We start from the raw sequence: 288,358 nt of genomic DNA, 5'->3' as shown, positions 1-288,358 counted from the left end.
TAGCCCACCAGGCTTCTCTGTCTATGGGATTCTCCAGGCAAGAATACTGGAGTGGGTTGCCATGCCCTCTTCAGAGGAGCTTCCTGATCCATGGATCCATCCCAAGTCTCCTGTGTCTCCTGCATTGCAGGCAGATTCTTTACCTGCTGAGCAATCAAGGAAGCCCATATAGATATGGATATAGATATGGATATATAAATATATGGATATATATATTTGTTATATATATATGTTAAAATATATATATTTTGTTTAAAACCAGTTGAATTGTACATTGAAGTATGTACATTGTGTTGTGTATAAATTATACCTCAATACAGCTGATTAAAAAAAGAAGTCCACCCATAGCTCCTAATTGCTCACAGATGTCATCATGGTAAAATTTCCCAGCTCGGGTTCTAAGAGCTTGCCTGTGGCTCCACTGAGTTGTGTGCCTTTGTATGTCCTTCCTTTGGCCCCTCGTCACATGCTATTATACCACTGTCATTGTTTCCAGATCACCAGCTGCTTGAGGTGTGGGGCTAGCCCGACCAAGCCTCCAGGTGTTCAGTACTAAAACTGAAAGAATCCCAGGCAAACCAGGTCTCTTGATCACTTTACCTGGGACCTTGGGTTTAGCTTTATGCCAGGCATAAGGGTGTACACTCAGAAAACTTCTGCTGAACACCTAGAATGTTTGGGTTGAGGGGATCTCAAAGTTCTTCTTCTTCTTTTTAATATTTGTTTTTATTTATTTATCTGGCTGTGCTGGGTCTTTGTTGCAGCAAGCAGGATCTTCAGTGGTGACATGTGGGATCTAGTTCCCTGACCAGGGATCAAACCCAGACCCCTGCATTTGGAGCATAGAGTCTTAGCCACTGGACCACCAGGGAAGTCCCTCAAGGTTTTTCAACTTGGTGCCCTCATGCAAACTGAGGCCCCGAGAGGTGAAGCCAGAGGCAGTGGATACAGGCCCAGATGCCAGGTTCACTTGCATCCTGCCCATAGCTCTGGCCTCTCTGCCATGCTGCGGGGTGTTCTGGAAGACAGATAAACAAGCCTTATTTAAGTTTTAAGGAGCCTCGGGAGTCTCCCAGGGCCCCGTCTCCAGGAAGCTCCCCTCCCCACTCTGGTGAAGTCATCTGACCCCAAGTGGCCTGCGGTTTCCTCTCTCCCCACACCTCCCAAACCCACCCTAAGTCCCAGGCTGCCTGGGATGAAGGCTGACCTTTCAGGGAGCAGTTTGCTCAGAAAGCGCCTTTATGTCAACAAAAACAGCCTTCAGGTCTTCCAGAGGCAGCCTTGTTTTCCTCCTTAAGTCCCCGGGGCAGAAAAATAACCAGCGGTAGGGAGGAGGGAGACTGAGGGAGTGACCCGCCTCCCCAGACCTTGGGCTCTGCACTCCCAGGCCCGTTCCTCAGGGCCTCCTTTGTCAGAACTCAGTTCTCAGTGGAGGGGAGAAGGGGTGTGAGTAGGGGATTGAAACAATGCCACCCTGTCTGGCAGTGGGAGCTGGACGCTTGACCTGATTAGGCTCAGCGAGAAGGAGACTGCAAGGCAGGCTTGAAAATCCCCACCCGGGAGATGTTCCTTCCCCACGTCTCTGCCAAGACCGCTTTTTCAGTGGAAGAGGCTCTAACTTCCCACTGGTCTCTGTCCTCTCGGCCTGGACAAACGCTTTGCCTCTCCATCCTTCCTTCCCACCAATCGACTCCCAAACACAAAGTGTTTTTCTCGCTGCAGCTCTCCCTCCTCCGGGCCCAGCCAGGGCTCAAGAGTCCAGCTGGCATCCACATGAAAGCTCTTCCTGTCCAGAACCCACGTGGAACCCAAGGCTGCCCACACCCACAGACCTGGCCCCTGGTCCCTGCACGCAGGGCCATGGAAACTTGGCTGTAACACGCCAGGGAACAGACAGCCCCGAGCCACCCAAAGAGGAGCCTCCCGGGGGCACTTGGTCCATGGTGCACCTGGGCCTGGCAGAGGATGCTGAGCACGTGGACACAGTGCTGGGCCAGCACTTTCCGCCTATTGGTGCAGGTGGAGGGAACACAGGAGCCCTGCTGTTGCCAAGGGCTTGGCAGAAAGAGTGAAAGCCAAGAAGTCAGGGTGGCTCAAGGGGATCAGAGGAGGTGTGTGGCCACGCCAGGAATTTGGGTCTGATCCTCGGAATGGTGGCTAAAGGAACAGGCTGGAGCTTTCTTGAGAGAATATCTGGTCTCTCGACCTGGATGTGGTACCAATGGGCAGGGCTAGGCCTCTTCCTAAGATGCAGGTACAGCCTGGGGACACTGAGCCCCCAGTAGAAGGCCAAGGGGCTGTGATTCACTCAAAGCCAAGCTTCAGCTGCAGACTCCTCACTTCTAAAGAATCTCCTAGTAGATCTGGAAGGGTTCATTCTTACAGTGGGCTTCTCAGGTGTCGCAAATAGTAAAGAATCCTCCTGCCAATGCAGAAGATGCAAGACATGCAGGTTCGATCCCTGGGTTGAGAAGATCCCCTTGAGGAGGAAATGGCAAACCAGTCCAGTATTCTTCCCTGGAGAATCACAAGGACAGAGGAGCTTGGCGGCCTACAGTCCATGGGGTTGTGAAGAGTCAGACATGACTGTGTGTGCACACACACACACACACACACACACACGTTCTTACAGCAAAATCTGGGAGAACATACACCACCATGTCAAAGATGTGATTATGGAGGGGAACTTTAAGTTTTTAATGTTGTTGTTGTTTTTTATTTTAGTCCACCTGCACTTTCTTTCTTTCTTTTTTCTTTTTCTTTCTTTTTTTTTTTTTACAACAAGCAAGGATTACTCTTGTAAAACATTTAAAGAAAAAAAATTTTGTTAAATGACACACTATCCATAAGGTGTTTAGCAAAATGAGGGGCTGGCCCCTCCTTGCGGATAAATAAATGTTAGATGTTACTAGTTTAACATGAGAAGGAGATGAGAAGAAGAAGCTGAGGAAAAGAAAAAGGTAAAGAGGAATATGCAGAATGAGGAAAGAATCGAAGGAAAAAGAGAAGGAGTGGATGAAGGAAGGGAGAAAGGGAAAATGTGTGGCCATGCTCCTCTGCGCTAGGGGTTTCCCCGGCAAGAATACTGGAGCAGGTTGCTATTTCCTCCTCCAGGGGATCTTGTCGACCCAGGGATCGAACCTGCATCTCTTGCATCTTCTGCATTGGCAGGCGGATTCTTTACCACTCACACCATCTGCGAAGCCCCAGAATGTGTGGACATGAAGAGTTCACATTCCCCTCACAAATTCCTGGGGCTCCGTGCTGGGTTCTCAAAGAATAAGGCATTAGAGGAGCAGAAGAAATATTAGCCGGGGGCCCCTTCACTTTCTGGGTCAACAGTAAAGAGCCTGGGCTGAGCTGGACTAGGGGGAAAGCTTCCTGAAATGGCTGAGGTTATAGCTGCAGAGATTGTTCATCAATGCCTTTCAGAGCCCCTGTGTGGGGTTTGTTTCCCATCTCTGGTTTCTGGGTCTCTCTCACTCTCTCTTTCTCTCTCCCTCTCTTTCTCTCTCTCTCTCTCTCTCTCTCTCACACACACACACACACACACACACACATGACACCGGGCCAACTCCCATCGGAAGGCCATTCCTGCTTTGAAATGAATGTTTTTGTCTTCCTACTGAGGGAAGACATGCTGGATATGGGAGTGGGGTGTCTTTGCTGCCAGGACCCTACAGGCTAATCAAGCCATCTTTGGTGACATCATGTGTTCTGAGTGGATGTTTGCTGCAAAAGCTGCAAAATAATCTGAACTTTCAGCCCCAGACTGCTCCCCAGAGGGCGGTATCCTCTGAATTGGGCCAAAATGGAACCCCCACCTCTGCTCCTTAAGGGAGCGATTAGTGACGGTGCCAGGGGGCTGCCTCCCTCCTGCTTCCTAATTGCACATTCCACCCCCTCTCCTCCCTCCCGCCACTGCCATGAAAATCCTCATGGTCTGAGTCCCTCAGGGTACCAGAGGTAGAGAAAATGAGTGCTGAGGTGGGTTGAGGAGGGAAGGAAGGTTCAGCCTGGGACTGAACGAGGATGACCCCAACTGCCTCCTTCTGGGGCTGCTGTCCTTTATCACAGGCACTTGGCTGCTGGGAGGCTATGGCAGGACCTTGGCAGACCCAGGAAGGAGCAGCTGAGATTAGTGCTGGTGGTAATACAGAGAAGGGGAAAGAAAGCAGGGAAGTGTGAGAGGTCTTGAGAGGAAGAAGCAGCGGAACTGGGGGACTGAATGGATCTTGCAGGAGAAGAGGAGGCTTGGATGCTGAGAGGTGTGGTAACTATTTTAGCATCAAGGAGGAGGAGAAATGTTCTAGTTGAGAATCTATGAGAAAAGAACCAGTTCATTTAATAGGCCCTGGAGAAGCTCAGAACTTGAAGAAGGAGGGTAAGGTGAGGTATGGGGGGAAAAGGGGGACATAAGTAGAAAACCTACCTACATTCAGAACACGAGCAGCCAGATTCTTACTCCTTAGGCATGAGACAGGATTTATTCTTAGGAGAAAGAGAACAGAAGAAGTTATGAACTTGGGAACTCCAGGCACCAAATTGTAGGGGTGAGATTCAGGGCTGAAAAGGAAGTATCAATTGACAGTCTGATGGGAATCTTTTCTCCGGGTGGAACAGTGGTAAAGGATCCGCCTGCCAATGCAGGAGATGTAAGTGATGCGGGTTTGATCCCTGGGTTGGGAAAGTCTCCTGCAGTAGGAAATGGCAACCCACTCTAGTGTTTTTGCCTGGAAAATTCCAAGCACAGAGGAATCTGGTGGGCTAGAGTCCATGAGGTCACAGAGAGTTGAACATGACTGAGCATACATACACACACACACACACACACACATGAAAACAGGATTCTTTAGAGAAACTGAACAGTCCTTAAGAAAAGAGCCTCCAGATACTAACATTCAGAGGGAGCAGTCTTCCAAAGAAATGGCAAAGTCTCAACCCAGTGACTTTAAAGTGATAAGCAATACAGAGTTTCCAATCAACTTTTGCAGTTTTTCATCGTTAAATATGAACAACCAATCTCATATGTTCATAGAAACATGAGAGGCCATAAAACAAGAACAGGTGCTATGAGAAAGGAATGATCATTTAACAGGAATGAGCTCTTGGAAATTAACAGATAAAATAAAACGTTCAGTTAAGGGGTTAGATAATATTGAGGACATTCCCCAGAAAACAGAACATAGGAATAAGAAATAAGAGAGAAAACATAAGAAAATCAGGGGATCAACCTAAGAGGTTCAGAGACTAACAGAAATTCCAGAAAGTGAAAGAAAAAATGAAAAAGAAGAAATTATCAAATAAATAATATAGAAAATTTCCCAGGAATTAAGGGCTATATTCATAGGATTAAAAGAAGCTGCCAAGGGACAAGAACAAAAAATTTTAAAGACCTAAACCTAAACTAAAGGTCTTTGATCCAAAAATTCCAGAACGCCAAGCATAAAGCCAAGAATTTTAAAGCTTCTAGAGACAGAATAAAGTAAAAAATTGCACACAAAGGAATAAGAATGACATTTGACTTCTCCTGATCAAATGTATTGATATCTTAAAATTATGACATAAAATTACTTTCAGTCTATGTTTCTGTACCCAGTTAATCAATCAGCCAAGTGTGAGAGCAGAAATGTTTTCTAAACATGCAAAGACTCAGAAGATTCAGTTCCATTCACATTGTCTTGGGAAACTATGGGAGAATAGGTATCAGCAAAACAAAAAGGTAAACTCAGACAGAATCAGTCACAAGTTCCCAGAAATGAAGTTGCAACTCAGAGGAGTAGTGAAGAGACATCTAAAAGCATACTTTAACAGCACACCTAGGGAGTGACCTGTCCAGACTGGAGAAGGATGAAGGGCTCTGACAAGGAGCTTTCTAGAAAATACTTAGACTCAATAACATAAACAATATTGTTGATTATATGATGGAGCTCTTAGAAGTATGGAAGGACTTCCTGGGTGGCCCAGTGGTTAAGACTCTATGCTCCCAGTGCAGGGGGCCCAGGTTCAATCCCTAGTCAGGGAACTAGATCCCACGTGCTGCAACTGACACCCAGCATAGTCAAATAAAAAAAGAAGGAAGTATGGAAAATTATACTAGTAAAAGAAGAGCAATTATTAACTCCAGGAAAAAAAAACAAAACCTATATTGGAAAAAGAATGCAATCGCAGTGTGCCACTTGACTTTGTCATAAACAAGCTTTATAAAGTCTTAATGATGTAAACCCTGATTACTGCCAATAGTGATTCATCTATATTGAGAGAATGGGAAGACAACAGGTAGGTGGTGGGAAGAAAGCTCATATTCATATATTATCATAACAGAAAAATCAATATATACACTATGTCTAAAACTGAGAGAAAGCAGTATAAACATGTAACCTTCATATTATAGAAATAAATGCCAAAAGAAAAGATTAAAGGTGGTTATGTGGGTGATGGGTAGGGGGACAATTTTTGGAATGTGGTGAGAGGTAAACTCTCAGTATTTTTCATTTACAGACTTTAAAAACACACACAGATATTCCTTTTATACATTGTTTTAGCTTTAAAAAGTTAAATGTAAACAAAAAGGCCAAAAACTAAATGTAAGTTCCCATCTCATTTCCCTCTCTTAGAGTGTGAGGAGCTCCCTAGCAGAGTGGCCCTTGCATTTCAGAGTCAGGAAGAGGGAGAAAGGCAAGTTATTTGAAAGTCTTCCGGGCAGGCCACACAGAGGCCACCTTGGTCAAGCACCCAGTACAGACTACCTCCTCCAGAAATGTCAGTTTTCCTTTCTTCCCCTACTTGAATATGCACTTCCCATATATATGGGTGTTTTGGTTTTTTTTTTTAATTAAATGAACACAGTTCAGAGAAAAGCAGAAGATCAGGCAGGAACAGACTCCAAAAACCAAAGTGAGATGATTTAGTGACCATTTGGAGGAGTAGTATGTGGTTTCTTTCTCTTTTTAAAAAACATTTATGTATTTATTTGGCTGTGCCAGGTCTTCGTAATCGTTGCGAAACTCGGGATCGTTGATCTTCATTGTGGCATGTGAGATTTTTAGTTTCACCGTGTGAAGTCTTAGCTGTGGCGCATGGCTTGTTTTTGTTGTTGTTTAGTTGCTAAATCATGTCCAACTATTTTGTGACCTCACAGACTGCAGCATGCCAGGCCCCTCTGTCCAATTTCCAAGGCAAGAATACTGGAGTGGGTTGCCATTTCCCTTCCAAGGGATCTTCCTGATCCAAGCACATGAGATCTTTTCTTTTTTTAGGTCTTGGCATGTGGGATCTTTAATTGTGGCGTGTGAAATGCTAGCTGCTGCATATGGAATCTAGGTCCCTGACTAGGGACTGGACCTGGGCCCCCTGCATTGCGAGTATGGAGTCAGTCACTAGACAACCAGTGTAGCCTCAAGTGCATGGTTTCTAACCTGTATGATCCTCAGAGTCACTGAGAAGATTTCACAAAAGGTTTCTGGGCCCGACTCAAGACCTAGAGTCCCTGGGGCCCAGGGAGGAGTAAGTGACCAGGCCAGGAAGAAGCGTGACTGGTCGAGGGCCCAGCTTCCTGCCCACAGTACTGTGGCCTCCACACACCTCCTTGGGCCACCCAGGTTTTCTCTTCAGTGTACCCCATTCGGTCCAGGAAGCTCCAACCATGTACCTCCTTGGACAGGTTGAGATTCAGGGCTGGGGCAGCGGGTGCTTCAAGACCCATGGAATCCAGCTCAGACTCACCTGCCCACCCTAGGATTCCCCCAGACCCAGAGGAGCAGTGGAGCTCTCTGTGTCAGATGGGCAGCTGCCTGGCTTCCCAAAATCCCCTCCAAAATGTGCCCAGAGGCATGGGATGTTGGCATAGGACTGGAGCCAGACAACCCAGCTGGCATTTGGGTGGCCAACCTAGTGTTGATGCCTGATTCCAGCCAACTCTGACTCATAACACTTCATCACTTGGACAAGATCCCATCCCCAACCTCTCCCTCCTTCCCTCCCTCCAGACCTCTCTCCCTGCCGGCGGTTGATGGACTGGTCCAGGCAGTCCACACTAGGACACAGATATCAAGATCCCTGGGTCAGCAAGTTCAGTGGTATGTGGCTGCAGAAATCAAAGAGAGACTTCTCTTAGGCTCGAGTAATCCCATCATACTCGTTTTTCCTATATTCTTATAGCTTTGGGCCAAGAAAAATTCCGTTTAGGAGAAGGGTTTGAAAATAAAAGCAATCTTGCCTTACATTTGCATATCATTTTCTACATACAGGCTCTTTTGTATGTATTTTCTCAGACATTTGAGCCTCACAAGCACTCTTTATTTATTTATTGGGTTGTGCTGCGCTGTGCTGTGCTGTGCTGTGCTAAGTCACTTCAGTCCTGTCCGACTCTGAGACCCCATGGACTGTAGCCCACCAGTCTCCTCTCTCCAGGGGGATTCTCCAGGCAAGAATATTGGAGTTGGGTAGCCATTCCATATAGCTTTAACTGCACAGACTTTTGTTGGCCAAGTGATGTCTCTGCTTTTTAATATACTGTCTAAGTTTATCATAGCTTTCCTTCCAAGGAGCAAGCGTCTTTTAATTTCATGGCTGCAGTCATTATCCACAGTCATTTGGAGCCCAAGAAAATAAACTCACTGCTTCCACTTTTTCCCCTTCTGTTTGCCATGAAGTGAGTTCTTTTTATCGTAAGGTATTTCCCACTAAGGGTGTCAGTTCAGTTCAGTTCAGTTCAGTCGCTCAGTTGTGTCCAACTCTTTGTGACCCCATGAATTGCAGCACACCAGGCCTCCCTGTGGGAGAAGGCAATGGCACCCCACTCCAGTACTCTTGCCTGGAAAATCCTATGGACAGAGGAGCCTGGTAGGCTGCAGTCAATGGGGTCGCTAATAGTCGGACACGACTGAGCGACTTCCCTTTCACTTTTCACTTTCATGCATTGGAGAAGGAAATGGCAACCCACTCCAGTGTTCTTGCCTGGAGAATGCCAGGGACAAGGGAGCCTGCTGGGCTGCTGTCTATGGGGTCGCACAGAGTCGGGCGCGACTGAAGCGACTTAGCAGCAGCAGCAGGCCTCCCTGTCCATCACCACTCCCGGAGTTCACTCAAACTCATGTCCATCGAGTCGGTGATGCCATCCAGCCATCTCATCCTCTGTCATCCCCTTTTCCTCCTGCCCCCAATCCTTCCCAGCATCAGAATCTTTTCCAATGAGTCAACTCTTCACATGAGGTGACCAAAGTACTGGAGTTTCAGCTTTAGCATCATTCCTTCCAAGAATACCCAGGGCTGATCTCCTTTAGAAAGGACTGGTTGGATCTCCTTGCAGTCCAAGGGACTCGCAAGAGTCTTCTCCAACACCACAGTTCAAAAGCATCAATTCTTTGGCGCTCAGCTTTCTTCACAGTCCAACTCTCACATCCATACCTGACCACTGGAAAAACCATAGCCTTGACTAGATGGACCTTTGTTGGCAAAGTAATGTCTCTGCTTTTCAATATGCTACCCAGGTTGTACAATCAAATTACTGTGTTTTAGGTAGTTTAAAGTAATTACTTTCAGTGTGGTTAAACCTCCAACTCAAAATGCAGTTGTATATTATGCTTGTTAGTTTCCTTTTTTTTTTTTTTTTTTGCATCTTAGGGATAATTAGAGGGAGAAATGGAAATGACAACCCACTCCTGTATGCTTGCCTGGAGAATTTTGTGGACAAAGGAGCCTGGTGGGCTAAAGTTCACGGAGTCGCAAAGAGTTGGACACAACTGAGCGATTAATACCCTTCTAGAAGGAAAATAGAGATTTCAGTTGGTAATAATTTTTGGCAGAAAGAACAGGATGGGTGGAAGATAGAAGAGAGAGGTCCCAAAAGTTAGTCCTTTTCATAGGAAAGGATTGAAAAGCCACAAAAACCATACAATGTCTTTGGAGAGGAACTACCCAGTATCTACCAATATATATTTATAAATCTAAGAAATAATTTTATTTATTTATTTATTTTTGGCTGTTCTGGGTCCTTGTTGCTGTACAGGGTCTTCTCTAGTTGGGGCGAGCAGGGGCTACTCTCCAGTTGCATTATGAGGGTTCCTCAGTGTGGAGGCTTCTCTTGTTGCAGAGCACAGGCTCTAGGTGCTCAGGCTTCAGTAGCTGTGGCACATGGGCTCAGTAGTTGCAGTTCTTGGGCTCCAGGCACAGGCTCAATAGTTGTGGCGCATAGGCTTAGTTGCTCCGAGCCCTGTGGGATCTTAATTCCCTGACCAGGGATCGAATCTGTGTCTCCTACATTGGCAGGCAGAATCCTAATGACTTAAGCCACAAGGGAAGCCCTCCCAATATATATTGGATATTTCACCATTATGTAACATTTATCACTTACTGTAGACCTAGTAAGTCTGTATGTAAAAAGATTTATTAAGCAAAATATACATGCTCCATCTGAGCATGGGCCATCTCAAAAGGTGAGAATGGCCTCAAATCACAGGGTGGTTAGTTTTTATGGGCTGGGTAATTTCATAGGCTAACAAGTGGGAGGATTACTCCAACCACCTTGGAGAAGGGACGAGGATCTCCAGGAACTGGGCCACCACCCACTTTTTGGCCTTCTATTGTCAGTCTTGGAACTGTCATAGTGCCCTTGGGTGTGCCACTTCGCATATGCTAATATACTGCAATGAGTATATAATGAGGCTCAAGGTCTCCTGGAAATTGAATCTTCCAGCACCTTGGGCCTCAGTGGTTCTCACCAGTTTATGTCATATCCTCCGGACTACATCATTCTTTTATAAGTTGTACCCTGTCCAGTTCCCTCCTGTTTTAATCCCAGCACTAGTCAGGGCCTGTCCCTTCCTGGGTCTCTCCAGCAATGCCAAAGGTGTCACCCCTTCCTCTGGGAAGAAGAGAGAGTTCTGCCCGCGCACCCCCCCCCCCGCCCCCCACCCCCCCCTTGCCAAGAGGCCTATTTTCAACCTCTCCAGTCAAGTCCCTGCAGGTCCTTTCTAAGCTGTGGTTGGGAATCTTGTATTGTTCTCCAAGTGCAGGGCCTGGGAGGCAGTTCAATCATGTATGGATGTGTGTACCAGAGAGGAGTGGGGGATGAGCCTAGGCCTTTCTGTCTGTGCCTACAACTGGTAGATCTCAGTTTGAGGCAGTCTGAAGCTGATACCATTCGCCACGAGGGCCTCTTTAGGAAGAACATAACCTTACAAATGCAAAAATTGACACAGACCTTGGAAGGGGCTCTGTGCAAGTGAGCTGACCCTACACAACATTGGTTTCATGGTGAGCCTTTCTCTGCTAAGACACACGCCACATCCTCCCCTCACTGTGGGGTGGGGTGGGGGTGGGTTGCAGAAAGAGTAAGTATAAGCCTAGGACCCTGATTCTAGTCCAGTCTCTACCCTGAATAATCCGTTCAGGGCATAACTCTGTTCTGGCTGATGTCTAAGGTACTTTCCAGCTTTATTCCTTCATCATTTCAGGAACAAGGCCATTGAAAAATCAATCAAGCCCTTGTTCTCTTTTTTGGAAACTCTAGTCCATCTCACATTAAACAAATGTATTTAATTAAACATGCTGGTGGCAGTGGCTTAATTGCTAAGTCATGTCTGACTCTTGTGACTCCATGGACTGTAGCCCACCAGGCTCCTCTGTCCATGGGATTTCCAAGGCAAGATTATTGGAGTGAGTTGCTGTTTCATACTCCCAGGAATCTTTCTGACCCAGGAATCCAACATTGGTCTCCTGCATTGCAGGCTAATTCTTTAGCAAGTGAGCCACCAGAGAAGCCCATTTAATTGAACATAAACCCATTAAATATATATTTGGCTGTGTAAAATTTGGAAGTTGTTTTTACAAAGTGAAGTGTTTTCTTCACTTTGGGAAATGTCATTCATTAAGCACATCTGTACTGCAAGGCCATGAGGAGTCAGGCACTGTTCTAGATATTAGGGTACAGAGTTAACAAAAACCCCTGACTGTATGGCAACTATGTGGAATGGAGCCCAAGAAGCAGATACAAAAATTAGATATTGTGGCACATGGTGGTAAGTGCTATGGAGAAAAATAAAGCAAGAGATTTAAAAGGAAAAAAAGGAAAAAATTTAAAAAGAAAGCAAAGATGGGGATGGGTGCATGCCAAGTCACTTCAGTCATGTCACCCTTTGTGACCTTCTGGACTGTAGCCCAACAGGCTCTTCTGTCCATGGGATTTTCCAGGCAAGAATACTGGAGTGGGTAGTCATTTCCTACTCTAGAAGACCTTCCCAACCCAGGGATCAAATCCATGTCTCTTGTGTCTCCTGCGATGGTAAGTAGATTATTTACCACTAGCAGCATCTGGGAAGCCCCCAAAGATGGGGCTGGGGCTGGTTCATTGCGTATAAAGGCCCTGGGGTTTGGCAGCCAGTTTTGACCTTTGGTAATGAGGGATGAAAGACAACTGGATCAGTGGTGGCCTCTGATGATAAAAGTCAGCAAGACTGGGGGTCTTGCCAGCACACTCAGGACTCTGGAGCTCAAATCTCAATTCAGGCATGATTCAGATGCTGTTTGGCTTTGTTAACTCAAATAGTTTGCAGCTGGGTATGATTTCTCAGTCATCAATGCGCATTGCTAACTTAGGAGTTTGAAACGAAATGTTTATATGCTATATCTAAGCACAAGGACGGAGAAGGCAATGGCACCCCACTCCAGTACTCATGCCTGGAAAATCCCATGGACGGAGGAGCCTGGTAGGCTGCAGTCCATGGAGTCGCTAAGAGTCTGACACGACTGAGCGACTTCACTTTCACTTTTCACTTTCATGCATTGGAGAAGGAAATGGCAACCCACTCCAGTGTTCTTGCCTGGAGAATCCCAGGGACGGGGGAGCCTTGTGGGCTGCCGTCTGTGGGGTCGCACAGAGTCGGACACGACTGAAGTGACTTAGCAGCAGCAGCAGCAAGCACAAGGATGGCAACCAGCATTACATTTGTAGACATCAGTTAAACATGTATTCGTGTGCTGGTTTCTATTTGAATTTGGAAGCCCATCCATGCTTTTTATTTTTTTTGAGACTTTTTTTGATGTGAACCATTTTTTTTCCCCTAAAGTCTTTATTGAATTTGTTATAACATTGCTTCTGTTTTCTGTTTTGGTATTTTGGCCTCTAGGCATGTGGGATCTTAGCTCTCAAATCAGACATTGAACCCGGCCCCTGCACTGGAAGGCGAAGTCTTAACCACTGGACCGCCAGGGAAGTCCCACCCATCCCTGCTTTTAAAGGTCTCATACATTTTTGTCTGCTCTGGAAAACTTGGAGGAATTGTGCTGAGTGAGTGACCTTCCCTGATAATGACCTCCACCCACTGAGGCAGGTGCTCTGTGGACATGAAATTGAATGAAGACCCAGACAGGCCCTGGGTGCAGAGCCCTTATTGTTTTTGCTCACATCTACCCTGGGCTTCCACCTCTCTAGAAGGAAGATCCTATTCGTGGACTATCCCATAGGGGAGTTTAAGGCTTTAGCAACATCACTGCTGGTCCTCACACAGACCTCCCAACTTTTGACGCCTTCATCGATATTATCTAGAGCGCTCCTTGAAAAGCAACCCACCAGCTCCACTGTCACAGCCTGCAACTCCCCTGTGGGTCCCACCCCACTCCTAAAACCTGGCTCCCAGAGCTGCTGTCAACAGGCGTGACCTTCCGGCTGTGCCTCCGAGAATGAATTTTCGTTCACTCTCAAACCCTTCCTCTCTTTCGCCCTCCTCCCTAGCCAAAGTGGCTCTCCCCGTCCCCTGGGGGCATCTTCCACTCCCTTCCCGCTCTATGGCCTTGTAGGGAACTCGGCCTCCACCCGTACGGCAGCCTCCAGGCCAATCACCCTCCTCTGCTCCTTCTCCGAAGTTCACGCCATCTATTTCTGTCCTTTACTCGTTACCTCCAGCAGCTCTGGCACCTAACATGGGCCATGTGCCCTGATCTAGTCCACGATGCTCACCTGCCTGGGGAGGCCTCACCTGAGCCTGCTCCTACCCTCCTGATGTCACTCCCTGGGGTGAACCTCAGCAGCAAGAAGCACCCCTTCCGCGGCCCATATCATCACCTACTCAGTGTGTCCATCCGCCTGGCCCCTCGGTGGCTTCCCTTTCCTACCATAACCACAACCCACTCACCTCTCCTCAAACCCCCAGTCATACCACCTGTCCCATCTCCCCCCCACCCCCCACCCAGCCACACCATCTTCATGGCATATGATTTCCTTCCCCTGGGGCTGGAGCCTTTTGGATGGTGTCAGCCTTTTGGAAGGAGTCCTTGCCAAGGGCCTTAACTTTTACATCTCAATTTGCCCCTCATCCCCAAACTGTCCTGTCTTCTTTCTCTCCTCTCCTGGCCCTTGACTGGTGAAGAAAGCTATCATTCCATGCTAAATGGACCAGCTACAAAATCATTTTAACTCTGCCACTTTCTTTCCACAATCTGATCCCTTTCCCACAAAAACATGCTTTTCATTACCCTGGGACTCTCTCAACCTTGGCCTTTCACCCTCAAATTCTTAATACCTCTCCTACTGCCAATTTCTTAAAATTACTTCACCTACCACCTTCTGGAGGCCAGTCTTTAAGAGCTTTGTCTTCTTTCCTTCTTTGCAGTAAACATGCCTTTCTTGTCTCTGGGGATTAGCTGCCTCTGAGTCTTTCCAAGTCTAACTTCCTGGTCCAGGTCAAAGGCGCTCCAGGTACTGAAAACGTGTGAAGGGAGGTCTCCTGGTGCTCTTTGTGGACCTCGAGAAATCATGGAAAGCAACAGATCAGAAAGCATAATTCTGGTTTTTCAAAGTCAAAGGTAATCTCCTACAAGTATAGGCTTGGTGACCTTGCCATCAATCTCAACAGTTCATTTCAGTTCAGTCGCTCAATTATGTCTGACTCTTTGCAACCCCACGGACTACAGCACGCCAGGCCTCCTTGTACATCACCAACTCCAAGAGTTTACTCAAACTCATGTTCATTGAGTTGGTGATGCCATCCAACCATCTCATCCTCTGTTGTCCCCTTCTCCCCCCGCCTTCAATTTTTCCCAGCATCAGGGTCTTTTCAAATGAGTCAGTTCTTCACATGAGGTGGCCAAAGTATTGGAGTTTCAGCTTCAGCATCAGTCCTTCCGATGATTATTCAGGACTGATTTCCTTTAGGATAGACTAATTGGATCTCCTTGCAGTCCAAGGGACTCTCAAGAGTCTTCTCCAACACCACAGTTCAAAAGCATCAGTTCTTCAGTGTTCAGCTTTCTTTATAGTCCAACTCTCACATCCATACATGACTACTGGAAAAACCATAGCATTGACTAGACAGACCTTTGCTGGCAAAGTAATGTCTCTGCTTTTAAATATGCTGCCTAGGTTGGTCATAACTTTTCTTCCAAGTCTTTTAATTTATGGCTGTAATGACTTTGGAGCCCCTTACCCCAAAAAAAGTCTGTCACTGTTTCCACTGTTTCCCCATCTATTTGCCATGAAGTGATGGGACCGGATGCCATGATCTTAATTTTGTGAATATTGAGTTTTAAGCCAACTTTTTCACTCTCCTCTTTCACTTTCATCAAGAGGCTGTTTAGTTCCTCTTCACTTTCTGCCATAAGGGTGGTGTCATCTGCATATCTGAGGTTCTTGATATTTCTCCCAGCAATCTTGATTCCAGCTTGTGCTTCCTCCAGCCCAGTGTTTCTCATGATGTACTCTGCATAGAAGTTAAATAAGCATGGTGACAATATACAGCTTTGACGTACTCCTTTCCTTATTTGGAACCAGTCTGTTGTTTCATGTCCAGTTCTAACTGTTGCTTCGTGACCTGCATATGAGATTTATCAATCTCATACAAAAACATAAAAATCAAGACTGTTTTATGCCATTTAGAAAGCAGTAGAGGAATTACTTGGAACCAATACACATTTTGATGAGGTTGCTGAACTGGTAGATCAGGAAAATGCCATAAATATAGTTTATCTGGATTTCAAGCAAGGTTTTGTTTTTTTTTAAACTAAGATCTAAGATATAGTTGATTTACAATGTTGTATTAGTCTCAGGTGTACAGCAAAGTCATTCAGCCATATATATATATTCTTTCCCAGAATATAGCTTCCTGTGCTTTATAGTAGGTCCTTACTGTTTATTTTATATATAGTAGCAAGGCGTTTTTTGATAATCATCTGAGCAAGTAGAAAAATAAAGTCTGAATTAAAGTAAACTAGGAGAATTCACTACTGGGTGAATATACTCAAAGAGTATTAAATAATGGATTCATCTCAGTCAGAAAGTATGTTTCTAGAAGTTTGCTGAAGGTACTACCCTGAGACGTACCCATTCAATACTGCCCCAGATTTTTTGGATGATAATATAGAAGGAATACTTACAAATACATAGATAATATCTATAAAGGGAATTATGTTAGAGGAAATAATTAAAGACAGAATTAACTGGATTGTAACAAGATATATTTAATAGGGAAAAGTAAACACGTAATATTGAGTGAAAGAAGCAAGTCATAGAAAAAAATCACTATAAGATTCCTCTATATATAGTTCAAAATAGGTGGAACTTACCAGTGTATTGTTTTGGGGAATACATGTAGGAGATAAAAACCATGAAGAAAAGCAATGGAATGATCATCAGAGAAGCCAGGAAAGTTGGAAGGGAAGAGGGGATGTGATCGGGGAAAGGAACAAAGGGTCTTTAGGGGATACTTTGTAATTTCTTGCCTTGGGAGATGGAGTGTTGATTCAGTCCTGTCTGACTCTTTGCGACCCAATGGACTGTAGCTCACCAGCCTCCTCTGTTCATGGGATTCTCCAGGCTAGAATACTGGAATGGGTTGCCATGCCCTCCTCCAAGGGATCTTCCCAACCCAGGGATCAAACCCGTGTCTGTTATGTCTCTTGCATTCGCAAGTGGGTTCTTTACCACTAGTGCCAGCTGGGAAGACCTTGGTGATGAAACACAGTATTTATATTATCTTTGCAAATGAACGCATTATTTTGAGTGTTTGTTACATTTTACAGTAAAAAATTTTTTGAAAGGAATAAATCTAGAGTCCTCTGGTCTAAAAAACTACCCCAAGTTTCTAATAGTCAGAAATGGTATGGACCTAACAGAAGCAGAAGATATTAAGAAGAGATGGCAAGAATACACAGAAGAACTCTACAAAAAAGATCTTCATGACCCAGATAATCACGATGGTGTGATCACTCACCTAGAGCCAGACATCCTGGAATGTGAAGTCAAGTGGGCCTTAGAAAGCATCACTATGAACAAAGCTAGTGGAGGTGATGGAATTCCAGTTGAGCTATTCCAAATCCTGAAAGATGATGCTGTGAAAGTGCTGCACTCAATATGCCAGCAAATTTGGAAAACTCAGCAGTGGCCACAGGACTGGAAAAGGTCAGTTTTCATTCCAATCCCAAAGAAAGGCAATGCCAAAGAATACTCAAACTACTGTACAATTGCACTCATCTCACATGCTAGTAAAGTAATGCTCAAAATTCTCCAAGCCAGGCTTCAGCAATATGTGAACCGTGAACTTCCTGATGTTCAAGCTGGTTTTAGAAAAGGCAGAGGAACCAGAGATCAAATTGCCAACATCTGCTGGATCATGGAAAAAGCAAGAGAGTTCCAGAAAAACATCTATTTCTGCTTTATTGACTATGCCAAAGCCTTTGACTGTGTGGATCACAATAAACTGTGGACAATTCTGAAAGAGATGGGCATGCCAGACCACCTGACCTGCCTCTTGAGAAATCTGTATGCAGGTCAGGAAGCAACAGTTAGAACTGGACATGGAACAGACTGGTTCCAAATAGGAAATGGAATATGTCAAGGCTGTATATTGTCACCCTGCTTATTTAACTTATATGCAGAGTACATCATGAGAAATGCTGGACTGGAAGAAACACAAGCTGGAATCAAGATTGCCGGGAGAAATATCACTAACCTCAGATATGCAGATGACACCACCCTTATGGCAGAAAGTGAAGAGGAACTCAAAAGCCCCTTGATGAAAGTGAAAGTGGAGAGTGAAAAAGTTGGCTTAAAGCTCAACATTCAGAAATGAAGATCATGGCATCCGGTCCCACCACTTCATGGGAAATAGATGGGGAAACAGTGTTAGACTTTAGTTTTCTGGGCTCCAAAATCACTACAGATGGTGACTGCAGCCATGAAATTAAAAGACGCTTACTCCTTGGAAGGAAAGTTATGACCAACCTAGATAGCATATTCAAAAGCAGACACATTACTTTGCCAACAAAGGTCTGTCTAGTCAAGGCTATGGTTTTTCCTGTGGTCAGGTATGGATGTGAGAGTTGGACTGTGAAGAAGGCTGAGCGCCAAAGAATTGATGCCTTTGAACTGTGGTGTTGGAGAAGACTCTTGAGAGTCCCTTGGACTGCAAGGAGATCCAACCAGTCCATTCTGAAGGAGATCAGCCCTGGGATTTCTTTGGAGGGAATGATGCTAAAGCTGAAACTCCAATACTTTGGCCACCTCATGCACAGAGTTGACTTATTGGAAAAGACTCTGATGCTGGGAGGGATTGGGGGCAGGAGGAGAAGGGGACGACAGAGGATGAGATGGCTGGATGGCATCACTGACTCGATGGACATGAGTCTCTGTGAACTCCGGGAGTTGGTGATGGATAGGGAGGCCTGGCGTGCTGTGATTCATGGGGTCGCAAAGAGTCGGACACGACTGAGCGACTGATCTGATCTGATCTGATCCGATAGAAGAGTTAGGGGGCTTAGTTGATAATGGAAGTCAAAGACTCAGGTAATCAAGAGCCACTGACTGGGATCCTGGCCAAGGACCGTGCACAGTCGAGGAGCTGCTCTTTCCCTGGGAGGAAGGGAATTTGACCCAGGAGATGTGAAGAGTCATTGTCTGTCCTCAGATGCCTGCTTTTCCTGCTAATACGAGTTTAGGAGGAGTCATGGGTGTAATTGACTGCTGTCTTCAAATCTTTCAAGCTGTTACATGGAAGAGGAATTCAACTTGCCCATGTAGGCTTCAGAAGACAAAATGCTGTAGAAGCCACCCTGAGGCTCCATCAAGTAACTTTCTAATAGCCAGATGGCTTTGAAAGGTCATGAGCTTCCCATCTCTGGATGCATTCATGCAGAGCCTGGGAGAGTTCTGTTAACAGGTAGTTGGAAAGGACATAGAAGAGTGTGATTGGTTTAAATGACCTTTCAGGTCCCTTGCAACTGCCGCAGGCTCTGACTCTATGCAGTTTCACGATCCTGTGAGACTTGTGCATTATGCCTGGGAAGGTAAGCAAGAGGCTGATTCTAAAACAAGAGAGATTTGTTTTCAAATATAAGCCTTATGTTTTGACAACCACTTTCTTTTTATTTTTTTTATTCCATGACTTTTAAAACTTTTTATTTTGTTTTGAGGTATAGCCGATTAACAATGTTGTGATAGTTTCAGGTAGACAGCACAGGGATTCAGCCATACATATGTATGTATCCATTCTCCCCCAAAATCCCCTCCCATCCAGGCTGCCACATAACACAGAGTTCCCTGTGCTATACAGTAGATCCTGGTTGACAGACACTTTCTTTTAAAACCATTAAATGGCATTGTAACATGTATAATATCATATAAGAAACATATCACCAATCCAGGTTCGATGCAGGATACAGGATGCTTGGGGCTGGTGCACTGGGATGACCCAGAGGGATGGTATGGGGAGGGAGGTGGGAGGGGGGTGGTTCAGGATTGGGAACACATGTACACTCGTGGCGGATTCATGCTGATGTATGGCAAAACCAATACAATATTGTAAAGTAATTAGCCTCCAATTAAAATAAATAAATTTAAATTTAAAAATATATAAAAAATAAAATCAATAAATGGTATTGGTACCTTGCATTTCTCAGATTTCAACGGCCAAAGGCTTTGAGACCCTATCACCACCAACAGAAACATCACTTTTCCAGATGTGCTTCCAGATTCTTGGTGCTGGAGAGATTCCTGAGGTCCTGTTTCAACCTCCCATCCAGCTGCAAGAACACAAGAGGGGCTCAGAGCGATCCCCAGAATCACAACTGATGGACAGAAGCTGGGACTTGTGCTATTCTCTCCTGCCACCTGCTGGCCCTTCCCTTCACCTCCTGCTTCTCCAGGTTGTTGGAGGTGTCCACGTGACACCCAGAATTCCTTCCGGGGAGGAACCCTTCCTATAAGGGGAAAAGCCTGGATGACTTCCAGTGCCTGTTACTAAATCTAGGAAAAGCATAAATTCACAGATGATGAGGGCTGGAAGAGACCTTTAGTTCAGTTCAGTCACTCAGTTGTGTCCGACTCTTCACAACCCCATGAATCGCAGCATGCCAGCCTCCCTATCCATCACCAACTCCCGGAGTTCAGAGACTCATGTCCATCGAGTCAGTGATGCCATCCAGCCATCTCATCCTCTGTTGTCCCCTTCTCCTCCTGCCCCCAATCCCTCCCAGCATCAGTCTTTTCCAATGAGTCAACTCTTCACATGAGGTGGCCAAAGTATTGGGAGTTTCAGCTTCAGCATCATTCCCTCCAAAGAAATCCCAGGGCTGATCTCCTTGAAAATGGACTGGTTGGATCTCCTTGCAGTCCAAGGGACTCTCAAGAGTCTTCTCCAACACCACAGTTCAAAAGCATCAATTCTTCGGCGCTCAGCCTTCTTCACAGTCCAACTCTCACATCCATACATGACCACTGGAAAAACCATAGCCTTGACTAGACAGACCTTTGTTGGCAAAGTAATGTCTCTGCTTTTGAATATGCTATCTAGGTTGGACATAACTTTCCTTTCAAGGAGTGTCTTTTAATTTCATGGCTGCAGTCACCATCTGCAGTGATTTTGGAGCCCAAAAAACTAAAGTCTGACACTGTTTCCACTGTTTCCCCATCTATTTCCCATGAAGTGGTGGGACCGGATGCCATGATCTTCGTTTTCTGAATGTTGAACTTTAAGCCAACTTTTTCACTCTCCTCTTTCACTTTCATCAAGAGGCTTTTTAGTTCCTCTTCACTTTCTGCCATAAGGGTGGTGTCATCTGCATATCTGAGGTTATTGATATTTCTCCCGGCAATCTTGATTCCAGCTTGTGTTTCTTCCAGTCCAGCGTTTCTCATGATGTACTCTGCATAGAAGTTAAATAAGCAGGGTGATAATATACAGCCTTGACATACTCCTTTTCCTATTTGGAACCAGTCTGTTGTTCCATGTCCAGTTCTAACTGTTGCTTCCTTAACTGTTGCTCTCTAAGGAAGAGACCTTTGAACTCTTCTAACCCAAAGCCTTCAAACTGATAGCCCATAGGTGATGGGCGGGTCTTATTGGATCCAGCAGTGGTGAATAATTTTGAGCTCTCATATACATATCTGGAAATTTGACTGAAAATGAGATTTGTGATGTCATTTGCTATTGGATATTCATGAAGTCTCAAAACTGAGAGCAGTAAGTAGTTGAGCACATCCACCTTCTAGCTGCAAGACACTCCAATAGCCAGATTACAACAGTGGGTATCCCCTTCCTCTTGGCTACTATAGAGGAAGACCAAGCGGTAAGAAAGCCTCCTAAAATCTGTCTTTTTAGCCTTGGCCCCACCCCTAGAGGAGCTGGCTGCTGGTGGCAAGGGGAGCATGGAGAAGTTGGAAGAGGCAGAGGGGAGAATCAGACATGAATCAGAAGGTGGGCTGAAGTTTGGAATCCTATTTGTAATTAAAGTTTGGATTTAAATGAGACTGGAATTTAAAAAAAATTTTTTATTGAAGTAGAGTTGAATTACAATGTTGTGTTAATTACTGCTGTGCAGCAAAGAGAGTCAGTTATATATATCTATACATTCTTTTTCATATTTTTTTCATATTATGGTTTAATCACAGGATATCGAATATAGTTCCCTGTGCTATGTGGTAGAACCTTGTTTATCCATTCTATGTAAGACTGGAGTTTTTAATACATAAAAGGAAATTGCCATTTTAAGATGGAACTGTTCCTATCCTGGGAAGTGGGTCAGAAATCACAGAATCTGGCCTATTCATCCCAAGTATCAACCAATGGTAGGGAAGTGAAACCATTGTTGAAAATGATGAAGATAAAAAGCCCTGGGACTTCCCTGGTGGGTGGGGTAAGTGGTTAAGACTCCGCCTTCCAATGTAGGGGGGTGTGGGTTCATTTCCTGGTTGGAGAGCTAAGATCCCACATGGTTCATGGCCAAAAAACCAAATCACAAAACAGAAGCACTATTGTAACAAATTCAATAAAGACTTTAAACATGGGCCATATCAAAAAAACACCAAAATCTTGCGGGGGCGGGGAGGGGGGGAAAGCCCTTTCTTTTTCCCTACACTGCCAAGTTCAACCTTCAGTGAATCGGTTACTCATTGGCTTATCCTATGGAACTCAATTTCCCCGTGACAACTCTCAGGTGGGGCTGAGCAACAGCACCGCCCCCCGCCCATTTAGAAGGGCTACCCACATGTGCTGTGCACACACTTGCCCACCCCACCCCATCGGCCCTCAGTCCCATCACTTGCCTGCCCCCCACAGAGCTAGGATTTAGAGTCCTTCCTTTGCTCCTATTCCTTTTCCCGAGTACCATAAGGCCCAGAGGGGACATGTGACTTGCCGTAAGTCACACAGAAAAGGAACTGAGTTATATCCTAAAACCCACACTCCTAAAAGTAAGATCTAGGATGAAAAGGGTGAATGGCTCCCCCTCCTTCACCCACACTGATCTTCCCCGCCATCCTTTCTGCAGCAGTAAGCGGAGGCACTGGGGCGCCGGGTGGCTAAGGTATTAAGGGCAGAGAACCAAAGCGGGGGCTGGGGCGCTGACATCACAAGACGCCTGAGGTCAGTCCTGTTCCCACCTCCTCCCCACCCCCAAGCATAAACCGAGATGAAGAAGCTGTCTTCATTTCCTTTGTTTGTGCTCCACTAAGGTCAGATTTTAATTAGAACACAGGAGTTCACTGAGAGAGAACCCATCCTGTACCTCCTCTTCCCGGCAGAGGTTGTTTCATGGGGGAGGACACGGGGCCACTGCCCACCCTCTTGTTCCTCTCCATTTCTGAGCTCCTGACCATTCCCTCGGCCCCAGCCAGGGTGACTCTGGGAAGGGGTTGGGCATTTTCTTTTGGATTAAATGCCCCAGGAGGCAAAAGCATAGAGAAGCACCCCTGCCCACACACACCCCTACACACATACACACCAAACACACACACCACCTTTCGCTGAGCGCCTGCTGCATCCAATCCAAGAAGCAGGCAGATTGAGCTAAGTCCAGGTTTAGATATTTGCCTTTAATTAAAAAAAAAAAAAAAAAACCCAACTGGTACTACTGGTTGCCTCCAAGAAGGGGAACTGGGAACATATATCATTCTATACCCTTTTTCTCTTTTAAATAGACTTTAGTTTTTAGAGCAGTTTCAGGTTCACTGCAAAATTGAGAAGATACAGAGATTTCCCATGTATTTCTTGCCCCCACACCCATACCCAAAGCCTCCCCTACTATCAACACCCTCCCACACCAGAGGCTACATTTGCTACAGTTGATGGGCCTACAGGACTTGTCATTATCACCCACAGTCTACAGTTTACAGTTGGGTTCACTCTGGGGTCCACTAGGGGCTGGACATTCTGAGTCTGGACAAATGTATAAAGAGGTGTATCCACCATTAGAGTACTATCCAGAGAGTTTCACTGCTCTAAAACACCTGTGCCCTTCTTTTCCTTTCAAATTCTGAATTCCTACTCATATCAAAGAAAACATTTTAAATATTCTTCCCAACTCAGAATCCTGGGAGATCCATGGAATTCACAGCTGCTTGGAGGAAGGAGAGGGCATGCTGAAGCGAGGGAGGGTCTGTATGTTTCCTTTACCCTTTGTTGTTGTTCAGTCGCTCAGTCATGTCTAACTCTTTGCAACCCCGTGGACTGCAGCACACCAGACTTTCCTGTCCTTCACCATCTCCTGGAGTTTGCTCAAACTCATGTCCATTGAGTTTGTGTTGCCTTCCAACCATCTCACCTTCTGTCACCCCTTTCTCCTCCTGCCCTCAATTTTGCCCACCATCAGGGTCTCTTCCAACGAGTTGGCTCTGCAACAGGTGGCCAAACTACTGGAGCTTCAGCATCAGTCCTTCCAATGAATATTCAGGGTTGATTTCCTTTAGGAATGACTGGTTTGATCTCCATGCAGTGCAAGGGTCTCTCAAGAGTCTTCTCCAGCACCACAATTTGAAAGCATCAGTCCTTCAGTTCTCAGCCTTATTTATGGCCTGCATTTGTATACATTTGTACATGACTACTGGAAAAACCATAGTTTTGACTATACAGACTTTCATTGTCTGTATAGAGTGATGTCATAACTTTTCTTCCAAGGAGTAAGCGTCTTTTAATTTCATGGCTGCAATCACCATCTGCAGTGATTTTGGAGCCCCCCAAAATAAAGTCTGTCACTGTTTCCACTGTTACCCATCTATTTGCTATGAAGTGATGGGACCAGATGCCATGATCTTAATTTTCTGAATGTTGAGTTTTAAGCCAACTTTTTCACTCTCCTCTTTCACCTTCATCAAGAGGCTCTTTAGTTCTTCTTCGCTTTCTGCCATAAAGGGTGGTGTCATTTCCATATCTGAGGTTAGTGATATTTCTCCAGGCAATCTTGATCCCCGCTTGTGCTTCCTCCAGCCCAGCATTTCTCATGATGTACTCTGCATGTAAGTTAAATAAGCAGGATGACAATATACAGCCTTGACGTACTCCTTTCCCTATTTGGAACCAGTCTGTTCTTCCATGTTCAGTTCTAACTGTTGCTTCCTGACCTGCATACAGATTTCTCAAGAAGCAGGTCAGGTGGTCTGGTATTCCCATCTCTTTCAGAATTTTCCACAGTTTGTTGTGATCCACACAGTCAAAGGCTTTGGCATAGTCAATAAAGCAGAAATAGATGTTTTTCTGGAACTCTCTTGCTTTTTCCATGATCCAGCAGATGTTGGCAATTTGATCTCTCATTCCTCTGCCTTTTCTAAATCCAGCTTGAACATCTGGAAGTTCATGGTTCAAGTACTGTTGGAGCCTGGCTTGGAGAATTTTGAGCATTACTTTACTAGTGTGTGAGATGAGTGCAATTGTGCAGTAGTTTGAGCATTCTTTGGCATTGCCTTTCTTTGGGATTGGAATGAAAACTGACCTTTTCCAGTCCTGTGGCCACTGCTGAGTTTTCCAAATTTGCTGGCATATTGAGTGCAGCACTTTCACAGAATCATCTTTTAGGATTTGAAATAGCTCAACTGGAATTCCATCACCTCCACTAGCTTTGTTCATAGTGAAGCTTCCTAAGGCCCACTTGACTTCGCATTCCAGAATGTCTGGCTCCAGGTGAATGATCATACCATGGTGATTATCTGGGTCATGAAGCTCTTTTTTGTATAGTTCTTCTGTGTATTCTTGTCACTCTTCTTAATATCATCTGCTTCTGTTAGATCCTACCATTTCTGTCCTTTATTGTGCCCATTTGTGCATGAAATGTTCCCTTGGTATCTCTAGTCTTTCCCATTCTATTGTTGGAGTAAGTTATGTAAACCTTATTGGGTGCTGACTATGTTAAGCAAAGAACAAAAATTTCAGAGTTCTGAAGGGATGTATTGAATAATATAATGAAGCAACAGGCTTCATAACTGAAGACAATTCTGGTAAGGCCGAGCTGGATAGAAGACCATTGCCTCGAATAATATTTTCCCTTTATATTTCTCAGTCTGTAATTTTAACCTGTTGACCCTGCATTTTGACTAAGAGCTAAAATGGTTCAAGATCAACAGACTAGCCCTCAACACCTGGAAGATCCTGTTCTCATAAGCATATCCCAGAAATCATAAGCAAATGTTGACCTTCTTTTTACAAGGCAAACCGCTGAGGCAGAAACCAAAATACCAGCAAGTACGCAGACATCTAAGGCTTCATCTAGGCAGGATGTAAAATGTCAGGCCATTAATCTTATATTTTTAATGCAGTGGTTACAAAGGATGGGGCTGATGTGGGATTGAAAAACAATACTGAGTTTAGAGAATTCCTCCCTGCCTCCCTTTTTTTTAACCCTTAAATACTGACACCCACTCATCAGGGTTGGGAACTAGCAAAAGCTACATGGGATTCCAGGGTAAGCATTCATTTCCCAGCCTCCACTCCTTGGCTGTCAACAAAGGCAGAAAATGCCCAGTCAGGGCCCACTGGCACTTGCCAACACAGAGACCTGTTTCTTATTTCATCCGGCAGAGTGCAGAGCTGTAGTTACCATCACTAAGGTGGAGAGCTTGGCATCCCTCCAACAACTGATACCGTGAATTCAGCAAGACAAACAAAGCAATTAGTTGTGAGACAGAAAAACAGGGCTGTGTATATTCTAATGGTAAGCCATGGTTGACACACAGTGTTAGGTATTAGTATTTTGTGTACTTTTGAGTCCAGCCACCTCATGCGAAGAGTTGACTCATTGGAAAAGACTCTGATGCTGGGAGGGATAGGGGGCAGGAGGAGAAGGGGACGACAGAGGAGGAGATGGCTGGATGGTATCACTGACTCGATGGACGTGAGTCTGAGTGAACTCCGGGAGTTGGTGACGGACAGGGAGGCCTGGCGTGCTGCGATTCATGGGGTCGCAAAGAGTCGGACACGACTGAGCGACTGAACTGAAGAATGTAAATGAATCTACATTTCTCTACGTGAAAATTCTGTTTGCACCTACATTCCTCAGATAGGTTGATTGACTCAAAAACTTAAACCCCAGAATTCTAGGAGCTAAGGCAGTTAAAACCAAAAGAATGCAGGTTTGCCTTGACTAGTGAGAAACAGAACCCAGTATCCTCTAATGTAGTGGTCCTCGACCTTTTTTGGCACTAGGGACTGGTTGCATGGAAGACGACTTTTCCTTGGACTGGGATGGGGTGGGGTGGGGGATAGTTTTGGGATGATTCAAGCATGTTACATTTATTGTGCAGTTTATTTACAGTCCATGGAATTCTCCAGGCCAGAACACTGGAGTAGGTAGCCTTTCCCTTCTCCAGGAAATCTTCCCAACGCAGGGATCGAACCCAGGTCTCCCACATTGCAGGCAGATTCTTTACCAGCTGAGCCACAAGGGAAGCCCCTCACTTATTTCTATTAGATCAGTTCTACCTCAGATCACCAGGCATTAGATCCCAGGGGTTGGGGGCTGTTGAGTCCTGCCCCAAGGACACAGGTGCAAGGCTTTGCACCAAGGCCAGAGAAGTGGAGTCCAGAACCAAAGTCGCCTCCAAAGCTGACTTAAGCCCCTTTGTAATCATTGCCAAAAGCCCCTGTGATCATCACTAACAGGATTCCTGACTCCAAATTAAGCAAAAATGCCCACCCCGGTAGTCACCCTTATAGCACCTTAACCAATCACCCCGGTAGTCACCCTATAGCACCTTAACCAATCACCTAATGCCAACCTTCCAGCAGGAATTTTGCATTGAGGCTATAAAAATTGGTTACTAACCCATGAAAAGCGATGGCTCTCCCTGGTCTGTCATGAGGTCGGCCTATTGCACTCATGGAGCCCACATTCTGTTCTAATAAACTCACCCCCTTCTGAAATGCTGTGTGTCTGGAAATTATTTTCCAGTCTGTGCTCAGACTTCCTCAACAGGGGCCCCTGCTCTAATAAACATTTAAGAAGTCCAATATGCTTTTACAGCTGGGAGAGAAGTCTGTTTCTGTGGTTCCTCCTACCCTGATACCTCCTGCCAACACACTGGGTACCGTGTGTTGTCAGTAGTGACGACACAGGACCCCAGTAGGGCTGGCTCTGTGAACAGAGCACTGGCCCTGAGCTACCACATTCATCAAGGGTGCCATTCCAGCAAGTCTGCAGTTCACACCTCATCCAGGGCTCAGGGTCTCAGGCAGACCCCTAGGAACTCTAGAGGGGTGGGGAACTGAGTTGTAGACTTCACATTCTGGTGCACGGAGATCACGGCCCCGAGACTATGAGGTCTTCAGTTCTCTTCCTGAAATCCCTGGGCATCTCCCCTTTGCTCTAAGTTGTTCTCTTCTTCCTGCTAAAGAGCAAAACTGACTGTTCGAAGGGCATCATCCCATGTAGCCAAGAACCTCCTTCTTCCTACTTGTCTAAAGTACACACAGCCCATCAATAAGACTGCATCGTGAAGGAGGAAGTGAAAGCCCACACACACACTTGGTTCTTCTCAAACTATAAGCTTTTATTCTATTTTACATGTCATTCATCCAGAACACGACGAGTGTATGGGTGGCATCATTCATACTCAACATGAAATGACATGATGCACACAAGTCACTTGCCCTGTGCTGGGCCCATGTGCACCAGGCAGGAAAGGGCTCTCACGAAGCCCACCCTGAACGGTGGCCTGCTGGGGCACTGGATGTGCTGTCCTCATTTCCCAGCTCTTACACACTCCCTGGAGTTAGATGGGTCGAGATGGACATTTAGCTTGGAACTGAAGTTTCTAAGTTTACACTGCTGAGTACAGCTGGGCTGTTTCCCAGCCTACTTCAGAATCAAGATGCTGCCCACTCACTCTACTGTGATCATTCTGAGTGTGGGATTTATTATTCACAACGCTGTCCTTCAAATCAAACAGAGAAAAGCAGGCTTTCAAGACTACAGGTCAGCAAAAATTGGAACGTGTTTTCCATTTCTCCATCCTGCTCAGTTTTTCCCATAACCTGTTCCAGCCTGGAAGACGAGAGCTTTCTGTCTCTGATGGATACAAATGTGGGAGGAACAGCTTTGGTCTTAAACAAAAGGCCAGAACCTACTTCCCTCTCTAATCTTGCTACATGTGTGGCTCACACCTTCCTTCCCAAGTGGGGGAAACCACTGGCACTGAACAGTTCAAAGGTTCACCAAAATCTGGGCTTTAGACAATGTTCAACACAGCACAGCAACAAAAACAGATACTGAAGGGGATCCACCACAGCTGAGCGCCTACTCTGCAAAGGTCAAAACCTTCCCTTTGGTCAACTCCCTAAAGTCTGTTCTATCCCACACACTGTGACAAACTTCCCTTGCCCTCAAGATTGTGACTCTGGGTCAAAAAAGGTGGATAAGAAATAAATTCTCAAGCTACAGGAACACGACAGCTTGTTAAGTAAATAATCATGTGACCCTCACCCGCACACAGATCAGAGTAGGGAGACTGGAGGCGGAGTGGAAAAGAGAAATGCTCACGGTGTGTGATTTGATCAAGGGCACAGCTTACAGAAATGCCAACAGTCTGGAATTTTCCTATAAAAAGCTGAGGGAACATGCCAATAGCCAGAAATGAGATGACTTCAATGCCAACAGTTTGACCTGTTGGCACTGAGCCAATGTTCTCAGAAGAAAAAGAGGATGCTTCCTCTGGGGCCATGGGAGCTGGTCAAAAACCCTGCCCATCGCACAGAAAGAGGGGGAAGAGGGGCAATCAGCAAAGAGCAGCTGGAAAGGGTCGAGGGCCAGGGATTTGAAACCAGTGTCAGCCAAGAGTGTACCATGTGGACCCCAGGATCTCTCACACTACAGTAAAAATAGATGTATTCTTCCAAAGTTCTTCCTGTATGTGCTGTAACATGGGGCAGAGAGAGGAGGTTACACAGGCAATGCCAGAGGCAGTCTCCCCACTCGAGACAGCTGCAGCACTTCATTTACAGTAACCAGGTGGGAGGGCTCTCTGACTGAAGAAGCACAGCTGCTGATCTACCCTGAATCAAGAAGGTGCCTGAGAAAGGTCGTCCACTCTGGCCCCCACGGGCATCTGGGACAGACACATCTGTCAGTGAAGGAGGAAGTCCACCCCTGTAGAACCTGTTAGATTAAGCCCACGTGACAGAGAAGGGTTTCACAGCCTGATTACCCTAAGAACCAGCTTGGGGAGGGAACTAACGAGCAAATTCTAAGAAGTTATAGAGTACTGTCCTCCCAAATAAAACATGAGTCTTTATTGTTACATTTCCAACTCACAGAATTCCGGGCTGTCATGAGACATATATACAGAGATAATCACTAATCTATGCGTTCATCTTCTGCACCCTCTCTCAAAATTTGGCCCAAGACGTTTTCCAGTTCAACCCCACACACCAACTTGGGATAAACAGAAATAAGTCTTGTTTCTATTCCACTATTACAGGTGGAGTATCTATTGGAGGAGGCGCTTTTGCTGGGTTGGAACAGAGCTGAAGACTTCTGGGTGTGGTTAAAGTATGAACCTCTCTGCCTTCTGACCCACAGACTTTGTGTCTTTCCTTTTCATTGTTTTGTCTCTTTCCATAGCGGTTGCTTTACAGGTTGTCACAGAGATCTCTCTTCTATTCAGAGTCACCCTGGAAGACAGGTGGTTCAGATGAGCAGGACTGTTACCTATTAAGTTACTGAGTCTACAACTGAGGAATCTGAGCTCCGGGATTACCACTCAAAATAAATATTATTTCAAAGTAAATAACAAACTACTCGGCTGGCAAGTGACATGCTTTAGTCTTTCTAAACCATAATTGCCAAGTAGACTTGGGCTTTATGCTACATCCCAAGACAGAAACCAGGTAACCTACATCTTCAAAGGAGTTCACAGAGCACTCCTTCCTGTTTTTTCCCTCAATGCTGAGAAATGACTCTGGAGCCGGAAGCTGTAATATACAACTTGGGGCTCAGGTAAAAACTGCCATAAGGCCCAAATCTGATTAACATCGACTGTTCTTTTTCTTAAGTCTGATGGTGCCTGGGTAGAGGCTTTCAATGGGAAAAGGAAGGATATAGCAGGTGGAAGCTTGGAGAAGCTGAGAGATGAGGGCAGATCCATTAACAAACTCGGATGGCACTATGGGACATGACCAGTGAAGCCAGTTATCTTCTGAAATATCACTATCACTTTCAAAACCCATATCTTTTTTTTTTCCTTAACCAGGAAGTCAGGGGTGAGAGGAACATTCACTTATATTGCTCATCAATACGTTCTTCTTAACAGAACTGAGACTATTTTAAGAATATGAGGAGCTTTTCAAGACATCTGTTTTCAGGACAGACCGCAGTAATAGAAATACTTTCCAGAGTTGGTTCGTTCTAGAGTCTATTCCAAGAACAGGGGCGGCCAACTTTCGCAAGGTTCCAAGGCATGTTCTGGCAAAAATATTTTCACTTTCCTAAAGTTATATGCTGTATTAAAGTCCAACTATACTGTATACACATTTATATACACATATATATTCATCTGATCCTTTGCTGACAGCAAAAAAGGGAACACTTTTTTTAAACTCCAAAGTTGGTAATATTTGTGGAGTATTATGAAGGCAGAATTTTGGTTGGTTGTTTTTTTATGACTCAGAACATAGATGAAATGAAAACTTCTGCACACTGCCCCAAATTCACATCTTTAAAAGGTCCTTTTCTCCATTCACATGAATTCATCTGAATCATTGCCATCCTGTAAGAGACAAAACAGTGAAACCATAAAAGCCTTCAAAATAAGTAATTCAATTTAAAAACTTTAGAGTATTAAGTAACAAGCTTCCTTATGATGAACTATAGAATTCAATTAAAAAATAAAATAATTAAATTCAGTCATTTCTTCTCTATCTTAAATTGTTAGTTGTTTAGAACAGCGACAAGAGCAGCTGTGTTCTCTAAGGTGTCATCACTACATGGCCTGGGTTGCCCGGCAATGAGAGACCAATGGGTCCCAGACTGTGAAGTGAGGCCCAACGACTTACTATAGGGTGCAGAAAACATGACTCCTCCTTCAACAAACAGGCCACAATATGAAACAAAACAAATACTGCCTCGATGTTTTAATGCCAACAAAGCTATAAGTATGCAAAAATGTTTCATCTAAATTCCATTATTTTGGGCCTCAGGGTATCATGTATTTGTTATTTCACAAGGTGGCATCTCTCTTTTTTTTTTAATAGAAACAGTCATCCAGAAGCTACAGGCTAGTTACCAAGTTAGCTGGCTTGCCAAGTTTTTGTTAAAAAAAAATCCTCACATGGCAGTGGTACCTGTGTAAGGACTGATTTTATTGTGTATAGACAAGCCCTGGAGACCAAGCACAAAAGCGAACCCCGGAGCTCCTTTCTGGGCTTCCCTGGCGGCTCAGACAGGAAAGAATCTGCCTGCAATTAACACAGGAGGCCCGGGTTCGATCCCTGAGTCAGGAAGATACCTTGGAGAAGGGAATGGCAACCCACTCCAGTATTCTCGCCTGGGGAATTCCATGGACAGAGGAGCCTAACAGCTCCTTCAAGTCCAGAGCATTGCAAAGAGTTGGACACAGCTGAGCGACTTTCACTGTGAAGTTGCTTTCTGAGCTACTGCAAACCCTAAGACAACTGCTCTGGACGCCAACATTCATCAATACTGTTGAGTTGTGGTACATTTGCGTGAAAATGTCGTAACCTGAACACAACATTGTTTTGGCTTCTCTCTCTTTCCCATGCTTTATACCTGCCTTGATAGAGATGGAGAGGATTTAGGCTTACAGGTACGCAACATGCTTTTCTCCTTAATAGCTTGTGTTAAAGATGGGCAGGGAAACAGGGGAAAAGGTAGAAAACAGTGGTTTCTGGGAAGTCTGGCTTGATTTCCATTCAGCAGGCTTCTCTGTGCCCGCTTCAATTAGCACAAGGAATTCAGGCCACAGTGAAAATGCTTTGGATAATTATACAAAATGCAAACTACTGTTTATAGTCTATCCACGCACACAAACTCTGACTGCCCAAGAGTTCTACACTGAAATAATAGTATCAGAGATGTTGAAAGAGTCATCCTATATTTTCAGAGGTCAGCTTGAAATCCAAGGATGATCTGAGGATGTTTGTGTCTCCAAAACTTACTAAGATAATGTGGCTTGGTGCCAATCAAAGTGAATTACTCCCGATAAAACCTATGAGTTAGATCTGCGGAGTTCCCGTGTGTCAGGGGATCTGTGTTTTTGGGGGATTACAGTAACTTTTAAATATATAGCTGCAATCCAAGACTTGACTTGGACAATTTCTGTATTTTAGATTCCCTTTAAGAGTCAAAATATTTTTGGGGAAGATTCCCTGGAGAAGGGAATGGCTACCTACTCCAGCATTCTTACCTAGGAAATCCCCTAGGCAGAGGAGCCTGGTGGGCTACAGTCCATGGGGTCACAAAGGAGTCAGACACAATTTAGTGACTAAACAAGAGTCAACATGCTTTTCAGTGGAGCAAAACAGGTTTCTCGTCATCCACTTAAAAAGTGATAAGCAAAAAAAAAAAAAAAAAAGTGATAAGCAAATAAAATGTCACAAGAAACGGTCCATGGTTCCTGATATCAAATTTAGAAATTAGAAAGAAATGATAGATGGAAGAAAATTATTCTAAACAGGAGAGCAAAAACTCAAACTAACCTCAGGGTGGAAGACTTAATATTTTTCCTAATGAACTTGTGTAAGCTAAGTTAAAAATTAAGTTGTTGTCTTAGGTAAACACCAGTCTTTGGCTGAAAATCAACTGACCAAGCTGTGGATTCAAAAATGTCTGCGTCCCTTTAACAGAAGATGGTTACAAGGAGAATGAAAGTCCATTTTTTTGAAGAAGGAGGAAGAGCTACGTGAGTCCTTGCACTGTGAGAGAACAGAAACACCCAGCACAAAACTTCCTCGGAAATCTGAACCTGGTTCCGGCATGGGAACAGCAGCAGCAGTGATGGAGGGAGAGGAAAGGCAGGAAGGTTAATAATCCTTTGGTCTACAAACCTGACTTTCTAATCCTGGAACTTTTAACATGTCACTCACCAGGTAGTGTCTGTACAAAGATGTATATTTGTGTGTATATATGTGTTTCTTAATTCCAAAACAACATCCAAACTTTGAAAATCCATAATGAAAATGGCTAAGGTCATAACACAATATACATGCCAGATTTCTGCTGGGAAGTTGTCTCTAAATAACAGAAAACTTCAATAGCAACAACAACCACAGCAAAGACATCAGACCTGGGTTATGTTAACGACTTCTGCTCAACTGTTAAACTGTTTCTCAGAGTAGTTTCCAGAAGGGATTAAATACACTTCATCTCTTGATACTGATGCTCCGTGGATAAATAACAACCAAGGACTATATGGATAAGAAATAATGACTGTTTATATTCATAGAGTGTCTAAGTCAAGGAGGAACTTTCACACACATGACCTTCTTTAAATTCTAGAACAGCCTCATGAGATAATACGTCTCTCTTTACTGCTGATGAATACTCCCTCGGAGAGGTTAAGTAACTTTATTAGTCTTATCCAATTAGTAAATGGCAGTTTAAGCCTCAGAACTTCAACGTCAAGGCTCTATTTAATTACCTAATACTACTCTGGAATTTTTCACAAATAAATTATAAAGGTACATCTCTGACTCATAAAGGAGCCCCATAACTTTAGTTCTCCAATGGGACAAGAATGAAGACTACTGTTCTCATCAATTTTTAGAAGGACATTTACAGACGAACAAGGTGGAAAATCCTACAATTACAATTCACGCACTGAATATGGGGTTTGGTGAGGTGACCTTTAAGGAAACTTAAGTTCTGTTATTTCTAAGCATCTAAAGCAGTGTTGCTTAATAGTATTTTTTGCTGTCATGGAAATGACCTACTTCTATACCATCCAATAGCATAGCCACTAGACACACGTGGCTAGTGTGACTGAGACACTGAGTTTTTAAATTAAATCAAATTAAATGTAATTTAAATAGCCACATGCAAAGAGTGCCCAGTGCAAGGGACAACACATCTAAAGCATCATATGCTATACTATAAACACTCAACATAGAAGCAAATACACCTGTCTAACTTCATTTGTTTTTGCACAGACTGTTTAATAATGGCCTAACTATGCTATTTCCAGCCACTTCAAAATAAATTTTGGGCAAGACAGCACTTGTGGATAGTAAGTCCCTGCCACAGTTCCAATAAAATAATGACGTGCTTGCTGATGCTAAGAAGACCCCTTCTACACTATAATGTGGATCACCATCTTTCTCTATCTTAGGTCCTGAGGAACATGAAGACAACCAATGTTGGTGCTTAGACTACAGTTAAGATCTTTCATTTAATTTAACTGAAGGTGATAATTTTGTCCTCGCTCAATTAAAACATAGAATCTGTAGTCACATTACTATAGAACATTAATAAATAAAGGCATTTTTGGCATGCCTGCCGGAAAAGAGGGAAACAGGGAATGAAAAAGTTCTTGAAAACAAACACGTGATGAAGTCCACAGGGAAGGTGGGCAGTGTCTAATAGAATCCACCTGAGTGTTCAATCATTGCCAAACCATTGTCAAGCCAGCCGCAACATGTCAACCAACACTGGCCAGAAACTCAATCATTACAAACTCAGTGAGTTATTTCAAGGCACAAAATTAGAGTGAATAACTTGAATGTACCTGATTTGAAGACATATTCTCAACTTTCATTAGTGATGAATAGCTCCTAGAAGAAAAAAACAAAACAAAACACATTTTAAGTAAGATTTTCTGGCTGGCAAGTATTTCATGAACATTTACCAAGTATCTAGCAATGCTGAGGGCCTTCTGAAGAAAACAGCATCTCTGCTGTGACTTGCGGAGAAGGCAATGGCACTCCACTCCAGTACTCTTGCCTGGAAAATCCCATGGACGGAGGAGCCTGGTAGGCTGCAGTCCATGGGGTCACGAAGAGTCAGACACGACTGAGCGACTTCACTTTCACTTTTCACTTTCATGCATCAGAGAAGGAAATGGCAACCCACTCCAGTGTTCTCACCTGGAGATCCCAGGGACAGGGGAGCCTGGTGGGCTGCCGTCTATGGGGTCACACAGAGTCGGACATGACTGAAGTGACTTAGCAGCAGCAGCAGCTGTGACTTGTCATCTCACCGGGGTTTGTTCTTTTCTAACTTCAATCACTTGAACCTTGGGCTTCAACTCTGATCTCTGAAGCTGCCAACTCTGAAACATCCCCACCTTAGACAGACTGAGGTCCTACCCTTGGGTCTTTTCTGATCTGTCACACACTTCTCTACTGACTCCTTTTCTGATTGCTGCTTATTCCTTCCAGTTTCAATGTTTACACGGTGAGCTAGATTTCAATGTTAATAAAAGTTTGTTACAGTATCACAAAAGCCAAGTTAAGTTATGCAAGGTTCTAACAGAGCAGGTGAGCAGGCTATGACCAGGAATCCAACTACGGAGATGAAACTGACTCGGACACACTGCAGGGGAACTACAGACACTCCTCTCCAGTGTGTGTCAATAAACGATGGTGTCCCCTGGGAGACTCACAGGTACCTGTTTGAGGGTGCTCCAAAATCCACATGAAATTGAGTAGGAGCTGTTTTGCTTCTCTCACTTTCCAAGCAAGGTCACTTCTAAGGCTCTGACTACTTTTAGAACCTAGGCTACGTTTCTTCTGCTACATCCTTACTCTAAGTGTGGCTTACAGCATAGCAGGTAAGGAAGGAACATGTCACTCAAGGCTTCCTCTCTACAGGTAACCCTACACAAAGATTCTCTACACAAAAATCCCATTAGATGCTAACCTATAGGGCAAGTGTGAGCCAAAAAGCTGTCTAAAGAGCTAATGAACAAGATGGTAAGTGAGAATTAGTATGTGGAGTCTAAATAAGAGGAATTTTCATTATCGTGTAAATGAATAAAATGGTTAATAGAAGGACTGATGCTAAAGCTCCGACACTTTAGCCACCTGATGCCAAGAAACCGACCGACTCACTGGAAAAGACCCTGATGCTGGGAAAAACTGAAGGCAGGAGGAGAAGGTGACAACAGAGGATGAGATGGTTGGATGGCATCACCGACTCAATGGACATGTGTTTGAGTAAACTCCAGGAGTTGGTGATGGACAGAGAGGCCTGGTGTGCTGCGGTCCATGGGGTCACAGACAGATGACTTACCGACTGATCAACAACAAAATATACTGGTATAATCTTCACAGTTCAGCATTCTCCCAACAATCTAAATATTTCTTTAAGAAAACTACCTCAAAGAATGACCTTTACATAGACCTACTCAGAGTATCAGATTACTGGAATTTCTGCACACTGAGGACAGGGTAGGTAAAGCACTTATTTGTAAGAACAAATAATTTTCTGTCTTTAGGGACTGCTGCTCTTTTCACCTGAGAAGGAAGCTGGTGCCTTCTGTGTCGTGGGTTTTGCTCTGTTCTGAGCTAAAGGCTGATGGGTAGACTCCTGACTAGAGCTTAAAGAACCTAGACCTTACAATGGCAATTCCATCCTTTTTTATTCTGATAGAAATTAGAAATGAAAATCTGATTGCCATTCTCATTCAGAAAGTTGAAAAAGGGAGTTTAGAGTCTAAACAATAGCATTAGAATTGGGAAGAAGTTGGGCATCACCAAGATATGAGGTTGTGAAGGACTTCCTCCCTGAAACCGTTTGGAAGCACTGCAGATACTGTCCAGGGTGAGAATGTCTTCTCACTTTATCTGTAGAATTCCCCAAAGATTCAAACATCAGTTTCTTCAGCTATCACAGCAATTAAACTAGACGTTTCTTAGCAGATGGTCCAAATAAATGAATCCACTGTTGGTGAAATTTAATGGTATTTGCCATGTCAGAAAGGCAAGTGAAAGGCTTTAGAATGAGAAGATTTTGTAGGCATAGCATTCAATCTCTTGGGTCAAAGAGTCAAAGACAGAAATTAAAGTGATTCTAGCACTGACAGTTTATAAAACAAATCTGAGCTTAGAGCTTGTTGTTGGAGTTTCACTAAAACTCTGAAACAGACTGAAGAGGGGGCAGAAGAGAGTGGAAACAGTGTGTGTGAGACTGAGAAGCAGACTGAGATGAGCTGCATGTCTCTGGGTGAGTTCCTCAGTCTCTCATTTTCCTCTTCTACAAAATGCAGATGATAAAAAATATCTGCCTCACATGACTATTGTTAGGATTAAATGAGATAATGCAGTAAAGCATAATATAGTATTGGGAAGATGACAAGTATCCAAAGATGTTAGCTAACCTTTCTTATTAAATATTCTAAGTAAATTAAGTGACATTATCAAGGGAGCTTCCCTGGTCATTCAGATGGTAAAAAATCCACCTGCAATGCAGGAGACTCAGGTTTGATCCCTGGGTTGGGAAGATCCCCTGGAGAAAGGAATGGCAAGGCACTCCAGCATTCCTGCTTGGATTCTCCATGGGGTCCCTGCAGTCCATGGGGTGGCAAAGAGTCGGAAACAACTGAGCTACTAACACTTTCACTTTTTTTCATATTTCTAACATACAGTATTATGTTTCTAAACAAAATTACGGTAGATTTGTAAAATGCACAAAAAGGTATGTTTTCAATTTTCCACCGCACATTGAAAACAAAAAGAATAGTCTAAATCATGCATCATTCAAAATTCCACACATTTTTTAAACCGATGGTGTTGCTAATTCTTTCGTTCACAACACAAGAGAGACTCACAATTCTACATCAAACTGAATGTTTAAGTCTCTGCAATAGTCTGTCTCATGCTGGCAGGCTGTAACTTGGGGTAACACTTCCAGATTTCTCCACTTGAATACGGTATTATAAATAAAACCATGCGACTTATTCTTAGCAGAACTCCCAACAGGGACATGTGCATGTCGATAATACCAGTGCTTGATCATAATACCTCCATTCTGGCCGAACAATCTTGCTAATAATCCAGAGTATTCCAAGGAAACTGGGTCAGGACAGGGCAAGACAGCTCATGTTGATCCTATACCCTTCCCAAAGGAATCAGTAACTTTTTTGGTACATGTATCACAAATTAAATCGACCATTCATTCCTAAGGGTTAATTCCCAATTAAGTCAGCAGTGAGAACTTGTCCAAGGTCAATGTGAGTGTCTTAGCTCCAGCATACCTAAGTTCGTCCATCTCCCTCTTCTTTTTCATCTCTTCCTTTTCTCTCCTTTTCATTTCCTGAATCTGGGCTTTCTTCTCATTTCTCTCCTCATGGTCTCTGCATTCCTTCTCTGCCTCTAGGTCTGGGAACCGCTCCATTTTGGTCTTTTCTAATCGGTTCAGGATCTCATTCACTTTCTTCTCTACTGTCACAATTTTCACCTTTGAGGGAGATGTAGGAAAAAAGATACTTAATCTTTACGGCTCTCTCCTCCCCCTCAGAATAGGGCAGAAGCTTTCCTCTGCCACCCAAGTGCACTCCCTTTAGGAAACAGACATGCGGAGCCCTGGACAGCAGAGACAGACGCCCTTCAGCACGAGGGCGCCACCGCTTCCGGTGTCGGCACACTCACATCCTTCTGCCTGTGAAAGCCAATCTGGCCCACGTCCATGTCGGCCGTCTTCTTCAGGTTTGACCACGGGGTGTACACCACGTTCACATTGTTCATCTTGCAGCCTGCGAGAGAGACTGTCCTCAGCATGTGGGCAGGGGGACGCTGAGCAACGCGCGCCCACACCCATGACTAAGTCACCATAATCCGACAGGGGAAAAGGCTGAGAATGAATAGGCCACGGAGTGTTTCAAACCACAAAATATTTTGTCTTTTTAAAAAAGAAGCCCCCTACAAAGACAAATGGTAAAGGCCACAAATAATTCAAGCTAAAGTATTCCAATGGAAAGCAGGGGTCTAGAGATCAGCTTCAGGGACTCTGAGGCTTTCTAAAGTTGAACAACATTTACTGTATGTGTTTTTAAAGAGAAAAGGACCAAACAGGTTTTCTCAGATTCTCAAAGGAGCCCTTGACCTAATGAAGATTAAGCAGCAAGATAAAGGAACTCCGGAGACAGAATCCTACCCGGCATTACCACAAACCAGCTGGTTCACTTTGGGCAAGTCCCCATGGCTCCTGGAATCTTGTCTGAAATATGAGGAGGCTGGACTCATTTAGTAGCGTTCCTGTTGTTTGTTTCTTTTAGCAGTGGAACGTCTTTCACCAAAGAAAACATGTCAAAGTAGTCAAAGCAAAGATGCTCTGGATAAAAGGGGTGGCAGGAGCCCTGTTCACGCCTCCTATGCCCTCACCGCCCCCATTTCATGTGCCCCTCCACGCCAACCGCCTCCCAGGCAGCTCCAAGAATCCCAGTTTAATCACTGGTCCAGTGCTCCCTAAGGCCCTTCTGAATCTGATGGTGATACATGTCAGTGTTTATATTCAATGACCACATACACTGGGCAAATCTGGGGAACACAGCCCTATTTAAACGATCAATGTTAACATCACCAAAAACAAGGCAAACTGGCAGCAGGTGCCTCCTGACTGTAATGCACGAGGCTTCACTTGCATAGTATTCCTGCCAGAAAATTTGATCCTACTGAACAGGAAGCATCAGGAGGCCAAAGTGGCCTCCACTCTAAAAGTGTCAAAGTCCTGAAAACAAAGAAGTGTCCAGATTAAAGGCGACCAGAGAAACATGCCAAGTGAATAGAATACAGGATCCTGGATGAGGAAAAAGAGATGTTATAAAGTGACAGAAGTGGGTAACGGCATTCTCCCCACATTACATTTCCTGACTTTAATCACTGTAACACAATTACTTTAGGCAATGTCCTTAGGACACACTGAATGGTCGTGAGGGCTGTGAATTCTTTTCAATGGTTCAGCTAAAAAAAAAGAACAAAAAACCATTGAGTATATCATAGGGAAAGAGCAAACCAATACGGAAAAATTCTTGACTCTGAAAGGCAGATGAGAGCTGTATTTTTCTTACAACTTTTCTGCAGGTTTGAAATTTTTTTCAAAATTAAGTTAAAAAAAATCTCCACATGCAAGGCACTGTGGGAGACAGAAACATGGCTCAGACAATGGATCCTGTCCTCTAAGATTAAAAGAGGACAGATAAATACATTTTTTTTTTGTTAAGTCACTAAGTTGTGTCCGACTCTTTGCAACTCCATGAATGGTAGCACTCCAGGTTTCCCTGTCCTTCACTATCTCCTGGAGTTTGCTCGAACTCATTTCTGTTGAGTCAGATAAATAAGTTCAAGTAAAATGAGACGTTGTCAAGTGATATGGAAAGATATAGGTAAAGCGCTCAGGCAGTTCAGGGAGGGCAGAGGTCACTCAAAGATGGAAAAAGGGAAAGATTCCACAGGAGAGGTTAAGTTCCTTATTTCTTAATTGGTTTAATCTTGGCTTCCTCATCTATAAAATGAAAATAACGTTCTTAATTCAGTAGAGTTGATAAATGAATAATGTGTGATGTTTCTGGCACAGTGCCAGGCATGTAATTAAGAGTCAATGTTAGCAGCTCTTACTGGAGAAGGCAATGGCACCCCACTCCAGTACTCTTGCCTGGAAAATCCCACAGATGGAGAAGCCTGGTAGGCTGCAATCCATGGGGTCGCTATAGTGGGACACAACTGAGAGACTTCACTTTCACTTTTCACTTTCATGTATTGAAGAAGGAAATGGCAACCCACTCCAGTGTTCTTGCCTGGAGAATCCCAGGGACAGGGGAGCCCAGTGGGCTGCTGTCTATGTGGTCGCACAGAGTCAGACACGACTGAAGAGATTTAAGCAGCAGCAGTAGCAGCAGCTCTTACTATTATAACTACTGTGTCAACCCTCAGCCTTAGCTTGGATCCAGACATGTGATGACTGAGCAGGAGTATAACATTGAGGGCAGAGGGAACAATACAAGCAAAGGCACAAGGTAGGAAAACAGCAGATATTTGCTTTGGCTGGAGTGTGAAATATACGAAGGGAAACAGAGTCTGTGGTCAGATCTGAGATGCTTAAATGCCAGCTTAGGAAGTCTGGATTTAACTGTATGGACAAGGTGTAGGGTGTCATGGAAAGTGTCCAGGCTTTCAGACAGTATAATCTGGCAAGAGATTATAAAGTGAATAAAGAAGAGGCTGACCAGATTCCATGAGGACAAAGGGCATGGGAGGTGGTCAGCCAGGGAGGAAAATATTTTAAGGACAAAGTGACACAGATGGAGTGCGCTCAGCAAATCCCACAGCAAAGACAATCTTCTTCACTCCCCAGCATCCTCTATTAACTCCTGACAGTGAGATGCCTGGGCTCAGCTCCTTCCTCTGCTAAGTGAGCAATCCCTGTGGAAGGCTGAAGAGGAGAGGCTAACGATTCAGTGATTCAATAACTTCTCTTTTCTGTTTTCTCTAGAACTAGTAAACTACAAAGGGATTAAGGAGAAAGAGGCTGGGCCAAGAATAACAAGGCCAAGGCTCTTTTAACAAAGTTGCCTCTGCCAGCCAGAGGCGTGGGAAGGGGACAAGAATACGTGAAAGAGGTTGGAACACACAAGGCAAGAGGATGATGACAGTCTCAATTTTTATTATTTTTATTTCAGTAACCAGAGATCTTACCTGGAAATCTTAGCAACTTGGTTCTACTCATAAAAATGGAATGTCCTAAAATGAATTACAATTTAATGATTTATGGAGCTGAAAATGAGTGGGTCTACAGGACAAGATTTCTGGTTTCTTTGGCTAGGCCCCTGACCCAGGAAAGCTGCCTGCGTGAGATCTGCAGGCTAAAAGGTAGGGGAGGGGCTCATTTCCAGCTCTGCTCCAGTAATCACCGACCTCTGCGACCTGCTGTCAGCTCTGTGTCTGCCCCATGCTTATCTTTTATGTAAACCATATTTTTTCTCCTCCCTCTGGATCGGCCCTCAACTTCAAAGGAACCCAAACTTACCTCAACCCTATCTAGATCCATGTCCTACAACTAAAATCCAGTCCATCAGCTCAGTCATTCTCAGGAGAACACCATCTCCCTACACTCCTTTATAACTGCCACCTCCACTCCATTAATTGTCCTTCTTGACCTACAGTGACCATTGAAAAATTAAATCCTGTACAGTAGAACCCAACAGGCACCAAGCCCAGTATTACAGGTCCTACTTAAAACACAGAGGCGGATTGTCCCAACACTCTTTGCACATTGGAAACATCTGGAGAGCACTATAAAAATACTGATTCTATCACCCCAGACCAATTATTTAAAATTCTCTGGGAGACAACAAGATCAGTGGATTTTATATCTGTAAAATTCATAGGGAGAAAAAAGTCTGTAAGGAGATAAGAAAGAAAAAGTAGGAAAGAGCAAATGGCAGACTTGAATTCTAGACTGTATTGGGTTGGCCAAAAGTTCATTTGGATTTTTCTATAACACCTTATGGAAAACCTCCAAAGAACTTTTTGGCCAAGAAAACAGTAACAAATAATGAAAATAAAGATATCCAACAACATTACAAATAAAGACCTGAGACACATCTGTCGCCTGGCTTTTAATATAACCTAATTTCCAAAAGTCTTTTCACAAATAACCTTAAGGGTAGGCAAGTCTAGACAAGTTTCTATTCAAGGGAAAGAAAACAGGGTTAAAAAAAAAAAAAAAAAAAAGACTTGAAATGGGCCATGAACATTAGAGAGGTGGGGAAATTAGTCTTCAGTTTTCTGACAGGTAGCGAGATTGCCATCTTAAACAACAAAACAGGGGAAAGGCATATTATATACATGTTATTCTCCAGACTCAAGCCAAAGTCAGTAACATGTTCTCTATGATGTAATCCATTTCAGACACAAAGTGATGTGAGTTCTGAAAACACCTCTAGGAAAACTGACCTTGAATGCTATTGGCCTTCACAAGATGGGCACAGTCCATCAGCACCTCCTTTGGAATATCTTCTATTTTCTCTCCCTGAAACACAAAAATAAACCAAATGGCCCACCACCTTGTTTCTGAGCAATAATGGAACACTTTTATAGGGCTTTGCTACCTGACTAGGCACAATTTTACTAAAAGCAAGGGGATCTTCAACTGTATTTCAAGACACTGAAAAATAAAGTCAATTATGGAAATGTTTAAGAAAAGGCAGTAATATGGAAAATACTAATACTTAATAGGTAAATTAAAAAACAGGGTATGAAAAGAAAACCACCAAAATATTAAGCGTTTTTATGTCTGAGTAATTTTTCCCTTCTTTCTTCTCATTCATAATTTTAGAAACCTTGTGGAAAAGTGGTGTCTGTTTTTGGAATGGGAAGATTTCTTAGCTGAGGTCCCTATAACCTCCCTTTCAAGAGACATCCCTCTCAAGGGCTTCCCCAATGTCTCAGACAGTAAAGAACCTGCCTGCAATCCAGAAGACCTGGGTTCAATCCCTGGGTCGGGAAGATCCCTGGAGAAGAGAATAGCAACCCACTCCAGTGTTCTTGCCTGAAGAATCCCATGGGCAGAGGAGCCTGGTGCGCTACAGTCCATGGAGTCACAAAGAGTCAGACACGACCGAGAGACTAAAACACACACACACATGAGGCATCTTACAGTTTTGGGTCTCAAATCATCTGGTAGGTCATCTACCCTCAGCTTTAGTCAGGAACCAAGCTCCTGGTGTGTTACATATAACCTTCCACCGTAAGGGAGAAAAAAATATCGATTCATTCACTTTACAGATACAGTATCAAAGTCAAAGCTGAATAAGCAAAACCATTCCAAAGGAACAAAAATATGTCAGAGGCAAGAGCTAGTGGAAATCAGCTCAGCACTGGCTGTTAGGCATGGGATTACAGAAGCACTTCTGTCCAGGTGTGAAATGTTTTATCTACCTAACTATTTGAAAAATTAAGTTTGTTCTATTTTTTTTTCCCCTTAATGTTTCAAAATGGGAATCTCTCAAATACCTAAATTTTGACTAAAAAATAAGTGATTTAAGTGTAACTACTTAACCCTCATCCTGTGAATAGACTTATTCACTTAAATACAGGATTCTGAATTTACCAACTTGATTAACACAATGTCATCATCATGAATATCAACCACTACACTAGGCTACAATATAGTGATGGTGATGCCGTCAGGGGCTTCTAACATTCATAGAAGCTGACTGACCCTACACTAAACACATCAAATGAATAATAAAGAACAAATTAGGAACCGCTTTAGGAATATTCACTTTTTGAACGGTAGGAACATTAAGTAAATAGACATATGAAATGGATAGTATTATTATGCTCACCTTACCAATGAAGAAAATGAAGCTTAGTGAGGTTCAGTAACTGGGCCAAGATCCTCCATGTCTTGTGAATGTCAGAGCTGAGGGATGAACCCAGGACTAAAGTCATGCTCTAACAACTGGCCCCAGAGTACGGTGCTTATGGAGATTTTGTGAAAATGTTATCTTGGCCCTTAATATCAGGTTATGTACCAATGGTCCTTCTTACTACCTAAAGCTATTGCTATTCCTGAAGCAATCCCCTCTTCTTGTTTTGCTATTTCTAATAATATGAGCAGACCAAATAAAATAAAATCATTTGGCCTAGTATTATGCATTAAGTCAGAGTAAACAAAACGCATGGGGAGTCTAAGGTAAAGGCCAGAATTTTGACTGTAGGCTTTGTGCCATCTGTGTTAATGAGATAAGAAACCTCTTGATAAGTGAGACTTTTCTATAGGTTTTCAAAAAAACAAAGAAGTGTAGAAAAAAAGCCAAACACTTGATGAATATCCATAAGCTTTAAAGCTGGGGTTGAATTCACCTGAAATTGACAAAAAAAAAAAAAAGAAGAAGAAGAAGAAACACACATAGCACTAAGCAAGTGCCAGGCACTATTAGAAATGTTTTAGTTGGGACCTCCCTGGTGGTCCAGTGGTGAAGACTCTGAGCTCTGAATGCAGGGAGCAAGGGTTCGATCCCTGATCAGGGAACTAAGATCTTGCATGGTGCAGCAAAAAAAAAAAAAAAAAAAAAAACACAAAACTTCAGTCATGCTAGCTCATTTAATCCTTACAATGACCCAGTGAGTCAGGGGCTGTGAGCTCCCTTTTACAGAGGAAACTGGCACAGCTGAATAACTTGCTCAGAGGTGCACAGCTGGTATGAGCAGAGCCAGGATTTGAAGCCAGCAGTCCAGCTCCAGAGTCTAGGTTCTGAATTATTTAGTCTCAATGCATCTCCAACGCTTACTTGGTAACTACTAATTAATACAAAGGGCTACGACCTTTACTTTTTCCAGTAGTCATGTATGGATGTGAGAGTTGGACTATAAAGAAAGCTGAGCACTTACTTGGTACCTACTAATTAATACAAAGGGCTATGGCCTTTACTTTTTAGTAGTCATGTATGGATGTGAGAGCTGGACTATAAAGAAAGCTGAGCGCTGAAGAATTGATGCTTTTGAACTGTGGTGTTGGAGAAAACTCTTGAGAGTCCCTTGGACTGCAAGGAGATCCAACCAGTCCATCCTAAAGGAAATCAGTTCTGAATGTTCATTGGAAGGACTGATGCTGAAGCAGAAACTCAGACCCTGATGCTGGGAAAGACTGAAGGCAGGAGGAGAAGGGGATGACAGAGGATGAGATGGTTGGATGGCATCACTAACTCAATGGACATGAGTTTGAGTAAACTCCGGGAGTTGGTAATGGACAGGGAGGCCTGGCATGCTGCAGTCCATGGGGTCACAAAGAGTCGGACATGACTGAGCAACTGAACTGAACTGATGGCCTTTACTGCAGGACATCAACCAGGCAGAAGTTCCTTTAGGAGCACAGATTTTTATTGAGCACAATTATGGGCTTCCAAAAGAAAATGAAATGGAACTCCTATTCTGACAAGTACTAACTGGTGGTAAGGTGAACTTGGGACTATCACCGTTATTTCCATTTTCTGACACAGCAGAATCCAAAGGAAAAAACTTAATCTGAACCAAAAGGAAAGTTGGGAACACCATTCTTTATTTTCTCTAAAATTAAAATAGTTTCAGAATGGCAAGAAGTTGCCTAGGAAAATTCAGAATTTTGTTCCAGCACAGAGTTCACAAACTTTTTTTTCTTTTTCTTTTTTACAATACAGTTCTCAAAAACACAAGCAGAATAAGTAAAGGTGGGGTAGCATGTTTTATCTTGTTAGTACACTGAGAAGTAAATATTATCAGCATAATGAAATCTTTTTTTTTTTAATTAAAAATAGTCAAAAGGTTGCTTTTCAGTTATAAAACCCCAAAACGTTTTTGGAAAACCTATACATATCAGGTAGCATTTTAAATAAGCACAATATTTTCAAAGGGCAATCTGGCATAAAAGGAGTTACTAAAATGTTTATATCTTTTGACCCAATAATACGCTTAAAAAAAAATAAAAAGAAGAAAAGGAAATAGTTCATAAAAAACATTTCTTGTTGGGGTTTCATAATACTGAATGCTGTAAACAACTTATATTCTGACAGGGAGCTTTCAAACTAACTGTGGCATACTGTCAACTCGAAGCAGCCAGTCAAAACAATAAATATAAAAATAACATGGTCATGTAATACAATCAACGAGGGGATGCCAAGGAGGAATGCAGACTGAGACGAAAGAATCTAAGTGCATGACAAATGTCACTGCAAGGCATCGCAGAGAAAGCAGCTTACAAGTAACTTTGAAAAACAGCATTTTGAATGGAAACTATAAGGCAGAACCAAAAATAACTGCACATAAACACTGTACTCTAGTTGACAAAGTTGTTTCTTATGGGTATACAGGTCACCAAATCTGAAACCACTTCCACATAGACTGGATTCAAATAAGCAAATGATGGTGGGAGCCAGGTCTCCTTTCCCATTGTCTAAGAAGGAAGTAATAATAGATGAGCAAGGAAGGAAGGTGAGAAAGGCCCCCACAGTAATGGATTCACCAGAGACATCAGTAGGAGCTCATGTTTCGCTTACTGTAGGTACAGAAACAATTATTTACACAAATTACTAACATGGGTTAATATATATGCTGCTGCTGCTAAGTCGCTTCAGTTGTGTCCGACTCTGTGCGACCCCATAGACGGCAACCCACCAGGCTCCCCCGTCCCTGGGATTCTCCAGGCAAGAACACTGGAGTGGGTTGCCATTAATATATATATATACACACATATTTCCTAGCTCTGTCACATGAGAGGGCCTAGAAGCAATGACACTCCAGTAGCAATGAGCACTCCCAGAGTCCAGGTCTTGGTTTCTAAATACCATTTCTCAATAAAAGGAACCAAGGTTCTTTGGAGAAATGGCTGATTCTAGGGCTGGAGCAGGGAAAATACATGAGCCTGGAGCATCTAGGAATGTCAGAAAGTAAGGAAGGACTCTAAAACCAAAACGACAGGAGCATGTCAGAGGAACACAGGAGCTGAGGAGGAAGAGTCAAAGCAGGGACGATTTTAGCCATATAATGCCACAGTCCATACTGATATAAGTAAAAGAATAAATTAAATACATGGGGGAGAAGAGACGAATCTTTACAGAAGAATTCCAAACAATACATGCAAATACTCCCTACTCTAGGACGTGGGACTTAGTTCTATCCTCTCCCTGCTTGAGTACAGGATGGACTTATGGCTTGCTTCCAAATAATGAAGTATGAAAATGGGGAGGAATACAACTCTCTGGTGGAAAAACCCGGCAACCATTACCCTGGCCAGGAGACCAAGGTTAACAACATTAGTGCTAAGTCCTGTGAATAGACGTACCCCTGACATGATGGGATAAGAGCACTCCACCTCTGTGCTACTTTTTCCCTAAACCCGTAACTCCAGTCTAGTCATGAGAAAAACCCACACTGAGTGCCATTCCATAAACTACCTGAGCGGTATTTCTCAAACTGTCAAGGTCATGACAAAAAGATAAAGAGTAAGAAGCTGTCACAGACCAGAGACTAGGCAGGTGCGACAACTAAAATGCAGTGTGGGATCCTGGACCAGATACTGGAACAGAAAAAGCACGTTAATGGAAAAACTGTAGAAATCAAAACAGCCCAGAGGTTAGTGACCAGCGCTGCACCCGTGGCTCCTTAGTTCTGACAAACCTACCATGGTAATGTAAGATGTTAGCAGTGGGGAAAACTGGGCATGGCGTGTACAGAACTCATACTACCTCTGCGACTTTTCTATAAATCTAAAATCATCCCAAAATAAATATCAGTTCAGTTTAGTTCAGTCGCTCAGTCGTGTCCGACTCTTTGTGACCCCATGAATCACAGCACGCCAGGCCTCCCTGTCCATCACCAACTCCACATAACAATTATCTATACCCTATGATTCAACTATACAAAATATATGGATATAAAGACAGATTAGAAAAACAGTTTTATGTGACTAGGGAACATGGAATCTTTTCCCTTTACTATGATAACGCTGTTTTAAACCTCCTGAAGAAGCCCCGGGTAGCAGGTACATGCACCCTTGGTGAGACAGGAGAATCACCAGTCTGAGAAAAAGGAACCACAATGCGATCTCCCCAGAAGAAGACAGGAAGTCCAGTAGTGTCAACTGAAATGACAGAGAGACAGCAGAGGTGACACACAGCACACCTCAGCCGGTGGGACAAGACAGTGCCTCTAGCTGGAAAACATGTGCTGTGCTCCCCTTTCAAACCTCAAGTTACCAGATTTGCCCTTAGTGATTTCCTAGGTGAGGGGAAGACATCTCTTCATCAGCTAATTTGTAGACTTTTGTACATATTTATTACTCTAAGCAATTTATTTTCAAAAAAAAAAAAGGACAGAGGACTAGACAGGATGCTCATCACTAAAGAAAAAACTTTTGGTGCTCGCTTCGGCAGCACATATACTAAAATTGGAACGATACAGAGAAGATTAGCATGGCCCCTGCGCAAGGATGACATGCAAATTCGTGAAGCGTTCCATATTTTTAAACAAATGGGACCTAATTAACCTTAAAAGCTTCTGCACATCAAAAGAAACTATTAGCAAGGTGAAAAGACAGCCTTCAGAATGGGAGAAGATAATAGCAAATGAAGCAACTGACAAACAACTAATCTCGAGAATATACAAGCAACTCCTACAGCTCAACTCCAGAAAAATAAATGACCCAATCAAAAAATGGGCCAAAGAACTAAATAGACATTTCTCCAAAGAAGACATACAGATGGCTAACAAACACATGAAAAGATGTTCAACATCACTCATTATCAGAGAAATGCAAATCAAAACCACTATGAGGTACCATTTCACACCAGTCAGAATGGCTGCAATCCAAAAGTCTACAAGTAATAAATGCTGGAGAGGGTGTGGAGAAAAGGGAACCCTCTTACACTGTTGGTGGGAATGCAAACTAGTACAGCCACTATGGAGAACAGTGTGGACATTCCTTAAAAACCTGGAAATAGAACTGCCTTATGATCCAGCAATCCCACTGCTGGGCATACACACTGAGGAAACCAGAAGGGAAAGAGACACGTGTACCCCAATGTTCATCGCAGCACTGTTTATAATAGCCAGGACATGGAAGCAACCTAGATGTCCATCAGCAGATGAATGGATAAGAAAGCTGTGGTACATATACACAATGGAGTACTACTCAGCCATTAAAAAGAATATATTTGAAGCAGTTCTAATGAGGTGGATGAAACTGGAGCCTATTATACAGAGTGAAGTAAGCCAGAAAGAAAAACACCAATACAGTATACTAACGCATATATATGGAATTTAGAAAGATGGTAACAATAACCCTGTGTACGAGACAGCAAAAGAGACACTGATGTATAGAACAGTCTTATGGACTCTGTGAGAGAGGGAGAGGGTGGGAAGATTTGGGAGAATGGCATTGAAACATGTAAAATATCATGTATGAAACAAGTTGCCAGTCCAGGTTCGATGCACGATACTGGATGCTTGGGGCTGGTGCACTGGGACGACCCAGAGGGATGGAATGGGGAGGGAGGAGGGAGGAGGGTTCAGGATGGGGAACATATGTATACCTGTGGCGGATTCATTTTGATATTTGGCAAAACTAATACAATTATGTAAAGTTTAAAAATAAAATAAAATTAAAAAAAAAAAAAAAGAAAAAAATTTTGAATCCATGTTTAAACCCAGTTACCTTATGCAATCGAAGGTACACATGAGCCGAAGAGAGTTTGTCCACATGAAACCTACAAAGAATGAAAACCACTTTTAGCAAGAGGTACAAGATACCCATCTCCTCATGCCACCTGTGTTGAAAGCACTCCAGGCCAAAAATGTGAATTCAGTTGCCTACTGCATGCTGAGCACCATGGTGAGCAGAAAACACAGCCAACCACCTCCGAAGGGCTCACTTTCAACTGGGAGAGGCAAGAAAAACATGGAGAGTTCTGCAGGTGTGCAAGACTAAGTGCCAAAATGAGTACAGGAGGTGACGAACATTAAATGCCCAGGAAGTGTGATTTTTCAAGTGAGAAAGAGCTATCAGTGACCCAAGGATTCACTGGTGAACTGAGATTTGGAGGGTCCCAGGCTGAAGCATGGGATGTATACAAACATGGGAAAGGAATTTTAGGAGGGAAGAGAAGGGAATGAAAGAAGTCATCAAGACTCCAGGGCTGCAAGCCTGGAAAAGTTGCAGGACCACTGACAGCTGCAGAGGGAGCCAGCTGGGAAAGATGACAGGTCTGGTTTGGGACATCCTGAGTTTCAAGCAATGGCAAAACAATCCAAAGAGGATGTCAATCAGAGACAGAAAAGTCAAGTAAGGACTGAAGCAGTAAGTGGACCCTTTAGGGGTCAGACTAGCAATTCATCCAGCAACTATACTCCAGTAAAAATTAATTTTAAAAGAAAAAACAAAACTAAAAAAACTCCAAAACCCAATTCATTTAGCCTTACATCTAATAATGACACTAGTACTCGATTCCTGGGAAAGCATGGTGATTGTGCCCTTTATGATGTTGTCCTAAAAGTATTAGAAAGCCCTCTTACTCCCAAAGTCCTGCATTTACCTTTCATTAAGGTTCTATCATTCATTAATTTAATTAAATCTTTTTAAAATGTCCTTTTTTCACCTAACCCAACATTTGGGGATTTTAAGTTATTCACCTTTAGAAATCACTAAATGAGGTGGATCTCTCTTCCCAACACCCAAAGATGCCTTCAGAATGCTAGCAAACAATGGTAACACACAGCTGTCACTCCTGATTCTGTTAGCTTCAGCCTTCTCTTCCTTAGTCCTTTCAAGACTGAAGAATGTTCAATAAAATTTTAAGGGAACAACATCACAGCCCATTATATATTTCTCTAGATATTTTATTAGCATTAAAGAATTTTTTAGAACTGAAAATGGTTACACATTTATACCCACTCCAAGATGTAGACAGTGTGATTCTATTTAAAGGTCAAGATTATGCTGTTTGTAATGCCCTCTTTAAAAAGGTTAAGCATCTTGCTAGTGACTTTGAATACAAAAAAGTTCTACACATTTTTTGGCAGTCTATGATGACTCTAGGTTTTACTCCTCACAAATACTGACAGCCAGAAATGAACATAACATCTTGGTTTATTTTTCTTCTTCAGGTTCATTTACTTATTTGCATTCTCATGTAAGAGATTCCTACTGATTTTCTTCTGCTCGGCACTGTCCAGCCAGAAAATAAGCTTCTTGAAAATCTAGTAATTATATCTCACTACCCTGTTTTAGGGTGTTAGAAAAATACCCCATTCATAAGCAAGCTCAATTGAGAAAACGTCTCCCATTCCAATTTAAAGTTCTCGATTTACAACAACTCTTTTCTACATACCCATAGTAGCTTGACTGTATTCTCACTTCCCTTACAGGTCCCTGATGTGGAATTTTGTCAGTAGAAATACATTATAGTTCAACATACATATATACTGGGTTCATACACAGGCAGTCAAAGTACTAAAACACACACAGGAATACCACTGATGATCTACTTGAACTTCAGGCTTATAGGTACACCTCTACAAAGGACAGGGGAAATGTATGGATATTCAGGGCTTTGGTTGAAGTGTAAAACAGACAAAAAAGTCAGCTCTGTAAACTATTTGGAGCAAGCTTCCTTAACAAACGTCCCAAATGCTCACTCCAAGTTTAAATTATGCCCACTAGTTCCCTAGTTCTCTCTCTTCCGCTTACTTTCCTTTCCCTGCTTAATCACTATTACCCTTCACTGAATACAGAGACTAGAAACTTGAATATATGAGCATCCCTGACCTGAGACTATAGAGATGCAGAGCACCCAAAGTTGGATAATTTTACTTCTTCAAGAGGGGTCTCTGGATATATTACTCATTAGGGAGTCTGGAGGCAGTAAACACACACTTTTTCTGTTTTCCTTTGTTTAAAAAGAATGTAGGGACTTCCATGGTGGACTTCTGTGGTAAGACTCTGCACTTCCAAAACAAGGGGTGCAGGTTTGATTCCTGGTTGGGGAGCTGAGATCCCACATGCCTCACAGCCAAAAAAACCAAAAACATAAAACAGAAGCCATATTTCAACAAATCCAATAAAGACTTTAAAAAATGAGTTTAGTTCCATTCTCATTTAATCCTAGAAAAATTCTTTGCTTCCAAGCACTGTAGGAAGTTTCCCAGTATAAACTCAGATGTTGACATTCCCAGAGGTTCAGTTCCAGAGTCTACGTCAAGGTAACCCAGGTTGAAAATCTGCCCTGGAATGCAGATTAACTCATTCGTTTTTTGCATGCCTCGGAATGTTTCCAGGATTAATGGTTTATGAACTGGAACAGGTCTTGAAATTTAGGGCTATGCCAGCTCACATCAGACCTCAAATAGCTTCTGGAAGTACTAGTCGATCACTTCCAACAAGACATTAAATCTCAAGATTATTAATATTAAGGGTGTTGAAATGGGTATCAGGCATCTGTAGACACCAGTTCAGTAAGTGCACCCCGGGAGACGTAGGCTGAATGTTGGAAATTTCTCTTCCACTTACTTTTTTTCTTTTAATGTCAGGTAAAAGGCTGTTGTGAATCGCCTCTCATAGTGCATCTGAATATGTAATCATTTCTCTGCAGGTATGTCTGCCCCAAACCTTACAGCAGGTAACTACGTAACAGATATAATCATTCTTATCTCTTGCGTGCAGATCTGGAGATCTCTGGGGCCTCAGTGTGGCGGTCTCAGCCACCTACTCTGAGGAGACACACAGGCGGTAAAGGCAAGCCTAGGTTCTGAAGACCTTTGCAGTCAGGCCTGAGGTCCATCTCTGAGGCCTCCTTCCCAGTTAACGTGGTACTTATAAGCGAAGGGTGCTGGTGGTCAGCTTTTTACCACTGAACAGTCATAAACAAATGGCAAACCATGAGTTGTAGTTTTAATCACAGGAGTCAGGTGGTTGGCCAAGTCTCAGAAAGTAAATAATGATCTGTAAACAGCAGAACCAAAATTTGTTACCTACCAAATATCTTCAGGCCAGCCATACTTGATCAGATCTTCATCTGCAGAGACAGAAGAGAACAAAGAAAAGGAAACAAATAAGCAACAAGATATACTGTTCAGCACAGAGAAATACAGCTGTAGTAACTTTAAATTTTATTACTTTGTAAGAACTTTAAATGGAGTACAATCTATAAAAAAACCTAATCACTATGTTGTACATATGAAACTAATATAATATTTATTTTTAAAATTTTAATTCTGTTTTAAAATTATTCTTTGGTTCTTCTTCTTTTTTTTTTTTGCTATGACATACAGCTTTCAGGATCTTAGTTCCCCAACCAACGACTGAACCCAGTGCTGAGTTCTAACCCTGGACTGCCAGGGAATTCCCTAAAGTAATATTTTAAATCAACTATATGTCAATAAAAAATAAACATTTTTTAAATAAAACAAAAACTGTTCAAAAAAAAATTTTTTTTAATTTTCCATCATCAACGCCTTTTTGAATTGCTCTTTTCTTCATTAAGAGAGAGAAAAAGTTTTGTGGAAAAGACTGGTATTTTTTCCCTTCCCAACTTACAGTAAACTTTAGCATATTTCACTTAACCTTCTTTTTTTAAAAACACTTTTAACAGTTTTTACAATTGAACAATTATAATCATGAAGCATTTGTTCAAAAGGTGAAGTGAACAAAGGTGAAGTATTTGTTTATATTGCATGCTTTTTTTTTTTTTTTTAATTTTAGCCACACCACATGGCTTGTGGGATCTCAGTTCCCCAACCAGGGATTGAACCCCGGGCCACAGAAGAAAGTGCAGAGACCTAACCAATGGACTGTCAGGGAATTCCCGTGTGTGTATATTTTATTTCAATATATACCTCCAATGAATCATATCAATAATTAGTAATTAACTGTGTTTAATACAGAAGCATTACTTGGTATTGATATTATATAAAAAGATAAAAAAAGGTGAACAAAGTGATTCACATATATGATTTAAAATGTACTCAAGTATAATCTGTCTAACTTGAATGAGGTATTTATTGTCCAGAAAAGCAAAAAGATGCTAGAGTACCCTCTCGGATGAGGGCACTTTAAGCAAATGCATACACCTAAGTTTTCTGAAGGGTTTTCTGTAAGTGCAAGTAAAAAGTTGAGCAAACCTCCAACAAATAATCAGAAAGATGAGAAAAAGGAAATTATAAAAACTTCTTTTCATTTGGGCAATGTCTGGCTCCCTGGTGACACCTGCTGGCTAATAAAGAACACATCAGAAAGCTTTTTTTTACTGAAAGTAAACTGTCCAACTTAAAATTCCTTTTTGTTCCATCCAGTCCTTTGTCAGAAGTCATCAAGACTATTAGAAGTAAAGGTGATGTGCTAAGCACAGTAGAGAACATAGCACCTGAAAAACGTAATATCATTTTAACAGCAGACTAGGAGAGTGGATGACTCTAAAAGTACCTGGGGAAAAAATGTTCTACACAACAGATTTTTTTACCTACATATACTTTAACAACAGTGAAATACCACTCCAATGGGGTCTGGGTAGAATCTAAATTTACATCCGGAGGTGTAAACTCTGTATCTAGATTTACATCTATAGAAAGAAATTCCTACAACTGAGGTTTAAAGGATTCCACAATCTAGCCATTCCACTTTAACCCACTCCTCCAAGAAGCCTTCTCGGCTCTCCCTGATCACATTTACTCTCTGTATGTCTGCTGTTAATATTATCTCATTTTGCATTGCTTTTGTTTAACAGACTTTATTTTTCAGAGCAGTTTTAGGTTCACAGAAAAACTGACCCCTATTCTGATCCCACCCCTTCATGGCAAACAGATGGGAAAAATGTGGAAACAGTAACAGATGTTATTTTCTTGGACTCCAAAATCACTGTGGACAGTGACTACTGTCATGAAATTAAAAGATGCTTGCTCCTTGGAAGAAAAGCTATGACAAACTTAGCATATTAAAAAGCAGACACATCACTTTGCCAACAAAGGTCTGTATAATCAAAGCTAGGGTTTTTCCAGTAGTCACATACGGATGTGAGAGTTGGACCATAAAGGCTGAGTGCTGAAGAATTGATGCTTTCAAACTGTGGTGCTGGACAAGACTCTTGCAGAGTCCCTTGGACTGCAAGGAGATCAAACCAGTCAATTCTAAAGGAAATCAACCCTGAATAATCGTTGGAAGGACAGATGCTGAAGCTGAAGCTCCAATATACTGGCCACCTGATGTGAAGAGTTAACTTATCAGAAAAGACCCTGATGCTGGGAAAGCTTGAGGGCAGGAGGAGAAGAGGGCAACAGAGGATGAGATGGTTGGATGGCATCACCAACTCAATGAACATGAGTTTCAGCTAACTCCAGGAGATATAACTGTGCCTTATTGCTCAGTGTAATACAGGGAGGTATCAGCATCCTCAGTTACATTCATCAAGAGGATGTGATGAGAAAATTTACCCAGGACATTCATGGATTACAAGGAGAAATATAAAACTCAAGTTTTAATACACTGCACACTGCTTCTCCATTAAGTCACACCCAGAGTCAATGGCATAAATTCATTATAAGGAAAAAACTGTTTAAAAATGAGTTATGCTATACGGTTTTTTTCTCTTGGCTAGGATGTGATAGTCTTGCTTACACTGAGTCTGCTTATGATTATAGCAGGGTTCAAAACAGTTGTATAGATCTGATTTATAATTATATTGTTATATAACTATCACATCATCATAATTATAATGTTATATACATTTTATGTGATAGCTGTGTCTGTGTGTGTGTATATATATATATAAAGATATAGATATATGTGTGAGAGTGGTCAAGAAAGCTTCAAAACACTGTTCACATTTCAACTCAAAAAGAAGCCTCAAAAAAACCAAGATATGTTTCTCAAATGAGGTAAAAATGTACAGAAAAGGATCTTTGCAAAAGTCTAAGCCACAGATTATTTTTATTTGATGAAAACTAGCAAAGGTTAACTTCTGATTCCTATCACCCATAAATCAAATGATACCACAAAACTATGTAAGTTCCTAATCAGCAACAAATGGTCTAATTCTCTCAATTACCACTTGATACAACTACATTATAAGAAAATTAATCATTTGGAATTCCTTCTAACGGGTTATAGTAGTTAACTGAAAACTCATCCAACAAACCATGGAGAGAATAGGCAATTAACACTTACCTGCTGGAAATTTCAAAATCAAATGCTTTTGAAAACTTACTTTCATATTTATCCTTTCCCATGTAAATAGTGTAAGCAGACGAGTTAACTAAGACAAAACAAAAACAAGACATAGTTAGATAACATCATTACAGACACACCTATTTGGTGGGAAAAACAAGGGACAAATGCTTATGACCGGTTGGCAAAACATGGATGGTAGGCCAAATCCAGCCTTGTTTTTGGACAGCCCTTGAGCTCATAATGATTCTTACATTTTTAAAGGGTTGAAAGAAGCAAAATGAAGAAGAATAAGCTAGAGAGACCGTATGTGGCTCACAAAGTCTAAAATACTGACCATCTGTAAAACGTTGACCAACCCTCTTAAAAATGGCTGCCTTCCTACTTTCTCAGGGAGGTAGCACAATGCAATTCTAGTTCCATCATCTACTTTTGCCTTCTTCTATATATATATATATGTATATATATATATATATATATATATATGTTTTTGTTTTTTTTTCCCCAAAAAACCACCCAAACTCATCACCTCAACCATTTAAAAATAGGTTCCTATACCTAGGTAAGGTTTATCTTCCATGATTTGATTTAGTTACATTCCAGGGCTGCTGCAAATCATACCTGGCTCCCTACCACATTCAGGGGAAACATGGCTCTCAAGCTTCTTCTCATCAGTGACACTGAACCCTGTTTATAGAATCACCTAATTTTGCCCCAGCTCCACTTAAGACCAACCAAATCCAAATCTCTGGGGATTGGGTTTTTTTGGTTTTTTTTTTAAGATCTCTTTTTATAGCGATTTCTAATGTGAAGTCAGTGTTAACTCCTACCCTAAATCAAACTGGATATTCCGGGTATGGCTTACCTTAGAAATGACATTGGCTTTTCTCAGCTAGTGTGTTTTGCTGTGGGCTCCTCCATCTGCAATCAGTTAGGTTTTGAAATCCTAACTGGGTCCTGAGTTTCTGAGCTAGTCTACCAAAATCTGTTAGACCCCATTTGGATCTAGACTCCTGAATTAACAGCCACTGGGTCTCTGTCTACAAAGCCTGGCTGACAGGTGTTAAGGTTGGGCTAGGTGGTCTGCTGGTTGTCGCTCCAGAGCTGGAACTACTCTATTAAGTGGACCTCTGAACTCTTTCATTTGTAGATTCGTAAATTCAGCGTTGCCTGTACTTTCCGAATGAAAAGCTCCTTAAATGATCAAGCATAGTTGCCCTTCTTGGGAACAGAAGACTTCCAATTCCTTTAGTGAGCAGTTATGATGACTACCATCCATAATTACTTGGAAGTAGTTGAGAGAAGTTTGAAAGGAGAGAATGTATGTATTGACTAGTTGACAGAGAGATCTGTCTATAATTATTATATTATCCTGATAAGCCCTTTGCATAGCTTTGGACAAATACCAACTGCAGGAATACAACTAAAAAGTGTTTCAGATGTTCACTTGGGGCGCTATTATATTTGTACACCCTTTTGATCCTATAATGTCACCACCAAGAGTACATACCCTACTGATTAACACTTCACCAAGCAATGAAGCTCTTCATACAAACTGAACAGGCGTTAATTAAGACTATAGAACACATAAACAAAATGCCATGGATCCATTAAAAAGAGTAGGTGAATAACTAGCAGAACAGTATTTCTGTGTTATCTATAAACAGTAAGATTCAATATGTAAAAAAAAATAATAATTGTACATATAAACATGCTTACATATGTTTCTAATACACACACCCATTTTCTTTATACTATGGAAGGATATATATATATATATTTAACTGTTAACAGTGACCTTACCTACTTGCTTAAAAAATATATAGATGGTTTTTGTGATCAGAAAAAAAGGTATTTTTTTTTTTAAATGATTGAAGTAAACAAAGCTGTCTCTGCAGGGCAAGCTAGCTAAGCTCCTGTCAAGAGAATGACAGATGATGGATGGCGGACCTATAAAATGAGGTGGTTAATAACATAACTGCTACAACCCCAAACTGAGGGGCATTCTACAGAATAATTTTTCAACAGTGTCATGAGAGACAAAGACTGAACAATTGCTCCAGATCAGAACTCCAGAGAGCAATGAATGACAACAGAATGCAACAACTGATTTGCAGGTTTCTTTTGTGATAAATTCATTACTAGGACTCTGATGAAAACTGGATATAAGTTGCTGACTAGGTAATAGTACCACTGCAATGCTAATTTCCTAATTTGGATAGCGAACAATGTCTTCTGATAACAGAATATTTTTTATTTTAAGAAAAATACCCTGAGGTATTTAGGGGTAAGACACAACTTATAGATGGTTCAGGAAAGGAAAAAAAAAACCTGGGAGTGTGTTTGTGTGTGTGCAGAGAGACAGAGTGGGGCAAAGGGAGATGGAAAACGTGGAAAAAGAAGAAAGGGGAAAAGGAGATAAGGCATATGTGGTAAAAATGTTAGAATTTGGGGAATCTGAGAGAAGGCTATAAAGGAAATCTTTTAATGTTCCTGTAACTTTTCCGAAAGACTGAAATGTCAAAATAGAAAATAAAATTTTTTAAAAAGAAGCATGACTTCCGAGTAAGAAGTCTGAATTAAGCTCTCCTCCGTGGCTTCCCTGATAGCTCAGTTGGTAAAGAATCCACCTGTAATGCAGGAGACTCCTGTTTGACTCCTGGGTTGGGAAGACCCCCTGGAGAAGGGATAGGCTACCAGTATTCTTGGGCTTCCCTTGTGGCTTAGCTGGTAAAGAATCTGCTTGTAATGTGGGAGACCTGGGTTCAATCCCTGGGTTGGGAAGATCCCCTGAAGAAGGGAAAGGCTACCCACTCCAGTATTCTGGCCTGGAGAATTTCATGGGCTGTATAGTCCACGGGGTCACAAAGAGTCAGACATGACTGAGCAACTTTCCCTTTCCATGTTAGAGGGATAAAGGAAGAGTAAACTGAATTATTCTAATACTCTTGTAACTCTCACCCAAATAATGTGATTAGTATGAGAAATAATTGTCTTGAAGACTCCTGACTCAGGTGTAGCAATTAACCCAACTTTTGAGGCATTGTGATAATTTCATAATTTACAGAACCATCTATATTGAGGAGGACACTGGTAAAAGGTACTAAAAACATAAGTGAACTTAACGCACTAATGTGCAGGAATCCATAAATCAGAGGGTCTTGAATTTGACACTGAAAATACAGCAAGGTTATTGTTTTCTTAATCTATTATGGGAGCATGAAAGAACAAGCAGATTTTAATCAGAGATACTAATTTTAAAAGAGAAGGCAAAAATTTTCTACTGCGATTTCCAGCCCACTTTTTAAAAAAAAAAGGGGGGGGGGGTTTATTGCAGTAAACCATCAGTTGATTGAAAAGCTTATCTATCTATCTATCTTAAGTCATTTCCTGAAGATTCTGTATGTTCAAATTGTTTTCCATACTGGAATATGTAAAAAATTTTACTACTATATTACTCTGCAATTTTAAAAGCTGCACAATTGTAGATTTATTAGACCTAAGAGGCCAAATATTTTTCCGACAGGAAGCAGTTCTGATGCTGCAATGGAAGCCAATGAGAAAAAAATGACCCACAAATCAACTGAAGCCCTCTGCTCTATTAGGGGCATCTCCATATATATGACTGGCACTCAAAGAATTTAGAATTGCTTTAAGAAGAATAACGTAGCCTGTGTAAAATACATTTAGTACCTATATGCCCTGCCTCGGGCTTCCCAGGTGGCTCAGTAAAGAACCTGCCTGCAATGCAGGAGACATTGACCCCTGGGTCAGTGAAGATCCCCTGGAGAAGGAAATGGCAACTGACCCCAGTATTCTTGCCTGGGAAGAAGAGCCTGGCAGGCTACAGTCCACATAATCTCAAAGAGTCAGACAGGAGTTAGCAACTAAAGAAGGACAACAACATGCCCTGCCTATATTTGTCATTCCATTGTTGGACTTGTATGGATAACTATGTTGTCAAGGACTCTCGTGAGTGGAGAAGCTACAAAAAGATGCTTCTGTTATATTATGACAGAAGGGCAGAACAGGACAGACAGCAGATAAAAATGCAATTAGGAGCTTAGAATGATTTTTCAGGCTAGTTTGAATTTTGTTTCTAGTAATTTTAATAATATGGATAAGAAAAAACTAAGTCCACGAAAACAGAGAAATGGCTTATAGCACACTGTGGAAGCCTAACCTATTGAGAAAAATGAGATGTGACAGTGTGGCGGAGTAGCAGAGGAGGGGCTCTGTGAGTTACAACTTTCCTGGGCTTCAACTTTCTCATCTCTAAAGAGCAAGTGCCACCCTGTTCAAACCCACATAGCCACTATTGCTAGTTTCACTTAAATTTCACCTTTAACAAGTAGGCAGAGAGTAGCAATAGAATAGAGTGTGCTAGAAGTCAAAAAATAGCATTCATTTATTCAGTAAGTATTTATTGGGTTCCTATTAAGAGCCAGGCACTATGCTAGCGGAACAAGGAGAGCCTGTACCTGCCTTCAACGGGCTTACACTATCTCAAGCAGACAAAAGTTTAACATCATATGTTAAATGCAATGCTGAACGTATACATTGTGTTAAGGGGATTCCCCCAAGAAATATACCTAAGCAATCCTGGGGTGGGAACAAGGAAAGAAAGGCATTTGGAAAAGATAGGCGAGGGCTGTCTCTGGGGAGGAGCAGCTAACTAGGGGGTTGATTTAAGGCAGAGAGAAAAATATAAGTAGAGAAACGAAGACACCGCAGTTCCTGGGGACTAAACACACCCTTTTCTTGCCTGCCAAAGACAAATCAGAAACTATCATGTCACTTTTCAAAATCTGGGACATTAACTCTGCCCAATGAGTGTATGTCTCGCCACTCCAGAGTCTTTCGGTAGCATCCAAACCCAATAACCCTTTCCTGGAAGGGTAAGGCGCACTTTCTGTAAGGCAGAGTTGTTGGCAGGTGTCTCCTTTCTTACCAGAGAGCAGCAAGATTAAATGTTACTGGGGTGGGTGGGGAAGAGAAGACTTCACGATGGTACTGTGAATAAGTCCACAAACTGCCTATTTCAGGTAGCGACAGGTCTTTCTGATTGAGGGAAAAGAAGACCGACCGGAGGCAAAGAGAGCACTGGGGATGGCCCCTCTACGCTCCCTCCCCCCAAACCAGGCACTGACGAGGGGGCACACTGGGAGGACTGGGACGGACACGGTGGAGAGACCATCAGGACGAGGGAAGAGGCACTCACTGCCGAGAAGGCACTTAAGGACCAGGCTAGCGGTGGCCTCGAGGTCTCGGCTTCGGAGCCCCACAGTCAAGATACGGACCCGGAAGGTCTCGGCGACCACTCACCGCTACTACTGGTGAAGTAGAACACCATGATCCCAGCGGCGGTGGGACAACTACAGCGCCCAGCAGCAGTACTCAAACTTGGAAGCTCAGGATACCGGAAGCGCGGAGGCCGCGTTCCCCGGAACTGCTCCACGCACTTCCGGCTGACGTCGGGTCGCGTCATAATTAGCCTGTCGCCGGCGCCATCCCCAATTCTGCTGAGGAGGCGGTGTCGGCGCGCTCGGAACTCAATTTATTTAGGGGTCAAAGGGAAGAGGATGGAGGCAGGAGGATTGGTGGGTGGAAAACGATGCGGGGAACTATCTTAAGAGAAAAATGCCACTGCCTGGCTTTATTTTTAGAACCTCCACCCTGTGGGCTATCAGGTTGGTTTCATTTGCCGCTTTTCACCCGCATCTGGGCTGCCCGAAAGTAGAAACCTTGTGCCTTCTTCACGGCTACGCTTTCACTGAACTAATCACGGTACTTGGAACTTAGTATAGAAGCTCATTAAATTTTAAATGAACCCAAATTCCTCCACTATTTTCATTCTAGCTCCATCACTTGTTGGGCACTTTCGGTTGCTGCACTTAGCTGCAAAATGAGTATGAATGGAGCGGTTAATAAACAGGTTATTTTGCCAAAGTTAAGTAAGTTAATAGGTGTAAAAGGTTTAGGACGTGGTGAACACTCTAGAATTAAAGTTAGTTTCACCGGAGGCAGTATGCCTCTCTGCGTCTGGACTCGTACTGTTCCACCTTTAAATCCAAGATCTGCCATCTGTTACCTACGAGACTGAGGGGACCTCAAATCTTCCGGCTGTAAAGTGGGAATGATCTGACTCAGTTCCCAACAGCACTTCGCTTTTACCTAATTATTTCTATTATCTTCTTATGTGAAGTTAAGCGCATCACTTAACTGAATTTTTTTAGAACTAAGAAATGTGCCAGAGAGTGTACTAGGACGTGGTACACAAAATAACGTAGCTAATAACAAACGAGTGCTTTAGGAACTTTTGGGCTTTCCAAAGAAAGAATCTACACTGTCCTATGAATAATAATTGTTTTCAGGCCCTCAGTTTTATTCTCTATAAAATGGGAATGATGGTACATATCCCATAGGCTGTGGTGAATGAAATAAAACATTCATGAATACCTGGCATGTAGATGTTACTGCCGTGATTTAATTTTTTATTTAACTTGAATTTTTTTTTTTAAATTGCTTCACCTAACATCACTGCTGCTGCTGCTGCTGCTAAGTCACCTCAGTCGTGTGCGACTCTGCAACCCCATAGACGGCAGCCCACCAGGCTCCCCGGTCCCTGGGATTCTCCAGGCAAGAACACTGGAGTGGGTTGCCATTTCCTTCTCTGATGCGTGAAAGTGAAGTTGCCCAGTCGTGTCCGACCCTCAGCGACCCCATGGACTGCAGCCTTCCAGGCTCCTCTGTCCATGGGATTTTCCAGGCAAGAGTACTGGAGTGGGGTGCCATTGCCTTCTCCCCTAACATCACTAGGGAAAAAAAAAAAAAAGTAACCATAGCTCAGTCGGTAAAGAATCTGCCTGCAATGAAGGAGACGTGGGTTGGATTCCTGGGTTGGGAAGATCCCCTGGAGAAGGAAATGACAAACCACTCCAGTATTCTTGCCTGGAGAATCCCATGGACAGAGGAGCCTGGCAGGCTACAGTCCATCAGGTTCCAAGAGTCGGATACGACTTAGCGACTGATTGCCAGCATTATAGCTTCAAATGTGAAAAGTAACTTGAGAATCTTCAGTTCAGTTTAGTCGCTCAGTCGTGTCTGACTCTTTTCGGCCCCATGAATCGCAGCACGCCAGGCCTCCCTGTCCATCACCAACTCCCGGAGTTCACTCAGACTCACGTCCATCGAGTCTGTGATACCATCCAGCCATCTCCTCCTCTGTCGTCCCCTTCTCCTCCTGCCCCCAATCCCTCCCAGCATCAGTCTTTTCCAATGAGTTAACTCTAGACATGAGGTGGCCAAAGTACTGGAGTTTCAGCTTTAGCATCATTCCTTCCAAAGAAATCCCAGGGCTGATCTCCTTCAGAATGGACTGGTTGGATCTCCTTGCAGTCCAAGGGACTCTCAAGAGTCTTCTTCAACACCACAGTTCCAAAGCATCAATTTTTGGCACTCAGCCTTCTTCACAGTCCAACTCTCACATCCATACATGACCACAGGAAAAACCATAGCCTTGACTAGACAGACCTTTGTTGGCAAAGTAATGTCTCTGCTTTTGAATATGCTATCTAGGTTGGTCATAACTTTCCTTCCAAGGAGTAAGCTTAGGCTGCTATTAAAAAAAAAAATCTTACAGCAAGTGACCTCAATATATCGAGTACCAGAGAACGTCTTCATTCTGCGGAAAACTACAACTCCCAGAATGCACCTAGGTAAGGCCTCCAGAAAGGAGCCCGGCGCTGCCCAAGGGGTTCTGGAAGACGTGGTTTCCACCAGGGGAGAGGTTTCAGTCATGCAAGGGCGGGAGACTCTTGGAGACCACCTCCTGCGAGGCGGGGCAAGCGCTGGTGCACAACCAATCGTCGAGCCTGTCCTTGGAGAAGCTGCGAAGCGGCGAATCGGAACGCAGCGGTTTCCGCCTGGACTGGCGCGCGAGAATTTGAATACAGTGGGGGACCACGGACTCGGCTGAGGAGAGGAAGCCTGTCTGAGGTGCTACCAGGTAAGTGCTGCGTGGGGCCGAGGCGTGATGTGGAAGAACCAGGGGACCAGGAGGTTCTGTGGAACGTGGAGGTGAATGTCAAAGGAAGAGAGCTTTTGCTCGGTGCTTGGCGCGTTCTAGGCTGGAGACCAGAGCTAGCGAGCTGGTGTACGCGCTTCCAGGTCTCCGGGTTTCCATCTTTCTGACGCTGAGTTTTCTTGCCCTTTTGCCCTGACAGCGTGTGGGGACAGGGTCGCTTTTCTCTCCTGTCTTTCCTTATTCAGCCTCAGAAAGATCTTTAAAGCTGCAGCTCGACACGAATTTCCAGAGACTCGGGTCTTTCTGTATAACTTGAAAGTTATGCTTGTGTATTAAAAATACACTTGATCCGAAAGGAAGGGGAAGGGAAAATTTATTGAGCAACATACCATCTGCTCGAGAGTTAACATGCGTCATTGTGTTTATTCCTCGCAGCCTTAGGAGGTCAGAGTATTTTGTAAATAAGAAAACAAGCGGCTCCTCAGCTAGTAAAATGTGAGAGAATTATGCTTCCCTGTTTTCTTGCTGGCTTCTGATGAAAAAGTTAGAGATGGTCTCTGCCTTCATTGTACCTGCAGCCCGTAGGGAAAGACCGTCAAGCCAAAGACGAGAAAATACGCAAAATGGATACCAAGGAAGTGCAGGGTGGATTGGAAGCCTAGGGCGAGAGCATCTAACAGCCGGAGGGCTGTTGGGATTTGGGGGGAGGCGGGTGGTGAGGGCTATGGGAAGGACAGCTGCCCAGGATATAGAGTGACTAAACTTGAGATGAATTCATCAGGCTGTTGAAGTCGGGAAAGTGTGTCCTGAAATGGGGTAAAATCCTTCCTCTTTGGTAGGACCATTTTCCAGCTTGAAATTTGTACTGTTCTTCTTAAATTAAATTGTACTGTCTCTGCTTAATTAGTGGGGGGGCTTTCCTGGTGGCTCAGACGGTAAAGTGTCTGTCTGCCTACAGTGCCGGAGACCCGGTTTCAATCCCTGGGTCGGGAAGATCTGGAGAAGGAAATGGCAACCCACTCCAGTATTCTTGCCTGGAAAATCCCATGGATGGAGGAACCTGGTAGGCTACAGTCCATGGGGTCGCAAAGAGTTGGACACGACTGAGTGACTTCACTTTCTTTGTGAGGTAGTGTTTTGTTGGGGTTTTTTTCCCTTCATGCTTTAAACCTTTATCAAAGTAATTTGCTTTTAAAAAAAAAAAACTTTTTTTTTTATCTTAATGGACCATCACCCATCTGAGAACTGTTTCAGTATTATAAATCGTAGTTTTGATATAGCAATTTTTATACACATTGGATTTATTTGGTTATTGTTCTGTTGTTTTTAGGAGTTAGGATGTCAACTTTAACGCCAACAAAAAGGAAGCAGTGCTCTTTGAGCCAGGACATGTAAGTCTCATCCTGAGTGGAAATTCTTAAAAAAATCTACCGTCTTAAATTTTTTTTATCTTCTCTTCTATGTCTAAATATTTCCATTCTTTCATTTCTTATTCCTTGTAGTTACAGTAATACTTTATATTCTAATTCTAGTCTGGAAATAATATAAGCTTTTATAATTAATTCTTTAGTGCCTTTGGAGGGAATCAGGAAAAGGGCTGTTACCTATGTTACCTGTTACCTTGGAAATATGTGTCAGAGCTTTTATTACCTTACTTCCTTCTGCTCTCTTATGTAACATTTAACATGCTGTTTTGCATATAATAGGTGATCATCCTATTATACACAGCAATCCTAGAAAGTTGTGTACTCTGTGTATGTTATACCAGAGATATAAATTACAGGCCCTAAGTGGTCAGTTTATTGTGTATAGTTAATCATTTTAGGGAACTTGTTTCAGAGTATATGGCCAAAACTTAGAAATAGGTTTTAAAACACTCATACACGCACACACATTTCTCAAAGCTTCTTTGTAAAGTGTTTTCACAAACATTATTGGGGTCTTAGTTTTGAAAAATACTCAAATACTTTGTAAAGACAGAATTTGAGAATTCCTACTGCTAATCTAGTAGTGTATGTAGATAGATGCTTTTGGAGATATATTTTTAATATGCCTTCCAGGTGAAGTTGTTTATTGCTTAGTAGTAAATTGACATAAAAACCGAACCAAAATAACTATCAATGGACTGTTTCCTTTCATAGCCCATTATCAGATATTCCATCAAAGAAATTAATTTTGGACTTCACTGAAAATGTATTTCCATTACCTAATAAAAAGCACATTTGCCAAACCAGTGATAAAAATGAAGGAAAGATTCATTGCTCTCAACAAGGCCATTTGATTTCAAGTCCACTCAAAACAACTAAAAATGGATTGCCATCTGCAAATAAAGGTTCACCATTTAAATCTTCTGTGTCTGCTGTATCCTTTTACAACAAAGATAAGTGGTACCTCAATCCACTGGAGAGAAAGCTGATAAAAGAGAGTAGATCCATTGGTCTAAAAACTAATAATGAGGATAAATCGTATTCCTATATGACAGAAAAAATGCAAGGAAAACCAGTCTGCTCCAAGAAGATGAACAAAAAACCACAGAAGAGTTTAACTGCTAAGTGTCAAGTGGGATATAAATGCATCAAGCCTGTATCAAAGAATTCTAAAAATTCCAAGCAGTACCGAGTGACCTATAAGCCAACTGTGGAGAATAATTGTTCCTCAACTGAAAATAATCTGAATGCTCCTCGAGTTCTAAGCCAGAAGGTCAAACCACAAGCTACCCTCCAGGGTGGAGCAGCTTTTTTTGTTAGTAGGAAAAAGCCCACATTGAGAAAATCATCCCTGGAAGATAAGCTGTTACTGGGACTCACCCAGAAAAATAAATCAGAAGTTATTGAAGAGTCTGATGGAGAGACTGTCAATGAAAGAAGGTTTGAGACAAGGCAAGCGCCAAAGTGTGTGTTAGTAGAAAAAGAACTGAATGTTGAGCTGTTGAGTGAAAGAAGTAAAAGTGAAGAGAAATTAATAAAGGTAAATGGAAATTCATAGCTTCTAAAACTAAGTTGGCTCTCTCTGTATATAATGGTGGTGGTGGTTTAGTTGCTAAGTCGTGTCTGACTCTTGTGACCCCATGGGACTGTAGCCTGCCAGGCTCTTCCATCCATGGTGTTTCCCAGGCAAGAAGACTAGAGTGGGTTGCCATTTCCTTCTCCAAGGAATCTCCCCAACCCAGGGATCGAACTCCTGTCTCCTCCATTGCAGGCAGATTCTTTACTGACTGAGCTACCAGGGAAAACCATATCTGTATGTATGTAAGTAGGTAAGTATGTATGTGTGTGTGTAGCTAGTCCCTTAAAATGAAGCTCAGAAAAGAAAGAAATGTTGCCGAGAAATCATCATGTCATTTTAACAAGACTGTCTCTTCATTATCAAATAGACATGGAGAAGGTTAATAAGATGAGAAATACAGAAGACCCCCCCTCAATATACACACATGGATTGAGAATTAATTTTAGCTTGAGTGGTGCCCCTTATTTTTTTAATTGGCATGTATCTATATACAGTGAATTGTGCAGATATATAGTCTGAATTTTGATAAATTCACATACCATGTAACTAAAACCCCTATCAAGATACAGTTGTGTGTTTTTTTTTTGTCAGAAACAGTATAAAGAATTAGTAGAATTGCTCTTAGGCTTAGGCAAGCAAGAACATGTTCCATTTAGCAATATACTTGGCAATACTTGATAGACAGGAAAAAACATTGACAGTGGGAACTGCAAACTTAAATGTTTACAAAGTAAAATTAGCTGCAAAACTGGTCTGATCTAGATATGTTTCCATACATTGATTTAGTGGAAGGAAATGAAGACCTGTCAAGTGGTAGCCTGATACTTTGTTCCCTGAGATTACTGCCATACGGGAACAAAATTTTGTTTACAGTCTGGAGGACTGCTTTTATGAAGCCATATACTATCATAATTATAAAGAATTTTGAGGCAGAGTAGAAAAATAGGATTTTCCTCCCTTTTTTGGCTTAATGAAGCCTACCATCATTTTTTTGGTAATATGGGTTTATGGTATTACGGTTTTGGTATTATGGAGGTAGCTCTTTAAGTTCCTTCGTGACTGTGGTTCAGAGAAACTTTTATTTGATAGTTAGTGTCTTTAGGGGCTTCCCAGGTGGCACTAGCAGTAAAGAACCTGGCTGCTAGTGCAGGAGACATAAGAGACATGGATTTAATCCCTGGGTTGAGAAGATCCCCTGGAGGATGGCATGGCAACCCACTCCAGTATTCCTGCCTGGAGAATCCCAAGGACAGAGGAGCCTGGCAGGCTACAGTCCATGGGGTTGCAAAGAGTCCAACAGGACTGAGTAACCAAGCACAGCACAGCTAAGGGTAAATCCTGTTTTCATTACAGCGTGATAACCTTTTCCCAATTCTGTGGAGCCTTGAGAAATGGCAAACTGATGGCCTGTCTCCCGTTCTTCTGAGATAGTTATGATTTTGAATAGGAGTTCTTTAATCAAAAGTTTTTTCCTTTTCCCCCAAGCTGTATGTTCTCTTAAGTCTCATCAAATAAGTAGTGTTTACTGAAATTTGTAACAAGTTTTTCTCCTTTGTTTTTCCCACCTCCCTGCTACTATCCAAAAAGTGGGAGTTAGAAGCCTCTCCAACTACTCCAGGATGTTTTTCTCTCCTTTGCTCCCTGTTTTTAAAGCTTGTGACAAAGGGTTGGTTCTTTTCAGTTTGGCGGCTCCTAGGGAAATTTTTGCCATTTTTACTGATTTTTCTGTTGTTCAATTTATTTTTGTAGACAGGTTGTTCTATGATTTTCATTCTGTCATCTTTATCAGGAAATAATACATTTTTGACAGGATGACAAATTATAAACTGAAATATGCACACTCTATATAAATGTAATACTTTACTTTAAAAGTATTACATTTAGTAAATATAGAGGAAATTTTCCTTAAAACAGACTGAAAATTGAGGATTTAAAGTCATTATGAAATGTAATTCATGATGAAAATACATATTTTGTTTTAGAAATGGATCTCTTGGGATTCATTGGCTAAATGTGTGATGATTAAGAATTATAGGTTTCTTTAATTTTACTCATTATTTTCAGGATGCATCAGATGGAGTCATTTCTTCAAGGGAATGTAAAACTGATGAAAATAAAAGTTGTCCTTCAGAGGAGTCTTTCAGTGAGAACAAAGCAGGTAAGTAAGAGAACTTTTCTTCTCAAAATGAGTTTTTTTCATGTAATAATGCTTCATTACATGTGTCAATATGAAATTATATAAATACTATTTTGGCTTTTTAAAATATTCAGTATCCGTGACTTTGTGTTGCTCTTGGTAACACTGTTTTCAATGATAAGCAGTGCAGTGCATTTTGAGGAGGAGACAAGGAGAATCTATGGGAGAACTTAAGACAAAATACTCTGATTAATTGGTCTGTGAGATATGGCCCAGTTACTTAAGCTATCTAGAGCTGGGTGTTCTCATCATACCTATGCTTTTACCCCAAATGATAGGAGTGAGTGAAAAATATATATATCTGTGATCAAAGCCCAATTGTAAGCAGAATTCACTAAGCCATAAGAGGGCACTGGATTTGGCATCAGGAGTTTTGGGTTTTGTCTGGATCTGCCAGTGATTAAGTGTGATCTAGGGAAGAAATCTCTCAAGTAAGAGGTTGGACCCAGGGAATGAACTCAGGCCATGGGAATGAAAGCACTGAATCGTAACCACTGGACCACCAGGGAACTCCCACTTCTTTTCTTTTTTTAGATAAGCTTTTTATTTTGTAGTAATTTTAGATTTACAGAGAAGTTGTACCTGTCTTACCCCATTTACCCTATTGTTGTTGTTCAGTCACTAAGTCAGGTCCAACTCTTTTGGGACCCCATGGAGTGCAACACTCCAGGCTTCCCTTTCCTTCACTGTCTCCTGGAGTTTGCTCAAACTCATGTCCATTGAGTCAGTGATGCCATTCAACCATCTCATCCTCTGTCTCCCCTTCTCCTGTCCTCAGTCTTTCCCAGCATCAGGGTCTTATTTTCCAGTGAGTCTGTTCTTTGCATCAGGTGGCCAAAGTATTGGAGCTTCAGCATCAGTCCTTCCAATGAATATTCAGGGTTGATTTACTTTAGGATTGACTGGCTTGATCCCTTTGCAATCATAGGGACTCTCAAGAGTCTTCGAAAGCATCAATTCTTTAGTGCTCAGCCTTCTTTATGGTCCAGCTCTCACATTCATACATGACTACTGGAAAAACAATATTTTTAACCAAACAGACCTTTGTTGGCAAAGTGATGTCTCTGCTTTTTAATTCACTGTCTAGTTTAGTCATAGCTTTCCTTCCAAGGAGCAAGTGTCTTTTAATTTCATGGCTGCAGTCATCATCTGTCGTGATTTTGGAGCCCAATAAAATAACATCTGTCACTGCTTCCACTATTTCCTCTTTTTATTTATCTGATGGGACCAGATGCTGTGATCTTAGTTTTTTAATGTTGAGTGTTAAGCCAGCTTTTTCACTCTCCCTTTGACCCTCATCAAGAGGCTCGTTTGTTCTTCTATACTTTCTGCCATTGGAGTGGTATTATCTGCATATCTGAGGTTGTTGATATTTCTCCTGGCAGTCTTGATTCCAGCTTGTGATTCATCCAGCCCAGCATTTTACATGATGTACTCTGCACAGAAGTTAAATAAGTAGTGTGACAGTACACAGCCTTGTCATACTCCTTTCCCAATTTTGAACAAGTCCTTTGTTCCATGTCCTGTTCTAACTGTTGGTTGCTTCTTGACCTGTAGGTTTCTCAGAGACAGGTAAGGTGGTGTTACCATCTTGTACGACTATTATACTTTTGTCAAAACTAAGAAACTAATCACTGGTATATTATTAAATAAGCTCTAGGCTATATCTGGAATTGACTGATTTTTTTCATTAACATCTCCTTTTTGTTGTAGGACCCAACCTAGGGATCACATTGTATTTAGTTGCCAGGTCTCCATAGTCTCCTCTTGTCTGTGACATTTTCTCAGTCTTTTCTTTGTTTTCATGACCTTGACATTCTTGAGGAGTACTGGCCAGTTATATTATAGGATGTTCCTGTACCTGGGTTTGTCTGATGTTTTTCTCATCGTTAGACCAGGGTTGTAGGTTTGGAGGAAGAATGCCACTGAGGTGAATGCCATTCTCACCACTTTGGGTGCGATGTCCACATGACATTATAGATGATGTTAACTTAACCTCTGTCACTTAGTTGGTCAGGTTTGCCCAATTTCTCCACTGTAAAAGTTACCCTTTTTCCTTTGCCAAACTCTGTTCTTTGGAAGGAAGTCATTAAGTCTAGCCTACCCTTTCAGGGAGGGATGGGGATTAAGCTTCATCTCCTGGAGGGGGAAATTTTCACATATATTATTTGGAATACTTCTGTTAGAAGAGTTATCTCTTCTCTCCCATTTATTTACTCAATTTGTAAGTAAATAAATAGACTCCTGAATATTCACCAGTATGCACTCATGAATATTTTATATTTGGGGTTAAAATCTAATACTACATGATTTATTCTGTCATTCATATTGTTCCAGCTTTGACCATTGGGTCAGTTCTCTTTGACATGTCCCCTTCTTTTGCTTTTTGAGCACTTCCTTATTACTTTCTGGCACTACAAAAGGCTATAGGCTCCTCTTGCATTTTCCCTAACCTAGTCCTAGACTCAGCCATTTCTCCAAGGAACCATGGTCCCTTCTGTTGGGGAATATTATTTGGAAACCAGGTTCTGGACTTGATGTGCTTATTGCTCCTGGAGTACTTTTGGTGATGTACATAAAAACTTATTATCAAACCCAGGTTCATGTGGAATTTTCTTCTAGAAGTTTTATAGTTTTACATTTAGATCTGTGATCCATTTTGAGTTAATTTTTAGGTGAGTTTTGTCATTTTTTTGTATATGGATGTCAAATTGTTCCAGCATAATTTGATGGCTATCTTTTTGCCATTGAATTAACTTATGCTTCTTGGTTAAACATCAGTTGACTATACGTGCATAGGTGGTGGGTGTTTGGGGCTCTATTTTGTTACATTGATCTGTTTGTCAATACCATACTGTCTTAATTACTGTTAGTCTTAAAATCAAGTATTGTGAGTATTTTTGTTTTATTAATCTTGAAAATCTTATGCTTTAAAGCTTTAAGTTTATTCTGGGATACAAATTATTGTTCACTTTTTTCCCTTACCAGTTTCTCCTGAGTCCATTGTCTATCCCATCTTCACTATGTCTTCAGTCAACACAAAAAGGTAAGGGTTGCTCTTATTTTAATGTTCAAGGTTTAATTATGAGTCCATTGGGTCTCTCTTTTTTTCATATACTATTTAATTTGGAGAGCATTTTTCTCTTCCCCATTGAAATATTTAGAATAGGAGATGAAATCAGACCCTCTCATAGAAACTTCATAAGAACTTGAAGAATTAAGAGAAGGAAAAGACCTTTATGGGCTGGAATAACAGTAATTTCTTCAATTTTTGTATAATACCTGACCCATAATAATTTATATTCACTATTTCACTTATCCCCACAACAACCCAGAAGCTTGATATCATTATTACCATTTGCAGCGGAGAAAACCTTGTAATTCAGCCACAGTTGCACAGCTCTTAGATGACAAAGCCAGGACTAGAATCCATGATTAATCAAAGCCCATTAGGCTGTATTGCCTCCTTTGTGTGATAACATACTGATAATAGTTCATGTTTAATGGGCACTTGGCATCTCATGGTGTGGACACCATTATTACCCGATTTTACAGATGAGGAGACTGGCCAGAGGAATAAGTAACTTGCAGCAACTCAATGCTGTTATAATTTCCAGCTGAAGCTACACACTATCCTGCTCAAAACTAAAACTGGAACTGGGGGAGGCATGGGTGCTTATGAGTATATGCAAAAAAGCTCTGAGAATGAAGTTTCTTACAGTTTGAACACCTCGCTAGGCAGTATTAAGTCACTTCAGTCATGTCCGACTCTTTGAGACCATATGGGCTATAGCCCACCAGGCTCCTCTGTCCATGGGATTCTCCAGGCAAGAGTCCTGGAGTGGGTTGCCATTTCCTTCTCTAGGGAGCTGCTCAGTAAGCAGCTTTGTTTCTTTTTTCCCTATTTGATGATAAACATCTGAAGATAATGAGCAGGGAACTTCCTAGTAAAGTTTTCCTGCTCTTAGGGCATCTCACCATAAATTGTCTTGGAGATTGGTCGGCTGGGTAGCTTTTCCCCTTCAGAGACCATATTCCTAATTTCTTTCACCTTTCCCTTTTCTCATCTGTCTTCTATTTATTGAGGATCAAAACCTATCACAATCAGCTAACAGTGTGTAAACTAACCTAGCACAGGGAGATATTAGGAGACTTGGTTGAATCATTTGAAATTTGCTCATTAGGTAGGACCCAAAAAGTCAGATATCATCAGTTTCCTGTGGCTTACTCTGACTTTTACTTTAGGTAGATTACAGATTGTCTGGGTTTGTACTCTTACAGTTGGCGAACATTTATACAATACCGTGTGATGTTGAACTACACTGAATTTTAGAGATGTGAAGATAAGTACAACATGGCTCTGCTGTCAAGGAAGTCATGGTTAGAAGAGGACAGACATTTAAACAAATGTGTATAATAAAGTGTTAACATTGCTAGGCTAGAAGTAAAAATGCCTGCAAGGATGGGAAGTGCTGAGTTACTTAGCAAAGGTTGTATAAAGGCATAGAGGAGTCAGTGACCTAGACAAGTGTTTTTTATATTGTTGGCATTATTAGTATTGATAGTTTGTCACATCAATAAAAATTTAAGGGCATCACATCTAGCATTTTTTCTTAATGGAATAATACATCTCTCACATAGTAAGTGTATTTAATGAATCTTTTTTCCCAGTTATGTATGTGTATCTGCATTGGTCATGATGTGAAATATATTTCTCACCATAGGTTTGTCAAGTCATTATAAAAGCTATTTTCTAGTCAGATGATAAGAGGACAGATTGGGTTAGCATAAAGCATTACATAGGGTATTTTTCCAGTTTTTTTTTTATTAATGTGAGTTTCTGTTTGAACTTCTTGCTTTGGGTACTTGTTCCCCCACCCCCACCCCCTTGCCTCTACTCTAGAGATTTCTATTTCTTTGATCCTTGGGAGAAAGTCATTTCATTGTAAGGCAAGGGTTATAAACTTAGTGCCTACGGAGACTGCAGCCAACTGGAGAAGCACACCCCATCTAAAAGAGCCTGTGCCAGTGGCTCCAGCTCTTAGATTCCTTGATGAACAGGCCTAATGATCGTCCAGTGTCTCTTGCAATATTGGAAATACACATTTTTAAGTGAAATCTCTAGATTTTAAAATATTCGTAGCTAATCCAAACTCTACGTGAGCCAATCAAAATATCTGGTAGCTGGATTTGGCCTATAGGCTCCAGTTTGCAACCTCTATGAGCCAGCCCCAGCATTGTCTCCTAAAGGGAAAAGATTGCCTCAACATCTATCCAGCTAAATTGTTTTCTGTCTAAGAATTTGAGACTAGTAGGGTGCAGAGAAGGCAATGGCACCCCATTCCAGTACTCTTGCCTGGAGAATCCCATGGACAGAGGAGCCTGGTAGGCTACAGTCCATGGGGTTGCGAAGAGTCGGACACGACTGAGCGACTTCCCTTTCACTTTTCAGTTTTCACTTTCATGCATTGGAGAAGGAAATGGCAACCCACTCCAGTGTTCTTGCCTGGAGAATCCCAGGGATGGGGAAGCCTGGTGGGCTGCCGTCTATGGGGGTCGCATAGAGTCGGACATGACTGAAGCGACCTAGTAGCAGCAGCAGCAGGGTGCTGCTTTAGGTGTGTAGTAGCTCACTCACTCCGGAGAAGGCAATGGCACCCCACTCCAGTACTCTTGCCTGGAAAATCCCATGGACGGAGGAGCCTGGTAGGCTGCAGTCCATGGAGTCGCTAAGAGTCGGACACGACTGAGCAACTTTACTTTCACTTTTCACTGTCATGCATTGGAGAAGGAAATGGCAACCCACTCCAGTGTTCTTGCTTGGAGAATCCCAGGGACGGGGGAGCCTGGTGGGCTGCCGTCTATGGGGTCGCACAGAGTCGGACACGACTGAAGCGACTTAGCAGCAGCAGCGGCAGCTCACTCACTTCCCCATGCCCCAGTAAAAAGTTGTTGGATTGTAATATGCTGGTTGCTGGTGACTGACTTCCTGTGGGTCTGTGAGATCCAGTATAGTGTCTACTTATTTGCTGTGGCATTCCATGAATTTCTTTATGCCTGCATGGGTAAATATTGTCTAAAGATTTAAAAAGCAAGAAAAGATTAATTTTTAAAGGTGACATCAACTTATGAAGAAATCCTATGTATATGCATCTGATTTGTTGTTGTTGTTTAGTCACTAAGTCATGTCTGATGCTTTGTGACCCCATGAACTGTAGCCCCCAGGCTCCTCTGTCCATGGGATTTCCCAGGTAATACTGGAGTGGGTTGCCATTTCCTTCTTCAGAGGATCTTCCTGACCCAGGGATCAAACCTGCATCTCCTGCTTAGCAGGTGGATTCTTTACCTGTGAGCCACCTAGGAAACCCATATGCATCTGATGCTATAGATGAAATCCTTTGAACTTGGAGTTAGAAGACAGGAATTTGAGTCTTTCCATCATTCTTCCCTAGTTACTTTACCTTGAGTTGACTACCGATCCTGTCTGAGTGGGCCTCAGGCTTCTCATTGTTTCTAGCCCTATTACTTCAAGTTATTACTGATAGAAAGCACTAAAAATTGCAAAGTCCTCTGCAAATGTTATATACATATGTTTTCTTTTCATTATAATTTATCAAACGTGTTAAAATTATTAAATAACACTTACCACCTTTCTATTTCAAGATCTCTAGTTGAAGAACAGTCTTCTGTGGGATCCACCACATCTACTAACTTCTTAAAACAAGTCAACATACAGAAGAGTACTAATACCAGAGATTCAAACAAAGAAACAAAAGACCAGCTCATCATTGTGAGTAAATTTAAAACAAAGCTCCTCCTGTACGTGAGTCTCACGTATAGAACCTGAAGTCTGACGTGTGGTCTTAGCCTAGTTACCAGGAGTTACAGATGTTCTGAGTTTGTAAATGCTACCTTTGCTGTTGTGGCAGCATTTAAAGCTAGTCAAGGATATTTTTGAACAGATAGTGTTGGGGAGTGCTGGCAGTTTAGTAGAATGTTGATGAATGAGTTGTCTCGGAATCAAAAAGACTTAACGAGAAGAGCTACACTGCATTAGATAAGGGTTTGGCATATGATACCTGTGGGCCAAATTTGGACCATGGCCTTTGAGCTAATAGCATTTATATTCTTAAAAGGTTGGGAAGAAAAGGAGAAGAATATATGTGGCCTGCAAAGCCTAAAATGTTTACTATCTGGACCTTGGCAGAAAATTTGCAAACACCTATATAGATAGTTCAAAATTTGGTGTTTTCAGTAGCCTTAAGCAATGCCTTGAGACAGAATAGGAATTAATAAGCCTTGACACTGAATATCCCTGAATTCTCTATATTCATTAATGTATCAATGCTTTTCTTGAACTTTTACTACGTATTGTACTTAATTTTTATCAACTCTTGGGGAAAATAATTTTAATATTTATTTTTTAATTTTATTAATATGTTAATTTAATTTATGTAATATTTAATTAAAATTAATTTTTCCTAACCATTTAAGGAAAAAATGCTATCTAATGAATATATAAGTCCTGAAATTTTGCCCTGCTTCTTTGAAATAAGGCTTTTTTAGGCCTCTCATATAAGAGCTTAGTAAGGATGTTCCATTTTTCATCTTAGCTATAATATTTATGATTTCATCTTATTCCTTCTTAGAACTATGGGTCCAGCTAAAGAATCTTGGTGTGTTTTTTTTCTGCCGTCCATTCAAAGAGGCAGTTTCACTTTTATCACGATGGCATGTTAGGCTCTTCTCATTCTATTTTGCTGATGGGTAGAGAGAAAGAGTAACCAGACTTTCATTTATGTTTCACCTATACCAGCAAAAAAGAAAAATAAGGACAAATTTGAATGAATGGACAAATTTACATGAACTAAATGTAGAGCTATCTGTGATGTGTTTAGATGGGCTATTTTCCCTCTTCCAATTGTAGGATGCAGGTCAGAAACATTTCGGAGCCACCATGTGTAAGTCCTGTGGCATGATCTACGCTGCTTCCAACCCCGAGGATGAACTGCAGCATGTTCAGCATCACCACCGATTTGTGGAGGGAATCAAATATACAGTAAGTATAAAAAAAAAAGGTTGTTTCCATTTGTTCTAAAAGTGAAAATGCTTTAAAAGAGACATTCCTTTTGCCTAAATATAGAAAGATTTACATATCCAGAAATATTTTATCATCTGTAATTTTGTTGTGTGTTTAATATTTGAGACTGATGGTATTTTAGTTTTAATAGATGTGCCATTTCAAACTTCATGTGCTAATATAAGAGAAGTTACTGCTCTTGGTCGAATGAACACCCTGCATCCTTACCTCTAGCTTTTGGAGCAGAGCTGAGCAGTCACGGTAGAAAACTCAAAGACTTGAGGAGTTTCCCCTTTTCTCACTCCAGTTTCTTCTTTCTAGATAACCTTAGAAAAACGGCTTTCTTTGACTCCTCCAGGGTATTTCTTTGCTCTTCATGAAGCACCTTCATGAAATACCTTCCTACTCCATATACAGCATGTTGTTGGCCTTATCTTTATGATTGTACCTGCTACTCAAATGCATCCCCGTTTTTCATGTTTTTATTGCTGTAATTCATGCCTTCATAATATTTTTAGCCTGATTTATTAAAATTCTTCTTATCCTGCCCCTCCCCCACTTTCACACTGCTAATTCATGGGTTTTTTTCTCTGTATTCCTACAAGGGGCTCTTATTTGACTTCGTCTTGTTTTATAATGGGCTTCCCTTGTGGCTTAGCTGGTAAAGAATCTGCCTGCAATGCGGGAGACCTGGGTTTGATCCCTGGATTGGGAAGATCCCCTGGAGAAAGGAAAGGCTACCCACTCCAGTAGTCTGGCCCAGAGAATTCCATGGACTATGGGTTCTCAGAGTCGGACATGACTGAGCAACTTTCACTTTCTTTTATAATAGATTATTTATGTGTCTCCCAACAATATGTCAGCCCCTTGAAGACAGGAGCTTTGTTTCAGTCATCTTTTATTTCCCTTACCACATTCACGTAGTTGAATTTTATCTTTTTTATATCATTCATTTGTTCATCTTTTTTGTCTTCTCCAGACCACATTATTTAATTTTTTTTCCACTTTAGATCAAAATGTGATTTTATTCCCCCCTTTGGCAGGGCTGGAAAAAAGAACGTGTTGTAGCAGAGTTTTGGGATGGGAAAATTGTGTTGGTCCTGCCACGTGACCCGAGTTATGCTATCAGAAAGGTATGAAACGTTAGTTTTTCTTTTTAAATTGAAGTATAGTTGCTTTACAATATTAGTTTTTCAGTCTTTGTTTTCCTTCTATTCTCCCCATTCTCCACCAAAAAATCGACCTATATTGAAGTATTATATAAAACACCTTTGCTTATAGATAATCCCTGTACATTGGTACAGGTATTAGGATGACTTTCAAAGTAGTTCATACAAAATTAAACTTACAATTACAAAACAAGTAAAGGTGTGTCAAAAAGAGATTAAAGAAAACAGATTAAGAGTCCATATTGTATTGCTTGCCTACATCTTCCATTTGTGAAAAATAAACTTTATAAGGTTGAGAAATTAACAGCTCCAGGGTCTAATTCTTAGGTTGGTATTGCCTTTGTTTCTCGGGCTGGATGTTTCGCCCCAGTAGACAAGGGATAAAGCTGAAACAGAATCTTCCTACTCCCTGTTCCACTCAAGGGTGCTGAAAGTGATGTTTAAAATAGTTTCTTAAAACCCTGTTTCCCAAGTGGCAGAAACATGCCTCAGTAGTGGAATAATTTGGGGGTTGTGAAAATTTAAGAAATAGAGACTAAAGAGGTTAAACTGATAAGCATACTTTTGTGTGTAAATATATATATATATATATTCTGTTATATTTTTAAAAACAAATTTATCTCTTTCGGTTTTTGACATCATTAGGTTGAAGATGTCCAGGAACTTGTTGATAATGAATTGGGCTTCCAGCAAGTTGTTCCCAAATATCCAAACAAAACCAAAACCTTGCTCTTTATCTCTGATGAAAAGAAAGTAGTTGGGTGTTTAATTGCAGAGCCCATCAAACAGGTATGGTATGCTGTCTTATAAATTACTGGAGTAACTTTTGAGCAAAATGAAGTAGTCGGGAGAAGTCTCAAGCATTTAAGAAGGCTACCATTAATGATCTTTTTCCTTCTAAAATATCCTTGACCATCTAGATAATTGAAGTCATTTATTTCTATTATGTCTGATATTTTGGCTTATAAAATAAGCAGGATTAGTCAGTCTTAAGTTCATATAAGTCTTTTATATACTTGGACTATAAAGTATAGTATTTTAAGCAAGCTCAGTTGTTGAACATGTGGCTTACTACAGGTTAATATATTTGGCAAAATGGTTGTTCAGTTCAATCGCTCAGTCATGTCCAACTTTTTGTGACCCCTTGGACTGGCTTCCCTGTCTATCACCAACTCCCAGAGCTTGCTCAAACTCATGTCCCTTGAGTCAATGATGCCATATAACCATCTCATCTTCTGTCATCCCTTTCTCCTGCCTTCAGTCTTTATCAGCATGAGGGTCTTTTCCAGTGAGTCAGTTCTTGCCATCAGGTGGCCAAAGTATTGGAGTTTCAGCTTCAACATCAGTCCTTCCAATGAATATTCAGGACTGATTTCCTTTAGGATTAAATGGTTTGATCTCCTTGTAGTCTAAGGGACTTTCAAGAGTCTTCTCCAACACCGCAGTTCAAAAGCATCAATTCTTCGGCACTCAGCTTTCTTCTATACAGTCCAACTCTCACATCCATACATGACTACTGGAAAAACCATAGCTTTGGACTATGATGGACCTTTGTTGGCAAAGTAATGTCTCTGCTTTTTAATATGGTGTCTAGGTTGGCCATAACTTTTCTTCCAAAGAGCATGCATCTTTTAATTTCATGGCTGCAGTCATCATCTGCAGTGATTTTTGGAGCCCCCCAAAATAAAAGTCTGACACTGTTTCCATTGTTTCCCCATCTATTTGCCATGAAGTGATGGGACCGGTTGCCATGATCTTAGTTTTCTTAATGTTGAGTTTTAACCCAGGTTTTTCACTCTCCTCTTTTACTTTCATCAAGAGGCTCTTTAGTTCTTCCCTGCCTTCTGCCATAGGGTGGTTTCATCTCCATATCTGAGATTATTGATATTTCTCCCGGCAATCTTGATTCCCGCTTGTGCTTCATCTAGCCCGGCATTTCGCATGATGTACTCTGCATAGAAGTTAAATAAGCAAGGTGACAATATACAGCCTTGACATAACTCCTTTCCCAATTTGGAACCAGTCTCTTGTTCCAAGTCTGGTTCTAACAGTTGCATCTCGACCTGCATACAGATTTCTCAGGAACAGGTTAGGTGGTCTGGTATTCCCATCTCTTGAAGAATTTTTCACAATTTGTTGTGATCCATACAGTCAAAGGCTTTGGCATAGTCAATAAAGCAGAAGTAGATGTTTTTGTCAAACTCCATTGCTTTTTCTGTGATCCAATGGATGTTGGCAATTTGATCTCTGCTTCCTTTGCCTTTTCTAAATCCAGCTTAAACATCTGGAAAATAGTACATGGTTCATGTACTATTGAAGCCTGGCTTAAAGAATTTTGAGCATTACTTTGCTAGTGTGTGAGATGAGTGCAATTATATGGTAGTTTGAACATTCTTTGGCATTGCCTTTCTTTGGGATTGGAATGAAAACGGACCTTTTCCAGTCCTGTGGCCACTGCGGAGTTTTCCAAATTTGCTGGCATATTGAGTACAGCACTTTAACAGCATCATCTTTTAGGATTTGAAATAGCTCACCTGGGATTCTATCTCCACTAGCTTTGTTCGTAGTGAAGCTTCCTAAGGCCCACTTGAGACTTCGCATTCCAGGATGTCTGGCTCTAGGTGAGTGATCACACCATCGTGGTTATCTGGGGTCATGAGATCTTTTTTTAAAAGTTCTGTGTATTCTTGCCATCTCTTCTTAATATCTTCTGTTTCTGTTAGGTCCATACCATTTCTGTTCTCAATTGTGCCCATCTTTGCATGCAGTGTTCCCTTGATATCTCTAATTTTCTTGAAGAGCTCTCTAGTCTTTCCCATTCTATTGTTTTCCTCTCTTTCTTTACATTGATCACTGAGGAAGGCTTTATCTCTCCTTGCTGTTCTCTGCATTCAAATGGGTATATCTTTCCTTTTCTCCTTTGCCTTTAGCTTCTCTTCTTTTTTCAGCTATTTGTAAAGCCTCCTCAGACAACTGTTTTCTCTTTTAGCATTTCTTTTTCTTGGGGATGGTCTTGATCCCTGCCTCCTATACAGTGTCACAAACCTCCGTCCGTAGTTCTTCAGGCACTCTGTCTTTCAGACTTAATCCCTTGAATCTTATTTCTCACTTCCACTGTATAATCATAAGGGATTTGATTTAGGTCATACCTGAATGGTCTAGCGGTTTTCCCTACTTTTTTCAATTTAAGTCTGAATTTGGCAATAAGGAGCGCATGACCTGAGCCACAGTCAGCTCCTGGTCTTCTTTTTGCTGACTGTATAGAGCTCCATCTTTGGCTGCAAAGAATACAGTCAATCTGATTTCAATGTTGGCCATCTGGTGACGTCCATGTGTAGAATCTTCTCTTGTGTTGTTGGAAGAGGGTGTTTGCTTTGACCAGTGCGTTGTCTTGGCAAGACTGTTGGCCTTTGCCCTGCTTCATTTTGTACTCCAAGGCCAAATTTTTGCCTGTTACTCTGGGTATCTCTTGACTTTCTACTTTTGCATTCCAGTCACCTGTGATGAAAAGGACACCTGTTTTGGGTGTTAGTTCTAGAAGGCCTTGTAGGTCTTCATAGAACTGTTCAGCTTCAGCTTCTTCAGCATTACTGGTTGGGGCATAGACTTTGATTATTGTGATATTGAATGGTTTGCTTCAGAAACGAATAGAGTTCATTCTGTTGTTTTTGAGATTGTACCCAAATACTGCATTTCAGACTCTCTTGTTGACTATGAGGGCTACTCCATTTTTTCTAAGAGTTTCTTGCCCATAGTAGTAGATATAATGGTCATCTGAATTAAATTCTCCCATTCCAGTCCATTTTAGTTCACTGATTCCTAAAATGTTGATGTTCACTCTTGCCATCTCCTGTTTGACCACTTCCAATTTACCTTGATTCATGGACCTAACATTCCAGGTTCCTATGCAGTATTGCTCTTTACAGCATCGAACCCTGCTTCCATCACCGGTCCCATTCACAACTGGGTGTTGGTTTTGCTTTGGCTCCATCCCTTCATTCTTTCTGGAATTATTTCTCCACTGATCTGCAGTAGCATATTGGGCACCTGCCGACCTAGGGAGATCAGTATCATATCTTTCAGTATCATATCTTTTTGCCTTTTAATACTGTTCATGGGGTTCTCAAGGCAAGAATACTGAAGTGGTTTGCCATTCCCTTTTCCAGTGGACCACGTTTTGTCAGGACCCTCCCATTATGAACTGTCCATCTTGGGTGGCCCTATACAGCATAGCTCATAGTTTCATTGAGTTAGACAAGGCTGTGGTCCATGTGATCAGTTTGATTAGTTTTCTGTGATTATGGTTTTCATTGTGGGTGCCTGCTCTCTGATGGATAAGGATAAGAGACTTTTGGAAGCTTCCTGATGGGAGAAACTGACTGTGGGGCAAACTGGGTCTTGTTCTGATGGGTGGGGCCATGCTCAGTAAAGATGGCAAAGTAGAAGGACACACACTCATCTTTTCCACAAGAACTCCAAAATTACAACTCGCTGCTGAACAACCATCAACAGGAGAATGTTGGATCCCACCAAAAAAGGATACCCATGTCCAAGGGCAAAGGAAACGCCCCAGCGAGATGGTAGAAAGGGTGAAATCATGTTTAGAAGCAAACTCCATACTCACTGGAGATGCTCGGAAGGCTCAAACAAAACCTTGTGTGCACCAGGATCCAGAGACCCCACAGAGACTGAGCCAGACCTGCCCTTGGGTGTTTGAGTGTCTCCTGTGGAGGTACGGGTCAGCGGTGGCCTGCCGCAGGGGCAGGGGCTCTGCATGCAGCAGACCTAGGTCACACAGCCTGTGGCATAAGCCCTCTTGGAGGAGGTCGCCATTAACCCCACCATAGAGCCACTGAGCAGACGCCCCACAAACTGCAGAACAATTACACCAAAGAAATTCTCTCACTGTTAAGAAAGTTCTAGGATCCACAACAGATTGCCCAACCTGGGGATCTGGCAAAGGGAATGAGAAGCCCCAGGGATTTTGACTTTGGAGACCAGTGGGATTTGATTACAGAACTTAAAACAGGACTGGGCAAATAAACTTGTTTGCACAAAACCTTGTGCACACCAGGATCCAGGGGAAAGGAGCAGTGACCCCATAAGAGACTGACCCAGACTTGCATGTAAGTGTCCAGGAGTCTCTGCAGAGGCTGGATTGGTGGTGGTCTCCTGCAGAGTTGGAGGCACTGAGTACAGCAGTGCAGACAGGGGACCTTTTGAAGGCCTTAGCGGTTATCTTCCTTACCTCCACCATAGTTTGGCCTCAGGTCAAACAACAGGGAGGGAACACAGCCCCACCCATCAACAGGAAATTGGAAAGGTTGTTACTTGTCTGGTAATTAGAATCTACTTTGGATACTAATTAGCAGTGTTCTGGCAGACGAGTTAGCAAATAATAACCCATGGACTTAAGTGTGGCCTTCCTCTTTTTTGTAAATTTTTATTGCCCCAGAGCCATGCTCATTCCTCTTCCTATTATCTGTGGTTGCTTTTGTGCAACAGTGGCAGGGTTGAGTAGGTGCAACGGAGACCACATGGCCCAAAGAGCCTAAAGTATTTACAGTTTGGTCCCAAACAGAAAATGTTTGCCAACCCTTGTTCTCAAATAGAGATAATAGTTTTTGCCCTTCAAGGAGCTTACTGAGTAGTCTTAAGCTAGAGAGAATTATAGCTCAAATGTGTTCTTTTAACCTGACTTTATAATATCCCACACTTATGTCCCTTTACTTTTAAAAATACTTACCTGTTTTAAGACATCTTGAAATGATGCTAGCATAAATTGGTCTTACTCATTTTGTGTGTGTGTAATAAAGTTTTATTAAAGTATAAAGAAGACAGAGAAAGCTTCTGACATAGGCATCAGAAGGGGGCAGAAAGAGTACCCCTCTGCTAGTCTTCAGCTGGATGTTGTATAGCCACTGCTATATAACAGTGCCGCTAAGTCGCTTCAGTCGTGTCTGACTCTGTGCAACCCGATAGACGGCAGCCCACCAGACATAATAGACACTCAGCAGAAACTACTTCAAGTTTTCTTATTTTCCTGGGCTAGCCGTATGCACTTTTGTGATGCTGGGCAGCAGCAGAGAATGGCAGCTGTAGTCTACTAGGCGATCACAAGGGTAAACAAACAGTATACTTAACTGTTCTCTACATACAGCCATTTTGTTTTTCATTTTTAGTACAGTATCCAGTAAATTACATGAGATATTCAGCGGGTTTTTTTTTCCTTTTTTTTAATTATCAATTTTATATTTATTTATTTGGCTGTGCCAGCTCTTAGTGGTAGCATGATGGATCTTTAGTGCAGGATGTGAACTCTCAGTTGTAGCATCTGGAATCTAGTTCCCTGACCGGGGATCCAACCCGGGCCCCCTACATTGGGAGCTCAGAGTCTCAGACACTGGACCACCAGGGAAGTTCCAGCACTTTATTATAAATTAGGCTTTGTGTTTGATGATTTTGCAAACTGTAGTCTAATGTAAGCATTCATAGCATATTTAAGGTAAGCTAGGCTAAACTATGAGGTTTCGCAGGTTCAGTTCAGTTCAATTCAGTCACTCAGTCGTATCTGACTCTTTGCGACCCCATGCATCGCAGCACGCCAGGCCTCCCTGTCCATCACCAACTCCCGGAGTTCACTCAGACTCCCGTCCATTGAGTCAGTGATGCCATCCAGCCATCTCATCCTTTGTCGTCCCCTTCTCCTCCTGCCCCCAATCCCTCCCAGCATCAGAGTCTTTTCCAATGAGTCAACTCTTCTCATGAGGTGGCCAAAGTACTGGAGTTTCAGCTTTAGCACGATTCCTTCCAAAGAAATCCCAGGGCTGATCTCCTTCAGAATCGACTGGTTGGATCTCGCAGTCCAAGGCACTCTCAAGAGTCTTCTCCAACACCACAGTTCAAAAGCATCAATTCTTCGGCGCTCAGCTTTCTTCACAGTCCAACTCTCACATCCATACATGACCACAGGAAAAACCATAGCCTTGACTAGACGGACCTTTGTTGGCAAAGTAATGTCTCTGCTTTTGAACATGCTATCTAGGTTGGACATAACTTTCCTTCCAAGGAGTAAGCGTCTTTTAATTTCATGACTGCAGTCACCATCTGCAGTGATGTTGGAGCCCAAAAAAATAAAGTTCGCTGGTTAGGTGTATTAAATGCACTCCTTTTCAAGGTATAGTGTTTTCAGCTTATAACCTATGTTTATCAGGATGTAACTTTGTAAGTTGAGGAAGATCTGTATAGCCAACTGACTCCTACATGTACTCTTCGGTTCATTCTCATTTCAAAAGCAAAGTGTTCTTGATGGAAGTCCAAGTTTCACATACACCTAAGAACAGCTATAGTGGAAAACAGTGACAATAGCAAATGCTGGTGTGGGTGCAGGGAAAGGAGGTTTTTTCATTCATTGTTGGAGGGACTGTAAAATATTACAGCCACTCTGGGAACAGGTTGGCAGTTTCTTAAAAAATTAATTATACATTTACCATATGACTCAGCAATCATAGTCCTGAGCATTTATTCCAGAAATGAAAATTTATGTCTACACAAAAGCCCATAGCTGAGTGTTTATAGCAGCTTTATTTGTAATAGCCAGTAGCTGGAAACAACCAAAGTGTCCTTCAGTAAGTGATTAATTAAACACGGTAGTATATCCATACAGTGGAATGTTACTTGGCAATAAAAAGGAACAAACTGTTGATATATGCAACAACTTGGACAGGTTATCAAGAGCATATTGCTGAGTGAAAAAGAGCCATTCTCAAAAGATCACATGCTGTATGAGTCCATTTATATGATATCCTCAAAATATCAGAATTTTAGACAGAACAGATTGTGGTTGCACAGCTTAGCAATGGTGGAGGGGAGAAAATGGGTGTGATTATAGAGAAGTAGCAAGAGGAAGAGCTTCATGATAATGCAGTAGCTTTATATTTTGATTGTAGTGATGGTTAAATCAATATTCAGATATGATGAATTATCACAGAACTGTCCTACCCACATTGTTCCCATGTTAACTTCTCAGTTTTGGTATTGTACTACAGTTATGGAAGATGTAACCATTGGGGGAGATAGGGTGAAGGATACACATCCTCTCTGTGCCATTTGTCAACTTCCTCTGAATCTACAATGATTTCAAAATAAGAATTAAAATACCAATTTCATAGTTTATATGCAAAAACCTTTAGTGTTATTAATTTTTTTAGGGTATCTTATATACACTTTAGGATGGAAAGAATGGGAGAAGCTTATGTGCTTTATTAAGAGTCTGAATTTTATCATTTTTTTAAATCAATAAAAGAAGGAAATTTCACATTGGTATAATACACTGCTGCTGCTGCTAAGTTGCTTCAGTCGTGTCTGACTCTGTGCGACCCCATAGACGGCAGCCCACCAGGCTCCCCCGTCCCTGGAATTCTCCAGACAAGAACACTGGAGTGGGTTGCCATGTCCTTCTCCAGTGCATTAAAGTGAAAAGTGAAAGTGAAGTCGCTCAGTCGTGTCCGACTCTTAGTGACCCCATGGACTGCGGCCTAACAGGCTCCTCTGTCCATGGGATTTTCCAGATAGGAGTACTGGAGTGGGGTGTCATTGCCTTCTCTGGTATAATACACTAGTATGTGGGAATATCTCAACACCACTATCATTTTTCTGCATTAAGTGAATATAATTGGGCAAGAATTCAAGAAATAGCAAAGAACTTAAACATTTTTGTGAAGGTGGAATAAGATTTATTTTAGATACTTAAGTTTTGTTTAAAAAGAAATGTGAACTCAGCTGTACCATTAGCTCTAATGCCTCTGTGCATCACTGCAGGCCTTCCGTGTCCTGTCTGAACCAACTGGCCCAGAAACCCCAAGCTCTAAAGAATGTCAGAGGGCTTGGCAATGTTCAGATGTACCAGAACCTGCAGTGTGTGGGATAAGTAGAATCTGGGTCTTCAGACTGAAAAGAAGAAAGCGCATTGCACGACGACTGGTAGACACGCTCAGGTAAGAAGTACAATTGGTCAGACCCAGGTTAGCTCTCCCAGAAGCTTTCCTCGCTTATGAGCCAAAGGAAATGATGTTGGTCTGTGTAAATACTACCAAAGTCAGGCTGAGGCAGTGCTGACACTGAAACGAAAAAAAAAATACTAGGTGTACTCAATTTTGCATACAGTATTCCAAGTGTGAAATATTCTAGACCAGTGCTTTTCAAACTACCTGTAGTCAAAGACTGGATTTTGTTATAGACCAACACATTAATAAGATAAAGTAAAGATAAATTGCTAGGAAATAGAAGGCAAACAAATGGAAAATACAAGTCCAACTTTTTGATTCAACAGATGTAAAATTAATTTAAATAATCTATAAAAACAAAAGAATTGTAGAAATTGTATGTTTATTGATGTGTGACTAGATGATTAATAGAGACTTACTGTAACACAAATGTAACTAAATGTAAAAGTGAATTAGCAAGACAACCCAGAGAATAGTTATTTACAAATCATTTATCTAATTAGTAAAAGTCCAGTATATCTAACATATATGAGAACTCTTACACACATACCTTAAAAGGGGAGCAGTGAGAAAAGTTGGTGTCTATGAAGATTTTTGTTTGTAGTTAATTGTGAAATAACCTCCACTTTCTTTATTTTTTATTGAGATACATAAATTTGGTATGGAGAGAGAGAGAGTGTGTGTGTGTTAGCTACTCAGTTTTGTCCGACTCTTAGCAACCCCATGGAGCCCGCCAGACTCCTCTGTCTGTGGGATTCTCCAGGCAAGAATACTGGAAGTGGGTTAGCCATTCCCTTCTCCAGGGGATCTTCCTGACCCAGGGATTGAACCCAGGTATCCTGCATTGTAGGAACACTCTTTACCATCTGAGCCACCATGGAAGGCCATGGAGAATACCAGTATTTAACCTGGTTCTACCAGGCAGTAGTCCAGTGCTTCTCAAATGTGAAAGTGCCTGTGACCAACTTGGGGATCTTGCTCAAATGCAGGTGTGATTCAGTAGATTGGGGTGGGCCTGAGATGCTGCATTTCTAACAAGCTCTTGGCTGATGCTGAACGTTGCTGGTATGTAGGTAATACTTTGAATACTAAGGCAATGGATTGTAAGCAGTGATGAAAATAAAGTTGCAAAGGAGAAATATAAAACAATCATTTGAGAACATATCTTCTCACACACTTGGGTTGGAGATACAGGTAACATAATTGGCAGCTCTCCTGTATGTGAGGAGCCTAATCTTCTCTCTCTACAGACAATGTATGTTTTAAATCCTCACAAGTGAACAGTATTATTCCTAATTGTTTTGCATCAGAAGCAGCTGAGGCTCAGATAGGATTATTAGTACAGATTACACTGATGGAGATAGTAAAAGGAGAGTTAGGACTCAAAGCCACAGATCTAATAATTTTTCTGTAGCTCATACCATCATTCATGAAGCAAAGAGAACTGCTTAATCAATATTTTGCTTTGGAGTCTAGTATATATAGCAATACACTTTTTATTCAATTATATAGTAAGTATACTTGAAGCGGATATCTTCTCATTGAATCCAATTCTTTTTTATTTTGAAGTAATTTCACATATGAAAGAATAGGAAGAATAGTAAAAAGAACACCCTCAGGATCTTTGTCCAGATTCTTTTTTATTTTCTTCCTGAATTATTTTAAAGTAAGTTACATATAATACACCTCTTTACCCCCTTAGTTTTTCAGTATGTTCAAGTATATTCTCTTATATAAGAACAGCTCAGTTACCAAATTTGGGATATTTAATATCTAATGTATAGTTCATCGGAGAAGCTAATGGCACCCCACTCCAGTACTCTTGCCTGGAAAATCCCATGGATGGAGGATCCTGGTGGGCTGTAGTCCATGGGGTCGCTAAGTCGGACACGACTGAGTGACTTCACTTTCACTTTTCACTTTCATGCATTGGAGAAGGAAATGGCAACCCACTCCAGTGTTCTTGCCTGGAGAATCCCAGAGACGGGGGAGCCTAGTGGGCTGCCGTCTATGGGGTTGCACCGAGTCGGACACGACTGAAGCGACTTGCAGCAGCAATATAGTTCATATTTCAGTTTTATTTGTCTCAAATGCCCTTCATAGCATTTTTTTTTCCTCTTCAGGATTACATATTGCTTTTAGTCATAATATCTCTTTAGTCTTCATCTTCCTTAACCTGTAAGTTACTTAGCCTTTCTTTGTCTTTTAGGACTTTGACGAATTTAAAGACTAAGGCCAGTTATTTCATAGAATATCCCTCAGTTTTGTTGAATTCTTTCAGCTATTTCACTTTATTGCTTTTAATCCCAGTTGAGCTGGATCAAGGAGAATTGTAGTCAAAATGCAGTCAAAATATAGTCAAAAGGCAAAATTAGGTTTTGCCTTCTTAAAGCTCTGAATGTGTGATGTAGTTAAAAAGAAGATAGTTATTGGTTAAAATTGTTGGTGTTATATTTTTTTTGTAATTATCTGTGGCTTTTAATTAGCAATACTATTTCATATCAGTAGCTTATTATTACCACGGATCACCTAGAGTGAACTGGATGGTTTGTATGGTTCTCTTTGCCTCTCAGCAGAACTTTTTATGGGCCTTAGTTTTCTCACCTGTGAAATGATACCATTAAACTTCCACCCCCTAAAATATAAGACATTGAGTCATTTTACCACTTAATAAAATAATTTTAACTAAGAATATTTAAAAAGATTGAGGGGCTTCCCAGGTGACTCAGTGGTTTAAAAAAAAAAAAAAAAAAAACTCATTCCTGCCAATGCAGGAGACAAGAGTTCGATACCTGGGTCAGGAAGATCCCCGGATTAGGAAATGTGAACCCACTCCAGGATTGCCTGGGAAATTCCATGGACAGAGGAACATGGAGGGCTGCAGTCCATGGGGTCGAAAAGAAGTTAGACACGACTTAGTGACTGAAAAACAAAGAGATTGAAGTTTTTTTAACTACATTGCTTTAAAATATTGTGCTCATGTTTAATCAAAATTTAAAGTTGGTTCCATTGTTAAATTGTCTTTTCCTCTTTTTTTAGGAATTGCTTCATGTTTGGCTGTTTTCTCAGCACTAATGAAATAGCATTTTCTGACCCAACACCAGATGGCAAGTTATTTGCAACCAAGTACTGCAACACACCTAATTTCCTTGTATACAATTTTAATAATTGAAACCAATTTCAACTATAGAACAGTTACTGTGTGAATGAGTTCTGACAGCCTATTATCATAAAATACAAACTATTTAACAAATAGCAAGTACCTAGGGATACAAAGAAAGGAAAAATCTTTAATGTATACTGTTTAGCACTCTGAATCCTTAATTATGAAACTTTGTAGCTATAGCTGGAAAATTATTTCTCTTCTGTGTAAGAACATTGGTTTTTCACAGAAATTTGACCTGTTATTTATAAAGTAAACTTTGAGGCCAGAATTTCTTCATGCCTGATCAGAAAGTTTAAAGATAGGCAAATTTCCATCCCCATTTTTTAAAAGTAACTCCTGATTTCATACACAAAATTCTCTTTTTATAGGTACTTGGCTGTAGCAACTCAGTTTGAGTCTAGTTAAAGTATTCTTAATTCCCAATTTGTACCAGGGACAGATGTCCTTTTGTATAGAACAGAATTTATAGCTAAATATTTTTCATTTTAAAAATCATTATTCAGAAAGCACACTTCAGAAATAATTAAACTTTGTAATTGCACTATTGTCATTAATTTTTGGTGTTTGTGCTACTTTTCTTTAGTGAACTTATTACTGGTGATTGGTGTCTAACAAAATGGATACCCATTTGGATTAGATGATTCATATGGTTAGATTTTAAACCTAACAGATTTAAAATTTAACAGAACCAAGGTTAATAAATATGTCTAGGCTGATGGGCCACAGAACATGATGACTTTATGTAAATATACCTAAATATGGATACATTTTTCTAATATAATTCATGGATACTTTGAAAAACAGAATTATTCAGCTTTTTTTATTATAAAGTCATGTAGCTTCACTCTGGCAGTAAGACTCTAGGGAAGTAGTGTCCATGTCATAACTCTGTAGAATCTGTTCCTCTACATTCTTTTATTTGCCTTTAAGTTAATAGTTCTAAAATTTAAAAGTTTGGTTTCTAAAAAGACTGTGAAAGTGTTAAAATGTGTGTAAATTTTCCAAACATTTTAATGCTAGTTTCTGTACTGCTGTGTTTAAAAATTGTCTGAAATATTTTAAAACTTTATTAACATTATTTTGCTCGATGCCTTTATGATGAATCAATTAAAATTCTTTTCTGTATTATTTTTCTATTCTTATTCAGTTGAATGCACTGATTTTCAGTTTAGTTTGTGGTTTAAAAATAGTACATGCTCTTTATAAAAAAACTGTATCTACACAACAACCTGCACAGATACTTATAGCAGCTGCTGACCTAAAACAAATAGACTGCCACATAGCTTTCTAGCAAAAATGAGTTTATTCAAGATCAGCAAAGAATTACAATTCAGGGTCTGCAGCCAAATTGACCATGTTCAAGTCCTCAGCAAAAACATGGAGAGAACTCTTCAAAGAGAGAAAGGGGAAGTTGGGAGGGCAGTAGTAAACAGTCCTGCACTTAGCATTGGGTGAGCTGTGACCCTGTCTCATTGGCTGAGCTGTTGCTAGGAGAGAAAGTCCTCTTCCTGTTGGGCTCTGCTGTCTTAATAGGGCATGCATGAGAGCTCCCCCTTCTGATCTTGCAACTTTATTTCTTTAATAGTATTTTATTCTGATTAGAAATTTGTTTCCAAAATAAATTTTTATTTTTGTCACACAGAAGTATATGAAAAAATTCTAAAATAACCTACACATTGATAATGTCATTCAGTCAGTTCAAGTACAGTTCAGTCGCTCAGTCGTGTCCAACTCTTTGCGACCCTGTGAATCGCAGCACGCCAGGCCTCCCTGTCCATCACCAACTCCTGGAGTTCACTCAGACTCATGTCCATCAAGTCAGTAATGCCATCCAACCATCTCATCCTCCGTCATCCCCTTCTCCTCCTGCCCCCAATCTCTCCCAGCATCAGAGAGTCTTTTCCAGTGAGTCAACTCTTCGCATGAGGTGGCCAAAGTACTGGAGTTTCAACTTTAGCATCATTCCTTCCAAAGAAATCCCAGGGCTGATCTCCTTGCAGTCCAAGGGACTCTCAAGAGTCTTCTCCAACACCACAGTTCAAAAGCATCAATTCTTCGGTGCTCAGCTTTCTTCACAGTCCAACTCTCACATCCATACATGACCACCAGAAAAATCACAGCCTTGACTAGACGGACCTTTGTTGACTAATGTCTGATTTTCAATATGCTATCTAGGTTGGTTGTAACTTTTCTTCCAAAGAGTAAGCATCTTTTAATTTCATAGCTAGCCTTCCTGAAATAGATCCAACTTGGTCTTGATGAAGTTTTTCCTTTTCATATTATCAGTTTGGGTTTGTTTGGGATTTTTCCCATTTATGAATGAGATTGGGTATGTATAGGATCTGCAGTGATGTTTGTCTTGACATGTCTTTTTTGCTCTCTAGATGAGACCTGATAAAGACCCAACTTTTGGCATTGTTGACCCTATTATGTTTGTTTTCTATTTTCTATGATAGGTTTTGTTTTAAAATTTCTGCTCATTTATTTGCTATTGGAAAGGAATCTTAGTTTTTCCTAGATTCTTAGCTCACCAATTTTTCAGCCTTTTCTCATGTAGCATTTGAGACTATAACATAAGCACAACTTCAGCAGCATGCTTTTTATATATAATTTTCCATTCACTTTCTTGACACTTTAATGATCTTTTAACAGAAGATAAGCCATTAATGATCTGTATAGTATTGCTTGGTACAATCTCATACTAAAAGGAACCTTCTGTTGAATTCCAGAATTGTTTAAAGCCCAGAGTGCAGTGGTTCTTAATCTAAGATCCCCCACATCATGGTAATTTTTATCCTAGATGTATCAGTAGATTCACAAGCACAATTCAGTACTTGAAAAATCCCAGGGAGATGTGGCTCACCGATAGAAAATAAGGATTCAAATCACTCTCATTTTACAGATTAACAAAATAAGGCCAAGAAAGAGGGAAAAACTTGCTAACTTTCATTCAGTAAGTTTAATGACAACACTCACACTCAAAAAGTTTAATGACAAGACTCAATACAATGGAGTACAAAATAGGATAACACACCTTCGGGTAACTGACATGTCCTTTATTCTATGTTGTCCTATTAGAGTTTTATTTACACCAATACTGTGATATGCTTTAGATCAGTAAATAAAAATATTAAAGATACCAGTACAGAATATTCATTCAACAAATTAAAGCAAAAACCAAAGCTCTGGAACAAGACAAGCCTTAATCAAAAATGTTTGGATATACCCAGGGAACTCCTCTTGTGAGCCATATCCCAGGTCTCTGGTCTCAGTGACCCTATTTAATAAGCACATCAACCAAGAATGGCCAGCAAAAGGTTTTAAGAGGTAAGGAAATGTAGACTTATTTTGTAATACACAAAGTGCTCATTTCAGTAGATCCATTAAGAGAGAACATCTGAGAAAGATCATCAATAAAACTCACTCTGCCCAAATTGTTAGACATAAGTTTTTACAGCACTATTTTAAATCTATATAAACAAGTTCAAATTTTTTAGTAGTTTCTTAAACTTTATAGAAAACCCTCTACAATTTCTAATGCTAATTAACATAAGCATACATGAACTACCTTTATAATAGAAACAGTTGTTCAAATGTTAATAAGGTGCTATCTGTGGTCCTAAAATAGGCCACTTCCATCTAATAATTATGGATCATCATAATAAGTACATAAATGTATCATGGTAAACAGAACAGCTATATACATGAGCCATACTTGAGGCTCCAGCAGTCATGGGTATGAGTTGATCACAGGACATCCACTTCTAAAGCCTCAACAATGCGCGCAGCAGAAGGACGGTCTTTAGGATCTTCATTAGTGCATACGGAGAAGAGCTCAATTACTTTCTGGTATGTTTCATCCAGTTCCTCCATATTAACAGGTGGCCTAGTTCCCAAAGCTGCATAGTATGCGTCATCATCAAAATCACTTTCATCAAAAGTTTTATCTGCTTATGAAGGAGTTAGAAACAATTAAAATCAATTAATTTAAAATTAAAAATTTAAATCATGGAAAAGTTTAGCAACTGCTCAAACTCACTGTCCTGAAGTAAGAATTCATCATCCAATATGCTTTTCATTTTACACAGGCAGTCTCTTCAACTGTCCTGCCATGGTGTATATCAATTATTGTCAGGGATTTAAAGCCCTAAGCCCCTTACTAGGGTAGCTTTCCAATCATTTTCTCAGGCAAGAGGAGTTTTTAAGGTAATTTCTTGCTCCTCTGGATTTTCTCAATTTATCTCCCTGTTCTCAATCTACATCTCATTTGTATGAGATTAAACCAGTGTCTGACCTGCAACCCCAAGAACTATAGCCCACCAGGCTCCTCTGTTCATGGAATTCTCCAGGTAAGAACACTGGAGTGGGTAGCCATTCCCTTCTTAAAGTTTAAGAAGATCCCAGAGGATCTTCCCTGGAGGGGAAGAACCTAGGTATCCCACATTGCAGGCAGATTCTTTACCATCTGAGCTACCAGGGAAGCCCCAATTTATAAATTATTCTTTAGTTCAAACTGAAGAGATTTGGATTTATGTTAAAAGTAAGTAGTTATACCTTCATCATCATCATCATCATCTGGAAGATTAATGTGTGGAATAGATAAAGTCATCATTTCCCAGAGAGTAAGACCAAAAGCAAATATGTCTGCTTTGTCAGTAATAATACCATCCTCCTCCAGAGCTTCCTTAGGTTTCCAAGGCTCAGTGCCAATGTAACAGGCCTCAGGGTCAGTCACTGAAACACGTAAGATACAGGCAAACTGATCAAAAGGGCAAGCACCAGAAACCACTAAGAAAGCCAAACAACCCCAAGAAAAATGGGCAAGTTATTTAACAGGTAGTTTAAAGGTTAATAAATACAGCCAGTAAACATGAAAATACATTCAATCTCATAAAAACAGGTTTTCTCTATCAGATTGTTAAATATTCAAAAAGTTAGTCCGTAGGCAAGGGTGTAGAGAAACAATTCTCTTCAGATCAGATCAGTCGCTCAGTCGTGTCCCGACTCTTTTCGGCCCCATGAATCGCAGCACGCCAGGCCTCCCTATCCATCACTAACTCCCAGAGTTCACTGAGACTCACGTCCATTGAGTCCGTGATGCCATCCAGCCATCTCATCCTCTGTCGTCCCCTTCTCCTCCTGCCCCCAATCCCTCCCAGCATCAGAGTCTTTTCCAATGAGTCAACTCTACACATGAGGTGGCCAAAGTATTGGAGTTTCAGCTTTAGCATCATTCCTTCCAAAGAAATCCCAGGGCTGATCTCCTTCAGAATGGACTGGTTGGACCTCCTTGCAGTCCAAGGGACTCTCAAGCGTCTTCTCCAACACCACAGTTCAAAAGCATCAATTCTTCAGCGCTCAGCCTTCTTCACAGTCCAACTCTCACATCCATACATGACCACAGGAAAAACCATAGCCTTGACTAGACGAACCTTTGTTGGCAAAGCAATTCTCTTAGAAAACGGTATAAACGTAGACAGACTTGAGCCAGACTGCCTCACCTGGGTTCAAAGACCTGTGCAAGCTCTGTGACCCTGAGCAGATCACCTAGCAGATCACCAAATCTGTGCCTCCATTTCTTCCTTTTTCAAACTACACTGTCTTTCAGCTTGAGAGCTGACCACTTCCCTGCATCTAGGATTGCTAGATCAGGGAAGAGGGGACAGGTGGAATTACACAGAGGCTCTTAAAGCTTCTCTGCCCAGGAATGACACAGGTCCACTCGTGTTTCCGTTTAAATGTTAGAGGCAACACCTCAATTTTCATGAGAAGGTCAGCTTTCTAGCTGAAACTGGGATTAGATTGAATCACTAGATCAATCTGGGAAGAATTAACATCTTAACAGTATTGTCAATCCATAATCATGATCTCTCACTTAACATCTTAATGCTCTCAATGAAGTTTTATGGTGTTCAATAAAAAAGGTCAGACTTTTGGTTCGACTTATTCTTCAATTATTTTATCCTTTTTGGTGTAGCAGCCCCCTTCCTCTCATTTATCCCTGGGGGATACATTCCTGGATCCCCAGTGGATGCCTGAAACTAAGGACAGTATCAAACCATATATATATATATTTTTTCCCCCTATACATGCACATCTTTAATAAAGTTTAATTTATAAATTAGGCACTATAAGAGTAACAACAAAGATAACATAATAAAATAGAAGAATTACAATATACTATCATAAAAGTTATGAGAAGGTAGTCACTCTCAAAATTATCTTACTGTGTAAATGTGTGCCTTCTTCTTAACCATGCACTTACCACACACTATGGCCATAACTTTTAAGGTTTGAGGTGTAACAGCAAAACTAGTATGAATATTTTTTCTACTTCAAAATTTCACAGATAGAAGTTGCAGTAGATCTCAGCAAACTCAGCATCCAATTTTTTTTTCTTTCCTTATTAAGTCTAGAGCTTTCACCTTTTCACTTAAAGGAAGCACTTCATGGCTTTTCTTTGGTGCATCTGAATTGCCAGCATCACTATCCACTTTGGCAACATTATTAAGTAAAATAAGGGTTACCTGAACTTAAGCACTGCCATACCGGCAACAGTCATCTGATAACCAAGGTGGCTGCTGAGGGACCTTCCATCTAGATTAGGAATCTTTAAAGGGTAAGGACTGTGTCCTTTTTTCCTGTATATCGTTCCTAGCACAGTGCCTGACTATACATAGTATTAAAAATATTTGGTAAATAATCAACCCAGAAATTACCATCATTAACATACGGACTTTTCATCAGGAAAAGACTGAAGGCAAAAGGACAAGGGGGCAGCAGGGGATGAGATGGATAGATAGCACCACCGACTCAGTGGACATGAATTTGAGCAAACTCCAGGAGATAGTGAAGGACAGAGGAGCCTGGTGTGCTGCAGTCCATGGGGGAGCAGAGTCAGACACGACTTATCGACTGAACAATAGCAGTATATCCTTTCGACTTAGCAGCAGCAGCGGCAGCAGCAGCAGTGTATCTCTTAATTCCCTATCCTTTTCTTGTTACTTCCCTCTCCCCACTAGTAATCACCAGTTTGTTCTCCATATCTATTTCTTTTTTGTGATAGTCACTTGTTCATTTTTTAGATTTCACAAGTGTGTGCTCAGTTGCTCAGTCCTGTGGACTCTCTGACCCCATGGACTGTAGCCCGCCAATCTACAGGCAAGAATACTGGAATGGGTTGCCATTTCCTTCTTCAGGGGATCTTCCTAACCCAGGGATTGAACTTGTGTCTTTTGTGTCTCCTGCATTGGCAGGTGGATTCTTTACAACTGAGTCACTGGGGAAGATTCCACATATAAGTGATATAATACTTTATTAAGAAAGCCAAATCAAATTTTTAATTTAACTTTTTATTTATTGACAGTAAATGCCATCACATTTACCTTCAAGGAAGCACAAACACAGGGTCCATGGCTGTACAGGCCTGATGCTGCCTGGCAGTGAAAATCTAAGGTGTTAGCATTTTTACTGGGACTGTTGCTGTTTTTAGTATGCTTTGTTTTCAAGCTTGCATGGCTTTTGATTCTTCTGTTACAACTCTTCTGTAAGCCTCTCTCTTTCTCTCTCTCTCTCTCTCTCTCTCTCTCTAAGTCACTTCAGTCGTGTCCGACTCTGCGACCCCATAGACAGCAGCCCACCAGGCTCCGCCAAGAACACTGGAGTGGGGTGCCATTGCCTTCTCCGTCTGTAAGCCTAGTCCTAGCTTTTGACTTTTGCAGAAATTAATGTAACAGATTAATATAAAAAATACCCATACTGCCCAATTATTTTTTTGTAATGTATTCTTGGGAATGGAATGACAGGACTGAAGGGCATAAGCATTTTTAAGGGTTGTTTTTTCAGAGAAAATACATGTATCTAAACTGCCCTCTGAAAAGGCTACACACTGGTAATTACTGTTGGCTATTCCTCACCATCTACGTACACAGAAGGACTGCCTTCTAGACACACAGAAGGACCACACTTACTGGCCTGTCGTGTTTTTGGGTGAAGACATTTGACTAGTTCAGGGCAGTGACTTGTGAAGAAGTGACTTCTGTCACTTCTGAACTGGAGCATTTAATTGTCAGGGCAAGACTTTCTAGGGTGGCACTGTATAACAGAACTTTGGTGATGATAAAAATGTTCTTTATCTCAGTATGGTAGTCACTAACCACACATAGCTACTGAGCACTTGAAATGTGGCTAAGGTGGCTGAGAAAATGAATTTAAAGAATTTTTAATATATTATTTAATTTAAATAGCCATACATAGCTAGTGGCTAATATAGTAGGCAGGCTTCCTGGTACCTCAGTAGTAAAGAATCTGCCTGCAGTGCAGGAGACGTGGGTTCAATTCCTGGTTCAGTAAGATCCCCTGGAGAAGGAAATGGTAACCCACTCCAGTATTCTCACCAGGGAAATCCCATGGAGAGAGGAGCCTGGCAGGCTACAGTCCATAGGGTCACAAAGAGTTGGACACGACTGAGTGACTAAACAACCAAAAAAACTGCAGTGGACAGTTCGGCTCTAGAGCTTTCTCACCGTCCACACAATGGTGGGCACAACGATGGCAGTATTCCATACAACAGACACCCTAGCATGTTAGGTCCTAATGTGAGAAAGACATGGAGTGGAACACAGGCCTAGTGGCCATGCAGCTTGAAAAATAAGCCTTGCCTGTTTTAAGGTACTGAGGTTTTTGAGGGTTTATGTTACCATAGCAAAACTGATCTTAACCTGAATGATAAATTATGACTTCTATGCAGTGCATGCGAGTATGTTAGCCTATACTCTTGTTCATACTAGAATGGGGAAATTTTTCAATGACTTTTTTAGTAGTCATGACTTCTTTTAAAAAGTGGTTTCTACCTCTCGTGTCCTCCTTAAGCCCAACATTATCTTTACCAACAATTTTTTCTGTTACTTTTTAAAAAATCTTCAATCTACAGAGATTAGAGTGTGAGAACAGAAAACAACTTTCTCTAAAATAGATACCATCATTTACTAATTCAACTACCTCTTTTCCACTAATATAAAAATGTCACCTTTATCATATAACAAATTTCATACATTTGGGAACTATCTTTTGACTCTTATGTTGAAATTTTCTGTCTAGTTTGGCATTAGTATCACTGCTTTAATTACTACAGTTTCATAATCTTACCATCTCGTCAAGAAAATTCCTACTCAGCACTTTTTCACAGGATTTTCCTGGCTGTGTTTGAACATGTATCCTCAAGGATAATCTCTACATTCTCTTTGACATGTTCTAAAATAACATAGATCATACTGGGATATTGCAAAATTTTTAGGTCTTTAATTCATTTCTGCTTTTTTCTTTTATGGTTTCATTTTTTTTTCTAATTTCAGCTGAAAACTCAATTTCATAAAGGTTAAATGACAGTGTTTTCCTTTGAATGCTTTTGGACCATATCAAATAGGTTTTGATTTGCTCTTACATTCTCATTATTCTCTAAATAGTATGTAACTGGAATCTCACTACTTCTAGCTAAGAACTATTTACAAATATTTTAAATTCCTGAAAAAAACTGAGTTTTTATTTCCAACTGTACATGAATTTATATATTTATAGCTCTGAAGATAATGAATGTTAGTTCAGTTCAGTCCCTCAGTAGTGTCCGACTCTTTGTGACCCCATGAATCGCAGCACACCAGGCCTCCCTGTCCATCACCAACTCCTGGAGTTCACTCAGACTCACGTCCATCGAGTCAGTGATGCCATCCAGCCATCTCATCCTCTGTCGTCCCCTTCTCCTCCTGCCCCCAATCCCTCCCAGCATCAGAGTCTTTTCCAATGAGTCAACTCTTCACATGAGGTGGCCAAAGTACTGGAGTTTCAGCTTCAGTATCATTCCTTCCAAAGAAATCCCAGGGCTGATCTCCTTCAGAATGGACTGGTTGGATCTCCTTGCAGTCCAAGGGACTCTCAAGAGTCTTCTCCAACACCACAGTTCAAAAGCATCAATTCTTCGGCGCTCAGCCTTCTTCACAGTCCAGCTCTCACATCCATACATGACCACAGGAAAAACCATAGCCTTGACTAGATGGACCTTTGTTAGCCTTTAGCCTATTTCTACTTTTGTAACTTGAGGTTTTCTTTTGTAACCTAACTAGTCAATTTTAATAAATATTCTAATGCATAGAAAATGAACTTACTATTTACTCAGATCTGCTACATCTTAGTTTGTCTATTAGATCTATTAATGATTGAGACAATTATGCTAAAATCTTATTTTTATTCTTTTTGACAATTTCTCCTTTTATTTGCTAAAGTTATAACCTCGTACCAGTTATTTGGCCTAAGGGTTCATCCAGTTCTACCTTTATTGATTACAGACATTATTATGAAGTCAGTCTGTTTATCTTGGTGTTTTCCTTCAATTCAACTTGTAGACTTTAACTGGAAATTAAGATGTACGTAAGTTCTAAACAGTATTAGCCTCCCCTATACCTTATATTTTGGAGATGGGAACAGCAATCCACTACAGTATTCTTGCCTGGAGAATCCCATGGACAGAGGAGACCGTCAGGCTATGGTCCATGGGGTCACAAAGAGTCGGACATGACTGAGCGACTAACACACACACACACACACCCCCCTTATATTTATATAAAGAGGCAAACTTAAATGTTATTTATTAAATAATATGTTGAAAGCAGTGGTTTTCTTTGAGGCTTCTGGATTTTGGCTCTGTTCCTCATCAAGAACATATCTTAAATTCCCTACAGTTTCTCCAGCAAGCGGTGCTAAGAAAGTTGTACAGCTCTATGTAAATCAATGAAGTTAGAACACACCCCCTCACCAACCACAAAACTCAAAATGCCTTAAAGACTTAACATAAGCCACCATAAAACTCTTAGAAAAGATCATAGGCAAAACGTTCTCTGACATAAATCATATCTATGTTTTCTTAGGTCAGTCTCCCAAGGTGATAAAAATAAAAATAAACAAATGGGACCTAATCAAAATTACAAGCTTTTCCACAGCAAAAATCATAAGCAAAATGAAAGACAACCCACAGGATGGAAGAAAATATTTGCAAACAATGCAACTCAAGGGATTGATTTCCAAAACACACACACAGCTCACACAACTCAACAATAACAAAAACAAACCCAATAGAAAAATGATCAGAAGACCGAAAACAGACCGATATTTCTCCAAATCAATACAAGTGGCCAACAGGCACGTGGAAAGATGATCGACAGCACTATTAGAGAAATGAAAATCAAAGCTACAATGAGGTACCACCTTCACACGGGTCAGGGTGGCCATTATTAAAATGCCTACAAATAACAGATGCCAGAGAGGACGTGGAAAAAAGGGAACCCTCCTACACTTTTGGTGGGAATGTAAGATGGTATAGTCACTGTGGAAAACAGTATGGGGGTTTCTCAGGAAAACTAAAAATACGATCCCGTAATCCCAGTCCTGGGCATATATCCAGACCAAAATAGAATTCAAAGAGACACATACACCACCATGCTCACAGCAGCACTGTTCACAACAGCCATGATACGGAAATAACCTAAATGACCACTGAGAGACGAATGGATAAGACGACGTGGTACATACATGCAATGGAATGCTACTCAGTCATAGAACAGAAAGAAATAATGCCATCTGTAGCAACATGGATGCAACTAGAGATCATCATGCTGAGTGAAGTAAGAGAAAAAGACAAATACCATATGATACCACTTATATGTGGAATCTAAAATATGAGACAAATGTACCTACCTATGAAACAGAATCACTGGTATAGAAGACACTAGTGGTTGCCAAGGGGGAGGGGGTCGGGGAAGGGATGGAGTGGGCCATTGGGGTTAGCAAATGTAAAATTTTATATATAGAATGGCTAAACAACAAGGTCCTATTGTACAGCAGAGAACTGTATTCAATATCCTTAGATAAACCATAATACAAAAGAATATTTTAAAAAAGAATGTAGTAAAAAAAAAAAGAAGAAAGACAGAACATATCTTAAATTCCCTGAGAAGAGAATGGTTAGTATTCACAATAAAAGAGAAGAATGAGGTAGGGTGGGCCAAGGGGCAAAACGCAGAAGACTGGCCTTAGTTAGTAATCCTCTTTCCTACTCCCATTCCACTTTCTTCTAGCAGTTTCCCAAATCTTGTCATTATGCTGATGCTAAATCAATTTCTTTATAAAACCTTATAAAATTTTTATTTTCTACTCCCAGATCCTTTACCACTTAAAAATCCCAATTCAGGTTAGAAACACTTCTCCACGTTTCCTCAATTAAAATATATACTAATGAGAAACCAATAATTTATATTGTGTATGTGGCAAGGGAAGGGGCTGGAGGCTGAGTAGAACAGAGATAGAAAAGAAGGGATATTTTGTACTATACACTTTTTATTAATAGTTTTTGATTTTTGAAGAATGTGAACTTGTTATTTTTAAATATGTAATTAATAGAAACTTACAAACTGTACAGAAACCATTTAAAAATTAGAATTCTGCTTACCAGTCATATTTTCATCCAATGGAAGAGACACTCCTACATCACAGATTTTAATTGTTTCAAAATCGCCTTTAATAACAACATTTGAAGACTTTATATCTCCATGGAGCAGTTTCTTATCTTGGTGCAGATACTAAAATAGTGAAAAATTTAAAATATCTGAGCAAAAATACAAACTAATAAAAAAGTGTATAACTTTCAAACAAAACAACAACCTGAACTCCCTGCCTAACATACAGACTATCATTGTGTCTATCATTTCAAACTATCTGATGCTAGAGAAGGAACCATCCCACGCTATCTCGTAGTCTACCATACTGACCAGAAATCTGAAAGATTCTTTGGAAATTGATGTCTATGTATAGATAAGCCAACTTTTAATTTTCTAACCAACCTCACATACTTATACATCAAAGATGATACTGAAGATTTCAAAATATACTACAATTTTATAAAACGGACAATTATTTTAGAAATAATTTTGTAACCTTCACAATGACACAGTTATCTCAAACAAATTGCTGAGATAATGCTACACATACTTCACAAGGAAAAGAGGAAGCAGTAATGTAATCTAAGGCTATATTTTAACCCTTTCTTAGAAATGACAAGTAATAATATTCATCCATAATCAAAAACATCCTACAAAAGTTATTTTTTCATTCATCAGCATTTAGGCATCTACACTCTATGACCTGGGCCTGCAAAAGATGCAGAAACAATTCTTGGTATTGAACTTGGAACACTTACTGTGCTTATTTAAATATTGTTAACCATAAATTGAATATGCTCAAATATATTTATAATGTAATTTATTAATTCCATTATACATACACAATTAAAATAATTATTAAATGATTCAAATTATTAGCTTATCCAACCTATTTAAAATAGGTTTTTCTATAAAATATTAAAATATATATTTAAAAAATATATATATTTAGAAATAGTGCCTTTTTCCAGTTTTACATTTCATGAATCAACTTTATTTGAACTCAACATGCAATTATTGACATCACTACATTACATAATCTGTTTTTCTGAGTCATCCAACAATTTTATGGAGCCATGATTACTTAAGCTATTCAGGATACAGAATTTTTATCTCTAACAGTATGTGTAATTCAAAGATACAATAATTTATTTGTATAACCCTGAGAGGATTTTTTTCATTTGACTATAGATGTATATTCACAATGTCTAATAACATCCCACAAAGAAATCTTTGAAAGGCTTCTTTATAGCAACAGAGGGTTAGAATACACCCCCAGGAATAATGACTAAACAACAGTCCAATTAACGAAATCTAACGTGCAATCTCTATAAGCAAAACTTCCTGACTTGGATTATTTCAGGCCATGTGAAGGTGTGAAGGCCTCTAACAATACTTTGTTGATCAAAACAGTACACTCTTCAATATGAAAGATTCTATAAAGGTTTAAGGCAACTCCCTCTCTTGGAAAAAAAAATTTCACCTTGTAACTAGGTATATTAGTATCTGTTCATCAATAAATGGATAGATAAAGAAAATGTGGGCTACACACACACACACACACACACACACACACACACAATGGAGTATTACTCAGCCATTAAAAAGAATGAAACAATGTCATTTCCAACAACACGGATGGACTTAGTCATACTAAGTCAGAAAGACAAATACCATATGATATCACTTATATATGGAATATAAAATACACAAATGAACTTATTTACAAAGCAGAAACAGACTCACAGTTATAGAGAACAGACTTGTGGTTGTCAAGAGGGAGGCTGGGTGAGAGAGGGAAAGATTGGGAGTTTGGGGTTACAAATGCAAACTACCATATATAGGATGGATATACAACAACGTCCTACTGTAAAGAACAGGGGGTTATATTTAACATCCTGTGATAAATCCCAATGGAAAAGAATATGAAAAAGGAAACATATGTATAACTGAGTCACTTTGCTGTACAGCAGAAATTAAACACAACATTGTAAATAAAGTATTTCATTTTTTTAGGTTCCACAAAACTCATTCAAAACATAATAGCATAGTTACCTTTAACCCTCTTGCCATGTTCAAAGCAACTTTTAAAATTATGGCTGCTGGAAAAGGATCTCGGCTATCTTTATTTCGTTCTTCTATTAAGTCATTCAGAGACTTTTCACCTCCATACTCCATAGCAAGACACAGACTGCCATCGCTAGCTTTAGTGAAAGCACGGTAACCTTAAAGAAAACACGTCATTTTCTTACTGGCATAGGGAAGAAGTATTTAATTCTTTTACAATAATGTGACTGAAAACAGATCTGGATCAACACTGTCAAATATAAAATGAAACAGCTAGTGCTTACAAAACTTATTTAGTAGATCTAATTTTAAATGCCTTCAGTGTTGGCCAACAGTATCACAAACTGAAACGTTTCTATACTCTGCTGCTGCTGCCGCCAAGTCGCTTCAGTCATGTTCGACTCTGTGCGACCCCATAGATGGCAGCCCACCAGGCTCCCCCGTCCCTGGGATTCTCCAGGCAAGAACACTGGAGTGGGTTGCCATTTCCTTCTCCAATGCATGAATGAAAAGTGAAAGTGAAGTTGCTCAGTCGTGTCTGACTCTTAGCGACCCCATGGACTGAAGCCCACCAGGCTCCTTCGTCCATGGGATTTTCCAGGCAAGAGTACTGGAGTGGGGTGCCATTGCCTTCTCCGTTTTATACTCTATGCCTTCCTAAATATAAATGGTTTCACCAGACTTACTTACATTAAAAATGAAAAAAGGAAATTACATAAATGAAGACTTTACATTAATAAATTCTCCATGGTACCAATACCATAATGACTGTATCTATTCCTATGAAGTTTTAAATATATACTTCGGTTCAGTTGCTCAATAGTGTCAGATTCTTTGAGACCCCGTGGACTGTAGCAAGCCAGGCCTCCCTGTCCATCACCAACTCCCAGAGTTTACTCAAACTCATGTCCATTGAGTCAGTGATGCTATCCAGCCATCTCATCCTCTGTTATCCCTTTCTCCTCCCACCTTCAATCTTTCCCAGCATCAGGGTCTTTTCAAATGAGTCAGTTCTTCACATCAGGTAGCCAAAGTATTAGAGTTTCAGCTTCAACATCAGTCCTTCCAATGAATATTCAGGACTGATTTCCCTTAGGATGGACTGGTTGGATCTCCTTGCAGTCCAAGGGACTCTCAAGAGTCTTCTCCAACACCACAGTTCAAAAGCATCAATTCTTCGGCACTCAGCTTTCTTTATGGTCCAACTCTCACATACATGATTACTGGAAAAACCATAACTTTGACTAGATGGACCTTGTTGGCAAAGTAATGTCTCTACTTTTTAATATGCTGGCTAGGTTGGTCATAACTTTTCTTCCAAGGAGCAGGCGTCTTTTAATTTCATGGCTGCAGTCACTATCTGCAGTGATTTTGGAGCCCCAAAAAATAAAGTCTGTCACTATTTCCCCATCTATTTGCCATGAACTGATGGGACTGGAGTACATCATGAGAAATGCTGGGCTGGAAGAAGCACAAGCTGGAATCAAGATTGCCAGGAGAAATATCAATAACCTCAGATATGCAGATGACACCACCCTTATGGCAGAAAGTGAAGAGGAACTAAAAAGCCTCTTGATGAAAGTGAAAGAGGAGAGTGAAAAAGTTGGCTTAAAGTGCAACATTCAGAAAACGAAGATCATGGCATCTGGTCCCATCACTTCATGGGAAATAGATGGGGAAACAGTGGAAACAGTGTCAGACTTTATTTTTTGGGGGGCTCCAAAATCACTGCAGATGGTGATTGCAGCCATGAAATTAAAAGATGTTTACTCCTTGGAAGAAAAGTTATGACCTACCTAGATAGCATATTCAAAGGCAGAGGACATTACTTTGCCAACAAAGGTCCATCTAGTCAAGGCTATGGTTTTTCCAGCGGTCACATATGGATGTGAGAGTTGAACTGTGAAGAAAGCTGAGCGCCGAAGAATTGATGCTTTTGAACTATGGTGTTGGAGAAGACTCTTGAGAGTCCCTTGGACTGCAAGGAGATCCAACCAGTCCATTCTAGAGGAGATCAGTCCTGGGATTTCTTTGGAAGGAATGATGCTGAAGCTGAAGCTCCAGTACTTTGGCCACCTCATGCGAAGAGTTGACTCACTGGAAAAGACTCGGATGTTGGGAGGGATTGGGGGCAGGAGGAGAAGGGGACGACAGAGGATGAGATGGCTGGATGGCATAACCGACTCGATGGACATGAGTTTGGGTGAACTCCAGGAGTTGGTGATGGACAGGGAGGCCTGGCGTGCTGCGATTCACGGAGTCGCAAAGAGTCGGACTTGACTAAGCGACTGAACTGAACTGAACTGAACTGATGGGACTGGATGCCATGATCTTAGTTTTCTGAATATTGAGTTTTAAGCCAACTTTTTCACTCTCCTCTTTCATCAAGAGGCTCTTTAATTCTTTGCTTTCTGCCATAAGGGTGGTGTCCTCTGCGTATTTGAGGTTATTGATATTTCTCCCGGCAATCTTGATTCTAGCTTGTGCTTCATCCAGCCCAGCATTTCTCATGATGTACCCTGCATATAAGTTAAACAAGCAGGGTGACAATATACAGCTTTGACATACTCCTTTCCCAATTTGGAACCAGTCTGTTGTTCCATGTCCAGTTCTAACTGTTGCTTCTTGACCTGCTTACAGATTTCTCAGGAGGTAGGTCAGGTGGTCTAGTATTCCCATCTCTTCAAGAATTTTCCACAATTTGTTGTGATCTACACAGTCAAAGGCTTTGGTATAGTCAATAAAGCAGAAATAGATGTTTTTCTGGAACTCTTTTGCTTTTTCAATGTTCCAACAGATGTTGGCAATTTGACCTCTGGTTCCTCAGCCTTTTCTAAATCCTGTTTGAACATCTGGAAGTTCATGGTTCACGTATTGCTGAAGCCTGGCTTGGAGAATTTTGAGCATTACTTCACTAGCGTGTGAGATGAGTGCCATTGTGCGGTAGTTTGAGCATTCTTTGGCATTTCCTTTCTTTGGGATTGGAATGAAAACTGACCTTTCCAGTCCTGTGGCCACTGCTGAGTTTTCCAAATTTGCTGCATCTAAAAATATACACTATGTTTTTTTTTCTGGCCAAGCCACGTGGCTTATAGGATCTTAGGTCCCTTACCAGGAATCAAACCCACGCCCCCCAGCAGTTGAAGCACAGAGTCCTAATCACTGGATCGCCAGGGAAGTCCCACTAATTTTTACTTCAGAATGTTCACATTAATTGGATTCTTGCCAAACTCCATCACACCTTTCTTCAATTATTATTAGTGAAAGCAGTTAAGATTTTATGTAAACCATTTCAGATAAACAAGATACTATACCAGATACTGTTATTAAGTAATATGTGAACTTACCTATAATGTTTGGATGATTGAGGCTTTTCAAAATCTTAGCTTCATCAGTTAGTCTCTTTTGATACATACTCTGATAATCATCATTACATCTAGGATTAATCTTTTTCACAGCCCAAGGAGAATGAGACAAACCTCTTGGAGATCTTAAAAAATAAGTAACCAAAAACATACAGAAAGATTAATAACCATAATACAGTTCAAATGACTAATAAGAACTTCCACATTTTGAAAAAGACTTGAGAGTATTTTAGTTTTCTTTTTCTAATTTTTAAATATTTTAGACTATCAACATTTCTGTTATACATCCTTTGTAACTGTGTACATACAGCTGGTAAATCTACTGATTACAAGAGAAGTCTGATATCTTTGGAAAGGAAGGGTTAAAAAGAGAAAACCAGAAGGAAAAAGACGAAATGTTATAGATTTTAAACTTCAAAATTTCTATAGTATTTTCTTATTTTTTCACTCAATCATGTCACTACCAACTACTTAAAAAGCATTTAACTATATGTACCAGATATAAATTATAGAATGTTAAAGTAATAAACATTAATTTCTAAGAAACAATTTAAAGAAGAAATGTACAAAATACATTTGGCTCATGTGTAATCATGCAAATAACAGACTGTTTTTTACCAACAAATATTATGCCTCTAATGGACAAACCAATTCATCTTATATACTTCTCACTATATACATGTGTTTAGGGAGAAAATAATAAACATACTAATAGGAAAAAAAATGTAAATTGTCTATTTTCTAGGAAGATGCAGCTGTTGAAGAACATTTAAGGTATACCTGTTTTGAGGCCTAAATAAACAAACAGGTGACATGAAGTCAGGGAAAGGTTTGTTCACCCCATAAGGTAGGCATTTATAAGTATGACCAATTACAAAGAACAAAGTGTAGGCAGCATTTGGGCACAAGCCAAAGAGCCTCAAAAGTTAAAGATTGCAAAGTTCAGCCATAAGAACATAAAACGAGATGGAACCAATAATCATGTTCAGCTCTGTACTAGCTTATGAGCACAGCTCTGTGACTGCAGGACCTTTTTTTAACATCAGAATACATGTATTCAAAGGATCACTAGATTTCTCAGTTCATATACATCTATCATGCATAAGTTTACTTAAACTATTCTTAAACCTCCAGTTTTAGATAACAATAGCATTTGGGAATAACCTCTTCCATGTTCTTTTAATATAAAAATTAATTTTTCAAGTTTCAAGGGGTACCCCATAGCTCTTGATTATTTATAATTCAGTGAGCAAGTCCATCTTCACCTTTTCCATATATCCTAACCTACCTATATCCTATCCTAACCTATAGGTTACAGAATGAGAAGGATATTATTATGAAATCTGAATAAAATGTTGCCAAGGCAAAAGATGGTTCACAGAAAATGCTAATACAACAGGCAAATTTCTGTTGAGACTGCACAAGGAAAAAAACAAAAGGAGACACAAACAATACTGCCAACAAAAATGGGGACATATACATCAGAGATTTTAAAAATATCCAAGTGAATACTAGAACTTTTAAGCCAATAAAAAGGTAAAATGGACGAATTCTTTAAAAAAGTTAAGAAAACTGATGAAAGAAGAAACATAATCAAGAGTTTAAAAATCTTCCCACAAGAAATACAAAACACAGATAGTTTTAGAGTTGAGTTTACTAAACTGTAAAGAAACATATAATTGCATTTCATACAAACCATTCCAGGGAATAGAATGAAAAGGGACAAAAATCATACAGGACAACACAAAAAGAAAAATCACAAACCAATTTCACTTACAGATGCAAAAATTCTAAACAATAGCAAAATGATTCTATCAGTTTATTAAAAAATAATAATACATTACAACTATGTTGGGTTTAATCCAGCAATGCAAATTTAACAGTAAATAATATATACTCTGAATTAAAATGAACATACACATATAAATTTGATCCCTCTCAGGTACCACTGAAATAAAACTTCAGTTTGAATACTGAAGACTGATTTTGAAAGGGAAAAAGCAGAAGGTATTTAGCCTGAGGTAGACGGACACAGTTGAGAACCTGCGGTCTATGTAGCAACAGAGCAATTCATGACCAAATGTGCCTGAAGTGCTCAGTGAGTTTTCACACGTGAACATACCTGTGTTATCAACATCCAGGTTCAAGATATACATGTCTAGCATCCCCACAAGACATGGGATGCCATCTTCAAAAGGAAAACTTGAGAGGTGGTCCTAAGATGGTGGAGGAATACGACGAGGAGACCACTTTATCCCCCACAAATTCATCGGAAGAACATCTGAATGCTGAGAAAATTCCACAAAACAATTTCTGAATGTTGGCAGAGGACATCAGGCACCCAGAAAGGCAGCCAGCCCACTGTCTTCGAAAGGAGGTAGGACAAAATATAAAAGATAAATAAATAAATAAATAATTAAAACCCACAGATTACGTGCCTAACGGCAACTCCCAGCGGAGAAGCAGCCCAGACGCTCACATCCACCACTAGCAAGCAGGGACTGGACAGGGAGCCGCAGACTGCATTGCTTAGGGTAAGGACCAGGCCTGAATGCCCTGAGGGCAATCTAAGGGAACTAATGTGAGACAGCAACCCAGACTGTGGCCAGAGACAGAGAGAGAGAAAAAAAAGAGAGAGAACTATCCCGCGAAAAGCCCTAACCTAAGACACCACCAGGCCTGCTTACAGAACAAAAGACTGAGCAGACCTAGCTGGCTATGGACCAGCCCATCCCCCACGGGAGACAGGCAGGCGAGGGCAGCCAGAGCTGGAAGGGGGCAATCACGGCCCCAGAGAGGCATCCTCTACCAAACTGCAAGCAGGCTTCGTTGCTAACCAAAACTTCTTGGGATTCTGGACAGTTGACATCTGCTGAGAGAGTCACAGCCAGAGATCAGCTCCCCTGAAGAGATACATGGCACACCTAAGAAGGCACGCCAGTTGTACACGCAGAAAACCGAGCAGCTTGGATGGGGGAAGCAATAAGACACACCCCCTCCCCACTTGGGGGTGACTGCGCTCACCAAGCACCTGGTCACCTGAGCTGCTTGGACCTGGGACGGGCACAAAACGCAGGCTCAAACGATCTGCGCCTTTGTGGAGTACCCGAAAACCTGAACCTGAGCGGCTAAGACCTGGGAGATGCATACAACCCAGGGCCGGCCTCAGACAGTTCCCGGCAGAGCAACCTACAGCCTGAGAAGTGTAGACCATGAAAGCATACACGCCGTGAGCGGGGGCAAACCCAGTGCGGCTGAAACACTGCCAGCGCTCCCCACACACGCCAGTGATACTGCTTTGCAGTGTTCCTCCCTCCCCACAGCACGACTGAACAAGTGAGCCTAAAAACGTGACCACCACCGCCCTCTTGTATCAGGGTGGAAATTAGACACTGAAGATACCAGCAAACAGAAGCTAAAATAAAAAGAGGGAACCACTTTGGAAGTGACGGAGAAGTCTTGAAGCTACTGTAAGAATAAAACTGAAACCAGAGGCAGGAGGCTTAAGTACAAAACCTGAGAACACCAGAGAACTCCTGACTCCAGGGAACATTAATCGATAAGAGTTCATCAAAATCCTCCATTCCTATACTGAAACCAAGCACCACCCAAGAGCCAACAAGCTCCAGAGCAAGACATACCATGCAAATTCTCCAGCAACACCGGAACATAGCCCTGAGCTTCAATATACAGGCTGCCCAAAGTCACACCAAACCCACAGACATCTCAAAACTCACTACTGAACACTTCATTGCACTCCAGAGAAAAGAAATCCAGCTCCACCCACCAGAACACCGACACAAGCTTCCCTAACCAAGAAACCCTGACAAGCCACCCATCCAACCAGATCCACAGCAAGGAACCTCCACAATAAAGAGGAACCACAAACTGCCAGAATATGGAAAGGCCACCCCAAACACAGCAATATAAGCAAGATGAAAAGGCAGAGAAATACTCAGCAGGTAAAGGAACATGACAAATGCCCACCAAACCAAAGAAGAGATAGGGAATCTAACTGATAAAGAATTCCGAATAATGATAGTGAAAATGATCCAAAATCTTGAAAACAAAATGGAGTTACAGAAAAATAGCCTGGAGACAAGGATTGAGAAGATGCAAGAAATGTTTAACAAGGACCTAGAAGAAATAAAAAAGAGTCAGTATATAATGAATAATGCAATAAATGAGTTCAAAAACACTGTGGAGGGAACCAACAGTAGAATAACGGAGGCAGAAGATAGGATAAGTGAGGTAGCAGATAGAATGGTAGAAATAAATGGAGCACAGAGGAAAAAAGAAAAAAGAATTAAAAGAAATGAGGACAACCTCAGAGACCTCTGGGACAACGTTAAACGCCCCAACACTCAAATCATAGGAGTCCCAGAAGAAGAAGACAAAAAGAAAGACCATGAGAAAATGCTTGCGGAAATAATAGTTGAAAACAGAGCATCCCAAAGAGGATAAACCCAAGGCAAAACACCCCAAGACACATATTAATCAAATTAACAAAGATCAAACACAAAGAACAAATATTAAAAGTAGCAAGGGAAAAACAACAAATAACACACAAGGGGATTCCCATAAGGATAACAGCTGATCTTTCAACAAAAACTCTTCATCACAGAAGGGAATGGCAGGACATACTTAAAGTGATTAAAAAGAAAAACCTACAAGCCAGATTACTGTACCCAGCAAGGATCTCATTCAAATATGAAGCAGAAATCAAAAGCTTTACAGACAAGCAAAAGCTGAGAGAATTCAGCACCACCAAACCAGCTCTCCAACAAATACTAAAGGATCTTCTCTAGACAGGAAACACAGAAAGGGTGGATAAACTCGAACTCAAAACAACAAAGTAAATGGCAACGGGACCATACTTATCAATAATTACCTTAAATGTAAATGGGTTGAATGCCCCAACCAAAAGACAATGACTGGCTGAATGGATACAAAAACAAGACCCCTATATATGTTGTCAACAAGAGACCCACCTCAAAATAAGGGACACATACAGACTGAAAGTGAAGAGCTGGAAAAACATATTCCATGCAAATAGAGACCAAAAGAAAGCAGGAGTAGCAATACTCATATCAGATAAAATAGACTTTAAAATAAAGGCTGAGAAAAGAGACAAAGAAGGACACTACATAATGATCAAAGGATCAATCCAAGAAGAAGATATAACAATTATAAATATATATGCACCCAACATAGGAGCACCACAATATGTAAGGCAAATGCTTACAAGTATGAAAGGGGAAATTAACAATAACACAATAATATGGAGAAGGAAATGGCAACCCACTCCAGTATTCTTGCCTGGAAAAGTCCATGGACAGAGGAGCCTGGCTGGCTGCAGTCCATGGGGTTACATGACTGAGCATGTGTGCATGAGGGTGGAGGGTCACGGGTTGGTAGCAATAAACTGGTAGAACTAAAAAAAAAAAGCAATAACACAATAATAGTGGGAGACTTTAATACCCCACTCACACATATGGATAGATCAACTAAACAGAAAATTAACAAGGGCACACAAACTTTAAATGATACAACAGACCAGTTAGACCTAACTGATATCTATAGGACATTTCACCCCAAAACAATGAATTTCACCTTTTTCTCAAGTGCACATGGAACCTTCTCCAGGATAGATCACATCCTGGGCCATAAAGCTAGCCTTCGTAAATTCAAAAAAATTGAAATCATTCCAAGCATCTTTTCTGACCACAATGCAGTAAGATTAGATCTCAATTACAGGAGAAAAACTATTAAAAATTCCAACATATGGAGGCTGAACAACACACTGCTGAAAAACCAACAAATCACAGAAGAAATCAAAATATGCATAGAAACAAATGAAAATGAAAACACAACAACCCAAAACCTACAGGACACTGTAAAAGCAGTGCTAAGGGGAAGGTTCATAGCAATACAGGCTTACCTCAAGAAACAAGAAAAAAGTCAAATAAATAACCTAACTCTACACCTAAAGCAACTAGAAAAGAAAGAAATGAAGAACCCCAGGGTTAGTAGAAGGAAAGAAATCTTAAAAATTAGGGTAGAAATAAATGCAAAAGAAACAAAAGAGACCACAGCAAAAATCAACAAAGCCAAAAGCTGGTTCTTTGAGAGGATAGATAAAATTAACAAACCATTAGCCAGACTCATCAAGAAACAAAGGGAGAAGAATCAAATCAACAAAATTAGAAATGAAAATGGAGAAATCACAACAGACAACACAGAAATACAAAGGATCATAAGAGACTATCAGCATTATATGCCAATAAAATGAACAATTTGAAAGAAATGGACAAATTCTTAGAAAAGTACAACTTTCCAAGATTTTCTGTTAGAAAATCTTAACAGACCCATCAAAAGCACGGAAATTGAAACTGTAATCAGAAATCTTCCAGCAAACAAAAGCCCAGGACCAGACGCCTTCACCGCTGAATTCTACCAAAAATTTAGAGAAGAGCTAACACCTAACCTACTCAAACTCTTCCAGAAAATTGCAGAGTAAGGTAAACTTCCAAACTCATTCTATGAGGCCACCATCTCCCTAATACCAAAACCTGACAAAGATGCCACAAAAGAAAACTAAAGGCCAATATCACTGATGAACATAGATGCAAAAATCCTTAACAAAATTCTAGCAAACAGAATCCAACAACATATTAAAAAGATCATACATCATGACCAAGTGGGCTTTATTCCAGGGATGCAAGGATTCTTCAATATCTGCAAATCAATCAATGTAATACACCACATTAACAAATTGAAAGATAAAAACCATATGATTATCTCATATGCAGAGAAAGCCTTTGACAAAATTCAACATCCATTTATGATTAAAAAAAAAAAAAACCCTCCAGAAAGCAGGAATAGAAGGAACATACCTTAACATAATAGAAGCTATATTTGACAAACCCACAGCAAACATTATCCTCAATGGTGAAAAACTGAAAGCATTTCCCCTAAAGTCAGGAACAAGAAAGGGTGCCCACTCTCACCACTACTATTCAACATGGTTTTGGAAGTTTTGGCCACAGCAATCAGAGCAGAAAAAGAAATAAAACGTATCCAGATTGGAAAAGAAGAAGTAAAACTCTCACTGTTTGCAGATGACATGATCCTCTACATAGAAAACCCTAAAGACTCCACCAGAAAATTACTAGAGCTAATCAGTGAATATAGTAAAGTTGCAGGATATAAAATTAACACATAGAAATCTTTTGCATTGCTATACACTAACAATGAGAAAACAGAAAGAGAAATTAAGGAAACAATTCCATTAAAATACTTAGGAATATATCTACCTCAAGAAACAAAAGACCTATATATAGAAAACTATAAAATACTGATGAAAGAAATCAAAGAGTACACAAATAGATGGAGAAATATACCATGTTCATGGATTGAAATAATCAATATAGTGAAAATTACCCAAAGCAATCTATAGATTCATTGCAATCTTTATCAAGCTACCAATGGTATTTTCACAGAACTAGAACAAGTAATTTCACAATTTGTATGGAAATACAAAAAACCCCAAATAGCCAAAGCAATCTTGACAAAGAATAGAACTGGAGGAATCAACCTACCTGACTTCAGACTCTAGTACAAAGCTACAGTTATCAAGACAGTAATGATACTGGCACAAAGACAGAAATACAGATCAATGGAACAAAACAGAAAGCCCAGAGATAAATCCATGCACCTATGGACACCTTATCTTTGACAAAGGAGGCAAGAATATACAATGGAGAAAAGACCATCTCTTTAACAAGTGGTGCTGGGAAAACTGGTCAACCACTTGTAAAAGAATGAAACTAGAACACTTTCTAACACCATACACAAAAATAAACTCAAAATGGATTAAAGATCTAAACATAGGGCCAGAAACTATAAAACTTCTACAGGAGAACACAGGCAAAACACTCTCCGACATACATCACAGCAGGATCCTCTATGACCACCTCCCAGAATATTGGAAATAAAAGCAAAAATAAACAAATGGGACCTAATTAAACCTAAAAGCTTTTGCACAACAAAGGAAAATATAAGCAAGGTGAAAAGACAGCCTTTAGAATGGGAGAAAATAATAGCAAATGAAGCAACTGACAAAGAATTAATCTCAAAAATATACAAGCAACTCCTGCAGCTCAATTCCAGAAAAATAAACGACCCAATCAAAAAATGGGCCAAAGACCTAAACAGACATTTCTCCAAAGAAGACATACAGATGGCTAACAAACACATGAAAAGATGCTCAACATCACTCATTATCAGTTCAGTTCAGTTCAGTTCAGTTGCTCAGTCATGTCCGACTCTTTGCGACTCCATGAACTGCAGCATGCCAGCCCTCCCTGTCCATCACCAACTCCCGGAGTTCACTCAAACTCACGTCCATCGAGTCGGTGATGCCATCCAGCCATCTCATCCTCTGTCATCCCCTTTTCCTCCTGTCCCCAATCTCTCCCAGCATCAGAGTCTTTTCCAATGAGTCAACTCTTCGCATCAGGTGGCCAAAGTACTGGAGTTTCAGCTTCAGCATCAGTCCTTCCAAAGAACACCCAGGACTGATCTCCTTTAGAATGGACTGGTTGGATCGCCTTGCAGTCCAAGGGACTCTCAAGAGTCTTCTCCAGCACCACAGTCCAAAAGCATCAATTCTTTGGCGCTTGGCTTTCTTCACAGTCCAACTCTCACATCCATACATGACTAATGGAAAAACCATAGCCTTGACTAGACGGACCTTTGTTGACAAAGTAATGTCTCTGCTTTTGAATATGCTATCTAGGTTGGTCATAACTTTCCTTCCAAGGAGTAAATTATCAGAGAAATGCAAATCAAAACCACAATGAGGTACCATTTCACGCCAGTCAGAATGGCTGTTATCCAAAAGTCTACAATCAATAAATGCTGGAGAGGGTGTGGAGAAAAGGGAACCCTCTTACACTGTTGGTGGGAATGCAAACTAGTACAGCCACTATGGAGAACAGTGTGGAGATTCCTTAAAAATCTGTTAATAGAACTGCCATATGACCCAGCAATCCCACTGCTGGGCATACACACCAAGGAAACTAGAATTGAAAGAGATGCGTATACCCCAATGTTCATCGCAGCACTGTTTATAATAGCCAGGACATAGAAGCAACCTAGATGTCCATTAGCAAACAAATGGATAACAAAGCTGTGGTACATATACACAATGGAATATTACTCAGCCATTAAAAAGAATACATTTGAATCAGTTCTAATGAGGTGGATGAAGCTGGAGCCTATTATACAGAGTGAAGTAAGCCAGAAAGAAAAACACCAATACAGTGTACTACTGCTACTGCTGCTAAGTCACTTCAGTCGTGTCCGACTCTGTGTGACCCCATAGGCGCCAGGCAGCCCACCAGGTTCCCCCGTCCCTGGGATTCTCCAGGCAAGAACACTGGAGTGGGTTGCCATTTCCTTCTCCAATGCATGAAAGTGAAAAGTGAAAGTGAAGTCGCTCAGTCGTGTCTGACCCTCAGCGACCCCATGGACTGGTACCTACCAGGCTCCTCCACCCATGGGATTTTCCAGGCAAGAGTACTAACGCATATATATATACGGAATTTAGAAAGATTGTAACAATAACCCTATATGCGAGACAGCAAAATAGACACAGATGTATAGAACAGTCTTTTGGACTCGGTGGGAGAGGGCGAGAGTGGGATGATTTGGGAGAATGGCACTGAAACATGTATATTATTATATGTGAAACGGATCACCAGTCCAGGTTCAATGCATGAGACAGGGTGCTCGGGGCTGGTGCACTGGGATGACCCTGAGGGATGGGATGGGGAGGAAGGTGGGAGGGGGGTTCAGGATGGGGAACACATGTACACCTGTGGCAGATTCATGTCCATGTATGGCAAAACCACTACAATATTGTAAAGTAATTAGCCTCCAATTAAAATAAATAAATTTATATTTTTTTAAAGAGGAAAACTTTCAGATAATTTTTAAAAACAAGATAGACAAAAATGAAAAACTAAATAGAAGTATCAGAAAATGAAGTTGAGAAAATTTCCCAGAAAATATTAATAGAACAAAAGAGAAAATAGAAAAACAGACCAAAAATAAAATAAAATAAAGGTAGATCAAAGATTAGGCCAGTAAATCCCACATCCAAGACAGAGGACAGATAAAAAGGGGTGAACATGATCAACAAAGTAATTTTTAAAAATAACCTCTCAAAAATTTAATAGGAATTTTCAGGCTCCAAGAGGCCACACTCATGCATGTCAGTGTGAAATGCAGAACGGCGGTGACAAACAAAAGACCATGCAAGGTGATAAGACAGCAGGCGGGGGAGATAACAGAACAGAGACACGGAGGCGCAGCAGTCAGAGGGGCTTCACGATTCTCAACAGCAGCAGTTGAACAATGTTCTCAAAATTCTGGGGAGAACATACTTCTGAATGAGAATTCTAACCCAGAAAAACAAAAAAGGCCACTCAAGTACAAGCATAAAATGAAAACATTTTTAGAAAAGTAAATCCTCAAAAATGTATCTTCTGTTTTTCATGGGGCACTAACAAATGTCTTCACCAGAATGAGATGTAAACCAAGAAATACTAAGATATGAAACAAGAAAAATAGAGGATCCAATTCACCAGAGAGGCAAAGGAAATCTCTAGTGAAGAAGGCTGAGCGCCGAAGAATAGATGCTTTTGAACTGTGGTGTTGGAGAAGACTCTTGAGAGTCCCTTGGACTGCAAGGAGATCCAACCAGTCCACTCTGAAGGAGATCAGCCCTGGGATTTCTTTGTAAGGAATGATGCTAAAGCTGAAACTCCAGTACTTTGGCCACCTCATGCGAAGAGTTGACTCATTGGAAAAAGACTCTGATGCTGGGAGGGATTGGGGGCAGGAGCAGAAGGGGACGACAAAGGATGAGATGGCTGGATGGCATCACTGACTCGATGGACGTGAGTGTGAGTGAACTCCAGGAGTTGGTGATGGATAGGGAGGCCTGGCGTGCTGTGATTCATGGGGTCGCAAAGAGTTGGACACGACTGAGCGCCCGAACTGAACTGAACTGAGGCTACTATAAAGGAAAATCCCAAGCTAACAGAGCCACATTGAGGACTGGGAGGGTCAGGCGGGAACTGCTATTTCCAATGAAGTTTTCTAATTAAGTCACATACAGTATAACTTTGCTAACAACACACTTCACATTCTAAAAAAACTTTTTTAAGGAAGAAAAAATGAGACTAGCCACGAAATTGTGATAAGTTTTTTCTTTCAAAATAACTTAAAGCCAGAGTTTTAGACATTAAAAAATGGAAGTTCAAAAAACTAACAGCAGACAAGCACACAAAAGGGAGTGTTTAAGCTGCAAAGACACTTCAAGAAGACCCACTTATATATAACTGCTATACTAGTCTCGATTCACCAGCTTTTTATTTGAGGAAGTATTTCTTTGAAACAACGTAAACCTAGAAAGGCTAATGATATGCTGCCTTGGACTAATCAGGCTAATTCTTAGGGAGCACTAAACAGTACATAACTGTCTGCCACTTAATAAACATGAAACTAGGTACAGAATAATGAATAAAAGGAACAACTTTGTAATAATGTGTTTGTTGCCATATGTAATATTATTAGCTATAAGCATCTATTCTAGTATTCCATTTTTCTTTTAATACAATTTTCCTACTTTAGAATCAGGTATCTGCCCTTCTCACTTAATGATGACATAAATAAAGATATTTACTTCTTTAGAAGAGAATATCCTGAGAAGGCAACTCTCCAGATAGAAGGGATTAATAGTCACTGATATCTCCCAACACCAGTATCCTCTTTGAAGTTTTCTTACTGAGAATCCTGTGTTATTATCACACAGGAATCCCTTTTCTGTGTCCTTTTCCCCTCCTACACAAGCCAAGTAAAAATTACAAATTACCTCTCCTTTAATAACCCATTAAGAGGAAGCTAGGAGAAAGATGTACCAGGTAGAGCTCTGGCAAAAATATGAACATACCCCAGGTCTAAATATTTGCATGTTCATATTCCTTTTTGTCTCCACGTACAGTGGAACTATGGTTCCATGTAAAAAATGTTAACGTGAAATCTTATACTCACCTTTGCATAAGGTAGACATTTACCCCAGTACCAAAGCCAAGCTTCTGCATAAATGGAGAGGCAGGAATATTTATACATGGAGTTAAACATAATGCTAAATGTCAGAAAGAGAAATAAAAAATAAAATTAGTATTTGAAAAGACCTCCACAGATGCATCCTAACGTTCTCAATAAATCATTGTTAAGAGAATTAACTGGCAAAGTCTTGCAGAGCAATTTGACACTATGTGTCCCAGCTTTCAATGGCTACCTTTGACCAAGTCTACTTTTGGAGCTCTATTCTACAGTAACACTTAAACACGGGTCAGCAAAACAGCCTGTTTTTATATGACCCATAAGCTAAGAATTGATTTTTACATTTTAAAAGGGTTGTTAAAAAAATAGATAAAGAAGGTCTCTTGGTTGAATCCTTAGACTTCATGACTCTCTTCCAACATGGCCCAAGACAACTCCAGATAACACCATGGCAACAAAGTATAGACAGAAGCTATATCAAATTCACAGATCAATTGAAAACCCTCATCAACACTTTTAACCAAAAACCTTATCCAGATTACGCTACCAAATGAAGACTTGCCTTTAATAACACTGAAGAGCCTAGAATCCAGATTTGGTTTCAGAATCAAAGAGCTAGAACTGACTCCAGAAAAGATCAGAACCTGAGGATGACTTCGAATCAACCCAATACCAAGATCACCCTTAAGAGCAGATTCAAAGTAGAAAAGACAGTGTCATACCAGCTACACTCCTCTCAATTACACACCCTCATCAAGGCATTTATGCACAACTCTTATCATGGAATTGATTCCAGAAAGCAACTTGCTAAAGAAGCCAGGGTTACAGAGTCAAGAATTCAAATCTGGTTTCAAAACAGAAGAACTAGATTCCATGTCCAGAAAAGAAAAAAACCGAGGCGGCCTTAGAACAAAGACAATTAGGGACAAGATCCTGGAGATGAGAGAATTCAAAGTACAGAAACTACACAGAATGGCAGCAGTCTCACCAGTGACTGTCTTATTTCTCTGGAGCCAGAACAGGGGAAACAGAGGCAGATTCAGTGTACTTGATAACATCAGTCTGGACTCCAAACCTCTAACTCTTCCTGGAACATACCATTCTAAACACACCTTCAGCTTCTCCAGGAGCTGAGCCTTCTGGAGATAGTAAACAGGACTTCAGGAGACAGAGACACATACAAAGCACCACAAAGAAAAAAAGTTATTAATATCATTTTTCGGCAATCACAGTAACGACTAATTTAGGCAAAAATCAAGGAAAGAAGGAAGGAAGGGAGGGAGGCAGGCAAGGAAGAAAGAAGAAAGGAAGAAGACGATGGCAAAAGGGTTCCTATGTGACCCACAAAGCCTAAACCATTTACTATCTGCCATTTACAAAAAGTTTGCTAATGCCTGCGCTACGGCATGCAGCTGAAGATACCATATACACACGTGAATGCGTGCATGCATGCCAATAGTGGGATCTGCTTTTGTAGCTACAAAAAAAAAAAAAAGAAAAGCCTAAGTGATCATTAGAGTCATAATTATAGCATATCTATATTACAGAGTAGTATAAGGTTATTAAAAGAGATGAGATAGAGCAGTCCTACTTTTGCTCATGAACAATTAACTGCTCTTGGATTGCCCTTTTGCCATGAACAACTAGAAAATCTGACAAAATATAATGGTTTTCACATACTTGACAATAGGCAGGGCAGGACTATGAACTCTGAGAGGAGAGAAACTAATGAGATGAGTCCTATCACTGCCCTAACTTACTGCTTAGAAACACTTTCCAGGCTGCAGCACAACAAAATGAAGCCCAAAGGGCTTGTCAAATTGAAGTGACAGATTACCCTGTCTACTGAATTGCCTTTGAAAATACCCTTCCCATACATAGAGGGGGAAAGATAAAGTAGTTCCTTTGAGGTTCAAGTTAAGTTGCTTCTTCACCTAGGAGAACCTACAAATCTGCTAGAATGTCAATAAAATTAGATCACAGATGACCAAACTCTGACCTATAAAAGAAGTCTTATTTCTTGATATCAACATTATAAAGATGACTTATACTAAAATTGTTCTTGTGTGACAGATAACAATGAAAGGATTTAACTATAATACTATGAAGATATTTCTGATATCAGTAACAATGAAGAAAGGTTTTATAGATTACCAGATTTCCTTTTTTCAGATAATCTGCTTGGTGTCTTGAAATTATTGGTTTCTTCCATTGTAATAATTGCTTAAGGTCCTATGATAAAAATGAATAGAAAGGTACACTGCAGTTATAAAGAATACATCTTTCATTCATGAAGAAAAAATTCCTATAATACTATCACTTATTTACAAAAAATTTGAGAACTGAAAAAGACCATGACAAATATTTAGTCCAGTTATATTTACAATGAGAAAACTGAAACCCAGAGACGGAGAAAGATAAACTAAAATTAAAGATAAGTAAAATTACATACCCAAGGTCATGCTATTAATGATTGTGGATTTTTATTTTTCAAATAATATATGCACTTGGTTAAAAAAAAAAATCACCTAGTACGCTCCCACACTTCCCAGGAGTAGTTATTAACAGATCTTTTATATGCTTTTAAGAGCTTGGCTTTGTAAGCAGTATTATTCCTAATAGCCAAAAAAAGGAAACAGAAAAAGCTATCAGATGATGAATGGATAAAGAAAATATGGCATATATTACGCACTGCTGCTGCTGCTGCTGCTGCTAAATCGCTTCAGTCGTGCCCGACTCTGTGCGACCCCATAGACGGCACCCCACCAGGCTCCCCCGTCCGGGGATTCTCCAGGCAAGAACACTGGAGTGGGTTGCCATTTCCTTCTCCAATGCATGAAAGTTAAAAGTGAAAGTGAAGTCGCTCAGTCCTGTCAGACTCTTAGCAACCCCATGAACTGCAGCCTACCAGGCTCCTCCATCCATGGGATTTTCCAGGCAAGAGTACTGGAGTGGGGTGCCATTGCCTTCTCCAATACTGCGCACAATAAAATATTATTCAACAGAGTATATATTTTACATAGGGAATATTATTTAGACATTAAAAGGAATGAAGTACTCATGTATACTACAACATCAAAGAATCTTGAAAACCTTATGCCAGGTGAAAGAAAGCAGACACAAGGGGCCACATATATGATTGTTTTTCCACACAATATCCAGAAGAGGCAAATCCATGGACAAAATAAATGGGTAGTTGCTGTGGGCTGAAGGGAAAAGAGAATGTGGAGTGACTGCTAGTGGGTGTATGCCATCTTTTCTGGGGTGATGAAAATGTTCTAAAATTAGGTAGTGGTTTAATATATTCAACTCTGCTGGGAGCCGGCATATTGCATATTGAGTGCATATTGCATATTGCATATTGAGTGCAGCACTTTCCACAGCATCATCTTTCAGGATCTGGAATAGCTCAACTGGAACTCTATCACTGCCAGGAGCCAGCGTGAGGAACTCCGCCCGTGGCAAAGGTCATGAGGAAGGAGGCTCGGCATACACAAAGGCGGGATCGAGCCACAGGAGTCCCCCTGGAAATTCTCGAGCATCTACCCCCAAAACCAGAGTCTGCCTACTTTCTGCTTTGTGCTCTCACCTACACCTCTGACTTTACGGAGGAGGGGGGGGCTGTCCCCCACTACCTCTCTCTAAAAAGAGAGTTAACTTACAGCTCCAGTTAATAAAGTTCCTGGGTGTGACAGTGTTTCAACCCACAAACTCCTTTGGAAATCCTCTAGCCTGCCTGAATAGGTTTTTCAGGCCACATGTGATTGCTCAGAGCCTCCCAACTGTGAGAGGCATGAGATGTTCTAAACTGTCTAAATACAGATTCCTTTGAGCAGTTAAAAGATTGATTAGAAATTGTATTGGTGAAGGGTTTTTCACTTGTTGGGCCAGTGTTTGCTGCTAAGTCTCCATATCCCTTACCTGCTGTGTCCCTGGCAGTGTATTGATTAATATGATTGGTGTAAGTAGTAGCTTTAATGTTTGTAACCTTGCACCCTTGAGTTAATTCTTTTTCTTGTTACAGCCCACCACACCTTTGCCCTATAGGAATGCAACTTTAATGCTTTTGGAGGGTGGCGCCTAACTAGTCACCTTTAGAGAAAAATAAGTTTTCTGAAGAAAGGGTCTTAAAATGTTAACAGGCCTCTGGGCCAGAAGATGATGCAAATCACCTAAACTTTTGCATATGATAAGTCTGCAGGAAGAAAGCCTGGCTTACTGCATGACTCTACCCCTTCCCCCATTATCCTCTATGCATAACTTAAGGTATAAAAACTACTTTGGAAAATAAAGTGCGGGCCTTGTTCACCGAAACTTGGTCTCCCCATGTCGTTCTTTCTCTCACCTTCTGGCTGAATTATTCAGCCTCTTTTCTCCACTGAATTTCCTCACTGAGCTGTCCTTATTCTATTACTCTTTATATCCTTAATTAACGTTTAATTAAGCAGTTGTTTCCTGATCCTCACCGACGCCGTCCCCGCTTGGAATTCCCTGGATCCACCGGGGCTGGACCCTGGCACAACTCTATTCCAAAAACCACTTAACTGTACACTTTCAAAAGAGTGAATTTCATGATATGTTAATTACATCTCAATAAACTATTAGTTTAAAATTATCTATGAAAATACAATGTACATACTGTATACACAAGCAAGTTAATACAGGGTTTTTTTTCTCTTCTGTAACATTTCTTTTAAAATCCTTTTTATTAAAAAATTAACTATTATTTTGAAAAAAGGTTTGGTTTTGTATTAGATTTACTGTAAAGCAAACTGTTACTACCTGTCTGTATGCTCGTTTGGATTGTCCATAAAAAACTGGGAGGAAGAGAGAACATTTGCTTAAATGCTGCATAGAGCCACTTAATACCCCTTAATAAACAGCACCTGGGCGTCCCATGTGGCATTAGTGGTAAAGAATCTGCCTGCCAATGCATGAGGTTCGATTCCTGGGTCGGGAAGATCCCCTGGAGGAGAAAACGGCAACCCACTCCAGTATTCTTGCCTGAAGAATGCCATGGACAGAGAAGCATGGCGGGCTTCCATAAAAAGTACAGTGTCAAGCTCTGATTTGAGAAAAGAGCGATTTCTTTCTTCGAATCCCCACCGTACCCCGTAAGTCTGATGCGCACGCGGGTCGCCAAGATGCTTCCTAAGATAATTCCCAGTTTAATGCATATTCCTAACGTCTTCCACCTTCCTTCCAGGCCCCAAGTTGTCAAAAAAGCAAAGAGGCCGCGGCTCGAGGGGCGCGGGACACCCGGCCAGGCCCACTCGCGGCAGGATCCCTAAAATCTCTCTCCTTACCAGAGCCACGAGATGGGACGACGAGATGTCCAGGGAAAGGCTGTCTTGAAAACTGGTCCCGAGCAGCCCCCAACACTGCGCGCCCGCTGGGGTGAGGGGGTGGGGTCCGACCTGCCAACACACGGACTCGGCAACCGTTGTTCCGACGGGAACCCGCCGGGCTTTCAAAATAGCGCACGCACCGCCCCTACGTCGATCGCGAACTACGGGGCGGCGCAAAGGACACACCAAACCGGATTCGCCGGTCCTGTTCTTTTCGGTCTTTCCCCTCTGTTTATCGATCCCACCTTACTACCCACTGCTGCTGCTGCTGCTAAATCGCTTCAGTTGTGTCCAACTCTGTGCTACCCCCATAGACAGCAGCCCGCCAGGCTCCTCTGTCCCTGGGATTCTCCAGGCAAGGATACTGGAGTGGGTTGCCATTTCATTCTCCCTTACTACCCAATAGGGATGCTCTGAAGCCAAATAAAAGGTAGAGACGAACTGACTTTTACAGCCACTGTCAGCCCTTCAGAGGGACAACTCCAATTAAAAAGAAAATATATGCCTGTATTTAGGCTGAAATCCTTTCCCAGTTACGAACCCTGTGCCCAGAATATGTGACGGTTCTTTTGTCTTTTTTACTACAAATTTGGCCTTGAAACACTAACTAAAAATGCACATGTCTTGAGTAGCAATCGTTTTTGACTGAGAAGAAACATAGATACTCAGAAATTTTGCTACCTCTTGTAATCACTACGTTCATTTCAAGTGAAAATGCAAGTCGCTCAGTCGTGTCCGACTCTTGGCGACCCCATGGACTGAGTATACGGTCCATGGAATTCTCCAGGCCAGAATACTGGAGTGGGTATTCCCGTCTCCAGGGTTATCTTCCCAACCCAGGGATCGAACCCCGGTCTCCCGCATTGCAGGCACATTCTTTTCCAGCTGAGCCACAAAGGAATGTGTTCATTTATTCAACAAATATTTAGATAGCATCTTCCCCTTCTCCGGAGATCTTCCCCTCCCAGGAATCGAACACAAGTCTCCTGCATTGCAGGCAGATTCTTTACTGTCTGAGCCACCAGGAAAGCCCAGAGAGCACCTACTATGTGCCAGATGTGTATCGAATGCCCACTGCAGAAGATATACTATAGCAATCACTGAAAGAGACACAAAGATGATTAAGTCACAGAGCCCCCTCCTACGCAGAGGGGGATGAGGGAAGGGTAGGAGAGTGTCCAAAGAAAGAAACACACACACAGCACAATACAAAGGAGACTATAATGTAGGTAACTATAGTTGTAAAGCCCATTTTTTGCAAATGAGGAAACCCAAATGGCACAGAGAGCTTAAGTAATTTGCTTAAAGTCACAGAGCCAGTAGATGGTAGAGTCAGGATTTGAACTCATGCTTAATTTAGAGTTCCTCTTTAACAAAAGTGTTCAAAACCTCTTCCGTCTTACACACACACACACACACACACACACACACACACGTCTCCACCTTCAGGGCCCTCCCATTTTTGGCCACCCTCTCCTAAGCAGAGATGATCATTTTCTATGTGTGTTTTCAGTTGCTCAGCCACGTCCCATTCTTTACAACCCCATGGACTGTACCCCACCAGGCTCCTCTGGGATGTTCCAGACAAGAACACTGCAGTGCGTTGCCATTTCCTCCTTCAGGGGATCTTCCCAACCCAGGGATCGAACTGCATCTCCTGCATTTGCAAGTGGATTCCTTATCATTTAAGCCACCTGGGAAGTACCTTCCCTCTATTCTCATTCTGATATTTTTTGCGGAGGCATAATACACACCTCATCATCTTTTTAAAAATGCCTATAATTTGCTATGCTTTTTATTAAGTTCTACAATTTTACAAGCTCTCTGTTTTCTATTCTTATGGCTAATGAAGCCAGAGCCTGACTGCGCCTTAATTAAGCACTGCCTGTTCAAAGAAACCCTAGGGAGATGAGGATATTGACACAGGTGTAAGATGAAGCAGAAAATAGTCACAGGAATGAAGGTCCCTGGGTAAAGACTTATAACCATCCTGTTCCCCATCTTGTAACTATAAAAGTACCTCCAGAGATTATCAGAAGAAACATCTGAACTTCACAAGCTTAATGTTATTGCCTGTAAAATGTAATCATTAATCTCAAAATCTTGCACCCCAGTCAGTCGTCATAGGAAACAGTTTCCAACCTGAATCGGTAATTTCTCCCAGAGTGTAAGTGGCCTGGATTCCCTGGCTTAGGCAAAAGAGACCCAAACTCTGTATTTGATCCTTGGTTGGTTATGCCCAAAGGAACATTTGCATCCTCATCTTTTTATGGCATAAACTTCAACTTCTGCTCCTTTCATTGCCTCCCCTTTTGAGCCTAGTTTAAAGTGGGGGGAGGGATATTAATTTTTTTTCCCCTCTTTTCTACTGCTATTGCATTTCAATTTTCTTTGAGGCCATATGGATACTGCTGATTGGCTAGAAGAATGATGAGAACGTTTAGGGGAGAGGAAGAAAAGAAAAGAAAATTTCAAAATTTGTTCTTCTTCTATCTGTGTATCCAACCAGTCAACATGTCCCTAGGGTGCTGTACTGGCATCCTAAAGCCACTGGGTCCACAGCTAAGGCCACTTGAGGCCCCCCACCCCACGCCCCATCTTGGTGCTGCTCTTCTGCGTCCCAGTTTTAGTGAGTGGCTCCTCCATCTGTCCCCAAGGCCTGAGCCAGGAGCTTCTCTTCTCCTTTATCCATCCAAGTTCTGACAACTCTTCCTTGTGGATCTCTTAAATCTCTGTCCTCCTCCCCTTTCCACCTTGGACTATAAACTCTCACTTGTCTCTATTGATGACTCCTAATTTGCCCCCCTTCTTCCTGTCACTCCTTTCTTCCAGTTGATTTTCACACTGCATGCATGCTAAGTCAATTTAGTCGTAACCAACTCTTTTCGACCCCGTGGACTGTAGCCCACCAAGTTCCTCTGCCCATGGGATTCTCCAGGCAAGAATACAGGAGTGGGTTGCCATTTTGTCCTCCAGGAGATCTTCCCTGACCCAGGGATCAAACCTGCATCTCCAGCGTCTGTTGCTTTACCACTGTGCCACCTAGGAATCCCTGATTTCCACTTTGCTGCCTCATTAACCTTCCTGAAATGTAAATCTGGTCATGGCACTCCCCTGTTTGCAATCCTTCAGGGTTCCTCACTAAGTTCAGGGTGAAAAACACCTCCCCTTAGCATCTGACAGTGTCTCTAGCTTGGGTTCCTCTAGCTCTGAATCTGGTCTCCCCTTATACTGAGTTAAGGTAGTTCCTGGAACACACGTGTTTTCTCATGTCTCCACCACGTGCGCATGAATCCACCTCTGCCAGGAAAGCCCTCCCGCCCTTTCCGACTGGCTCAGCATCTACTCATCCGTCAGCTCTCAGCTTAAGTGCTGCCTGCCCCAGGACACACTCTCTAATGGCCCCAGTCTATGTGATTTCTCCTCTATGATCCCAGAATGCCTTCCAATTCTCCCTGTCCCAATACGTACCCCAGTACAATGGAATTTTCTCTCTACTTCTGTCTTCCTCCACTAGAATGTCAGCTCCATAGCCCTCTCCTGCCTGCGTAGATGAGTGCTCAGAAATGTTCAGTGAATATCCGAGAGAATGACAAGATGGATAAACACTGTTGCACAGAGAATTTATCTTTCCTTCAGTGACACAGAATGCCAATTTGGGAATCCGGTCTGAGCTGGCAACTTAAATGTCTTAGCCATGGCCCCTGAATCAGTGTTTGCTGGCTGTTAGGGACTGAATGTTTGCATCCCCCTAAAACTCCCATGTGTAGGAGCCTGTTGGACACAGTGAGGGGCTCTGCTGGTAAATTGGAAATTGTCAATGAGATGTACTGGGTGCGATTTGGAACGCAGAAGTGAGATGGAATCCCTTTCACATCCTTTCACCTACATCACATGGCAAGCAGAGTTGTGGAGTCTGAGGTTTCAGCAGCTGTGTTCTGGTACCTGGTCACTCACTCAGTGGCCGTTGAAAGATGTCTGCAGTGACAGTGGTGGTCTCTTGACCCCTGGATCAGAGTTACAGTGCATATTCTTGAACATGACATTCCTAGTTTCCTGCCTGGCAACGGGAACAGATATAGAAAGCTCATAAAGGGAAGATGAAGAACACGAACAGTAACACAGTCCACCACAGTATCCAAGAAATCTTCACAACTGTGTAATAAAACCCATCCTGGCAAACAGCCAGGAAAATATGGACTTAAATGTAAAATACTAAACATAAAACTTACAGAAAAAAAAATAAAATGTAAAGCATATAATTCTCTGGTGGCTTAGTAGTAAAGAATCCCCCTGCAATGTGGGAGATGAGGGTTTGATTCCTGGATTGGGAAGATCCCCTGGAGGAGGAAATGGCAACCCACTCCAGTATTCTTGCCTGAGAAATCCCATGGACAGAGGAACCTGGAGGGCTACAGTCCTTGCTTGGGGTTGCAAAGAGTCAGACACAGAGACTAAACAACAACAAAAATAAAACTTTTAGGGAAAAAAAGTATAAAGCAAAACTATAAAAAATTTAGAAATACACTGGTGATACTTAAAGAAAAATTTCAGAACAAAGAAAAATTTCAGAACAAAGGGCTAGGAAAAGAGTTTATAGACTTGACATTAAAGGCATGCTCTGTAAAAAGAAAACTTGGGACTTTTCTGGTGCTGCAGTAACTAAGACTCTGTGCTCCCAATGCAGGGGGCCAGGGTTCGGTCCCTGGTCAGAGAATTAGATTCTCTTGTGCCACAACAAAGAGCTTGTACGCTGTAACTAAAGATCCCATGTGCTGCAGCTAAGAAACAGCACAGTCAAATAAGTAAATAAGTAACTTTTTAAAAAAGAAAAATCAATAAATTGAACCTCATTACAAAACTTTAATTCTGCAAAAGATGCTGTGAAGATGTAGCAACAAGCTACAGAACTGAAGAAAATGTTTGTGAACCACATGTCCACAAAGGATTTAATTCTAGACTATTACATAAAGAACTCCTAAAATTCAGCAGTTGAGAAATCAATCCAGACTAAAAATGGGCAAAAGACATTGTAATAGGCTGAATGTTGTTGTTGTTCCGTTGCTAAATCATGTCTGAATCTTTGCGACCCCATGGACTGCAGCATGCCAGATTTCCTGTCCTTCACCATCTCCCAGAGTTTCCTCAAACTCATGTCCATTGAGTCAGTGATGCCATCCAACCATCTCATCCTCTGTCGTCCCCTTCTCCTCCTGCCTTCAATCTTTCCCAGCATCAGGGTCTTTTGCAACGTGTCAGCTCTTTGCATCAGGTGGCCAAAGTATTGCAATTTCAGCTTCAGCATCAGTCCTTCCAGTGAATACTCAGGGTTGGTTTCCTTTAGGATTGACTGGTTTGATCTGGCTGTCCAAGGGACTGGCCCCCAAAGACATGGGGTTCTAATCTCTGGAATCTGTAAATGCTAGCTTTTTTGGAAATAGGGTCTTTGCAGATTGGATTAAGTTAAAGGATGTTGAAATGAGGATATCATCCTGGAGTATCCAGTGGGATCTAAATGCAGCCACATGGATCTTTAGAAGCGGAAGCAGAGGAGACTGACACAGACACACAGGGGAGAAGGCAGTGTGAAGAGGGAGCAGAGAGAGATTTGAGGATACTGACCTTAAAGAGGTGACCTGTGGCCACAAACCAAGGAATGCTGACAATCACCAGAAGCTGGAAGAGGCAAAGGACGGGTTATCCCCTCATCACCTCACTCATACTCTTCATTCCACAACAGTCCGAACACCTACTGAAGCCTGCTACCTCTTAGACAATGTTTCTGACTATGACCCTTCCCACTGAATGTCATGGAGAAACCACCTTTGGTCTAATTTTTTATCATCTGCCTCATGGATGCACCTGTGGAAGTAGGAAAAAGCTTAACTACTGGGCAAACATGACGTCTTATTACAGTTTAATTACTTTTGGCTTCATGCTCTGGTCTCTCCCCGCTCCCTCAAAGGACAGCAAAAGGGTGTGTCAGTTCAGATGGATGGTGATCACGAGCTGGAAACATTTAAGGATAGAAAAGAGAAAACAGGGACTTTCCTGGTGGATCAGTGGTTAAGAATCTGCCTTTCAATGCAGGGGGTGTGGGTTTGATCCCTTATCCAGGAATTAATATCCCACAAGCTGTGGGGCAACTAAGCCTGCGCATAGCAACTACAGAGCCCACAGGTCACGACTAGCAAGAAGCACATGTTGCAACTAAGAATAAAATACTTATTTTTGCAGCCAAAAATAAATAAATAATTTTTTTAAAAAAAGAGAGAGACAGAAAATGGGAACAGGAATATGGGTGAACTCTAGGAGGTAATATTTTTGTCTGGAGCAGCTTCCTAACACTGGGGATCTGGGGTCGGGAGTGCAGCTGCAAGCTTGGAGCAGAGTAGGAGCTGGGAAGCCCTCCACACAACTGCCTGTTAGGAAGACTGAACTCCACCAGCCTTTACTCATCCTCAATGGCTAAAGATTTCCACTTGCAGCTCTGACTTTTCCTACCACCCAACAAGAAATGGAATTTTGCTTGTTCTGGGAATATGGGGCCTGAAAAACAAGAAGTGCTTTGGAAACATGTGCTGGGATCTGAGTGGTCTGTAATTGATGAGTTCCTTCCTCCATTGTGGTCCAGCACACTGGGAAGATGGAACAGGGAATTCGAACCTTCCCTCAGGGAAGACGCCTACTTAATGCCTAACAAAGATGAGTATTCCATCCTCAGTGATTGTGTAAGACTTCTGAGCTGGTTCTGACATCTGGCCACAATTTCGGCACCCTGCTGTTGTTTTTGCTCTCCCATGTTCTTTGCTTTCGAATTCAGCCAGAAAACATTTTGATTCTCAGCCTCTTAGGGTGAATCAATGCAGTGGGAAACAGGAAAGAGGTTTTGGTGGTTTACACTTCAACTACTCAATACCTATGTGGAATGCATAGAGAGTTTAGATGAAATGCAAATCCTGCTTACGGCACGCTGTTGGAAATTATCCTGCCACTAAGGCAACAGCATATACTAAATAGACTAAGAGAATAAACCAGATGTTCTCAAGACATAAGAAAATCATAGGTTCAGGCCCTTTCCTCTGGGGATCTAGTTAAATGGAAAAGCTGGTCGGGCTGTACACACGTACCATATATTAAATCCCATGCAACAGAGCCATAAAAACAAGCCCAGAGCTTGTTACCACCAGGCTGCCCTTAACCAGAAATCACTTTTCCAGCAACATGATGCATCGTTGTTTTTTTTAATGGTTGCTGGAAGGGTGAAGAGCTAGATGGATATCAGAAGGAAAAGGCCCCCAAGACCTCAATACCTATAGGCCTTCATGTACCTATTAATATTTTCAGCACAAATCCTGAACCAGAGAACAGTCCTAAACTAGGTATGTAGCTTATTAAAATGACTGCTGGATGGAGGGAGAGAGGGAAAGAGCTTTTATTTATTCACTTGTTTATTTATTTAGATTGTAAGCCTGAACTTAAGTGGTCTTTGATGAGGCTTTCCCCTGAGAGTGGTAATAGGGGTTTCACTCTAAGAACTGCTCATGTAAATTTCAGAAGTGGATCAATTCATTCAGTTATTCATTGAACAAGTGATCCTGGGCCAGGTTAAAAAAAATTGAAAAAAATCACATATTCATATGTGGGCTTTCTAGGTGGCTCAGTTGTAAAGAATCTGCCTGCAAAGTAGGAGACCCGGGTTTGATCCCTGGTAGGGAAGATCCCCTGGAGAAGGAAATGGCAACCCACTCCAGTATTCTTGCCTGGGAAATCCCATGGACAGAGAAGCTTGGCAGGCTACAGTCCCTGGGATCCCAAAGAGTCAGACATGATTGAGCAACTAACACTTCAATCTGTAGGAATTGTGAGGCCTTTAGAGGCCTATCACCAAAACAAAAGGAAGTTAGCCCCTCAAGAAGACTATCGGAACCTGGTCAAAGGAGGAAAAAGCCAAAAGGACTTGCTGGGATATTGCTCCTCTGAGGTGGGGGACAGGCAGGGAGCTGGGAGGCAAGGAAGCCAGGAGAGGCATCCACTATGCAGAATGGACAGCACCTTGAGTTCACCCTGTGGTTTAGACCTAAAAATCCAATAGAATAGAGTTATAAATTTCAGGCCAGATCAAGACTGAAGATATGTTTTTAGTTTTGTTTTTATTTGTTTGCATCTTCTGCAAGTTCCTTTTTCAAAAAAGAGTACTTTGGACAATATGTTTATTTTAATGTGTGTTGAATCAAAATTCACATACATGGGACTTCCGTGGTGGTCTAGTGGTTAGGATTCTGTGCTTCAGTTGCAGGGGCATGGGTTCGATCCCTGTTCAGGGAACTCAGATCCTGCATGCAATGTAATGTAGCCAAAATGAAAAAGAAAAAAAAAAATTCACCTACAGTGAAATACATAGGTTTTATATACACAGCTGAAAAATTTCACTTATTTCACACACAATACACAAATGAGTACATCTAGGTAATAAACACTGTAGTCAAAATTAATCTCCACTACTCATAGGTAACAATTGTTCTGATTTCCATCGTCTAATTAGTTTTAATCATCCTTGAAGTTCATATAAAAGAAGCCATACAATATGTACTTTTTTATTTTTTAATGAATTAATATGTCACAATTTGTTCCTGTTTTCTTCTGCTGATGGATATTAGAGCTGTTTCTAATTTGGGGCTATTTTGTGAATACAACTGCTATAAATATTCTTGCACAAGTCTTTTTGTGGCTATATGTTTTCATTAGTCTTGGATAAATATTTAAACTGGAATTTCTAGGTCATGGGGCATGTGTATATTTAACTCTATAAGGAACTGCCAAACCATTTTTCCAATTTTACACTCCTACTTACAATGTATGCTTTTATTTCTAGTGCAAAGTGGTATTTTACTGTGCTTTTAATTTCTATTTCTCTGAGGACTAATAATGTTGAGCATCCTTTCATATGCCTGGTGATCATATTACTTCTTTTCCAAAGTGTCTGTTGAAATGGTTAGTCCATTTTTCAGTTGGGTTGGTTGTCTTTTTATTACTGAGTTGTACAAGTTATTTATATACTCGGCACACAAATATATCATTTGTTGTATGTAATGTAAATATTTTCTCCCAGTCTTTGACTTGTCTTTTGATTTTCTTGATGTCTTTTGATGAACAGATTTTTGAACCTTTTATGAAGTCAAAGTTAGCAATTTTTCATGGTTAGTGCTTTTTATGTCCTTTCTTTTTTAAAAAATAATTGTATTAATTTTCACTGCACGGGATCTTCGTTGCTGCATGCAGGCTTCCTCCAGTTGCCGTGCACAGGCTTCCCATTGCAGTGGCATCCCTTGTTACAGAGCACTGGCTTCAGTAGTTGTGACACGTGGGCTTCGTGGTCCTGAGGCATGTGGGATCTTGCGAGCGCAGGGAGCAAACCTGTGCCTCCTGTATTGCCAGGTGGATTCTCAACCACTGGACCACCAGGGAAGTCCTAAGTTTTCTTCTAGAAGCTTTGTAGTTTTAGGTTTGTTGGTTTTTTTTTTTTTCCTTCACTTTTACAGTTTTATTTTCCCATTGTCAGTTCTTTTGAATATTTCTCCTGGCCTATACTAGCTATCTTAGAATTTACTCCAGATCAGGGTACTAAATAAATGATCAAGGCCACTCTAAACCTATAACTTAAAATTTATCTCCTAATATTTTCCCAATACTAAGCACTTAGATATGTTATCTAACACAAGTCATCTAAGATCGAATGATAGTATAGATTCTCTAGTAGTAAAATTCCATAACTTAGTGATATCTCAATTTTGGATGGTTAAAAACTCCTACAGTGTATAGCTTGTTATAATATACAGGTACAGAGTTCTTAGAAAGCTAGTCCTGGAATGTTAGTTTGTGAAATAAAAATATTTAGCTTTAGTGCATTAAAAATAGAAATATCATTACAAATTCTCTCAAAGTTTTTTTAAAATTTATTTTTAGTTGGAGGATAATTGCTTTACAGTGTTGTGTTGGTTTCTGCTGCACAGCAACATGAATCAGCTGTAAGTATACATATATCCCCTCTCTCTTGAGCTTGCCCTACCCCCATTCCCCTCCAGTTGCGGCCCTCTAGGTCACCACAGTGCAATTTTAGCTTTTAATTTGGGTTTGTAGTCATTTCAACTTTTGGGTATTGCAGGAGATGGGGTCAAAGTTCATCCCCCGTCCCACCCGAACCCCCACCATATACGTCTCCAGTTCTTCCTACACTGTTCATTGAAAAGATTTTTCCCTTCGTGATTTTGTTGAATATCAATTGACAGTATATATATGGTTATATTTTTGAACTTTCTAATATGTTCTTTTGATCTGTTTGCTTGTCCTTATGACAAAATCATATTGGCTTGATTAGCATACTATAGTGAGTCTCTGAATCAAGTAGTAGAAACCTTCCAACTGTATTTTTTGTTTTCAATATTGTTTTGACTATACTAGGTGCTTTGATTTTTCACATAAATTTCAGAATTATCTTAGCAGTATAAACAAAAAAAGTGTTGGAATTTACTTCTATTGTGTTGAATCCATAGAGCAATTTGACTTCTTAGTAATATTGAGTCTTCATGTTCATAAACAAAGTATACCTCTCCATTATTTTAGGTCTTCCCAGCAATGCCTTATGGTTTTCATGTCTTTTGTTAAATATATTTCTGGCGGCTCAGTGGTAAAGAATCCGCCTGTCAGTGCAGGAAACTCGGGTTTGATCCCTGGGTTGGGAAGATCCCCTGGGAAAGGAAATGGCAACCCACTCCAGTTTTCTTGCCTGGGAAATCCCATGAACAGAGGCCTGGTGGGCAACAATCCATGGAGTTGCACAACAGTCAGATACAACTTAGCATCTAAACAACAACAAACAACAGTCTTTTTAAGTCGACTCCTGATTCCTGTTTACATGACCTTAATGGTTTTTCCCAGTTTCATTTTCAATTAATACGACAAAATGTTTTAGATTCATCTTGTACATTTCTTGCCACCGACTTGGTATCAGCCATTTCTTCAAAAAAGACCCTAAGTTTTTCTTTTTAAAGTAGGATATTTCAATACCACAATCTGGGTGCTAGGGATGAACGTTGCTTTTGGTTTGGTCACTGTTTCTAGGTCTAACTGTTCCTTAAACAGACTTGCAACCGATTTTCCAATGTTAGCCACACCTTCACAACTCCCCTCCCTCTCAAAAGTTATAATTGCCACTAGGTCCTAAACTTTCAGGAAATTCCATAGCCTTCTCCCCCCAGCTTTCCTGGTAGCCCAGCTGGTAAAGAATCCACCTGCAATGCAGGAGACCCCAGTTCGATTCCTGGGTCTAGAAGATCCACTGTAGAAGGGATAGGCTACCCACTCCAGTATTCTTGGGCTTCCCTGGTGGCTCCGCTGGTAAAGAATCTGCCTGCAATGTGGGAGACTTGAGTTTGATCCCTGGGTTGGGAAGATCCCCTGGAGAATGAAACAGCTACCCACTCTGGTATTCTGACCTAGAGGAGGAAGTGAAAGAAAGTACATGTGCCTACTTTCTCATTTTTTAGTTCTGAAAGACTCTCCTTGATCTTTGTATCCCTGGTTCAGGTCTAACCATTATTACTCCTTGGGAAACATTTGTGGAAGAACAGTGTCCTCTCTTGGGCTTGCTTTGTGACAAGATGGGTCAGTCCAGGACACATTAGATGAGTTTTTCCTAAACACTTTTGATTTCTCTTCTTTCCCCAACTTTGCCTTGTATATTCCCTGACAATCACCACATCATCTCAGTTTTAGATCCTGAACCTGCATTTCAACACACATCTGTGATCCAGATTTTCTGATTCTCTCACGTTAGAACCCCTTCTTGCTTATGAACCTTCTTATGGACTAGTCACCAAAGCTTAATCTAGAATCCAGATTCCCAGATGAGGCAACTGGTCAACAGGAATCTGCAACAGAAACCCTTTAGCTAAGCAAGCCCTGAATGTACTGACTTTTAAGGCAGGTAGGTCTGCTCAGACAGAAAGAAAGCTTTAGGAAAGGACCATTCTGATCTATAAAGCATAGGATGTCATCAAGCCAGAGTTCCTTGGGTCTGTAGGAAGCTGAGCTCTGTTCCCCAACCCTAAGGTCCAGGGAGGAGATTTTTTTCCGGAATTGTTATTTATTTCAAAACATTTCATATTCTGAAGAAGAGACAAAAAGACACATTATTTGGTTTGGAAGTTATTTTGCTTTGCCCGAGCTTTTCCTCATCTTCCAAATAATTTGTGGGATAAGTGGATTACCTGATATCTCTTATGAAAAGGAAAAAAGGAGAGAGAAATAATTCTTGTGATTCTCTGGGGAAGCAATATGGAATTCAAAATGGAAAAGGAGGCACCAGTGACATATTCTGTTCACCTCCAGCACACACTGCGCGGGGGATGCATCGACAACAAAATCCACAGTGCCAGAAATGAATGCCAACTGCTTATTTTCAAATGTGACATAATTTCCAGAGGATTTGATTCTGATCATTGCTTTGACTGCCCGTGGTCATTCTGTTACTGGAAACCTACAATGCCAGTTCTTTGCTAAGTGTCTTTGGCAAGGCCTTAGTTAGTGTTTAATCACAGTAAGAAAGTTCCAAAGACTTTATTAGCCGTATAAAGAATTACAGAGATATTAGCCTAAGTTGGATGGAGCCCAGAGCAGCTGTGCTGTGCTTCAAGGGCAGGAGAATGTCTCAGAGATATATTACGCTAACAGAAAAGCACCCTGGGATTTAACCCTTACGATAACGAATCTAAGTGTTCCTTGTTTTACAAAATAGCTCTATTTCTGAAAATTGTATAAATCTGACATCTCATACCCCCTCTTACTTCCCCATTCAATAACTACAATATCCAGAACACTTAATCTCCAATTACGGCTGATGTCAATGTACATACTGTTATCTTTTTTTAATGTATTTATTTCTAATTAAAGGAAAATTGCTTTACAGTATTGTGTTGGCTTCTGCCAAACCTCAACATGAGTCAGCCATAGGTATACCAATGTCCCCTCCCTCTTGAACCTCCCTCCCACTCCCTCCCCGTCCCACCCCTCTAGGTGGTTACAGAGCCCCTTTGAGTTCCCCGAGTCTACAGAAAATTCCCACTGGCTATCTATTTTACATATGTTAATACATACTATTGTCTTTTAATTCTTCTCCTTTTCCAAGTTTCTTTAACAAGTACTTGAATAGAAAAGATGTAAATGTCTAATAGCTACGTATTTAGAAGACTGCTTATTAAATGTTTTGATAAAGTGACTATTCACTCAGTTTATTTTTATTTTTCCATATGGATAGGAATTAAGTCTAGGTCCAAACTTAGGACTGGGGTAGCACTGCCTTGCAAAAAGAAGGGAGCCCATTAAATTTGCCATTTTTCTTTGTTCCGCTTACAAATTTTGATTCTTCCAAAATGCCAAATTTCTAATCAGTCTGTAACAATGTCTCCACAGGACCACCATTAAAAGACTAAAAAGGGGGAATAAATGACATATTAGAAGGCTAAATGCATTCTATTTAAAAGATTTTCCTTCATAATCTTGATTATGACATTCTTCTTTTTATGGATGCTCAAATACCCTCTCAGATCTGAAATGTTAATGGTTTGTGTAAATGGTTTTTCAAAGATGTCCTTATGTGGCAAATATTAAAAACAGCTTCCCGATATTTTTTGGAAATTAACTGATCCGTGAAACTCAGAGGCATAGGATCTGGTGGTTTACTGAAACTTCTAGAATGTCTTTGCCTGTAAGGGTATTAGGTACTGGAGTGTTTTGGCTATACATAATTTATGGAAGGAGATAAATATGATTTTCCTTTTGAGAGTAAAAACCAAAATATTCTGGGGCTTCCCTGGTGGCTTAGCAGTAAAGAATTTGCTTGCCAATTCGGGAGACACGGGTTTGATCCCTGGTCTGGGAAGACCCCATATGTCTTGGAGCAACTAAGCCTGTGCCCCACAACTATTGAGCCTGTGCTCTGGAGTCAGGGAACTGCAACTACTGAGCCCATGCGCCCTAGAGCTCATGCTCCACAACGATAGAAACCACTGCAATGAGAAGCCTGAATGTTGCAACAAAGAGTAGCCTCTGCTCGTCATAGCTAGAGAGAAGCCTGCACAGCAACAAGGACCCAGTGCAACCAAATACAACAAATAATTAAATTGTTAAAAAAAAAATATCCCACTGTTGAATGGGGTGCGGTCAATATATTTTCCATTAATAATTAAATATTATCCCTTTCAAATTCATCTAATTTTCCATTTATTGCAGTGCTTGATTAGCTTACATCAGTGTTTCTCAAAGTCAATTTCATAGAGCACGAGTTCCCTGTGTAACAGTTTTCCATGTTGCATGTAAATTACCACAGTCTTAGGCAGCTCTAAATTACAAACATTTAGGTTTCCTCTTCCAGGATGACAGTGAAACATGCTCTGCAGCCTCCAGCAAAACAAGCATAATTAGTGAAAATTATTCTTTAAATCCTGCCGGGAGCAGGAGCTCCACCCATGACAAAGGTCATGAGGAAGGAGGCTCGGCATACGCAAAGGCGGGATCGAGCCTCAGGAGTCCCCCTGGAAATTCTCGAGCATCTACCCCCAAAACCAGAGTCTGCCTACTTTCTGCTTTGTGCTCTCACCTACACCTCTGACTTTACGGGGGGCTGTCCCCCACTACCTCTCTCTGGAAAAAAAGTTAACTTACAGTTCCAGTTAATAAAGTTCCTGGGTGTGATAGTGTTTCAACCTACAAAACTCCTTTGGAAGTCCTCTAGCCTGCCTCTGAATAGGTTTTTCCGGCCACATGTGATTGCTCAGAGCCTCCCAACTGTGAGAGGCATGAGATGTTCTAAACTGTCTAAATACAGATTCCTTTGAGCAGTTAAAAGATTGATTAGAAATTGTATTGGTGAAGGGTTTTTCACTTGTTGGGCCAATGTTTGCTGCTAAGTCTCCATATCCCTTACCTGCTGTGTCCCTGGCAGTGTATTGATTAATATAATTGGTGTAAGTAGTAGCTTTAATGTTTGTAACCTTGCACCCTTGAGTTAATTCTTTTTCTTGTTGTAGCCCACCACACCTTTGCCCTATAGGAATGCAACTTTAATGCTTTTGGAGCGTGGCGCCTGACTAATCACCTTTAGAGAAAAATAAGTTTTCTGAAGAAAGGGTCTTAAAATATTAACAGGCCTCTGGGCCAGAAGATGATGCAAATCACCTAAACTTTTGCATATGATAAGTCTGCAGGAAGAAAGCCTGGCTTACTGCATGACTCTACCCCTTCCCCCATTATCCTCTATGCATAATTTAAGGTATAAAAACTACTTTGGAAAATAAAGTGCGGGCCTTGTTCACCGAAACTTGGTCTCCCCATGTCGTTCTTTCTCTCACCTTCTGGCTGAATTATTCAGCCTCTTTTCTCCACTGAATTTCCTCACTGAGCTATCCTTATTTCAGCCTCTTTTCTCCACTGAATTTCTTCACTGAGCTATCCTTATTTAACCACTCTTTATATCCTTAATTAACGTTTAATTAAGCAATTGTTTCCTGATCGCCGATGCCATCTCCCCTTCGAATTCCCTGGATCCACCGGGGCTGGACCCCGGCAAAATCCTAACATTTAAAGTCTCTGGAAATTGTCCTTAGGGTATACAGAAAATAAAGAAATACTTATATAAGAAAACATAGTAAAATTGGGTAAGAACAGTGAGGGTCTGTAGCATTTGAACCATGACTCATCCATTTCCTCCCCACTTCCAGATAAGTGCGACAGAAACTCTATTCCAGGAAGGTGAAGTCAAGGACACAGGGCTCCTTCTCCACCCAACTGTTACTTAAGGGATATGGTATCTTCCTGGGAGAGGTAGGCCACCAGAAGTTTTCATCAGACCCAGTGACACACTGGTAAGGAGACTGAGAAACTGGAAACCTCATACAGGGCTGATAGAAATCCTGCCTTGGAAAACAGTTTGGCACATCCTCAAAAGTTTAATCATAGAGTTATCGTATGACCCAGCAATTCCACTCCCACACATAAACCCAAGAGAAATGAAAACTTATGCCCACCCAAAAGCTCTTGTGCAAATATTCATAGCAACGCTATTTCTAAGAACCAAAAGGTAGAAACAACAGACACTCATCAGTTGACGAGTAGGTATCACATGTAGTCTTGCAGGTGGCTCAGTGGTAGAATCCAGCTGCCAATGCAGGAGACACAAGAGACCCAGGTTTGATCCCTGGGTTGGGAAGATCCCCTGGAGGAGGAAATGGCAACCCACTCCAGTATCCTGGCCTGGAAAATCCCACGGACAGAGGAGCCTGGCGGGCTACAGTCCATGGTGTTGCAAAGAATCCGGACGTGACTGAGCATACACAGCTAAGTGGTCTATGCACACAATGGCATATTATTCAACAATTTATAAGAAATGAAATGCACATGCCACAACATGGATAAACCTTGAAAACATTATGCTAAGTGAAAGAAGCCAGTCACAAGAGACCACACATTACATGATTCCATTTTTACAAAATGTCTAGAATAGACAGATTTATAGAGAAAGTAGGTTAGCGGTAGCCTAGGTCTGGTGAAATAGAAGAAAGATGGGTGACTGCTAAAATGTTTGGGCTTTCTTTTGGGACCAATGGACATATTACAAAGTTGATTGTGGTGATGGCTTCACAGTGTTGTGAAGAGAATAAGAACCATTGAATTGTACACTTTAAGTGGGCGAATTGTATTACAAGTGTTTGTGGAAAACCTATATACCCCATTTTTAGCTCATATTTTCCATGGATCAGGGATCTAGGCATGACTCAAACTGAATCTGTGTGTTCCTCCCACCTCCATCCACTCCCTCCATATTGAAAGAATCACTCCCTCTCTCGTGTTTTTCTGTTGATGCTTTCAGAAACCTCTTCTGCACCTTCTACCTCAAGCCAGTCAACTCCTATCAATTCTTCTTTCTTAATATATCTAGAATTTGGTCCTCACCGTCCTTTTCTATTTGTAAAAAATATAAAAATAAAAAAATGTATTTTGTTGCTCTGGGTCTTTTTGCAGCACGTGGGATCTTTAATTGCAATATGTGGGATCTAGTTCCCTAACCAGGGATCCAACCCAGACCCCCTGCATTGGGAATGCAGTCTTAGCTGCTGGACACCAGGGAGGGCCCTCATTGTCCATGTCTAAAGCTATTTCCTTTCTCCATAACCCTGTTCTCTCTCCTGGATCACTACAATTGCCTCTTACCTTAGATTCTATTTGCCAGACACCTCTATTGCCTTTTCATACCACTAAGTTAATTATGCCTTATGGATTCAACATACTCTGGGAAGGAGGCACAAAAATTAAGATGCTAGAACCAGCGATGTGACTTCAGGCAATGTACCTAAACTGGCTGTGCCTCTATGGCTCCAACTACATATTCATAATAATAACAGCCGTAACCACCTCACAGAGCAATGACAAAAGCCAAATCAGATAACATGTAAAGCTGCCTTCAATTAGCTTATACTATGCACAAGTAAGGGTTTATTTTTATTGATGATGATCATCCATCATGATGAGTCAGCACTGATTGGCCACAAATAACTGGCTGGCTTAAGGAAGCATGGTTATTCAAGCAAATTATCTTTTTTTTTTTAATTGGAGTATAATTGCTTTTCAATATTGTAATAGTTTCTGATGTACATCAAAGTGAATCAGGGGTATACATATATCCCCTCCCTCTTGAACCTTCCTCCCACCCCCGCATCCCACTCCTTCAGGTCATTGCAGAGCACCAAGCTGAGCTCCCGGTGCATCCCAGCAGCATCCCACTAGCTCCCCGTTTTACACATAATAGGGTATGTATGTCCGTGCTACACTCTCAGTTCATCTCTCCTGCTGCTGCTGCTGCTAAGTCGCTTCAGTCGTGTCCGACTCTGTGCGACCCCAGAGACGGCAGCCCACCAGGCTCCTTTGTCCCTGGGATTCTCCAAGCAAGAACACTGGAGTAGGTTGCCATTTCCTTCTCCAATGCATGAAAGTGAAAAGTGAAAGTGAAGTCGCTCAGTCGTGTCTGACTCTTAGCGACCCCATGGACTGCAGCCTACCAGGCTCCTCTGTCCATGGGATTGTCCAGGCAAGAGTACTGGAGTGGGTTGCCATTGCCTTCTCCCAGTTTGTCTCTAAGCTCCCCTCTTATCCTCATCACAGGGAAATTACAAGGGTTTTAGGAACTCTGTCCCAGGAACCAGTGCCAAGACCAAGTGAGCACATTTCACAATGTCACTCGAACATAGAAATCATTGGTGAGCTTTGAACTCTTTCAGTGTCCCTCAAGGGGTAGGTGTCAGGAGGAAGAGAGGAAATGGAGTCAGCTGTCATCTCGTAACATTTGGCTTTAAAGAGGAGTCACATGGGACAGTAACTGGAAGTATGACCAAGAAAATTATGTTCTTAAGCCTTGCCAGGATTTTAAAGTTCTAACTTAAGACTTGACTCATTTCATTAAACGTTTTACTCAACATTTATGAGGTCCTACTATGCGGTAAGGAAACACAACTGAATATGATCAAGGTCCTAGATGACAAACAACTAGCTGTGTACAGTTGACCTGCATCTGTGGGCCTTTGAATTTCTGGAGTCTGCAGTTCAACCAACCTTGTGTGAAAAATATTCCCCCCAAATCCAGAACATTTCAAAAGGCAAAACTTGAATCTGCCCAAACCAGCAACTACTGTTGACCCTTGAACAACACGGCTTTGAACCGTGCAGATCCACTTACATACCAATTTTTTTCAATATATATTACAGTACTACACAACCCAAGGTTGGTTAAATTTCTAGAAGTGGAACTTCAAATATTGAGGGCTGTCAAGTTCACTTCTAATTTTTTAGTTCAAGGAGGGTTGGCATCCCTAACCCCCAAGATGTTCAAGGGTCAACTGTATTTACATAGCATTTACATTGGATTAGGTGTTATAGGTAACCTAGAGATGATTTATAATATCTGGGAGGATGTGTGTAGGTTACATGCAAATACTACGCCATTTAATTGAACCTACTTGAGCATTCTTGGATTTTGGTCTCCATGGGAGATCCTAGAACTAATTCCCTATGGATACCGAGGGATGACTGTATACAGTTCCTGAGCAGGAGAGACAGTTGTGTGTGTGACATTAAGGTGTAAGAGAGTCCTTACTAACATTCTTCTTAGTAGAATTTCTAAAACCTTTACAGGCCTGGGGGCTTCCTCTGTGGCTCAGTGGTAAAGAATCCGACTGCAGTGCAGGAGATGTAAGAGATGTGGGTTCAATCCCTGGGTCAGGAAGATGCCCTGGAGGAGGGCATGGCAACTCACTCAAGTATTCTTGCCTGGAGAATCCCATGGACAGAGGAGCCTGGCGGGCTAGGGTTGCAAAGCCATAGGGTTGCGAAGAGTCGGACACAACTGAAGCGACTTAACAAGCAAACAAGCATACAGGTTTTGAGGTCGAAAAAAATCAGAGCTGGAAGGGAACTGAGAGATCATCTAACACAGTCCTTTCATCTTACAAATGTAAGAATTTGGGTCCCAAAGAGGCTACATAGCTTGCCCAAGGACATACATCTAGTAAGTGGCAGATTCAGAAATAAATCCCCTATCTTCTGTTTCCCGATTCAAGGAATTTTCCACTACTCCATGCCAGATCATACACACAAGTGTCCACTTCTTGCATTTCTAATTTCATATAGCTGAACTATTACTTTAAATGGTAATGTTAATGAATTCCATGAGTCAGCGCTTATTTTCATATTTTGCCAATTAATCGTGGTTTGGGGGTAATTCACTCCAAGGCCTTGAATTATAAAATGCAGCGTCAGCTGCTTTTTTTTTTTTTTTCCCAAGGTAATTCACTCCAAAACTTGGACCAAGGACACCTAATGTCTTTCAGAGTTAGCTGGATTTGCCTCCAAATGTCCTTGAATTAAAAATCTACAGTCCTGTTTGTTTTTCCCACAGCACAGCTACAGGGAGCAACTGCGACATTGGGTGGGGGTGGGAAGGGCTTCCACAGAACCTGGAGAGGTGGGTGCACTGGGGAACGGGAGGCTCAGGGTGAGGTAGCCCTGCTGTAACCTGGTGGGTGATGTGCCGAAGCGACTGTTTTGGGAGGTGCCCTTTCTTTGTAACTGCAGCTAGAGATGACAGCAGGAAGAATTTCTGTGATTTCTGACCCTGGACTCCCCTTCTGCAATCTGGACTGGTCTCTTACCATCTGGAAAATATCACTTTCATTTGGAAACCAGGAACATCTTCTACTTCATCTAGAAGTAGTTACTTTCCCAGCCAGGAGCACAAGGAAGTCAAGGAGAAACAGGAAAGGAAAAAAAAAAAATCATTCAATTGTACAAAACAGCCATCTTTATGCCCAAGGCACTTGGTAATTGGATTAATCTTCAGGGGCCTCTGCCATCCAACCTGATCTCCTGAGCTCGTCAGAAGAGGCAAAGACTAGACCTGTGGCCTTGAGCAAGTAATGTCATCACTAAGCTTAAGAGCTGGAAAACCTTTCTGAGCTCATGTAGTTTATTATTATAGACATGGAAGGCAGACTGAGAGAAATGAAACATCCTACATTACTTATATTTGTGGGGGTGCCTGCCTTCTCCCCTTGCTCTCATGCCTCCTCACCTGTCAAATAAGGAGGTTGAACAGACGACTTTTGATACCCTTCCCAACTCTGACATTCAATGCTGCCTGACAGGTGAGGTGGCCAGGCAGCCTTGGGCATCACCCAGGAAATAGACCTTCAGAATCTCAGGTCCAAACCAGACCTACTAAATGAGAATCTGAGTTTGAACCAGATCCCCAGGTGATTCCTATGCACATTAGAGTTGGCTTTAGAATAATCTTGTTGATTTGACCCCGCTGCTGCTGCTGCTGAGTCGCTTCAGTCGTGTCCGACTCTGTGCGACCCCATAGACAGCAGCCCACCAGGCTCCCCCGTCCCTGGGATTCTCCAGGCAAGAACACTGGAGTGGGTTGCCATTTCCTTCTCCAATGCATGAAAGTGAAAAGTGAAAGTGAAGTCGCTCAGTCATGTCCGACTCTTAGCGACCTCATGGACTGCAGCCCACCAGGCTCCTCTGCCCATGGGATTTTCCAGGCAAGAGTACTGGAGTGGGGTGCCATTGCCTTCTCTGATTTGACCCTAGAGGGTGTATTCTTCCTGGAAGGCTTTCAAATGTGTCATTCTCTTGTTGGCCTGCAGATGTCACCAGAGAGCTAACAGTGGGCTTTCTGGAGTGGCGGGAACTACAGAAAGTTTTTATTCCCATTTCTATCCTGTCCTGCCCTTCAAGTTCCTGTACACTCTGGCCTGTTACCCAGTAAAGCTGGAGAAACGGGCTGCAAAATGTATTTTGAAGCTGTTCACATCACAGACACTTCATTGTCTGCCCTTCCAGAAAAGAATTGGACCTAGAGGCCCTTCTGTCTCATGAGGAGACTCTCATAGAGTGATTTTTTAAAAAACCCAAATTCTGTGTTTCCTTGACAATTCAGATAAATCTGTGGTGGATACCTTGACAATATGGTACTATAATGAACTATACTTATTTTGGTCCCAAAATTTATTTATTAAGGTATTTGTCTTGTCTCGATCAATTCTTAAAATTTTAAATTACAATGACCATCTTTCCAGTAAACCAAAGGTCAAAGTCTTCCATGTTATTATATAAATATTAGTCCCTTGGACTTCAAGGAGATCAAACCAGTCAATCCTAAAGGAAATGAATCCTGAATATTCATTGGAATGATTGAGGCTGAAGATGAAGCTCCAAAACTTTCCACCTAATGCGAAGAGCCAACTCATTGGAAAAGACCCTGATGCTGGGGAAGACTGAAGGCAAAAGGAGAAGGAGGCGACAGAGGATGAGACGGTTGGATAGCATCTCAATGAACATGAATTTGAGCAAACTCTGGGAGATAGTGGAGGACAGGAAACCTGCAGTACTACAGTCCACGGGGCTGCAAAGTCAGATACAACTTAGCGACTTAACAAAAGCAGTTTGCATAGCCCTTTAGATTTTTTAAACACTTTTAATATATTCTCGAAAAATATTTGTAACATAAGGTGTGTAGGATACTCTGAGTTATAGGTGATGGTCCTGAAGCTGGAAGTTCATCTAGTAACTTGTGAAAGTAAGACTTGGCTCCAGGTGGTACTGGTGGTAAAGAATCTGCCTGCATGCAGGAGACCCGGGTTCAGTTCCTGGGTTGGGAGGATCCCCTGGAGAAGGAAATGGAAACCCACTCCAGTATTCTAGCCTGAGAAATCACATGGACAGAGGAGCCTGACCGGCTACAGTCCATGAGATCGCAAAGAGCCAGACACGACTTAGGGAGTCAAAATACTTGACAAAATATCTTTAGACTTTAGACCTCAGGCACCCCACTCCAGTACTGTTGCCTGGAAAAATCCCATGGATGGAGGAGCCTGGTAGGCTGCAGTCCATGGGGTCGCTAAGAGTCGGACACGACTGAGCGACTTCACTTTCACTTTTCACTTTCATGCATTGGAGAAGGAAATGGCAACCCACTCCAGTGTTCTTGCCTGGAGAATCCCAGGGACGGGGGAGCCTGGTGGGCTGCAGTCCATGGGGTCACACAGAGTCGGACACGACTGAAGCGACTTAGCAGCAGCAGCAGCAGCACAAGTCTGTGCTCCTTGGGAAAAAGACGGCCCATGAGGTCAGCCTGCACTGGCCTAGGCTCTCTGCTGAAACTTGATGAGGTGAGGAGACAGAAATTGGAGGTTGAGAAGGCCAAGGTGGCTGGAATTTGCTGGGCACAGTATCTGAGACTAGGGAGCCTCGTAAAGAAAGTTCCAGAAAAGTTCACAGGGTTCCCTAGTGTTGTCTGCTGAATCTGTGTGAACCCTGGGAGGCTGGGTAGAACAATTTCTGAGGAAAGCACTGAGAGCAGAGCTCACAGTGAGCTGGGAATTGTTCAAGTTCCCTCCAGCTAGGGTGGGAGGTCCCCACGTAGGGCAGGGGTCCCCAGTCCCTGGGGCCACAGACAGATACTGGCGGGTGGCTGTCAGGAACCAGGCTGCCCAGCTGGAGGTGAGCGGTGGGTGAGCGAGTAAAGCTTCGTCTGTTTTCACAGCAGCTCCCCATTGCTCGCATTACCGCCTGAGCTCCACCTCCTATTAGCTCAGCAGAGGCGTCAGATTCTCATAGGCGCTCAAAGTGTACTGTGAACTGTGCAAGGGGGGGGATATGGGTTGCATGTGCCTTGTGAGAATCGAATGCTTGACAATCTGAGGTGGCGCTGAGGTGGTGGTGTTAGCAATAGGGAGCGGCTGCCACTGCCTCACCCCCAGATGGGATCATCCAGTTGCAGGGAAACAAGCTCAGGGCTCCCACTGATTCTGCATGATGGTGAGCTGTATATATTTCATTATATATCACAAGGTAATAATAATACAAATAAAGTGCACAATAAAGGTCATGCACTTGAATCATCCTGAAACCTCCACCCCCCACCACCCAGTCCGTGGAAAAATTGTCTTCCACAAAACTGACCCCTGGTGCTGAAAAGATTGGAGACCACTACCCTAGGGGACTAAGAGTCCTCCTGGAAAGCTCCTTAGCCTGTTCTAACTGGGGGGTGAGCTGGTGCAGAGCATTCAGTGACAAAGTTCCCCTCAGTCAGAACTCACCTCAGCTCCCGGAATCGAAAGGTGGAGGAAAAGAGAAAAGGAGGGATGGGAAAGGTGTTCCGTGGAGGGCTGAAGGGAGAGCTGTTCCAAGAAGAGAAAGACAGATGCTTCACACAGCTGACATCTCATAGAAATGTCAGAATAACTGTCAGGAAACAATGAGGCTGAAGAAGCCACCAGGTGACTGGTGGAGAATGCTGTAACTTCTTTTGTGACTCAAACCCACCATAGCTGTCGGCTTGACTACAACCCACGCAGGCACCATGGGTTCTCAGGTACTTGAGACCAGGGAAACCTGGGGCCTTGTAGACATTAGAGGGGAGCAGTCCCCTTCTCCACGCGGCCTGAATATAGAGTGGGAGCCACAGTGCTTTGGGGGTGGGCATCACCTGGCTTTTTGGCGGAGGAAACCACGATGCCTCTGGTGTGTTTCCAGCAAGTCTACTTTTTGACCTCCTTTGGCAAATTATTAGGGCCCACAGCCAGCCTGGGGCCATGAGGTTCTCCCGGAGATGCAGCTATGAACATGTGACTGGGACTACCCAGTGACCCGGGTCACCCCACACACTGCCCGGGTCGTAGGCCTGGGGGCTCCTACTTCTCACTGGGGGGTTCACAGACCTTGGGTGGTCTTCTTCTGTGTTAATGGAACTCTGGATGAAAGCACATCCCCAAGTAAGAATTCAGTCGTGTTTGACTCTCCGTGACCCCACTCGGCTCCTCTGTCCATGGAATTCTCCAGGCAAGAATACTGGAGTGGGTTGCCATTTCCTACTCCAGGGGATCTTCCTGTCCCAGGGATCAAATTTGGATCTCCTGCATTGCAGGGAGGTTCTTTACTGTCTGTGCCAACAGCTCTGGAGAAGTGAGAAATTGACAGGTGGACTTACCTTTAGGAATACAAAGCAATTCTCTTATAAGCTGGGTCTTGATTATCATTCTTTTGCTTGAGACCCTTTCCTTAGGTTACCTAATAGGTAACTTAAGACTTCATATGCCATCAAGTTCTTGGTCTAGACTATGTTTATCATCCTCTGGAAGTATTAAGGCAGCTACTCATAAGCTGCCCATTCTACCGATTCCTGCTGAAAAATGATCAGACCTATGCAATTTTTGCCCGCCCCCTTCCCATGCTCACTGGGTTTTCATGAGAAAAAATGTGAGGGAAACTTGTTAGCATCATGTTTTCAGCTTTATTGAAATTCTTACAAAAGGTCTGATGTATTTTAGGCCTGGCCTAATTTCCCTTAGTCCCTGAAATACAGGATCATGGCTATTTCCACGTCCCTTTAAGTAGGAATGTAAACTAGTAGACTTTGCTTTTAAAGTTCAAACACATATCACCATGGTTTTTCACTGATGTAAAGCAAGACTTATGTTTTCCCAAATGAAAAGACCAAGTAAGAAAATTACATGGGTCTTCATTGGTGGGATAACTGGATTCTTTGTCAGAACAGACTTGGGGATTTATTTCACTTAATGTGACATTCTTCCACCTTGAGTATTTTCTTTTTTTAAAATGCAAACTTTGCGATGTACTGAGCTATGTAGTAAAGAGTGCCGTGTTCATATATGCATACATATATTGGCTCTGGAAAAAGATGCATGAGTACATGCATGTTATGTAAACATAGCAGATAATAGCATATTATAAGCAAAGAACAACCAATAGCATGTACTGGTTTAGTTGTCAGCCAGGAGCTTTGCTGGTCTTATCCCCAGAGGGTCCCAGCCATCGCTTTCCCCAGGCAGGCGATGCTCACCAGGTAGGACAGGTGATTGTGTATCTGAGGCGTGTCTGAGTCTGTGACTCCCCCAAGGTCGCTGGGCCTATGCTCACTCGCTACCATGAAGCTCCCCAGGCCTAGAACACAGAAATGCCCAGCAAGACCTCCTCCTCGTGTCAAAAGCAGACTCTGATCTCCCCATCACTAGGAAAGGGGTGCAGACTGAGGGCTCCCAGAGGCCCACAGCCTCTTCTTCCCCTAGATGTAGTAGGGAATCCGCATTTCCTTCCAGTCTTATAGGCTCCATCAGGACATGTGTTTTCTTGACCACAGGATGATACCCAAAGAGGCCTGGAAGGTTCTGTATCAGCTCTGAGACACAGGCAATGTGGCTTTAACCCTGATTGCCAGATGACTGAGGGATGGCCTTGGTTTAACCCAGATAGCTCCCATGTCACCCTCCAAATTCATCCTCCTATGTGGATGGTTGCCTTGGAAGCCAGTCACATCCAACCTTGAACTTACACCCTATGGGATTTGGAGTATGTAATCTTTTAGTCACACTTGTGCTGCACCCCAGCTTCTTGCTTGAGTCTAAGCAAAGACATATGAGAGTTCAGGTTGAAACAATGGTCTCATTCTCCATCTGACTGATAGGCTAGGTGAATGGGTCAGTCGAGTGCTACCTGGAGGTCAAGTGGTACCCAAGCCAGCATGACTTGCAGGAGTGCTGCAAAGTGATACATGAATTGAGCGCCCGAGATACTATGTAGCACACATGGCAGTCACTCAGTAAATGTTCCTTTCACTTGCCTTCTCGGAGTTCAGACTGGTTCCTGCAGGAGGCTGGCATCTCCCTCTCACTCCTAGAGCCGCCCCTCCTCTATGTCACTTTCCTGAACTAACAAACGCTGTGCAGAGGCAGAGTGAAGAGGGGAGGGTGAATCACTCAGGATCGTCTCTTGCTGGTCAAAACTCTTGGCCTGAGGTTTGGGAATGATCTGCAGAGTAATCGACCTGGGATGCCTCCTGCCCATCTTCACTGCTGCATTGGTCGCCAGGATCCATCTGCAACTCACAGACCACAGAGAACATGGACAGGTAGCCCTGAGGGCACAGTGTTTAGAAGACTCTGGAAAAAGGCGATCTAGCCGACCAGGGCTCCAGGCAGGAACCGTGGTGGAAGGGAGAGACAGGCAGTGGATCCCAGAGTTGTGCCTTGGAATAGATGTCCAAGAGGAGGAGGGTGACAGGTCACCGTGGTCCTGGGATGGGAATTACAGGGGTCTGGGGGTGCTGGGCTAGGCGCAGAGGGCAGAGGCATGGCCAGGGGATCTCTGAGCATTGCCCCCACCCCAGAAATGCAGGAAGGAGGCTCGGCAGCTGGGCCCAGACCTCGGGCTGTGCCCACCGTTAGTGTCTCTTGCACGTCACGCCAGCATCCTCAGCGTGCCCGCAGTTTGTCACTCCCCACTTGGAGAAGCTGCAGCGGAAGATGCTCTCCTCGGTGCCCTTGCAGGCGACATCGTCCATCCAAATTCTCCCTGTGCCTGTGGAGACAAGTGGACACGATGTCTTAGCAGAGATGGAGGAGCGCAGGACAGACGGGAGCACCGCTGTCTGTCCCGAGCTCTGCTGTCAACTCTCTAACCAAGTGGTTCCCCCTGCCTTCTCCACTCCACCAAGACCAACACGTCTTCTCTAGGCTCAGTTTCTTAAAAGCAGAATAAAAATAATTGACAGTGAGGATGGGTTTCCCTGGTGGCTCAGTGGTAAAGAACCCACCTGCCAGTGCAGGAGATGTAAGAGTCGTGGGTTCAATCCCTGGGTCAGAAGATTCCCTGAAGGAGGAAATAGCAACCCACCACAGTAGTCTTGCCTGAAGAATCCCATGGATAGAGGAGTCTGGTGGGCTACAATCCATGGGGTCACAAAGAGTCAGACACGAATTAGTGACTAAACAATAACCGTGATGGTATTTACTGAGCAGCTCCTATGTGTCGGGCTTCGTACACATATGATCTTTGTCCATTCTCACCATGGTGCTGTGAGATGGGCATGAATAACCCTTTTTCTAGATGGGAAAACTGAGGTTCAGAAAGCAATTGGTGCAAGGTTGCTCAGCTTGTAAGTGACAGAGTCTGAACTCAAGCCTAAGTCTTGCTGCCTCTCAGGCCCACACTTTATACAAGATGCTTAATAGCTTTTGAGACTTTGGCCATGCCACATAACCTGTGGGCTCTTAGTTCCCTGACCAGGGATCAAACCTGTGCCCCCCTGCAGTGGAAGCACAGAGTCTTAGCCACTAGACCACCTGGGAGATGTATCTTGCAGCCTTTGCTGCTGAATATTCAGACAAGACATAATCAGAGAGACAATGTCAGACAGATCTAACTCAGACAGATCCAGCACCCCATAACCAAATATCTCAGTGTCAACATCACCTCCAGTATTTTGAAATTTAAAGCTGATGGTCTCACACAATGAGTGTCAAACAGTGGTCCTTAGAATGACAGCAGATCTCAGAAATTAACATTATCACCAGACATATAGGTTATGACAGGCAGAAGCATCCATAAGCATAAGCTAGGTTACGGTTCAGTAACAAACTAGGCCAGTTCCCAAAATACAAGGTCCCTAAGACAATCCAGCTGAGTTTTGCCCACCTGTTCACCCCGCCCTGTTCACTCAGGTCTTAGGAGGACCAACCTGACGGTCTGAAGGTGCCCATGTAGGGCGTCTTTAGTTGGTTTTCCCAGGATTGTACCCTAGTCTCAAGACACACAGACTTGGCATTGAGGTCTTCAATGAACGTCAAGAGGATAGGTCAGCTGGGTGAGGCTTCAAGGGAATGGACAGGGCTTGTCTGGGGTCAGAGGGGTCAGCGGAGAGGGGAGAAGTCACCTGGAGCCCCCACTGATGAACTGGCAGGGCCATCAACCATGTTCTGGTGGGTTCTCTGGGCTGATGGCCAAGCCACATCTTTAATGGTGGGAGCTCACTCGGGAGCCCTCTGGAATGCTGCCTGAGCTTCAGGGCGCCCATCTCCCATGGAGTCATTAGGTTAGAGCTTCGCTACTCAAAGTGTGATCCTAGAGCAGTAGCATCAGAGTTTGTTAAAAATACACAACCTCATGCCCTGCCCAGGATCTACTGAACCAGAATCTACATTTGAACCAAGTGGTCCTGCATTGAAGTTTGAGAAGCACTGCTACTGCTACAGCGAAGTTGCTTCAGTCGTGTCCGACTCTGTGTGACCCATAGATGGCAGCCCACCAGGCTCCCCCGTCCCTGGGATTCTCCAGGCAAGAACACTGGAGTGGGTTGCCATTTCCTTCTCCAATGCATGAAAGTGAAAAGTGAAAGGGAAGTTGCTCAGTCGTGTCTGACCCTTAGCGACCCCATAGACTGCAGCCCACCAGGCTCCTCCATCCATGGGATTTTCCAGGCAAGAGTACTGGAGTGGGGTGCCATCGCCTTCTCTGGTACAGCAGAAATAGGGCTTTACAACAAGTAGGACAAATCTCAAGTCTCAGCCCATCCCGGAGGACCATTTCAGTTGTAAAAGTGGGAGGGGATTCCCAGGACATGAGACTTTTGGTGCTGAAGCTAAGTAAACTGAGAACCTACTGGGTAAACTTACTTGTTACGTTCAAGAGCTGGTACCAAAAATCATGGGGTTGAAGGTCAGAAACTGCGTTCCAATATTACCATGTCAATCTGGGCAAGTTAAACGATGTAATTGTTGTTTAGTCGCTATGTAGTATCCAACTCTTTGCAACCTCATGGACTGTAGCCCACCAGGCTCCTCTATTCATGGGATTGCCCAGGCAAGAATACTGGAGTAGGTTGCCATTTCCTTCTCCAGGGGATCTTCCTGACCAAGGGATTGAACCCGAGTCTCCTGCCTTGACAGGCAGATTCTTCACTGCTGAACCACAAAGGAAGCCCAAACGAAGTAATAGTTCCTGTATTTTAAAGGGCTTTGAAATGCACCAAAACCCTACATGAAAGGCAGTTCAGGGATCCTAGCATCTGATCCTAATACCATGCCTCCTTGTCCCGTCACTCGGCAGCCAGACAACCTCTCCTTTTAGAGGAATTGTCGAGTATTGTTGTTGTTTAGTTGTTAAATCATGTCCGACTCTTTGAGTATTAAAATCCTTAAAACCTGTCACTCACCCTTGGACTGCATGGGAAATCCCTTTACAAAGAGCATCCAGGAAACAACTAAACCATTTTGCTGCCCAGTAAGAAGCTCCAATACTTTGGCCACCGAAACAAAGAGCCAACTCTTTGGAAAAGACTCTGATGCAGGGAAAGATTGAGGACAGGAGGAGAAGGGGGCGGCTGAGGATGAGATAGTTAGGTAGCATCACTGACTGCCATGGACATGAGTTTGAGCAAGCTCCGGGAGATGGTGAAGGACAGGGAAGCCTGGCGTGCTGCAGTCCATGGGGTGACAAAGAGTCGGGCATGACTGAGCGACTGAACAACAACAAATTGATTGCAAGGACTTAGTGGTTTGGACATATTTTTGTTATGCTGAGATATTCGGCATCTGCTCAAGGGATTGCTGAGCAGTGAACTAGGGGACAGACCTGGGAGGAGAGATCTCTTTCTGCTGTCTTTGTTCATGTTATTTGTTCATCACAGCCTCTTCCCTGGCCGGATACAGTGTGCCTCTTACACAATAAGCCCTTTGAGGCTGAGCAAAAATTCTCAGATTAAATGTCTCCTGGAAAACACATCAGTTTACAAATTACCCAGGAAAAGGTTGCAGACCCAAGAGCTCCGTGGGATTAGTCACACCCAAAACAAATAAAGCAGCAAATGAAGGAGACTGACAAATACAAAACAGGCCCAAGGTTACCAGTCCTAATGTGTACACAGGATCACGGAACTCCAAACTCTAGTTGGGGTTTGGCTAGGGAGTTCTAGCTAATGTTCAGTCATGGAAGAGCTAATAAAATGAGGACTGCTGCTGCTGCTGCTAAGTCGCATCAGTCGTGTCCAACTCTGTGCGACCCCAGAGACGGCAGCCCACCAGGCTCCTCTATCCCTGGGATTCTCCAGGCAGGAACACTGGAGTGGGTTGCCATTTCCTTCTCCAATGCATGAAAGTGAAAAGTGAAAGTGAAGTCGCTCAGTTGTGTCCGACCCTCAGCGACCCCATGGACTGCAGCCCACCAGGCTCCTCCGTCCATGAGATTTTCCAGGCAAGAGTACTGGAGTGGGGTGCCATTGCCTTCTCCGAAAATGAGGACAGGGTTGTTAAATCAGCAATGCTCATATCTGCAGTTATTGGGACATCATTAAAGGGGCCAATGAACTCGCAGATCATCTCTGCTCCCCGCGTGTCAGAGAGGCTAGAACTCTCATGAATCCAGGTACCAATCATTGTGTCAGTTGACACCCATGAGAGCTGACACCTGACACTCATTGTGTGGCCTGAGCACCAGGAGGTCAGTATCACCCAGGAGCTCATCAGCAATGGCAGAGTCTTGCGCCCAGTGGAACCTGAACCTGGGTTTGATTCCTGTGTCGGGAAGATCCCCTGGAGGAGGGCACGGCGACCCACTCTAGTATTCTTGCCTGGAGAATCCCATGGACAGAAGAGCCTGGTGGGCTACAGTCACAGAGTCGGACACAATTGAAGTGACTAACACACTGTATCTTAACAGCATCTCCACCAGTCAGCATGCCTTCGAGTCCGAGAGCCCTGCCCTAGATTAGGTCTGCTCCTCCATGCTGGTTCTCTCCGTGAGCTCCATAACAAGCCCCATTAGGAAGCAGGAAGGGGGTTCTCTGTTCCCCCACTTTAGAGTCAGAAAACTGAAGCTATATGGTGAGGTTTTATCTTATGGAGGCAAAACTGGGACCAGAGGCCAGGTCTTCTGACACTTGGAGCCTTAGGGGCTGTTGGAATGTGAGGGGATGGTTGGGATGAGTAAGCAGAGATTTTATTTTATTCTCATCATTCATTCATTCAAGAAATAGTTAAGCATCTACTCCATGCTCAGTGCTATTCCGGGTGTTTGGGCTACATTAGTGAACAGAAAATGATTTTTTAAAAAACCCACTGCTGCTAAGAATATAAATTGGTGGAGAATAGTATGGAGGTTTCTCAAAAAATGAAAAACAGAATTACCATATGATTTAGCAATCCCACTTCCAGATACATATCCACAAGAAACAAAAACTAATTCAAAAAGATACATGCACCCCAATGTTCACAGCAGCACTGTAATTATACAGTTGCCAAGATAGGAGAGCAACCGAAGTGCTCATCAACAGAGGAGTGGATCAAGAAGATGCGGTATATATTATATATGCAATGGGATACTACTCAGCCACAGAAAAGAATAAAACTTTGCTACTTGCAGCAACATGAATGAACCCGGAGGGCATCACTCTAAGCAAAATAAGTCAGAAAAGTCAAATACTTTATGATATCACGTATAGGAGGAATCTAAGATAACACAACAAACTAACGACTATACCAAAAAATGCATATGTACAGAAAACAAATTAGTGGGTACCAGTGAAGGGGAAGGGGCAACCATGGATGGGGAACTGGGAGGTCCAAACGACTGGAGGTAAGATAGGCTACAAAGATGTATTGTACAACATGGGGACTATAGCCAATATTCTGTTATAACTGTAAAGGGAAAGTAACCTTTAAAAATGGTACAAAAACAAAACAAGAAAAAACAAAAAGTTTTTGCTTCATGGAACTAATATTTGAGCTGCTGCATGTTTATTTAGAGTAATATTAATAGAAGGAATGAGTTACACTGACCCCTAAGGGCTGCCATCAGAGCACCACACAGAGGCAGGCAGGACAGCTATCAAATAGATATTTAAGAGAAAGAAAAACTGAGGCCCCAGAAAGGTTAGCAGACCTGTCCCACAACTATTACGGAAGGAGGAGAGAGTGACCTCTGATGTCCAGCCAGTCTAGTCCCTGTTCCTTACAGAAGCACATATACAGTGCACTTTATGGATCACTAAGAGGTGGCAAACCAAATTCAGCCCACTTCTTGCTTTTGTAAATAAAGTTTTATTGGAACATCTACCTTGTAGACTGTAGTTACTTTTGTCTGTAGTTACTTCGGTGCTACAACCGCAGAGTTGAATAGTTGTGAGACAAACCATCTAGCCCACAAAGCCTAAAATATTTACTTCTGGCTGGCCCTTTAATATTTGCTGACCCTTGCACTAAGCCACCTCCCAGTATTTAAATTTGATCTTAAGAAAAAAAAGAGCAAAAATGCTAATAATAATATAATTAGAATGGACATTCTCAATCCATCCATCCACCCCCACCTACGAATCCACCTGCATTTGTACCCATCCTCACCTCCTTTGTCTGTCTGCATGTTTCACAGATTTTCTCAGTGGGTCCAGGACCAGTTCCCTGGTGCTGCCCTGGTCTCACCCACTCCATCTCTTTCTGGACCCTGTTCCAGCCATCACTTCCATCTTCTCCAACTGCACTCCGTCCCTCTCCAACAGCTCTTGGACCAATTTAAAATAAAAAAAAATCATCTCCAAGTCTTTCTCACTTGGGTCTTTCCTTGTTTTTTTTCCCAGGGACACTGATCATTTAATTATTGAGCCCTGGCCAGGAAAAGTTTTATGGTGCCAAACCACCAAGAGCATGCCAGGCTCGGCAGTTTCTTGTATGGCTCGGGGAGGATGCAGATTCTGCAGGCACACAAGTTTCTTCCTTCCTTCTCTCCTCGCAGTCTCCTCTCGTTCCTCCTTCCTCCCTCCCACTTTCAGTTCAGTTCAGTTGCTCAGTTGTGTCCGACTCTTTGCGACCCCATGGACTGCAGCACGCCAGGCTTCCCTGTCCATCACCAACTCCCGGAGTTTGCTCAAACTCACGTCCATCGAATCAGTGATGCCATCCAACCATCTCATCCTCTGTCGTCCCCTTCTCCTCCTGCCTTCAATCTTTCCCAGCATCAGGGTCTTTCTAATGAGTCAGTTCTTCCCATTAGGTGGCCAAAGTATTGGAGCCACTTTATGCAGTACAACAGAGGATGAGATGGTTGAATGGCATCTTCAGCTTGTTGGACATGTATCTGAGCAAACCCCAGGAGATAGTGAAGGACAGGGAAGCCTGGAATGCTGTCCTTGGGGTTGCAAAGAGTCAGACACGACTTTGCAACTGAACAACAGCAAATAAACTGAAAAAGAATTAACTAGGTGAAGAGGAGGGAAAGGCATTGCAAACCTGAGGAAGAGCAGGCGCTACGACATGGGAGATCAAAAACAGCTGTATGAGCTCAGAGCCCACATCTGGGTGCATGTGGCTGAAGGATGCTCCGCTGAGGAGTGAGGCACTTTAGGACAGAACTTGCTGCACTAAGCCGAGAAACCAGACTTGATCCTGAGAGCAGTAAAGACCCACTGAGCGTTGGGCAGGGGAGTGACAAGCAGGAGACCGTTTTAGAAAGAGCCCTGGTAGCCAGGAAGAGGAAGGCCTGGAAGAGGAGGTGGGGAGCAGGGCGTCCGGGAAGGAGCTCCTGGAGGGTGCCCCACCTCCTCCCAACAAGCAGCCAATGACTGCAGCTGGGCCTGCGCTGTGCTATTGCATGCCATACACGATCTCATTCTTCATTTGCCATCCTCCTGCAAAAGTGGGAGGGCTGAAGCCTGGGGAGGTTAGGAAGTCTGCTCCAGGACACCAGCCAGTAAGTGGCAGATATGGGATGCTAGCTAGGCTCTGACCTACAGCCTGAGCTCCAAGCCACTGCTCTACTCAGCCTGAGTTCCGAAGGCAAGAACAGTGAGAACAAAGAGGAAGGGACAGAGTCAAGGGCCCAAGAGGTCGACACGGGTAGAATCTGTAGGACCCAGGGACTCAACAGAGGAGGGACAGGGGAGTGGGTGAGGGGAAGGGGAGGGACAGGTCTGCAGTCCTGCCTGCAAGGACAGAAAGCACATCCGTAAGAGAAACAGAGACTATGGAAGGCGGGGCTGAGGCCGGGAGCCTGGGGGACTCCGTGAGGCTGAGGGTGAGCCGACTGGGGTCAGGAGTCTGGGCACCTGTCTGAAGGGAATCTGTGGTCAGAGGGGCATCTGGACCTGAGGTGCAACCCGCCCTCTGCCAGGAGAGGTGGGCATCCCCCGCCCCGCCCCACAGTTGGCAGGCAGGCGAGCCCTTCCCATGCTGTTTAGAATCTGTGAACATGTCCACCTCCCCCTAAACTGAACATGCTGAGGTCAGAGACTATGTTGTCAGAGACAACTCCACATCCCTGCGCTGAGCCTAGTGCCTGCCCATGGAAGGAGCCAGAAGCTGCTCTGGGAAGAAGGAACTGCAGCTGGGACAGGAGGCCCCATTTCCCTCTGTGGACCTGTGAGTAACACCTGGCCTGCCTACCTGCCCAGGTCTCAAATATCACATGACCTAAGTTACTGGACAATGATGGGGAGGTCGGGCCACAGTTCACTTTTAGGGCTTCCCTGGTGGCTCAGACAGTAAAGAGTCTGCCTGCAGCACAGCAGACCCAGGTTCAAACCCTGGGTCAGGAAGATTCCCTGGAGAAGGAAATGGCAACCCACTCCAGTATTCTTGCCTGGAAAATCCCATGGACAGAGGAGCCTGGCAGGCTACAGTCAATGGGGTTGCAAAGAGTCAGACACAACTGAGCCACTTCATATTCATATTTAATGGTGCACATCTGATGCAAATGTAGAATCGAGTCTGGCTTTCCACCACCTGATTTAAAAACTCCAGTGGCATTAATATATGATATTTTTATATATGTGGAATCTAGAAGAATTGTATAGATGATCCTATTGAAAGCAGAAATAAAGATACAGATGTAATGAACAAACGTATGAATACCAAGAAGGAAAGAGGAGTGGGTAGGAGGAATTGGGAGATTATGATTGACATATATAAGGGCTTCCCATGTGGCACCAGTGGTAAAGAACCTGCCTGGCAATGCAGGAGATGTAAGACTTGCAGGTTCGATCCCTGGATCAGGAAGATCCCCTGGAGGAGAGCATGTTAATCTGCTCTAGTGTTCTTGCCTGGAGAATCTCATGAACAGAGGATTGTCCTGGACTGGTGGGCTACAGTCTGTAGGTCTCAAAAAGTTGGACAAGACTGAAGTGACTTAGCATGAGTGACATATATATGACTATTGATACTATACATAAAATAGATAATTAATGAGAACCTACTGCATAGCATAGGGAACTCTACTCAATGCTCTGCAGTGACCTAAATGGGAAGGAAATCCAAAAAAGAAGGGATATATGTATATGTATTGGAGAAAGCAATGGCACCCCACTCCAGTACTCTTGCCTAGGAAATCCCATGGACGGAGGAGCCTGGTAGGCTACAGTCCATGGTGTCTCGAAGAGTTGAACACGACTGAACAACTTCACTTTCACTTTTCACTTTCATGCATTGGAGAAGGAAACGGCAACCCACTCCAGTGTTCTTGCCTGGAGAATCCCAGGGACGGGGGAGCCTGGTGGGCTGCCGTCTTTGGGATTGCACAGAGTTGGACACAACTGAAGCGACTCAGCAGCAGCAACAGCAGAAATTGACACAACATTGTAAAGCCACTACACTGGTAAAAATTGATTTTAAAAAGGCTTGAGTGACAATTGTAGGGCTTCCCCTCATGCCATAGGATACAAACACCAAGGAAGGATCTCCTGCATTGCAGGCAGATTCCTTACCGTCTGAGCAATCAGGGAAACCCGATATGTTCCAGTGTCTCCTAGTTTTTATTCTATGGGAACTCGAATTTGTATCTTACTTTTGTGTGAAAATTGTATAAATGTTAATTATGTTGAATTGGTTTCACAGTGCTTTTCAGATCTATCATATCCTTCTACTTCTCTGAATATTTGTTCTATTCATTTTTGAGAGGTTGATATTGAAACTCCAACTAAACATCTTAATTTATCTACTTTAAAAAATAAAGTAGAACTATATATAACCTGATTCTGTATTTTCCAAGTCTTCTGTAAAAGTGTTATCAGACTTTCATAATTAAAAAAAAAAACATTTTTTTTTAAATCAAGGGAGGATGGAAGAGTTTTAGGCTAACCCTTCCTATGACAGTCAAATGGCCTAGTGCGGCTTTTCTAAAAGAATGTATGACTTTTCCCCCTAAAACGTTTTGCTTCCACATATTAGGGAGAAGTTGTCATCAGAGCCGAAAATGGGAAAGTGAGGACTGATTCCCCACTTCTGTTTCGCCTGCAAACAAAGATGGCAGCTTTCCTTGCAGAACACAGGCTGAGACCCAGGGCACAGCTTCAGGTGGGAGGGAAGCACTCGCCCCCGGTGGGCTGTTGTCTGTGGAGCTGGACCCTTTGAACTCCCTGCGCACTGGGCCTTTCAGTCCAGAGGCCAGGACGCTGGGGTCAATCGGCTGCTCTCCACCAGCTGCCACAACAGATTTCACAAGAGCGCTTCAGTGAGCGCGATTGTCTTCATGGGCTCAGACTGGGCGGCTTGTAAACAAGAGATGTTTATTTCTCACAGATCCGGGGGATGCGAGTCCAAGGTCAGAGTGCCTGTGTGCTCGGATGCTGAGGTTCTAGGCAGAGCCCCCTTCCGACTAGGAGGCTCCTGTGTGTCCTCACGGAAGCGGGCAGAGCACCCTTAGGTTCCTTTACTAAGGTTCCATTATGAGAGCTCCACTTGTGAGTTCCATTTGAGAACTCCCCCTCAAAGGCCCCACCTCCTAATACCATCACATTGGGGGTCAGGATTTCGACATACGAATATGTTGTTGTTCAGTCACGCAGTTGTGTCTGACTCTTTGCAGCCCCATGGACTAGAGCCCACCAGGCTCCTCTGTCCATGGGATTCTCCAGACAAGAATACTGGAGTGGGCTGCCATTTCCTTCTCCAGGGGAATCTTCCTGACCCAGGGATGGAACTTGTGTCTCCTGCATTGCTGGCGGATTCTCCACCACTGAGCCACCAGGGAAGCCCATATGGATTTGGCTGGGGAAGGATGGGGTAGGGGGCCACAGACATTCAGTCCACAACAGCAGAGGCCAGCAGGAGACAAAAAGAGAAAGGGGGTCCAATTCGAGGGAAGGAAGGAATGTTCTAATGGTCAGAACTGTCTGGAGATGGATGGCTGGAGGCTGCAGGCCCCCCAAGGTGGGAAGGACCCAGGTGGAGGCCGGGTGGCACCCGGCAGGACTGCCGTCAAGGGGACCCCGGATGGGAGGGCAGGCCTAGGACTCGGGTCCCTCGCCCCACGTTCTCCTCTGGTGGGCGCCCTACCTTGTCCGAACTGAGCAGTTCGGTGCACGTCCTCCGCGCCAGGGAAACCCAGCATGCGGCACACCACGTCCCCGTCCTTCTTGTCCCAGCCGTCGTCGCACACGGTGCCCCAGCGCCGCTCGTGGTACACCTCCACGCGGCCCTGGTGCGGGCCCGAGCCATTCACCAGCCGTACCATCACTGCCTCCACGCCACCTGCCAGGAGCAACGCAGGATCACGGTCACGCCCCCGAGCCTGGACACAGCAGTGCCCCCCAGGAACCCTCCCCGGCTCCTCATCACCACCCGGCGTGGGGAGGACGCTGGGGCTCCAGTGAAGGCCAAGCAGGCAGCCAGCAGAAACCATGGTGTCACCCCTGCCCTTCTCTCCACCTTTTTTAATACTTTTTTTTTCAGAGTAGTTTTAGGTTCATAGCAAAATTGAAAAGCAGGAACAGTGCTGGCTTTGGCATGCATGCGCTAAAACTGGAACGATACAGGGAAGACTAGCAAGGATGACATGTGAATTCATGAAGCATTCTATAATTTTTTTTTTTACAGCTACAATAGAAATCTAATACAAATTTCTGCATGGATTGCATAAATTCTTGCTAATTACTGATCATTATTTAATCCCTTTATTCAAGATCAAGGTGAAATCCAAATTTAGTAATTATAGCACTAAATAAAAATGTAAGAACTGGCTTTTCCCTTTATATTTGGTGATGCTAGATATCCTATGAAATGAAAAAAGGAAAAACTTAAAAAAGAAAGAAGGTATAGACCCCCCCCCACCACCCCCAACATGGATAGCTTCCTCCCCAACTATCAACACCTGCCTCCAGAATGGTACATTTTTTATAATCTATGAACACACAGAGACATGTCATAACCACCCAGAGTAAAGAGTTTACACCAGGGTTCACTCTTGGTATTGTCCATTCTATGGTCTGGACAAATGTATAATAGGTATTCACCAACATCAGTTCCGTTCAGTCGCTCAGTTGTGTCCAACTCTTTGCGACACCATGAAATGCAGCATGCCAGGCCTCCCTGTCCATCACCAACTCCCGGAGTTCACGTCCATCGAGTCAGTGATGCCATCCAGCCATCTCATCCGCTGTTGTCCCCTTCTCCTCCTTCCCCCAATCCCTCCCAGCATCAGAGTCTTTTCCAATGAGTCAACTCTTTGCATGAGGTGGCCAAAGTACTGGAGTTTCAGCTTTAGCATCATTCCTTCCAAAGAAATCCCAGGGCTGATCTCCTTTAGAATAGACTGGTTGGATCTCCTTGCAGTCTAAGGGATTCTCAAGAGTCTTCTCCAACACCACAGTTCAGAAGCATCAATTCTTCAGCGCTCAGCCTTCTTCACAGTCCAACTCTCACATCCATACATGACCACAGGAAAAACCACAGCCTTGACTAGACGAACCTTTGTCAGCAAAGTAATGTCTCTGCTTTTGAATATGCTATCTAGGTTGGTCATAACTTTCCTTCCAAGGAGTAAGCGTCTTTTAATTTCATGGCTGCAGTCACCATCTGCAGTGATTTTGGAGTCCCCCAAAATAAAGTCTGACACTGTTTCCACTGTTTCCCCATCTATTTCCCATGAAGTGATGGGACTGGATGCCATGATCTTCGTTTTCTGAATGTTGAGCTTTAAGCCAACTTTTTCACTCTCCACTTTCACTTTCATCAAGAGGCTTTTTAGTTCCTCTTCACTTTCTGCCATAAGGGTGGTGGCATCTGTATTTACCAACATAGTATCCTGCAGAATGGTTTCACTACCTAAAAAATCCTCTGTGCTCCATCCCTTCATCCCAACCCCCACCCCTTAGCCCCTGGCCAACACTGATCTTTTTCCTGTCTCCATAGCTTTGCTTTTCCTATAATGCCATATAGTTGGGATCATACAGTATGTAGCCTTTTCAGATTGGCTTCTTTCATGTAGTAATATGCATTTAAGGCTCCTTTTTCCATGGCTGGATAGCTCATTTCTTTCTAGCACCAAATAATGTTCCATTGCCTGGATGTACTATGGTTTAACTATCCATTCACCCAATGAAGGGCATCTTGGAAGGAATTATGAATAAGGCTGCTACAAACATTCATGTTCGGGGTTCTGTATAGACATAAGTTTTCAATTCATTTGGGTAAATACCAATAAGGAGGATTGCTGGGGTGTTTCCTGGTGGCTCAGCCGGTAAAGAATCTCCTGCCAGTGCAAGAGATGAAAGAGATGCGGGTTCGATCCCTGGGTCAGGAAGATCCTCTGGAGAAGGGAATGGCAACCCACTCCAGTATTCTTGCCTGGAAAGTCCCATGGACAGAGGAGCCTGGTGGGCTATAGTTCATACAGGTCACCAAGAGTCAGACATGACTGAGCAACTGAGCACCTCATGCACCCGTCATCCCTGACTATTCTTTGCACATGAGTTTATAAGCTCCAGCCAGGTTATCAGAAGAGGCTGAGAATGAGCAAGAGAGCAGACTCCTCCAGATGGAAAACAATGAGCGCAGCAGGACTCAGAGGCCAGGTCTGAGACAGAGACACCACCCGGGAGCCATCACGACAAGCCAACCTGGAGCCGGCAGCCACAAACACAGCCTGGCCCGGGCTGGGCGTCTGGCCCTGGCGTGTTGGCTGAGGCTGAAACGTCAGTCTTGATTTCTCCCAGACCTGCCTTGCCTCTGTCAGCACCCTGTCACCGTGGGCCGTGGGCCACGCCAGCCCAGGAGGCTGCCAACGGCAGTCTCCGTGTGGGGTCATCAGTAAAGGGAGAGTGGCAGGAGGAGGCTGTGCCTCCCAGAGCAGGCGAGGCCGAGTTCAAGGTCCAAATAACAGGAAGAAGTGTGGTGCGGTACAGGCAGCCCAGCTGACGTTCAGAGATGCCCCCTTATCCTCCGCTCTGGCCAGCCTCGCTCACTGTACTCACTTCTTCATCTTGCCAAATAAGTGACTGACCATCTGTTAGGAGCCTGGTCCTGTTGTAGGAGCGATGCATAGATCCGTGAACAAAGTGTCTGCCCTCATGGACTCTATTGTAGTGGAGGAGACTAGTCACAGAGCTGGGAAACAAATTCAAATATAACTATGGCCAGGTAGTGATGGTGTAGAGACAAGAACAGGAACACAGGAAGGGAATGGAGCATGGAGGGCGCCACTGTGGCTGGGACACAAGGAAAGCAGTGGCGGGTGGGGGCACTGTCTTAGACGGGGAGACAGGGAAGGGAATGAGGGTCAGGTGGCACCATCTTGGATGGGGAGACAAGGAAGAGAATGGAGCATGGGGGCACCATCTTGGAGACAGAGAAGGGGATGGGTAGAGGGTGCCATCATAGACAAGAAGACAAGGAAGGGAATGGAGCATGGAGGATGCCAGGCTGGGGACACAAGGAAAGGAGTGGAGGGTGGGGGCCACCGTCTTAGACGGGGAGACAGGGAAGGAGATGGGTAGAGGGTGCCATTATAGACAGGAAGACAAGGAAGGGAATTGAGCTTGAGGGGGTGCCATTTCAGATGGGGAGACAAGGAAGACCTTGAGTGGGGACCTGAAAGAGCTGAGGGAGAACACGGACCCCTGTATCTTAGGAAAAAAGCTGCTCTGTACTCTGGCCTAACATTTTCACGTCCTTTAAATCTCAAGCTTGGATGTCACATCTCCCAAAAAAAGCCTCCTGTGGTCACCCATTCCCATCCAAGACCCCTTCTGCGGACATATCTTATCACTTCGTGTAACAGTTGCCTGTTGACTCTTTAGGACACTGGGAGAATTCTGAGGCCAGGTCACATAGCCTGATGCAGGTCCTGGTACTTCGACGTGCCCAGGCTGGGCCCAGTGAAAGCATGCACAAATGAATACACTCAGATAGCATGTACCCCGGAGGGCAGGTCCTGTCTAGTGGACACAGCCAGTGACTTTGTTGGGAGCCTGAATGGAGAGTCAGCAACATGGCTACCAATGTTTCCAACACCCTCCTTATTACATCTTCATCTCTTCTACTCAGTCCCCGCACTGACATCTTCTTTCGGTAGGACGACCCCAGGGTTCTGGACCCAGAACTCAAGCTGTTGGTTTGATGACCATACATTCTACATGAGAAAATAAGGATGTGGTCTGACATGTGATTATAGTGAGTGCTGAAGGAAATCTGGAAAGTGTCACTTGGATGCTGAAATGTTAGAGTTCCCAGGAGGCTTCAATGTATATGGAAGTGGCAAAAGAATATTTGGAAACAGGACAACTTCAAAACATTGGAAGCATACGGTAACCATAATTATGGGGCTCAGAGCATCAAGTTCAAGACTGTTTCTGCCCCATGCTCCCCACATGCCAAACAAGGTCACAGCCCCCATCAGTCTCGGGGATGTGTGTGTCCCCCAACCCACGCACACCCAGACACCAGACACCAGAGTTGATTCATCAAGCACTGAAGCCTGTCCGTTGTCACTTGTTCCCAGGTCCCCCAGATCCAGGAGTTCTCCCTACAATGGAGGCTGAACACAGTCCCTTGCCCACGGGGTCAGCAGACACTGCAGGTCCCAAAAAAATCAATGAGGCAAATTTTGATCTAGTGCCATCTTATGGAACATAGCACTAAGCTATGATTTTTTTTTTTTTTTTTGATGTGGACCATTTTTTAAGTCTTTATTGAATTTGTTACAATATTGCTTCCATTTTCTGTTCTGGTTCTTTGGACTCAAGGTATATGGGAGCTTAGCTCCCCAACCAGGAATCAAACCCACACCCCTTGCATTGGAAGGTGAAATCTTAAGAACAGGACTGCCAGGGAGGTCTCTAAGCTATAATTTTTTTTTTTAAGCTATAATTTTTTAATCCTTTCTTCCCCCTAACAGGAGCGCATCCCTGTGGCTACCACCCTGAGGAAAACCATAAGCTGAGATTTGATCTGATTATGATGCTAACTGCCCCAATGAGGGACTCAGACAGTCTAAAGGGGCAGTCCCACGAACAGTAAGCCTGGCCTGCTTTGCCCTAAGAGCTACAGGGGCGGCCAGAGGCAGGCCGTACCCAGGCCGAGCTGTCATGCCACCTTCGGGAATCCGCCTGGGGAACCCCCCAATGAAACCAACGCTGACTTCCTCTCCAGCCTGAGACGAACGTCACGACTTGCTAAGAGGTTTGGGTTTCTGTGGGCAGAGGGTGTAAACTCTGCCTTTTCCCAGCAGTTTCTGCCCTAGAGCAACGCTTTCCCACCAAGCAAACCACCACCACTGGGAAATGCGTTCACCCCACAGCTGTGTCAGCCCCAAGAATGAGAGGCGGTGTCCAGGAGGCTGCGTCAGCCTGTGCCCAATGCCCCCCACCCCACATGCCCCGTTATACTTCCTGTAAGTCCAGCGAGCTAATTCCTTAGACATCCACCCAGAGTGGTCCCCATGGAGTGTGCCTGGCTGTTTGGGGTCAAGGAGATGCCTCTCTCTGTACAGGACAGTAGAGGGAGGTGGAAGGCAGTGGTTCGGATTTTTCAGAACCCAGGCACTGGGACTTCCCTGGCTGTCCAGTGGTTAAGACTTGGCCTTTCAAGGTAGGGGGTTTGGGTTTGATCCCTGGTTGGGGAGCGAAGATCCCACATGGCTCAGGGCCAAAAAACCAAAACATAAAACAGAAGCAGTATTGTAACAAGTTCACTAAAGACATTAAAAATGGTCCTCATAAAAAGAAAATCTTAAAAAAATAAAACTCAGACACTCCTAACCCAGTAGACAGAGGGGATGGCTCAGGTGGGGACAAAGGTCCTCACGCTTTCACAACTTCATGTTACTTCCCTTAACAGCTGCCCTTGACCAACAGGTCTCCACTTCCTTCTTCACTTTCCACCACAGTGAAGCCCCAGGAAGTCCTTCCTGAGCAAAATGTTGGCACACAACCCTGAAGAACCCACTGTGCCCAAGCAGTTCCCATGTGGATATCTGGGTTTGATTCACCAAGGGAACCCCCTGAGTGAAGAGGATATGACATCCGTTCTCTTGTTCAGTCTACTCTGCAGACTGGAATCTACCTGGACATGTGCCCACGGTTTGCAGGTGGAGAGTAGGGACCACCACTGGGTTCCCCACCCTGCTATCTACAGGAAGAGTTCCGCCCACACTCCACCTCTGCTCTGGGAGACCCGAGCTCAAGAGAAATACCGAGCACCGCTCCTCACTGAACACCTGGAGGATGAATGGAGAGTTGCTAACTTGACAGCCTGTCCCAAGCCCTTGGCCACTAAGTCCTGGGCAGAGTTTTTCCTGGTTACCACTCATAGCAGGGACACTCCACTGCTCTGTTTCCCCTACAGCTCCAGATTTGGGGTCACAGATTCTCCTCTGCTTCTTTTTTCTGAGTCTTTGTTGCTCTGCATAGACTTTCTCTAACTGTGGTGAGTGGGGACTGCTCTTCACTGTGGTGTCCAGGTCTCTCATTGCAGCGGCTTCTCTTGTTGCAGAGTGCAGGCTTTAGGTGCACAGACTTCAGTAGCTCTGGTGCATGGGCTTAGTTGCTCCTCAGTATGTGGAATCTTCCCGGACCAGGGATCAAACCTGTGCCCCCTGCATTCGCAGGTAGATTCCTATCCACTACATCACCAGAAAAGTCCCAGATCTGCCTTTTTATACAAGGCAGCAGACAGAGAAGAGTCCCTTCCATCACAGCCTCAAACAGCAGCATCACTTTTTGTCTGGCTGAGTAACCACAGGAGAGGAAGCTGATATAGAAAACCCAGAGCAGGAGACTGGCCCTTTCTGGCTGGGTAGGCTCCTTGCTCTCTCCCAGATCAAAGGGTTCAATCATTTCACCAGCAAGTTTTCCAGCGCTTCAATCGTTCTAAGCCCTGCTGGGAGCTTTCTGCCTAGCTGCAGGACCAGACCATGGAACCCACCTCCTCATTCTCTGACCTGCTCTGCTGACCCTGCCCACTACCCAGGCCACTCCTGGGATTGACAATGAGGCTCTCATCCACCCTCCTGAAGCAAGACCTCAGGTATGCTCTTAGCCCCTCAGTTAAACAGGGTGGCCCCTCAGGCACAGATGAGGTCAGACTATGAAGAAGAAAATATGATATATGGATGAAGAAGCCTTTGCATTTTCTGGCGATACCTCTAGCAACAACTTCTTCACACTTGTTGTGGGTTACAGATGTCACCACTGTTTGACACATGCAGCTTCTTCTAGGTAATCGCCACAGTGTCTTTGGGCTTTTCTAACCATCACAAGGAGATCAAATCGGTCAATCCTAAAGGAAATCAACTCTAAATATTCATTGGAAGGACTGGTGCTGAAGCTGAAGCTCCAATACTTTGGCCACCTGATGCAAAGAGCCAACTCATTGGAAAAGAACCAGATGGTGGGAAAGACTGAGGTCAGGAGGAGAAGTGGGTGGCAGAGGATGAGATGGTTGAACGGCATCACTGACTCAATGACCTGAATTTGAGCAAACTCCAGGAGACAGTGAAGGACAGGGGAGCCTGGCACACTGCAGTCCAGGGGTCAAAAAGAGTCAGACAAGATTTAGCAACTGACCAACAACAACAAACCACCACAAATAATGCCGAAACCTAGAAGGGGTAATAGAGAGCTGAGCAGAAGCATAAAGAAGCAAGGAAGGTGGAATGAATAAGCCATGTTGGACATGAGACGCTAGAGTGAAGACATGAACCCCGGTCCTGAGGCCACCAGAACTGTCTTGGATTCTAAAGACCTTGTTCCAAGCTCTGCAAGCCTACAGTCTTACAAACCCTAGTCTTCTGAAGTCTTCCTGGGTGTCCTTACCATATACCCACATTACTTGAAGTGACCCAGTGAGTCTCTGGTCCTTGTTACCAAAAATGCCCATAGACAGCACCTGTGATCCCATGCACCCATCGAAGGGCTGGTTAGCTACTCGCCTCTTGGGTGTTGAGTCGGGTGGGGAACTCAGATGGAGGGAAGCATGGTGATCCCTGTGGGGAGGCAGCAGGGGAGAGTGGCATGAGGCTGATTCTGGACTTAGAAACAGGGTTTCAATTCTGGCTCCACTAAAGACGCGATGGGACTGCTCTCTACTTACCTCTCCTTACAATGGGGAAAATGGTGATGGTTGGGAGCAAGTACGCATGTCAAGGACTTGGCTCGTCATGGACACCCATCACTGTGAGCCCCACCCACCAGCCTGCACTTTGCCCAGCAACCTGAGGCATCTTCACGACTTATGAAGATCGCTTGGGTACCAGTGGCCCCATCAGGGATGTATCCCTTTTTAAAAAAAAAAAAAAAAGGCCATGCAGTGAAGCATGGAAAATCTTAGTCCCTAACCAGAAATCGAACCTGTGCCCCCTGCATTGAGAGCATGGAGTCTTAACCACTGTGCTGCCGGGGAAGTCCCCAAGATATACTCTTGAGACTCTTGTTGCAAAGCAAGCCTGCAGCTTGGGGAGTGGGGAAAATGGTGGGGGGAGGGGGGGCAGGCTCAGCCCTCCAATTGGATTAATCTCATCCTAACTTCCTCTGCTCTCCCCAGGGCTCAGTTCCTGGCTTCTTAGCCTGGGAGGGGAGGGGGACAGGGGCGTCGGCAGAAGACTGGCTCCTGCTGTCAGCAAGTTTCTACTCACTAATGCAAGCTGGATGTGATTCGTTAGGCAAGACTGCTCCGGAACGGTCTAGGAATGTGAGCCAGGGCTGAGGCCACTCGGGGGCTCCCAGCACAAATCTAGTATGTAGGGATTCTGTTTTCAAAACAAATCCTTGCTCTCTTTGCCTTGTAGACAAATAGGTAGGAGAAGCAAGGTCCTAGACAAAGCAGGCTGGGTCTACCCCAGGTGCCCTGGCCTTGGCATTGAATGTCAATGTTGGCCTTGAACCCGCCCCTCTCCCCCGCTGCATATACAGCATTCCTCTCCACTCTGTATCAGGCCTGACAGCTGCTCATTCTGCCTCTGGGAATGGAAGGGAACTTGACAGTATCTCTGGGGAATCCATTCCAGGATTTTAAAACCTGCATCTGGTTTCACTCACGGGGCGCTGGCATCTCTGGATGGCTCCAGGGTTTTTTTCATCCAATTATTCCCTACCTTACTTTACTCTATTTACTTTGGGTTTCAGGGTTATAATTGAGGGGGCAAGATGCCGACTATCTTTCTCTAGCGTCTGGTGGGAGCACAGCCGAGGGAGTGGCTGCATTATTCCGCCTCTCTGTGGGCCTGGGAGAGGACAGTTTAACAACCAGTAGCTACCATCTTGTAACTGGTTTTGAGAGCTAGGGTACCCTTTAGAACTACCCACTGCCTATGGGGCTTGTCTGCACCTGGCTTAGAACCATCCCAAACTCAGCGACAACAAAGGCGGATTCTGCCAGGGAGAGATTTCAAGTCAAGGATGGATGACGAAGGGAACTCATGGACACCTAGTGTCTGCATGGGGCGGCACGTCAGGCCCGGGGCAGAGTGCTTTAACCACGGCTTTGCTCATTTACTCTGCTCGATGGCTCCATGAGTTAGTCATTATGACCTTCCCTGAAGAGAGGAGAAATGGGCCCAGAAGAGTCAAATAACTTGCCTAGGGTCACATAGCTGCTCCGAAGTGGAGCCGGGGAGGAGAGCAAAGGCCCTTCATTTTCAAACCACAGAGCCGGCTGAACACTGAAGACAAGTATTTCCCTCTCCACATGAAAAGTGCCTTTCATCTGTCTCCCAGCAGTCCTCTGGAGCTGCAGGAAAGCGTGTCTTTAGGAGTAAGAGAAAGAGCCTGGGACATCAGCAGTTCCTGGCCATAGGATGTCTCTAAGAATCACCTGAGTGCTTCAAAATCAACCAGGAGGTGCTCTATTTAAAATGGATAACCAACAAGGACCTGCTGTCTAGCACAGGGAACTCTGCTCAATGTCATGTGGCAGCCTGGATGCGAGGGGAGCTTGGGGGAGAATGGATACATGTATATGGTTGGCTGAGTCCCTTTGCTGTCCACCTGAAACTATCATAACATTGCTTATCAGCTATACCTCCGTATAAAATAAAAAGTTTTTTTTTTAAAAAGATCAACCAGTGGGAAAGTGGGGAAGGGAAATTTCTGAACAGATGGCAGGTGTTGTAAATGTCCAGCCAGGGTTAAAAGCACTGCTGTAGGGGACAGATCTAGGGTCAAGCCTGGGCTATGCAACTTCACAGTAGCTGGGTCTTGTGCAGTGGTCCCTAACCTTTTTCCAGCCAGGCTCTGCTGCAGGGCATCACTTCTAAACTGTAGGCTGGTCTGTGGGTGCGCCTTATAAAATGCTCTTTCCTAATGGTGCAGGCGTGCGTGCTATGTCGCTTCAGTCGTGTCTGACTCTTTGCGACCCAGTGGATTATAGCCCACCAGGCTCTTCTGTCCATGGGGATTCTCCAGGCAAGAATACTGGAGAGGGTGGCCATGCGCTTGCACCAGGGACCCATTTCATGGATGACAATTTTTCCACAGACTGGGAGGAGGGAGGGGATGGTCTCAGGATGATTCAAGTGCATGACATTTATTGTGTGCTTTATTTCCATTATTATTACATCGGCTCCACCTCAGGTCATCAGGCATTACATCCTGGAGGCTGGGACCCCTGCTGTAAGGCACATCAATGCCACCTCCTCCAGGAGGACCTCCCTGACCCATGGCCCCCACACATGAGAAATCGCCTAGCACCGTTCCCTCAGCCAGCTCCCATGCCCCCACCACAGTCAGCTCTGGAGAAGACAGGCATTCAACATTCTTGTGGTTCCCACCCGTAGCCTCACTTGCAGGCAGAAACCTGACATGCTGCCATCAACAAATGGTACTAAGTGAGTGAGCGACTGGATGAATGAATGGATGAGGGGCTCCCGGAACAGAACCAATCTCTAAGTACCTCAGACCCTGCTGGGATATGCATCAGAAGGGCCCAAAAGTCCAGGGAACTTTGCTTCTCAAGAGACAAGAGGAGGGGAAACCCGGCATAATCCTGAAATCTCACAGCTCCTTTAGGTGTGTTTATCTTGCCTTCCAGACCCTGCCAAAGCAAAACAAGTCAAAAGACAGGAGGTTGTGGGGAACAGAAATAAACACGTGGGGCTGGGAAAATAGGCTCTGATGCTCTGCAGCTGCAGAGCAGAGCCCCAGGGATAATCTAGACCGGCTGCCCTTTAAGGAGGCTGAACTTTTCTTCTCCTGCGAAGAAAGAACTCTCCGTGCCCCCCAGCTGGCCTGCAGCACGAGGGCTCTGTGCTGCCCAGACAGGGCACTGCTCTTTCCCCTGACATCCACGGTAAATGTGGTCCGTATGCGAAGGACAGGAGCCATTCCACAAGCCTAAGGAATTTCCAGCCAGGCTCTGCTGGAGGGCATTGCTTTTAAACTGTGGTTTTGCCTGTGGGTGCACTTTATAAAATGCTATTTCCTAATGGTGTGGGTGTGCGTGCTAAGTTGCTTCAGTCGTGTCCAACTCTGCGACCCTATAGACCGTAGCTGGCCAGGCTCCTCTGTCCATGGGGATTCTCCAGGCAAGAATACTGGAGTGAGTTGCCAGGCCCATGCCGTGCCCAGGAAGGTCAGGGGATCTTCCTGACCCAGGAATTGAACCCTAACTGACTCTAAATATGGTGCTTTATGCCTCCTCAAAGCATTTTTCTTAGGTCTCATTTGATCTTTGCAGTCCTCCTCCGGGGTGGTGGGTATGATACCCATTATACAGATGAGGAAACTGAGACTCAGAAGGAAAGTGACTTCCCCAAGGTCACGTGATAAAGTGGCCACACGTGGTCTCCAGTCCAGCAGTCCCACAGGTCACTGTACTGTGTCTTTGATTGAGGGGGGAGGTTTATTATTGGGCAGAAAGAATGGCAGAAGTATCTCCCAATTATCACTGTCCTTTTTATGCTGGATTATTTTTTCTTAACTGTTGGCTCACCCATTGGCCCCCTCAACTCTACTGCGTATCTTTAGAAACCAGGAGTTTGTCTTGGCTGATTTTGTTTCTCTAATGCCCTGTGGGGCTTCAGCAGTGGCTCAGCAGTCAAAGAATCCACCTACAATGCAGGAGATGCAGGTTCAATCCCTGGGTCGAGAAGATCCCCCGAAGAAGGAAAGAGCAACCCACTCCAGTATTCTTGTCTGGGAAATCCCATGGACAGGGGAGGCTGGCGGGCTACAGTCCATGGGGTCGCAAAGACTCAGATTCGGCTGCGTGCCTGAACAAGAACAACAACAATGCTCGTCATGGCTGCCTGGCTCCTAGCAGGTGTTCAATAAAAACCTTTGTGTCTGATCAAATAATAAATGAAGCGCTTTCCCTGCCCAGTCCTGAAGCAAGGGTTCACTCCCATCACTGAGGGAGGATGTTTCTAACAGAAGCTCTGCTGGGAGCTGGATTTGTAGGAATTTACTGGGCGGCTCGGGCAGAGAGCTGAGTCCTTTGCTTTGCATTTGTTCCTGGGCTTCTCAAAGGGCAGTGAGGGGTCAGAGAGGGTCAACAGGCCTTTAGAACTAGCAAGAAAAGCTGTAGAGCCAGGAGAAAGGCCATGATCCCAAAACCCCACTCTGTTACATAGGTAACTGTGAGGAGGCGCTGATGTTCACACGGCATTCCTCTAAAGCCTTCAGGGACCATTGCCTTACCTGCAGGGTTCATGACCAATGCTATTGGCCGTTCCAGCCTGGATGGGAGAGGAGTCTGACGGAGAATGCGCGCATGCTAAGTCGTTTCCATCAAGTCTGACTCTGTGACCCCATGGACTGTAGCCAGGCTCCTCCATCCATGGGATTCTCCAGGCAAGAATACTGGAGTGGGTTGCCATTCCCTTTTCCAGGGGACCTTCCTGACTCAGGGATTGAACCCAGGTCTCCTGCAGCTCCTGCACTTCAGGCAGATTCTTTACCTCTGAGCCACCAGGGAAGCTCTTGGGGGGAGAACAGATACATGTATACGTATACATGATACATGTGTATGTATCAGCCGAATCCTTGTGCTATTCATCAGAAACCATCACAACACTGTCTGTTAATTGGCTATACCCAAATACAAAATAAATAGTCTAATTAAAAAAAAACAAAGAAAAAAGACTGTTGGCCTTTCCTAAAAAGGCTCTTCCACACCCTCTGGCTTCGTTCATACTGTCCCCACCCTTCCCTGTTTCCTCTCTCCATTCTGCTCTCTTTCAAGTTCAAGGTCTGAGACGCTTGGCTGGAATGCTTGCTTCCCCATCTGTGTATTCTAAATCCTTGCTCTTTGTTTTTAGTTTTCTTTTATTTTTGGGTGTGCAGCAAGTGGGATCTCAGTTCCGCAATCAGGGAACAAACCCACTGCATTGGAAGCTCACGCTCTTAACCACTAGGCCACCTAGAAAGTCCCAAAAGTCTTCATTTCTCTCTTGCTCTCTTTTTTCTTTTTTGTTTTGTTTTTGTTTGGTTTTTGCTGCACCATGTAGAATCTTAGTTCTTTGACCAGGGATCAAACTCATGCTCCCTGCATTGGGAGCATGGAGTCTTAACCACTAGACCACCAGGGAAGTCCCTCTAAATCCTTGAATCCTGCCTGTACACTGGGTCCACCACTTTCTAGCTCTACCTTAGGCAAGTAATTTAACCTCTCAGAACAGTTTCCCTATCTGTTAAATGGGACAATGACATACACTGTAAAGAGTTCTTCTAACATATGAGAAACGCTGGGCTGGAAGAAGCACAAGCTGGAGTCAAGACTGCCGGGAGAAATATCAATAACCTCAGATATGCAGATGACACCACCCTTATGGCAGAAAGTGAAGAGGAAATAAAAAGCCTCTTGAGGAAAGTGAAAGAGGAGAGTGAAAAAGTTGGCTTAAAGCTCAACATTCAGAAAACGAAGATCATGGCATCCAGTCCCATCACTTCATGGGAAATAGATGGGGAAACAGTGGAAACAGTGTCAGACTTTATTTTGGGGGGCTCCAAAATCACTGCAGATGGTGACTGCAGCCATGAAATTAAAAGACGCTTACTCCTTGGAAGGAAAGTTATGACCAACCTAGATAGCATATTCAAAAGCAGAGACAGTACTTTGCCAAGAAAGGTCCGTCTAGTCAAGGCTACGGTTTTTCCAGTGGTCATGTATGGATGTGAGAGTTGGACTGTGAAGAAAGCTGAGTGCCGAAGAATTGATGCTTTTGAACTGTGGTGTTGGAGAAGACTCTTGCGAGTCTCTTGGACTGCAAGGAGATCCAACCAGTCCATTCTGAAGGAGATCAGCCCTGGGATTTCTTTGGAAGGAATGATGCTAAAGCTGAAACTCCAGTACTTTGGCCACCTCATGCGAAGTTGACTCATTGGAAAAGACTCTGATGCTGGGAGGGATTGGGGGCAGGAAGAAAAGGGGATGACGGAGGATGAGATGGCTGGATGGCATCACTGACTCGATGGACGTGAGTTTGAGTGAACTCCGGGAGTTGGTGATGGACAGGGAGGCCTGGCATGCTGCGATTCATGGGGTCGCAAAGAGTCGGACACAACTGAGTGACTTCGCTTCGCTTCCCTTCGCTTCACCATATAAGCCCCCAGGATCCTGGTGGGAACAGAGGCACCGGGGCAAGGGACTCGCCCAGCCTCTAAGTCAGTGAATCAACCAGCCATCCTTCCCCGACCACAGCATCCACAGGACCTCCTGGGATGTGTCCACAGGTTCTGCCTACCTCTTTGTTCCCTCAGAATTCCACAGCAGCACTCTTTGGAAGAGCGGCTGAAATTCAGCACCAGGGGAAATAAGCCCATCTGAACAATTGGTTCCAAGTACATCCCTGAGGCAGTTTTCCATGGTCAAAGGACACGAGGGGAAGTGCAGCCGTGAAAGGAATGCAGTGGCAGCTAACTCTGATCCAGTTACATCAAAAAGACACAGTGGTGGGACCTCCCTGGCTTAAGCTATTGCCTCCAGCATCTTTACCACCCAACCTAAGATGACTGAGTACAGGGTCACGGGGATTACAAACAATTCCTGAGTTGGTTGAGTTGCTTTCTCAATAAACACGTTAACCATTCCTGGTTTTAATGTATGTCTCACTTAAAGCTTTCTTCAAACAAAACCCACATCAAAGACTAAAACTTCAATTCTTCAGTGGTTCCAAGGCACTGTTTTTGTAGAAAATGTCTCACTTACCTTCGGTCTGAGGTTTGTATTACTAAAAGTTTTCTTCAGGGCAGATCCCAGAAACCACCAGCTGTTTGCCACGGAGAGGGGGGTGCTGTGGTCCTCCAGGCCCCCAGGAGGATGGGTGTCAGCTGAATATGGTTCATGCAAGAAACACAGATGCTGTGTGCTCAGCGGCTACATCATCTCCAACTGTTGTGCGACCCCATGGACCATAGCTGACAGGCTCCTCTGTCCATGGCATTCTCCAGGCAAGAACCCTGGAGTGAGTTGTCATTTCCTTCTGCAGGGGATCTTCGTGACCCAGGTATCTCCTCCACTGGCAAATGGATTCCTTACCACTGCGCCACCTGGGAAGCCCAGAACACAAATCCTAGTGGGCCTGTTAGTGATCTCCCAGCATCCTCTGATTCTCTGTGAGATCTCAGATTCTCCAAGGGGGCTGCGTTGCCCCAGGGCCCAAGCTTCAGCTCTTCCCTCTGTTTTCTTGGCTGGGAACATCAGAGGCTCTCAGGCAGCCTCCCTATTCCCACCACACTCCCCCACTTCACCCCCCTGGCTTCTTAAAGGAGCCCAGCTTCGTGCATTTCCTAGGCTTCTTGGATCTATTCAAAGACATCAAACCAAGGGCGGCTCGGATTCATCGAAACTGAGCGGCTTTCTGCATCGAGCAATCTGAAGGTCTCCTGGAAGGGGTCGCTGGAAGCTTTCAGGAAAAGTCACTGGATTTGTTTTCGGAAAGCTTAATACAGGCTCTTGGCAAAGCGGAATGCCGACAGGGCCAGATCGTGCACAGAGCAGAGGAGAAAAGAGGAAATTGCGGTTGGAGAGGTTCAGAGGGTGACCTCAAGGCCACATGGCTGGGTCAGAAGGGCACTCAGATCTCAGGATTGCTGCTCTGCAGCCCGCCTGTCCCCTCTCCTTCTCAGGAAATCGGGGATTCTGAAAAACGGGATTTTCTCTAAGGGAAGTAGCTCAGCAGGGAAGCCTGAGCCCAAAGTGGACCTTTCGTCGGGGGAACAGCCAGCCTGCCGGGCGCCAGCTCCGGCTGAGGTGCCGAGGGCCACTGTGGACGGCTGGGGCTCGTGTCCCGGCCTGGGTCCTGCCTCTAGCCTGGGTCTCCACCTGGCTATTCACCTCCCACTGCTGCCACATCACACGATGTCTGCAGCTCATCCTGGCTGCCCAGAGACCAAGCCTGACCTCCTGTCCACGGATCCCCAGATGCCTTCCTGGCCTCAGTTTTCGATTCCTGCCAAGGTTGCTGCACCAAACGTTTTGGGTTAATCAGATAGTGCTCTGCTGGTTTATGTGAGGTTCTCTACCTGGAATTCTTTCACCTTCTCCAGGCACCAGATGGACACCAACTTGGTCTTCAAGACTTGGATCAAAGACACGTCATCCAGTGACCCCCTTTGTACATTCGTCTCCCACAGCCCCCACCATGCTCTCTGAGGAATGTTGCATGTCCCTCTCAACTGCCGGCCTCAGCTCCTCAAGGTGAGGACAAGCCTTCCTCATGGGGCGCTCAGCCAGGGCCTGGTCTCCAGCGAAGGCCCAGCAAATGTTCGCTAAGTAAGTGAATAACCGACATTCTCTTCCCTGAGCATTTCTTTCCTTCCACACGTCTGCCTTTTCTCTGTGGCAGAAGTGAGACGAATCCCTTGCCCTCTTGACTCCCTTCCAAGCTGGCTCTGTGCTGTGCTGGCTGGGTTACTGACCCTCAGGACAGGCCTCGCCTGTGTCTGCTCAGTTCTTATCAGGTTCCCAGCACTCCTTATCTTCCGTCCTTGTGCTCATTTCTCTCTCAAGTGTCTCCTACTCTGCTCCAGCCAGCACCCAAAGCAGTATTTCTTGTTCAGTTGCTCAGTCGTGTCCAACTCTTTGTGACCCCGTGGACTGCAGCACCCCTCTCTTCCCTGCCCTTCACCATCTCCCAAAATTTGCTCAAATTCATGTCCAACCATTTCATCCTCTGTCTCCCCTTCTCCTCCTGCCCTCAATCTTTCCCAGCATCAGGATCTTTTCCAGTGAGTCAGGTCTCCGCATCAGGTGGCTAAAGTATTGGAGCTTCAGCTTCAGCATCAGTCCTTCCAATGAATATTCAGGGTTGATTTCTTTTAGGATTGACTGGTTTGATCTCCTTGCTGTTCAAGGGACTCTCAAGACTTGCTGTTCAAGAGACTGACTGTTCCCTTGAACAGTCTTTTCCAGCACTATAGTTTGAAAGTATCAGGTCTTTGACACTCAGCCTTCTTTATGATCCAGCTCTCACATCTGAACATGACTACTGGAAAAACCATTGCTTTGCCGCGAGACAATTTTTCTGAGTGAGTTTTGTATCTCCGTGTATTCTCAATCACCAAAAATAAAGGGAAGGGAAGAAACATTTAAAAAACACTTTCCATCTCCACCATTCTGTGGTGTTTGCATCTGTCAGGGACACTATGTGAGGATAAAAAGAAGGGATGAACAAAGGCAGAAACTGAACACAATCAGCCAGGAAGAACAGGAAAAGCCCGTGAGGGGGGAAGTGTTGCTGTCAGAGGCAGAGCCCCCATCCCAGGCATGAAAACTTTAGTGTGGCCGATCCCAGAAGCCCCCAAGCAGGTGAGACAGTGAGGGCTTGGTGAAATAAAGAACAAACTCTGAGATGGGGAAAAGTCTCTTAAAAGTAACTGAGACTCTAAAAAAGTACAACTAGGGATTTCCCCGGCTGTCCAGCGGTTAAGACTTCACCTCCCAATGCAACGGGTGCAGGTTTGATCCCTGGTTGGAAGCTAAGACCCACGTGCCTTGGGGCCAAAAAACCAAAACATAAAACAGAAGCGTTATTGCAACAAATTCAGTAAAGACTTTAAAAATGATCCACATCGAGAACTTTTTTAAAAAACTAAAAAAATAAGTAAAAAAATACAACTAGTGAGTATAACAAAAGAGAAGCAGTCTCAATGACACAGAGAACAAACAAGTGGTTGTCAGTGGGGAGAGGGAAGAGGGGACGGGCAAGACAAGGGTAGGGGATAAAGAGGTACAAACTATTAGGTATAACATAGGGATGCTTTGTACAGCTTGGGAACAGAGCCAATATTTTGTGATAACTGTAAATGGCGTATAATGTTTAAACATTATGAATCACTATATTGTACATCTATAACATATGACATTTTATATCAACTAAACTTCAATTATAAAAATAAATTTTAAACAATGAGCATTGGTAAGAAAGAAATTAGCAATTTCATATTAAACCCACTAAGGAGAGTGGCCCACAAGGATCCCATGCTGACCCCCAGGTCAAAGGTCAGAGAGAATGAATCCGAGAATCAAAGAGAATCCAAGATGGCAGCACAAGGGCTGCTAGTGGACTCCAGACCCGTCCTGGGTCTTGGCTCTGCCCCGGACGAATGCCGCTGGGTCGGGGCGGGCTCCTTATCCTCTTCCTCAGCTTTCTTATCTCTCTAACAGGCACATGATTTATGCCTCCTGGATAGGACTGGAGAGTTAAGTGAAATGTGGGCTAGTTGGTTAGCAGTCCTGACTGAGTGCCTACTTTCACTTGGAAGTGTGGTTTACTTTCAAATCATGCTGTTGCTGAGGTAGTAAAGTTGTACCAGGAATAAAATGTGCACACGGTTGGACTAATAGATATAAGTGTACATAAAAAGTCTGGTCTGAAAGAAGCATTATTGCAACAAATTCAGTCCCTCAGGTCTGAAAGAATGCTACCTTCTGGCACTACACTATCCCAGACAGGTTCCCTGGCATCTCCAGAGACAGGGATGGATGGAAGGCAGTTCATAGACTCCAGTGGATGGTCTTTGCATCCTATATTCTGAAAGAGGGACTTTCCAGGTGGTGATAGTGGTAAAGAACCCACTTGCAAGGCGGAAGACAAAAGAGACTTGGGTCAGAAAGATCCCCTGGAGGAAGGCATGGCAACGCACTGCAGTATTCTTGCCTGGAGGATCCCATGGATGGAGGAGCCTGGAGGGCTATAGTCCATAGCGTCTTGAAGAGTCAGATCCAACTGAAGCGACTGAGCGCGGGCGTGCGCGCGCGCGCACACACACACACACACACACACACACACAGGTTCTAAAAGAGAGATAGATGGAATTCTCTGGCAGTCCAGTGGTTAAGACTCTGAGTTTCCACGGCCAAGAGGCATGGGTTCAAACCCTGGCCGGGGAACTAAGATTCCACATACTGTGAGGCATAGCCAGAAAACAAAACAAAACAAAACATTGAGAATTGGTTAAAGCAGAGACAGAGACATCTCAGCAGCGATGGAAAAGAACTGTCTAGAAACCACCATCCTGATAACTTATTTTGAGCTTATATACTGCATGCTAGGGTGTCCACTATTGGAGAAGGAAATGGCAACCCACTCCAGTGCTCTTGCCTGGAGAATCCCAGGGACAGCGGAGCCTGGTGGGCTGCCATCTATGGGTTGCACAGAGTCGGACACGACTGCAGTGACTTAGCAGGGTGTCCACTGGTTCCCCACCCTGCCTAACACACAGAAACCTACTTCCCTACATACTGAAAACACACACAAGGTGTTAACCATTTTTCAGTTTTTCTGAGATGCTACTGATAGCTATCGCTAAGCTCTGGCTTGGAATTTACCCCGGCCCCTCCTGCATGCTTTTTCCCATGTGAATCCTAATTGAGGAAACATTTTTAAACAATCTGAATTTACATCCTGCTTGAAATCCACACTGTGGGGCTTAAACAACACAGATCCTTTACTTACTCCCTCGCTGCAAAAGTACTATTTATTTTTCTTGCAAATGGACCATCGATGAGGGTAAAACAAATGTCTTCCTGTCTTGAGATGTGCAAACCTAACTTTTTTGTTCTTGGCCAAACTCTCAAAAGCCAAACATGGTACCAGCCTTGCCTCAAACAAACAAACAACAACAACAAAAGACCTTTACTTCTCATCAAGCAGAAATCAGAAGCTCTGCATTCTATTTAGCCTCACTTTCACCATGACCTAGCTGGGAGACTGTGGGAATTCTGTCCAGCTGTCTGGAGTGGAAGAGGAGATGGTTTGAAACACCATCCAACCCCTATGACTCTAAAATCCTAAGACTCTAAAACCCTATGACTCCAGGCCAAAACAAGGATCAATAATTATAAGATCTTGTTCTGAAAAATAATTTAATATTGACTTAAAACATGGGTCCTGAGAAGTCTTTGCTATAATGCCTTCTTCAAAGGAAAACCTCCAACTTCCGATTCTGACCTGAGGAGGGGTCTATGTTTTTTCTCATCAATCCTTTTAATATAGTAACACCCCCACCTGCTGGAGTTTTAGGTTTTTGCTGTTAAAGGTGGGAGGTGGTGGTGGAGGTTTCGTTGCTAAGTCATCTTGGATTCTTGGGACCCCATGGACTGAGGCCCACCAGGCTCCTCTGTCCATGGGATTTCCCAGGCAAGAATACTGGAGCCATTTCCTACTCCAGGGGATCTTCCCCTCCCAGGGATTGAACCTGGGGATCCTACATTGCAGACAGATTCTTTACCACTGTGCCACCAGGGTAGGAGGTGTTTGGTAAAGGTTCCAAGCCTTAGGGCAAGCTGGGTTCCTCGAGGAGGGTTCCTCCTCTACCACATCCTTTTTTAAGGAAGGTGGAGCCCTGGGCTGAGAACTTTTTCTTTCACCCCTGGGAACTCATGGCGAGGCTGCCCTGGGCTGGAGGAATGACTAAGAACCCCCTCCTAGAAGTAGGCACTCAGCGTGGATCAGAATTTCCTCACTTTTCTGTAAGATGATCTCCTGGCCCCTCCTCAGAACCTCAGTCCCAGCGATCCAGTGAATGCCTCTGGGACCAGAGTTCAGTGGAAACATAACCAGGAGTCTGACTACAGTGTGGGTTTGGCATGAGCAGAGGCAGGCTGGTGGGTGGAGGCCGTGGGAAGACCCAGGTCTCAGCCCTGAAGAGCTTCAATCACCCTCCTTCAGCCTCAGACCCTGTCACCCCTATCTCCAGGTGGGGGCTCCTTGAAGTTGTTTAAGGAGCCCACTCCTCCTCTTGAAGACCAGGGGCCTGGGAATTCCCTGGCGGTCCAGTGGTTAGGACTCCATACTTTCACTGCCAAGGGCGTGAGTTCAATCCTTGTGTCAGGGACCTAAGATCCCACAAGCTTTGAGGTGCACCAAAAAGAGGTGCACCAAAAAAAGGTGCAGGGGTGGGGACGCTTCCCTGCTGGCTCAGCGGTAAAGAATCCACGTGCCAATGCAGGAGATTCAGGTTCCACCCCTGATCCAGGAAGATCCCACATGCTAAGGAGCAACCAAGCTTGTGCACAATGATTGAGCCTGTGCTCTGCAGCCCAGGAGCCACAACGAAAGAAGACCATGCGCTCTAGAGCCCCTTTTCTGCAACAAGAGAAGCCTGAGCACCACACTAGAGAGTAGCCCTCACTTGCAGCAACTAGAAAAAGTCCATGTGCAGCAACGAAGACCCAGTACAGCCAAAAAAAAGACCAGAGGCCTTCCTCTCATTCCAGAATCAGGGAAGGCCGAGGCCTGGGTGTTCTGTCCAGCCTCTGCTCCTTGCCCTGAGAGTCTCTACTCCCCACTCCAGGCCTCTGAGAACGGGAAATGGACAAGGCCGTTCAGCCTGGTGGGTCTGCAATGCTTATGTGTGTCTTTCATGCCTTGCATGCTGCGTGTACGGTCCCCTGTCGATGGGGTTGAACCTGCAAAGCCACCCCACTTTCCTGCTCCATCACCAATGGAGACATTTTGGGGTTCTGTCGGGGGCAGTTATCTGAGCTCTGGGCTCCAGGGAGGGTACAGCCCCTTCAGGGCAAAAAAGAACACCAGCAGTGCCTGAGAAGGGGCTGGCCAGCCTCTGAGTGCAGAATAGAGGCTCCAGGGCCAGGTGGATTTGATGCCCTTCCCCCAGGCTCCCTGCCCATGCCTGGGGGAGTCCCCAACCTCTGCGATTCAGCTCTCTCCCACACCCATCCCCTATACACTGTGCCCCCAGCTTCAGGGCCCAATTCCACTGCAAAACCAACCCAGCCAGGCCCACCGAGGCAAGGTAAACAGATGAAAACATCCCCAGGGGCTGCATGGTGACTGACAGCGCACAGCTCTTCCAGGCTTGCCCAGCGCAGCCCGCCCCTGCTCTTGAGCAGCTGGAGAAGCTGCTAAAGAGTCTGACAAGCACCCATGGGTACACACTGGGTGGGTGGTGTCTCTGCTATCCTTCTCAGAGGTCATCTTTCCACAGTCCCTCCTTTCCCACCACCCCAGCAGGACTTCTCCATTTCACAGGGGAATGTCAGGGTCCTTCTCAGCTGCCTTGGCACTGTTCTACCAAAAGTCAACAGTCAGCAAAGAGCTGTAGAAGGCAGTGTTCAAGAGACGAAGTAGTTTGCCCAGCTCTCAAAGAAATGTGACTCAGATATATCACTGACATCCTAGATCAGATCTAGATTCCCTTCCTTTGCCTTCAATTTTTTTTTTTTTTTTTGGCTCCTGCATGGTCCAACACATCTCTTCTAGCTGAGACATTCCCAGTCAAGCCCTTGGCTATCCTTGAAAGGGACTCTGCTGCTGCTGCTAAGTCACTTCAGTCGTGTCCGACTCTATGTGACCCCATAGATGGCAGCCCACCAGGTTCCCCCATCCCTGGCAAAAACACTGGAGTGGGTTGCCATTTCCTTCTCCAATGCATGAAAGTGAAAAGTGAAAGTGAAGTCGCTCAGTCGTATCTGACTCTTAGCGACCCCATGGACTGCAACCTACCAGGCTCCTCTGTCCATGGGATTTTCCAGGCAAGAGTACTGGAGTGGGGTGCCATTGCCTTCTCCGTGAAAGGGACTCTAGATAATGCTAGAAAGCATATAGTTTGCTTGTGGATTACAGCATCCAAGGTAAGGTGTGGAGAAGGACATAGCAGCCCATATACTGGAGCAGTATTCTTGCCTGGAGAATCCAATGGTAGGCTATGGTCTATGGGGTTGCAAAGATTCAGACATGACTGAAGCCACTTGGCATGGCACAGCAAGGGAAGATGAGAGTATGAAGTCCCTGTAGATATGGGCATACCTGTCCTCAGGTACACCCATCGCTTTAGAGAGACAAAAAGCTATCACATACATTTCTCCTATTGGATCCTTAACCACTGTCCTAGGAAAGGAAAGGGCAGAGGAAGTAGGAGGCAAGATAAAGGTTCAGGGACTTTGGAGAAGGTACTATTCAAGAGCAAGGTCTCTTGGCCCTGCATAGCTTGGATGAAAGTGTCACTTTAAGGACCCACTGAAACCAAGGATCAGCCTTCAGGAAACCCTCACGCTGGGTCCAAAGCGTGCATCTACAGTGGTATCTGTCCATTTCCCCAGGCCCTGGATTCCTGGAGAGCCCACACCAGAGCCTATATGCCTTAGAAGAGGGTAAACAGCTTGAGCCTTTACCCAGATGGTAGATTTCAGAGCCCCCAGAATACTATGTGCTGGTACCATTTTTTTAACTTGGCTAGAAAACTCTATTCGTTGAAACTTGGCTTGGAGGCTCGCTCTTCTCTGGCAGTCTCTCCAAGTTTCTACATGGAGCCCTTCATAATGGAAATAAGCCCTGGAAAAGAGTGTCATAACTAGATAAGCTGACTTCCCTCGTAAACACTGTAGGAAGGACCCTGGTTGGAGAGACATCCGTTTCTGGACTCAGTGGTCTGCCAAATGAGATCTCCAGCGTCACTGCTCAGTTAGTGGCAGAGGGAAAAAACAAACAGGTTTCTGCTTAGCCTCAACACCTTTCCCCATATAACCACCCAGGTAGGTCCAGCTCTTTAATGAAGTCAGTAACTGAATTTTAGCAAGCATCTCTGATGATTTGAGAAAGTCTGTCTGAATTGGTGTATTACATAGGATACTAACAATTTATACTGAGTCCTAACCATGTGTCCTAACCACCAGTTACATGGATTGACTCATTTAATTCTCACAATGACTCTATGATGTAAGAACACTTTTAATTCCCATTCTATAGATGAGAAAACTGAGGCACACATTACATAGTGAGGCAACCAGAAAGAAGCCTGGGCAGTCTGCCTCCAGACCCTTATACAACCACTGGAAACATAGCCTGTGCTCCTGGGGTATAATCCTCTCTTGCTGGACAAACTGAGCCCTAGAGCAGGTAGGTAGCTTCTTTGACACTGGAGTCAGGGCCAATGGCTCCATCTTCCAGACCCCAAAACTTGTGGGGCTGCTTGGGGTAATAGCCACACCCGTGCCGACCCAGAATCCAGTGACCCCAACAGAATTTCCTTACTGGCATCCACTGTTCTGTCTCCTTTCTCTCCTTTCTCCCCTTTTGGGCCTCGATCACCTAGAACAGAGGAGGAAAACCCACATTAGAAATGGAAATAAATCTGCATGGTGAACAAAGTCTTATCTGCAGGAGACATTAACCCCAAACCAGAGAAATGCTGAGGCAGGAGCCTGCAGACCTGCAGGGCATGTATGGCAGGAAGGTAAGAGCTCGAGTCAGTTATGCTGTCTGTCCAGTCCTCCTTGGGAGCAGGGTGGGTGGGCACCAAGCCAAGACGTTTCCTTCCCTCTTAATTAAAACACAGAGGACCATCGCAGCACAGACTTAAAGGAGTGCATGGTATCCCATAGGGAGAAGACAAAGAAAAGATATTCCTATTAAATAGCCAAAATTTTAGAAGCTCAAATCCAAGGTTGCTCTAATAAGCATGCAGGAAGAAAAGGAAGCAGGGAGGGTCTTCAGTTACAAGGAGAAACAGAGGTTCTACATCGGGCAGATTTTTTGGTGGGGGAGGCTATACAACATGAGGGAGAGTTTCCAGGGAATTGTGGCATTTCCTTCCCAGGATATGGTTAAAAGAACAAAGCTCTTTTCTCAGCTAACATCTCACTCTACAAAGAAGTTGAAGGGTCCTGACACCACTCAAGGGGACATTAAAAAGACCAGGGGATTCCATCCAAGTGCCTCCAGAAAGACAACTGCAAATCAAAAGCTTATGGCAAATTCTCTCATGAAAAAAAGGAAGCCAGCAAGTTCCAGGGGAAGATGCCTTGTGTGATCCAAGTTATGAAAAAAAAAAAAAAAAAAAACCAAGGCAACCATATAGTAAATATGAATGTCCTTTTGGAAAAAAGTCTGGCAGGATGTGCTCCAAAGTGTTTACAGTAGTTACTCTGAAGAGTAAGCACGTAAGAGACCACGAAGGAGGGCACTCACTGTGTACTTTAGACTTTATGCATTTCTGTATTGTTGAATTGTTTTTAGTAAGCATGCGCTGCTTTTGTAATGTGTTTTAAAAATCAATTTTTAAAAATGTGGATATAAGAGGAAGGAAAACCTCAGTCTGTTTAATCACCAGTCAGAAAGTAGAATAAAAATTCCCAGTGATCCAAGATTAACAGGTCATCCTTCATGTGGGGTGAGAACAAGGGAGGAGGCAAAGGCCAGGGAAAGAGTGTCAGATTTCTTCTTCTGCAATGGTGCTAGGAGGTTTGGAGACTCGAAATGAACATGCAAAGATGGGAATGACTCTAAAGTGGGCTCCCCTGAAAAGGAACAAGGTGACTATTAACATGAAGGAAAACAAGTCAGAAGAAACACTATTGACCGTGGAAATCTGAGAACTGGTTGAAGTTTTAACTATTTGGGGGACCAGAAGAATATGATAAACTGTAAGGAATCTGGCCGTGCTGCGGGGAGGGCTAGCCTGGGTTTGCAGTCTCTGTTCTCCTGACCCGGTTTCCTCTCATTACATCACTGAACCGCAAGCACAGGAACACGCCCTTGCATTTCTATAGTGCTTTAGAGTTTACTGCTCATTTTCACTCATATACATTCCATGTAACCCTCATGAGAGCCCTGTGAAATATGGCATCATGAGGATTTCTAGTTTGGGGATGCAGAAACTGATGCTTAATGGGAATTCCCTGGTGGTTCAGTGGTTAGGACTCCACGCTTCCACTGCAGGGGGCATGGGTTCCATCCCTCATCCAGGAAGTAAGATCTCGCATGTCACATGGCATGGCCAAAAAGAGAAAAGGAAGAAAAGAAGCAGATGCTTAAGGAGATTCAGTGACTTGCTCAAGGTCACTCAGCGGGTCAGTGACAGAACCAGAATTTGAACCCAGTCCACACTCCAGTGCCCAAGTTGGTGTTCAGGGGTGGGTGGTAAGCAAGCATGCTCTGAGATGCAGTGTTACCTTTGAAGCCACGCATGCCCATTGGTCCAGTAGCTCCCAGCTTCCCTTCATCACCCTTGGGGCCGGGCAGTCCTGGGGTCCCTCTCTCCCCTGGCAGACCTAGGGGAGACAAGAAAGTTTTGGGGCCTCAGACTCAGAAATGGAAGGGCCCTCGGTGACCACTGTCTGGCTCAACCATGCATCTTCCTGTTGCCTCTGCTTCTTGATTTTTTTCAGTTAAAGATGCTGCAAAAACAGACCCCAAAAGGCCAACACAATCTCTCCCTGTCAGTACCTTTAACCCAATGAGTCTGGATCCCTCCCCAAGAAAGGTCCAAGTCTATTGTGAGCAATGTCGGAGGTGCCAAACTCATTTGGGCGAGCTCTCTTTAGCTCTACCTATGCTGGAGATTTAGATTTACAAAAAAATCTTGAGCCTTTTGAATGTGCCAGGCACTTTCCTGAATGCTTTTCATTAAGTATCTTATTTAATTCTCCCCATAATCTTAGGTGTTATTCCACCTGTATTACCAATGAGAAAACTGAGGCCCAGAGAGGTGAGGCAACCTACCCAAGGTCATACAGCAGACACTGTTGGAGACAGGATCTTAGCCCTGATGGGCTGGCTTCATCTCATGCTGGATGAAAAGGGCTTATTGGTACTTAGGATAGGAAGAAGATGAAATCACTCCTCATTCCATAGGAAAAAAAAAAAAATAGAAAGGTCCCTTCCCTGCAGCAAACACAGGGAAGTGTAGAGAAGGGGATGGCAGGCTGACAAGGAGGAAGTCCAAAAGCTCAATAATTGGGGTGAGACAGGCTGTTGATCTATCAGGCCCCAGGGCTTCGGGCCCCAAGGCCCGTGACACCAGCCGCAGGTCACCATGGAGACCGGAAGTCAACAACTGCTTTTACCCAGTGAGGCCTCCGCCCCTGGAGGCCTGACCTAAGCCCAAAGTTATCTCTGCAAAGCAGGGCACTCTGATTAACTAATTAATTGTTCTTTCCTGCTTTGAATGTTACTTCGTTTTCTTTGGCCTTTTTCCAAGACATGAAGAAATCTGCCTTTCACTCATGATTCCTCTACAGCAAACACCAAATGACCAGGGTCCCAAGAGGGTGGAAGGACCTCAGAAAAGGGCTTGATTCCTTTCCCCTCCGCCCCTCAACATAACATTCCTGTAGGCCAACAGCCCTGCTGTCATGGAATTCTGAATCTCATGCAGGATATGCCCAGGGGTCCCCCATCCCATCACTGACTGAGGAAGAAAAAGACTGCTCTGGAAGCCCTTGGGGATCCTTAACTTCTGAGTTTAGGGAGCTGTGCTGAGAGGTGGAGGCCAGGAGTGAAGGCCAGGCTGTGAGCTCTGCCTCCACCAGCCTCTGCCTCCTCCCCTGTATGCAGCCTCCTTAGAGATTTAGGAAGGAGAGGGTTTGGAGGTGTGATTCCTGACATAAATAAGCAGATACCTTTCCCCTGATAAGCCTCCCCTTTTCTTACATCACTTAGAACAGGGGTCCCCAACTTCCGGGATCTAATGCCTGATGATCTGAGGTGGAGCTGAAGTAATAATAATAGAAAAAAAGTGCACAGTAAATTTAAAGCACTTGACTCATCCCGAAACTATCTCCCCACCTCACCATTCATGGAAAAATTGTCTCCCATGAAATCGGTCCCTGGTGCCGAGAAGGCTGGGGACTGCTGACTTAGAAGACTCTAAGTGTGTGCATGCTCAGTCATTTCAGTTATGTTTGACTCTTTTCGACCTATGGACCATAGCCTTCCAGGCTTCTCTTGTCCATGGGATTCTCCAGGCAAGAATACCAGAGTGGGTTGCTGTGCCCTCCCCCTGGGGATCTTCCCAATCCAGGAAATCAAACCCATGTCTCCTTCGTCTCCTGCACCTGGGAAGCCCCAAGAAGACTCTACACTCTCCTAGAAAAATGCTGTTCACAGCAGAGGCTCCAGAATTGACAGGCTGGGATGCAAAATTTGATAAGGCAATGGAACAGGAACTCCTGAGACAAGGCATCTAAGGAGAACACATTCTTTCCAGAAGGTCCCAAAGTACCCTCCCTGTCAGCTACTGGACCTTCCAGGCTGTCACTAGGGCAGGTCGCAAAGGGCAGGAGAGGACGGGTGTCTACTGACTGGGGTGGTTTCCACAGAAGCAAAGCGTCAAGTGCTGGGGACCCAGGAAATGCCGAGGGGTGTGGCATACTTGAAGGGTTGCTCTGGATCAGAGGACGCCCTCGATTCCTTCTGATGATCCTGGTCTCAGGGGCCCTGACCTGGGGTTCAGGGAGCTGTAAGACTCCTGTGCACTCTTGTCCTTTGGATCCTGGTACTTTCTATGGAAAAGGATTTGCTCCATCTTAGTGTTACACTACTTAAAAAATGTTTTAAGCTTTCCAAATCAGAAAGAACTTATATATTTTTTTAACTGACTTATATTAACAGCAGGGCTTCCCTGGTGACTCAGATGGTAAAGAATCCGCTTGCTAGGTGGAAGCCTGGGTTTGATCCCTGGGTGGGGAAGAGCTCCTGGAGGAGGGCATGGCAACCCACTTCAGTATTCTTACCTGGGAAATCCCATGGACAGAGGAGCTTGACAGCTACAGTCCACACGGTCACAAAGAGTCGGACATGACTGAGAGACTAAAACACACCGTGTTACACCAACAACCTCTTAGTCTTTTAACAGAACAGGGCGTCTGAAGCTGAGTCGATTGGGGACTGTCCTGAGAGCCCCATCACCAACATCAACAATAAGCAGAAAGTCAGGGATGGATGGGGGAGCCCCTTCCCTTCCTGGTATGTCCAGGTCCCTCCCGGGGCCTCCATTACCTCGAAGTCCAGGTAGTCCAGGGATTCCAGGCTCGCCTTCTTTCCCTGCATCCCCCGGATCGCCTTTGGGGCCCGGTGGTCCTGAAAGGGTGATAATGGCACTAAGGTTAGAGGACGGCTCTCTGGAGCAGGTCGCCTGCAGAGGAAACAAAACCCCCTCTGCGGGGCCTCCCTGGTGGGTCAGCTGTTAAGAATCTGTCTTGCGATGCAGCCACACGGGTTTGATTCCTGGTCAGGGAACTAAGGTTCCACATGATGCAGAGCAGCTAAGCCCTCAGGCCACAACTACTGAGCCCACAGGCCACAGTGAAAGATTCTGTGTGCTGCAACTAAGACCCGATGCAGCCAAATAAATAAATATTAAAAAGAAAAAAAAAAACCCTCACTCCTACAGAAAGGAAGAGTCAAAAATATGCTTTGGAGGCACATGGGGCTCTACTTAGTCCACCTTTGTATGTGTGTGTGTTGTGGGTGGGGGAGGCAGAAATCAAGGAAACCTTCCTGGAAGAAGTAACATCCACAGTGAAATTGCAAGGAAGAACAGAAGTGGCTAAGTAAAGGGAGGAGTGGGAGTGTGTTATGGACTGAATGTCTGTGGCTCCCTCATCCCAACATCAAAGGTATAATGTCTGTGGCTCCCTCATCCCAACATCAAAGGTATGAGTTGAAGCCCTACCCTCCTATGTGATGGTATTTGGAGTTGGGGCCTTTTGGGAGGTGATTAAGGTTAGATGAGGTCATGAGGGTGGGGCCCCCATAATGGGATTCGTGCCCTTATAAGAAGAGACGTCTGAGAGCAGTCTCTCTCCCTCCCTTCCTCACATTCATACTGGCAAGCATGCTTTCTCTGCTATAAGAGGATCTGGCAAGAAGGCAGCTATTGCCAAGATGAAGGCTTGCATCTGAACCCAATCCTGGTCTCAGACTTCCAACTTCCAGAACTGTGAGAAAGAAATCTCTGCCTTTTAAGCCGCCTACGCAGTCTGTGGTATTGTTGTTTAGTTGCTAAGTTCTGACTCTCTGTGATCCCGTGGACTACAGCCCGCCAGGCTTCTCTGTCCCTGGGATTTCCCAGGCAAGAATACCAGAGTGGGTTGCCATTTCCTTCTCCAGGGGATCTTCCCAACTCAGGGATCAAACCCAAGTCTCCTGCATTGGCAGGTGTATTCTTTATCACTGAACCACCAGGGAAGCCCGTAGTATTGTTGCTGCTGCTGCTTCTAAGTCGCTTCAGTCATGTTCAACTCTGTGCAACCCCATAGACGGCAGCCCATCAGGCTCCTCCGTCCCTGGGATTCTCCAAGCAAGAACACTGGTATTGTTATAACAGCCTTAACTATCTAAGATACAGTGAAAGGGGAAAGTTCCAGGCAGAGAGAACAATCCCCATAAGAGCTTAAAGATCTGTGAGAGTTGGTAGGATTGGAAGCCAGGGGGACACATGATGGGGTAAGAAGGGTGAGAAAGTGGAGGGTCTCTGAGGCCTGGTGCAAGTGTTGAACTTGACCCCGAGGGCACCAGAAGCCACAGGAGGGACCTGAAACACAAGTGTGGCCAGACCTGCACACAAGGAAGAGTGCTCAGGCTGCGGTGTTGGAAAAGGGATGGGAACAAGGGGAAATAAAGGTAGGGAGGGTAAGGAGGAGGTTGCACCCAGCTGAGAGGTGGGGGAGCCCTGAATTAGGGAAGTAGCCATGAGGAGGGATGTCAATGGCTGTTAAGAAGTAGAAGAGACAGACCTTGACTAATGTAGGTGAAAGCATAGGAGGCAGCCAGGATCAGGTTCAGATTTCTAGCTTGAGCACCTGGATGGAAGAAGGGGTTTCTAAATGCTCCGTAGTGGGGCCTCCTTCCACGGTGAGGCTCCAGCATGGCAGGGATTCTAGCCTGTGTGATCTAAGTCAGTCCACACATGCTGGGTTCAGATGACCACACAGCCAGCTAATGAGTGAGGGAGCCATGGATCAGCTTAGGGCTGTCTGGCCCCATCAACCCTGCCTCGCTCATCATGCTAGATGTCACATCATTCCCAGAAGAGACCTGTCCCTTCATGCCCTGCAGCCTGCTATTCCCAGGCTGATGAGCCAGGGGGCCCTCCCCATCAATCTCCTATCACTACCTGCCCCACCAAGGCTGCTCATTGCCCTCGTGGCCAAGCCTTCTCTGATCCATCATTCCTGCCACATGCGGGCAGGGCCTGTTTGAACACACGTCCTTGGTACAATCTGATGCTTATCCCACACTGCCGTGTCTTGTAGGCACAAGTGTACATGTTCTCTTTTTCCCAACAAAATGGCCAGCTCCCTGCGACAGGACCACATCCTTGGCATCCCTGTACTGGCTGTGAAGACCCAGATTCTAAACTCTCCATTCTGGCTGCTCAGTGAGACAAAAAAGAGGACCAAGGAAAATGCCCCAACTGTACCGTGCTAGGTCAAACTGTCCCTGCCAATTTCAGGTCCACCCGGGACCTCAGAATACGACTTTCTTTGAAAAGAGAGTCTTGGCTGCTGTAATTAATTAAAATGAGGTCAGATTGGAGTAGGGTGGGTCCTAACCCAATTTCTGGTGTCCTGACAGACAGACACATGGGCAGAAGGCCAGGTGACCATGGAGGCCGAGGTTGGAATGATGCGTCTACAGGCCAAGGACCACCACGGATAGCCAGCAACATCAGAAGTAGAGAAAGAGGCCAAGAAAGATCCTCCCCCAGAGCTTTTAGAGGGAGGATGGTCCTGAGCACACCTGGATCTCAGACTTCCAGCTTGCAGAACAGTGAGAGAATTGATTTCTGTTGTTTCAAGTCACCCAGGGGCTTCCCTGGTGGCTCGGTGGTAAAGAACCCTCCTGCCAATGCAGGAGACTTGGGTTCGATCCCTGGATCAAGAAGATCCCCTGGAGGAGGAAATGGCAACCCACTCCAGTATTCTTGCCCGGGAAATCCCGTGGACAGAGGAGCCTGGTGGGCTACAGTCCATGGGGTCGCAAAGAGTTGGACACAACTGAGTAACTAAACAACAAAAAGCCACCCAGGTTGTGGTGCTCTGCCATGCAGCCCTAGGAAACCGAAACATGTATACTCGCCCCCTAGCAGTCATGCTTGCTCAATAAATACTTGCCGAATGAACGAGTATATGAGATCAGAGGGTGTTAAGACACACAAAACAGCCAGGCGGCCAAGATCAAGATGTACTGATACATTCCCAAAGTTGGCACTGTCCTCAGAGCCTAACCAAAGTTGACAGCGGTTTAAGAATCCAATGGCATGAGAACAGACGGAAAAAGGAATCAACAATTGAAAAGTGCACAAATCATTAAACAAGGCATGGATCATGTGAGGAGGACCGCGGTTTGTAATCATCTTCCTCTCTTCACCAGGGCTTCCCTGGTGGCTTGGCCGGTAAAGAATCCGCCTGCAATGTGGGAGACCTGGGTTCGATCCCTGGGTTAGGAAGATCCCCTGGAGAAGGGAACGGCTACTACTACTACCTACTCCAGTATTCTGGCCTGGAGACGCCTATGGACTGTACAGTCCATGGGGTCGCTAAGAGGCGGACACGACTGAGCCACTTCCACTCCTCTTTTCTAGGAAGAAAAACAAAGTAAGACTGGCCGTGTGGACCTCAGCTTCCAGACAATAGCACCGAGACACCACACCTGCTGGGAACACGCCTAAGATTATACGGCAGAGAAATACAGGGGGAAGAAGCAAGTGAGCTTTGTAACGCTCACGCCAGCAATGGCCTGGCCAGCTCAAGGCTGCAGCCAAGGCTGCGGACAGCAGTTCCCGAATCTCTGTCATCACAGCCACGGAGCTGCCACCCTCTCCTGCCCCAGACCACTCCACCCCTTCTCACTCTCCCTGCTCCTTCCTGCCCTCCCCATGGGAAACTCAGCACCCTGGGCTCAACCAGGTCACTGATGCTACGGACCACGTCCTCCATTTCTTCTATTCACTCCAAGGAGGGTGTGACCCAACACATGGACCTTCCCAGCAGTAGTTCTGGCAAAAACAGGATGCTATCTCGTGGACTAATTCTGATGGAGAGGCATCAAGGGGACAGAGATCACTTGGAAGGTGGGGTTTGAGGACGGAGATCTTGGGTTCAAATTCTAGGTCTGTAAAATCTAAGTAGAAATTCCTTCCTCAGGTATTTGCAGTGAGGAGTAAGGGAACTCAGTGACATGGCGCATATAAATGGGCTTGAGAACCTGTGAGTGGCAAGACTGTCCCTGACCACCTGTACCCTACTCTTCAAAATGCTTCATCAGAACTATGCTGAGACTACTGAGGATGGCTATTAGAATAGTCCCATCTGAAACCCCCCTGCCAGTTCAATAAGAGCCAGATTCTAAAAATATCCTACACATGGATAGAGTTTTTAAGATACAACTAAGTGCTTAGTGTGGGCTTCCCTGGAGGCTCAGTGGTAGAGAATCCGCCTGTCAATGTCTGGGTTGGGAAGATCCCCTCGAGAAGGAAATGGCAATCCACTCCAGTATTCTTGCTTGGGGAATCTCATGGACAGAGGAGCCTGGTGGGCTATACTCCATGAAGTCATGACGAGCCAGACATGACTGAGAGACTAAACAACAACAGCAAGTGGTTAGTGAAGACCTTTACTAGAGATTAACTTGGAAGAAGCAAGGGTGGCTAGTAAAGGCAGGTGCTGATTTCCAGGGCTTAGTAGTGTCCTCGGGTGGTACTAGCCAGGCTGACTCAGAGGAGCCTGGAATGTGGCCAGTCTGGGTCTCAAGGGGCCAGGCTGTCTGGAGCGCTGAGGACCAAGCACTTTTTCAAATCAGCGCTGACTGCTGCTGATGCATTCTTGAGATCTATTTGTTCCTTTTCAGTCACTAAGTCATGTCTGATTCTTTGTGACCCCATGGACTGCAGCACACCAGGCCTCCCTGTCCCTAACCAGCTCCCAGAGTGTGCCCAAGTTCATGTCTATTGAGTCATTGATGCCATCCCACCGTCTCATCCTGTTACTTCCTTCTCCTCCTGCCCTCAATCTTTCCCAGCATCAAGGTCTCCTCCAATGAGTCAGCTCTTTGCATTAAGTGACCAAAGTATTGGAGTTTCAGTTTCAGCATCAGTCCTTCCAATGAACACCCAGGACTGATCTCCTTTAGGGTGGACTGGTTTGATCTCCTTGCAGTCCAAGGGACTCTCAAGAGTCTTCTCCAACACCACAGTTCAAAAGCATCGATTCTTCGATGCTCAGCCTTCTTTACAGTCCAACTCTCACACCCATACATGACTACTAAAAACCTAACTCAGGATCTGACTACTCGGGATCTGACTACTCGGGACCTGACTTGATGTCATGTTCTCAGGAAGCCAGGCTGACAATCTGGGAGCTTGCTTGGACTCCTCCCTTTCCTCTGCCCCGTCCCCTTCACGGCTCTCATCCCGTGATTCCCGAGGCTTGTCTCTCCCTCCTTCCTCACTGCCTCCCTCATCGGGGTCCTCCCAGCCTCCCTTTCTGGCTCCAGCTTCTCTTTCTGACCCACTGTTGCTGTCTGATCGATCCCATCAGAATCAGGTGAACTCAGAGCCCTTGGAAGTCCCTCACACAGAGAGGGGAAGACCCTCTCTGTTGGAGACTCCTGCAAATCATTCCCAACCTGACCCCTTCTTCTGCAAACTCACAGTCTGATGCTTCTCGATATGAACTCTCCTCCACCTCAGCCAAAGCTTTCTCCTCATGGTGTCCCCAAATACTAGCCAAGTCCTTTCCCTTCTCAGAGGCCCGACGCTCTCAGCTCTGAAACTCACCTTCACACTCACCCCTCTGATCTCAGAGGGCACCAGGGTGGAACCCCCACATCTCAGAGCTGGGAGGAGCTGCGAGCATCACTGTGCACAGATTCCCCAGGGAAGCATCCGAGTCTGGACAGGCCACCCTGTATCCATGTGCCTGTCACTGTCATTCCTTTCAGACTGTGGTCCCCAAGGAGAACAGGCCTACCCGTGGGGCTAGAGCCCCGCTCTCCATGGCCCTGGGCCCCACATAGCATCCAGCACATGGGTGAGATTCAAGGAATGACTTCTGGGGAGTCGTGGAAGCTGTTATATGGTGTCAGCCATCCCAGTGGTCCCTGCATGAGCATTGTTTTTAATTTTATTGTAGTATAGTTGATTTACAATGCTGTGCTAGTTTCTTCTATTTAGCAAAGTGACTCAGTTATATATCTATAATATTTTTATATTTACAACATGCCGACAAAGTCTGTCTAGTCAAAGCTACGGTTTTTCCATTAGTCATGTATGGATGTGAAAGTTGGACTGTAAAGAAGGCTGAATGCTGATGGGATCAATCAGACAGCAACAGTGGGTCGGAGAGAGAAGCTGGAGCCAGAAAGGGAGGCCGGGAGGACCCCGATGAGGGAGGCAGTGAGGAAGGAGGGAGAGACAAGCCTCGGGAATCACCTGGATGGGAGCCGTGAAGGGGGCGGGGCAGAGGAAAGGGAGGAGTCCAAGCAAGCTCCCAGATTGTCAGCCTGGCTTCCTGAGAACATGACATCAAGTCAGGTCCCGAGTAGTCAGATCCCGAGTTAGGTTTTCAGTAGTCATGTACGGGTGTGAGACTTGGACTGTAAAGAAGGCTGAGCATCGAAGAATCGATGCTTTTGAACTGTGGTGTTGGAGAAGACTCTTGAGAGTCCCTTGGACCGCAAGGAGATCCAACCAATCCATCCTAAAGGAAATCAGTCCTGAATATTCACTGGAAGGACAGATGCTGAAGTTGAAACTCCAACACTTTGGCCACCTGATGCAAAGAACTGACTCATTGGAAAAGACCCTGATGCTGGGAAAGACTGAAGGCAGGAGGAGACAGGGACGACAGAGGGAGAGATGGTTGGATGGCATCACTGACTCAATGGACATGAGTTTGAGCAAGCTCTGGAAGATAGTGAAGGACAGGGAAGCCTGGCGTGGTGCAGTTCATGGGGTCACGAACAGTGGGACACAACTTAGTGACTGACCTGAACTGATATATTTCATACTTTCCATTACGGTTTACCACAGGATACTGAATATAATTCCTGTGCTACAGAGTAAGCCCATGCTGTTTATCCATTCTATATCTAATACTTCTCATCTGCTAATCCCAAACTCCCAATCCATCCCTCCCTGCCTCCCCCTCCCCCGGGCAACTACAAGTCTGTCCTCTGTGTCTCCGAGTCTGTTTCTGTTTCCTAGACATGTTGATCCGTATCATACTTCAGATTCCACATGTAAATGACATCATATGATATTTGTCTTTCTCTGTCTGATTTACTTAGTATGATCATCTCTAGGCCCATTCATGTTCCTGCAAATGCATTATTTCATTCTCTTTGAGTAATATTCGGATGAGTTTTAAGATTCTCACCATCTACGCCGTCTCATCTTTTCTATCACTGGAGCAGGTGGGAAAAGAGGTAAGCTGGGACAGGAGGAGCAGAGTCCACTTCTCCTCAAACATAGGAACAGACCAGAGTCCCTCACTCTGCTTCTGGCCTGGTGTCAACATCCTTCTCCCAGCTCCTGCCACAGAGGGCAGGGAAGTGCGAACAGAGCAGTCCCATGCCTAGCCCACCCCCCAGCGCAATTCTGCACTCACCTGACTGCCCTGAGCCGCTTCGGCTGGAAGCATCTCCAGCTCAGAACAAAGGATTTGGGGACTGGGGAGAAGGCCTTCCCTGGTGGCACAGATGGTAAAGAATCTGCCTGCAAGGTGGGAGACCTGGGTTCGATCCCTGGGTGGGAAGATCCCTTGGAGGAGGGCATGGCTACCCACTCCAGTATTCTTGCCTGGACAACCCCATGGACAGAGAAGACTGGCAGACGACAGTCCACAGGGTCTCGAAGAGTCGGACACAACTGAGCAACTGAGCATGCACGCACATTGGGCAGAAACACCAGGATTCTTCTGAGGATCAGCCATCGGGAAGGGAAAGACAATTCATTCTCCCTTCCCAGATCCTGGAATGAGAGATGCGTTGGAGGACCCGTGGGTGCTAGAATCTAGACAATGACCTGCCAAGAACAAATGTTCACTGATAGCTGATGCGGCAGGCCTGAAGCCAGCAAAACAGTGACCCGAGACTGTAATGTAAACACTGCAGCAGAAGTATGCTAATCCCAGGCCGGCTGCTGGAGGTGGGGTCCCGCAACTAATGGCTCTGCTTCCACTTCCCTGATGTCACTGGGGCTCCGGATTCTCGTCACTGACGTTTACACTGACATTTACACTGCCGTGAGCTCTCGAGCCTCATTTCGTGCACCCTCTCTGGGGCCTCAAGTATATGCACCAGGCTGTGGCCAGCCTGCAAAGCCAGCTTTCCCCAGAGCCTCAGGCAAAGGGTCAGTGGGCAAGGCTGGGCGCAACCAATGACTTCCACAGCATGCACTCCCCTCCTGTCCCAGCAGAGCCTCACCTCACCTGTGCTCTGACCTGTTCCAATGAAACAGAGACGATGAGACAGTGACAGTGTGAACGAGGAGAAGCTTAAAGCTCACTCGAGGAACTTCCCTGGTGGTCCAGTGGTTAAGAATCCGCCTGCCAACGCAGGGGACATGCATTCAATCCCTGGTCTGGGAACAAAGATCCCACATGTCACAGGGCAGCTAAGCCTGTGTATCACAACTACTGAAGCCCCTGCACCCTAGAACCTGTGCTCCAAACAAGAGAAGCCAAATGAGAAACCCACCCACTGCGACTAGAGAAAGACTGCACACAGCAATGAAGAGCCTACAGAAGATGCACGGTAGCCAAAAATAAATAAATACTTCAAAAAAAAAAAAAAAAGAAAGCTCATTCAAATATTATCTGCTCCATTCCCCTCCCAGCAGAGTTGGATGTGGAAGGTGAAACAACAGAGTCCCCTGCCACTCGCTGTGAGGGGAGGGGGAGACAGTCCCCACATATGAATATTTGTTGAATGGGACTCTCTACTAGATGGTCTATTTTTCTCCTTGAAAAAGCAGCCCATGGATAAGTATGCTTTGCCAACTTGCTTTCATGAATTGAGAGATGAATCTTCTAGCCCAGCAGGGCCACTGGCTGGGGATTTGATGTCGGCAGGTCATTTCTCTGCTCTGAGCTTCCAGGGCCTTAACTACAAAACGAGGGATGGGCTAGTTGATTTCAGAGCCCATTTGTCACTCTAACCTTCTGGGAGTCTACGAACATCCACGTAGCGAACAGAGCCTGCTGCAGCTGAACACGTGGCTGCAGAGTCTTGCCGTCAGGCCCCTGCTCACACACTACCCCTCCTGGGAGCCTCCCCTCTCTGGTTAGCTTTCCTTCTCCTGGAACGCCTCGCCTGCCTGATCATTTAGGTTCTCTGCTTCTTTCAGCGCCGCAGAGAGATTTCAACAGACCTGATCAGTGCTGAGAACGCAAGGCAGGAAACAGAGAGCATCATGGTGAATGTACACAAAAGACAAGCCAGAGGCAAAACCCGTAGAAAACTGTGAGAGAATGCAACCGTTTGGGGTCATGCTCAAGAATAACATAAACAAGTTCATATATATAAAAATATATACAGTGGAACATTTGTGGATTCTGAGCCAGGAAAAGGCAGAGTGGGAGGGTGTGCGGTGTGTGTGTGTTTAAAGACTGAGTGGAACTGAACAAAACTAGTAAACAAAAGCCACTCAGACCACAATATACAAATTCAGCAAAGCTTATCTGTTAAAAATCTCTATCCAAAAGCCAGGGTAGAGTTTTGTGTTGTTGCAGTTACATGGTAATTATATTCCGCTATGCCAAAGAGAACTCTCTTTATTCATACCATTTGGGTCCCCAGCAACTTCCCCAGCAACTATGAGAGAGGGAGGAGGGACAGGGAGACACAGCACAGTGGAGGTCCTGGGAGGGGCAGGGGCCGAATGGTGCTCATCTCTGAAGAGCCAGCAGCCCATCAAGAATGCAAAGCTTGGGATGTCCCCAGTGGCTCAGCGGTAAAGAATCCTCCTACCAATTCAGGGGGTTTGATCCCTGGTCCAGGAAGATTCCACATGCCACAGGGCAACTAAGCCCTCATGCTGCAACTACTGAGCCGTGCTCTAGAGCCCGTGCTCCGAAACAAGAGAAGTCACCACAATAAGTCCGTGTACCACAACTAGACAAAGCCCGGGTGCAGCAACGAAGACCCAGCACAGCCAAAAGTAAATAAATAAATATTAATTTTAAAAAGATGTGAAGCTTGAAGACTACAAGGCAGTCCTGGGCAGAACTCAGAGGAAATTTCGATATAAAGGAAGCAAGGGTGGAACTTAGTTTCAGAACCAAAGAAAGACCGCTTGGAGGATTCCACTGGAAGAACCGTGGCAAATGGGTGATCTGGAGCTGTTTTAGCTTGAGCCAAAAGGAGAGTGGACTCAGAAACTAAGAATGTGAAACGCTCGGTAAGGCCGAGGAGGCTGCACCAGCAAGAAGCGGGGGGACATCATCTGTGGACCGGAAGAGGAAGGGAGGGGGAGTGCCTGGTGGAAAAGTGTTCCCTTGAAAGTGTTACTCGCTCAGTCATGTCTGACTCTTTGGAACCCCATGGACCGTAGCCTGCCAGACTCCTCTGTCCATGGGATTCTCCAGGCAAGAATACTAGAGTGGATCGCCATTCCCTTCTTCAGGGGATCTTCCTGACCCAGGGATAGAACCTGGGTCTCCTGCATTGGAGGCAGAATCTTTACCATCTGAGCCACGGGAAAGCCCAAACAGGAGTGACTACCTCCCAAATATAGGGATAGACCTGAGGCACCACTCTCTCTTCTGTCTTCATCGCTCCTAGCCAGTCTCTCTCCACCCTGGAAAGTACCATAGTTAGTGACAAAAACATGCTTTTTCTGAGCCAGAAAGACCCACTTTGAACCTTGGCCTTATCACTTTGTTACTTGCCAATTGTAATAAACATTGGGAAATTCATTAGCTTCTCAACTATAAAATGGGTTCAGGGACTTCCCTGGGAGTCTAGTGGTTAGGACTCTGTGCTGCCACTTCAGGGGGCTCAGGCTCAATCCCTGTTTGGGGAACTAAGATCTCACATGCCACGTGGCATGGCCAAAAAAAAAAAAAAAAGATAAAATGGGTTCAGTAACACCATTTTTGTAGGATGTGAGGATTAGCAATCATTAACGTCCATGTAGAAAATTAAAGTTGACAAAATGTCTGTTCAGCTGTAGGTTCACTGCAGCTTATGATTCAGTGTCGCTGTTGTTACTAAGTACTGACCAGATTGGGGTGGTGCTTCCCGGGTGGTGCTAGTGGTAAAGAACCTGCCTGCCAATGCAGGAGGCATAACCCAACGTGGGTTCGATCCCTAGGTCGGGAAGATCCCTGGAGGAGGACACGGTAACCCACTCCAGTATTCTTGCCTGGAAAATCCCATGGACATAGGAGCCTGGCAGGCTACAGTCCATGGGGTCGCAAAGAGTTGGATACAACTGAAAACAACTCAGCCTGCAGACTGGGGAGGTCAAGGAAACAAGAAGCTGAGACCCCAGGTGTGTGGATTTGGAAGAAGACACGCTGCCTCCTGTTCTTTGATTTCTGAAACGTGAAACCCAAAGTCACCCAAGAAAGAAAACCAGTCATCTGATGACATGGGCTCTCCATGGGATTCTCCAGACAAGAATAATGAAGTGGGTTGCCATTTCCTTCTCCAGGGGATCTTCCCAACCTAGGGATCAAACCCAGGTCTCCTGCATTGCAGGCAGATTCTCTACCATCTGAGCAAGCCATGCAAATTACACCTTACTAAAGCTGTTGAAAACAAAAGCCCTAGGTTGGATCATTTCTAATTGTGTGGCCTGGAGTAAGCCAGGTACTTCCTCCTGGAGCCTCAGCTGCTTCTCTGCAGAAATCCTATTGGCTCTCCAGTGAACCCTGCCTTCAAACAAGCTCACAGCTGGTGATGGGGACCCACTTTAAAACCAAATGATGTTTTATTATTATAAACCAGACTTGGAAAGTATTATAAGTAGAAGTCTCCATCATGACTACTTTCTGCTCTGATAAATACAGAATCTCAGAGGAGGGAGACTTCAGTGAACTAGAGAGGCCACTGGGGTGCTGGAGGAGGTGGGTCTGACTGAGATGGGAAGGAGCAGTGGGGTCTGGATGAGGAGGAAGAAGAAGGGGGCTTTGCAGTGGGAGGAATGGCTGGAGGAAAGCCAAGGGAGTGGGCAAAGAGGGGTGTGTCTCCAGGGCAGGGACAAGACATGTCCCACTGGACTGGATGCTTCACACAGGGCAGAGGGTGCAAGCTGGCTGTCTGCGGACCATACAGGAACCACAGATACGTTGTATTTGGCCCACAGAGTTAAACAATTAAAAAATTTCTAGAACATTCCATGTTTCTGGTTTCTCTGGAAAAAATGGGAAGACCTTGTCTATGTTGAGGCCAAAATGGGCCAGACCTGTCATAACCCTTACTATTCCCCTGACACCGAAGTCACTTTATGCATTGACATTGCTCGACTGGCCCCTGCAGACTGAACCCTGGTACAGAGGACCAGGTGGAGGAGAAGGCAGGAAAGACAGGCTGGGGACAGGGATGCAACTGAAAGCACATCATCTCTGCAATCAGAAAAGCTGGGGTTCGAATCCTGGCCCATCACCTCCCAGACTGCCACTGTGAGCAGCTTCCTGAATCTCATGATTGTTTTTAAAAGACATTCTATGAGTTACACTTGGCCTGGTACCCAACAGAGCTGGTGTTCAAAGTGGTATTATCATTGTCCACTGTCAGCCTAAGGACTTTTGGTGAACCTGGCAGACTCCGGGGCAGTCATGGCAGGTTCTGAGCAGCGGGTCATGCAGGGAAAGTACATTTCACTAACTGCGCCTCTGACAATGATGTGCAGGGTGGACACCAGTGGGAAGGAATTGGGGAGAGGTGAGTAGGGGTGCAGTCAGTCAGGTTTGCAAGAGAGGGAGGTTGGCTGTAAAGATGCTGATGTTTGTGGACCTGGAGCAATAGGCCGAATGGAGGCCTGCACATTTTTGCCATTATATGTAAGAGTGAAAACTGAAGCTAACACACTGTTAAAGAAAATAAAATATGTTCTTCTACCTGGATGAAATATGGCTTTATAACAGCCTGGAAGAGCAGGTTCAAATTTGGAATTCTCCCACTTTTTGTAGCTCCACCTGTGTATGGTCAGGCCACCCAAGATGACTGTTCTCTTGCTCTCTGTCCATCCCCCACCTGACCAATGCCTGCTTCACCCACACCTACTCACATCATTGACCTTCCTACATACTTGCCTTGGGCCCTATCTAGTGACAGTGTATCAAAGGGGAGGTGAGGGGCATGCCCCTATGCTGGTTTCCCTGGTAACCAATGAGCCCACCCCACATCAAATCCCCCTATAACTGGCAATCTCCCCTTCCCCCAGGAGCAAAGACCACGGCCAGGACCTGCCAGATGTCTGCCACACACAGTGGGGAGTCGCTGCAGAACCTTGCTTCAGACTTGTCAGCTCCCCTTTCCGGTAAACCATCCATGTTCCTGTCGCTGACTCCAGGCTCTCTCTTTGATCTTAAAGCTGGCCAAGTGCAGGCCTTGTAGATGTCGGGGATGCAACCCAGCACAATGGAAGCACCAGGACACTGGGGGAGCACCCCTACCCCCAGTTTGAGCCCTGCTTTCCTCCCCAACCCCAAACTCTTGGAAGCTCCGGCTGGTGCATCCAAGGCTCTGACTACCCAGGGCCCCGGGAGCCACCCTTGGCCATTCTCATGGCTCGGGGTGTGAACACTGAGTGTGTGCTGTCTTGGGGGAGGAGCGGGGTGGCAGGGAGGACCTTTATACTGTGCAGGCCTGGAAATGCACATAATCCATTTGGACAGGACACTCCAGGGTCTTTGAGGGCGAAACTTAATAAAGGAGGTGTGGGCTTGGGGAGGGAGCGGGACTCCCAGGCCTAGGGGAGTCGTGTGCATCATGTGGGAAGAAGTGCTGAGCGGGAGGGGCCCTCGCAGTCCCCAGTGGCCCGGTGGGTGGCGGAAAGGGGAATACCTTTGGCCAGGGTAATGTTGCGCAGCGCGATGGAGTGCTCCCAGTCCTTGAGGCGTAGGTCCTCGGTGACACCGTTGAGCACGGCCAGCTCCTGCTTGAGCTGCAGCTCCAAGCCCCGGTGCGCCAGGCGCAGGCGGCGCGCGTCCTCGCTGGCGTTGCTCACCAGCACGCGCAGGTCTCGCAGCCGCGTGCCCTGCAGGGCCACGTCGTAGGATAGGCTGAGGTTGAGGCCGCGCAGCGCGCCGCCCACGTCCGCCAGCTCGTCGCTCAGGGCGCCCACCCGGCGCGCCAGCCCGTCCAGCAGGCCGGCGTGGCGCCGCAGCAGCAGCTGGCTGCGGTTGCTGTCCACCTGCAGCTGGTAGAGCTCCAGCTGCGCCGCGTCGCTCTGCTGGGCCGCGCGCTCCCGCAGCAAGACCACCGCCTGCTCGCTCTGCGCCGCCTGGGCCTGCAGCCCCCACAGCGCCCCCTCCAGGCGCTGCACCGCGCCCGCCAGCGCCAGCAGCGAGTCCGACTGGTTCTGCAGCGCGTCGTGCGCCTTCCACACCTGCTCGCTCAGCTCCCCTTGCAGCGGGGCCTGCAGCAGCCGCAGCTGCAAGTCCCGGAAGCTCTCGTTCAGCCGGTTCACGTTCCGAGTCAGCGCCTTCAGGTCGTCCGGGGAGCTCCGGGGCCTGGACACTGCGGAGATGGAGGAGAAGGAGGAGGTGGAGAGATGAGACGGCTGCGGAGATCCTCCGCCAACCCCCGCCCCGGCAGGAGACGCTCAACGAGAGGAAGGAAAAGCAGAAGTGGCTAAGGCTGAGCGCCTTAACACATCCCCTAAACGGTGTTCAGCCAATGGTCCCCAAACACGTCTGCCCGTGAGAATCACCTGGCCAGGGATCCCACCTATAGAAATTGTGATTGGATGGGTCTGGGAGGTGACCCGGGCTTTGGAATTTTAAAAAGAGCCCAGGGTAGTTATAAGATGCGGTTGAGTTTGGGAACCCCTGGACTCATCTATGGGCTTCCCAGATGGCGCTAGTGGTAAAGAACCCGCCTGCCAATTCAGGAGACATAAAAGATGCAGGTTCCATCCCTGAGTTGGGAAGATCCCAAGGAGAAGGGACTGGCGACCCACTACAGTATTCTAGCCTGGAGAATTCCATGGACAGAGGAACCTGGCGGGCTACAGTCCATGGGATCACAAAGAGTCCAACAGGACTGAATCGACTTAGCCTGTACGCACGCATGCACGCACAGACTTATTTATGGATGAGGTTGATCCGTAGGAACCGGTCTCTCTCTCTCTCTCTCTCTTTTTTTTTTTTTTTGTATTTTGGAAAGGATCAGACATCAGCAGTTCCACGAGGCTTACCCTCCAATATTGTGTGTCATCCTCTCCACTTTAGAAGGGAGGTACCCTTATCCCCTGGAGAAGGGAATGGCAATTCGTTCCAGTATTCTTGCCTGGGAAATCTCATGGACAGAGGAGACTGGCAGGCTACACGGTCCATGGGGTTGCAAAGAGTCAGACACGACTGAGCAACTAAAGAGCAGCAAAGGACCCTTATTTACCCCTCTTTACGGCTAAAGCTGTTACTTTTGCCTCAGGCAGCACAGCAAGTAAGACATGGAGACAGGATTCCAACCCAGAGGGCTTGCTTGCTCTGGAACCCAGATGCTGCCCTCCAAGTCTGCTCTGGAACTGCCTAAAGGGACCATGCCAGCAGCAGACTCAGCCAGGCTCCGGGCAGCGCTGGTAATTCCCACTCCTCAATTCGGGGTCCCATTCCCTTTAGGCTGGGGGAGATGCTTTTTACATCCATACCTTCCCTTCTCTGGGGCTTCCCAGATGGCGCTAGTGGTAAAGAACCCGTCTGCCAGTGCAGGAGACATAAGAGACTCAGGTTTGATCCCTAGGTGGAGAATATCCCCTGGAGGAGGGCATGGCAACCCACTCAGTATTCTTGCCTGGAGAATCCCACGGACAGAGGAGCCCGGCAGGCTACAGTCCATGGGGTTGCAAAGAGTCAGACACAACTGAGTGAATTAGCACATGTGCATTTCCCTCCTCAGGCAAACAACCACCTCAATGGTCTTCCACCCTTTTCTCTTGAAAAAGAGGTTTCCTTTTCTTGATTATAAGCAGCTAGTTCACAATATGAAGGGGAGGGGCGTGCCTCTGAGTCATTATCATCTAGCATCGGGTATCTCCTGCATGCTTATGGAGCACTCAGGGACACAGCAAACCCTGGTACATCCTGGGATGTCTAGGAATGCTGGTCTGTTTGCTGTGCACTGTCCACACCTTTGTCTCCCTCTCTGATCTACACACCAGAAAGATGGAAACTAGTAGTGGGGGTGGGGCAGAGTAGGAGGTGGAGTCGAAGGAGGCACAGAGGGAATTCTGCCTTGGAAATCTTGGGATGGAGAGAGCTGGGGAATCTGGTACACAGCTTGTTCAAGTGATGAGAGGATCCATATACACTAGCTCTTTCCTGAACCTCAAGCTGGGACGGAGGAAGGTGGTTTTGTGGGTGCTGGAGCTGATGCTTCTGCCAGTGCACAGCATTTATGGTGGCCGCCCTGGAGGATGTAAGTCATCTCAGATTACATTCAGAGGCTCACAGCATTAGAGGGGCATTTGAGCCCCACTTCAAAGTGGGGACTTGCCTGGCAGTGCAGTGCTACTACTGCAGGGGGCAGGGTTCGACCCCTGGTCTGGGAACTAAGATCCTGCATCCCACATGGCATACCCAGAAACAAAAAAATGAAAATAGTCAACAAAATTAAAGTGTTCACTCAGCACTTTAATCTCCAAGAAAAGCATATGCCCAACCTCTGCTCATACCCATTCTCTCCACTTTCAGTTAGTTCTAAGTGCTGGAATGTTCTGTATTCTGTTCAGACTTGAAATTTGCCTCCCTGTACTCTCTAACCACTGATTTTGCCCTCTGAGGTCACGGAAAGCAAGTGAATTTTACTTTTCCCACAAGACAGCTCTTCAGAATCTCAAAGACAATGATCACATCCTGACTATGTAACAATACCTCTGGTTAAAGTCAGCAGTTCCTTCATCAGCTGTCTCCTGACTAGCTTCTGAGCATCCATACCTCTTGGCTAACCTCTTCTGCACATAACAGGGTGTCAACATCCCCTTACAGGGTGGGGCTTGATCTAAATTTGTTTTTTCCATGGTGTATAAAGACTGGGCGAAGTTTGGAAGAGGAGTCTTCAACTTCATTCTGGGCAGAAGACTCTCTACTATGGCCCAAACTGAGTTTTTCAGACTTGCATCATTGATTTTGAGTCTAGGCAGTCTTTGGTAAAAAGTTTCTCCATTTTACAGATAAAGAGACTGAAGCCATGAGCATATTTATGATCTGCCTAATGGCATGCTTCCTGACTCCTGGTCCATCGGTTTCCTTCATGCCCCACTACTCTGAAAAGTTAGTCAAAGAGTCGTCAAGGGATTTCCCTGGAAAGGTCCAGGGGTTAAGATTCCACTTTGCAATTCAAGGGACATGAGTTCGACCCCTGGTCAGGGAACTGAGATCCCACATGCTGAAGAGCAACTAAGCCCGAGCCACAACTAGAAAGCCCATGCGCCACAATGAAAGATTCCGCCTGCTGCAAATAACGCCTTACGCAGCCAAATAAAGAAATCCATGATGCAATCACAACCCAAGCAACCACAGGAACTGTCTGCCTAAGAAGTCATAGCAGGCCAGGGCCTGATTGTGTTTGTCCGATATTCGACCAGATTGATTGACAAGTATTTGAGACAGGGCGGTTGGAAACCAGAAAGCCTGATATTTTAGTGTCAGTCTGTGCTCTTGATGCTCTGAGATTCAGAGAAACACCGCAGCTCATCAGAAGGAGTAAACACGGGTTTGTTAATTCTGGTTTTAACACTGGGATTGCGAGTGACTAGGAGGAACAGTGCAACTACTTGATTTTAATGCTCATTAGCTCAGGCCTGTCAGAGGCAACCCTGTGAAGGAGGCAATTTCCCTTAAAGCCACTCTCTGCCAGCTCCCACCAGCACCTCCCTCCCTCCCTCTGCAGGTGGTCCCTGTGCCCTGGGAGGCCCCCGCCTTGCCCATCAGCCCCCAGCTTTCAGATCTGAGACCCTGTCTCTCTCAGAAAACTGGACTGAAACTTGCCCATATGGTGAAGGCTGACAATCAGCTACCCCTTCCTAGAGAGTCCATCTGAGTCTTTGATCATTTTCATTGCACAACCAATTTTAACATTGAAAGAAAAGAAAGAAAAAATTCTTCCACCGTCTCACAACCTCCAACAAAGAACACTGGTTTCCTTTCCATTTTCTTCTAGTTCCATCCAAATGCATACCCAGTCTTTACAATTCAATTTCTGTGCTTTTTAAATTTGTGAATGATTATTTCACACTTTCCCCATCTGTCCTTTATAATTATCCTTCTGATGGCTGCCTAAGAGCCCATCAGGGAGATAGATGCCTGGTAATTTACCCATTCTCAATCATGGAAAACAAGTGCAGAAAGGTCCCTCCTTGTCTTGAATTTTTTCCTGCCAATAAATTCCTAGAAGCTGGATTAGTAGAGCCAAAGTTATAGACATTTTTATAACTCTTAAAAATTCCAACCAAATCACAAAAAGAAAAGAAAAAAATTCTAGCCAAATCACTTCCCATAAGTTATACCTATTTGTAATTACATTATAGGCTTTCCAGGTGGCGCTAGTGGTAAAGAACCCAGCTGCCAATACTGGAGACATAAGAGACTCAGGTTCGATCCCTGGGTTGGGAAGATCGCCTGGAGGAGGAAATGGCAACCCACTCCAGTGTTCTTGCCTGGAAAATCTTATGGACAGATGAGCCTGATAGGCTACAGTCCATGGGGTCACAAAGAGTCGGACATGGCTGAAGCGACTTAGCACGCACATGTACATTATAGATTTTTTAATGTGCCAGTTTCAATAAAACCTCAATGCACTGAGTATTACAATTTTCATATGGTTAATGTCACAGATCGGAGAAGGCAATGGCACCCCACTCCAGTACTCTTGCCTGGAAAATCCCATGGACGGAGGAGCCTGGTAGGCTGCAGTCCATGGGGTCGCTAGGAGTTGGACACGACTAAGCGACTTCACTTTCACTTTTCACTTTCATGCACTGGAGAAGGAAATGGCAACCCACTCCAGTGTTCTTGCCTGGAGAATCCCAGGGACCGGAGAGCCTGGTGGGCTGCCGTCTATGGGGTCGCACAGAGTCGGACACGACTGAAGTGACTTAGCATAGCAATGTCACAGATACAAAATGCTACTGCTGCTAAGTCGCTTCAGTCGTGTCCGACTCTGTGCGACCCCATAGACGGCAGCCCACCAGGCTCTCCGGTCCCTGGGATTCTCCAGGCAAGAACACTGGAGTGGGTTGCCATTTCCTTCTCCAGTGCATGAAAGTGAAAAGTGAAAGTGAAGTCGCTCAGTCCTGTTCAACAAGACCCCATGGACTGCAGCCCACCAGGCTCCTCAGCCCATAGGATTTCCCAGGCAAGAGTACTGGAGTCGGTTGCCATTGCCTTCTCCAGATACAAAATGGTAGCCTGTTGTTTTATGTTAGTATATTTGCATTTTAGAAATGACTTTCTCAAGGCAATGCATTACCTACCTATCTTTACAATTTGATTTCTGGGTTTTTTAATTTAATGAATTAGCTCAAATGAATGATATGGGTATTTTAGGTACTCAGTCTAATCAGAACGAAATTATTTGAAGGAGTAAATACTCTTTGGGCATCCAGTCATGCTGTAGAAGCCCAGAGCAGCCTCCCTCTTTTGGGATCACTTACCCACCCCAGAAATGAATTCTCTCCTTCCAGCAGTCACAGTGTGTTCTCAGCTCACACTACCCCACCCCCTCTTACCCCCACTTAATCCCTTCCAGATGTTTGCTGTCCTCAACAGGGAACAATTCTTCCTTGAGTGTGACTCTCTTAATTCATGTTTATGCAAACAGTTCATTTATCTCTCTGCCTGCTGTATTTACTTTTAATTGCTCTAACTATTCTTTAGCTTTCATACTTTCACAAAGGGGAAGATAAATTGTAGAGTAACAATAATTACTGGCATTTCCCAAGTCCTTATTCTGTGCCAGACATGTTCTAAGTACTTCCCATATTAATGCATTTAATTCCATAATAAGCCTATAAGTGTTGTTATGATCTTCATATTCCAAATGAGGAAACTGAGGCACACAGAGGTCAAGCCTATAAGTGTTGTTATGATCTTCATATTCCAAATGAGGAAACTGAGGCACACAGAGGTCGAGTAACTCACAAGGTCACACAGTTGGTAGACAGAGGAGACTGACTTTAGATTCAGGTCATTGGGGTTCAGAGCTCCCATTGTGACACCATCAGTCCTGAATGTTCATTGGAAGGACTGATGCTGAAGCTGAAATTCCAATACTTTGGCCACCTGATTCGAAGAACTGATTCATTGGAAAAGAACCTGATGCTGGAAAAGACTGAGGGAAAGAGGAGAAGGGGACAACAGAGGATGACATGGTTGGATGGCATCACTGACTCAATGGACATGAAAACTCCAGGAGTTGGTGATGGACAGGGAGGCCTGGCGTGTTGCAGTCTGTGGGGTCGCGAAGAGTGAGACATGACTGAGTGACTGAACTGAACTGAAAGGGTGGAAAGCACAGAATAAACTTTTCATTTGTTTTATTATTTATTTATTTATTTTTGGCCACATCACGTGGCATGCAGGATCTTATTTCTTCCCAGCTACGGATCTAAACTACACCCCCTGCAGTGCAAACATGGAGTCTTCACCACCAGGGAAGTCCCTAGAATACACTTTTTAACAGAGACGCACAAATAGGGAATAAGCTTTAAAGGTAGTGAGTTCCCCATCATAAACCCAGGTGGGAGTTAGGCTGCTTGGCAGGAATCATGGATTCTAATTCAGATTCTGATTCAGTACTAATTGCTGAATCCTAATGAATGTGTTCATGTACACTTTGTAATAATGTTTGATTGATGGATGAATATCTGTCAGGCCATACCCTGGGCTAGGTGAGTCACACAAACACATTTCCTGCAGCCTTCCCACCCAGACTCCAGCCCTGAGCTGGCTCCCTGTTTCATAATCATCTTTTATGCTCATTAAAAAATGATCATATGCTGGTAAAGTCAAGGTGCTCCAGACTGACCAGAGAGGCTGTGTTCCCCAAACACATCAGACACACCCACCGTGCCAGCAGAGCAGGGGAGGTGCCTGTGAGCTGGAGGAAGAAAAGCAAAGTGTTCTGTTTGAAGTTTGGCGACCTAAACCTTGAGCACTTGTGTTAATAATCCTTTATCTTTGTATAAAGTTTCACGCTCATTATCTCCCTTAATTTAAAATATAATTCATCTTGGGAGGTAGGCAGTGCTGCAAGTATTCCTAATATCCTCAAAGGGTGAAAAAAAAAAAAGGCTCAGAGAAGGCCAGAGATGCCAGAGCATAAATAAGGATGGATTGGGGTCATCTGTCCCATTATCCAGTCTTTTGTCCTCCATACCTGCTGCAGGGGTGGTCAGCCCCATACTGAACTCCAAAATCTACCTGGGGGAGCAGGCTAGGAGATGACATTTCTTAAGCACCTACCACACGCTGAAGCTGAAGATCTAATACTTTGGCCACCTGATGCAAAAATCCAACTCCTTGGAAAAGACCCTGATGCTGGGAAAGACTGAGGGCAAGAGGAGAAGGCGGCAACAGAGGAAGAGATTGTTGGATGGCATCACCGACTCAACGGACATGAGTTTGAGCAAATTCCAGAAGATGGTGAAGGACAGTGCTGTAGATCGTGGGGTCACAAAGAGTTGGATACAACTTAGTGATCGAACAAAAATATGCCACACACAGCTTTAGTCTCTTGTTAGGAGTGACTTCGTTTCATCTTCCCAGCACACTTGTGAAGTAGGAATTCTGCCTGTGTTCAGATGAAGGAGCTTGAGAAGGTAGGAAAGAGTGAAAGGAAGCTCAAGATGCTTGGTTTATGAAGACCCTGCTGGCCCCACCCTTACACAAAACAAACAACAGAAAGTATCTCTCCCCCTTTTTTCCAGGCCACCTGAGCAGAAGTCCTGCATCAGCCTTAGAAGTGAGAGGGAATTGTTAGTGGTTTGGGTGTCGGGGGGGTGGGGGGCATGGAGAACTGGCATCCTAGTCTGATGGAGAAGGCCGGTTGAGGAAGGGAGCAGATTCTAGAATGCGGTCAGGGGCCATAGAACTGTGTGGTCCTCCCAAGCCTACAGGCAGATGGTATCACCATTTCACAGATCAAAAATTGAAACTTAAGCAACGCAGTGAGTAACTCAAGACCATCTGTGAGTAGGAGGTGGACCTGCCTGGCTGTTCCACTGTCCCATGCAGCCATCCTGGCCTTGTCCTCATTTAGGCTCATGATGCTGATGGGAGGAAGGTGGGTGTCAGAATTCACAGAGTGTCACATTAAGGGGCATCCTGGGTGTCTCAATGGTAAAAGAATCTGCCTGCTAATGCAGGAAACAAAGGAGATGAGGGTTCAATTCCTGGGTCAGGAAAATCCCCGGGAGAAGGAAATGGCAACCCATTCCAGTATTCTTGCCTAGAGAATCCTATGGACAGAGGAGCCTGGTGGGTCCCTGGGGTCGCAAAGAGTCGGACACAACTGAGCACACACGCAGACACATTGAGGGAAGAGTTGGGAAAGGATGGGGCTGAAATGATACTGCAAGTCAGGCACCTCAATTTAAGCACCAAGAAAGAGACAAGAAAGGGGGGCTTTCTTTCAGGAGGTCCGTAACACCCGGCTGGATTTCCTGAGATCTGGATACATGTGACTGTAATAGAAAATTCATTTAAAACTGGACCATAATGCTCATTCCAAATTGCATAAAAGGTTATCGGTAGATCTTTAGCACTTAAAGTGCAGCACATTTTCACTAGGGCTCCCCAGTTTCCAAGAGGTAGGAGAAAACCAGGGCCAGCCTTGTGGTATGTGACAAGGCCCCACATGCAAAAGGACCCCATGCTTGGGGCTTACTGCCCTGCTCTCGCTCTCTGGAAATTTTGGATTATTTTATTTTTGAATGTGTGTTTTGCAAATGAAGGGCAGAGGCAGGGGAAATGAAGCAGACGGGAGAGGTGAGGTATTAGAGGACATGTATAAGGACCCAAAGAGGAAAGCAGCAGATTGGTACGTTTGAAAGTGTTAGTCGCTCAGTCATGCCTGACTCTTTGTGACCCCATGGACTGCAGCCCGCCAGGCTCCTCTGTCCATGGGATTCTCCAGGGAAGAATATGGGACTGGGTAGCCCAGAAGCCCCTTCTCCAGGGGACCTTCCCGACCCAAGGATAGAACCTAAGTCTCCTGCATTGCAGGCAGATTATTTACCATCTGAGCCACCCTGGTAAATTTGGGGTGAGCTTATTCACTTTTTTTTAAAAGTACTGGATTGGCCGAAAATTTGATTCGGATTTTTTAGTAAGCTGTTTTGGAAAAACCTGAAAAACTTCCTGGCCTACCCAATATCATATGTCCCCGCTCCGAGCTCACTCAGCAGCATGTCCTGGATCAACATCTACAGGCTGGAGACTGGCTTCTTTGTCCACAGCCCACCATCCCCTGCACTCACACAGAAGAGAGCCAGGAGCTTGCAGCCACAGCGCAGAGCAGCAGGAGGCCCTTTGAGAAGGAAACCAGCAGAAGCTCCGTCTTTACCCAGGTGGCCTGAGCTTTCTGATGCTCTGTTCACCTGAAGACTCATCAACCAGTGGCTCCCAGGGCCACATGCTTTACCCATGTGGGTGTGCTGTCCTGAACGCCTGTGTGCAGTGGCCTTTGTCAGTTCTGGGACTAGAGGGCTCCCTAAGTAAGTAAGCCCAGTGGCCAATTTTAGGTCCTTCAGGCAGGATCCAAGAAACAAGCATGAAGGATGCAGATGGCATCTCTGAAACAGTGCAACCCAGATGCCCAGCCTTTATATATAGACCTGTCTCTGGCCCATGGAGGAGCACAGACTCTGAACTGGGGGATGCACAGAGCGGAGGCTGACTGCCGGCCAGCAGACAGCCATGGATATCCACATTAGGATGGCCTGGCACAACCTCAGAGGAAGAAAAACCCCACCAATATGTTGGTTACTTTCCCCAGAGGTGTGCTGGGTGCTCTGTGCTCCTGGCACAAGCATTCCCTTTGGTGGTCCAAGCCAATGGAGTCTCTGATAATTCAGTCTTGATGACCGTGGAAATGGAATCCAAGACAAATTATGATGAAAAAGGCTCTTCTTGAGGAGGCTGTTCCCAGGACCCTCACTTCAGAGGCCAGAGTATCTGAAATCATTACAAGCAATGTCAGGAAATTCAGCATTTTGATGGGGTGCACGCGTGTGTCCTCAGTCACTCAGTCGTGTCTGACTCTATTCGACCGCATGGACTGTAGTCTGCCAGGCTCCTCTGTCCATGGAATTCTCCAGGCAAGGATACTGAAGTGGGTAGTCATTCCTTTCTTCAGGGGGATCTTCCCCACCCAGAGATCGAACTCACATCTCCTGCGTCTCTTGCACTGGCGTGCGGGTTCTTTACCACCAGCACCACACGGGAAGCCCCATCCTGAGAGAAGCAGATCTGAAAACCATTCTACACATGGCTATGCTTTTTGTTATTATTGTTTCCTTTCTTCCTTTTATGGGTCTTTTAAAAAGCTTTTTATTTTATATTGGAATATAGCCAATTAACAATGTTGTGACAGTTTTAGGTGTCCAGCAAAGGGACTCAGCCATACATATACATGTATCCATTCTCCCCCAAACTTCCCTCCCATCCAGGATGCTACATAACATTGAGCAGGACTCTCTGTGCTGTACAGTAGGTCTTTGTTGGTTCTGTTTTAAATATAGCAGCGTGTACCTGTCCATTCCAAACTCCCTAACTATCCCTTTATCTGTCCTTATTTTTTCCTTCTTTTTAAAATGTATTTTTTAAAAAACAAGTGGTATATTACTTTGCTGGGGCTACCATAACAAAATAGTACAGACTGCGTGGCTCAAACCACAGAAATTAAAAAGCAGTTGTCTCATAGTTCTGGAGGCTGTAAGTCCAAGATCAAGGTGTCAGCAGGTCTGATTTCTCCTGGAGGCCTTTCTCCTTGGCTTGTAGCTGGCTTCATTCATCCTGTGTCTTTCGTGGCCTTCCCTCTGTACATGTCTGTGTCCTAATCTCCTTTCCTTATAAAGACATTAATCATATTGATTCAGGGCCCAACCTGGTGACCTCATCTGACTCTAATCACCTCTTTAAAAGGCCTGTCTCCAAATACAGTAATAGTCTGGGGTACTGGGGGTTAGGACTTCAACACTTGAATGTTGAGGGGATGCAATTTAACCCATATAAGTGAGGCCCTTTACTAGAAATTAACTGGGAAGAAGTTGGGGTGGACAGTAAAAGCGGGTGTTGATTATTTCTAGAAAGTGGCCCTCAAAGACTTATTAATGGAACATAGCTATAAATAAATAAAAACCTGGGCTTCCCAAGTGGTCCAGTGGATAAGAATCCACCTGCCCATGCAGAGGACACGGGTTCGAACCCTTGTCCGGGAAGACCCCATATACTGAGGAGCTGGTGTGCTGCAATTCATGGTGTCACAAAGAGTCGGACACAACTGAGCGACTGAACTGAACTGAACTGAACTAAGCCCATGGGCCACAACTTCCAAGTCTGAGCTCTAGAACCCGGAAGCCGCAACTGCTGAGCCCACATGCTGCAGCTACGGAAGCCCTCGTGCCTAGAGCCCGTGGTCTGCAACAAGAGAAGCCACCGCAGTGAGAAAGCTGTGGACTGCAAGTAGAGAGTAGCCCCTGCTCGCTGCAACTAGAGAAAGCCTGCACTGCAACAAAGACCCAGCACAGCCAAAAATAAATTAATATTTTCAATCTTTTAATTTGGGTGTTGTCATGTATTTTAACTTTTGAGATCCTTTGAGATCACCATTCAAATATCTAGTTTCTCAGATGAGATGTGTCCTGCATCGTATGTGTGTGTATATGCCTTGTTTTATCACACCTTGCTTTACTGCACTTTGCAGATACTGTGCTTGGTACAAATTCAAGGTTTGCAGTAACCCTTCATCAAGCAAGTGTCATTTTCCCAACGTTTGCTCATTTTGTGTCTCTGCATCGCTTTTTGGTGATTTTTGCCATATTTCAATGCTCCTCCCTCCTTCCCCTGCCCTGCCAGCAAAAAGATTATGACTCTCTGAAGGCTACGATGATGGTTAGCATTTTTTATTTTATTATTTTTCCCACACCATGCATATTGTGGGATCTAAGTTCCCCGACTAGGGATTGAACTCATTCCCCTTGCAGTGGAAGTGCACAGAATCCTAACCACAGGACCACCAGGGAAGTCCTAGCATTTTTTAGCAATGAAGTATTTTTAAATTAAGGTACGTACATTGTTTTTTTTAGACACAATGCCATTGCATACTTAATACACTACAGGATAGTGAAAACATAACTTTTATACACACGGGAAACCAAATAATTCTTGTGATGCACTTTATTAAAATATTCACTTTATTGTGGTGGTCTGGACCCAGACCCACATAATCTCTGAGGTATGCCTGTATATATAATTATTTTCTGTATATTATGATATTCTGACATCTTAAGAAACTTTTCTGGCTGGGGAGAGACTGCTCCTCCTGAAGCTGGCCAATTCTCAGAGATGCAAAGGGCCCTGCTGGGAGCATCCCTTTTCTATCCAATCTGGAGCCACACTTCTTTTCTCTGCCCCCAAAAAACAATATTTCTCTGCCTCAATCTTCCCAAGGCTGGGTCCCAAGGCAACTAGAGAACACCTCTATAGCCCACAGTCCACCAAAATTATTCAAACTAGCTAGAACTGCCTTGTCTTTCTCACAGAAACCCCAATAAAGGCTGGGGCCTGACTGTTCCCCTCACTCCTGTTTTCTGCCTTCTGACCCCCCTTCCCCACAAGGTTCTGTGTGGCCTGCGTACCTCCTGTCTCTGGTATCTGTGAGTACAAGAAACTCGGCCTGAACCTGTCTCCTCTCAGGGCCACATCCACCTGGCCATTTCAGAAAAGAATACATGACATGTTCATATGCCCAGTTCTGCAGATGAAGCTTAGAGAGATTGAGTGGCTTGTTCAAAAACACACTACTAGTGAATGGCAAATCCAGATTTAACCCATTCATCCATCCATCCATCCACCCAAGAACCCACCCACCCATCCACCCATCCATCCATCCATCCACCCACCCATCCATCAACCCACCCACCCACCCACCCACCCATCCATCCATCCACCCACCCACCCATCCATCCATCCATCCACCCATCCACCTATCCATCCATCTGTCAGCCCACCCAACCATCCATCCATCCACCCACCCACCCATCCATGTGAATTATCACTGATAATAATGCAAAAGACTATATGACTTTCTGCTGTATCCCATGCATGAATCATCCCCAGGCTCCTGTGGGGCCCTCCTGATGCTCCCCTCCATCTCTCCAGCCTGCCTCCCCAGCAACAGTCACATGAGGCTATCGTCTGAAATCAGTGAAGGCAATGAGGATGTTTCTGTGTTTCTATCTTTCTGGACAATCTGTTCCATCAGTGTTTGTTTTCAAACAGCTCAGGATCAGTCCCCTAGGGTTTCCACATGGCTTTTGGTTGGAGTGATGTGAACTCTTCCCATTGGCAGGTTTCCTCAGATCCATCTTTCTTTGCTTCTTGAGCCTGTCAGAGTATTTTAAGGAGGTTGGAAATTATTCTCACAAAGAAGCACGTGAGGAATCTGGGCCAGACTTGCCAGGAATCTCAGCACTTATTGGGTTTCCTTTTTCAGAGCATGACATTTGCAGCCAACGTGTCAGATCTCTCGTATCTTTGTTCTTTAGAATTCGGACTCCTGGTACAGTTAGATCATGGATGCTTTGAGCTAAAAGTAACCTTAAGAATCATGTACTTCTCAATTTTAGAAAAGGAAACGAAGGCTGATAAAGGTGATATGAAAATATCCCAGGTCATCTAATAGTTGGTGGCAGAATCAGGGCTAGGGCTCACATGTCATAAGACCCAGTTCCTATCTCTTTCTATTGATACGGTACCACACCACTGTCCAGGAAACCAGAATAAGTTATCAACTCACCCATCCATCCATCCACCTGTCAACTATAAACTGGTGGTTGCCAAGGGCATTTGCCACCTGCCCCTGCAGAGATTGAACCCTTTGCTGCTGCAGCTGCCAACCTTCAACATGCCCTGAAGGGAATTCAGGGTGGAGAGGAAGCACTCTGTGCTCCAGGGAAGCTGGTGGCACAGGTCTTCAGATAGATATTTTTAGGAATTGGTTTCATGATCCCAATCCTTGCATCACCTCCTATCTAGAAAAGCACTGAATCCCTCATGGTGATATCAGCTCCTCGGGACTCGCAGAAAACCCTTTCGAAAGTAAGGACTTGATTATTTTAAACTCTCCCTTCATCAAAATCTTACATACTGATCTTCCCCCACTGCTTCTTTGGAGCAGTCCCTCAGAGCTGTCTGAGGTGCTGTTCCCCAGGCTGCAGTCCTCATTTTGCCCCCAAATAAAACAACTCATAGCTCTCACATGTTGTGCATCTTTTTTTGGTCACACACCCATCCACCCACCCACCCATCCATCCGTCCATGTGAATCACCACTGATAATAATGGAAAAGCATTTTACCCAAAGAGGCAGATTTTTTCCAATTAAAAACATTTACTCCACGAGTATGAATTATTTTGAAATATTAATTGGTCCCCAGAGTATCCTGCATGATTAGATTGGATATCTTTAGTATTGCAAAAATATTTAGTATTGTGAAAGAGTCATATGAAAATAGTGCCAGCGACAATCACCAGTCACGATGTAGGATTATGTGGGTTCAGAGTCTTTTCTACAAAAGGGAACAATTTTAATGATGACTTTTAACATATTATAATTTTAAAAAGAACACTGCATGCACCTCATGTATACAGTTCTTCAAAAATTGACATCTTAGTATGAAGTGCAGATTATATAAAGGAATTAGATTTGAGGGTTTCATAGACTCTGAAAATTGGATGGATCCTCACACATAGATTAGAAAGGAAGGAATATCAAACTTAAGAGTGCAAAGGCCTGGTTTTGAATCCTGTCCACAATTTCACTTGTTGCTCTTAGACAAGAGAAGTCATTGTTCTGAGTGTTTCCTCTAAAAATAGAATTAACAACATCTATCTCAGGAGGTGGTTGTGAGATTGAAGATAAGGGTAAACTCTAATTGAGCACTTACTACTGGCCAGGCACTCTGGTATGTGTTTTATGTAGATGTTTTCCTCATTTGAGGAAATCAAACATGTGGAAAGAAAACCCCAGATCTATGGAGAAGTCCTATTCAAATTCACACTGTTGGTATTCAGGTAACCCTTTACTCTGATTAGATTGGATATCTTTAGGTGCCTTCTCTTCCTGATTATCAAATTAGTTGACATTAACAGTCATAATGGTACTTTGAAGAGTTGTATAGAGCTTGACATTTACAAAACATTGTTATGTGCCTTACCTGATCTTATACTTTTCACCAGCATGGAAGCCTCATTTACATTAAATAAAGAACTGAGGGCAGTGAAAAGAAATGTTTTCTCCACCATCAGCCAGTGACATCCAGTCCCACACACCTTTTATCCCTCATCTTCCTCCTGTTGGTGACTCACTGGCACTCTGAACCCACGGTTCTTCACCCACTGGGGCCCTGTGGGATGAAAAGGGTGATGACCCTTCCCTACTGCTTCCCCGGGACCTGGTAATCACTGGACGCTTTCCAGAGAAATCGGACACTGACTCCCCTCTCTCCTACCACCAGCACCACCAAGCTTGTCAGCTTTCCACAACAGGCAGATTGGTCCTGGTAACTCGGCCTCCTCCAGCATGCCTGATTCACGGCTGCACCGGGAGTCAGAACTACTTTCAAATGCCTGGGGCCTCTAGGGAGTTCTCCTACTTTGTACTCATCAGTGACAAACCCCGAGCAGCTGCATCACCCTCTTTCCCTTGCTTTAACCTCTTGGACCTCAGAGAAGAAGAATTGTGCTGACTTGGCCCATCCTTGTGCTGTTGGAATATACCTGGCATCGATCTGCTTGTGTGGGTTGGTAGGCTGGAAGAAATCCCCTTAGCTGCTATTCAAAACTGTCTTCATGTTCTTTGACACCCAAGCCTGCTTTATCCCTCATCCTTAGAAGTAACCCTGTACCCACTTTACCAAGGATGGGAGAGCCATGAGCTCTGCGACCTCTGCACCTCGCAGACCTGCATCCACACTGTTTTCTCCAAGATCAGAGTGAGAAGCTTCCCCTCCCCCACCCACCTCCGCCCTCTGGTGCCACGCCCCTCAGCTCTGCCCGGGAAGGTGAGTGAGTGGTGGGAATGCACAGTGCCTGGGGTGTTAATGGGTTCTCTTCTCTCCTCAATAACAAAGATTCCCCACAAGGTCGTCATTTTAATATTTGAAGACAGATTCCCTTTCGTTTTTAAGATTTTTTTTTTTTTTTTTGATGTGGACAATTTTTAGTCTTGATTGAATTTGTTACAGTATAGCTTCTGTTGGTTTTTTTGGCCACATGCCATGTGGGATCTTAGTTCCCTGACCAGGGATGGAACCCATACCCCCTACATTGGAAGGTGAAGTCTTAACCACTGGACCACCAGGGAAGTCCCTCCTTTTATTATTTTTTTACATTAATATAATAGTTTTACAGGTTCCCTTTCCTTAAGGTTTCAAATTCCCTCACCACCAAAACCATTCTCCTTTGAATGTGTCTCAGCTTATCTGCATCCTGCAGTAAATGTTTAACAACCAGTTCTCCGAGGGAAAAGCAAAAATCCCACTTTGTAGCACTTGCCAACTTCTGAGGTGTATTAATAAATACTCTCACTATGGCCAACATCGAGCTATTGACATCACAATTCATAACTGAGGAAAGATGCACAGAACTGAAGCCAGCCTCAGCACTCCAGGGTCTGCATCCACTCTAGTGTCACTGGGGTGGGCTAGGAAAACACCATTTTATGACCAGATTCATGATAACTGATTCAGGCAAGAATTATCAGTGGATGATGAAATGATTAAGTGAGAGACTGTTGTATATCTACAGTATATCTAGACAGTACCAAAGAGTCTCCATCACTTTGAATTAGAAAAGAAATAAAAGATACCTTTACAGTAAATGAAGCCCTCAACGAAGTGATCAAAATTAACATCATCAATAAAGGAATAAAATGACATAATACTCCCCCAGTGGGATTCACTGAGCAAGGTTTATGAAATGGTCCTGCCATGAATGTTTAACTGATATCTAACCACAGAGAAAGAAACAAACTCAAACAGAGATATTATGCTAAGCAACAGACCAGTGTTCTTCAAAAATATCCTTGTCATGAAAAACAATCAACGGCTAGGAGTTATTTTAGAGAAAAGAAAGTTTAAAGGAACATGATAACTGAATGAGTAGTCCTGGCTTTGAAACTGTGTACAAACCCCTGCGTCCTCATCTTCTGAAGTAAAATGCTGATTCGAGAGTTAATGATTGGGAAAAGGGAAGATGTTTAAACAAAGAATAGCTGTCGGGGCGAGGAACTAGTAATAATCTAGACTATAAATCTGCCACATAAGAGAGTCACCAAACACCCAGCTCCCTGAAAGATATAAAGGTCTGGCACACATTCCTGAGTTGTTTTTACAGGAAGCAGACCGCCCCCTCCAAATGAAAACTGCTGACCATAGGAGCATGGACCCTAGTCTAGTTGAAACCAGAGGGTGGATGATGCCTGAAACTTCACCTTGATGCCAACCAGTCCGAGAATTGTCCACAAGCTGATCATGCTCTGCTCCTTGAGCACTATAAACCTCCTCCCTGCCCGCCCCTGGGTGGGTCACAATGTCTTGAGAGCATTAGCACACTCTGGCCCCCTTTGCCTGGCAAAGCAAGAAAAGCTACTCTTCTCTACTTCACCCAAAACTTTCTCTCTGAGTTTCTATTCAGCACCTGGTGAAAAGATGCCAAGTTTCAGCAGAAGCTTGGATCCTATAGTAGGTTTAAAAAATTGCTATAAAGGATGTTGTTTGGTCACTACATGGTGTCCGACTCTCTGAGACCGCATAGAATGCAGCACGCCAGGCTTCCCTGTTATTCACCATCTCCCAGAGTTTGCTCAAACTCATGTCCACTAATTCAGTGATGCCATCCAACCATCTCATTCTCTGTTGCCCCCTTCTCCTCCTGCTCTCAATCTTTCCCAGCATCAGGGTCTTTTCCAATGAGTCGGCTCTTCATGTCAAGTGACCAAAGTGCTGGAGCTTCAGCTACTGGAGCAATTGAAGAAAGTTAATTATGGACTATATGTTTATGATTGTACTGTTCCTACACTAAATTTCTAAATGTAAAAACTCTAAGTGGTGATGTAAGAAAACTTCCTTGTTCTTGGAAATTCATACAGAAGTATTTAGGGGTGAAGTTTACAACTTACTTTCAAATGGTTCTACAATAAAAAAAAATAGTAATAACAATGAGAGAGGACAGGAGAGAGAATGAAAAGCAGCAAAATGTTAACAATTGATGGACCAAGATCAAGGGTACATAGACACTCATAATACAATGTAGGTTTAAAATTATTTTCAAAATAAAAAACCGAAAAGAGAAAAAAAAAAAAGACAAACACTGAGGAGCTGTCTAGATGGGACTGTCACCTCCCTTATTCTACACATAGCACCTCTATTAATATGGCTTTGATTGCAATAGCTTTTGATGAGCAGCTGTATCACACAGTTACTCATTCTGCCAACCTCAAACCCTGAATCTTGCTTTAAAATTACTGTCAAGCACACCTTTCCTATGCTGGAGCACAGGACCCCATGCTTATGCATGTAAGATTATCAGGTTCGGACTATCTCTCTGGGATTCAGACTCCTTTTGGATTCAGAGCCTGCATTTCTTTGAATGGAAAACAGATCTCTGAACTGCAAAAAATAAACATGTTATCTGGGATTAAACTATATGCAACAAAATTTTTATTGAACACACAAAATGTGCAAAGCAGTGGACTGAGTACAAAGAAATCAGCAATGACTAAATAAGTGTGATTGCTGATTTTAGGCTTCTGGAAGTTAAGAACTAAGCCTTAAACTTCCTTAGTCCCCTATGAGCATGTAGTAGATACTTATTTAGCCACATAGGTAAGCTGGAAAAAGGCTTAAAGAGGCAGTTTCTTAAGAGATGATACAGTTAATAATCAAATGTATAAAAACACTTTATGAGATGATTCATTATCAAAGAAATGTAAAATAAAATGAAAACTCTCTAAAAATAATGGGACAGTGCTACATCATGCTGGCAAGAATCGGGTGAAATCTTGTGTGTTTATACGCTGCTGGTGACAGTGTCAAATACTTTTGGAAAACAATTTGGCAAAATGTATCAAGAGCCACAAAAATGTTCACATCCTTTGTCCAATAATCTCACACTTGGGAATTTACCCTGAGGAAGAGTCCAAAAGAAGAGAAATGGAGTAGCACCAAGAAATTCATCATATTCTTATTTGTAGGAGTGAAAAACTGGGGAAAGTTGTGACTGATCCATTTAGGAAATAATTACCTAGTTGTGTATCCACTAGGTGGACTTTGATGATGACCTAAAAATGACAGTTCTGAGGTCTACCATGCACCAACGTAAGACATGCACCTGCTTTAAAATTAAGCATCTACACACACATATCTAAGGATCAAAACTGGGATGCTTAAAAATAATTGATTTTTTTGTGGTAGAATTATGAGTAATTTTTATCCTATTTTCTGATGGTATTGTTATGTTTGAGCAAAGTAAAATTGTTTAAAATAATCATCTGTTGATGAGCACACACACATGGGAGGACACTGAGTCCAAATACGGACTCTGAAGCAGACAACTTAAAACGATCAGCCAGAGGAAAGCCGGAAGAAATGCCCCATAAAAGTGACTCGAACCACCACAAGGATACCACTCTCTCTCTCTGAGTCTGCCCATGTGTCTAATAACATGTATTGTACTATTTTTCCCTCCTAATAAATACTTCATGTGTTTCCCTAAAAAAAGATAAAATAAAATAATCATCTATTGAATGAAGGAGGGAAGGATTGTGCTATAGGCCAAATCCATGCCCCCCAAAATCATGTGTTGAAGTCCTAACTCCCAGTACCTTAGAATGTTAACTGTATTTGGAGGTAAGGTTTGTAAAGGGGTAAGCTCAAATGAGGCCATGAGGGTGGAACCTGGATCCAATTTGACTTGTGTCCTCCTAAGAAGAAAGATACCAGGGGCATAAGACCTGGTCAAAAGGCAGCAAGAGGGGTTTCCCTGGTGGTTCAGTGGTAAAAAAAATCTGCCTGACAATGCAGGAGATGCAGGTTTGATTCCTGGTCCGGGAAGATCACACATAGTGAGGAACAATTAAGCTCAGTAATTAAGCTCAACAGCTATTGAGCCTGTGCTCCAGAGCCTGGGAGCCCCAACTACTGAAGCCCACACACCTTAGAGCCTGTGCTCTGCACCAAGAGAAGCCACCACAATGAGAAGCGCCCCACGGCAACTAAAGAGTAAAGCGCCCCGCCCGCACCCTGCTCACGGCAACTAGAGAAAAGTCCACGCAGAAGTGAAGGCAGTCAAGATTAATTCACTAATTTAAAAAATTTAGTTAAAAATTTTCAAAAGGCAGCAAGAGGGGAACGGTCTACAAGCCAAGGAGAGAGGACTCAAGAGAAACCAACCCTGCCATCACCTTAACCCTGGACTTCCAGTGTCCAGAGCCATGAGACGATAAATTTTTGTTGTTTAACCTACCCAATCTGCGGTATTTTGTTATGGCAGCCTGAACTGACTGTTGCAGACAACCCAACCAGGGAGGGTTCAGGCTGCTATGGCTAAGGATCTGGCAATCAGTACACTGGGTGTGGCAGACTGGTGGTTATCCACACTCCAAGTGTGCTCAGGACCACACAGGATCTCATGAGATCCTTTTAACCATCTTCAGCCGGGTAAGTGGAATGTCCACAGGCAACGGCTCTAAGACTTGCTGCAAATCAGAAGCACACAAGTCACTCTGAGACGATAGCCTGGAGATATTCCGATTTAGGGATGGGATGAACCCTGGCTTCCCTGGTGGCTCAGATAGTAAAGAATCCGCCTGCATCGCAGGAGACCTGGATTCAAGATCCCTTGGAGGAGGGCATGGCAACCCATCCAGTATTCTTGCCTGGAGAATCCCATGGACAGAGGAGCCTGGTGGGTTACAGTTTGTGGGATCACAAAGAGTCAGACATGACTGAGAGACTTACACACACTGAGCCCTGGCAGTTTGCATTTCTAATAACAACCCTGTCCCATTTCTATTTCAGTGACATCATTGTGCTGAGAGATGTGGGAGAATGAAAGTTTATTATCTCCATGGCTTTTGGTTTTCTTCTCAGATTTCCTTCAACCTCTGCTGTCTCCCAGCAAACAGAGGTCTCAGGTGGTCAGGCTGTCTTGTGGAAATTTCAAGTACAAAAATCCAAAGGGTAAGCCATTTCTACTTTGGGGGATACCCCCAACAGAATTGAAAACAGATTTGAATGGTTATTTGCACACCCATACTCTTTACTTACAGCAGCCAAAAGTTGGAAGCAACTCAAGTATCTACCCCACTGCAGTACTCTTGCCTGGAAAATCCCATGGACAGAGGAGACTGGTAGGCTGCAGTCCTTGGGGTTGCGAAGAGTCGGATACGACTGAGCGACTTCCCTTTCACTTTTCACTTTCATGCATTGGAGAAGGAAATGGCAACCCACTCCAGGGTTCTTGTCTGGAGAATCCCAGGGATGGGGGAGCCTGGTGGGCTGTCATCTATGGGGTCGCACAGAGTCGGACATGACTGAAGCAACTTAGCAGCAGCAGCAAGTATCCACTGATAGGTGAATGCATAAACAGAAAGCAAGCTATATACAGACACACACAAAGGAATATTTGTTGTTAAGTTGCTAATTCGTGTCTGACTCTATGCAACCCTATGGAGTGCAACACACCAGGCTTTCCTGCCCTCCCCTGTCTCCTGGAGTTTGCTCAAACTCACATCCATTGAATCAGTGATGCCATCCAACCATCTCATCCTCTGTTGCTCCCTGCTATTGCCTTCAATCCTTCCCAGCATCAAAATAGATAGACACACACAAAGGAATATTACTCAGCCTTAAAAAAGGAAAGCAGTCCTATCACATGCTATAAAATGGATGAAACTTGAGGCTATTAACTGTGCTAAGTGAAATCAGCCAGTCACAACAGGACAAATACTGTAGATCTCACATATATGAGGTCCCTGCTGCTGCTGCTAAGTCGCTTCAGTCGTGTCCAACTCTGTGCGACCCCACAGACGGCAGCCCACCAGGCTCCACTGGACCTGGGATTCTCCAGGCAAGAACACTGGAGTGGATTGCCATTTCCTTCTCCAATGCATGAAAGTGAAAAGTGAAAGTGAAGTCGCTCAGTTGTGTCCGACCCTCAGCGACCCCATGGACTGCAGCCCACCAGGCTCCTCCATCCATGGGATTTTCCAGGCAAGAGTACTGGAATGGGTTGCCATTGCTTTCTCCCTAGAATAGTCAAATTTGTTGAGACAGAAAGCAAAAGGGTGGGAGCCAGGGGCAGGGGCTAGGGGAAATGGATAGTTGATGTTTCAAGGGTACAGAGTTTCAGTTTGAGAAGAAATCTGGAGATGGATGGTAGAGATGGTTGTACAACAATGTGGATATGCTTAATGCCACTGAACCGTACACTTTAAAATGGTTGAGATGCTAAGTTTTACTTTAGGTCTATTTTACCACAATTTTAAAAAAATTCTTAAGGGGAACTAAAGAGAGGAGCTGGGGTGGGGTGGGGGCAGGAAGATGGAAGAAGCCTCCGCTGGGTCTGGGGACCCGTCCCCTGGGGTGAGGGTGGGGCTGAGGGGCGTGTCCCGCTGGTCCACACACGCGCCCCAGGCAAACATTACTCAGGCTCTGGTCAGTCCCACCCAAGGCCAGATGATAAATGGGCCGACTGGGAGCCACTGATGCAGCCCCAGCTCAGCTTTTACAACTGAAGTTTCAGGGCCTGGCCTAGGGCCCGTGGGCTGGAACCTTCTCCCCTTCCCCCACCTTCTCTGCCGTCAAATGTAAAGGGGGAGGGGCCTGCAGCCAGCCCCACTCTGGGGGCGGTCAGGACCCCCGGGCAGCTTTTCTGCTCTTTGGGAGACAGAGTGCAGCCTAGGCCCCACGTGTTCGGGGTTGGTGCGCCTTCAAACTGCCTTTTCCCCTGGGGTTTGGTGGGTAACCTTCCCAAGTCCCTCTCCAAGGAAGAAAAACAAACAGCTGAGAGCAGGCGGCTACAGCTGTGAGACATTTTCCAAGATTGAGAAGGGGGGAAAAAAACAACTATTCCAGTCCAAACGCCTAGTTAAATCAAAAGCAGTGGGCTGCAGAAAGGAACGAGAATGTCTCCATCACCCCCTGTGTTATCAAGAAAACTTTTAAATTCATCCTCGAGAGTTCATGCTTTTTACTGTCATTTATGATACGTTACAACCCGTTCTGTGGATCTGTTTGTATAATGTGTGCTAGAAAAGCAGATGTTATAAAAAAAAAAAAACAAACCCTGCATGGCCAGCTATGGGAACAGTTTCAAATGGATGAAACTGTGGATTGACTTGGAAATAGCCTTCTTCGTGAAAAACCATCCTCCTTGCCCTTCAAACCAGATGCCTCAGTTTCTCTATCTACTTCTTACCCAGAGGCTGTGAGCCGTGGGGACGCAATGGTGAATTCAGGGAGACCTGAGCTGTGGACAGAACTCTTCTTCCAAGCTGAGCTTCCTCCCCTCACTGGGGGCCAGGTGGAAACAGCACGGGCATGTAGAACGAGCTCTTGGTTGGAAAACCCCAGGCTGAGCCCAGCTCTGACTCCTACCACAGGTGCCAATTAAACTTAATGAAGGTACTTCCCCGGTGGTCCAGTGGTTAAGACTCCGCCTTCCAATGCAGGGGACGTTGGTTCGATCCCTGGTCAGGGAACTAAGCCCCCCCCCCCTCCCCCCCACACTGCACATTGCAGTAAAAAATAAATACATACATAAATAATACACTTAATGGAAACTTAGCCACCTGTGGGAACCAGCAATCTCATGAGCCTTGGTTTTCTCATCTGTAAATGGGGACGATATTCACCTCACCAAGTGAAATGGCGGATGTAAAATAGAGCGTGATGGTGACGTGGTGGGGGCTGTGGTGGTGGGGGTGGCAGCTGCCGTGTAGGGAGGCGGGGGCTTCGGGCACCACAAACTAGGAAGCTGGGCATCAGGCCGTAGTTGCCACGTGAAAGCTCAGAGAGCAAAAAAGGCGAGAAGAGGGCAGCGTAGCAGCAATAAATCATCCACCCCCTTCCGCGTTGACCACAGCCTATTAAAGAGCTCATCATGGGAGAAACCAATTATTAGGCTCACAGGGACTGGAGCCAGAGGGGAGCCACCCTGCCTGAAGCCTGGCAGTGCTTTGGGTCTGCACCCTCCATGGCAGGCGGCCTGGTGAAGACGGTTGGTGGGCACAGGCATGGCTCCTGCAGAAGGACGGGGGGCGGTGGCGGGGTGGACACTCCCCCAGCTGACGGGAGCAGAGCTGCCATTGAAAAAACAAGAGCTGGGCCAGCAGGCTGGTCCTGGGCAAGTCTGAGGGCATCAACAGGGCCCCCAGCAGAGACCTGGAAGGCCCAGGGAGTACTGTGGCTCTCTGAGTACCCTTCCTGCCTGCGAGGCCTGGGCTGAGAGCATCATCGCCCCCCTCCCCCGCATCCCGCTCCCACTGCCTCTGGGCAGAGTCCCTGCGGCCAGCGGAGGTCCAGAGCCCCCAAGAAGTGGCTGGGCTTAGCACACGGCCACTGCCAAGTGGAGGCAGCCTTGGGGTCTGAGGCAGTGACACCAGCAGGTTCGTAGCCATTAACTCACCCACGCCTGGGCTTTGACAAGAGCCAGAGAACGTGTACGCCTTCCCAGAAGCTGGTCCAGGCCCCCGTCTAGTGAGGGGACGCTCACCCTCCCACCCCCGAGCAGTCCTCACGCCCTCACAATGTGCCTCCCGCCCGTGCCCGGGGACACCCCAACATCCTGATTCCACCCTCCCATCCCCTCAACACCTGCAAACAGCTCCGGCTTTGCCACTCTCTGGCCAGCAATGTGATTTGCCTTCAGCAAATGGTCCAAAAGCCCTGGAAGAGATCTGGGCCTTCAGGGCAGGAAATTTCTCAGTGCCAGGTCCCTGGTGCAGAAACCAGGGGGGACAAATCAAGGGCTCCAGGCGGTCACGTTCTCTTGGTCCCCAGGATTCCTCGCCTTGTGGGAAGGGATGTGGTCAGCAGAGGGATGGTGGGGGGGGGGGGGTGCTCTGTGAAGTATGGGGGCAAGGCAGGGGCTCCAAGCCAGGAGCCTGGCTTCATCCATCTCAGCAATGCCCAAAACACTGATGCTGACTCTTTCCCTGGAATATAAGAGATACCCTGGATACACCCACTCAATCAACCCCACTTAGATCTCTTCAGTTCAGTCGCTCAGTCATGTCCGACTCTTTGCGACCCCATGAATCACAGCACGCCAGGCCTCCCTGTCCATCACCAATTCCCGGAGTTCACTCAGACTCACGCCCATCAAGTCAGTGATGCCATCCAGCCATCTCATCCTCTCTCATCCCCTTCTCCTCCTGCCCCCAATCCCTCCCAGCATCAGAGTCTTTTCCAATGAGTCAACTCTTCGCATGAGGTGGCCAAAGTACTGGAGTTTCAGCTTTAGCATCATTCCTTCCAAAGGAATCCCAGGGCTGATTTCCTTCAGAATGGACTGGTTGGATCTCCTTGCAGTCCAAGGGACTCTCAAGAGTCTTCTCCAACACCACAGTTCAAAAGCATCAATTCTTTGGCACTCAGCCTTCTTCACAGTCCAACTCTCACATGCATATATGACCACTGGAAAAACCATAGCCTTGACTAGATGGACCTTTGTTGGCAAAGTAATGTCTCTGCTTTTGAATATGCTATCTAGGTTGGTCATAACTTTCCTTCCAAGGAGTAAGCATCTTTTAATTTCATGGCTGCAGTCACCATCTGCAGTGATTTTGGAGCCCCAAAAAATAAAGTCTGACACTGTTTCCACTGTTTCCCCATCTATTTCCCATGAAGTGATGGGACCAGATGCCATGATCTTCATTTTCTGAATGTTGAGCTTTAAGCCAACTTTTTCACTCTCCACTTTAGATCTCTTACAAAATACCTATTTGAGCGCTCAGCTCTAAGAGAAAAAAAATAGGTTAGTATGGCCTAAATAGCTTATGATGTGGGCCATGCCAAGAATTACCATAATATATGGTGTACTGGGACTCCTCCCAAGAGAAATGGTGGGCGCTTCAATACACTGCCTCAATCCAAGGGTCACCACATTGCTCGGAGGATGGCATTAGGATCACCACTCACTAAGAAGCAAACTGCAGCTCAAAGTTAAGTAATTTGCCAGAAGTCACAGAGTGAAAAAGAGCAGATTGGGACTAGAGTCCAAGTCTGTGTAACTTCAAAATCTAGTGTGCTTGATTCAAAGGTATTCACATGTGGCCCTCACAGGTCATGGTTTAGTGGTGAGTGACAGAAACCAGCAGCCTTAATACAAGGGTGAGGGGAAAGATGGGGTAAGTGGATGCAAAGCGGGTACAGTCATGGGATTGGGGGAACTTTTCCAAGCTGGTAATATGTCAAAGGTCTAGTCCAGACATGATCAACCTGGAGACCCCAATATAATCCCTAAAGAGCCTCAAGAGTAGAATAGGTTTTCTAGGTAGCCAACAGCTGATAATCACTGATGAACCAAAGGATCAGGTTTCCAGGCTCCCGGGGGCAAGGCCTCCCACCCCTGGCTATACAGCTAGTGGTGGTGTTAAGACCAAGAGCCAAGGGCTGGACTATGGTGTGGAGACCTGTCCTCCAAGGGGGGCTGCTGACTTGCCCAGGAGAGACCGAAGATGGAGCCCAACCTAGAATGTGAGTGCCCCCCACCAGTGCTGCCCCCCATCCCTGGCCACACTGCACTGGTGCATGTGAGCTGAGACCAAGGAAGCCAGGTCCTTCCTCTTCCCCACGGGAGGCTGTGTCTTGTCTATGTGTTTAATTTTCTGTATATTTCAATGTTCTGACATCTCTTCCTGGCTGGGAAGAGACTGCCCCTCCCTGGGCTAGCCAGTCCTTAGACGTGATAGTAAGAGCCCAACCCAATGCAAACTAACCCACCCAGAGCCACAGCTTCTCTCTCTGGCCTGTGCAGACAATTTTCTTCTGTCCTAATCATCCCAGGTAGCTCAGCAGTAAAGAACCTGCCTGCCAATGCACGAGACGCAGGTTTGATCCCTGGTTCAGGAAGATCCCCTGGAGAAGGAAATGGCAACCCACTCCAGTGTTCTTGCCTGGGAAATCTCATGGACAGAGGAGACTGGTGGGCTACAGTCCATGGGGTCGCAAAAGAGTCAGATACAACTTAGCAACTAAACAACAATAAAAGGGCATGTTGGTGAATCCAGGGCTGTCAGAACTACGCTGGGAGCTGGGTGTTGTGTTCCCTGGGTTACAGGATTCCTGTGGCTTTTTTAAAGGGTGGTTTTATTAAATCACCAACAACATTAGAGGAAATTGGGAAAGAAGAATGTGTACCAATAAGCCTCATTCTACCACAGTTGTTCTTCCAAGTTCCCTTCCACCCTTTCTCCTTTCATGCACACATCTACTTGCCCAATCGCACTGGAGCCTACACACGCAACTGGGCAGTCTTTTCTCCCTTGACACACGATTTCATAAACATTTCTCCGTGTTGCTTCATAGTTATCATTTGGAATGGCTGTGTACTATTCCTTTATGATTTACAGTCGTTTGGTGAAACAATCCCCTTAAGGTTGGATGGTCAAGGTTTCTCCTGTTTTGAGTAATGCTGAATAACATACTAGGACTTCTGGACACCAGCCGTTTTCCTTTGAAATCATTGCACTGAGTCAAGCAGTAGATTTCGGAGCCAAAGGGCACTCACTGCTTTTTATAGATCCTGAAAGGGCATTGATTTCCCCGAGGCAATCTGCTTGTTTATTCAGGCTCCAGGGCTGCTAATGGCCAGGAGACAGGTGTTAATTAGTAAAACCAGAGATGCCTTTCCCCCACTCCTCCCAGGAAGACGTGTTTTTTCCAAAATGCTGGCAGATAATATGCTGAAACATTAGTCTGTCAGTCCGAGGACAACTGGCCAGACCCCGTCGTCGTTGACAACAGCAAGAAAGAGAAACAAAGCACTTTGTAGAAGGAATCCCTCCCAGGGTGACTCAGCATGGCCAGGACTCTGAAGGATTCCCGACTTCTCCGCCCTCGGAACTGGCACCATCGCCTCCAAGAAGTCACTTCGGATACCTTCGCTGCCCTCCTCCATGTTCATGAAGGTGCTAAGTTGGGGTGGAGATTCCAAAGATCCCACATAGAGAGGAGATCTTGAAAAAGGAGAGCTGCCTCCAGGTAGCCCCCAGAATGACAGCTGAGCCCTGAGTGATGCTCTCATCAGAGAGGAGTGTGGTAAGGGATCACTGGGAGAGGCCACCCATGTGCCCTAAGCTGGAGCAGAGCCCAACCTGCCTCTCTTAAGGGATTTCCCGAGGAGGGAAGGCCGCGGAATGAGACCACCCCAGCAGGGTGAGCCGAGAACACACAAAGAGGCCATACCCCACCCTCTGCCCTAATTACAGGCTTCTCAGGTGGTTCAGTGGGCAAGAACCCACCCACCAGTGCAGGAGATGGGGGTTTGATCCTTGGGTTGGGAAGATCGCTTGGAGGAGGAAACGGCAACCCACTCCAGTATTCTTGCCTAGGAAATCCCATGGACAGAGGAGCCTGGCGGGTTACAGTCCATGGAGTCTCAGAGAGTCATACATGACTGAGTGACTGAGCACACATGCTGCCGCAATTCCTTGCATCCTCTGGTTTGCTCTCAAAACGATCTCACAAAGGAGCACAGAGATGCCTGCCAGCCATCAGACCATGCTGGCCTGCTCAGCTGGAAGGACAGCTGGGGCCAAAAAACTCAGTTTCCCAGCTCTGAGGGATTTCTTAGAGACAATAGCAGGGAGCCCCTAAACCAGGATCAATCGTGCAAGACACTTTATGTGTTATTTCACTGAAGCCTCATAACACTGGTTGTTGTTTAGTCGCTCAGTCTCAAAGGACTCTTTGCAACCCCATGGACTGCAGTGCACCAGGCTTCCTCGTCCTTCACCATCTCCTGGAGCTTGCTCAAACTCATTGAGTCAGTGATGCCCTCCAGCCATCTCATCCTCTGTCATCCCCTTCTCCTCCTGCCTTCAATCTTTCCCAGCATCCGGGTCTTTTCCAATGAGTCAGTTGTTCACATCAGGTAGCCAAAGTATTGGAGTTTCAGCTTCAGCATCAGTCCTTCCAATGAATATTCAGGGCTGATTTCCTTTAGGATATACTGGTTTGATCTCCTTGCAGTCCTAGAGACTCTTAAGAGTCTTCTCCAACACCACAGTTCAAAAGCATCAATTCTTCTGTGTTCAGCCTTCTTTAAGTTCCAACTTTCACATCCATATACATCCATACATGACTACTGGAAAAACCATGGCTTTAACTATACGGACCTTTGTTGGCAGTAATGTCTCTGCTTTTTAATAGGCAGTTTAGGTTGGTCATTGCTTTTCTTCCAAGGAGCAAGTGTCTTTTAATTCCATGCCTGCAGTCAAGTGATCATTATTATCCCCAATGTAATGTTTTTTTAAAATGAGGTTTAAATAATTTTCCCAGATCACAACTCAAAAATGATCAACTGATATTTGAACTCATCCAAAACTTTTGTTCTTTGCTCTACGCTGTGTTTTACAGTTAATCTGTGCACATCTGCTCTTCCAGTTGGTACGATCTATAAGCCAGGGCCTCTCCTCATTCCTCTTGACATCCTGCTGTGTCTAACACAGTACTCAGGCATGCTGTTGGCACAAAACAAGCGTTTGTTGTTTTGGATTTGATGCCAGAGGGCTCCAAGCCCCTGGGCAGGGGCAGTTGAGGCATAATGCCTAGAATCATTGCAAAAAATTCCCAGAGTTTATAACTTTTCTCCAAAAGTGCAGAGAACAAGAGCTAGTGGCTCAGCTTCAATCCCAGACCACTCTCCTAGTCATCAATTACTGATGAGATCTACGTGATAACTCAGGGCACGCACAGCAGAAGATAGAACCAGAAAGCAGACGGAAAGGTAGGCTTCACAGGCGCAAATACTGAGCCACGAAGAGGGGGTTAAAAGCTGCAGAAGGAAGCAATAGCCTTACTCAAGCAGGCTTATTTGCTTAAATAAAAAAGCTCTTTTCTTAGGAAGACCTGGCTGCTGTGTTACAGTGCCTCTAAAGTTTCCTCCAATCCTGGCTTCTGGGAGAGAAATCAAAACAATTCACAAGTCTCTCTCAATACTTTCTGTATTGCTGTTGTTCAGTCGCCCTGTCATGTCTGACTCTTTGGGACCCCATGGACTGCAGCATGCCAGGCCTCTGTCCTTCACCATCTCCTGAAGTTTGCCCAAGTTCATGTCCATTGCACCAGTGATGTCATCCAGTCATCTCATCCTCTGACGCCCTCTTCTCCTTCTGCCTTCAATCTTTCCCAGCATCAAGGACTCTTCCATTGAGTCAGCTGTTCTCATCAGATGACCAAAATACTGGAGTTTCAATGAAGTCCATCCAATGAATATTCAGGGATGATTTCCTTTAGGATTGACTGGTTTGATCTCCTTGCTGTCCAAGGGACTCTCAGGAGTCTTCTCCAGAACCATGTGAAATGAGGGCTGGATTGTGGTACAGTTGATGGGAAGTTTTTTGTTTGTTTGTTTTGGTTGGTTGGTTGGTTTTTGGCCACACCCTGTGGCTTGTGGGATCTTAGTTCCCAGGCTAGGGATTGAACCTGGTCCCTGGGCAATGACCGCTCAAGTCTTAAACACTGGATCACCAGGGAATTCCCCAGTTGATGGGTGTTATTCTTGATCACAATCATTTAACAGAACTGATGATATTTACTCATAACTACATGCCGTAGGCTAGTGTAAGCAGTTTATACAGATGGATTAACATAAGCCTCACCACAGCACTGTAAAATGAGAGTGTTACCACTGCCATTCTATAGACAAGGATACTAAGACTCAGGAAGCTTGAATAACCTGCCCAAGGTCACACAGTACATGGCAAAGCCAAGATCGGTACCCTGGCAGTCCACCTCTAGCCCCTGTGCACTTGGACGCTGAGCAGTAGGTGGTGCCACAAGCTGGCATCTGGGGTGAGAGCAGTCCCAGATTCACCCATGTCTGCTGTCCTGGTCCAGGTTCCTGCTGCCTGGCAGGGGTCCACAGGCAACTGCCCTGGGCTTGGTTCCTCATCCAGATACTGAGAACTGTTTTCTGGAGTCCTTCATTGTTTGAAGGATTAGATGACATTGCATATGTGAAAATTCTTTAAAAACCATGAAGCACAACCCAGAAGCGAACGATGAAAGGTTTGCTAGTGGTCAGGACAAGCCCCGGGAGGGGTTGGCAAACTTCTGTAAAGGGCCAGGAAGTAATTATTTTTAGCTCTGCAGGCAATCTAATCTCTGTTGTTGCTGTGCTCAGTCGTGTCTGACTCTTGCGACCCCATGGACTGTAGCCCACCAAGCTCCTCTGTCCATGGGATTTCCCAGACAAGAAGACTGGAGTGGGTTGTCATTTCCTTCTCCAGGGGATCTTTCCAACCCACGTATTGAACCTGTGTCTCCTGCTGAGCCTTCGGGGAAACCCCTGGTCTCTGAAATAACCATTCAACTCTGCCCTGGTAATACAAAAGCATCTGTAGACAAGACATAAATTAATGGGTGTAACTGTGTGCCAATAAAACTTTATTGACAAAAACAGGGAGTGGCTGGATTTGGCACTTCATCTAGAAGAAGGATTGTAGGGGATGTAGCTGAGAGAGGTCCTCTGCCCTGTCCCATCCAATTATTATAACAGTTTGACTAAAGATCGAGAGAGCATATTGTCAGATTTGTAGGTGACCTTCCCAGGGGCCCACTTTTCTCATCTCAGAGATGGTTAGCCTCCATCAGAGTCAGAGAGACATAAAGCTCCCCCATCCAGTGGAATCTTGTGTGGAGCTGTAGGATGTCAAATCTCTTCTCCCTTTTTATCCTTCTGCCCTGGAACTAAGGTGAGGCTGGAGTACTTCCAGGGGAGCCCTGATGTCGTGAGAAGGTGGGAAGCCCAAGGTGTGATGCAGGAGAAAGGTGGTCTCTCGGGAGGGGAAGGTTTAGGTTTAAGGCTGAAGGTCGGTGGGGGTCTGTGAGGTGTTCCCTGCCTCACCTCACGGGACAGCAGCTCATGCGCCTGGGCTGGCGTGCCTTGGGTCCTGTCTTCCTGGGAGCCATCCACGTGGCGGCAGGCTGCAGGGAGGGGAGCAGCTTGGGATGCTGGCCCAGAAATGACTGATGATACACTGCTGAAAGGCAGAGCTCAGTGACAGATGTCTGACTCCGGATTCAAACTCATCCAACAGGCTCCAACGCTTGGCAGAAAGCAGCGTGATGACATTGAACTGGGATCACTAACAAGATCTGCATTTAAATAAAGGCAACAACAAAGCCACCAAAAGCCAGTTGAACTGATGTGGGATGGAGGAGCCCTCAGGAGGCAGTGTTTATTTTTAGAGAAATCTGGGCTTGGGGTGGGTGGGCAGAGGAACTGATTCTTCATGACTGCCCAGCACTCCATCACTTGGGGGTGGTGTCGTGTGTTACAGCGAGCCACTGCCAGGAAGGTTCACGCAAATTTAGGCTACATCAGCATACACAGAGGGTCCAGGTCAAAGGTGATCTGGGAATTCCCTGGCAGTCCAGGGGTTAGGAATCTGAGCTTCCACCACAAGGGGCACAGGTTTGATCCCTGGTCAAGGAACTAAGATCCCACATGCCATGTGGTACGGCCAAAACAAAACCAAAATTGATCACAGCCCAGCACACCCTGTCCTGGCCAGACCACACCAGCAGTCCCGTGTCTAATTCTGCTTATCACTAAAACCTGTGGTATTCCCAGGTGGCATTAGTGGTAAAGACTCCACCTGCCAGTGCAGGAGACACAAGAGACACGGGTTCAATCCCTAGAGAAGGAAATAACAACCCACTCCAGTATTCTTGCCTGGGAAATCCCATGGACAGAGGAGCCTGGCAGGCTACAGTCCATGGGGTCTCAAAGAGTCAGCCACGACTGAACAACTGGGCATGCACACGTGTTGGGAGGATGGCCATTATATTGAGATGTTCAGTTTAGGCCACACATTAAATGAGCACCTACTATGTGTGCAGGGTATTACACTAGGCACTGGGAATGCAAAGACAATCAAGGCACAGTGCCTTATCGTGAAGGAGCTTTCTTTCGTACTAGAAGGGGATGCTCAAGATGATGTTAAGTTACTTCAGTCATGTCCGACTCTTTGCGACCCCATGGACTGGAGCCCACCAGGCTCCTCTGTCCATGGGATTCTCTAGGCAAAAATACTTCTCCAGGGGATCTTCCCAAGCCAGGGATCAAATCCATGTCTCTTATGTCTCCTGCATTGGCAGGCAGGTTCTTCACCACTAGTACTACCTGGGAAGTCCTAGAAGGGGAGCAGCCGGCACACAAACTGTAACTTATAATGTGCAAGACCGGGGCATCTCACAGAGGTCTGCAAACCAGGTATCATGAATGACCGTTGAAGGAATGAGGCTTGCGGAGCCTGGTGTTTTCAACTCACTGAAGCATAATCATGAGGGTGAGGGAAGAGCCTCATTGTGAATTGTTCCTGCCAGAGAAATGAGGAACAGCGCGTATGGGACAGTCGAGGGTGACCAGGACTGTGGCTCCTGTCCGTAAGAGCGGGAGCTGTGGTGGCTCTGTCCATGGCTGTCCTCAAGAGCACGCTGCCTCCTCTGTGCGGAAGTCGGCGGGGAGGCTTCTGCCCTGGGAGGGAGGGTGTTCACGGCATCCCCCTGAGACCCCTTCCAAGGCTCAGCTCCCAAGTGGCACTGCAGAGCTGGCTCACCCGCACTGCTGCAGACCCTGTTCCGTTTCTCGGCATCCTGACCCCATCGTTGCCTTTGCAAGTCCAGGGTCCCTCAGGGTCTCCAGGCTTCCTACCCCAGTGAGTTTATTGAAACTGTGTGGGCTCTGAGCACATCGCCTCCCACGGCACTGGACATGCCTAGTTCCCTCTGTTTATACACAAAGGCACTGGGCGAACAGGCAAAATGAAGAGGTTTCTAATCCTTTGCTATTCTGACAGCAAAATCCCTCTGCTTGTTCCAATAATGATGATGATGATGATAGTAAAACTAAAATCATATCTAATGTTTATTGATCACTTTCTATGTGCCGGGCACTAAGAGTTTTCATGCATGAATTAATTTCATCTTCACAACAGTCCTAGCGGGGAGGTACCATTGTTATCCTATTTGATAGAAGAGGAAACTGAGGATTTGAGAGGTTAAATGATTTGCCTTAAGATTACAGATACATTCAGAGACACAGTCTGGACTTGAACTCAGAAATTTTCTCTCAAAATCCATATACTAAAATGCTCAGTTGCGTCCGACTCTTTGCGACCCCATGGGCTGTAACCTGCCAGGTTCCTCTATCCATGGGATTTCCCAGGCAAGAATACTGGAGTGGGCTGCCATATCCTCTTCCAGGGTATATCACTGACCTAGGGATCGAACCCACATCTCCTGCATCTCTTGCCTTGCAGGTGGATTCTTTACTTTGAGGCCTCAGGGAAGCCCTTATACCGAAGAGAATATAACTCTTGTCATAGAATGTTTGAAAGACACATAGACCAGCAGAACTCTCCTTTAGCCCACTGTTTTTCAGATTTAGGTTTGTACCCCATTTGTGGATCATAAAAGAAACATATGGGTTGTGACCATTTTTTGCTAAATGAACAGAATAGAATAAAAAGTCATCGGTATTCATCACACATTTAAGATTATTTCAGTTATGAATATATGTGTGAACTACTTGTCATGTGAAATGTATTTGTTAATGCAGGTAACGGTCAAAGTTTGAGAAACATTGATCTAGTCCAACCTGCTCATTTTGTAAATGAGTGTACAAAGGTTCAGATGGCAAAGTAATTTTTTTCCACGATTACAGGGTGTTAGTGGAGGAAATGGGGCTAAAGCCAAGTTTTTCTGACTCTCAGTTTATATTATCAAGCTTAACTGACTGCAAAGAAAACCAAGAAAAGGCAAGAGTAATAATACTAATAGTGGAGAAGGAAATGGCAACCCACTCCAGTGTTCTTGCCTGGAGAATCCGAGGGACGGGGGAGCCTGGTGGGCTGCCGTCTATGGGGTTGCACAGAGTCGCACAGAGTCGCACAGAGTCGGACTCTGAAGCGACTTAGCAGCAGCAGCAGCAGCGGTAATACTGTGTTTTGATTGTGTATTAGTCGCTCAGTCATCCCTGACTCTTTGCCACCCCATAGACTAACCCACCAGGCTCCTCTGTCCATGGGGTTCTCCAGGCAAGAATACTGGAGTGGAGAAGGGAAGTTACTATTCCCTTCTCCAGGGGATCTTCCTGACCCAGGGATCGAATCTGCATCTCCTGTGTCTCCTGTATTGCAGGCAGATTCTTTACCATCTGAGCCACGAAGGGTAGTATTACTATAATAACAATTATAATAGCTACTACTTTTACTGCGTTTTTCTTTTTATTGGAGTATAGTTGCTTTGCAATGTTGTGTTAGTTTCTACTGCACAGCAAAGTGGATCAGCTATATGTATACATATATCCCCTCTTTTTGGATTTCCTTCCCAGTTAGGTCACCACAAAGCACTGAGTAGAGTTCCTTGAGCTATACAGTCGGTTCTCACTAGTTATTGATTTCACACATAGTATCAATAGTGTATATGTATGAGTCCCAATCTCCCAATTCATCCTACACCCTTCCCCCTACTTTTATCATGTTTAATGTGTGCCAGGCACTTTTCTAAATGCTTTAGATATATATTAGCTTATTTAACTCTCATAACAACCCATTCCAATCCCAAAGAAAGGCAATGCCAAAGAATGTTCAAACTACCACACAATTGCACTCATCTCACACACTAGCCAAGTAATGCTCAAAATTCTCCAAGCCAGGCTTCAACAGTACATGAACTATGAACTTCCAGATGTTCAAGTTGGATTTAGAAAAGGCAGAGGAATCAGAGATTAAATTGCAACATCTGTTGAATCATACAAAAAGCAAGAGAGTTTAAGAAAAACATCTATTTCTGCTTTATTGACTACACCAAAGCCTTTGACTGTCTGATCACAACAAACTGTGGAAAATTCTTCAAGAGATGGGAATACCAGACCACCTTACTTGCCTCCTGAGAAAACTGTATGCAGGTCAAGAAACAACAGTTAGAACTGGACATGGAACAACAGACTGGTTCCAAATAGGAAAAGGAGTACGTCAAAGCTGTATATTGTCACCCTGCTTATTTAACTTATATGCAGAGCATATCATGCGAAATGCCAGGCTGGATGAAGCCCAAGCTGGAATCAAGATTGCTGGGAGAGATATCAATAACCTCAGATATGCAGATGACACCACCCTCATGGCAGAAAGCAGGAAAGAACTACAGAGTCTCTTGATGAAAGTGAAAGAGGAGAGTGAAAAAGTTGGCTTAAAAATCAACATTCAAAAAACTAAGATCATGGCAACTGGTCCCATCACTTCATGGCAAACAGAGGCAGAAACAATGGAAACAGTGATAGACTTTATTTTTGGGGCTTCAAAATCATGGCAGATGGTGACTGCAGCCATGAAATTAAAAGACACTTGCTCCTTGGAAGAAAAGCTATGACCAACCTAAACAGCATATTAAAAAGCAGAGACATTATTTTGCCAACAAAGGTCCACCTAGTCAAAACTATCTAGCTATGGTTTTTCCAGTAGTCATGTATGGATGTGAGAGCTGGACTATAAAGAAAGCTGAGCGCTGAAGAACTGATGCTTCTCAACTGTGGTGTTGGAGAAGTCTCTTGAGAGTCCCTTGGACTGCAAGGAGATCCAACCAGTCCAACCTAAAGGAAGTCAATCCTGAATATTCACTGGAAGGGCTGATGCTGAGTTTGAAACTCCAGTACTCTGGCCACCTGATGTGAAGAACCGAGTCATTGGAAAAGACCCTGATGCTGGGAGAGATTGAGGGCAGGAGGAGAAGGGAACGATAGAGGGTGAGATGGTTGGATGGCATCACTGGTTCAATGGACACAAGTTTGAGCAAGCTCTGGGAGTTGGTGATGGACAGGGAAGCCTGGCATGCTGCACTCCATGGGGTTGCAAAGAGTCGGACACGACTGAGCGACTGATCTGAACAACCCAATGAGGCAGGTATAATTATTTCTCTCATTTTCAGATGAAGAAAGTCAGGTAGAGAAAGTTCAGGTGCCTTGGGCAACATAGCTGGTAACAGAGAATGGGAGATTCAAACCCAGACATGCTGGCTTCAGAGTCCATGGCATTAACCAGAATAAAGTACTGCATGACCCTGTCTATCCTAATATTCTCCCTGAAGGCTGTGATGCCAATACAGTAGATACCATGAAGTGTGTATCTGAATATAACATACCTATATACCTACGTCTTCCATGAGCCATGGTCTTGGACAGTCACTCCGTATTTACCATGTCCTTTAGATACTTGGCTAAAACAGAAAAACCATCTTTTTTTGCACAAATAAGATCCCCTCCAAGTTGCCTTGTCTCTGTCATTCATTCACTCGTTCACATATTTAAGACAACACGCAGTTGCAGCACTGAATATAGTAGGTAAGATCATTGCTTTTTCCTTTTGGGAGCACCTCGCCACATGTGGGATCTTAGTTCCCCAACCAGGGATCAGACCTGAACCCTCTGCGTTGGAAATATAGAGTATTAACCACTGGACCACCAGGGAAGTCCCCAGAATTATCTTTAAAAGACCAAACTGGGCCTAACACCCTACCTTGTTCCAAAAAAGGATTAAGGCAGTTTATGAGGATACGTGAAATACTCTTAAATAACAGGAGATGAGAACAATGTAAAGGAAGAAAAAGTTGGAGACGCTAAATGAAGGCAAAAATGAGACCAGCAGAAAAAACACTTTCCAGGAAGTCAATGCACTTGCTGTGGGTGGACCATGAAGGTGTCCAGGTTCCCATGTTAATTGCCTACAAATTCACACATCCTACAAGGGGATGATAGCAGCTCTCAGTTTGCATTAACTACCTCCCTGAAAGTGATTTTTATTACTTTAAGATCCACAGCCTCCTTCGGATGAAAACAAACTCATTCCTCAGGATAAGTACTTCTCCTTCTAGACTAAGACAGGAAACCTCTCTCTACAGGCCCTCTTCATGGACATTACATGACAGAACAAACACGGTCCTGAAGGGCAGCCTCACAGGAAGCACAGGATGGCACTGTACATGCTATTTCTGCCAGTGTCCAAGGGAAGGTTGAGGGCATTGTGCTTTAAATTCCAAGATGCATGATGGTATCAGTCATCTGTGGTATAAAGGGATATGGGCTCTGAGCACACTGTTCTCTGATTGCAAACTCAGGGACAGACTTGCTGGAAACAAAGTGATCTAAAAAGAGGTGCAACCCAACGTTCATTGCAGCCAAGCCCTGGAAGCTGCCTAAATTTCCACTGACAGAGGAATCTATAGAGAAGACGTGGCACATATATACAACGGAATATCACTCAGCCATAAAAAAAAGAATGAAATAGGGATTCCCAGGTGGCTCAGTGGTAAAAAAAATCCACCTGCCAATGCAGGGGATATGGGTTAGATCCCTGGTCCAGGAAGATTCCACATGCCACAAAGCAACTAAGCCCATGCATCACAACCATTAACCCTGTGCTCTAGAGCCCATGAGCCACAACTACTGAAGCTCTCATGCCCTAGAGCCCCTCCTGCTCTGCAACAAGAGAAGCCACTGTATTGAGAAGCCTGGGCACCACAGTTAGAGAGTAGTCACTACTCTCCATCACTACAGAAAAAGACTGCAGCAATGAAGACCCAGCACAGTCAAATAAATAAATAAAACATTTTTTAAAAAAAGAATGAAATAATGCCATTTATAGCAGCATGGATGAACCTAGAGACTGTCATACTGATTGAAGTAAGTCAGATAAAGAAGAAGAAATATGATGCCTTTATATGTACAATCTAAAAAGAAATGATACAAATGAGCTTATTTATAAAACAGAAACACACAGACTTTGAGAAGGAACTTATGGTTGCAGTGGTTGGGTGGGAAGGGTGTAAGGAAGGGATAGTTAGGGAGTTTGGGGTGTACATGTACACATTGCTGTACTAAAATGGATAACCAGCAAGGTCCTATACTGTTATAGCAAAGGGAACTCTGCTCAATGTTATGTGGCAGCATGAATGGGAGCGGAGTTCAAGGGAGAAAGGATACACGTGTATGTATGGCTGAGTCCCTTTGTTGTCCACCTGAAACTATCACAACATTGTTAGTTGGCTATTATTGTTGTTTAGTCACTAGGGACTGTAGCCTGCTAGGTTCCTCTGTCCACGGGATTTCCCAGGCAAGAATACTTGAGTGGGTTGCCATTGCCTTCTGCAGGGGATCTTCCCAACCCAGGGATCAAACCCATGTCTCCAGCATTGACAGGCAGATTCTTTACACTGGGCCACCAAGGGAGCCCTGTTAATTGGCTATACTCCAATATAAAAAGTTAAAAAGAAAAGGAGTGCTCAGTTTAAACAACATTTGGGTCAGCTGGTGTTCAGCTCTCTCAAGCTGACACTGCCCCAACCCTCTAGCTCTCCAGAACCAGGCTCTCCTTTGCAGAATTTGGCATGGAGCATGAGCTACTACATCATACTGTTTTAATGCATGTGTGTGTTATGCTTTTAAATCCTCCCAGAGCAAAAATTACACCTTTTATTCCCCAGCTATAGACAAATGTTTGTGTTCCTCCCAAATTCATATGTTGAAATCCTAACCCCCAAAGTGAAGGTATTACCATCAAGGAGATGGGGCCTTGGGAAGAAAATTAAGTCATGAGGGTGGGGTCCTCTGGATGGGATTAGTGCCTTTATAAAAGAGACCCTGGAGAAATTCCTTGCTCTTTCCTCCACATGAGGACACAGCAAGAAGACAGCCATCTATTAACCAGAAGTGAGCCCTCATCAGACAGAATGTGCCAGCACCTTGAACTCAAACTACCTAGCCTCCAGGACGGTGAGAAATTAATGTGTTTTTTTTTAATTTTTTTCCTTACTTTGGGTTTAATTTGTTCTTTTCTTCTTCTTTTTTGAATAACAGAACCACATTTATTTAAGAATGGGTTCCAATATCAAATGGCAAAGTTCAACAATGCAAAACCGAAATTACTTTTGCACCAACCTAATAGTTTTACACATCGGAATGTGTATGTTTCAGTGCCACTCTCTCTTACTTCTTCTCACCTTCTCCTTCCCTGCCTATCCCCCCAAGCCCGCCATAATGCTTGCTTTTTAAACCATCTGGTCTGTGGTAGTTTGTCATGGCAGCCTGAACAGACTAAGACACCAGGGCTTACTCTGCACTCACTAAGCACTCAGGTGCAAGTTAAGCACTTCCTGAGGCTGTTGATGGCAATAACTGGTAGCTGCTGTTAAGGAAGGATTAAGTTAAGGCACGAGAGGAGCCCATATTTCACCAGGAGCTCTTGCTGGTACAGATCTGCAGTCTGCATTGCTATAACGCTCCCTCTTTCCACCAGACTAGATCCCCAGATGTTCCCCTTTCTGCTGTATCATTGCTGTGATGGGAATTCATATTTCTCAGTGGAGCCGTGACAGACAAGGGGAAGAAGACATAGGTCCTGATGACCACCCTTTATCATCACAGTGCTGTCTCACAACAGTCATGGATAAGGGCGAACCTCCTCTAACCCTTGAACTCCATCACAGGGGACATCTTCCCTAAAGTGCTAAATGGAGGACTTTCTGACCACATGACCATCTAATCTCAATTCTCTTGTTCATGAACCTAAAGCCTGATAGTCTGTACTGTCTAAAACATGAACCCAGAACAGAATGGAAACATAATAGGGGAACCACCAGTCCAGGTAATAAAATGAGTTGAAGACATAGACATAGTTGAAGACATAGAAAGACTTAGAGGAATTTGGGAAGAATGGCTGGTTCCTTGGGAAATGATGGAATCCCGTGGGTATAGAACCCAGTGATGGTGCGGGAGAATCAGAGGAAAGCTCCCAAGAGGATGCTGGTGGGGGGACGGATAGTTAGGTAGATTGGGTAGAAAGCTCAATTGAGAACAAATTTGGGGTAATGGCTGGATTAACCTTCTGAGAGGGGATGCTGAGATGTTGCATAAACACTGGTACAGTATTTGCCTTTAATTTTTAATACTTGGATAAACCAAGAAATTGAGAGAAGCCCATGAGAAGTTTTATAAGAGTACTACTTTAACATAACCCATGTAAGTAAGAACTGTTTGGGGTATTTTTAAGGGCACATGGGGGTCCAAAAAGTTTGATTAAAATATTCAAGGAAAAAAAAAAAAAAGAGTACTACTTTATAAGGACTTCCCAGGCAGCCCAGTGATTAAGACTCTGCCTTCCAATGCAGGGGGTGCAGGTTCGATCCCTGGTAGAGCAACTAAGATCCCACAGGCCTCATGGCCAAAAAATCAAAGCATGAAACAGAATAATATTGTAACAAATTCAGTGAAGACTTTGAAAATGGTCCACATTGGAAAAACCTTTAAAAAAAAGAGTAATAATTTATGTAACGAGGTTTTAATTTTGTAATATTGAAGTAAGAACAAGCATTTGTTCTACAATCAGATATTATCCACCAGGTATTCAGACATGGCACTTACTGCAGCGGATGATTTTATCATCCAGTTGTCAGATGTATAAGCTTTGTGTCAATGAGGAGGTTTTGAAGCCTAAGACTGGTTCAAACAGAACTCCTCTTGTCTTAGCTAGGGCTGCCATAACAAAATAACAGGCCAGTGGTTTAAACAGCAGACATTCATTTGTCACAGTTGTAGAGCCCGGGAAGTCCAAGATCAAAGTGTAGGCAGGACTTCCTTGGTGGCTCAGTGGTTAAGAATTTCACTGCCAATGCAGGGGACACCAGTTTTACCTGGTCTGGGAAGATTCCATGCTACAGAGCAGCTAAGCTCGTATGCTACAACCACTGAGCCCATGGTCTAGAGCCCACAGTCTGCAGCTGCTGAGCCTGTGTGTCCTTAAAGTCCATGATCTGCAATGCACGGAGAAGCCCACACTCTGCAATGCAAGGAGAAGCCCACGCTCTGCAATGCAAGGAGAAGCCCACACGCAGCAACTACAGAAAGACCTCATTCAGCAACAAAGCCCCAGGGCAGCCAAAAAAAAAAAAAGCCCCAGGGCAGCCAAAAAAAAAAAGCACAGGCAGATTTGGTTATTGATGAGGGCTCTGTTACTGGCTTCAGAGGGCCCTGTCTCCCGTCCCCACTTAGCAGAGATCTCTGTCTTTCTCTTTCTGTGTTTCTCTCCTCTTTTCCTATATGGTCACCAATCTCATCATGAGAGCCCCATCCTCATGACCTAATTAGCTCCCTAGAGCCCCACCGTCCAAATACCATCACACTGGGGGTTAGAGCTTCATACATACATTTTGGAAGGGACACAATTCAGTCCATGGCCCATCCTGTGCCAGGTGACCTCTGCAGGGCACTGGAGAACATGTTCTTTCCCAAAAGAGGGAGCAGCCCCAGCAGGACATCTACCAGAAGGCCAGGCTAGCTCTGGTTTACTCTGAACCATAAATCTCCCATCACCTTGGGATTTAAACGGAGCATCCCTGGAGGTCTCCAATCAGGGCAATCGGAAGAAACTTCCTACCTAAGCTCAGGCAGAGCCCCTTTGAAGAACCGCAGGCTTATCCATCACATTCCTAAGTCCCCTCTCCAAGGGACAGGCAGCTAGGGACGGTAGTGCTTTATTAGCTGTTGTCGTTGTTTAGTTGTTGTATCCAACTCTTTTGTGACCACATGGACTGTCCATGGAATTTCCCAGGGAAGAGGTTGCCATTTCCTTCTCCAGCGGATCTTCCCCACCCAGGCATTGAACATGAGTTTCCTGCTTTGCAGGCAAATTCTTTACCACTGAGTCACCTGGGAAACCCATCCAGAGGCCCACATGATTCTCCAGACAAGAACCTGGGGAGGTGACAGTGGCCAGGCTACAGAGCCAAGAGATAATGCCCAACACTCTGCTTCATCAGACTGGTTCCAATCCACCCCCTAAATCTTCATCCCCCACAGGCAATCTGGTACTCATGAACTTCGGGTTCAAAGGTAATTATGATGATCAAAATCCTCCCCAGGTTTTCACACGGAATAACTAAGGAAGCAAGGCAACCTTTCCATGAGATTAGGAAACCATGCGCCACCTTCCTTTCCGAAACTTCCAGAATGGTCATCGTAAATCGCATTCAACTTCCAAGACAGGAGAGAAAAAAACAAAAAACAACTCTCTGTGTTGAGCTGGGTAGCCTGTCTGGTTAGAAACCCTCCTCTGTTTTGAATGGGAATTTGTCTCGTTACAAAATCCACCCATTCACTTAGTTCTACCCTCTGAGACCACACAGAACTATGCCCACCCTTTCCCACCTGGCAGCCTGTCAGACACCAGAAGGGAAACTTCATTCCCCAGCAACCCTTCTCTGCCCAAGAGATGATGCCCTTCCAGGCCTCCCAGGCCTTCCAGGGACCTGCCCCAGGGTCCCCACCAGCCTGGCTCTCACCTCTAGACCCTCTTCCATCACCTAAAAATTCTCACTCAGCTGAGTAGTTGTAACACCATAGCTCAGCTTTCCTGCTGCGCTGAAACACTTTCCAAAAATTCTGGAAATTTGTTATGGTCATGGCTGCCAAGCCCACAAAACCCAGATCCCAATCTCTCACTGAGCAGCCCAAGAACATGTGCAAAAAAAAAAAAAAAAAAAAAAAGAAAACCATTTGGCTGGACATCATCTCTTGGTCCCTGGGATGAATCATAAGTTTCTTTCATTGTTGGTCTTGGCTGCTCCCCCCAGGTCAAAGTTGATGGTTGATGAGACAGATACCACCCCTAGTGATACCCTCTGCTCCGAGTGTGGAAATCTGAGGGCAAAGGCAGCACTGAATATCCCAGCACAGGGTCCAAGTGATTAGACTCATTGACAGAAGGTGACACAAGACCAGGGGTCACTCCTGAGGGGTCATCTGCAAGGGTTTAATCTCCCTTTTCCTGCCCCAGAGTTAAGGGCAGGAATTAAGAATTAAGTCAAGGACTCCACCCGGCACTCCAAGTCAGCTCTGCGTTGTCAGAAGACTTTCTTTGACTAACCCCCCACACTCCCCACCAGGATCTCCATGCAACACCCTCACTTCCTCTGTCTGCACCTCCACTGGATCCCCACAGCACTTGTGTGTCAATGCCACACGCACCATCATGGTCCCCACTGCATTCTGCCATGAGGCAGGACTCTGCCTCTGTGCTCCTGCCTTGTCCCCTAGACTGGGACCTCCTGGAGGGGAGCCCCTGGGTCTTATTTATCAGTGTCTCTGATCCTAGCATGGAATCTGACACAAAGTAGGCACTCACGTAGGATGAATGATGCCGAAATGAGCTGATGCCTTGGCCTCACTTTGTCAAGCCTTTCATATCTTCATAGAGATAGGTGGGAATTGAGCATCCCTCCCTGTGGGTGGGAGTCAGAAGAGACCACCATGGCCTCCGTGCCTGTGTCCCACCATCTCCATCACAGTGGGATGACCTGTGTGTGAGCTGGGCTGCTCAAAGTACGGGATCCTCCACCTGATCCCTTCCTGAGTCCATGAGCTCCGCTTCTTCCTGGTTAGAGAATGTGATCCAAAATCCAGACCATCACCAGCCTATTCTATAAGCAGAAACTGGGGAGAAGAGCCCGGCTAACCTGGGGCAAATTCATCCCACCCGCAGGAATCACAGAGGGGCAGCAAGTTGACCACAACCCTGATTAACCTCAGCAATGAAGTGTCTTGTAACTATTTCCATCATATCCCAGGACAGGGGAACCAGCCTGCTCAGTACAAACCACAGCACAGAGCTCCGGGGAGGCCCAGGGTAATGGACAATGTCAACGCGATGAGTCAGAACAAGGCAGAAGCCTCTTAAGAGTGGCTAGGTCTCTGCTCTGGGACTTGGAGATTTCTCACCCTCACATCCAACTCATCCAACATGACATAAGCAATGCTGCTCGAAATCATGCCTGGTCAGAAAGACCAGCCAGCTTCCTCCTTTGTGGTTTCCATGGTAACAAGGGCAGTGTTTGGACTCCTGACTGTGGGAATGAAGAGCAGAGGCTCCCACTCCCCATTTCCCATCCACTCTCACCTCCTGCTCACTTCCTTAAAGGCCAGGGTGGCAAAGGATGCTCTTACCTGCTAAGATGAAGATGCCCACGAGAATCAGAAAGACCAGCAGGTAGAGCCCGAGGACTGCATGCTTCAGGGCTGACAGGGAGCCCAGCTGGGTACAGCAGCCACCTGCTCGTCCTTTGTGGCATGGACCTAACAATAAGGGTAGGAAGAAGAGGGGAAAAGACATTTGAAAATTCCCCAAGTCGCTTTGCTCTTTTGGTCTCATCTCTCCCTGATGCATGTGGATGTTCATGTGGCAGCACTCCCCACCCCCACCCCCCATCACCACACACACCTTCTGCATGTCCGTAATGCAGGTGGAATGGTAGGGAGCATCTCAGAACTGTGCTAAGCTTTTCAGCTTCTCTCTCTCCTCCCAACCTCTGCTCATGAAGGAGCCAGAAGGCGTCCCAACAGCTCACATGGCCACACAAACCCACCCTCCTGGAGCCAGTGCAAGCAGCAGAGAAAGCTAGGATAGGCTGCCCTTTACAAACGTTATTGTCCCACGTGATCAGGAGAAGATGGAGAGCTTTTTAAAAAGAGGTTGCAAACTCCAGCTTCTAACAGTGACAGGGAAGGGAGGTGGGCCAGGTGGGCCTAGGGAACCCAAAGTGCATGCCCCATCTAGAAGCGGTTGCTATGTCAGAACGAGTGCCAGGTGTTGACAGGTCCAAAAATTTTAAGACAAGCCAGAAATTATTTAGAGAAATCTCCCTTTTTTATGTGTTGACAACTAATGGGGTGGGGGGCAGACAACGGAAAGGAAAAAACACTAGGGAGTGTAAACAAAACACATTTATATGGCAGGGCTGACCACCAGTTTACAACCTTGGGTTTAGATTTACAGGAAAACATAGTACAGAACTTCTTCCTGTGAAACTATTCAAGGCTCACCGGGTTCTGGTCAAAATGGAACAGCACAATACCAGAGTTCTCATGGACCTTGGGGCTTCCCAGGTGGCACTAGTGGTAAAGAAGACGCCTGCCAACTCAGGAGAGGCGAAAGACGCAGGTTTGATCCTTGGGTCAGGAAGATCCCCTGGAGGAGGAAATGGCACCCCACTCCGGTATTCTTGCCTGAAATATCCCATGGACAGAGGAGTCTGGCTGGCTACAGTCCATGGAGCTTCAAAGAGTCGGTCACGACTGAGTGTCTGAGCACAATGGACCCCACAGATTGTCTAATTCAACCCCTTCAGTTAATAGATAAAGGTTGTCAAATGTAAGGGATAGACCCTGGGGTGAGGATGCCAGGTCCTGATTCCAGGTCATCTTTCCACGAGAATTCTTCAACCCTCCTTCAGACGACTGCTACAGAGGCCAGCAAGCTCACCCATCTCCACCTACTTGGTTGACTGACAGTGGAGAGGAAGAGATGCCATCCTGCCCTGACTCCCAGCATGGCAGATAAGAAATGATGGAGGGTTTTGTTTTTTTTTTTCCATAACATGCCCATATTATGTTCAGTCTCCACCCCCTGCAAGGGAGAGTATTGCCAACTGGAGAACTATTCACTGCACAGGGAGGCAGATGTGGGAGCCCAAAAAGGCTGACAACAGATGTTGAAATAATTGGTATTCAAAAAACATTTGTAGAGATGCTGAGATAGGACTTTCTGGCAGTCCAGTGGTAAAGACTCCATGCTTCCAAGGCAGGGGACACAGGTTCAATCCTTGATCAGGGAACTAGGATCCCACATGCCATGAGGCACAGCCAAAAGATATCCAATTTTCCTTTAATTAAAAAAAAAAGATGCTGAGATGTTTGTGATCCTTGGTACCTTGGGGTTCACCAGGGTGGTGCTTAGGGGGCTCCTTACTACCTATCAGGTAGCATTGCCATAGCTCACCAGAGGTATTGTTCAGTGAGGAACATTTTCCCACGCATTTATTCTATTTTATTGAAAATACTGTTGCTAAAACAGCTAAGTAGAACTCTTACATAATACTTCCATAAAACATCGGGTACGACTTGGAACAAGTTGTCGAGAAATACAAATTCAATTACCCATTCTCGTCAACCCTCAAGTGTTAGCAAATTTTGAAGAGTTAACCTGATTTTCCACTAAGTCTTGCGCAAAGTACATCTTTCTAATGTACCCTAAATCTTCTTTTCCAGAACGTTCTATCTCTTCCCCCAAAGTATGATCTATAACCTATTTTGCTCCTAAATATGCCAGCTTCTTGTAGCATTTTGTCATTTTTGTTTGTTTCTCATGAGAACAGCTGGCTGGCCAGTTGCAACTCAGTAGAGAAAAGTTTACTTCCCTCAGGAACCTGAGTTTATTTCCCTCAGGAACATAGGCATAGCATCATGTATTGCACAACTATTTTTTTTTTTTTAATTTAAAGCCTTTATTGAACTTGTTGCAATATTGCTTCTGTTGTTTATGTTTTGGTTTCTTGGTCCCAAGGCATGTGGGATCTTAGCTCCGTGACCAGGGATCGAACCCATAGCCCTTACATTGGAAGGCACAGTCTTAACCACTGAACCACCAGGGAAGTCCCTAAATATTAGTATCAGCTCTCCTGCTCTAGCCCTGCTTCCTCTTGAGATGATGATAAGGATGCCAGCCTAGCTATTGGGAGGGACCAGAAGATACCCAGGCTGAAACGCCATTATCTTTACGTTTATCCCAAATTCATCTTGGGCTTCTCCATTCGTTGGCTTTGTTTGACCCCTTCCTATTTCTCTTGAAGGTTTAATTAAGTTTAACCATATTCTGTTAACCATTCCAGTTTCACTGGACAATTATATGTTCATTATAAAAAGAATCTATTCTCTTAAAAAGATGTTGATATAATTTTTTTTGCACATAACTTTTTTACTAAGGCACAACACTACATTATACCTTGCCTGAGCTTGCTGCTAAGTTGCTTCAGTCGTGTCTGACTCTGTGCTACCCCATGGACTGCAGCCTACCAGGCTCCTCCGTCCATGGGATTTTCCAGGTAAGAGTACTGGAGTAGGGTGCCATTGCCTTCTCCTGCCTGAGCTTGAGGAAGTCCATTGAGTAAGTTGAGCATTAATACAGTAAAGGATTAAGTGCAAACAATACAGGGTCATGGATTGACTAGTGAGTCTACTTCATGATTTATAAAGGGATGGGTTAGTGCTAATTGCCATTCAGTTTGAAATTTTTCAGCTTGAGAAGGAAAACAAAATAATCGGGACCTCTTCCTTCCTCTAGGGATGAAAACATTTTCCTAACCCAAGGAGTTACGAGGGCAAAGCTTTTTTTCTTTTACTACCACTAATTAGAACATCATCCCTTGATTGTCAAGTCTGTGCTGACTTTCAGTGTTGGCAGAATAAGGGGAGGAAAAATCACACAGCCAAGAAGACTTGCATCTTGTTTTGTTGTTGCATGTTTGTTTCTAGCTCATTGTAAGAGTGGGTCAAACTGCAATGATACAGTTCTAATTTTTTCCCATTAAAAAAAAGAGGAGAGAATTCCCTGTTGGTCCAGTGGTTAAGACTCCACACTTCCACTTCAGGGGGCACAGGTTGGATGTCTAGTCAGGGAATTAAGATCCTGCATGGTGCATAGCCTGGTCAAAAAACTGTTTTTAATTAAGAGAAAAAAAATGAGTAGCTCCCTTCTCCTCTACCTGAGGCTTGTCTAATAAGTGCCACTGGTGACAGGTCCCTTTGTCCACAAACACACACGACACAGAACTTCCTCTGAGAGAGCTCAGTCCTTTTAACAAACTATTACTCTGTACATTACACAAAATCTGTTCTAAACAGGACAAGGGTTTCAGATGGAGATTTTCCACCAATGGTTAGACAAGCAGAACTCCACTGAATGATTCTGGCAAGATGGCTAGTGAATATGATTGTAAGGGAAAGACAGAAGACAATATAGGGTAAAGATAAGTTACTAAGTCTGCCCAAAACACATTTATTAATTTTTTAATGTAGTATGGCAGCAGCATGTTAACTGAGTAAACCATTCAAATTATTTAAGTTCAGTGGAAAATTGAAAACACTCCGAAAACATGCAGTCAGTAATATATTCATTTATTTGACTTTTTAAAAAAGTAAAAGGAATGAGCCATCAAGCCATGAAAAGATATGGAGGAAACTTAAGTGCCTATTAGTAAACGTGTGCATGTGTGCAAGGTCATTTCAGCCATGTCCAACTCTTTGCAACCACATGGACTGTAACCTGCCAGACTCCTCTGTCCATGCAATTCTCCAGGCAAGAGTACTAGAGTGGGTTGCCATGCCCTCCTCCAAGGGATCTTTCGGACCCAGGGATCAATCCTCACATCTCTTATGTCTCCTACACTGGCAGACTGGTTCTTTGCTGATAGCACCATCTGGAAAGCCCATATTAGTAAGCAAAGGATGCCAATCTGAAAAGGCTACTTACTGTATCATTCCAACTGTATGGCATTCTGGAAAAGGCAAAACTATAAGGACAATAATAAGATCAGTGGACGCCAAAGGTTGGGAGTGGGGAGGGATGGATAGGTAGAGCACAGAGGACTTCTAGGACAGTAAAACCATTCTGTGTGATACTATACTGACGGATGCAGATCATTGCACATTTGTCTAAAACATTGCACATTTGTCTAAACCCACAGAATGCAGAGCAGCAAGAGGGAACCCTAATGTAAGCCATGGACTTTGGATGACAATGATGTCAGTGTAGGTTCATCAGTTGTGACAGGTGTACCTCCCTAGTGGGGGATGTAAGGGGGGCTGTTGATTATAAGGGGGGCTGTGCATGTGTGGGGCAGGGGGCATGTGGGAACTCTCTGTAGTTTCCACTTAATTTTACTGTAAACCTAAAACTGCTCTAAAAATTAGTCTACTAAAAAAAAGTAAAGGTTTTGACTTATGGATTGTTGAGATAAAATCTCTCTTGTTGTTCAGTCGCTAAGTCGTGTCCAACTCTGCGATGCCATGGACTGCAGCATGCCAGGCTTCCCTGTCCTTCACTATCTCCCAGAAAAAGAAAAATGATCATTGCTCAGTGTGTCTGACTCTTTGCGACCCCATGGAGTATAGTCCATGGAATTCTCCAGGCCAGAATACTGGAGTGGGTAGCCTTTCCCTTCTCCAGGGGATCTTCCCAACCCAGGGATTGAACCCAGGTCTCCCACAGTGCAGGCAGATTCTTTACAAGCTGAGCCACAGGGGAAGCCCAAGAATGCTGGAGTGGGTAGCCTATCCCTTCTCCAGCAGATCTTCCCGGCCCAGGAATCAAACCAGGGTCTCCTGCATTGCAGGTGGATTCTTTACCAACCAAGCTAGTTTGCTCAAATTCATGTCCACTGAGTCAGTGATGCCATCCAACCATGTCATCCTCCATTGCTCTCTTTTCCTCCTGCCCTCAATCTTTCTCAGCATCAGGGTCTTTTTCAATGAGTCAGCTCTTTGCATCTGACAAAACGTGGTTCACTGGAGGAGGGAATGGCAAACCACTCCAGTATTCTTGCCTCGAGAAAACCCATGAACAGTAAAAACTCTAACAGACTTTTATTAAGCATCCACTGTCCTGCTGCGGAAGCCATCTTTCAGGATGGCTCCAGAGGATGCCACCCCCTTGCATAGTCTCTTTCTGCACTCTACCGGGATTGGTTTGTGTGACCAATAGAATATGGCACAAGTGATAGCGTGTCACTCCTGAGATGAGACAAAAGACACTGCTGTTCCCTCCTTGCTTGCTCTTTATCTCTCTTGGAATATTCATTTGGGGGGAAGCCAGCCTCTATGTCATGAATACACTATGGAGAGGCTACATGCTAAGGAACTGAGGCCTTCAGCCAACAGCCACGTGAGTGAGTCTGGAAGCAGTTTCTCCAGCCAAATCAAGACATCAGATGACTACACTCTGGCTGAAATCTCGACAGCAGTCTCATGAGAGACCCACAGCCAGGACAACCCAGCTAAGTTGCTCCCAGACTTCTGCCAGATAGGATTATACATATATAAATTAAATATATGGGATTATAAATATGTATATACACATATTTCTGAGCAACATTTTGGATCTGAAAAAAAAAAATCTTAGATGTCCTTTCACCCCCATGGCTTTCTCAGAAACAGGGTGAGACAAGAAATTTTTGTTGCTTTAAGCTGCTAAGGTTTGGGGTAATTTGTTCCGCAGCAGTGGATGACTAATACACTATGATAGACAGTGGGAAACACAAAGACAGCAGCTGCTTGAGGGAAGGATTTTTGTCAGCATCATTTATGTCCAACTTTTCAGTTCCTAAACCAGCACAGGCATATAGCAGGCCTTCAGAAAACGTGCCGAATGAGAGATGAAGATACAATCACTGCCTTTCAGATGCTCACATCTGAGGGGAAGAAGATGTATAAACAGATAACTATTGCAGAGGTGGAATAAAGTAGTATAGTAGGGTGATAAGGCACAAGCCAAGTGTGGTACTGCAGAGGCAATGATTCTTTGTGTCAGCAGCTCATCCCAGGGTCTGCTGGAGGAGCAGTAACTCAAGGCTTTGAAGCCCAGGCCTTCATAGATGGCTGAAATTTACTCTTTTTCTCTAGCTTGATCATCTTATTTGTAAATTTGAAAACTATGACTTTAAGATGTAGGTTTATCAGGTCAGATCAGATCAGTCGATCAGTCGTGTCCGACTTTTTGCGACCCCATGAATCGCAGCACGCCAGGCCTCCCTGTCCATCACCAACTCCTAGAGTTCACCCAGACTCACGTCCATTGAGTCGGTGATGCCATCCAGCCATCTCATCCTCTGTCGTCCCCTTCTCCTCTTGCCCCCAATCCCTCCCAGCATCAGAGTCTTTTCCAATGAGTCAAATCTTTGCATCAGGTGGCCAAAGTACTGGAGTTTCAGCTTTAGCATCATTCCTTCTAAAGAAATCTCAGGGCTGATCTCCTTCAGAATGGACTGGTTGGATCTCCTTGCAGTCCAAGGGACTCTCAAGAGTCTTCTCCAACACCACAGTTCAAAAGCATCAATTCTTTGGCGCTCAGCCTTCTTCACAGTCCAACTCTCACATCCATACATGACCATAGGAAAAACCATAGCCCTGACTAGACGGACCTTTGTTGGCAAAGTAATGTTTCTGCTTTTGAATATGCTATCTAGGTTGGTCATAACTTTCCTTCCAAGGAGTAAGCATCTTTAAGAATAGGAGCTTCCCAGGTGGCTCAGTGGCAAAGAATCTACCTGCCAAGGCAGGTGACACAGGAGAAGAGGGTTCAATGCCTGGGTAAGAAGATCCCCGGGAGCAGGAAATGACAACCTACTCCAGTATTCTTGCCTGGAGAATCCCATGGACAGTGGAGCCTTGTGGGCTATGGTCCATGGGGTCACAAAGAGTTGGACATGACTGAGTGACTGAGCATATGACTTTAAGAAGAAAACTGAAAACTTTCTTCCTCCATATGAGAACAGTTCTGAGGAACGTACCAGACAAAGCTGTTAGTTATTAAACATAGTTGTTTGGTCACACACAAAACCAGATCTAGAGAGAGAAGGGCACCACCAAAACAAAGCAAAAGCTCTTCCAAGGTCTAGGAGAATCAAGGGAAAAGTTTTTCACCTCTCGATGGCCTCCAGAAAGGAGGGTGTCATCTCAGGAGATCAAGAAGCCAAGAGAAGGAGGCTCAAGAGCCTTAGAGAAGACCGTGGCTTCAAAACAGCAAACAACAACTCAAAAATAAGTACCAAGTGATGTGCAGAATGGGTTCTGCATGCCAGGCTGGGAGAGTTGTTTATCTCAGTGGGGAGTCATGCTTCCTGATGAATGGCTGGAAGCAGTCAGTGGATGGTTTCTCAGACTCTACACACCACATCCACATGAAGCCTGCACAATTTTGCCAGAGCTGAGTATTCCTGGGCTATTATTTTCTTTCTCTATTGTACGTGTGTGTTAGTCACTCAGTCGTGTCTGACTCTTTGAGACCCCATGCACTGTAGCTTTCCAGGCTCCTCTGTCCATGGGGATTCTCTACGCAAGAACACTGGAGTGAGTTGCCATTCCCTTCTTCAGGGGATCTTCCCAATGCAGGGATCAAACTTGGGTCTCCCGAATTACAGGCAGATTGTTTACCATCTGAGTCACCAGGGAAGCCCCATTTTTTAAAATTTATTTACTGGCTGTTGTGAGTCTCTGTTGCTGCATGGGGGCTTTCTCTAGTTGCAGCGGATGGGAGCGACTCTGTTGTGGTGTGTGGGATTCTCACTGCAGTGGCTTTTCTTGTTTTGGAGCACAGGCTCTAGACGCCCTGGCTTCAGTAGCTGTGACTCCTGGCCTTAGCTGCCCTGGGCATGTGGGATCTTTCCGATTAGGGGTTGAACCAGTGACCTTTGCATCGCAAGATGGATTCTTAACCACTGGACCACCAGGGAAGCCCTCATTCCACTTTTTTTAAACTGAAATTTATATAAGAAGGGAGTTTTCTATCATCTTCATAAGTGGAAAAATTAGTGTCTTCCTATTACACTATTACTAATGGAGAAATATCAATAACCTCAGATATGCAGATGACACCACCCTTATGGCAGAAAGTGAAGAAGAACTAAAGAGCCTCTTGATGAAAGTGAAAGAGGAGAGTGAAAAAGTTGGCTTAAAGCTCAACATTCAGAAAACGAAGATCATGGCATCTGCTCCCATCACTTCATAGCAAATAGATGAGAAAACAGTGGAAACAGTGGCTGACTTTATTTTTCTGGGCTCCAAAATCACTGCAGATGGTGATTGCAGCCATGAAATTAAAAGACGCTTACTTCTTGGAAGGAAAGTTATAACCAACCTAGATAACATATTCAAAAGCAGAGACATTACTTTAACAAAGGTCCATCTAGTCAAGGCTATGGTTTTTCCAGTGGTCATGTATGGATGTGAGAGTTGGACTACAAAGAAAGCTGAGTGCCGAAGAATTGATGCTTTTGAACTGTGGTGTTGGAGAAGAGTCTTGAGAGTCCCTTGGACTGCAAGGAGATCCAACAAGTCCATCCTAAAGGAGATCAGTCCTGGGTATTCATTGGAAGGACTAATGTTGAAGCTGAAACTCCAATACTTTGGCCACCTGATGTGAAGAGCTGACTCATTTGAAAAGACTCTGATGCTGGGAAAGATTGAGGGCAAGAGAAGGGGACGACAGAGGATGAGATGGTTGGATGGCATCACTGACTCAATGGACATATCTAATTATTAAAACAGCAAACTCACACCCATAGATCACTTTGAATACTGCTGTCTTGCATATAGTCGTATTCTGAGAGTCACTGATGTTAGTAAAAGTAATTAAATCACAGTTCAATGAAAGTTGTGGGGGGAAGAATTTTGATGCACTTCACAGAAGACTTCCCTTATTGAGAAGCAAAACAAAACTTCTTTGTATGTTCAAGATAATAATCCAGAAGGTAGAATGTTGAAATTAAGTGCCACTGAAATAACCATATCAGAACCTTGCCCTTACCTTTGGTACTAATCTCATTATTCACAATTGTTGATTTCCATTTTTGTCTTCCAAAGGTCTCCTGAGACTCACTCATCTCCCTATCCATCAATCAGCACACAGCAGAACCATCGCAATAAGTTTCTTTGCAAGAACAAAGACATGTGTAATCCATTTATTTTTGGTGCAAAGACTGGTTCTCAAAGTTACTGTATGCAAATAGTTGACACATTTCTGTTGGCTGAAAAACATATTTTTTGAGCAAAATTTTGGTCTCAAAAAATAAAATCTTGGCTTTCCTTATTCACCCATGATTTGGAATTGCTACTTAGTGCTTAAGGAGGTGAATTGTGGGAGAAATTCATTGGAACTGAATTGACACTTAATCCTGGCTGAGTAGCATCATCAGGCATGGCTCTTCTTAGATATCTAGAAGCCTGAGCTGTTCCCCTGGATGTCTTAATTCCAATTCAATGATGAAATCACTTATCTATGGCAACAGGTACCCAGTTCTGGAGTAAGGCATTTGTCATTATCAAAACAACATGAAGACATATTTTTGGAAAATCAATGAAGTCTCACTATTATCAGAGCTTCAATTTAAAACTTTGATTTCTCTTTAACAGGATACACACAAAAGGGGGTTGCCTAAAACTATTTATTATTCCCTGAGGTTAAAATTGTGAAGCATTCCTTTTAATCATGGGAACAAGAGGACACCCTAAAGAGCTTTTGTTAAAATACTGTCTGCTTAGGGCAGGGAGGTGATTAGGAGCAAAGGTTAAAGAACAGAAAAGGAAGATTTATCTGAAAACTACTCAGCCCCAAACAGTTGAGCTGAGGAAGAGTCTGGAGATGGTCCCCCGATGTCAGTGGGAGCCCCGGAACCACAGGGCCTTGTTTCCTGGAGGATGTATTGTATTAGGCAGGTGAGGGTTCCTGACACTCTCAGGGGTAGAAACATGGGTATGGGCTCTGAGCAGGCCGATTCAAAGCCTGCCTCCGTTCATACCGGCTGGGAGAGCCTGAGAAAGCACGCTGAGCAGGCCGATTCAAAGCGTGCCTCCGTTCATACTGGCTGGGAGAGCCTGAGAAAGCACGCTGAGGCAGTCCCTGCATCAATTTAGCCTTTCTTTGCAAAACTGATTGTTCAGTATCTTTTTTTTTCTTGTAAGATTTTGTTTGCTGTGGACCATTTTTTTAAGTCTTGACTGAATTTGTTAACAATATTGTTTGTGTTTTATGTTTTGGCTTTTTGGCCATGGGGCATATGGGATCTTAGTTCCCCTAATCATGGATTGAATGCATGCCCCCTGCATTGGAAGGCAAAGTCTTAACCACTGGATCACAAGGGAAGTCCCTGATTTTTCAATTTCTTAACTATAATTTTAAGGCATTTGGGGAGTTATTTTGAATTTATTTGCCTCCCATTTGAAAAAATACTCACAAATTGCATTTGACCAAAAGTGGGTATTATTTGCATTATTGTATGGCAGAAACCAACATAACATTGTAAACTTTTTAATATATACATAAATTAAAAAAAAAAACAGAAAAAAAGTGGGTATTAACTTCTTCCCAAAGAATCTGAGTCTAAATAATATTAAAAAAAAAAATAAAACAGAATGAAATGATTCAACTGACACCTACTTGAGTTTCAGCAACAACACACAGGTGACTCAGTGGGTAAGGAACCTGCCTGCAACGCAGGAGATACAGGTTCAATCCCTGGGTCAGGAAGATCCCCTGGAGGAGGGCACAGCAACCCACTCCAGTATTCTTGCCTGGAGAATCCCACGGACAGAGGAGCCTGGAGGGCTGCAGTCCATGGGGCGCAGAGTCAGACCCGACTAAAGCGGCAGAGCACATGAACACACAACAAACAGCCTGTTTCTTTTTTGTTCTCTGTGGTCCCACAGCTCCTACACAGCAGGTGGAGATAAGGTTTTTATGGCTGGGAGGGACCTTGGCACTCATTTCATCAAAGGATCTTGTTAAACCCACCCAAGGCTGATTTCATCATACTCACTTGGTTACTCATCACCCACATTGTTTATTGTAATAGAGAGCCCCAGATGACCTCTGTCTTTGAAACCGCCACGGCTTTCTGGCTTTCACGGGGACCTCTGTTTACTTTCCCTCAATAAAGGGAAGAGGAGGGTGTGAGTCAAGGACATGACAGAGCAGTCTCATCTGACCTGAGTCTGGGAGGGTCCCACACCACCAGTGGGGTCCGGGTGAGCACCCAGCACCAACTGGCCCACTTGCCCTCACACCTGAGTCTTCGAGGCAGACAGCCCTGTGAGGGCGAGAGACAAAGAAACTACATTATTCCGTGTGATCAGATGGGATCCCATTTCTAAGAAAGGGAGAGGGAGGGAGGGTGGAGCTAATTCAATTTAGATGTTATGATGACCTAGGACAGTTTCTTCAAGTACTCATAAGAGATATTTTGTAACTTCCTTGTAATATTTGTTATTTTTCTCCGGCCCTATCTGTTTCTCAAGTTACTCTGCATGAAAATTTTTGAGAACAATCAGGGGCTTGTGTGCTTATTTTGCAGCAGTGGGAAGAGACTGGCTGATGTGCATATAATTTTGCAACCAGGGCTGAGGGACTGGGAGAGAAAGCCAGGTGGGAGGGGACAGAGGGCAGTCAAGGTAAGCTGGCTGGTCACTGCAACCCAGGAGGAGGGGAGGGGCTAGGAAAAGAATGAGGTCCTGGGGCTCAGGGGAGGTGCCTGTACTCTTATCCAACATGGGCAGTACGTGGATTGGAAGGAAGGCTATGTCAATGCAGAGGGACCCAAAACAACAAAGGGAGTGAAGGTGAGGGTTGGGGTTCCCTGGTGGCTCAGTGGTAAAGAATCCACCAGCCAATGCAGGAGACAGGGGTTCAATCCACAATCCAGGAAGATCCCACAAGCCACAGAGCAACTAAGCCTGTACACCACAGCTGCTGAGCCTGTGCTGTGGAGCCTGGGAGCTGGAGCTACTGAAGCCCAAGCACCTGGAGTCCATGCTCTGCAACAGGAGAAGCCACTGCAATGAGTAGCCCCAGAAGGCTCAGCACAGCCGAAAATAAATAAATAAACTTATATGTGTATATATATATATAACAACAGTGGGCTCAGGGTTCGGTCTAAAGTGGGGCCAGAGACGCTCCTCCAATGGAGTGACCCTGGAATCCCTCTCAAAAAGATTCCCAATTCCTCTCCTGGCACCTCATTAGAGGAAATAAATCATCTCATGATGTATTTGCAACGTGCAGGCCAGGGCTCAGCTATTTCCACACTTAAATCATTCCTCTTTCCTGGCTGCCAGAGCAACATCCAGCCCCTGCCCTGGTCTGCCTTGGTCTGAAGATTCGGTGTGTCCTCAGGGCAGGAATGGTTACCTTTAATATCCCACCCGCACCAGTCTCACTCCCCCAACTGTTGCCACCAGTTGAGTTGGAAAGTTGAGTTGGAAGGGCCATTTAAGTATCTGGTGGGGGTGGGGTGGGGGGTGTTCTGTTTCATTTTAATTGGAAGACAACTTCTTTACAATGTTATGTTAGTTTCAGCTCTATGTATACATATGTCCCCTCCCCCTTGAACCTCCTTCCCACCCCCAGGTCATCACAGAGCACTGAGTTGAGCTCCCTCTGTTACGGAGCAACTTCCCATACTAGCTATCTGTTTTACTTATGGTAATGCATTCATTTTAATGCCACTCTCTCCGTTTATCCCACCCTCTTCCCCACTGTGTCTACAAGTCTGTTATCTGCCTCTGCGCTTCCATTCCTTCCCTGCAAATAGGTTCATCAGTACCATTTTTCTGCATTCCATACATACAATGTGTTAATATACGATGCTTGTTAATATACGATGCTTGTTTTTCTGTTTCTGACTTCACTCTGTATAACAAGATATAGGTTCATCCCTCTCACTAGAATTGACTCAGACGTGTTACGTTTTATGGCTGAGTAATATTCAGAAAACTAAGATCATGGCATCTGGTCCCATCACCTCATGGGAAATAGATGGGGAAACAGTGGAAACAGTGTCAGACTATTTTTGGGGGCTCCAAAAATCACTGCAGATGGTGACTGCAGCCATGAAATCAAAAGACGCTTACTCCTTGGAAGGAAAGTTATGACCAACACAGATAGCATATTGAAAAGCAGAGACATTACTTTGCCAACAAAGGTCCATCTAGTCAAGGCTATGGTTTTTCCAGTGGTCATGTATGGATGTGAGAGTTGGACTGTGAAGAAAGCTGAAGGCTGAAGAATTGATGCTTTTGAAGTGTGGTGTTGGAGAAGACTCTTGAGAGTCCCTTGGACCGCAAGGAGATCCAACCAGTCCAATCTAAAGGAGATCAGTCCTGGGTGTTCATTGGAATCACTGATGCTAAAGCTGAAACTCCAGTACTTTGGCCACCTCATGCGAGAGCTGACTCATTGGAAAAGACTCTGATGCTGGAAGGGATTGGGGGCAGGAGGAGAAGGGGACGACAGAGGATGAGATGGCTGGATGGCATCACTGACTCAATGGACTTGAGTCTGAGTGAACTCCAGGAGTTGGTGATGGACAGGGAGGCCTGGTGTGCTGCGATTCATGGGGTCGCAAAGAGTCGGACACGACTGAGCGACTGAACTGAACTGAACTGAATATTCCATTATATACATGTTCCACAGCTTCTTTATCCATCCCTCTGTCGATGGACATCTAGGGTGCTTGGGGATCTGGTTTTAAAGACAGGAAGCCTAAGGCCACAGCCCATATCACCTGTATGGAATTGAACTGGAACCATCTCTGAGGCCTCCAGGCTCGAAGCACCCCCGCTCTGGCCTCTGCACAGGAAGCAGTAGAGACTGGGCCACTGAAGGAAGTTCACTGGGTCTGAGCAAAGATGACTGTCCTCAGACCCACTGAACCTTTGCCCCCTGGTAAGGGCTGGAACCAACGGTTGTCATGTATAGAGCTTCACTGGCAGATGGCCAATGATCAGATAGCTAATAATGGGAACAAAATCGCACTCATCAATCAATGAATGAAAACACAGATTTGTCCTAAGTCAGCTCCCAGAGGGCAGGGTCTGTGAGATCCCTGATTCATCTCTGGATCCCCAAGGTCCTGGCATGTAGCAGATACTCAATCAACATTTGTTGGCTGTGTATAGATAAGAGAGTCTAGTAAACAAACACAGATACACTGGGCCCTCCAAACCATTGTTTAGGCTTTTGCAATAACCATGTATTCAGGGACTTCCCTGGTGGTCGGGTGCTTAAGACTTCACCTTCCAATGCAGGGATGTGGGTTCAATCCCTGGTAGGGGAACTAACAGTTCACATGCCAAGGGGCATGTGCCACAACTAAGACCCAACACAGCCAACTTAAAAACAAATAAAATTAAATTAAAAATGTGTATTCTAGTTTCTGTATTTGATACTTTGACATCGTGGGGCCTTGGGATAAGAAACAGCTTCCTGTCTGCACAGAATTCATCTTTGTATCCGGGTATTGTGCTGTTTATTTTTCACTGTATTTTTAATTGTTGTTTTTCAGTCACTCAGTTGTGTCCAACTCTTCTGCGACCCCATGGACTGTAGCCTGCCAGGCTCCTCTGTGCATGGAATTCTCCAGGTAAGAATACTGGAATGGGTTGCCATTCCCTTCTCCAGGGGATCTTCCCAAACCAGGGATTGAACCTAGGTCTCCTGCATTGCAGGCAGATTCTTTACCATCTGAAACACCAAGGAAGCCCCCTAGGGTCTAAACTATCCAGAAATAACTTTGGGCTTTGAAAACTTAACCAGAACAACCATTTTTATATTCCTGATCACAAAACAAAATGCCTTTAGCAGGAAGGCCATTCACAGAGGGCAGGGAAAGGACATAGCCCATAAGCTGAGGTTCCTGGAAGGCTGGTTTTTCTTCCACCCCCTGGCGTGACAGTGTCCTTTTCACCTTTAGTATGTCAGCATCCTTCAGAGGCGCCCATCCCCAGCCCCATAAACCTACACACAAAAGGCAGCTCCCCTTGGATGTCCTGGAAATGCTTAGAATACTTCAGATGTCACATTTACACTTTAATAGCCGCCCTTAGGGTTGATCATCTTTCATCCAGGTTTGGACATCAGGAAGGACTTTATCCTTCCAGCTCCAGAAGGAAGGAGTGAATTCGTACATCTGGCGGAGTACACTGAGGTCAGAAAAGGGCCAGAGAACTAAGATGCCAAGATAGAACTTATCTGGCAAAGGGACAAGATCAAGCCCACTGTTACTTGTAGACAAACTATAAGATCATTTTCAGAGACACTGTTAACAGTGAACAGTGCTCCAGGGAACTCCGCTCAATCTGATGTGGCAGCCTGGCTGGGAGGGGAGTTTAGGGGAGAATGGATATGTTCTTCTTGTTCATTTGAAACTGTCACAACGTTGTTTGTTAAAAACTGACTATTTCATGCTCAATCATTCAGTTATGTCTGACTCTGCAATCCTATGGTCTGTAGCCCACCAGGCTCCTCCGTCCATGGAATTTTCCAGGCAAGAATACTGGAGTGGGTTGCCATGGCCTCCTCCAAGGGATCTTCCAGACCCAGGGATTGAACGTGCATCTTCTGCATTGTCAGGCAGATGCTTCATCACTGAGCCACCCGCTATACCCCAATGCAAAATAAAAAGTTTGAAAAATAAAAAAAGTGAATAGTGCTGAATGAATCAACATATGAGGAGGGCAGGGCAAGCGGAAACCAAAGGGTTCCTGCAAGCTGCAGACAGGAAGCTTGCCCGGTCTCCCCTTACGCTCAGTATCCTCTTCAGTCTGCACCTCACGACCTGACTGCTGCCCTCTGCCCCCGTCCCCGGCACGGTCCATCTTCCAACTCCCTCCTCCACTGGTTGGATTCCCTGTGCTCCCCAAGGTGACCACGGATGATGGAAACTAACCTGCACTGAGTGCCAGGAGAGGAGACCAGAGCTGATGTAGGAAATAGATGGGCTCCAGGTTAGACATTTACAACTGGCCTCCTGTTTGCATTTCATGGGGAAGGAAGAAGTGATCTGCAGGCTGGATACTTAACAACTCTCAGCATTTCTTGAGATGGGTGGGCTCCAGTTAAGGCGTTTACAATCGGGCTCCTGTTTGCCCTCCGAAATGGAAGTAACAACAGAAACAGGGTAAATAGCCAGGCTTTGTCTCTTGTAAACACATTGTAAACACGGTGACAGTCATGGCAAAAGTCAAGGTAATAGTCGTGGCAGGGACAGAGGGGCAAAACCCTGACTGAGTCAAGGACTAAAGCATTTTGTGCTCCCTCCTCTTTTGGGAGAAGGGAGACATTATACTTGTGCAGAAAGGCTCCTGGTGGGTCAAAAGTCAAGGGATAACACCAGGTCATAATGAGTCTTACTCCTCTTAGAAGCCTTCACTTCGAGATGCATCTTGCCTGAGGGGTATGTGTGCACCCAGGGAGTGTCCTAGGGTAGGTCAGGTGTGGAAAAAGAAGCCAGATAATTGGCCTGAAGGAAGACACAGACCCGGAAGAACTGCCCTGTATAAATGACTTAACTGCCTCCTTACTGGGCTCCTTCTCACCAGGGGGACCCCCACACCCTTTCTCTCTCCGTGTGCATCTCTGCCTTGCTTCTGCCTCTTAACTAAACAAGCCATTTTCCTATGTTCTCTCCCACTTGCTCGTGTGCTATGTCTCTAATAATAAACTTCATACCTGCATTTACAGTTTCTAGAGCTTCTCAGGTGGCGCCAGTGGTAAAGAACCTGCCTGCCAATGCAGGCGATGTAAGAGAGGTGGGTTCGATCCCTGGGTGGGGAAGATCCCCTGGAGGAGGCTGGCAACCCACTCCAATATTCTTGCCTGGAGAATCCCATGGACAGAGAAGCCTGGTGGGCCACAGTCCACAGGGTGGTAAAGAGTCAGACACGACTGAGCAACTTAGCAGGCAGGCAGGTTACAGTTTCTGCCTCCACGATAAATGCATTTTTCACTGGTGGCAAAGATCCAGGGAAAAACAGCTTCTAGCCTCTAGTCCTTGCTAATCTGATGGCTAGAATTCCTGGTTTCCATCCAGGCTACCCAGGTTCAATTCCCAGGAAGAGAAATTAATATCTTGCTTCACGCCACCACTCACTGTTGCATCTCCGAGATTAGAGCCAGCCCCGTCCCTGGAGCTGCCTCTCTTTCTTATTTTTAATTGGAATACAATTGCTTTACAATGTTGGGTTTGTTTCTGCTGTACAACAAAGTGCATCAGTTATATGTATATATACATATATCCCCTCCCTGTTGAGTCTCCCTCCTACCCACCCCCATCCCACTGCTCTAGGACATCATAGAGCATCGAGCTGAGTTCCCTGTGCTATACAGCAGGTTCCCACTAGCTATCTATTTTACACATGATAGCATATGTATTAGGGGCTTCCCTGGTGGCTCAGACAGTAAAAAATTTGCCTGCTGATGGGAGACCTAGGTTTGATTCCTGGGTCGGGAAGATCCCCTGGAGAAGGGAATGGCAACCCACTCCAGCATTCTTGCCTGGAGAATTCCAAGTGTATATATTAATGTCAATGCTACTATCTCAATTTCTCCCACCCTCTCCTTCCCCTGTTGGCTCCATAAGTCCATTCTCTATGTCTGTGTCTCTATTCCTGCCCTGCAAATAAATTCAACTTTACCATTTTTCTGGATTTCACATATATGGGTTAATATACGATATTTGTCTTTCTGACTTATTTCACTCTGTGTGATAGACTTTTTTAACAAGATTTCCTAAAGACAGGGTTTCTTCTGCCCGCTGTGAACATCTTGGTTATCCTGACTTGAACTCAACCTCAAGCCAGATAACTGGAAGTGGGAAGGCATCAGGGAGCAGGTGGGCTTCAGGATGCCATGCAGAAGGCTGGGACCATCACAGGTCCCCACCAGCTCTGTGGCTGGATCTTAGGTTAGCCAGCATATGTGTCTGCAGGGCAGGGTCCCCGCCAACCCTACCTCTTTGGGCCCCCTCGTCATGGCTGGATTTATGTCTTCCCAATCCTCCTGCTGAACTCTGCATGGGCAGGTTGGACTCCAGAAGCCCCAGGAGATGGTGTAGTGAAGAGGGAGGGAGGGGCATTTTTCTGACCTAATATCCATAGAGGTTACTGTCCCAGGCTTCCTGCCAAAGCCACTTAAGACTCCGTCCTTATGCTCTTGTCCAAGCCTATTTGGGTTTATATCTATTTCTTGCCAGCGGCACCTTTTAGAATAATTCATCCCATCTGTCTCCTGCATCACAGCCATTTATTCCCACGGCCCTGCCCTAGCTATGTCATAACCCAGGACAGCTCCACCTCTGAAACTCCCAAGAATCCGCTCAGAGCCCTTCACCACAAGCAGCCTGGTTCTTAAATGCACAGGGTCTCTGAGTCCTGGAACTGCAGTGAACCAGGTGAGCTGTGCTGAGGGGCAGGATTTTAAGGATCAGGCAGCTGTGGACTGGAATCCAGGCTCTGCCTCTGACTAGCTGGGTGACTTCGGGCAATTAACTTCATCTAAGACGTCATCTTTTCATTGACAAACTGGGACTAATAATACAACCTGAGGTTTAATGCAGACAGTGTATTGAAGCCCCAGGCACAGTGCCTGCCTGTGCCACGAGCTCCATCAAGGGGAGCCATTGCACTGAGATAGTTTGCATATATCACACTGTATCATCACTTCTATTGGACCCCTGCCATCCTCCCATCACCTGCCCTGGCCTCCCCCGATCTCCCTGCCTCCACAAAGGCCAAAATGATCTCCAGGGCTCCTGGTGCTCCAGGACAAGACCCCTCCCTCCCCCGGCCCACACACCAGGGAGGGGGTGCTGGAGTTTTAGGACTCTGCACTCCTGCCAAGACCCCCATCACCAACATTCAGCTTTGCCAGCAGCTCTGCCACAAGACCAGCATCCCAGCCTTGGTCCTGGCTTCTACCAGCTCCATGAAGCCCCAGGGCTCCCCATCACCCGCTGTAATCCCCAGGCAGCCCTGTTTATCCTCCTTAACATCTCCCTCCCAGTCTGCTGAAAACTTCCCACTGTGGCCCCAGACCTCCCAGCCAGTCATCCGAAAAATTCCTGATTCCCCCAACCTCTGCTTGGAAGATTTCTTTTTTTTTTTTTTCCTTGTTTCAACTGAAACCTGCTTAAGCGTATATTTCTTTTTCCTACGCTCATGCAACCAATCTAAAGGTGCAGGGGGTGTTTTTCTTTGCTCCTCATTGTTACTTCCAGAACCTTCTCTCTCTTCTTCCTAAAAGCCCCAGCTCCCACATCACACGACTGTACACTTTTTCCTCATTGCTAAAGCACACTGCTCCCCTACCCCTCTCTGCAGTCACTGTTGCTGTCTCTCAACCTCCACTTCTGACTCTTTCTCTTCTGATGTCACATCTTTTCTGACCCACTTGAAATGTGGCCAAAGATAAGACAGGCTCGGAATGCAAAAATGCCCACTGGATTTTGAAGGCTCAGCCTGAGTAAGAAGATATAAATATCTCCATCACTTTTACACTGATTACAAATCAAATTGATAATATTTTGAATGTGTGCTGTGTGCTAAGTTGCTTCAGTCATGTCTGACTCTTTGCAGTCCTATGGACCTAACCCACCAGGCTCCTCTGTCCATGGGATTCTCCAGGCAAGAATACTGGAGTGGGTTGCCATGCCTTCCTCCGGGAGATCTTCCCAACCCAGGGATTGAACCCATGTCTCTTACATGTCCTGCATTGGCAGGCAGGTTCTTTACCACTAACACCACCTGAGAAGCCCAACCAACCATTTTGAATATATTGGATTCAATTAAATATGTTCCTGTATTTAAATTTTTTTTCAGATGTATCTTTTTGTGTGGCTACTAGAAAATTTAGAATTGCTCATGTGGCTCACACTAGACTCTGATTGGCTCTACCAATAAGCGAGGCCCTTTCTTAATCCCGACTTCACACATCCCAAGTGAGAGCTGCCCCTCCCGTCTTCCCGGTGCTCTCCATCCCCTCAGGCTTCCCTGATCTCACCAGGACCTACTAACCGTGAATTCCACTGCCTTTCCAAAACTGCTCCTGTCCACACCTCCACACTCCTATGTCACAGGAGAACTTCCTCTCTCCCCCAGGTAGACTGTGAAATTCTCCCCTCTAACTGCACTTCCATTAGAGAATGAATCACACTGTAAGGCAGGGTCTGTCAGCAGTCAATGCGTTTCCCGTCTTGGCAGGAGAATTCTTCTGGGGACTTTGAGCCCCTTGAAGGCAGGACCCAAGATCTTTCACTTCTGTTTGCATCAGCAGCATTATAAAACCCTGTCCTCTTTGGATGATTTAAGTCTCAGTTCCTTATGTCTTAAACTCAACTCTCTCCGCCCTCCTTTATCCTGGTGCTTCTGCGCTTGGTGAACAAGGATGTGGTTGGCCATTCAGCAAGTAAAGATCCTTCTATGGGCAAGACACAGCGCTGGGTATTGGGGCATTTGGAGTCCAAGGCATGCAGTGCCAGCCAGAGGGAACGTACCCACAGTTCAGCATGACTGTGGATGGACGGGCTGACAGGGGCCAGGGAGGCCAGGTCGATGGCCCGAGAAAGACATAGAGAAAAGCCAGGAGGCATCCATCACAATGCTTGTTATCTGACACCAGGAATCAACCCCAGATAAACCTAGAACGAGGAAGGGAGGAAGCTCTCTGTCCTGAAGACTGAAAACAGGGCATGAGGAGGAACTGGAGCGCCTTGGGTGGGCCCCAGGGTGGACCCAGGCAGACAGAAAGGCTGCAACAACACTGGACCTAAGATCTAATGGTTAGGAGCACTCAGCATACACCAGGCACTGCAAGGACTAAATGTGGAATAACTCATGTTGCTTGTCAAGAACCCTGAGTCTTGAGCCATTATTATTCCATTGTACAGAGGAGAGGGAGCTAAGAACTCAAACAGGGTTGCACGCTGCGTGCTCAGTCGTGTCCAACTCTTTGCGACCCCATGGACTGTAGCCCACCAGGCTCCTCTGTCTATGGAATTCTCCAGGCAAGAATATTGCAGTGAGTTGCCATGTCCTCCTCCAGGGGATCTTCCTGTCCTAGGGATCGAACCCACATCTCCTGCATCTCCCACCTTGGGAGGCGAATTCTTTACTCCTGAGATACATGGGAAGCCCCCGATCAGGATTACACAGGCTGCAAGTGTCAGAGCCTGACATGGAGCCCAGTCCATGGGACTCCAGGGCCAGTGCTTCTTGCCGCCCTGCAAGGCCATCCCTGTAATGGATGAGGCAGACTACTATGGATGTTAGAGATGTTATATGTGCCCCCAGGTGCCCAGGGCGAGCAAGGCCGTGGGTCTGAAGCAAAGCCAGCTTCCACCCAGCGACCATGAAACACACCCCTAACTCTTCCGGTAGGCAATCTCAGGGACCTAGTGACTTTGACAGAGGTGGGGAGTGGACAGACATGGACTTGCCACAGAACCAGGTGCCCTGGGGACCCAGAATATTCCTTACAGATTCTACTATTTGGAGAATAGGACTAAAAGAAATTGCTCGGTTTCCTTGAGTATCTAGGCTTCATGGGGAAGCCCACTACCCAAACACTGCTTTCTTTAAGAAAAGGGAGGAACCAAACTTAAAACACTGTTTGGGCCGGGGGTCTCTGAGAAGTGGCATGGGTGCTTCCTGGGAGACCCTGGGTGACAGCCGCTGCTCCTGACCTCTCTGTCTCCCCCATCCTTCTCCATTTCCCCAAGGTGTTCAGGGGACTCCCCAAAGGGCAAGGAGGTGAAGTATCTGTGTACTGAGGGTGTACTAGGTCCGAAGTGCTTCATTCAGGTTATATAACCTGATTCCTCCAAGGTCCCAAGAGCTAAGTAACATTATTCCCATTTTGCAGATGGGAACACCGAGGATGAGGGCGTCAGGACCCCAGTGAGGCAGCCAGCCAGCTCAAATCAGAGAATGTCACAGGATTTTAAAAAGGGAATATGTGCAAAGGTGTAGCCAAGGGTGTGAGACGCCCACAAGAGCCAGAGTGGTGTCCTCAGGCATATGTCCTGGGCTCTCAGAGCCCACCAGGGCTGCACTTACTGGAGCCTGGAAGCAGAAAGCCACGTGGAGGGCGTGGTTACAAGGAGCTGTGAACTCAGGTGGAAGGACACAGCAGCCCAAGGTGACCCCATAGGACAGGATCTGGGAAATAAACACACCAATCTCCCATCTTCCATGCCGCGGTGGCTCCCCACAAGGCAGATAGCTGAGTGGCAGGAGGTGGACGTGGAGGGGCAACGGAAGACACACTGCACAGATCCTAGGCTGGGCGAAGTTCACTCTCCAGGCTCTTGGCACCTTCCCTGGCTGTCCCTCCCTCTTGTGGAAAGAAAGGGGCCAGAGACACCCAGGATCGCACCTGCCCACCAGCCCCAGTGAGCACAGCCGGAGTCAGCGCGCGCGGAGCTGAGCGCACCGCGGCACCGCACAAGTTAACATCTCTGCTCTCCGGCCTGGGTGCCTGATTCTCCAACCTGTGGAGGGGGCGGGGCCAAGATAGCTGGGGGCCTCCCTGGAAATCCACTCCCACCCTTGGGCGGCTGCCCGCCAGCCCTCAGCTACGCCGTATGAACTGAGGAGGTTCGATGGCTGAGAAAGTAGACGTGGAGGTTCCCCGAGGATAATAATTTAATTTTATGGGGCAGGGACGCAGGAACAGGGAGTTCGGACCCTACATTCAGCAAGCGGCCTGGCTGCAGGCGTCGCATGTGTAACTCATTACCTCCGCGGGCCGCCCATTTGCAGCCGGTGGATGATGCTCAGAGCGTGGTGGAGGGCCCGAGGCCGCGGGGTGAGCATGACTGCAATATTTTTCTGACACTAACACCTCTCATTGGCCCTTGGAGAGGGCCGTGGAGGAGCCAGGCCCTGCCAAACATCACCCACGCCCAGCCCTCCGCCTACTGCCGCCAGACAGGAGAGGCTTCAGCTGTTCAGGCGGGAAGAGAAAGGCTGGACCATGGAGGTAAGCGAGGAGGGGGCAGGCACAGAGGGAGCTGGGGGAGGAGGGGTCGAGGCCCAGACAGCCTCTCTTTGGGTTTCTCCTCCGTGGGAGGCGTCAGTGGGCACCAAGGTCAGAGAGGGTTTGGCTGGAAGACCTTGGAGGTCACGTTCTGCCGTGAGCCTGCCCATGAATTCCAACCACACAGGTGAGGTTCCCCACTGGAGACCCAGAGGTGATGAAGCCCCTGCTCTGGGCGCGTTCCTGTCCACAGTGGGGCTCAGACACAGGGAGGAGGCAGGTGGGGTCCTAAGAGGGGGCCCGGCCAAGGTGTGCAGAGGATGGAGAGGTCCCAAAGGTGTCACCAGGGAGCTGAGGGTGAAAGGGAGAGAGCCTGGAAGGATGTGGGAGGCACCACGCCAGAGAGGGTCATGGCGGGGATGGGGAGCTGCAGCCTGAATAGCCCCTCAGCTTCCTTCTCACCTGGTCTGTGAACAGAAGGGAAGGGGTGGAGGCAGGGTAGGAGGAAAAGACAGATGGACAAAAAAGTAAAGGAGGAGAGGGGGGAGGGGTTTCCAGTGCCTGAAAATAAGGCATGTACAGCCTAACACTTTAAAGTCCCTCCTGCGTTAAAGCCTGAGTCCTACACAGAAGATGCGGGTTCAATCCCTGGATTGGGAAGATCTCCTGGAGGAGGACATGGCAACCCACTCCAGTATTCTTGCCTGGAACATCCCCATGGACAGGAGACCCTGGCGGGCTACAGTCCATGGGGTCGCAGAGACACACACACTACCTCATTATCTAGGCTGCAGTTTTTCAGCTTTGCTTCCGCTGATCCTAAGATCCCTGGGGCCCAGTGGAGGCACTGCCTCTCTTCCCACCTCCCTGTTTTCAGGGGGAAAATACAGGGAGGGACTTGGAGTCCCAGCAACTCTGCTTTCATTTACTCAAAGCCTGGGGGGCGGGCTGGTCCTCACCTCTGTCCACCTCTCTCTGCCAGTCAGCCCCACCCCTTCCTCCCTCTCCAGAGATGAGGGTCAAAGAAGCCAAGTGCTGGGGAAACAGACCAAATCTGGCTTGAATTTCCCCAAGTCAGAGCTCACCATTTTCCTCTTAGAAATGACAGGGAAGGGGAAATCCAAGAAACCCAGGAGCTTTTAGGTGGCTGTTTCATCTCAATACTCCAGTCCTCACGCCCCCACCCCATGTCTGGTAAGGAATGAGTGTGGAGGAGACCCAGACAATGTGCAAATCAGGTTTAGAACTGATTTGTTCTGCCTCCTTTAGATTCCAAGGATCCCTGTCTTTGTTCATCCATGTGCTCAGTCACTCAGTCGTGTCCAACTCTTTGCAACCCCATGGACTGTAGCCCGCCAGGCTCCTCTGTGGAATAGTCCAGGCAACTGGAGCCGGTTGCCATTTCCTTCTCCAGGGTATCTTCCCAATCCAGCAATTGAACCTGGGTCTCCCACTCTGCAGGCAGATTCTTCACCATCTGAGGTATCAAGGAAGCCCCAAATGGCCTTTTAAATCCCAGGTTCGGTAAAGGGGGGGTACGATGAGGTCAAGAGAAGGAGAAATGATGACCCAACAGCAGCCCCCCAGGCCTCTTCCCACCCCAGGGTCTCCCTGCCGTGACTTTCCCCACTGGTGCCCAATACTGGCCCTCACGGTCCTACAATTACCCCTCTGAGCTGTACCCCCGTTCTTTCTTGCCAAACCGGGCCTGTTTATTGATGGGCTGGTGGGGAGAGAGGGTAGTTGAAGGATATAAAAGCCACCTGGACCTTTGTGGATGTGATGATGGGGAACAGCTGAGCACTAACTAGTGAAGCAACACCCCAGGGTCCTTCATCTCTTCCCAGGCGTCATTAACTTGACAGAAACACCAGCCCATCTCAGTGCAGCTCAGCTGGTAATATTTTTCCCATCTACCTCTTCTCTTATAAAATGGTATTCAGTCTTTAAGGCCTTCACCAGAAAGTGTTCATCCTTCTTGACTTTAATAATCACATATTTTTACCTCCTTTACATGGTGGGTAACTGTCTCCATGCCAGTCCCTTCCACTGGGATCAGAAGCCCTTGGAAGGCAAGAATGGTTTAATTTCTCTCTGGAGCATCTCTGGCATCTAACCCATAGCTTGACACATTGTGGGTCCTCAAAATGTGTCTGTTAACTGGAATCCAAGAAACAGTTCTGATGGTGGGAAGTTTACTAGGGCAGGTGTGTGTGTGCTAAGTCACTTCAGTTGTGCCCAACTCTTTGAGACCGCATGGACTGTAGCCCGCCAGGCTCCTCTGTCCTTGGGATTCTCCAGGCAAGAATACAGGGGTGGGTTGCCATGCCCTCCTCCAGGGGATCTTCCCGACCTAGGGATCAAACCTGAGTGTCTTATGTCTCCTGCATTGGCAAACGGATTCTTTACCACTAGCACCACCTGGAAAGGAGCCCAGATCTCCTCTCCCCTCTCGCTGCTGAGACAATCCCCAATCCTGCCTGAGCCACCCATCTTCCCTCCCTGCTCTCAGCACCTGGTGGGAGGAAAGATGGGGCTGAATGAGGAGTCATTTCTAATTTTGAGGAATTTCAAGATGAAGGCAGCTGGCAGAGTGGAGCACAGTGAAACACAGTGCTTGAGAGAAAGTTTGAATAAAGGCATCTGGAATGGTTGATTTTATGTCAGCTTGGTTGGCCGTGGGGTACCCAGATTAAACATTCTGGGTGTCTCTGAGGGTGTTTCTGGATGAGATTAGCTTTTGAATTGGTGGAATCAGAGCAGACTGTTCTCCCCAGTGTGGGTGGAGGGTCTGAATACAACAAAAGATGGCAGGATTTGCTTTTTACTTCCCGTCTGCATACTGGAGCTGGGACATAGCATCTCATCCTCTCTGGCCCTCAGATTGTGACTGACACCATTGGTTTCTCTGATTTTCAGGCCTTCTGACTCAGACTAAACTACACCACTGGCTTTCCTGGGTCTCCAGCCTACAGAGGGAACATCATGGGGCTTCCCATCCTCCATAGCCAGGTGAGTCAATTCCTCATAATCGGTCTCTTCATAAGTGTAGACATCATACTGGTTCCGTTTCCCTGGAGAAGCCTAACTAAGATAGCCAATCTCCATCTCATTGCTCACAAAGCTTCACAAAACTCTCACGTGAGTTTCCTTCAGTTCATCTTTGAAGTGAGGATGAAACTCTCCTCTCCTATACTAACTGCAAAGAGGAGTGTGTTCAGGCAACAAGCATTTATTAAGCACCTACTCAGTGTGGAGCAACTTCCCTTTCACTTTTCACTTTCATGCATTGGAGAAGGAAATGGCAGCCCACTCCAGTGTTCTTGCCTGGAGAAGCCCAGGGACGGGGAAGCCTGGTTGGCTGCTGTCTATGGGGTCGCACAGGGTCGGACATGACTGAAGCGACTTAGCAGCAGTAGCAGCAGCAGTGTGGAGCTCTGTGTTGGATGCAGAGGAGTCAGCTGTTGGCAAGATGCTCTGAGCTCCTCAGGAGGAAACTGCATCCATTTGCTCCAGGGTTTTAGCCCCCAGAGATGCAGCACAGTGCACTGAGAGGGGGTCCCTTTCTGCACCATGACCTGGGGCCTCAGTCTCGGGGAAGGATGAGCACCCTGGAGAGGTGCATTCCTCCTTGCAAAAGCCCTGAGAAGCAGACTGAAGATCTGTCACCTGGAGGGGTCTGGGCTTCTTGGTTCAGTTGCATTTTGCGTGACCCCAGCCTCACTGAAGAGGAGAGGATGGCAGAGAGGCAAAAGGACTGGGTTAGGAGTGAGGAGACTCAGTGCTGGGGCTGCTCTGTGACCGATGTGGGCTGCGTGATTGTTGTCGTTTAGTTGCTTAGTCACGTCAGACCCTTTGTGACCCTGTGGACTGTAGCCCACCAGGCTCCTCTGACCATGCGGACTCTCCAGGCAAGAATACTGGAGTGAGTTGCAAATCCCTTCTCCAGGGGATCTTCCTGGCCCAGGGATCAAACACGGGTCTCCTACATTAGTAGGAGGGTTCTTTAACACTGGGCCACCAGGGAAGCCTGAGCTGTGTGACGCCTAATGCTTTTCTCAGAGTCCACTAGCTCATCTGTGAAATGGGTCTCATTTTGTGGTCACATAGGTGTGTTGAGACACATGAATGAGGAAAGACCTTTCCGAACATGAAGTTCAACCTATGCAGTATTAGGCAGCGGTGTTGGGTGGGGTAGGAGGGTGGGGGCGGGCAGGGCTGACCTCACAGCCAAGACCGAGCCCACGGCACTCACCATCCTCACACAGGTTCAGCTTGGACAAGCTCCTGCCATCAAAGGGCTCCTCAAAGATGGAGCTGGAGTCGCGGTCACTCACGGTGGCGTGCAGGTACATGGCTTTGTTCTCCATCGCGTCCTGCAGCAGGAGAGGAGAGGGCAGATATAGGGGAGAGAGAATAAGCTGTAGTTGGAGATGGAAATGAATCTGTAGACCAAGGCATCACTGTGATGACCCCGAGCCTGAACACAGGGACCCTTCCTCATCGGCAGGCATCAGCCACCAGGATCCGAATCCCCTCCTCAACTTCCTTGGCTTGGAGCGGTCACAGTCCTGACCTTTCTGACCATGGGATCTATCCTCTCCCTCTCATAGCTCTGGGTGGGGCTGGATCCCTGAGCTGGTGGGGTCCATGGCACCGAGAGCCATGCCAGGTGGGGCCGGAAGGAGTCAAACCTCCTGACCCAAACAGAATCCTCTCCAAGCTTCTGGAGTCCTGGGCACGGCAGGGAGACTGGGGTTTCTGCTCTGTGTTGGAAATGGGGGGAAGCTAGGCATGAAACAGAGTACAGAGACCACCAACCAACACAGCTAAAACCAGAACTGCTCCCAAACTTGGCTGGACTGGCATGGTCAAAGGAGTTGGATTCAGAGGGCCACAGGCAGGATTGGCCCCCATGGGAGCCTGGGGAGCAGGAGGCCTTGGTGGGGTACCCTAGACACCAAGGCCTGGGCAGCCCTAGACCAGGAGAGGGCTCTGGTGTCCGGGTGGTCTCCTGGGTGGCTGGGGCTTTGAGTCGACCCCGTGGAATTCCAGGAATGCCCCCTCGACATGGGGAAGTGCCACGCTATTTGAAATGACCCAGCCCCATTTACACAAGCGCACACCACAGGATCCCATTTTGCAATATCTATACATTCCAGAGTGCACGACAGGAGATTATATGTGGAGATGTTCTGCGTTTCTCCGGGTGAGACGTATTACAGGAATCTGGTGGGGCTTGTGGGGATTTGCGCTTAGTTTTGTTCTCTGTATTTTGGGGGTTTTCTACGATATGTTTGCGTTCTTTGTATAATCAGAAGAATTCCTTTGGGGGGCTGGATCACAAAGTGTTTATTTACATAAAATACTGGATATCCTTTTCCTGCATAGACACTCAGTGATTTCACAAATGCCTCTGCTTTCAGCTCATTTCCAGTCATTAGTTTACGTCGACTTTCGGTTCTGGTACTCTTTCTGTAGATTGTTGTTGTTTAGTCACCAAGTTGGGTCCAGCTGTTTGCAGCCCCATGGACTGTAGCCCACTAGATTCACCTGTCCATGGAATTCTCCAGGCAAGAATACCAGAGCAGGCAGCCATGCCCTTCTCCAGGGGATCTTCCCAAACCAGGGATCAAACCCAGGTCTCCTGCACTGCAGGCAAATTCTTTACCACTGAGCCACCAGGAAAGCGCATAGCTATGTGGATATTGAAGCAAAAAAAAAATCCACTTTTAAACAGTGAATTCTTTGGAAGATAAATGCCCTGGGAGGATTGGGGGGGGGGGGGGTGGTCCTAGGCCCAGCATGGAGCCAACTCGACCCTGAGGACCAGAGAGCCGGCTGGGAGAGGGGGTGGGGCCTGGCAGGTGGCCGGAAGGTGACACCAGCCACTGACTGAAGGGAAGAGGCAACCCCCATTCCAGTAAACGGGGACGGGGACGGTGAAGGAAGAGGCTGGCTGGATCCCTCTGCCAGACACAGCAAACACAAATCCCCTATTTTCGTGACCTGACCTTTCTTTTCAGGGACCTATGACCTCGGGGTCATAGGAGGAGGGCTAAGAGGAGGCCAGAGCCTACAGTGGCCATCCACCTGTCTTTCCACTGGCCCTGGAGGGACGATGGGATGTCTGCTTTTGACCTCCAGTGATGAGAAGTCACATGCCTTGCACACGTGTACACACATACGCCTGTATGCACAGGCCCACTCAGGGTGTTCCTAGACCCTGTGGGCCTTTCCTCCAGCCTCTGGGAGGAAGGGGTGGAGGGGGGCCCACAGCCCTGCCAGCATCTCTCCTCCCTGCCCCCTGGGGTTCCTGGAGCCCTGCACCCAGCTTCTCCTGGGCTGCAATTGTGTCCAGTTTTCAAGTCTCCAATGCTGGCCATCCGTCCAAGTCCTCCACCCAGGGAGGGCCTCGAGGTGGGGCCCCAGGCAGCTCCAATGCTGCTAAGCTATAGAGGACACGCCTTCATTTCACGAGCGCTCTGTGCAGCACCCCACCCTCTGGCCTCAGTCCTGGGGAGCGACGAAGCAGGAGGCCAGTGTCTCCTCTGAGAGGGGGAACCCTCTCTCTGCCAAAGGCAACAGCAGCTGCCGCCCAGAGCCTGTGGGGGCACCTAGTGCCAGGGGAGGAGTTGCAGAGCTGGGGTTGCTCCAGTTCCCCATCTGCCTTTCCGCCTTCTCTCTCTGCCCATCAGCTCCTGGACCAGAGCTGGAAGGCGGGGCCCCTTATCTGGAATGTGTCGGTCGGGCGGCCCCTCCCAGCCCCCCCTCCCCACCCCTCAGCTGGTGGAGCTGCAGCCTGGGGGCGGGGGAGAGGGAGAGGGGCCAGATGTGAGTGCACACTGAGATGAGAAGTGCTCAGCCGACTCTGCTAATGTTTGTTACTGGAGAATGAAACCTAAGAGCTTTCTGTCTGCCCCAGGTTTTACTTGGGGCTGTTTTTCTTTCTTGAGGAATGGGGGGCAGGAATTTAGACCTTCCAGTCATTGGTTGTATAGCCTTTGGGCCAAGTCTGAGCAACTGACTGCCAAGTGTGGTGATGATAGAGCAGTGCCTCCACCCTCCACCCCCACCCCTGGAGCATGTGTGTGTGTTCGTCCCACACTGTACAGATCGTACGCCATCAGGAGCTCCCCACCTCCCGGGGCACTGCAAGAGGGCAGGTGGCATTGGTCCGTTGTTCCCATTCTAAAGATAAGCCAAGTGAAGCCCAGAGGAGCAGGAACCGAAGAATGTCAGAGAGGAGGAGTTCCAGCATTTAACCCCACCCAGGGCAGTGGCTCCGCACGAGGCTTCTCTGGCCAGGATGCATGTGTCGGTCCCTTTCGGTGGCCACCTTTCAGTCCCACGGTGATGCAGGGAAGAGGGCCAAGTGGGGACCCTGGAGCTAAGAGAGCTGGAAGGGAGGGGGCCAGTGCCATGGAAACCCGGGCAGGGAGTAGACACCAAAGTGACCTGTGGGGAGTGGGGGCTCAGAGGACATGGGGTCCCAAGCTGGCACCACATCTTATCCCCGGGGAGCTTGGTCCGTCAGCTAACACGTCCAGCCTCAGCCTTTGCGATGGGGAGGACACACCTCCCAGCCACACGGTCTCTGTGAGTCTCATGTGGAACAGGGCATGTGGGAGGGCTGTATGGATGGGGCAGGTAGGGAGATGGTGGTGGAGCCTGGTGACCACCCACAGCCCCCCAGCATCTTCTGATCCTGCCAAGCAGCCTGGTACAGGGGTCTCTGGGTTCCCTCGACCTCCCTCCCACCTAGCTAGTCCCAGAAACAATGCCATTTGGACCCCTTTGCGAAAGCAATGGTGAATGCAGACCAGACCTGAGAGCCGCACCTTAATTCTCAAAGCCCCTTTCCAGGCAGCAGCAGGACTCAATTCTTCCCGCAGAGGGGTGGCCCCATCCTTGCTGGATTCCAGCATTTAACACTACAAGGCTCGTAACTCCTCAAAATCAGATAGGGACCACCGTGAACAAGGTCCTCTCTGGAGAGAGAATTGCTAAGGAGGTTTTGAGCCCTTTCCTCCTCTAACTGTACTCAGTTCACCTGAAGCATCACTCAGAACTAGAGAGGTGCAGATGGTTTATAAATAAGCTCTGCCTTCCTACGTTCCACCGCTGGGCACACCCACAGGCACACGCATGCAAACACATTCACCACACATGTGGAGAGACTGTCACCTGTACCATCTGCTCCCTAAAGAGGCTCTGGAGCTCTGACACAACCCAGGCAGAGTTGCCACTAAAGCGATCACTTTCTCTGGCTCCCAAATACCCATACTCACCAGCCCAGACAGATGGATGAAAACCTGGCAGATCCCCCAGGCTGACAGTTACGACCTCCCCTCCTAGGACCTGCACCTCCACGCGATGCCCAAACCTGTGCCCTGTGTTCTCCGGCTGCCTTTCAGAAGCCATGCCCAGGTGCTAGGACAGTCAGTGCCCAGACTCACCTGAGTGCCCCCAGTGAAGCTGCAGAACCTGTCCCCTCAGTTCCTGGCATTTGCCATGGTGGCTGGAGAGCTGGCCACTGCCCCCACCCCGAGACCCAGGCAGCCCCTCAGAGCTTGTCCCCACAGCCAGCCGAATCCAGACGGAGTCATAGAGACTGCACGGTGCCCAGGGTCTCGGGGGTCACTTCTCCAGGAGGATCAGATCAGGAGGCAAGACTCAACCTTGTGCCCAAGTGGGAGTCCCTGTCTTGGTGTCTGGCCTCGTTCAGCCTCGGGCAGCGCTCGAGATGTTCTGTGGAGGCACCAGCGGCTCCGCTAGGTACTGACTGAGCCGTGAACTGCAGCTGCGCTGGCCGCCAGGCTTTATAAAGTTCTTGGAGCAACTGCGGGGCTCCCCCGGGGCCTAGAACGCATCCTCCCTCTAGTGGCCAATCTCAGCATTACAGCTTCACACAGAAATGCCTGCTGCGTCCAAAGGAGTCTTGGTCTTGGGACCCCGCCCTCCTGTTCTAAAGGCTCTGCTCGAGATACTTTTTGGAAAGCTTCTAACGAAATGGCAGCTAGACTTGGCTTAAGAGCTGCACAAGGAACCCAGCCTTGTAAATTTATTTCTATGACAGGATTGGCATTGCTCAGTTCATTCACCAAACTTGGGGTAGAATTACTACTTTCTGTGTTTTCTTGGAGCCGTATCTACCTGTAAAGGACACAGATTGCCCACACCAGGGAGATTCAGAAGAGGACTCTGAGGGCGCTGAAGGAACTTCCCAAAGTCAGGTTCAATGCAAGTCATCAAGGAAGCCAGGATTTCTGGAGCACTGACATTGTACAAGGGTGGGGCTACAGGGGTGAGTGAGAGGAGGCTGCTGTCCTTAGGGGGCCGCAGCCCAGGCTGAGAGGCAGGCTTGGACACAAATAACTGGCACTAGTGGTAAAGAACCTAGGAGACGTGAGGCGCACAGGCTTGATCCCTGGGTTGGGAAGATCCCCTGCAGGAGGAAATGGCAGCCCACTCGAGTACTCTTGCCTGGAGAATCCCATGGACGGAGGAGCCTGGCAGGCTACAGTCCATGGAGTCACAAAGAGTGGGACACAACTGAGCGTCTGACCGCACACCTGTAAACCTCAGCATCGCTATGTTTAATGTGTAAAAACAGGAGCTCTCACCAAAATGTTGAAGGGGTGATTACCTTCATTCAGGTTGAGATGGTGATGGGAGAAGCATCAGAGAAATTCTAAAAACAATCTGAACCGTCGTACATGGTCAGTTTGTATATATGCCCCTTCCCTCGCCTCCCACCCCAGAGACAGAGCGCTGAAGGTCACGTTCATGAACATATGCCCGTTTATTGGTTACAAATTCAGCCTTAGCACTGGAGGGCCAGACCTCGTACCTGAGAACAGTCTGCCAGGGCTCAGCTCTACCCCCCATCCCACGCAGCCACCAAGCCACAGCTGAGTCACAGAAGTCTTAGTCACTGTCAGTGACCCTGGGAGGGAGCTACAGTGTGGGGCTCCGAGGCTCCGTTTTACTGGAAAAAGCAGTAATTATATCGTAATGATGATGATAATTATAATTGGAGGATAAGGAAGAAGGAGGAGGGGAGAGGATAGGGAGAAAGAGGAGGAGGCGAAAGGGGAAGAAGTGAGAGAAAAACATTTCATTGTATGTTCCCTGTGCCAGGCAATTCCAAGTGCTTTTCACATACTAACTCATTTAACCTTGATGACAACCCTGTCAGGTAGGCACCGCTATTGCTGGTGGTTTAGCCACTAAGTCATGTCCGATGCTTGCAATCCCATGGACTGTAGCCCACCAGGTTCCTCTGTCCATGGAATTTTCCAGGCAAGAATACTGGATTGCCATTTCCAGTGGGTTGCCATTTCCTTGTCCAGGGAATCTTCCCCTCCGCAGGGATCAAACCAGCATCACTTGCATTGCAGGCAGATTCTTTACCAGTAAGCCACCAGGGAAGCCCAGGCACTGCGATTATTCCCATTTTATAGAGACAGAGGAAATAGGTGATTTGTCCAAGGTCAAGCAGCCTGCAAGTGCCGGAGCTTGATTCTACTCCAGGCAGTGTGACTGTAGAGTCTGTGCCCCCAACCACTCCCCTAACTGCCTCTGATGAAAAAGAGTGTTTCAGTCACCCATCAAGTCACCAGTGTTCCTAGAAATGTCATTTTACAAATAGTAGGAAATGCGCTTAAAGTGTTATCTCCGAGCATCTCATTGCAGAGAATGTATTTATTACCAATAAATGCAGTGATTGGTGAGACCCTGGTGATGTCCTACTTTATGTGAAATAAAGCATTTTTTATTTTTACTGAAGTATAGTTTATTTACACTGTTTCAGGTGTACAGCAAAATGATTCATTTATACATATATATATATTCTTTTAGAATCATTTCCATTATACATTATAAGATACTGAATATAGTTCCCTGTGCTATACAGTAGATCCTTGTTGTTTATCTCTTTTATATATATAGTATGTATCTGCTAGTCCCAAATTCCTGATTTATCCCTTCCCCACTCTCTTTCCCTTTGGCAACCATAAATTTGTTTTCTATGCCTGTGAATCTATTTCTACTTCAAAAATA

At 44.7% G+C, this 288,358-nt stretch overlaps 4 protein-coding genes, 1 non-coding gene and 1 pseudogene across 8 annotated transcripts; 3 read left to right on the top strand and 3 right to left on the bottom strand.

The window, feature by feature from the left end:
* Positions 1 to 29,956: 29,956 nt before the first annotated feature.
* On the bottom strand, positions 29,957 to 62,827 carry CCDC25 (coiled-coil domain containing 25). 2 transcript variants are annotated; one of them, XM_006060256.4, is made up of 9 exons: positions 62,650 to 62,827; positions 57,365 to 57,412; positions 54,142 to 54,181; positions 50,827 to 50,878; positions 43,590 to 43,665; positions 39,288 to 39,391; positions 38,894 to 39,096; positions 35,426 to 35,471; positions 29,957 to 31,453 (listed from the first exon to the last, which is right to left on the bottom strand). In XM_006060256.4, the coding sequence occupies exons 1-9, from the start codon at positions 62,810 to 62,812 to the stop codon at positions 31,424 to 31,426; spliced, it is 762 nt and encodes a 253-aa protein (XP_006060318.2). In that variant the 5' UTR covers positions 62,813 to 62,827; the 3' UTR covers positions 29,957 to 31,423. The 2 variants fall into 2 exon arrangements, with proteins under 2 accessions (XP_006060318.2, XP_044795667.1); XM_044939732.2 differs by having other exon boundaries at positions 31,419 to 33,242.
* On the top strand, positions 49,531 to 49,637 carry LOC112584033. Its single transcript, XR_003108392.1, has one exon. It is a non-coding gene; the product is annotated as a U6 spliceosomal RNA (small nuclear RNA).
* Positions 62,828 to 65,152: 2,325 nt separating the features above from the next.
* ESCO2 (establishment of sister chromatid cohesion N-acetyltransferase 2) lies at positions 65,153 to 93,101 on the top strand. Its single transcript, XM_006058908.4, has 11 exons — positions 65,153 to 65,332; positions 66,681 to 66,741; positions 67,492 to 68,317; positions 70,421 to 70,514; positions 73,542 to 73,599; positions 77,217 to 77,343; positions 78,481 to 78,612; positions 79,677 to 79,766; positions 80,448 to 80,591; positions 88,623 to 88,798; positions 91,847 to 93,101. The coding sequence occupies exons 2-11, from the start codon at positions 66,689 to 66,691 to the stop codon at positions 91,977 to 91,979; spliced, it is 1,833 nt and encodes a 610-aa protein (XP_006058970.1). The 5' UTR covers positions 65,153 to 65,332; positions 66,681 to 66,688; the 3' UTR covers positions 91,980 to 93,101.
* Positions 93,102 to 94,913: 1,812 nt separating this feature from the next.
* Positions 94,914 to 127,545, bottom strand: PBK (PDZ binding kinase). 3 transcript variants are annotated; one of them, XM_006058905.4, is made up of 8 exons: positions 127,335 to 127,533; positions 124,183 to 124,260; positions 122,014 to 122,107; positions 109,873 to 110,015; positions 106,514 to 106,683; positions 104,470 to 104,599; positions 96,528 to 96,707; positions 94,914 to 95,920 (listed from the first exon to the last, which is right to left on the bottom strand). In XM_006058905.4, exons 2-8 carry the CDS (start codon positions 124,238 to 124,240, stop codon positions 95,721 to 95,723), a joined length of 975 nt encoding a protein of 324 aa, XP_006058967.2. In that variant the 5' UTR covers positions 124,241 to 124,260; positions 127,335 to 127,533; the 3' UTR covers positions 94,914 to 95,720. The 3 variants fall into 3 exon arrangements, with proteins under 3 accessions (XP_006058967.2, XP_006058966.2, XP_044795666.1); XM_006058904.4 differs by having other exon boundaries at positions 94,914 to 95,923; positions 127,335 to 127,526; XM_044939731.2 differs by lacking the exon at positions 96,528 to 96,707 and having other exon boundaries at positions 127,335 to 127,545.
* Positions 127,546 to 152,257: 24,712 nt separating this feature from the next.
* On the bottom strand, positions 152,258 to 286,123 carry SCARA5 (scavenger receptor class A member 5). Its single transcript, XM_025281400.3, has 9 exons — positions 285,754 to 286,123; positions 281,550 to 281,670; positions 253,888 to 254,016; positions 208,230 to 208,904; positions 194,211 to 194,291; positions 191,384 to 191,482; positions 189,465 to 189,521; positions 165,095 to 165,289; positions 152,258 to 154,361 (listed from the first exon to the last, which is right to left on the bottom strand). The coding sequence occupies exons 2-9, from the start codon at positions 281,662 to 281,664 to the stop codon at positions 154,225 to 154,227; spliced, it is 1,488 nt and encodes a 495-aa protein (XP_025137185.1). The 5' UTR covers positions 281,665 to 281,670; positions 285,754 to 286,123; the 3' UTR covers positions 152,258 to 154,224.
* On the top strand, positions 165,533 to 165,623 carry LOC112584088 (annotated as a pseudogene).
* Positions 286,124 to 288,358: the final 2,235 nt, after the last annotated feature.

This window comes from Bubalus bubalis, chromosome 3, assembly GCF_019923935.1.
Source record: "Bubalus bubalis isolate 160015118507 breed Murrah chromosome 3, NDDB_SH_1, whole genome shotgun sequence".
In the NCBI taxonomy this organism is placed as follows: domain Eukaryota; kingdom Metazoa; phylum Chordata; class Mammalia; order Artiodactyla; family Bovidae; genus Bubalus; species Bubalus bubalis.
Note: the sequence above shows the minus strand (reverse complement) of the source record. Positions and strands in the feature narration are given on the sequence as shown.

Bases quoted from the DNA above. Each gene is read 5' to 3' on its own strand.
- ESCO2 (XM_006058908.4), top strand. From the start codon at position 66,689: ATGTCAACTTTAACGCCAACAAAAAGGAAGCAGTGCTCTTTGAGCCAG. The intron at 68,318-70,420 runs GTAAATGGAAAT...CATTATTTTCAG, and splicing joins GTGAAGAGAAATTAATAAAG to GATGCATCAGATGGAGTCAT. The intron at 88,799-91,846 runs GTAAGAAGTACA...CTCTTTTTTTAG, and splicing joins CGACTGGTAGACACGCTCAG to GAATTGCTTCATGTTTGGCT.
- SCARA5 (XM_025281400.3), bottom strand. From the start codon at position 281,664: ATGGAGAACAAAGCCATGTACCTGCACGCCACCGTGAGTGACCGCGAC. The intron at 254,017-281,549 runs GTGAGTGCCGTG...CCTTATTGTTAG, and splicing joins GCTGAACCTGTGTGAGGATG to GTCCATGCCACAAAGGACGA. The intron at 189,522-191,383 runs GTAACACTGCAT...CCTCTGTTCTAG, and splicing joins GGGCATGCGTGGCTTCAAAG to GTGATCGAGGCCCAAAAGGG.
- PBK (XM_006058904.4), bottom strand. From the start codon at position 124,240: ATGGAAGAAACCAATAATTTCAAGACACCAAGCAGATTATCTGAAAAA. The intron at 122,108-124,182 runs GTAATCTATAAA...TCTGACATTTAG, and splicing joins ATCTGAAAAAAGGAAATCTG to CATTATGTTTAACTCCATGT. The intron at 104,600-106,513 runs GTAACTATGCTA...TCACTATTTTAG, and splicing joins ACATGGCAAGAGGGTTAAAG to TATCTGCACCAAGATAAGAA.
- CCDC25 (XM_044939732.2), bottom strand. From the start codon at position 62,812: ATGACGCGACCCGACGTCAGCCGGAAGTGCGTGGAGCAGTTCCGGGGA. The intron at 43,666-50,826 runs GTAACTGGGTTT...TTTGTGTTTCAG, and splicing joins TGTACCTTCGATTGCATAAG to GGAGAGAAAATAGAAGATAT. The intron at 35,472-38,893 runs GTATGCTGGAGC...TTTTTCTTCTAG, and splicing joins AGGGAGATGGACGAACTTAG to GAGCTATTCATCACTAATGA.